This window comes from Notechis scutatus, chromosome 4 (genome assembly GCF_049901735.1).
Source record: "Notechis scutatus isolate UNSWTSFEM ecotype Mainland chromosome 4, rNotScu1.2, whole genome shotgun sequence".
Taxonomy (NCBI): domain Eukaryota; kingdom Metazoa; phylum Chordata; class Lepidosauria; order Squamata; family Elapidae; genus Notechis; species Notechis scutatus.
Window position 1 is genome coordinate 125,072,546 of NC_142012.1, and position 288,358 is coordinate 125,360,903.

Genomic DNA, 288,358 nt, shown 5'->3' on the forward strand with positions numbered 1-288,358 from the left:
TAAGAACAACAACAACAAAAAACCTTGCAGCACAAAAATGCATCCCTCCCCACAAGGATGATATTCTTTCCCAAACTGGGACTTCATTTGAGGAAACAAAACTGGTCCAGAGAGTTTTGATAGATCATCACTTTTTCTTTTATTCACTTCCTAATAAGAACAAGGGGGCAGTGATGTGAGGTGGGGGGGGGAACTGGGGCTTGCACTTTGACTAAATGGAATCTTTCTTTTCACTCTTGGCAACCACAGAAGTATTCTTGTGCTGACACTCTCTGGGCAGTGCTATATTTATCTTGTAGCTGAACACACATTTCCAAGAGGTTTTTCAATAACAGAAAGGCAACCAGCCAAAGCAGTTTTAACCTAAGAAGTTTTGTTCCAGCATCATCAGCACTGTGTTGATTGCAGAGGCCAAATCGTGCAATAGCCAGGAAGAGTTAACTGCTGCCTCAAAACAAAGGAGTCTCTCTCTTGCGGGTGGCTTTGTGAAAGACTGAGGAATAGTTGATAAGATGGAGTTCAACAAGTTTCTGAATGCATCAGGGGGACATCAAAGAAGGCAAGAGGAGGCTTTTGCTGGTGCAGGCAACAGCGAAGCCAGGGTGGACGATGATGTGGATTTTGTACAAATGTATCTTAGCTGTTTACCTGAGAGATATATGAAGGCAAAATTTACCCTGACAGCATATCTGGTGTGTTGGCTAATCTGGAAACTCTGTAAGGTAAGAGATTGATTTCAGTAATTCAGCTAGGAAGAAAGTCCACAGTAGCAAAGGCAACATGAGGAAGGTTGCTAGGTGAGGAAGATAGCATCAGAGATTGTATCAGCTTCTAGACTGGCACAGGCACAGCACGACTGTGGATGGCCATGCTGTTGGCAATAGAGCATCCCTTTTCCTGGAATGTTTATTGCTAAATAATTCCATTTGGCATCAGATCAACAGAAGCAGGATATATTTTGTTCTTGGAAACATTATAGTGTAATTATTTCAAATATGATGCTACATATACGCAGAATATTTTTTCTTTGTTTTTGTTTTTTATAAGACTGAGCAGCCAAACATGTTTTTAGATTTGTTTTATTTGCTGGTTTAACATTTCAGGAATGTAGAAACAATTGTAAAACATGGAATCAAGGAATGGGGATAAAAGAAATATTAGTTGGATTTTCCCCAGGCAAATAAGGCACATGATCATCTAAAATGCTTCTTCTCAGCCTCCTGCAAAACCATTAAATCCAGAGTCTAAAAGTACCTGCTCCTTCTTTCAGTGACAGATGGAGAAGCATTCAATTACTAACATTGGGAGACAGCACTTCTGTTTCCTTAGATCTGCCTCTCGCACTAATTCATCCTTCTTCCCCACCAACTTTCTTCCCAGTTGTCACTGAAGAAGACTACTTGTAGGAGTGAAAAATATGCTTTTGTTTATTTAAAGCAGTGAGGGAAATTAGCAAAACACTAATAATAAGAGCAACATTTTTGGTTGATCTGGAATATAACTTGACACTGACTTCTCAAAACATTTCTAGTTTAAACCCTGTGTCTCTAATCCCTAAACTAATTGGAACATATAAATATGAAAAGACAAAATGATTATGAAATAGGGGCATTAATTTGTCTTCCTGTAACAACTGGGAGAAGGCTCCTTGGAATTTAGTGGGACATTTTTAAATATATGTGCTTAAGGATATACACATTTATTTTAAAAAGACATATCTATTTCAACTAACAAGTTAAAAAATCAAAATGCACTTACTGAAACTGATTTGAAACAGCAACGTAATATAACGTAGCTACATTTTATAGAACATTTGAACAAATGTCTGTATAACTTATATTTTTCCATTTTTGAGACGGATGTGAGAGGTTTGGTTGAAAGGGTTAAACTTAAAAAAGATGTCTACAATAATTTATGTTCTAAAGCTAATTTAGTTTAACATATCTCATTGGTTGGAAAATTCTAATAGTAGTTTAATTTCTTTGACATGTAGAAAAACTGACGATAATCAAAAATGTTACTTTTTCACAATATGTCGGTCTGTTCTATCATTCTAAAGTAAGGATAAACACAATTATGTATTAAGTGATATTTATAAGTACCACAGCCATATGAATTTTATTAAAAATTGAAGTGATGAGATATGTAGGCCAGCAAATTTAAAGTATATAAAATTGTGTATTTGCTCAAAAAAGCAGTTTTGCCTGTGCATGAAAATTATCTGCAGCACTAAATGGTTACTAGAATTGGCATCTTTCATCCTGAAAGTTCAATTCAAGAACAGTTGTTTAGTGTAATTCCCCTTTACCCAAATTACCAGTATGTGAAAGTTATAGACACTACCACATTTTCAGGAATAACAAAATTAGAAACAGAGTTTCATATTACATACATAAACACACACACACATACAACATATTACAGACCATTCCACTCATATTCCTTGTAACATTCAGATATGATTTATATTAGGACAAAATGCATTCTTTTCAATGATGGATTTCCCACCATAGGAGGATGTATTTAAGAGAGAGTACAGAGACATTCTTTCATTTTAAAGCATATCGGATTAAATTCTCATTGTTCTCCCATCTTGAACTGAGAGAAATACTGCTGACTAATGGACCTATGCTAGACACTTTAAAAAGATGACAGGATCTCATTAACAGGTTCGCACGTAAAGAACAAGTAAGTCTGGGCTGAATGTTATGAATAGATTCTATTATGAATGGCAAGAAATACAGCAGTTCTTAAATCATGCTTGAAAATTTATCAGACCTTCTAGGCAGGGGTGGGATTCAAATTTTTTAACAACCGGTTCTGTGGGTGTGGCTTAGTTGGTGGGCGTGGCTTTGTGGTTATGTGACTGGCTAGGTGTGGCCAACTCAACATCACTCACATTCAGGCACGCATCGCCTCGCCTGGCCTCTCATGACTGTGGGGATGCTGCAACAGTCGTAAGTGTGAAAAATGGTCACTTTTTTCAGTGCCATTGTAACTTTGAATGGTCACTCCACACAAGCAAAGTACCAGCAAAGGAAGGGAAAAAACTCCAGAGACGTTCCTGAGACAGGAAGTCTAGTCCTGCCAAGAATGTAATAAGGGTTAACAGAGAGGCAGTTTCTGTAAGCAACCCCAGAATGTTTCCTTCCTGCCTTTCTTACAGGATTAGGCCAGTAATTTCTTCTAACAACTGGTTATCCGAACTGCGAATGTTAACAACCGGTTCTAGCGAATAGGTGCGAACTGGTAGAATCCCACCCCTGCTTCTGGGACCTCTTTGCATCCAATCACCATTTATAAGAGCTAAAAATATTTTTTTTATTCTGTATTTGCTATTCAATAACCTTTCCCAATCTGACCAGCCACAGGCAGTTCACGCAGACACTGGTGTCTTGTTATTTGATTAATCCAAACTGCATAAGGATGACAGAACCTGTTGTATGCTCTCTTCTTCACTCAGTCAACTCCTATACCTCTCCAAAGATAGTTCATTCGAATTCCCTCTCTCAGTACACTCACCTCATGTCTTTTGCCTGGCCAGCTTTCTGTAGCATCAATTTTGGAATCTAGAATGCAGCAGACTACATTCTCTGTCCATTAAGCATAAGTGGGGAGTGTAAGTGGGGAGCATAAGTGGCAAGAGGGACCGAAATAGGATATATGCTACCAAAACTTGGTAACATACAAAATGTTTTGCATTTCCCCATTATCAGCATCCCATGCCCTTAGGGCCTACTTCAGGAGAGACTGTAGATTTATTTTTCTGTCCCAAGCATCCATATCTCTTCCATCTCTTTCTATTCTGTTAAAACAATAAGTAGGCAGTGAGAAGGAGCCTCTTGCAATGTGACTTCAAATATGTATGGTTACAAAGAACATGCAGCATAATTATTTCTCACACAATGGATTTGAATGAAGGGCCTTTGTATACAACATCCATCCTCGAATGGAGAAATTCTTTGAAAAACATTAATGCAAAACCAGCATGCTTTTAAGAATTTTCCGCTGTTCTCATCTGGCAAACATACAGAGGGACAGGGGTGATTCTACTGAAGTCAGAAAAGACAGGGCACCAGAGATGAATGGGCTGGATGAGTTGTTTGTGCTGGTTCCTTTCTCCCTTTCTAATTTTTGGTATTTGTATTTTGACAGACAGCCTGGGAGAAAAGATACTCAGCCATTCAAAAGGTAGGATTTCACATCAATTACCAAATGACATACAATAATTATTATACAATAATTATTAATAAGTATTTCAACATTATTCCTTAAGTATGACTAACAGATAACAACAATCTAAACACATAGTTTATTGAAAACATTTTTAGGTTACTTGGTTTTAGCATGTGCTGCTTAACCAGAAATCATCAATATACTTTGTAGTTCTTAAGGCACAGGGGGATAGAGAAAGCTACTACATCAATACTAGTTGCAGCACTAAACTGAATAGAGTTTAGAAAGAAAGTGTCATTAGTGAGACTTCACTGCCAGCCTCTACATGCTTATTTGAGTAAACTCTATTAAATTCATTCAAATTACTTCTGAGTACATGGTTAAATATTTTATTATTTAAATTCACAAAATTAATATTCTATGAAATCCATAGTAAATATCAATTATTTTCCATTTGATGATTGTATTTCCAAACAAAAAAAGGTTTGAGAATGACAGTATAATTTTTTAAAAAGGAAATGATAATAACAAATTGGCAAATACATTAGCAGTCAGTGTTCCAATTATATTTGCAACTTAGCATTCACACTTTTCTGTCTCATGTAACATGGGCCCCAAATGTCCCTCTCCAATTAGAAAAACAGAAACAATAAGTCAACAAGCATTCTGGAGTTTACATCTTTTTTGTGCTTTGCCTTTACACAAAGCGGCTGGCAGGAGCCTGACCCCCCCAAAAGCAAGACCTTGCCAGAACTGACTAATCAATATTCAAAAGAGATGGTTGCTCATTATGCACTCATTGAATGCTTCTAGAAGTTGCTCACTGTGCACTTCTCATTCTTTACTCTTCTAATCGCATGCATTACTGTGCATGTACGCACACAAATGTGCCTCCCACGAGGCATTTTCTGTTCAGCATGAAAACAAAACTTTTAGCAAACTCCATTCAGCTGTAGCTCACTGAGGCCAGAAATTGGTATGTTGTTCCAGCAACAAAGGAAAGTTGCGGGTAAAACCATCCCAATGCAAAAATAGCCTACTTTAATACTACAGAAAGAGAGAGAATGAGAATGTGCATGAGATAGGAAACAAACAGAACATAATTCTGACTTTTTAAAAAAAAATGAGGAATGATAAGAGAACTAGGCATTGTACACAACTTATTTGTTTTAGCAGATCACTTATTTCCGATATTACTGGGAGCAAAATTATTCAACCTTAACCTGTTTTGCGCTCCATGCAGCTTTCAGTCTCTGTATGGTTTCTCTAGAAGCCAGGGTCCTGGGCTCCTCACTGTCATAGATTAAACATAATAGCTACATGTGGCACAAAGAAAATATTGATAACAATACTAGAAAGCAATATTTTTGTCCTGTGAAATTTTATCGTTAATTCTGATCATAAAAATGTCAGGGTTGTTCCTATTATTGATAGAGTAATTTGGATTTGAAACAAATGTATTTTTTTATTTCAAAGAATGCAGTGGGTCATTGGACAATTCTCCCTGGCAACAAATTGATTTATTGTTGTTTTTTTCTGATAAAGAGATAATCTCTGAAACGGCAGTGTCTAAAAGTCAGTGTGAACTCAAGCCCTAAGTAAATGAAAACAGTTGGATCTCCGTTGAACAATAGAAGCTGCAATAAATTCCAAGTGTTTTTCAAATGTCAGTCTCCATGTCCCTGTACTAATATATTTTGAGTGAATCATGTGGCTGGCCTGAATCACACAATTACTTTTCTTATCACCACTAGGGCATAGTTTGCATTGCATGCTGAAGAGGGAAAACAAGAGGCAGCTGATATGTCTGTTAAGGCAAGCTTTAGCAGGTTCCAGATACACAAGTATTCTATTTCTGTGCTCCTGCTTTGATTGTCCACTAGCCCTGCAGTCTTCACCTAAAGATTGGCCAGAATATTAAACAGTGGCCTGGTGCATAAATATAGTATGCCCTTTATTAAGCAGTTAAAAGTAAATAGCTTCCACTTTGCTTCCTATAGTGCTGTGCTGTGCTAATTCAGTTTCAGAGAGCAGTTTCCTACATTTATTTACAACCATAACTTGGTCAAGAGATTTTTGCATCTTGATAAATATAACAAAAAAACAAATTTCCTGTGAAAAAAATCAGATTGTTTCTATAATAAGTTACTAGTCCTTTCTTTTTGTTAGTATATACTGTGTACAAGCAAGATATATTTATTTACAGCTCCTCTTCTGTTTGTATAGGATTCTTAATCGTTGGAAGTAGAACTTTATTTAAGAACGCTCTTGACATGTTTAGAACAGAAGCACATACATTTTTGTGACTAAGAGTCACCTCATTATGACATAGTGGAAAGGGCTGTGAAAATGGTTGCAAGGATGTTACATATATAGATGGGACTAGGTTTTATGTGTGTGTGTGAGAGCTTTGAGTTGTCTGTATTCTTTAAATTCTGATATTTCTGTTTAGAGTGACACTGCAATTTTCATGTATTTCCCATCTCAACATGTCAGTTAACAGTGCTGATGTTTTCAATAATTATGGGAAGGATAGGAAAATGGACTCAGGTCAATAGTTACTTGGTAGGATAAAAGCAGTTTTTCCATGCTCTACGAATGTCATATGTCTCTCATGCTAAAAGAAAAAGAATTTTGTCTCCTACCTTGTTGCTCAGATCCTTTTAGATGCTGCTGTTCCAATTCTTTGAGACTTTTTCAATATATGGAATGGTTTTCCCCAATCCAAGAAGGAAAGATAGTATCTTGCAAAGTTATTTATACTTATCATTTCTTAGTAATAATTCACCAATTCTTAAATTGAAAGTGTACATCAGTAATATCAGTTTAGCCCTATAGATTTCAGAAGTATTAGATAAAGTACATAGTTATTGAAATTTACCAATATTATAAATAATCAGAACTGTGTTTGTAAAAAAAAATGACCACAATGCCATCTGCTGGCTGACAAAAATGCATCCAGTTAAAATCAATATTCCTAATCAAAGCTGTTGAGATTTTTTAAAATGTGACTGGAAATATCCTGGCTATCCTATGTTAATTTCCACAATGGATACCGACATTTTTGTAAAATGTAAGACAACTACAACAATTCTCAGAATTGTTTTAGCAAGCATGATAATCAGAGTACCAGACAGTTAAGGGAGGGCGGGGGGGGGGGGGGGATGACTAGTCTAGTTAAGATTAACTTGATATGGATATGTTCACACGTTTTCCCACATATTCACATGGGTTTCTTGGTAACAATATGCAGTACTTTACCATGCTGCCTTCTGGTGTCTGTACATGTTGGCCTATATATAACGGATTTCTTAATATTTGCCAGGGCCAACTCTAACAGCTTTTTGAGTTCAACCAAGTTTGTCTAGGGTTGCAATTTCTTATGATGTTGATGGACCAAGGCTTGATTATATCCTGCATTACAATCCTTTTGGAATCTATCATATTGAATTCAGAAATTATTCTTTTGAAAAAGTGCTAAATCCATGTCCAAATATAACCTGGCTGACAGTTCGTATAATAGGTGTAGAAGAGGATTGTGGCAGGAAGCCAAAGGATGCACTCCTGCTCAGTGCATGAAGGGACCTCCTTTCTTACCTCCAGTGTGTTTTATCACTTTCTTCTTGAGTTATCCAATCATTGTGCGATGATATAACAGTTATTATGAAAATCGCCCTAATATTACTGTGATAGCTAAGGTACACTAAGGTACACTCATAGATAATTATCTATGAGAGGTCATAGATATGTGCCTGTGATCTGTCCCTCAAGCAGCATGAAAAATCCTAAATTCTTCATCCCAGCCTGCAATTATTCAGTTGTGCTCAAAACATTAAACACAATAACTGTTGGGTTTTTTTCTCACTAAGATTGGCACTCAGTGAGAGGGGAAACAAAGCCAGGGAACCTTTCTTTAATTTGTCCTGTATTCAAATGATAAGGCTAGCAGCACTTGCTTCCCTCATTCTTATGGTAGAATAGCATTCTTTGATATGGATGGGTAATATAATCTATACTGACATGCTTCTCTGCCAACTGAATTATGGAGGATAGCATTTCAATATGGCTTGTGTGCTCAACAAACCCTATTAAGTCACTTAATAGTTTTAAATATGTATTACATAATTTTACAATTGCACATTTTAGTTTTTTAAAAGCTCTCAGGTAGCTGCCAAACACTTTGCTGAAGAAATTTAAGTTTGCCCTGAATCTTCTATAATGAAAGCAAATGCAAGTGTTTCAAATGCAAATATTACCAAATAATGTATTGTGTGATGGTGCTGAGTTTTTTAAATTGTTCATTAATTAAAAAAAAGAATGCAAATTTTCATTAAATTTCTTTTCATTGCACAAACAATCAGTAATGAAGTATATAATCCTCTCAAATGAAAATATTATTATGCAAAATTTGAAGAATGTCTACAATATTATTGTTCCTAGAAATATGGAAACCCATTGAATGAAATGGTAAGTTTTTCCTGTCTGATGAGAAAGAAATTATAATCAAATCTAAACTGGGTAATTTCAAGTAAAACTAGTTTTAAGTTCAATTATTTCTAATTCTAGTAGCTAAAATAAATTATTTTCTTCATGCAAACATTTTCCATGCATCAGCTTGTTGGATAAATTAAGCATAAACTGTCAACTCCTCTCTTCAATTGTTACAACAAGGAATGTATATTACACAGAGTCATATTTTTACCTAGCCTTTCTGAATAAACATGACACATCTTGCTTTAAAATTAAAAAATGTAAATTCAATCAACCTACACTGTTATGCTAAAATGCTTAAATCTGAAGCTTTCCCATGGTATTTGATTTTTAATTTCTTATCATGTTTAACTAATCTGGTTTCCATGTTTATTTTTCAACAAAATTACTTTACATCCTTGAACCATTTGAATAGAAACACTGGTATTGTCTCCCATTTGATTGATGGTCATGTGATCAAAAGTCAGGTGCTTGGCACTGGCATGTATTTATGACAGTTACACTGTCCTCAGGTTAGGTGTTATGTGTTCACCATTTGTAACCTTCCCAGCTGGTTTCTGACAAGCAAAATCAATGGGGAAAGCCAGATTCACTTAAAACTAGATGATTCACCTAACAACTGAAGTGATTCGTTTAACAACCGTGGCAAAAAAAGTCATAGAATGGGATACAAATCACTTAACAACTGTCTTGCTTAGCAATGGGTATTTTGGGCTCAGTTGTGGTTGTAAAAAAATACAAGACAAGAAACAATGATGGAAACTAAGGAGAGAAATAACCTAGAACAAAGGAGAAAATTCCTAATAGTTAGAACAATCAGCCAATGAAATTGTTTGCCTTCAAAAGTTGTGGGTGCCCCATTCACTAGAGGCTTTCAAAACAAGACTGGACAACCACTTGTCTGAAATAGTACAAGATCTCCTGCTTGAACAGGAGGTTGGACTAGAAGAGCTCCAATGTCATTGTTCCAACTTTATTGTTCTATGTTCTACATTCTGTGACTACCTGTGTGTATAAAAATATTATTTATCTAACCATAGTATATGCCTTTTGATATTCAGCTTTCAGGAAACTGTTTATTTTTATACAAAGATTATTTCATTTATTTTTAAGCCCTTTGTACTTAGTCTTCATATGTGTCCTGTGTTTGTTTATAGTATTCTGTTGATATATATATATATATATATATATATATATGTATGTATAAATGTATGTATGTCTAAAATATTAAGACTATGCTTAGGTATTATAGACACATATTCTTTTTATGCCTAATTTGATTAATATTTTATATTTTTTCCATGATATTTTCTAAGAGTTGCTTACCTAAAGTTCAGCTTTATGTTTCTTGTCTCTAGTTAAGTCCTGCACTTTTTCAATTTTCCATTATTACTAAATTTGCTGTTTGATTTGTATTCTTTCAATTATTTCTTCATTTTGTTATTTTATTTTTATTTCTGATTTGATAACTATCATTTTGTCTAAATCAACATCTTTACAGTATTCCACCTTGTCAGACTCACTTAAAGTGGGCAATATAGAACCTACAGATTTGTTCTCCAAAAGAAGAAAAAAATGTTGCTATCCTAGGTAGAAAGATTTTGAAACTACCAATAATAAACTGTGCCAGCATCTGCAACCTATATTCTGGTTTATAGCAGGATACTAGTAAACACACTATATGTTTGTGTGTTTGTGAGGCACAGTATTGAGGACTTGGACTGTTTCCCAGAAGGACTGAAACATTTCTAACATAATATATTCTTTATCCCACTCATTTTCTTCCTAATCTGTGGCATTCATTGGGCTACAATAATACAGCCAAAGATTTGATTCTAACTGAATTTCAATCCTGTGATGAACAAATAGAAAGAAATTTCATTCCATGACACTTTCTTCTTTTACCAAAAATCAAATAAGAAGCAAGAAATTATAATGCTACACCTGTAGAATACAACTTTTGAAAAAGAGCACAGCACTAATTGTGATGGAGGGGGAGGGAGAAGCAAAGAAGAATGTATGCATAACATACTATTTTGAGTCATATGTCTAAAATATATCACACAGAGTTGATCTGAATAGCTTTTACAGATGGGTTTATAAAGTTTTGCCAGAATAGGCCTTTGTAACTTCTAGAATCTGATGCCCAGTCTATTAAATGCAGACTTGAAAGAAAGCAATGAATGATGAGCAGAAAGTGTGAGTTCAGCTGCCTGGCAATAAACAGTAGATGGCAGAGCTCCAACAAGAGAGCAGCAACTGACATTTCCACTGGCCAGCAATATAAAGTCACATACAGGATTATATAGAAGGAGACAATAATTTTCTGACCCTGTTTCTGTGCTCTTCCAGAAAGCTAAAATGTTGAAAACCAGACTGCGTCCACTTCAGCTTGTTTGTTGCCTAGATGAGCTTTTGCATTTATTATTATTATTAATAATTATTTGGCATTTTCTTGGGAATGCTTGGCAAGGGAAAGTGCTTAACATCTTAGAAAAAGAATTTTGTTTGAAACCTTCACTGGGGACTAGTTGTTTGGTAAATAGTTCATGAACAATACTCTGATAGAACTTTCTGATAGAAAATTCATTACAGAGCTGGTTGAAATGATGAAAGTTGTGTAAAATATTGTAGGTAAATAGGATTCCCAAAATGCAGAATTGTCATTTTGTGAAGTTTGGCTTTATTGAGCCTGGAGCTCAACAAAGAGAGTAATCATATAAAAATGGAAAGAAATTTATCTTCCAAATGCTTATGAATTGGTTAATGTTTGTTATTCATCTTTTGAAATATCTTTATATTTGAGAAAGGAAAAGATGGGACAATATGTTTTAATATGATCTTAATGTTAAATTTAAGAATTGAATTATGCCTGTGAACATCCTTGAAAAGGATAATCACACCTGAGCAAGGATTAGTGAAGCATTTTTTTAAAAGTTCCATCCTACTAGGAAAAGTTCCATCCTACTAGGAAAAGTTCCATCCTACTCGGAAAGTCAGCTACAGTGTGGTCTGCGTGTGTATGCATGGGAAGAAATGCTAAATGAGGTGACCTCAATTAACAATCTTTTAGACAAAGATCAGGCAGAGCAGTGGACAGAGACAAAGTATATAATTAATCTCTATCTATATCCCATTGCTCTTTATGGTCAGTAAGTCATGAGTAGGTAATAAAATTTCAGTGCTACTGGATTTAGAGCTCTAACAGAGTCAACATTTAACTTAATTTCAGACAACAAATTTTTATGATCTTTCCCATACTTTGTTCCGCATATCTTCCAATCTAAACAAGATATGATTATTTGGAATCCCCAAAATCATTTAAGTAATTCAGACATTTTTGCTAGATAGATTTGTTGTTATAGAAATGGCTAGTATATATTACTATGTAAAAGTTAAAAAGTTGAGGCTGATTGTTATAACCTTATTCTACTGTGCTAAAAAGAGCCGGAAGTCAATGCTTTTTTTTTCTTTTTCCCCTTTCCCCTACCCTTTTTCTCCCTTACTTTCCCAATATTTTCATTTTTCTCTGTATTTTATATTTTGATAAACTATAAAAAAAGAAAAGAAATTCAGATGGAAATATTTCTTATACATCACGAATTAAATTGGATCATATTTGGTATTTTTGTTGAAAATATTTTTTATTATTGTTGAAACCACAATATAAAATTTTGTGGCCAGTTAATGTTAATTGAACTTTTGTTCACCAGCACCTGTAGATTGATCTGTATAGAATTATGAAACAACCAATTTCCTATCAAAATCAGCACCAAACATCAATCAGTAGTGAAGAGTAGTACCATATGGAGATAAATTTAGTAGCTTCCACAGCTTCTGATTTCTGTTACTTTCAAGGTTTATCAAAATCTGGATTGGAGTATGTTCAAAAGAAATTTTCATTTGAAATAAAATTTCGTTTTCTTAGGGAACACAAAATTGTTGGCAAATTATTTTTATTATTTTTAATATGTTGTTGAATTTTGAAAATTTATAAAAGGTGTATTTAGGAATGAATGTGGAAAAAAATTAAATATATAAATGTTTATATTGCATTTTTTCCTAATGCATATTTTCTGCATGTACATTTTAAATAGATGCCCTCCCATTTGAGCTAAATTTCAAAATGGATTTCAGTTGTTTTCACTAAAATGTCAACTGGATAAATGCTTTAACAGCACAGCCCTGTAAAGTCTACTTAAAAGTGCACCCACATCCTGAATAAATAATTATAAGCTTGGAGTCTCTGAGTTTTCATTTAACTGTCCTCGTTTTGATTAGAAACCTAGGAAGTTTTTTTTCTGTGTATTGCTAGGGCTACGTCACTAGAAAATTAATGAACGTGCAAACTGGACTGCATGCATGTGAAAGGGAAAATAAAAGGTCATGCTCATGCATCTTTCTCGAGAATGGAAATGGCTCCCTCCCTCCTTCATTCATTGTGCCCTTTCAGAATAGCTTTTGGTGCCAGAGTGAAGGTTCCCAGAACTTTGTCCTTCCAGGAGTCTTTCTTCAGTATTATCACCCACTGAAATTCACACAAGACCAGCACTAATCTTCAGTTTTCTTACTTTATTTTCTTACAGAACCAACCTAATTCAGTCTTAAAAGTTATGTCCCAAGAATGACTATCTTGTTTCATAGGCTATGGTAACCTTTTGGGTTGTTGTTTTCAAGCACTCTGCTGTTTAGAGCAGACAAGTACTGGCTTCTGATTTATCTGTGAAATAAAATAATGGCTGCATAATTATTCTCTGCTTAATGGTGTCTCCTTGGAAACAAGAGGTCTTGAACCTTTCAGAACCTTTTGAGGGTGATTTTTGTCACACTTGGCAACTGTCCCGTCTTTCCTTTACACTTATGAATGCTCTCTCAGGTCCTCTTATAGGCTCCTTAAGATGCATGTGAAAAAGAGGCATGTGCAATGATCAGAGCTGTCCTTTCTGCTAAACAAAGCAGATCAGCCTGGGATCTTTAAAACAAGGCAGTTACTGACTTCAGCACAATATTTGGGTTGCAGTTCTAAGGATTAAACTCTAATGATGGAATGGTATGAATGAAAATAAAAGACTTTTTCATCTTCTAATTCATATTTAAGGATCTACTTATAGACAAGAAGAAGGAAACATAGTTCAGTAGAATAGTCCCTGCTTTGGATGCAAACAGTCCCAGTTTCAGTCTTTAGCATCCCCAGCTTTTTTTTAAAAAAAAAGGGTGTGTGGGGGAACCACCTGACTCTGGTTTCTTCCCCAAACCCCAAAAACTTTAACCTTAGACTGTCTACTATTGACCTCACCCCTTTCCTAAGAGGTCTGTAGGGGGCGTGCATAAGCGCACCAACGTGCCTACCGTCCCTGTCCTATTGTTTCTTTTATTTTTTATTTTTCTTATATGTATCCATGTATTCATAACTATGTTTTTACTTATACCTATTATCTTGTAAGCAATTGACAAAAAATAAATAAATTAAAAAATAAAATAAAAATAAAATAAATAAATTAAATGAGAGGAAAGCTCTGCCTGGAGAGTTTCTGCTAATCTGAGGAGGCAGTTCTTGCTAGACTAAACACACGAACTATATAAAGCAGTATTCCTACATTTTTAGAGTCACGTTTTGAAAAGCTCTGGAAGTTATTTCCATTTTATTTAATTGTGCAAAGTGAGCTGATAATTGTGCTTAAAATTCACCAGTCAGTCTCTAGTCAAATGAGCAGAATTTAAATGTCATCTTGTTAATGGCTCAAGTTGTTGAAGACATAGCCTTTAATAGCTTATCAGTTGATTAAAAGCTAAATGTATTTCATCTGTAGCCTTTTAATATGTTAAAAACATTAAACAAATCTATATTTACTCACAGCACATTTGTGTGTGTGTGTGTGTGTGTGTGTGTGTGTGTGAGAGAGAGAGAGAGAGAGAGAGAGAGAGAGAGAGAGAGGAGAGATCGACCCTACAGAAGTAATCTGCACAAGTTTGGATCTGTACATACATACGAAGAACTGCAGGCAGGGTCTTCAACAATGAGATGGCGGCCTATAAATTTAATAAATAAAATAAATAAAAAGTAAAATGCTATGTATGTCTGTATACATGTATTCAAGACTCTCTAGCTCTCTTATGTTTCTAAACTACCCATTTCCCACAATATACCAACATCCATCTAGTGATCAAGATATTTATATACTAAGTTCTCAAGCTGCTTTACATATCACTGTTAATGATTGTTGGGAATTATTTTTCCCCAAGCAACAGTCGAATGAGATATATGGGCATGTGTTTGATTTAAATAGCAAGAAAATTATACCCTTAAGAATTGCTGTTCCCAACAACATAGGCAGTGTGGTCACAGTTTGCCACAGTTTGTTCATGCATCACGTGCCACATCATAATCAAGTTCCATATTTCCTACCATAATGGATGATGGAAGAAAGCTCAGCTGAGGCACCCTTTTTTCTATTTGTACTTTAGAGTGTCAAGATCTCGACAGTAGTCAGCTTTGACAGTGCCAATTGCCTGTTTAAAACAAGTGAGTCATAACATCTCTTCACTCATAAATCAAGCAATGAGCAATCAAGTAATGAGCCTGGTGAATCAAGAGCATGAATGGGAGAAAAAGAACCCAATGGGCAACCACAAGTGTTCTGCCTTGATGTTGCATGAATTGACATCTCCCAACCAATATCTAATCAAATTTATATGCCGCTCATCAAAACACTGGTATAATAATTTTACTTTCCTTTGGTTTCAGCTTTTATTAAACCCCTTAAGTGAAAAACTGATTTAATATTGCCAAATTTCCTGCAGTGCAATATAGATAACACTATATTCTGGTTTATTCATTGACCATGATGTATAAACAAATACAATTCCTAAAACTCAGGGGAGATAATAAGGGTATCATCAATCCTGGGACCTCTGGGACCAAGTGGTGCCCAAAAGCAGTATCAATGCAGAGCTGGTATAAATTTCTTTCCTCCCTCTTCAAAGATATATTCATATTTTTAATTGCTACCTTATTAATTGTAGAACAAGAATTACTAAAATAAATGGAGTTTTTTTTAACTGCTACTATCTTATGGTGTTAGGAACACTCTGCCCCTTTTTTTGATCATGGTAAAGAAAATTATTTTAACTGTCATTCCAGTTAAATATAAAGAAAATAGCAAAATCTTTATATATACTCCACTATTAATTGCACATACTTTTAAGTGCCCACTATTAAAAGACACACTTCCAGAAACCTATTGGAATCCAAGAATAGCATAACTTTTCCTAGTGGCTCTCTTTGATATGTTGAGAGCATTGTAGCAGGAATGAGCTGGAGTGTCATTCACAAACATCATAAAAACCTGTCAAATCACTTTCAGGGTTCTCCACCCATCCACTGCCTCCAACTAGATTTTGAGGTGTCTGGGTGAGGCTATTTCCAGAGGTGAAAAAGTTCTGCCTAAGAAGGTAATTTTATCCCCCCCCTCACATACCAATCTCCACCCATATAACCCAAGTAGATGCTTTAGCAGACAAAAATAAAATAACAAAATGTGTGTCTTACAATCAAAATCCACACAGTACATGTCATGCACAGCTCAAGAAGCCCCAACCTGCTCTCAACCTTCCTCTCACAAAGGCTGCCTTGCACCCTTACTCTGATATTGGGTCAACTTGTTTCTCATTTATAAAGCTAATAAACTCCTTCAAAATCCTTTCATATTTAGCAGTAGTATGAGCCAGCAGTGCTCAAAGAGCCACACTGACTGAGTCTAAATTAACTCTTCATTTATGATGGCTTCTCCCCATGATGGAATCACGGTAATGGTAAAATCATGATAATGAACAAAACATTTTGGCAAGGCATTGCATCAATTTTCAATGGTCCTGTAAGAGTCAGATCAGTGTATTAGTTGCAAAACCTCATTCAGCTGTGTGCTAAGCAAAGCAAGGATAGATAAGTTCAGTCTCACATATAAAATTGTTCTTTTTTTATTCTTCAGCTGTACAACTCTCTACAACTGTCTTCCTTGATGTTTTTATAATCTATCTAGCTCTTTTCCCTAAGAGAGGATCATTCACAATACCTGCTCTTCCCTCCACTTCTCTCCACTTACCAATCTGTTAATGGCCGCAGCAGTAGCAGCAGGTTACCATTACATTCAGGCTGAGCAAGAATCTTTTGCATACCACCAGGTTATTTCATTTCTTGCTTCTAATTTCTCCTTCACATAGGACTTTTTCTTTCTTTTTCACTCCCTCCTCCCCCCACAATGACTTTCTGGCTCACCAATGATGCTTCCTTGGCTTGCTTAACTCCTATATTCTCTATCCCTGAGCATGGAAATTGGTAATAGTAAGCAATCCAGAGTTGGTCATACTCTTTATGTCACTCTAGCGTCTATACATTCTAGTTATTGCCCAGATAACATAGTATTCAACACTTGGTCGTAATGATCTTGGGTAACTATGATGACAGTTGGAAGTTTTGGGACTTTCCACATTGATAGGATTTAAATTTCAGATTAGCCATGAAATTTTTGGATGGCTTTGAGGCAGATATTATAAGATAAGGCAAATAAAAACCAACATGTTTTAGGTGTTAACATAGAAATTGCTACCAGAAGATGGTCTATAATTATTATTATTTTCACATCCTATGCTAAGCACATTGGGCTACAAGAGTATTCCACAGTTCTTGGTCTGCAGCTACAGTCTCTACATCCTTCCATTTAAGATTGATGTTTTTCATATCTTCCTGAAATGTTTAGCACCAAGTTTTCTTTGGTCTTCCTCTTTTCTCTGACCATCTGGTGGTATCCAATTGATTGTGGTCTTTGTTGGACATTGCTCACTTATATGGAGTTCAGTAAAGTGCTTTCTGGTAGACAATATTTCTGTTATATATTGCATTGCTTACATCGCTTTGAGAATATGTGTCTGATTCTGGCAGCCAAACTTTAAAAGGGACAGGGAGAAGTTGGGATGAATTCAGAAAACTAACAATACGAAAAAGGGACTGTGACAGATAGTTAAAAGAGCTAGATATGTTTAGCTTTCAAAAGAGAAGATTGGGGAGATTATCTTCAAAAACTAAAATGTGCAACAGAAGGAGAAACTGAGAAAAGGACAAGGATGAAGTACTTGAAATTACAAAACATGATTGAGCTGAGGTGAGAATCAGAGAAGGAGGAAGTTAGATGTTTGACCTTGGACAGTTCTGGATGAAATAAGAAATAAGGACCACAAGAAATGTATATGTTTAAATTGTACATACAGTAGAAATTCAGGTCCGATGTTCAGAAAACCAGCAAGGAAAATATATACAGACACATCAAGGTCTTTTTTAAAATGCAGTTTTAGGTAGACTTACATATGTTCCTATTCTCTATTCTTCCATCTCTTTATTTGGTCACAGCCTCAGCTCTGAGACAATCCATTTAGCTTTTATAGAGGATGTATCCTCTGCGGGACTGGTAGGTTGCTCACCTCAAACATCTTATGGATTTTACTTCTTATAAATATAGAAGTTGCTAAGATAGGATTGCATGCCCTTACTGCTTCTTCTGAATTAAAGATCCCAGGACAACGGTTTCTTGCTTTTGGGGGGTGTTCCAGTAGATGAAGCAGCAAAAAAAAAGATACTGGAAAATATAGAGCAAATATCTTCAAGCACAGATACTTGTTCATGTTCAGGCCTAAATTGTGCTGATAAGGGCAGTGAAATGTCAATATTTCTCTTGCATTATTGCATAGTGAATAATGGAATGCTATCCAATAGTCTTGTTTAAGAGACTTAATTGAGACAGGGCAGGTCAGTAGAATTTCTTTTAGATTGCTGTGATAGTTTGGAAAGATTTTACTGATAAAGTCATCTGTGATAGTTTAGAATTAAACATTACATTAACAATACTGAATAAGGTAATTGGGGTAAACATAGAATGCACACGGAGTGGCCTTGAAGGGCTGGAGAAAAAGCTGCTACCAAGGTAACACTCAGATAAGTGGGACTTGAGCCGAGGTCAAGAAGATAATTTGAGAAAATGTCTCAGACAAGTCCCTCCCTAGTTTACATGAAGGTAGAGAGGAATGGGGAAGCACATTCAGACCCACATAATTCTGTTACTGTAGCTATTAACAATAAAAATAGTTCTATCTTAATTTGGCCTATTGTAGTATGTGAGAATGCCTTGAGGGATGAGAAGAGACACTGAAAATAATAATAAGAAAAAAGCCCTAGGAAATGATCAACAAGATATGGGGACCCTCAGTGATGATCTCTCTTGAAGGCATCATGTCTTCATCATATTTAGCCCCATGATGTTATGCAACTTTTGTGCAGTCTTAAATCTTCCATCTTTAGGAAAAATCTTGGAGAAGATGGTTGGATTTTACTGTGGATGAATCCAATGATCTTGATTTGTTGAAAATTGAAAGGAGGGTTGAATTGACATGTCCCTTATCTTAATTTACACACCAGACCCTGTGCTCTGATGGTGCAGTGTTAGAGTGCAGTACTACAGGCTACTTCTGCTGACTGCCAGCTGCCTGCAATTTGGCAGTTCAAATCTCACTAGGCTCAAGGATGACTCATCCTTCCAATCTTCTGAGGTCGGTAAACCGAGGACCCAGATTGTTGGGGGCTGTACTCTGTAAACTGCTTAGAGAGGGCTGTAAATGCACTGTGAAGTGGTACATGAGTCTAAGTGCTAAGTGCTATTGCTATTAATCTCTGAGAGATGCTTGTACAATTATTTTCCTATATTAAAAAATCAACATGGAGAAGAAAGTAAGGAAGGATGAATGGAAGGAAAAAAGAGAAAGGAAGGAAGGAAAGAAGGAAGAAGGAAAGCTTCTTCTGATTCAGGGACTGGGTAATACCTGAGAAATCCTTCAAAGGCTGCATAATTTAAGTAAGGGAAGAAAAAGCCATTTCCAGAAAGCATGTCTACCAACATCATGTGGCCCACAAAGAACCAAACAGGAAATGTGAGGGATGATGGATGGTACATTTTGGAAGGGCCATTTCAAGGAATTCCCAGTATCTAAAAATGATGACCCTCAAAGTTTAACTCTCATTTCACCTTTCCTGATGGAAAAACTGAAGGACCTCAGTGCCCTAATATTTAATAGTCCAGGAATGCCTCAAAGTAATTTTTATCCCTGTCAAGTCAAATTCACTTGCTTTAATTCTGCCTCCAAAACAGAGATTCCTCAATCTTAAGAAAGACAAAACCAATAGCAGGAAAGCAATTGTATCTCTCTATACAATAAAGTAGCAGATGCAGTATTCAGCATCCTCCCCAAACCCCTCCCCTAAAAGCCTTGCCTCACAAGCACAAATGAAATGAATAGCAATCCAGCCTGGAAGAACATTTTGAAAGGTTGATGCTGGAATTTAGAAGCATTTCTGCTCATGCTTGGGTAAAGGAGGTAAATACTTCAGCTAAGACGTCACATAGCTGAGATGGGGATTTGAATCTGCTCCTATCTAAATACCGAAATAACTACATCATATTCTTCTTCAGCTTACTTTACTTCATAAGATTCTTCTAAAGGCAAAATCACCTGTAATTATTTGGAGAAAGGGTAAAATAACAACTAAATGTATAAAAACATACTTTTGGGTTCTTCAAGCTGTTTTTGTGGTTGGTTTCACTATTGTAAATGTCATTTACAGTTATTATGTGCCTTGAGCTAAGGATTCAGATGAGGAGAAATGAAGCAAGGAGTTAAATATTTCCTAATTGAGGTAACTCTTGGCAAAAATAAAATGTGGAAGGGGAGAGACAGAGGAAGACAGGATGTAAATGACCAACAGTGTAGTTTCTCTTTGAGTCTTATTGACGATCGACTGGTTCTTTTGGATGAGTTTACAAATGGTCCTTCTTATTTTACATTCAGCAAATACAATGGTTAGTATTCTGAGCATGCCCAGTAGAAGTTCTGTGGGACCAGCAAACTGTGAACAAACCTGTTTGCACTATGCAGCTAGCTCAGATAAGCCCTAATTGTTATGCAACTCCTTAGCATAAGCTCCTGGCATGGCTCATATGATTCTCTTGTACTAAGTCTGTCCAAAATAGCAACAAGAAAGCATGTAACTAAAGACACAGCAGGGGTTGTAGGAATTCTCACAGGCCTTGGATGTTCCAAAGATTGAGCAGCTCCTTATTACTTATTCCAAAAATGCTTAGCATAATGTATTTTCTCCGGAGCTTCTTCAAGGTAAGAAGTTTTAAAACTTTTTTTTTCTAAATGGTTTCAAATCTTAATTGCTAGAGCTTGATATTATAAGGTTATAGATATGAATGACACTTCAAATATAAATTCCCAGTTGTTAACATAAATAATCACATGCTTTTTTCGGGGGGTGTCTTTTATGTTATTTTTCATAAATATATTTTTTAAATTTGTAGTTCTAGAGGGTAACTATGGAAAATAACTGTCAGAATATTTTGATTCCTTCAAATAATTCAATATGCAAATGATTCATTTTGATACAATGTTTTACTTTTATATATATATCCTAAGCATTTTTCTTGGCATTTAAGCATGTATAACTCAACTTTGTTTTCAAGTTATGCATAAATTTGTAAACACCTCTGAGATGCAATAAATTTTGTGTTCAAGTGTTAGGGCATTGCTGAATTTCATGAACTGGGTTACACATCTATCTTGCATATAATAATTACTTAGAGTTTAACAGAACATTTCAACGTCAGCTCTGAAAGGGGTGTTAGTCAAGTATATCCTGTTTTATGGTGTATCCTGTGGTTTATGCTAGCTGTTGGCATATTCCATTAAGTTGCCCTATGTTGCTGCTTGCTTCCAATTTTCAACCTGATCCTATAGAACAAATTCCAATTGATGCAAGACAATTTACTTTACGGATTAGAGAGCAGCCTCAGTCATTTGTATGTAATTTTGTTTACTCACCAAGAAATCTGCAGAAAACTGGATAAAAACATGCAATTTATGTTCTGACTGGAACTAGAACTAACAGAAGAATCTGTACAAATTTTCTGGCACATTTCAAGGGAATTTAAGAGAATCAATCCCTGTAATATCCATTCAGTTTTAAGTTAGAGTGTATCTTTGTCAATGCTTCTATTGAGATGTTCCATGGATAAAAAGCATTGATGTTTAGCAGATACATCCAGTTGGGAGACAGAACCCATTCCAAACCTCTTTATATAGATTAGAATATTTGATTACTCCATATCTAATGCAACTCATTTCATGAACTTGCTTGAATTCATTGCAAGTAGTACCATGTTGTCATTTAGGCAAATTAGAAAATTTAAACAGCAAATTTAGTTTGTTTTTAAAATGGGAAATGGAATTATGTTTTCTACAGTACATGTATTTTTAACATTGTCATTATTTTTATTACTTCCATTTAAAATGTTTTAGGTCTTTATACATCAATATGATGTATTGAACATCTTTTTTGGAAATTTGTATAGAAATTTTATACTATATTGATCTCTAAGTTAAATAAAACCATTTTAGCCAAGAAGGGAAGACTGTCCTTGATGATAAATTATATATTTTATATTTCAGTATTCCAGAAATTCAATATAGCTGGATAAATATTTCTCTGAATAGTGGAGAACCAGTTTGGTCAATTGTTAAGACATCAGGCTAGAATGCAAGAGACTATGAGTTCAAATCCTGCCTTAGTCTTGAAAACCATGACTTCGGGTCAGTCACTCTCTTTCAGTTCATCCCACCTCACAGGGTTGTTGTGAGGAAAATAGGAGGAGGAAGGTTCACTGCCTTAAGCTATTTGTAAAACTAAAAAAGGTAGGATGTAAATAAAAATTAATGAAAAAGCAAAAACACGACAATTCTATCTTACTATCTGTAGTTTCAATCTTCAGAAAGGATATGAAATTATATTTTGCAATACAGTCTACTCTTTTCCTTCTAAGTCTTTGACAGTAGTATGATAAACAGAAATGTATTTTGTACATTTTTCCCGATTACTTTATGTAATTGTGAACAGTATAGTTTTCTTTCCCATTAAAGAGTGACAGTATTATCCCCAAAGCATATAACCTGACAGGCCTATTTTTAAGGGAACTTAGTTAATCAAAACTAAATTATAATGTAATGTGCTGAAGTGTAATCTAAACTAAATTATAGTGCAATATGCTGATTATACATTAGTGCCCAAAGTTTTGCTATCTTCATTCTTGTAGAGAATGGTTTATGTATTGAACAGCATATCCAGTGAAAAGATTAATCAATATAAAAGTCAGCTTATATTCTTATACAATACTTTGAATTGAAGGTATGCATGGGATTTTTCATTTCTCACTTATTTCCTCATTTTACTTAGAGTATTTAAAAAAATAGTTTCAGAAAATAGTTTATCAATTCACTTCCTTTTAGATAAATGTTCATTAATTTATCCTAAAAAGCAAAAGCAAGAAACAAACAATCAAAAAGAACTGCTATTAACATAACATTACTATTAACATAAAATTTTCATTGCTCCTTCAGTTGATGGTCAATAAACTGTAATGCTGTCTCTTGATCCTTCTCCAGTGGTGGGATTCAATTTTTTTTACTACTGGTTCTGTGGATGTGGCTTGGTGGGCATGGCGTGGCTTGGTGGGCGTGGCAGGGGAAGGATACTGCAAAATCCCCATTCACTCCCCACCCTACTAACCAGCTTTCCAGCTCAATTCTCCTACACAGGGCAACAAAAGAAGACCCAGTCGATCAGCTGGGACTTGGGAGGCAGAGAATAGATGGGGGCAGGGCCAGTCAGAGGTGGTATTTTCTGGTTCTTCGAACTACTCAAAATTTCCACTACTGGTTCTCCAGAACTGGTCAGAACCTGCTGAATACCACCTCTGTACCTTTTCCAAGACCAAACTCTTATTATTTTTACAGGCAAAACTCCCATATTAGTTGTGGTTTCATGTCATCTGAATGCAAATTACTCCTAGTGCTGAACTGTCATGTATGATTTTCATTTTATTGGGAGAATGACACTAGAAATGTCTTATAGCTCTCTGTCCCTTCTCATACTGGTGAGGACTTATCAATTTTAATAAGGCACAATTATAAACATCAGTACTATGATGGGTCTCATCATAGATGGGTCTATGATGGGCAGCTGTATTATAGTAGTGATTTTTTTTCCTTTTGCAGGGTTAACAAATCACAGCCATTGGTAAAAAAATAATCTCTTTGAAATTGTTGTGATTGTATCTGCAATGTGGGGGGATGAGTTGTATAAATGTATGAATAGGTTTTAGAAAATGCTCCTGCTAGTCTTCTGAAAAATGTTCTTAGTTAAATCTGTTAGGTTTGGTTGCCATAGTAATGTTGCTCTGGATACCCATATAGAGTAGTTTTATCCCATGGAGGGGGGCAGAGTAATTATTCTTGGGTTGGCTTCTTTTCAATCAGTTTAAGAGAAAAGCTGAGGCTCTGTTCTGCCTTTACTGTGTATAAAGAAATGATTTGTGCTACAATATTTGCTTACGTCTCTCTGCTCTGAATAAAATGGGAACTTTAAAACTCTGTCACTTTAAAACAACTTCTTCAATAATTCACCCAAAGTATCAATTATACTTGCAAGTTTGGAATACTTCCATCACCAAAATGATAAAATTAAAAATTAAAGGAATGCATAGAAAAGCCATTCAAACTCATTGTAGTCATTCAAAAACTGTTACACTTCCTTACAGTGTCATTGAAATGTGGAAGAACTTTACATCCCACCGAATACGTTCTCCATAAGAAAATTTAAGATGGTAGAAGAAATTATATCTTTAAAATAATTGTGGCTTAATGTTGAATAAATGCAATTAGGAGGATTTTGATTTTTGATTGCTTGTTAACATAACAACTAGAATTGTAAAACTTGTCTGAAGCAAACTATTGCTTCAGCATTATAAACCAACCATCAAACTTTCAGTACATAAATCTTCTTGCACATTAGATTATGAATAAGTAACTGATTAGCTTGGGTCTCATTTCTCCTTAACTTTACCATTTATAAACTATAATGCCATCCAGTGGTGAGATTCATTTTTTTTTTACTACCAGTTCTGTGGGTGTGGCTTGGTGGGTGTGGCAGGGGGAGGTTACTGCAAAATCCCCATTCCCTCCCCACCCCACTAACCTGCTTTCCTGCTCCGTTCTCCTATGCAGGGCAACAAAAGATGACCCAGCCAATCAGCTGGGACTCAGAAGGCAGAGAATAGATGGGGGCGGGGCCAGTCAGAGGTGGGATTTGCCGGTTCTCCGAACTACTCAAAATTTCCACCATCGGTTCTCCAGAACTGGTCAGAACCTGCTGAATACCACCTCTGATGCCATCTCTTTATCCTTCTTCTTATCCAAGATAGCATTATTTTACAGGCAAAACTTCATGTTATTTATACAGTCTTATGTCATCTGAATGCAGATTACTACCAGTGCTGAACTGTCATGCATGATTTTCACTCTATTGGGGGAATATCACTAGAAATGTCATACCTCTCTGTCTCTTCTCACATGTGAGGGCTTATTAAAATTGGTTTTTCTGATGTATTTAGATATCTTCCATATTTTAGAAGCATTTTTAAAGCAATTGCAGTAGTTATGGAGCTGGCCTAGGATTGGGAGACTTATGTTCTAGTATAGCTTTAGCATAGAATGTCACTAGGTGACTTTCGGCCAGTCATTCTCTTCCAGAGCAACCTTTTCATAGAGTTGTTGTAGGAGAACCAGGAGAAGTACAATGTATATAGTATTGAGCTCTTGAAGCATCTTGAAAGATGGTATATTTATTTTTCAAAAATGTCCAAATGCAACTATAGCAGATCTTGCCATTGATCATACTGCCTGGATATGAGTGCATCAAGTTAACTTTATTTGAACTGAAAGGATCAGCCTGAAACATTAGGCTGGTGTAGAAGATTGGCTTATTACAAACCAGATATTGGAACATAGGGAAAGAATCTCTATGGAAACATCTTCAAAGAAAAATGAGAAAGTCTAGTTGCTTCTTGAAAAGCATTTTTGGAACAACCATGACCTGGATGACTGAGAATCTCTATAGACTATGCAGAGCTGAAGAAGCTTTTTGGATAAAAAGTGAAATGTCTTCAAAGAAAAACCAAAAAGTCCAGTTGCCTCTTTAAAAAGCACCTTTGGGATACAGAAGGAATGTTCTTCACATGCTAGATTGTCCCTGCCACTGCCACTGATTGATTGATTGATTGGCTATATGGTGGTAGACCTTATCTTCTTAGTTCTAAATATATTTTCTGCTAATTCCAAACAAACACCTCCTAGTATTTTAATGGGCTAAACCCCTGCCAGAAATAGCTTCTGATGCTGGTATCTCTATGTATGATATCTATTTCTCCCAGCTGTTAATATGTTGTAGATTTACTATGATTTATTTATTACATATTATATTTTTGAGAGCAATTTAACAGGAATTGTATCTAGCTATATCATTTTAACAAACTAAAACAGATGTTGAGGAACAGCATTATTCTCAATCTACTGGAAATGCTTTGAGCTACATTCTTCAAAGAATGTATTTTGGAGTAAACAGCTGAATTTGAATGGAATATCCACTAACCAGCCATGATGTATGCTTATAGCAAAATTATTATTATGTGCCAGTTACTTCAGAGAATCTAGAGAGAATCACATCTTAACATGCTTGTTCCTTTTCTGATCCTACAGAATCTTGTTAGTTTTCAAATTGTTTGGACAAGACTATACATTTGAAGTAATGGCACATACCATGTTCATTTTCTTAAATAATTGAAATTACAGTTGTGTGTTATCTTAACTGTTTAACAGCTGCTGTCATATCTAAAAGAAGTTATGTGTAGTTGAGGCGATATTTGGACTTGTGCAACCAAAATGATTCTGACATTTGGGCCTGATTTGTTTACACCCACATCTTTCAGTCAGCAGCTTCTTCTGCCTACGGCAGAACCAGACATCTTAAAAACTGACCTTGCCCAATGGGACTGGGTGTGGATGGAATATGCTGGGCCAAGTATGTGTGCTTCATGCATCCAGAGTCATATCTCAGAAGGATGGATTTGTTATTTATCATAGCATTCTACATCTTGAAAAGAATTCGCTCTAAAACAAGAACGAAAAATTTATGGTCCTCATAATAAATTAGATGACCATGGACAAAAGAGAAGGACGAGGGTCTGGTGGACCTGTGGATGAATCTGGGCCAGCAATAGTGAAAACTGTAAGTGGTGCTAACTGTCAAGTGCAGTGCAGAGGGAACTAACACCTGCCAATGTATGAATGGCTCTTTAGCAGTTTAATCTCATTAAAAACCAGATGAATATTAATCTTCCCTTTTTGTGGAATTACATTATGTAGCTATGTAACCAGTGGTTGCATGTGACTTATCAGGCCGTGAGAATTTAGAGAATTTGATCTCCTGACAATATTAAATGGCTGGTGTGGGGTTTCGATGTGAATACAGTAGATGCTTTTGTAAATGAGTCAAGATCTCCTTTGTGGCAGGGACTGTGAATTGGGTGCAGAGTAAAGAACTGCTTTAAGGGCTAATTTTTGGGCTTGTGAGTCTTGAGGCCTTATTTCCCCTGTATTATGAAGATGAAATTGAAGGGTGGAGAGGTTTTCAGAAAACTGGTTTGACATGGGTGTGTCTCATAGGATGCCATATCAAATGTAAATTATTTGTAAGAATTTGTTTGGACTGGCCCTCAAAAAAAAGTGCTACCTGTAATTAGGCATTTCTGAGAAGAAATGCTATGATTTGCCCTTTTTCACTAACAATATTATAACACAAATGTTCCCAATTCTTCAGTAAAAACAGCAGCAACTTTGTAAAAGTAAGCTCTGCATGGTTCTTGCATTTACACAGTATGCTTGGAGTACTTATCTTCTTTGAACAATGACCTTCCATCAAAAACTGAGACCCAAATTCTTAATAATAATAATAATAATAATAATAATAATAATAATAATAATAATAATAATAATAATGATAATAATGATGATGATGATGTATTTGATGCTCTGCCTATAAATCAATTACATATATTTATTTTGTTTATTTATTAGATTCTATAATACCTTAGGCACAAATAACTCTAAGTAGGTTAGTCTTTATTTACTTATTTATTCAATTTATTTGGCCTTCTATCTTGCAGAAGCAACTCTTACATTATTATACATAATACAATATAAAAAGACTGTAACAGTACAAAATTAATAATAAATAATGCATAATATTGCAGTCATCCAGCATCATTGAGCTAAAACAAGACGTGTCAATTAAGAATCCCTAAAATTGGTCTGCTGTTACCTGTGAGATGGACTTCCTCTGATAATAGATGGTCAGAGACAATCTTATCTCTTCAACTATATGTGAGGTTATTGTAAAATTACCACTATTATTATGTACTAATCTTTTTCAAGTACTTTTATGAGTTGATTGAGAAACTGAAATCTGACAAATTTTTCCACTAATCCATGCTACATTTTTGAAACTTTAAGAGTGGTTGTACCTAAAGCTATAGAAAACTTAGTTAGAAGGTCTAGAACAGGCTGGAATAGTTGAACAGATTTGGATTTTTTTTTCAGTTCCTCACTTTTTCTTGTTTTAAATTCCATTCCAGTGGTCATAACTTTTAACTTTGCACAAAAGTTTATGTGCATTATATGCCTAATTGGTGCATTTTGCAATATCAGGTAGCTTGTCTGACCTTGTCTGAGCTCAGATGCTAGACCTGATTAGTAGTTGAATGTGAGATCTTCAGGCAATCTTGAGGCTATAGGCTAGACTGGGAAGTAACAAATATCAGAAGATAAAGATAGACTTCTTTGATGACTCAGATTGTAAGCCTCATAGACATGTGTGACAGCAAAATTGGTGTCAGTGGTACACAAATTTAATAAATAAATAAAAAATAAACATGTTGCTGTGGTAGGAAAACTGCATGTCCACGAGTCACAGCAGTTCAGCTGTTCTTGAAGAGCTTCCAATGCATTTTTCAAGCAATTTTATTTAATCTGTTTTATTTCTTTAAAATAAATAAATAAATAATACTAAGTTGAAAAAAAACCACAAAATACTAGATGAAAATGTATTTATTTCATTGATTGTGGAAATGTAGGTTGTTTTTTTTAATCAAACCAAACATTTCCACCATTCATACATTTGATTTTTTTCCCTTTTAAAAGAAGACTGGACATGGCTCATATTTACTAAATTAGTTTCCTGAGTTGAAAGAGGTTGAAATGAATGATAATATTCTTAATGTACAAAAGTAAATCAAATATATGCTATAGAGTCTTTTGATCTAATGGCATGAGTAAACAAAACCTTTTGGGCCACCCATGTAGTTGCAGGCATGATCGTTTCTTGATAAAAGCTGATTTACCAGATGAAGTTGAATGATTGTACAAATATCAAGACTGAGCACTTAGTGAAGACTGAGATTGTGATATTGTATTGATGCTGTTGAGAACAGGAAGATTTTACTGATGGTAGAGCAGTCTTCTGGTCTCAGATGTTTTGGGATAATTTTTTTCCTAGCTAGATAACACAACTGGGGCAAAAAAGATATGTCTAGGAAAATCTAGACAAATGTATATCTGCCAACAGATATAGTGCATTTAATGAAATGAATTTTAGTTCCCAGGTTTTGTACCACAATAAATATATTAGTCTTTAAAGGGCTACAGATGTTTTGGTTATTTTTGTGGCAATAGCTATTCAATACGTTCATTTAATCCTTTATAGCTTGTTTGCACTTCTTTCTGAGGAGGTTTTAGTAAACTATCCATGTTACCTTTTAAAAAGATCATAATGTTCCCTATATTATTTAGAACTTTGCTTATCCAATAATAATTCTGTTGCTGATTATTACATTATTGCAGCTTAGGGATCTGCCTCAAATGGGGTTCAATTGCAAAGGAACAGGGTGAGGGCTGGAATGATGCTGTAGCTGGGTGCCATAACAAGTCCTATAAGAGTGAGGAAATCCCATTCCAAGCAGTAAATGCCACTGTAGATGTGGCATGAAAAGAGCTAGGTAGATACTGTATCTGTCCAATAACTGAGCCTTGGTTGCGTGTCAATTTGTATACTTGGCTTTTAACCAAGAGGAAAACAAACTATAACAAAAGTTCAGGGAAGATATGGAATGGTATATAAAATGAGCATGAATTTGAATTTGTGTCTGTACGAAGAGATGTAAGCTGCTTTCAGAAAAGATGTTTTATGTTTTTATGTTTTATGTTTTGTTTGTTTGTGTATTGTTTTTGAAAATCAATAAAATTTGATTAAAAAAAAAGTTCAGGGAATCACTAATGATCATGATAAAAAATGGTATGCAGCTTCTAAGATTTGTGCAAAAGTGAAATACAGATAGTCCTTGACTTACAACAGTTTGTTTAATGACCATTCAAAGTTACAACAGCACTGAAAAAAGTGGTTTATATCCATTTTTCACACTTATTTATTTATTTATTTATGTCAATTGCTTACAAGATAATAGGTATAAGTAAAAAACATAGTTATGAATACATGGATACATATAAGAAAAATAAAAGAAATAAAAGAAACAATAGGACAGGGATGGTAGGCATATTGGTGTGCTTATGCACGCCTCCTACAGACCTCTTAGGAAAGGGGTGAGGTCAATAGTAGACAGTCTAAGGTTAAAGTTTTTTGGGGTTTGGGGAAGAAACCACAGAGTCAGGTAGAGTATTCCAGACATTGACCACTCTGTTGTTGAAGTCGTATTTCCTGCAATCAAGTTTGGTGCGATTAACCTTGAGTTTGCATCTATTGTTTGCTCTTGTGTTGTTATGGTTGAAGCTGAAGTATTATGGCCATTGCAACATCCCCCTGGTCATGTGATCAAAATTTGTACACTTGCTAACTGGCATGTATTTATGATGGTTGCAGTTTCCTAGGGTCATGAAGCCAGATTCACTTAATAACCGTATTACTAACTTAACAACTGCTGTGAGTCACTTAAAAACTGTGGAACGAAAGATCATAAAATGGGGGAAAACACAATAACTGTCTTGCTTGGCAACATAAATTTTGGGCTCAGTTGTGGTTGTAAGTCGAGTACTACCTGTATAGTAGAAATATGTTGTATGAGTCTGGAAGATAGTAATATATTTCAGGGATAATCGATAACACAGTGGTGCCCTGTCAACAATAGGGCTGTATAGAAAAGGGATAATAAGCAAAATTGGACTTTGGAACTTTTTCTACATGAAGATCATCCATGTTGTAACCAGTGGTGGGATTCAGAACATTTTACTACCGGTTCTGTGGCTTTGGCTGGTGGGCATGGTGTGACTTGGTGGGCATGGCTTGGTGGGCATGGTAGGGGAAGGATACTGCAAAATCTCCATTCCCACCCCACTTCCTGGGGGAAGAGTGCTGCAAAATCACATTCTCTCCCCATCCTACTAACCTGCTTTCCAGCTCCATTCTCCTGTGCAGGGCAACAAAAGAAGATCCAGCCAATCAACAAGGCAGAGAATAGATGGGGGCGGGGCTAGTCAGAGGTGGTATTTGCCGGTTCTCTGAACTACTCAAAATTTCCGCTACTGGTTCTCCAGAACTGGTCAGAACCTGCTGAATACCACCTCTGGATGTAACTGAGTAACAGAACTCTATAAATAAATGTGCAAAATAGATACTGCTGCCCTGCTAATGCACAGGGGCTCTAATGTTAACTGATTAGAAATCAATGGACTCTGTTCATGGCAAAGTGCCTGAGGTGATCTGTTTAATTTTCATTCTGCAATTTAAACTGTATTGAAATTAATAATAGATTATAAAAGAAAATGGATTTGAAACTTATTCTGTTTGGCCACAATTTAATCATTAACAGCGGATGCTAGAGGAAAAGTAGATGGCTGGAGCTATCCTCTAAAGACTAACCTCTGTTAGTTTGGCTATCATATCTCATACCAATTACATTTCCTTGACATGTGTGTAAATAGGTTTTGCAGAGCTTGTGAATCTAATTGACTTGTCAGAATGTACAGTTGATTTGCTTTGATACAAATTACTGCATATCAGGGAATAACTTTGCTATTTGGGAGTTACTTGTAGAAAAAAATTCTTGGTGTGGTTTAAAAATATCAAACATTTGTTTTATGGGGAAGTTTTTTAGAAGTGTTTATGTTCATTTCTGGATTTTATTCTTTTCATACAAAATAACATTCCATATGAATCGATTATTTCACAGTCATTCCAAAATATATCGTTCTATGCTTCCTTTTGGATGAGAATAGAGAAAAAGAACATGAGCAAGGTTTTCAAATCTTATTTGGATAAATTCCAATCAGATATAGAAATAATTTCATCACTAAGTCATAAGACTTACCAAGGGATTTGGAATATCCTGTGGTATGCAACACAACTATGACAGCAGTAATACAAATTTTAAAATGTGAACAAAAGGAAAGCATACAATATATGGTTACAACCCAAAGATTTATAAACAAGTCAATTTCTCTTTCTTTTCCTGATCCACTTATGGAACAAGATGATGCCCTGGCCCATGGTGCCATGAAGTTGTCACTAATACAACAGAGTTGTGGCATAATATAGAATAATGCTTTTTAAAACTTGGCCACTTTTTGATGTGGCCAAGTTTTAAAAGCATTAAATTCTGGGAAATTATTGGAGTTGAAATCCACACATCTTCAAGTTGCCAATTTGAAAAATCACTGATGTAGAATTAGCATTGCTTTTCCTGCAGCAGTGAATGTCTTCTTAGAATCCTTACTTATTGACATGTTCACTTGAAAAAGCCCAAATGCTGAACTCAGGGGAAGAAATGGAAGTATATATTACTTGAAAGAGCCCAAAACATACTTAATATCATAATAAAACCAGCCAACAATTAACTCAGTCAAATTTCCTTAGTGGTTCTGGCAGCACACAGTCAAGTGAATACAAATGTATCAAGCAAACATCATCCAAAATTACCATGTGGAATTGTGGAAATTTCCCTGCCACTTTCTATAGGAAATCTCTAGTATTCCAAAAATGAGTATACCAACATGGCATTGGCAAGGCTGCTTCTTATGGAGTAGGAATGGCTTAGTCACTGTATCCAGTCTGCATTTGTGGATGTTTCTGTGGCTTCACACACACACACACACACACACACACACACACACACACACACAGAGAGAGAGAGAGAGAGAGAGAGAGAGAGAGAGAGAGAGAGCCATATTCTAATTGTTGATCAAAATCTTTTTTTCAAAGCATTTGAAAGCTAAATGCCATACCCAGAAACATGAATAAAATCTGCACTACATAGTTGAATGGCATCTTCTGAGCTTTTCCTCCCTAAATTCTTATGAATGAAGCAGGTGACCACATAATAAGAGGCTTATCTGTAACCACCCCAGATCTTGCATCTCAAAGGCAAAGCTACTGTCAGTTAAATATGCATTTCATATATATGCCTGCTGGTGTCACACTAGTCTGTATTAACATTTTCAAATATGAGAAATTGAATCAGATACAGAAGTTCAGAATTCATGAATATTAAAACTCTTTTAAAATATTACGCAAATATGAATATTTGAATTAATTTGCCATTTTAAAGATAGAATGCAAAATGCAGTTTTGTTTATTGTTTAAAACAAATTATTTTTACAGCTGGATTGGCCCTCCCCACAAAACATTCTGCTTTTCATGCATAATTTAGTTATGTTTAAATATCTGATTAAAAGGCTAATAAATTTGTATGTATTTTTGCAGTTTGCTACTTCTTAAAGTGCTAAGAGTAAGGCCTCCTCTGGACTCTGGTTAGTCTTCTTCTAACCATAGTATCTTCCTGGGAAAATGGAATACAGCGTTTCTATGATTCTTAATATCCAGGTCATAGCAGAAAACCTGTATAGTATATAGTGAAATCTTGTTTTAATGAATTAATTGAGTGAGAGAGGAATTCATGTACATCTTATAAATTGGAATCACTTCTGATTTGCATAATTTTCCTAATGATATAAATATGTAAATAATACACACATCAGTTGCATAAATTTACAACATATGTATAATGAAATCATCACAGCATTGAAATGAATCACTACAGAAAATGGTCTAGATAGTGGTCTATTCCATGCAAATTCTGACACATTAACACCTCCACTAAATCAAGGTTTGCAGTCCAACTTAGCCATATTTCTATGTTAAAGATATTCTCATATTAAAAGGCACTAAAATAAGATGCCATACCTTTCGCTGTGTAATGTCTGACAGACACTTTTTAAAGTACTTGCCAGATCTTACACATGGTTCTTATATACCTGAGTTTAATGCAGTTTTGGATCTGCACTATGCCTGTGCTTAAAAAACAGGACAAACATTGTCTTCATAAAATAAGTTTTATGCTGATTAAAATTTGATCTGAATAGGAAAGAAATCTAGGTCCTGCCAGCTGTGTGTTACTTGCTTCTGCTTGGTTTTCAGCTGCTTATGCTGATATGAGTTTTGCCTGACTATATTATTGTTTTTATTAGTTTTGGGGAGGGAATTGTACTATTTTCCTACTTTATGGGTCACTTGCTGCTGTCAATACCAGCACTTGTAGCGTGAGGAGACAATATGGCACATCCTCTATTGATTGCTCTGCTCTGTTTCATCTTATGCCCCCACCCCACACCTGTTAGCTCAAGTAACAAGCTGCAGGCTGAAAGAAGGACCGCAAGGATAAAGTGGCAGACAGCCGCCCTGAGCTCCCCTCAACCTTTTTCTTGTGCCAACCGCCTGTCAGGCAATTTATGTGGTGGTAATAACACTTAAAGCCTAGGAGGAATTTGGGATATTGCTCTAACTGGGATAGAAAAAAACTTCACATTTTGATGAACAAGGAAAATCACAGCTGACAATCCTGATTCTTGTTGGACAATATTATATGAATATACAAGACGGTGGGGATCTATAGAGGCGAATTACTTGTCACCTTTCAAATGAATGGGATCTGATGCAGGGGTGGGATTCAAAATTTTTAGCAATGGGTTCTGTGCCTAGTTGCTGGGTGGGCATGGCCATGGAGAGCATGGCCTAGTCAATTTCCTGCACCATGGCGGGGAGAGGCCGTTTTTGCTCTCCCCAGACTCCAGAGTCTTTCCTTGAGCCTCAGGAGGGCAAAAATGGCCTCCCTGTGCTCCGGAGGATCTCTGGAAGCCATAAACAGGCCCGTTTCCAGCCTTCCCGAACTTCCAGGAGGCTCATTTTTCATCTTCCCCGAGCCTCCACGCTTGCCTTGCACTTACCTGCATCCAAAATGGGCTGCGTGAGGACTCCTGTGGGGTAGGCGGGGCCATCCAGGAGTGGGATTTGGGGGTTCTCCAAACTGCACAGAATCTTAGTTAGGGTATCTCCCAAACCCCTGCCGAACCCCCAGTATCCCACCTCTGGTCTGATGGTACCCAGTTCTGCTTGTCAGCCATGTACTGTAATGCATTTAGAAAGTGTTCTCACTTTATGTATTACCTATATTCTAGGTTGAAAGCAAAACAAAAATGAAATATTTTTATAAAATCTTTTACAATTCATCTGCAAATATTTCTGTATAGAAGCATGGACTTCAGCACCTGTGATAGAGTCTTACCATAATTTACCTTGTTCATTTATTCATTAAACCTCTTTCTAAAGGTGCCTTCACCATTGGCTGAGAAACAGACTTTTTCAGACCTATGTGAGCGGCAGCTTTTGACATCAATTTTCCCAATTTGGGGCTTCCCCCCAATAATAAATTTATTATGGAGAAATACAAAATCCAGTGAAATTCCAGTGAAAATCACAATGATGGAAAGTTGTGATGATGTAAATCCTGTCCTTTTTTGTTTTGTTCTTCTGTTAGACAAAAAAATGTGCATGTCATATAATTGCATTACCAATCACGACATGTCTTTCATCATTTGTCCCCATCGATGTTCTGGCAAATGCCTATAAATGGGAAGTAGACCCTTTGCAGTTCATGTTTAGGGATAGTGGCTTTGCTTCTGACTCCCTGATTTTACACTTGAATAAAACCAGCTGCATGCGGTTTAAGGGAACTAACAAAATCAATTACATTGTAAAATGTTTACAGTTTTAAGAACTTTGGGAACAATTTGCAGCTGAAACAAGGTTGGCTTTAGTTGCCAAACCTACCAATCCTTTGGATAGCAAAAATGAGGAAATCACAATTTTTATGAGATTTCAAACTGAGAGCGGAAGGGAATAGTTTAAAAAAAATATGCCTTTCTCTTGAAACAAAGTTTGATGAGTTTTTTTCTGAACCTATATTTTGAAAATTTCATCAATGTCTTATATGGAGACTGATACCTTTTCATGTTCAAGTTTGCTCCTACCTTTATATAGTTGCTGATCTATGTCATGTTATTTAATTGTATTTTTATAGACTCCATTATTTTGAATATATTACTGGTCCGTATATTTTACTATTCCTTTATGGGCTATGTAATGTTGCACAAAGTTCAGAAAAATCATGTGAAGTTGTACACATTTTTTTTAATGGAGTCAGGAAGTATAAGAAAGGGAAACTTAACTAAATCTAATTTATATGAACATTATTCATTGTACATTCCATAGTTTATATATTGGATTTACCTGATCAGATATAAATCAAATATTAAATATCTGATTTTTAGATTATTTTTATTTTTTCAGCTTTCCATCTCTCTCTCTCTCTCTCTCTCTCTCTCTCTCTCTCTCTCTCTCTCTCGTCAGGTCCATCCAATCACAATGTCTTTGACCTTCACCTTCCTTTCAATACATGCACTCTTCCTTCATATATTTGTATTACAACCCGAGGCATAATTACTTCATTGTATTTAACAAAACCATTCTGATATATTTCTTTTATTTTTTATCTTTTATTTCATCCATATTCGTCCATTATCCATCCATCCATCTTGTCTTCCTTTAGAACACTTCTCTGGTATCCCATTCCCAGTGCTTTCTGTTTCCTTTTATATTCAAGGCTGTCTTAATGCATAGGCCCGATGGGCACTTGCCCGTGGGCCCCATGAGTATAGTTGCCCCATACTAATCTGTGCATGTTAACCCTTCAATGCACATTGTATCATATAAATATAGCAACAAATTTATTACATTTTACTACATTTTTAAATCAATATTAACATGAAAATATCGGTTTCATTTTACTGACAATTTTTATTCCTGTGAGTAGTTGTAGTGGCTCCAGTACATTGCTTTGCCCGGGGCTCATAATGCTGTTAAGACGGCCCTGTTTATATTCACCCATGTTACAAAAATGAAAATGCTCTTGTGCATTTTCGTTTTTTTGATAAGCATTTATTTCTTGAAATTCAACTACATATGACCTGCTATCTTTCTATCAGTATTCTTGTCTTAAAATTTTTCCATCCATGTTTTCATTCTAATAATTGTTTTGTCAAATAAAATAAAGGCATATATTTGTTCATTTTTTTCCACAATTAATTTTTAGTCATTCATTCCATTTTCACTGTAAAACAGAAATATCATAGTTATCAATGCATTGATTTTTAGATTCAACTCTTTGTTGCATCATGCGGTGTATCTAACATTCACTGCAGATCATAGGACTTCAGTGCAATGCATTATTTGCATACAAAAATACATAATACATTCATATCTGTGACAAACACATTCCTAAGATTACAACAAACTATTTATACATTTATCCATAACACATTAAATGACCAAGAGAGTATAATGCAAGGCCTCTATCCTGCTCAGGAACTGGTTGTATTTAATTTAGGTAACATAATTGAATCACTCTCTTATATACATTTTCCCTCATCCATAGCTTTTTTCATTTCATTCTTCTACCAAGCATTCTGTTTCATATTTTCTATTGCTCTATAAATATCTGTGGCAGTTTGTAACAAAATCCTATCCATTCTGTCTCAATAGCTTCTATATCTTCTTTCCATTCATTCTCCTGAAGGATTAATTCTTCTATTTTTGTGCAGCACTATGTTTTCATGGAATCAATGTACAGTTAGATTCTTTATTCCTGTCAAATAAGGGCACTACCAATTAATAATCTGCCTTACATTTAGAATCTTTTATCACCCTTCTTTCCTTTTGTAATTCTGTCAATGTTTCACTAAACCTTTTGTTAAAAATCAATAATGCTTTTAGGTTAATTTCTTTACTTTGTGCTTTAAACATGCTTTAAACTGTATTATGCTTAAAGCGTGTATTTCAACCAAACATACACATAACATTCATCATACTCATTCATTTTTAGATCTTTGAATGGTTCAGTTTCTATTTCTGCACTTTCTTATTGCATTCTTACTTATTCATTCATGTTATCTAACAAGATAACTTCCCCCACATATCTCATTAATTCAAATTGCTTCATATTTTTCTCAAAATTCACTTCTAATTCTTTCATTATTACTATTTACTGGAATGTAACACACAACTTTACCAATGTACAGATTCTCATTTTATTATGCACCCGCAACAGTGTACAGTATATGATGCCACTTCAAATTTTCTAATATATTTTCTAAATCTTATATTCATAACTAAAACTGTAGGTTCATTTCCATTCATGATTTATCAATACCAGTCTATAAATAAGACTCTTTATTCAGATCTATTTTATCCTTTGCCTTTCTCTTATTTATATATACACATGTATGTATTTTTCTTTCCTTTTTCATATCACTCTGTATGATATATTGTTTTATATTCCAAGTTGAAAACTTCTTTGTTTTTCAATATTTGTATCCTGCACCAATTCAAGTGGACTCTGGGTATGTAATAACAAGCTAAAATATACCATAGAAAAAAGAAAGAAAAGAAAACAATATCTAGGATTCCCTAAAAGATACTGGGTTATTCTAAACAAAGGCCACCAGGGAGAGTCTGTAGATATAATGTACAGAAAGGAATTTATGCTTGCCGCTTTAATCAACACTATGTAAGCACAGATGTGAACTTTTAACAATGTTTGGTCACACCCATTCCAGATTTTTTGCCACCATCGCTCCTAGTATCTTTTCAGTCACGTCAGTTTCCTTAACTTCTTTAAAAAATACTTTTTATTGAAAGATTTTGCTATACTGGCAGATAAAACAAACTAAAGTCAGAAATAAAGAGAAATATAGGAAAGAAAGGAAATCCAACATGTGAAGAAAAAAGAAAAGAATCAAAAGAAAAGAAAAAAGGAAGAATAGAAATAAATAATATTTAAAGAAATCCCTCCCGATCTTATTTCACAATTCTTCAAAGGTATTTTAAAATGCCACTTCTGTATTCATAAAATCTTAACTTTATTTTCAACTTTCCACCAACAATCTCTTTCCTTGCAGTCTAAACAATTTATATTCTCACAAAAATATTACTTTACTCAATTTTTTAAAGTCTGAAATATTCCAAGTTTTTCTGGTTCCTTTATCCATTTGAAAGAATTATTATTTTGCTTTTTGCCATCTAACAATGCTCTTAAATTCTTTAAAGTAAATTATTTTTTTTCTACTTCAGGATGAAGTTTTACTTACCAAGAAGATTTTCAGGCTTGTTGTTTGGAAAAACTCTTTTCAGTTTAAAATAATTATATATCCAAATGTGATTAGAAAGTGAGGTTAGATGAATTTAGTGTCTTTAAAGGCACTTGCTGTGGTTGAGAGTTTGATGGCTTCTGCTGTCCTGCAATCTCCTTGCCAAGCACAATCATCTGGAGTCCACTTATCCAGAGAGGCTCTGTTGGACCAAGCTTGTTGCTGGTTCTTTGGTTGTTACTGTGTCAATGTCTCCACTTATTTGGAGATGTATGAATCACCATTTTCCTCAACTGGAGTTCCCCATTTTCCTTATTGAGTCCTCAGTAAACACAGGCCACATGGAATTGGCACCTGGGTAAGAACCTCTATGGTGCCATCTTGTTCAAGACTTAGCCAAGCTCTGTGTTCCATAGCTCATCCAGATGAGAGATAGAATTGCCTCCCAAATTGTTGGCAAAATTGCCAAGTGCCTTCTGGAAACCATTTGGATCCATTAAATTAAATCCTTGGAAGCTCCAGGATTCCTGTGATCTGCAGGTATACTGACATCATTCTGCACAAGCTATGATCTCTAATTTAAATAGCACTTTGAAATCCATCAGTTTGCATTTCACAAATTAGAAGGTACATGTGGTTCTGACACAGGATATTTTGTTTATTTATTTATATGAACCCACTCCCAAATGCCCCTGAGTTTTAAAATATTTAAACTTTTAAACTACTCTTGGAAGTACTATCTTAAAGAAACAACACACATAACAAGCAAACAAATAACATTCTCTTTGCACAGATGGACCAAAATATTCCATTTACATCCTGATTCTTTTTCTCTTCAAAAATAATAATTAAAAATAATAAAAAAATTATTCAGAAACAAGGAAACTGATTCATAGGAATGCAGAACAATTGACGTGGGCAGAAAAAAATGATAAGAAAACTTAACTCCTACAGACAGATATTTGTGCTCCTTAAATCATTTCCAGTTCTTCAGGTATGGCTGAATGCGACAGACTCTCTTCTTTCTCTATTCAGTGAAACAGACATCTTGCAGCCTTTAATTTACGAACAAATTATTGGGATGTGGCAGGTGTTTTTGAAAGAAGCTTCATGCAGTGAGTGCTCTTCATGCATTTTCAAATCTTTAAAAGGGAGGAAGGCAGGGATGTGTCAACTTTACCTTCTCCACCCTGACTTCTCTGTATTAACAGGAAAGCTCTGAAACAGAATAATAACTAAAGGAAGTCAGTTTATTTATTTATTTATTTATTTTTGTCAATTGCTTACAAGATAATAGGCATAAGTAAAAACATAGTTATGAATACATGGATACATATAAGAAAAATAAAAGAAATAAAAGAAACAATAAGGGACGGTAGGCACGTTGGTGCACTTATGCACGCCCCCTACAGACCTCTTAGGAAAGGGGCGAGGTCAACAGTAGACAGTCTTAAGGTTAAAGTTTTTGGGGTTTGGGGAAGAAACCACAGAGTCAGGTCGAGTGTTCCAGACATTGACCACTCTGTTGCTGAAGTTGTATTTCCTGCAATCAAGTTTGGTGCGATTAACCTTGAGTTTGTATCTGTTGTTTGCTCTTGTGTTGTTATGGTTGAAGCTGAAGTATTCACTGACAGGTAGGACATTGCAATGTATGATTCTATATACTAAGATCAGAACGAAGGTGGCGTAGTTCTAGGTTTTCTAGGTCTAGAATTTTGAGTCTGGTGGCATAAGGTTATTTATGAGTTACTGTGCTACAACTGACCTGGAATTCTATATAGACAATGCAAACAACTGCAGTACATCAAATCCTCTCGGACTTTTTGAAGAATATGTTGTGGGTGTCTTCATGGTATCTAGGATCAGTCACAGAAGACTTCTATAAGAAGTTAAGCTTGTGAGGATACTCCCTAAATAGATCTGGTAGCCCACTTTCTCTTTTTCTTTTCTCACTCAGCTGATGAGGGAGTTTGCAAGAAAACATTGCAGCTCCCCACAGCTGTATCTTTATTTTCTGACAATTCTTATAGGGACAATCCAATGCCCATTAGATCATGCTGGCAGCTGATGTTTTGCATTGCTAGATTCCCATATGTAACCTATATGGTATTCCTATATCTGTTAGCTGTTGTTTAGACTTCTTCTGAATGCATGATTACTGCTGATCGGAATAGTGTTAATCATGTTTTCAAAAGGAGGCCAACTTTCATTTGATATCAGCTGATACTTTGATACTTCTAAACATGGGTTTAAAGTTATTTTGGAATAGCACTAAACCCATGTTAAGTTCTTTTTTTTAACATTGTTTGGTATTATTATGGAGGAATACTGAATGCTACTTGATAGTCTGATTACTATCTGTTATCAGTTGACAATTGGATTCCTTTTGAATATACCTATGCAAAACAAGAATTTACTTTGGCATATATCTAAAGCACAATTCTAGCCATCTGTTAAAACTCTATTTGCCCCTATTTCCATCATAACCTATTTTAAGGAGAGTGATCAGCTATTGTTTTCCTAATAGATGAAGATGTTGAGCACAGCAGAAAGAAACAAAGCCAAAGGAAATAATACATTCCTGTCTTTAACATGCCCTGTAGATTGTAATTAAGGATCTCACTATTTGCCAGCATTGTAAATAAAGGAGTCTCTGTGGTGCAGTGGTTAAGAGTGCAGTACTGCAAGCTACTTCTGCAACCAGCTGCCTACAATTTGGCAGTTCAAATCCCACCAGGCTCAAGGTTGACTCAGCCTTCCATCCTTCCGAGGTGGGTAAAATGGGGACCCAAATTGTTGGGGGCAATAGGCTGACTCTGTAAACCGCTTAGAGAGGGCTGTAAAGCACTATAAAGCGGTATGTAAGTCTAAGTGCTATTGCTATTGTGCCTATGCCAGGATATTAACCTTGATTAACCTTGAGTTTGTATCTGTTGTTTGCTCTTGTATTGTTATGGTTGAAGCTGAAGTATTCATTGACAGGTAGGACATTGCAATGTATGATTTTATATATTATACTTAATTTGGACCGAAGGCGGCGTAGTTCTAGGTTTTCTAGGTCTAGAATTTTGAGTCTGGTGGCATAAGGTATTCTGTAATGAGTAGAGGAGTGGAGAACTCTTCTTGTGAAATATTTCTGGACTTCCTCAACTGTGTTAATATCAGATACGTAATATGGGTTCCAGACTGATGAGCTGTATTCGAGTATTGGTCTAGAAAATATTTTGTATGTTCTAGTTACTAGTGTAATATTACCAGAGAAAAAACATCTGTAACTCAATTCAATTGTTACGTCTTACCGATAAATCCAGCAGATGCATATTTGGAAGGGACTCACTCAGCTGCATGCAGTACAAGTGAGTTGTCATAATGAATAAGGGGTATTTGCAGCTTTTAAATCCCAATTATATGGAAATGATGGGTGTGCCATATGTATAATACAAAAATGTGTTTCTAATGAAGTAAATCAAAAGACTTTCATGTTGTTCTGTATTTGGAATTGCACTGAGCAAGCCCTACATGGAGTAGAAAGGTCCAAAATGAAACTGTTCCTGCAGTTTCAGAAACCTTGATAAATATGGCCAGAAAATATTAAGATCCAGCTTTACAAGTATACAGTGCCGGAAGCTTCATAAAGAAGCAGTTGCCTTTATTACTAAGGAAGCCCTTCAGAGGAAGGATTCTCAAAGGAGCTGACCTTATTGGAATTAATCAGACTTTGAACTACTATAAATCTTTTTATTATCCTAATTGAGAAAGCAGATGAAACTATCTTTATGCAGGTAGTCCTGGTTTAGTAACTGCCTCATTTAGTGACCATTTGTGGTTATTATGGCAATTAGAAAGTCACTTTGTAATCCATCATTGCATTTATAACTTTTGCAGCTTGGTAAAGCAAAGCAAAGCTAAAGTAAGATTGTAAGTACAGTTATAGTTTCACTTAGCAACTGCTTTTTCTAATGACCAAGTTGCTGGTCCCAATTGCGATTACCAATGAGGATGATCTGTATATGTTGCTATATTCTTTTATCTGACAAATGGATTCCTATTTATTTTTATTGATCATTATTTTATTCTCACTGAACTCTAGTTGATTATCATATTATTAAATAATTTTTCATTATATTGCCCTTCTTGCTCTAAAATCTGGATGAGAAAGAACACAAAGCCATGCATAAGTAATTTTTGACTTAGAACAGTTCATTTAGTGACCATGTGAAGTTACAACAGTATTTTTCATGCTTATAGCTGTTGCAACATCCCATGGTCAAATATTCAAAATTCATATGCTTGGCAACTGACTCATATTTATATGATTGCAGTGTCCTAGGATCATGTGATCACCTGTTGCAAACTTCTGAAAAGCAAAATCAATGGGAAGCCAGATTCACTTAATAATAATCTTACTAACTTAGCAACTGCAGCGATTCATTTAACAACTGTGGTAAGAAAGGTTGTAAATGATTGTAGATGATACTAAGCTGGCAGGAATAGCTAACACCCAAGAAGATAGGCTCAAGATCCAGAACACTGGGCCCTATCTAACAAAATGAAATTCATTGTAGAGAAAAGTAAAGTCCTACACTTAGGCAAGAAAAACCAAAAGTACACATATAGACTGGGTGAAACCAGGCTCAATAGCAGTAACTGTGAGAGGGATCTTGGAGTCTTAGTGGACAACCAGCTAAATATGAGCCAGCAGTGTGCAGCAGCAGCCAAAAAAGCTAATGCAATCCTAAGTTGTATTAACAGAGTGATACAATCAAGATCAAGGGAAGTACTAATACCACTCTATAAAGCCCTAGTAAGACCATACCTAGAGTACTGTATCCAGTTTTGTTCACCATATTACAAAAAAGATGTTGAGACTCTAGAAAAAGTACAGAGAAGAGCAACCAGGATGATTAGGGGACTGGAGACTAAAACATATGAAGAATGGTTACAGGAACTGGGCTTGGCTAGTCTAGTAAAGAGAAGGACCTTCCAATATTTGAGGGGCTGCCACAGAGAGGAAGGGGTCAAGCTATTTTCTAAAGTGCCTGTAGGCCAGACAAGGAATAATGGATGGAAACTGAACAAGGAGAGATTTAACCTGAAAATAAGGAGAAACTTTCTGACAGTGAGAACAATCAACCAATGGAACACCTTGCCCTCAGAAATTGTGGGAGCACAATCACTTGAGACTTTCAAGAAGAGATTGGACTGCCATCTATCAGACATGGTGTAGGATCTCCCACTTGGCTGGGGGGTTGGACTAGATGACCTACAAGGTCTCTTCCAACTCTGATTATCTGTTATCTAAATGGAGCAAAACTCACTTAACACAGGTCTCACTTAGCATCAGAAATATTGGGCTCAATTGTGGTAGTAAATCAACGGCTACCTGTATTACTGTTACCTATTGTTTTGGATTGTTCATGCTGTTCTCCAGTTACATCATAAAAACCTGGATATACCTGTTATTTTCTGTAGACAGGAATCACTATGGAAGAAAAAAAAAGAGAGAGAGAGAGACTTTAGAATGAACTGGGTAATTACTTCTCCAGACGATCTGTGTAATATACTTTTTTTTGATAATATCTCTAGTATCTCTTCAAATGCCAGTCATAGTTATCATCTTAGTCATTAGCAAAACACTGAAAGACTTTGCACACAAAATGGGCAAATTTGCTTTGATGAAATACAATAGAAACTTTCTGCGAGAAAGTGTAATCGGATGGCAAAATTCTTGAAAATATTAGATGTGGCTCATTTTTTGGATATGTACAAAATAATAAGTTGAGAATTGCCCAGGTCCATACTGAAACTGCCAAAGTTTATACCAAGCAATTAAGAAAAATAAGAAAAAGATTAGCAAAGGTGTTGATTGTCTGTTGTTGCAATGTAATCCACAATAATCAAGATTTCTGGCAATTTCCCTTTCCAAAATTCATTTGAGTCACTTGAATATGTAGTATCTTCCTAATACTATGTTTTTCTAAGATCTATGTTCTAGCCAAACTCTATTGTAATCAAGGTTGAACAAGCTATTATTATTTTATGTAATTATTTTTCAGATACTTTAGAGAACTCTTGCCTTTTCCCCAAGAAAACTATTGAACTCTCAGAAACAAATAATTCCAAAAGGGTTTTTTTTGGATATAGTTATAATGGTATGAAATGATAATGATAGTATTATATGGATATTTTGCTGACATGTAATGTATGTTTTAATGTGGAATCCTGGGCCCTAGTGGTCATTGACAATGATCATTTTGTATCTTAGTATTACTAAGGATCTGCTGTCATGTTGATGGAAGCAGAGAATGTGGCCACTCTGGAAATACAGTAATTGCAAAAGACATGCTGCCCTGAATTCTGAACAAGATATTAGCATTCATGGAGAGAGGTGATCCTGCAGTCATAGCTGAAAGCTAGCCCAGATTCTGAAGCATGAATTTCACTATTTGTGAGAACCAGGAATGTCAGGCCTGAACTTTAAATGTTCACATTTTTTTAAAAGGACTGTTGAATGAAAAGATGTGGGGATTGTACTGAGGGAGATTGGGGAATGATAATACACATCTAAAGAGGTTTTGAATAGAAAAGAATCACAAGCTCTTTTTAAGGGACATTGGAATGATTGATAAGGAAGTTGTAACTATGGTACCGGGCAAAAATAATTGAATCTGTCAAGTCTGCGTATTGAAAGTTCTAAATTCCATTCAAGAGATTGATAAGAATGCTCAACTACTTTGATGGAAAATTGAAGAATATTTGCATGTAAGCACACCAACGTGCCTACCGTCCCTGTCCTATTGTTTCTTTTAGTTTTCTTATATGTATCCATGTATTCATAACTATGTTTTTACTTATACCTATTATCTTGTAAGCAATTGACAAACCAAATAAAATAAAATAAAATATTATTGGGCTGCGGTGGTGCACTGGTTAGAATGCAGTATTGCCAGTATTGCAGGCTAACTGCATTCCCACAGCCAGTTCGATCCTGACTAGTTCAAGGTTGACTCAGTCTTTCATCCTTCTGAGGTCGGTAAAGTGAGGACCCAAATTGTTGGGGACACTATGCTGACTTTGTAAACTGCTTAGAGAGGGCTGTAAAGCACTATGAAGCAGTATATAAGTCTAAATGCTATATCCTTTAAGATACTTTTTTTGCCACCTTGACTTTTATACATGGAATCTATAACACATGGTAATGTGTTTTGCTGCCTGACAGAAGCATTTATCTTTTTGATCTGATGTTAACCTCAACTACATTTGTCTGAAGGAATTATATATTATTAAAAAATATAAATGAAAATATCAGAAGAGTTTTGTTGGTATAACATTGTCTTTTTTACTTGCTCTCCTTTTAACTTTGCCCTAAATTGTTCCTAAATTCACCTCTGAATTTAGGAACTACTGACCACCAAGGTGCCCACTGACTATAATGGATCAGGCATAGTCAAATTATATTAATTATCTGAAGTTTTTTAGTACCTGACTATTTTCCCTATTATAGTCGTACCTTGTTATTCAACTGCTTTGAAACTCATCAGATTTGGTACTCAACACATTTTGATGGTTCAACATACTCCTCTGATGGCTGGACTGAACTTCCATTTATATATCTTATCCAATCTCATCCAGAATGTATGCTATTAATATTTTGAGTAATAATACCTTCAAATTAGTGCAGGTTTGATAAGGTAGTTTCCCCCATCCTCTTTGTGCAATGTTGTTGATATTGGGAAGGAATAGGGTGAAGAAATTGCTTTGTAACCTTCATAATCAAGATGATTTAAAAGGTGATGTTTGGTCTGGGTTTAACAAAATTGGATTCTTTGCCATATGCTTTTTGTGGATTTTATTGTACCCAGAGTAGTCTTAAAATATGACAATCAACTTATTTTTATTTTAAGTTTTGATTTGCTATGCCTCTCCCCGATACAGTTTAAACTAATTGGGATTCATGCAAAACAGGCTACTGTAAATTTTTATTTCTTTTATTGTAAAAAAATGGGAGAAGGTTTTGATTGCATTGCTATATATACATTTCTGTCCCCCCCCACCCCAATTATTTCATACAGTGAGGATTGACATCCCCTCTGCTTTTTGTTTAAAGAATTTTAATTTCTTCTAGCTCTGACATTCTGGATGTTGTGCCATGTTCAGGAATAAATGCATTAAAGGGTGGAGATGCTCAAGTGACAAATTACAGGTCAGGTGTTTCAATGGAGAAATGTCTCAATTTAAATTTGCTGACTAAACCTGCTCTGTTTATTGGGAAAGTAAGGTGTTTACTGCCACTTATGCTATGTGTGGCTCTGAAGGACGGTGGATTCATATGCCTTCCTGCGTCAATTGGTTTTTTCCCAGAAATACAAGCAACTGAACTTTAGGATTTGAGAAAATGGAGAATTATCATCCCCACCAGCTTGGTTGGGGAAATCAGAAGATGGTTACAAAGCTGGGATTGATTACCTGTTTTGACCCTATCAATGAATTTCAGAAAGGTTTTGAATTCAGGAAAAATGTTTTCAAGAGGATCCAGAGGCTCTGCTTTTGTCAACGGGCACAGCTCCCTGGGGAAAGCTTTGTGAGTTTTGCTTCTGCTTTGTGGGAGTTGGCACTACGCTGCGACTTTGGACCTTTGCAGGATGATTTTGTGCTTGACCAGCTAATAGAGAAGGCAAGAGATTGGAGAATTAAGGAGACTCTCTTTACCCACATAAATTCAATGACTCTGTCCAGAGCCATAGAACTTGGCTCACAAATGGAAACAGCTTTCAAAGCAGCACCAACTAAACTATCATCATCAATAGATCAATGGAAACATCAGTTTATCAGCAGTAGAAACTGGAGAATGAAATACTTTCAACATTATGGAATGCTACAGCAAAGGACAGGAAAAGGAGTGCTGTCACAATGGCCACATGGAACTAAATGCTGTCTGGTCAAAAAGACTTTCCACAATTGCCACAGCATGATGCAATTTAGGGCACCAAGCAAATGGGTATGTTTTTAACAGCACTGATGTTGCACATTAGCAAATGCTAATATTAATTATGTTGTATGGTATTTCATTTTTTAATATTTTTGATAACTCAAATGAATGCTAATCAAATTTATGAATGACTAAAAACTGGGTGGAGGCAGCTAATACAGAAGCAAAATTCAAAACAGTCACGAGAAATTAGAAGTCAGGTTTAAAACCATGTGGTATTTAAGAGAAAGGAATAGATATTTTTATTTAAGAGGAGGTATTCTATTAAAAATATAAAGCAAATATACCTGTGTTGGAGGATACTTGCATTGGTACCAGTAAAAGATTAGTATGAATGAACAGTGTGACATGGCTGGGAAAAAGGGAAATGCAATTTTTAGGCATTTGCCAATCCATGTTGTAGAATACCTATGCCACCAGACTCGAAATTCTAAAACTAGAAAACCTCGAATTACGCCGTCTTCGGTCCGACTTAAGCATGGTATATAAAATCATACATTGCAATGTCCTACCTGTCAATGAATACTTCAGCTTTAACCATAACAACACAAGAGCACACAACAGATACAAACTCAAAGTAAACCGCACCAAACTTGATTGCAGGAAATACGACTTCAGCAATAGAGTGGTCAATGTCTGGAATACTCTACCCAACTCTGTAGTCTCTTCCCCAAACCCCAAAAACTTTAACCTTAGACTGTCTACTATTGACCTCACCCCTTTCCTAAGAGATCTGTAGGGGCGTGCATAAGCGCACCAACGTGCCTACCGTCCCTGTCCTATTGTTTCTCTTATTCTTTTATTTTTCTTATATGTACCCATTTCATATATTCACAACTATGTATACACTTGTACTTATTATCTTGTAAACAATTGACAAATCAAATAAATAAATAAATAAATAAATACAAGGAGTACTTGGTGAGGCTTCATTCTGACTAGTGTGCTTTCTGGTTGTTTTTCATAGCCCCAGGAAGAAGAATATGGATAATGTTGTTAAGCTGAATGGAAGAAAAGCTTCCTAAGAGAAATTTGATGATAGATCCCATTACAGAGAGGTTCCCTTTTCCTAGAGCTGTTGGGGGAGAATTGATAGAGCTGTCTGCCTGTGATGCTTTAATTTGAGAAGTAGACCCAATGGCTTAAATGACCTAATTCCATAATGCAAGTAACATAAAAATGATAAATCAATATATTATATGTAAGGAGCTAACATATTGATTATCATTCTAGAATAGTTTAATAGCATAGCCCAAGTTCAAAACTTCAAATTAACTGCTTCTTCCATCTTTTTTAAAAGTAACCTGTTGTTCCTGGTTTCCAGAGCACCATCAACTTTTAATTGATAATGATGTATTCATTTATTTCTGTTTATTTGCTATGAACAATTGAGATGAGAATTTCAGCCAAATAATTTTTTTGATTTTAAAAACATTTAGATAAATAAATAAATAAATAAATAGAAAAAAAATAGATAAGACAATAGCATACTTTTTAGAGAAATATGTAATATTGTCAGTCTTCCAAGACTAGGAAACCAAACTCAAAATTGGCAGTACTACTTTTTCTTACCATTATCTTGGTAGCAGCTCTTCCTCCTGTTCCTTAAGTTTTTTCTTTTTGGTCATTGCACTTATACATTCACTATAGAATTCATTTCTACAATTTTGAAGGGTTTTATTTTATTTACTAAAACCATTATGCAGTTCAGTCAAAGACTCTGGATGGCCTAGAACTGCTTAAACCGAAGATTCACAAAAAACAAGACATAATAAAAGCAGTAAACAACAGGGCCAACATGATTAATATCATTGAAAATTGCAATTCTAACTAACCTCTAAATATTTGGTGTTGAAAATTTTTCTGAAGTATACCAGTTCAGGAATGATCATAAGAAAGGTTATATCTGTTTGCATCTTTCTGTGCTTTATTGTTAGGCAAATAGAAAGAAACAATGTACCTTGTATTTTAGCCAATGTTTGTCTTGTGGTTGTCATATGGAAATAGGATTGCAATGGTATAAATTTTCATTAGTACAATGGTATTATTAGGGTGTATTAATTATTATATCTTATGTTGCTATTCTAAAATCATTATTTCTTACAATTTATAGTGTTAGATATTTAAAAATTAGTTTGGCATTACTATAATTCATCCTTTTTTTCTGGAGAAATTTCAATGTGAAGATACTTGGCATGGAGCCATGTATCCAATAAATGTTATGTGGTAGAACTGGTATTTTTGTTTGTTTGTTTGTTTTTTCCATACTACTTCCTGTCAAAGAACAGCTGGGTTTTTGATTGTGACAAAATGTCTTGCTGTGGAAGGTTTCCAAAGACTAGAATTTGTGGAGGCTGCATGACTGAATCAGACACCTACTTCTTGCTTGCATTAAGATATATAACTTGCAAAGAAGTTAACTGCTGTGGAAGAACCTTACTACATCAATCACCTGGGAAGATGCTCTTGGTGCACCCAGTGAGGGTGTGTCAAGATTGTGCTGGTTCTCCTTGATTTTCAATTAAGTGTGAATGAATTTATGGAAAAGTCAAATTCATATTGCTGACACTATTTCAAGAAACAGATTGCTTAGAACACTATGAGTTTTTAGAAAGGTGGCAGGGTTGAAAATTAATAAAGAAAGAAAATTAATAAAGAAAAAACAAAAGTGATAACAAAAAACTGTACAAATGAACAAAAGGAAGAACTAATAAAGAGATTAGGGATACAAGTGGTAAATAAAGTAAAATATTTGGGGATATGGCTGACAGCTAGGTGCTCGTCAATTAAAAAGATAATTATGATAAATTAACAATTCAAATATTTAAAGATTTAGATAATTGGGCTAAACTACAATATCTCTATTAGGTCGAATCACAGTAGTAAAAATGAATATTTTGCCAAAAATGTTGTTCCTATTTCAGATGGTGCCAGCCAAGTTGGAAAAAAGCTTTTTTGAAGAATTAAATAAACATTTATCCAAATTTATATGGTAGGGGGGAAAAAAACAGAATAAAATATAAATTGTTACAGGATGATGGAAAGAAAGGAGGCTTTGGTCTTCCAGTTTGCGAAACATATTACTATGCTGCGATAGCAACCTGGCTCAAAGACTGGCTTAATTTGATAAATAAAAGGATTTTAACATTAGAGGGCTTTGATCTTCAACTTGGATGGCACGTATTTATGTGGGGTGGAAAGAGTAAACATCACTTGTACTTTCAAAGGCATTATATAAGGAGCGTGTTATTAACTATTTGGGAAAAGATTAAAAAAATACATTATTGTAAGGTCCCACTTTGGTTATCTACAAGGCAGAGGCAGTTACACATCCAAACATTTTAGATTTTGATAATATTGTAAGATATAAAGATCTATTACATGAAACTGGAGAGTTAAAGGGTAGGAATCAAATACAAATCCAATAAAAAGAGATAGCATGGTGGCCCTATGCGCAGATACATTAATAATAAATTAATAAAGAAAAAACAAAAGTGATAACAAAAAACTGTACAAATGAACAAAAGGAAGAACTAATAAAGAGATTAGGGATACAAGTGGTAAATAAAGTAAAATATTTGGGGATATGGCTGACAGCTAGATAAGATTTGGCATGGAGATGAAAGGAAGTTGATTAGTAAAATATATAAATATCTTTTGGATTACAAATTAAAAGAAGAAATAGTCAAGGAATGTATGATAATTTGGGCAAAAAATGTGGGCCACAGTATTGAATTAGACAAGTGGGAACACATTTGGGAAATAAATTACAAATTAACTATGTCAGCCTTGTACAAAGAATCTGTATAAAATGGTATATCGTTGGCACTTGCTACCCGTGAGACTGGCTAAGATGTTTCCGAACCTCCCCCCAAATTGTTGGGAGTGTAACTGCGTTCAGAGAACATACTTTCATCTGTGGTGGTCATGTCCACATGCCCAGAAGTTTTGGAGAAATATTAAAAATTGGATTCTAAATATAACTAAACAAGATGTAAAACTTGAACCCAAAACCTTTTTGCTGGGTATGATAGATTCAAAAATAGAAAAAAAAATCAATATTTAATCTTGCACATTATAACGGCAGCCAGAATAAGCTATGCACAAAATTTGAAACTGTCTATTGTCCCTTCAGAAGAGATGGTCATTAAAAAATTCATGAGTGTGCAGAGATGGATAGCCTAACCAAATTACTAAAAAACAACAAAGATAGTGAATACTATAAAGTTTGGAATTGTTGGTATGAATGGTTAAAGAAAAAGCAACATTTGACAACTGAATAAGTTATGAAACTATGGAGGACGTACATTTAATCATAACGTATTCTCTGAAATTAAAACATTAAAAGAACGAGGAAGGTATTGTAACAAGGTAGATCACGTCAATGTTATGGGGTAAAAGAAAAAAAGAAAAGAAAAGTGTAACCAATGCTCAATATCTGCTGCAAAATGTATATATGTATATATATTTATATGTTTGTTTGTTTTAAATGTTTTAAATATATGAAACTTAAATAAACTTTATTTTTAAAAAATTTAAAAAAAGAACACTATGAGTTTTGCTCCTGGCTGAAATGAATATTTTCTTGCAGCCTTAGTTCTGTCAGAATTCCACAGGGCAATTCTCTTCACAGTGACCAAGTCACAAGTGGTTTAAGGGCAAAAAGTTTATGATGATTGCTTATTAAAGCTTATATCAAACAAGAATGAATAATACAGAAATCTAATAGAGAAGTACATTTAAAAAGGGGAAAATCCTTCTCACCCCTAGTATGTATGTACTTCAATCTCAGGTCCTCTATGTACTAGAGACCTGGGAATTTAAGGGTTCTGCACAATATTTTAGCTGTTCCTAATAATGTACTGTTCTGGTCAGGGAGCACTGATGTTGTTCTTGGGATCTATTGGAGCCACTTTCCTAGCTTTGGAGTCACAGCCCTGAGTATTCCTACCACTATTAGAACCACTTTATTCCTACTATCATTGAGGCCACTATCATCTCTAGTTCCTATTTTAGGCCCTGTTACTTCTACAGCCTTTCATGCTCTTCCTTCTTGATGTTGTTGTCACTTGGCATTGCTACATCTATTACCACCTTTCTTTCTGGTCCTCATCTGCAACCATTATGTCAGGTTGATTGGCTAGTACCTGCCTGTCTATCTGGATCTGGAAGTATCATAGGGTCTCAGTCCTGTTATTCTACACAACCTTGTGTAGAATCTCCCATCTGGATGTGGGAGGGTCTAGCTCATATACTGTGCAGATTTTCCTGCACACAATGTCAACTATTTAGGTTGTGCCATTCAGTGTATACTGTTTCTGTCTACATCTTACACCATAGCACTATGTGTTGGTTTGTCTCCTCTGCATAGTCTACATCTTAGTTCCTGTCTCGTGTGGTAGACCTCTGCTTCTTTAGATCTGGTGCTTAGTGCCTGTTCTTATGGTGCTATGATCAGTGTCTCAATGCTGTCTTTTAAGCCAGGCTTTTCCAGCCACTGATAGGATTTTCAAATGTCTGCCACCTCAGCTATGTGTTGAATTTGGGTGGAAACCTCTGTACATTATGAGGAGCTTCTGATATTCACATTGGCAGCTTCTATGTCCTTTGGCCAGCTCACTTCATGGGCAGAGTATGTGATAACTGACAGTTTAAGAACATGTTGAGGCATGGATCTTGTTTTCCCATTGATTTGTCTCTTCAGGACCTGTCTTATCCTTTGGTGGTATTTGGATGTTGTTGTTTTCCTTGTCTCCTCATTATGTTCCTGTGTAACTATGGGATTCTGGGATATTTGTATCTGCTGTGTGTGTCTGCTGTATTGCCTACTGTTGTCTACCCCATCCATCATAACTATCTTCTCTCACTTGACTGTCCTCTGGCTACACTTCTCCAGTCTGAATGACATCCTAAAGTCCTCACTGTAGATTTGTGTCAAGTAGATCAGCAAGTTGATGTCTCATTTACTCTTAGCATACACTTGGTGTCATCCATGTGGAAAAATTGGCTGAACGGCAAGTTCCACTCCTAAACTTGTACCCATACCCATCCTTGTGATTATCTGGCTAAGGGGATTCAAGCTATGCAGAGCATCAGCAGTAGCAGTGTATTAACTTGGTATATGTTGCACTTGATGGCTACTTATGTGAGTTGTCTTGAGTTGACTTCCAGTATTGTCTTCTATAACCCACTGAAGAAAGACCTTAACATTCTATAGACTTTGAGTAGTGCCTGGTAAGCACAAATCTATGCATATAGCATTGAGTCATAGGCTTTGCTGTCATCACTCCGGCTTTGCTCAGATTGGTTGGTCTAGAGTTTGAGTCTTGAGCAACTGCTCTATCTGTGTGCAACTGGTGTTTTGTGGCTCTGGTGTTATTACCAATGCCTTTCTGAGCTGTGCTCATGTAGTGGCCCATATGTTCCTTTAGCTGGTTGCTATGATGCTTGTTATGACTTTCCATGTTTTGGGGAAGCAAGTTGTTGGCTGGTTGAATCCTTGTAGGGTTGTTGGCTGGTTGTTTCCTTGTAGGGGTCTTTCATGATCAGTACTATTCTTCCTTGTGTTAGCTAGTCTGGGTGGGAGCCTGCAGCTGGTTCCTCTTAGCTGCTAGGCATTCTTTAGCCTGTAGGTGTGGATCATGTCTGGGCCAGATACTCTTCATGTTATTAAACTGCTGCTGGATTTCTGCTACTGTGATGGTGATTGCTTCATGTTCTAGGATATTTCAGTGGTCTCTTCTCTGCTACTTTGCAGCATGTTATGTGGACTGTTTCTTCCATATGTTCTTCCAATACTGTTCACTTTCTTCTGTTGCTGAGCTTTGTTGTTGCTTTGTTATAGCTTTTCAGTTGGATGGCCCTTTGGAGAACAAGCATCTATCCTTTTGCCTTTGCTTCTCTAATGTACCTCCTTAGCTTGGTAGCTAGTGCTATGAGTCTTTGTTTAGCAGTCTTTAAAGCAGGGGTGTCAAATTCGATTTCATTGAGGGCCGCATCAGGGTTGTGTTTGTCTTTGGGGGCTGGGTGTGTGTGGCCAGGGTGGGCCTGGCCAGCTCAACATCATTCATATTGGGGGCCAACCTGGGCGGGGCTGGGAGATCCTCCTGCAGCCCTCTGCCAGTGAAAATGGAACTTGGGAGGGCCACATATGGCAGAGGACTGCAGGAGGCGAAAATGGAATTGCAGGGCCAATATGGTGGAGGACTGCAGGAGGCCATCGCAGCCGGAAACAGCTTGGGGGACATGCCCAGCCCTCCCAAGCTCCATTTTCACTGGCAGAGGCACCATGGGCCTGTCCTTTGCTGTTTCTAGGGTGGCCCCATGGGCCAGATCTAAACCCCCCATGGCCTGTGGGTCTTGACCCCTGCTCTAGAGGTTTAGATAGAGTTAGGCTATTATATTTCTTTCAGTAGCTGAGACTTATCTTTAATCTTCACACCTCCTGTAATTCTGTCATCTGATTAAACCCTATCTGAGTTATCTTGATCTCAGCTTCCAGGAAGGCGGAGGCAGTATAATGTAGCTACAATTAAACCATAATTTTAAGCATAATTTATTGTTTAAAAATTGGGTCATAATGGTGAAATAAAAGAAAGTTATATAAATTCAGTGTGAATATATTTTGCTTGATTCTTGTATTGGAAAAGACATATCCTTGACAGAAGACAGAGTATATTTTTCTAGAAAAAGACCCAAACATACCAATTATTAATGACCACTATTGTAGTTTTGGCCATTTCTATTAATTTATTTGTCATGAATTATTATGTAGTTATGTAGTTATTTGTCATGAATTATTATGTAGTTAAAATATCAAACAAATTAAATATATTTCTAATATTAAATAAAGCATCAAGCACCTATACACAATTAAAAACTCCATATATAAAATGTAGTTTTAAATTTTTTGACAAATACTTAATGCAAAAGCTAACAAATGTACACATATTTAGAATTGTCCAGTAGAGGGAGCCACTAAACCTTACACAGCCATATTTTGGGGAAATGAACTGTTATTTAGTTGGAACAGGTGATATTTAATACTAAATATGATTTAGTATACACTGACTATCAGTACAGTTTGAATACCAACCGAGTGGGGTGGGACAGATTTCCCTTTCGCGTAACTAAAAATTTCTATCATTAAAAAAAACTGTAACAAAGATAATTGCTTAAAATAAAAGTAAAAGGATGAATTATCTTCAAATATGAAAAAAAAATATTTTTACCAAAGCACACAGAGCACTCTACTTATAAATTGTATAGGTTATAAAACATTGTAATGACCATTAAAAATCCACCAGATAATAAAGCAGATTTGAAAATGATTTGGAAGATGTGGTTTAGCTCTTGCACAATATGGTACAATGTCCACAAAATTGCTACCTATGGCATTGTACAATGTGCTCTTATGGGCAATTACAGCATTGTTTCTCAATCTTAGCAACTTAAAGATATTTAAATGTCAACTCAAATTTTTGCATTTGATGTATCAAATTCTCTCTTCTCTTTCAATTCCGGGGAGAGCAATGGGAACCATACCTGTTATAAATTAATCTTCTTAGTTCAAGACTCTATTGCTGATTAATTTCTCATCTTTTTACAGGCCTCAGAGCCAGCTGACAACTGCACAAGTGAAGGAGAGATCGAAGAAGACCAGAATTCTTCAATCCCAGATACACCAGAGCTGGAGATGTGTGGATCAGGCCAAGAAACAGATGAAGATTACTTTGAAACTCAGTCACATCAAAGTGAATCACTGTCAGATATCAAGACAGAGCCTTATGAAAGTGTGTCAGACTCAGAGTCCATTGCTAGTGATGTCACTAGAGAACCCAATCTTTCTTCAGAAATAGAAGAATCATGGTATAAGCATTCCAAAACAAAAGGAGATAGGTCTCCTCCCAAGTGTTTCACAAAAGAGTTTGGATTTATTCAGAAGGAAAGTGTGGAATTCCCTTCAGTCTTACATGTAGCAACAAGCAAATGTCCGTTGGAGTTATTAGCACCAGAATCCAAAATTGAAGACAGCAAAGGAAAGGAGCAGGTATTATCTTACAGTATTACCTCCACAGGGTCAAAGGCTAATAAAAATGATTTTGTGTTACAGACTGAAGCTTTGTTAAAAGTGGGGGCAAAATCTGCAAACAGAGATACCCATGCAGAAGATCAAATTAAAGGTGCCAGTAGCAAAGAGAGAACGAGCCCAGAAGCAGTAATGTTGGTTAATCTCAGAACAAACTCTGAAAGCTCTTTGAATTTTTCTGAAACTTGCTGTTCCTGCATAGAAACAGTTTCCAGAAACAGTTTGCCTAATATTCATTTAGAAACAAATGGAAGTTGGAAAAGATGTAATGAAGCTTCCAAAATGAGGTATAAAAAAGATTGTATATTTAATACCGAGTATAGTCAGAAGGATATTTTTGACAGTCAAAAAACTGTAGAAAAAAAATTGTGTGGCAGAAAGCAGAAACTCACAGATTTTAAATCTACGTTTTTGGTGCCTTCCACAAACCCAGAAAATTTAGCAATGAAATCATGGCATAGTTCTCCTGGAAATATAAATGGTCAAGATATCAGAACATATCAATGATTGCCTTTGTCTGGCAGATAAATTAAGCCAATCATGCTCCACATTGCCCCTAAAAGAATCAGATCATGTTCATATTAAGGAAAACATAGACTGTTCAAAAACATTCTTAAAAGTGGCAAAAGACACAAATATTAAAGAGTTATTTCTTACTCCTCACTTGATTTCAAATAAAAACGTACAGAAGCAAACAGAAAACTTCCATGGGACCAACAAATACCAGCTCTGTGGCCTTACAACAAGAGGAACAGATATACCTGAATGTCAGTCTTTGGTATTGTCCCAGCTGCCAAATTCCTCAGAAAACAATTCTAAAAATAAGAATTTTTCAAATACAGGATGTATATCAACACATGTAAATGCCAATGTAGTATTAAAAAAACATCTGAAATCAAAGGATCAGATAGAAATGAAAGGATTGTCTCCAAATCACATTAGTTCTGAATCTCACATCTGTGATGTTCACGTCTCAGAAAGATACATGGATAAATGCAATATGGCAAATAAATATGATAATACTTGTGTTGTTCATGCTTCCATTATTAATGCAGATGTGAATAAGGAAAGCAAATGTATCAAAACTCAAAACCGTGAAGTGTTTCTCAGAGCATCTGAAGTGAAAAGCAAATATGGGCCAAATGTAGGCTGTGAGATTCTGACATCAAATGGAAAAGATTTTAGACAACAGGAATCCAGTACATCCAATATATTAAGATATCCTTTGAATCATCTCAATGATATAGAAAAGAAGGCTTGCAACTGTAATAATGGTGAAAATGTTGATGCTTTTGAAGTAGCACTAATACCACATTATATATGCCAGAAGGAAAAATCAGCTAACATTTCTGAGTTAAAAGCTTTATTGATGGAAATCCCTGGTCAAGAACTATTGCAGACAAAGGTTGAAGTTGAGAACTCTTTGGCTAAATTTAGTGAAACACTAGAGCATGAGAATTCAAACTCTCATCTCATCACCGTCACGGATGCTACGAAATCAGAAGAATCTCCACACAGAAAGTCCAATTGTACAAATGACATGTTTTCTGTGCAGATGTTGTCATACAATAAAGAAGAATTCCTAGTTAAGATGGCTCCTGAGGAAAGTTCAAGAAACAGACATTGTGAAGCGGACTCACTATCTTTGCCAATCTCTGCAAAATCTACGGAAACTAGTTTGGTGAACAATACATCCACAACTCATTTACTTTTAGAAAGTACTGTGCAAACTTGGAAAGAAGAGGAGTGCATAGATATTTTGTCCTTGGCCCTGCCTGCAGCAAATAGAGGTACGTCACTAAGAAAACCATGTCAGTTAAATGGTGATTCTGTTTTAGAGACAGTACAAATAACAAACCATGAATCTCAAACTCGCGGCTATACAGCAATGGATGAATCTATTACTACAAATGCAGAACAGGATGTTTGTGTAAATATTGCAAGAACACAGGAAATAAATAGTATAAATATATTGTGCCAAGACGTTGTTGATGATGATGATGAGACTCATCTTCAAGGAAATAAAATCAGTGCTAAGCAAATTATTGGGGAGAAAGACTCCAAAATCTGTGATATATTACATGAGGAAATTGCCCTTTCTCACAAATCAGAATCAGATAAAGTTTTTTCAACAGAAAATTCAAAGTGCATTAGTAAAAACTATGACATGAATGTGAATCCAGATATCTGTGACACTTCAGTGAAAACGGACACCCAAGATAATAGCATCAGTGGCCTAGATAATATCAGCATGGGAAGTGCAAATAATGAAGACATGGAGAATAATATAATTAACTTTTTTGGTAGTAACAATAGTTTCTATAAGGCAGTGCAGAGAATCAACAAAGTGGGTGCCATAGAAAAGTCTGCTAGGTATTCTAAATTTTTAGCTTTTCCCAAGATGGCATCCTTCAAGAAATCTAAGCTAACATCTCCTGACAATCAAGATAACATGAAAACTAAGGAAGTAACATTTGATAGTGATAAAGCAGATGAAGTAGAAGATAATTGGAAAGACCTCAAGTCATCCTGTCCTACTTTGCAAAACAAGGATCAATGCCTTGCAGAATATTCAGATGACGACGATTTATTCTATGAAAGACCTGCTGGGCTTTTCAGTAGAATTAGTTTGAGAAAAGCTTCTAGCTCTGGTCGGGCACTCTTAGAAAATGCAGGCACATATTCTTCTTCTCCCATGTTAGCCAAAGTAAAATATGGGGAAGGAACAACTTTAGGATTTATGGAGAACAACAATAATGAATTTACTGAGGAGCCTGAAGTCCAGAAATCCTCTCCAGAGAATGATTTTAAATGTAACAAAGGCATAGATAGCAAAAAATTCCGAAGCCGATTGGCCTTGGCCCATAGATCCTTTTCAAGTTTTTTTGAATCTAAAATTCTGGAAAAGGAAAATGCTCAACAGAGTCCAAAAATTTCATTAAAAAATGAAAAAGAAAAAGTGAAAGTACACCAATCTTGGAAAGCTTTTCTAAAAAATAAGGAGGGAGATAGCCTGAAGCAAAATCCCTGTTCAAATAGGATCTCTAGAAACTTTAGTAGAAAAACACTGAAGGAAAAAAAGGAGTATCAAAATGGACAAGAATTTTTTAAATACAGTATTTCTAATGGCTCATCTACAGGAGGTGGGCATTCCTATTCCTTTGGGCCTGCTGACTTTCTACCTATAGACACCAGGAGGAAGAGGAGAGAGTCATCCTATAGCCCAGATTGTAGTGAAAAAGAGAAAATGATGGGGAATGATGGGAATATTCCGTATGAAGAATTCTGGCTGAAATCTCCAATTACTCCAATTGATCTACAGTCATCATTTCCCCATTTCACTCCTTCTTGCCCCCAGTTGTCAATGTATGAACGTAAAGACATGCCATGCAGGCCTATGAGTCCCAAGCCACAGAGTCCTCGAACTGCTCATCAGCGCATGGGCTTCCATTATCCTGGTAAATTAAGTTCAACTTCATTGATATCTCTTGGAAATATCTCTGTTATTGATGGTGGTTTGGAAGCACCTGAGAGGCCAAAGACATTGAAACCCAGATCTAGTTTCTTGCAGTCCATGCACTCATTGGATAATGACTATTTGAGAGAAGACAGTGGGATAAGCAGCCAGTCACAGATCAGCTTAAACACTACTACTTCAGTGAGTGATATAATCAGAGATGAGGTGAGTTGCTCTGCAGGAGATTATGTGTATTTGCACTGAGTGTATGGAAAAGGATTTTTTTTAAAAAAATTGTTATGTATCTCATGTGGAATTCTGGGTTAATTTGGATGTCACACTCAGCGTTATAAATTTCATGTTTTGAAGTAACCTTAGAAACTTGCTCACAAAGACATATGGCATCAGAACTATTAATTTGTGTAAATTCTTCAGAGAATTTGGAAATAAGATGAGACAATAATTAAATATTCTGGTTATAAGACTGTTCAGAAAAAAAATATTTAGAGCTTACTAGTTCATTTTCATGTTTCATAATTTTGTGAGGATATGGTATTGTAGTCATAGATTTGCTTTCAGAAGTGACCTTTGACAACGATGCTGAATGAGTGCTTCTTTTCATTTCTAGACAAATGCAGGTTTTTCTTTTTAAATACCTGGGTTAAAATTCAATGATGATAATTTTCTCTGTTACTGTCTTTTAATGAGGGGTTAGGTGTGTTTTTTTAAACTTTCAGTAAAGACGTACTACATAAGGCCACATCTGTGCAATTATGCCTCAACCATGCATTCAGATCTGGAGGCGCTTTGCAGTATCCAGAGAAGGTTCCTATTACCTGCCTTGCTATAGAGAAGACAAAGGGATGGTCAAACATTAAACTACTGTCCATTAGTTCTTGAGAGGCAGAAAGGTATGCTGGAATAAATGGTTCTGTCCTGATGGCTGAGCCCTATCCGGCCAATGTAATGAGAGTGGTGCCCAGTACAGTTCTTTCTGTTTAAATGTAGGTAGAAGTTAAGAAAGCACTTGGTGGCTTTCTCTGAATTTACAGCCCCTTCTACCAAGCAGGAAAGTAGCTTCCAATCATTTTTCCTGATATGTGCTTCAGCAGGCCTCACTGAGGGTAAGAAAGTTTTTGGTGCTGTTCAGGTGCCTGCCTAACAGGTTATGACGTATCAATTAGGCTACAAGCACAAGGGAGACTGTAGGCTGAAATAGGAGTGAATAGGAGCCAACCCTTTATTAGCAGAAGCGATGAGAACAACGATGACTGAGCCAGCAACATACAGTTGGCTTTCTTTTCCAGTTAAAATTGACCTTCTGTGTAGCACAGGAATAGCATCTGTCAGAAATGATAATCCAGTATTTAAACACAAGTTTATTCTTCAAAAATAGTGCTAAATCCATAGTTATAAGGACTCAGTATAAGGCACTGAAAATTGCTGCACAGGCATTTTGCAGGCAGATGCTGCTGCAGAAGCCAGATGGCAGGTCTTTTGGCAATGAAAGCTCCAATGGCCTCTGGAAAGCAATGCCCAGTGACCAGAGAAGAGACAATCTTGTCTATAGCAGTTTTAAGTGGCCAAGTGGATTTCTATATAGTGCAGACTTGTGTATATAAATGGTTATATACATCTATATAATAATTACATAGAAGTTTGTTGAACTCCTTTTTGTAGAACTTAAATCTAATTTCTGACTGAAATAATAGAAGGGAAAAAGGGACATAGTTCTTAGGGGAAAGCTGTATTCCAAAATTAGGGAAGCATCTAAGTGTACCAAGCAAGTTTAGATAAATGGACAAAGATCTTGTCACTAGGGAAGATAGTGAACTGTTACAGCTAAATATAACTTTACTGTGCCCTCTGGAGGCAAGGTTTTATACTGCAAGGTGTTCCTTATTATAGGCCCAACAATAGTTATCATTCATAGAGAATTCAAAGGATGCTTAAGACAATAGCTAATTGAACTTTGCTAATTGTATATTCTTAGCAGCAGCTTCAGTTTTAAGGAACTCTTGGTCAAAAGTCTTCTGGTGCCTGTCCTTCCAGATTGGTTGGCTTACTTGATTAACAGTTAAAATAGCTGTTTAGAATTTTCTATGTAATTCTATGAGTAATGCACATGGGAGGGGCATTTGAATTGGGACTGCACCATAAACAGAATATGGCAAGTGAGCCCTGCCATGTGCTGCCCTGGAGCAACTGTTCAAGGGTTATTTACACTATGTTGAAATATTTTTCCTCTATGCTTATATGAGCATGTATCTAGGCTTTACATGAAGTTAATACAGGTGAGTGCAAATCCAGGTTTCATTTAGATTGCAGCATCCACACTGAATCAATAAAGATTTTATTTATAAGATGTTATAAATGATGTTACTTTAAAAAGGGACAAATGTAATAAGATATTTCAGATTTATAATGACTGCTTGCAGTGAGCTGCCCAAAATGGTCAACAAAGAAACATGTTTTAAAGATATTTTCACCTGTTATTTGTAAAATAGGAACATTCCCAACAAAGTGAAATTTCAGCAGAAGACAGGTCAGGTGAAAAGCATGGTCTTCCTTACCGAAAAAAGTCTATTCAGATGCCAGGGTCTTTGGATTCAAATGTAGAGGACAAGGCCTGGATCCTTCCCTTCTATATCCAGGAGGGAAAGATAAAAAAGTACGTCCAGCAGAAGAGACACAAATCTCTGTACAAATGCTTCAGCTTTGATGATACATGGATGGAGAGAAATCGAAAAAGGACCTTTGTGAAAGAGGCCCAGTCAGACAGAGAAAACGAATCAAGTAACTTCCCAGAAGATCAACTCACTGTAAGGAACTAAAGATAATTTGTCTGTTCTCTCTGTTTGCATCTCATTCTTCCCTCTTAATGATTTTGTTAACTAGTTCTCTTGCTTCCTTTGTTTCTAACACAATATGGCAATTTTGTGTTCACTTTTGTGAGACTAACCATAAAAGGAAAGGGTTTATCCTGACAGTTAGGTCATCTTTATTGCCTCTCTTGTCTCATAAAGGATGCATGGTATCATAGGTACATACTTATGATGAGTGGATTGAAAAGTATTTCTGTTTGAGAATATAATTTATACTTTAGAATACAAATGACATAAATACAATTTTATTAAAATCAGTATTAAATATTAAACAATTGTATGGAGAACATCAAGGACCACACAGTATTAATTCATTCTTTCCCATTACTCATTATCACAAAAGTGTAATTTTAAGAGCCTTTTCCTTTTAAAGTTCTTCATAATGACTTATCTAGCATTTCTGATATCTACAAAGCTCTTTTCCCTCAGAGAATACTCTCTGTTCTCCTTTAACATTCTCATTTGCTCTCTTTTATTGAGATTGTTTGGATTGAAGACAAGACTTTTTAAAAAAGTAATCTTTTTGGAGTTCAGACTATCAGCTTTGTAAACGTGTTACTATTTTTTTTCTGTAGGCTAAAATGAAATCAGTTACTTCTCCAGTGGCCACTGATGCTCTTCCTCTAAAGTTGCACCTCTATTCCCAGAGCACACCTACAGGACTAGACTGCATGGGCTTGAGGCAAAGCATCTCCTTTCCTGGTATGACCACCTTTATTATTTGATATCTAATAATTTACACTATAATTTGGTTGATTTTGAATTGGTTTAGTTATATCATTTGCATCAATTAGCTTTGATGGAAATAGTTATTCAGCAACACTATCCTTATTTTCTTCAGAGCCTCTTTTGTATATATTTGTGTGCATTGATCTACCTGAGCAGAGATCTTATAGTGGCATAATCAACTTGTTTATTTTAAGAGAGACTGCTAGTATTAAGCTCATTAGTGTTGGCACAAAATAAAGGACTAGAGATGGCAATTGCTAAAGTGATTACTGTTAATGTAGAATTTGACAGAATCCCTTCTGGAAGGCTATATATTTGAAAGAAGGGTATAGTGTTGGCTTGAAAGGAATCATGCAGAGTTTGCTTTTGTTGCTCCATTTCTTTTCAAGGGGTTTTGACAACTGTTTTTTAATGTCTTCCACTTCACATATGTAAGTGTAATCCTATTGCCTTATAAGTTAAAAATAATGTTTGCAAAATGACTCCTTTTAATTTAAATGTAGTTACGATTTTTGTACTCTGAGACATCAGTGCTTACTGAAAATTAGAATGCAGGAAAATCTTCAGTAGAGGACAATAATAAGCAGGTCTAAATGAAAGCTTAGAAATCCACTTTTTAATTCCCCAATACAGAGATGGATCACAAAGATGTCCAAGATGTTCAAAGCACTACTTGGACATCTATTGTAAAGTATAACTGCTGGTTATATTGTCAGATTGCTTCATCAGTGACATTGCTGATGAACTATTTCTAGCTTGCTTGCTTTTTAAATAGGATTGTATTTATTTACAAAGTTCTTAAAAACATGTAGGAAATTAATGTGACTGCTGAAGTTACCTTTCTTTTTCTTGTTTTTTCCAGATGCTTTAATTACAATTCTCTCAATGTTCTGTTAACATTAGTTGAGGTTGATTATAGTTTAAACAAAAACAATAGAAAAATGTTTAATAGGACAAAAAGATTGGCCAACGAGAGATGCCCCAAGTTTAACAAAGCTTTAGATATTTTTCCTGGAAAGGAAATCACATAGTATTTATGGAAGAAAGGTATATATCAAACTGTATGATAGCTGTTATTTTTATGAATGGCTCCCAAAACTGTTTTGCATGGCAGCAAAGTTTTTTTGAAACCATTATCCCGTTTCACTGCCTAGAACTCAACTTTAATTTGAAAAAAAAAAGATAGGCATAATAATAGTAATAATAACAATAACCATTGTTAAAACTTGTATGCTGCCCAACTCTTAATAACTCTGAATGGCTCACAACAATCAAAGAAATTGTAATAGAAAATAGATAATACAATAGAAAATAAAAAAATAAAGGTAAAAGTTGGCAAGTATGATAAAGTGAGGATCTTATTTTCCCTGGAGCTGTTAGTAGTGCTGTTAATGCACAATAATAGGTTAGATCTGTATCACTCTCTGTTTAGGAACTTGTCCTGAGGCACATCTCTGATTACTTAAAGTTGCTAAGTTTGAAAACCTTTAATTTAACAGACAAAGGCTTGGCCTGTAAACCCATGGAAAAATTGGGCAGTTACAACCAATGGAACCCCATCAAGGTTAGGCATCCATGTGAAGGCCATTTTTGGAATTCTCCATCTTACCAGTATAAAATCTAAAATATCATTAGAAAAGATCAGGCTTGTAAGGTCCATGAAGGAAGGATGAGATGTAATGCCAGTAAGAATGAATTCTCTGCTTTCAAATGTCATTTCATTTATGCAGGATCCAAGTATTTAGATCTTTCCAAACTGTCAGAATAATGTACAGTAGGCCCTTTTTATTTGGGGTGTTTCAGAAGCTTTTCATAAGGGAGATGGCGACATCATATTTCCTCATCATTAAACTGCAGTATTTTGTCACAGGCAGTTTTATTTTATTGATTTCTTAATTAGCAAATGAACTGCAATAACTACTGGAAAATGAGAAGTAATCATGAATTATAATTAAATATTGCTTGTGTGATTTCACTAGAGAGGAATACAGAATTGTCTTCTCCCCCCTCATTTGTCTGTCCCATTTAACTGAACTATTTTTTAGAAGCTAAATGGTGTAGCATTCAAGCATTGTATCTTTTCATATAATCCTTAAAAAAGAAGAAAGTCCTAGAAATACATTTTCCTTTACCTGCAGCAATGCAATGATGTAGTCCTTTTCAGTTGTTAAAAAAAGGTTTGTATATGTGCTCTTCATGGATGATTTTCTCATCCCCATGTTCTCCAGGAATTATCCTGTAGGGTTTTAAAGATCAGGTTTGGAACCAAGTGCCACTTCCAAATATGTTTGGGGTTTTTTGGTCTATGTGAGTAATTTTGGAAAAAGAGAAGAAAAATGCCATTCCTCTTTCCCCTTTTTTTCTGAAACTTTCCTATCTCATGCAAGAATTGGGATTTTCATTTTTCATAATTTCAAAGCATGTAACCTTCTAATTTCATCCATACCAGTACTTATTTTAAATAACCAGAAACTTGAGTTACCTATAACATCTAATGTCTTATCTCAAATTTGGATTCTTATAATGTTGCCCTTTCAGCAACTTAAAACTTACAACAACTAAAATACTATTTACAAATTTACAATATTTTTTTAAATTTATAAATTGATACTTTCCTATACTTTTTTTTTTTTTTTTAAGAAAACAGACTTTTAAAAACTGTTACTGAAAGATGTTGAATCTGGGGGTCTTTTTTATCAATAAGGCATGAAGCTACTCAGTCTGAAGAGGTCAAGAAAATTCCAGTCTGTGTAATAAATTAGTTTCACTCCAATTGCCTATATTACAATCCTTTGAGAAATGTTGAAGGAGATAGAGTGAATATTTGTCAGTACACTGTAATAGAATATTATGCGACCAAGTCATGGAAGAGTGCACTAATGATTTTGAAGCTCTACAAATCAAACTTCACCTCTGGGAAACTGAAATAGCTTCTTATTGAAGGAAGCTCAGTTCACAAGTGGTAGATTTTCAAATTTGCTTGCTTGCTGATATAATACAGTACACCTATGGTCGTTTGCAAGCCAAGAGAAAGCTCTTATATGATTAGGTCAGCAATGTAGTTCACAAAATGAAATAACTTGTTTTATGATCTGTCCTGCATAACCCTTCATATGTGAAATGAAAAACATGAGAATATAGAATGCCATGATAAAAATGGCTGCACTGTATGTGAATTCTTTTCCTACATGATCTTCTGCAGCCCCAAATAACAATAATATACTAAATTCGTATGCCACCTTACTCTCAATAAGAGGTGGGATTGAGCCGGTTTGGCTGAATCAGTTAACTTTGGGCCCAGTTTGGCAAACCAGCTGATTCCACCACTGCTGGCTCCACCCCTCACCCCTCCCCTCCCCAGCACTCCTCGCCTTGGCGGGCCTCTTCTGAGGCCATTTTGGCATCTCGACGCTCCTCTAACCGCCCCCTGCCCCCTTCAAAGCAAGCAACGTCCATGCAGGCAAAAACCCAAGGCAGCTCTGACAAGGCACTTGGAGGGAGGAGCAGGATCTACTAAACAGGCAGTCAAGCTAAGTGCCTGAAGGCCCCCATCTCGTCACCAAAAGTCTAGGTGGGTGGCAGGCAAGGCCTCGGCTGGGCTCGTTGGCAGACTATGGGCTTTGCAGGGGGCCAGTCTAGTGCCTGGAGCTGGCTCTGCCCTAAGGAGGCCGGGGGCATTGTTGGGGCTCCTGCAAAGAGGGGCTCATGCAGTCACAGTCCCCGCATGGTAACATGATCCATGAGCTGCTGCTGGCATTGCATGGCTACCCAGGTGGCTTCTTCGTGGGCAGCGGCCTGCAGGTGGGTGCCCCTTGCCCCTCCCAGGCCCGGCCAGCCACTCCTCACCTGGCCTGAGAAGGTAAGGTCGTTGGTGGGGGTGGAGACTAGCAACTCTGGGCCCACCATGCTTGGCCAAAGGGCCACCTGGAGGGGAAGACAGTGAGGCTTGGCTGTCTTTTGGGCCTGGGTGGACGCAGAGCCCTTGCCAATCACCAGCCTTTCCTACTGGCCTCTTTGACATTTCTACCCCTCTAAACCCTAGGTTTGTTCGGCTGTCAGGGGGGAAATGGACGGGAGCCTGAGGAGGAAGATGTATTCCCCCTGACAGCCAGACAAACCTAGGCAAAAAGCCAACCCTCACCAGCACCCAGCAAACTTGTTGGCGTCACCTTGCTCTCATGTGATGTATCATGATGTTCTTCCCCTTTGCAGAGCTGGGATGGGTGTGTCCTGCATATGACACATCCGGCCTGCTGGCCACCAGTTTAACACCCCTGACATGTGATTGATCAAATTGTTCAAAAAACACTAAATATTTGTAGATAGGGCATTGGAAGGAAGTTATTTCTGTACCATCCTATAGATAGCTGGATATTGAACTGATTTCCTCATAGGTGTAATCCACATTTAAATTCATGAACTTCAAATAAATTGTAAGGGTTTAGGAAATGAAAATAATAGCAATAGCACTTAGACTTACATACTACTTTATAGTGTTTTACAGCCCTCTCAAAGCGGTTTACAGAGTCAGCATATTGCCCCCAACAATTCTGGGTCCTCATTTTACCCACCTTGGTAGGATGGACAGCTCAGTCAACCTTGAGCCTGGTGGGATTCGATCTGCCAAATTGCAGTAGGAGTAGCTTGCAGTACTGCACTCTAACCACTGTGCCACTGAGGCTCTTCTAATGGTGATATAAAAAGAACAACAGTTGCCAGGATAGCCTTTGGGAGAAGAATAAGTAGAAAATAAAATTATATTGGTTTGTGCACCAGGTTCAAATTTTTGAGATAGACTAGGTCAAAAAATGGATCCTACAAAGATTGCAGGAATACTACTTATTGTTGTAGGGTATAATAATAGAATATTGAGATTCTGCTACAGCAGAGGTCGTGAACCTTTTGGACATCAGGGACCACCAAACTCATAATTTTAAATCCCATGGACCAGAGACCCTGGGAAAGTCCCTAAACAAGTCTGCAGGAAAATTTCCCCATCCCGTTTTCCTACCGATCGATCATTCTTTATTTGGAATCGCAGGATACTGTCTCTCTATTCTCAGGAGACTTTTGGCTTCATGCAAGGAAAGCAGCAGAAGCAGCAGAAGTCTTTCTTTCTCTTCCCTAAACTCCGCCAAAAATGAGTCTTTGCTGGTACAGCCTCTTGGAGCAGGATGCCTTTCAGGGTCCCAAAGAATAATTTCTGGTGGAGTTTGGGGGAGAGAAAAAAAAGACTTCTGTTGCTTCTGCTGCTTTCCTTGCATGAAGCCAAAAGCAGAAGAAGAAAGAAGTGGAAAGAAGCAGCCCATTGACCAGGCCAGGCATGTGGGGAGAGTGGAGCAAGTTCCCCCCTCTGCCCTTTCCCCCCCTCCCTCACTCGTGTTGTTCGCAATGTAAGGGATGCAAGCCTTGTGTTCCCGTGGACCATGTGGGCGGCACAGCCTTGTGTTCCCACACAGCCTGGATTAATTGCTTTTGGGGATGCTTTTGGGGTGACATTTCTCTGCGGACCACTAAAATTTTCTTGCGGACCACCAGTGGTCCCCGGCCCACTGGTTGGCGACCACTGTGCTAGAGTTTCCCTCTGGTCCCTCTTATACCAAGCAGAATCAAGACAGAGTTAGTTTGAGTCTCTTTCTCATACTCCCTTCTTTCCCAGGACTGAATTGCCTTTTATTTTCTGTTAATGTCTGTACAAATCCTTTTGCCTACTTTTGTCAAAGCTTTCTCTCCACATTTCTATCCAACCAGGGAGTAAGACCCTAAAAACCTGCCTGTGTTCCTGAATGTGAGGTGCTGAATGTGTCAAGGGCCCGTTTCTGATTTTATTGCTAACTGGCTAATTATTTTAGCTGCTATGTATATTTATTTTGGATGTTTTTATTGTGTTTTTTTTTGTTATTTAGTTTTTTAATTGTGATAGATTTTTTTAAAATTGGAGACATTGATTGAAATGGGTGGCTATAGAAATTGAATAAATAAATACAAATTGAAAAACTGCGTCTTAAGTGTTTTGAGTCACATCTGCATTACAATTTGGAGCAATTGTAATCTATTTATGTTGTTCTGTTTTGTTTGTTTTGGATTATGGAAAAATGATGGATCATAGAGGTTTCCTCTAAAATGCTTTCTTGGATTACCCAAGCATAATATTCTACTACAATTGAGACAGTAGATGCTGAGAGAAAAGGAAATGTATGTGTCAAGTGATCTCCGTATACAACTATGACACTCTGTTGCCCTTAGGCAGGATGGCAATCTACTCCCACTGCCAGTGCTTACATAAGATTAAATACATTCATGCTGTTGACTTCTGTGTGTGTTGAATGGGAAGGGAAGGCATTTTGCCTCAGGTATAAACTTGGCTAACTCTGTTCATTTGATCCCATCTGTATATATTTGGTCACTGTTAAAGAGGTTTGAATTATGGGGGTGAACAGATTATGCAAGACCTCAGGTTCTCCAGATATTTGCCTATGCCTTTTGGTTGATTCTTCTCCAAATATTTATCAAGTGTTATAGTGAAAGGGGAAAAATACTCCCAGGGATTCAGATATGAAAGAGTTAATCATTTTAGATACTGAGCAGAGTCCAGCAAAACCTGGAAGTCTCAAACAAAGCATCCAGTCGGGAACAGAAAGTTTTCCTCTCTTTGTCAGATGAGCTTTTAAACATTTATATTAATGATTGATCTGAGCCATTGTTAGTGTTTTACTGCTGTTTTAGTCTACCTGGGTGCATATGCATGTAGGGTCTTTGACTCTGACAGGAATACTTATTTTCCTTTTTCTATTATCCTTTCAGTGGTAAATTGGTCCCTTAATTATTAAGATAGATAATAAATGCCTTCCTTCCTTCCTTCCTTCCTTCCTTCCTTCCTTCCTTCCTTCCTTCCTTCCTTCCTTCCTTCCTTCCTTCCTTGAATGTGTGTGTTTATGCATGTGCTCTATTACAATTGTAGATTTCACATTATTAGTTATGTCACTGCTATTGTATAATACAGAATCACAATTAGGAAGAATTAACATGAGATGTTAAGATGTGGCTGTTCATTAGTTTTCTCCATGGAGAGGTTGTTTTATCTCCCTGTCATTTCATTTCAGATTTTGTTCGCTATTTCCAAAATCTTATTTGGGATGAAAAGTGCAATATATACATGCTTTCAGGGGAAAAAAACCACAAGACTGTCCCAGAGCAGTTTTGAAAATGTTTTCTAAATACCATTGCCTTCTATAAAATAAAAAGCTTCAGAGAGGCAGCATGTTGGATATGCAAGATAACTTTTACTTTTATGTTTGATCTGCTGCTGATTTTTACCATTACTGTTAATCTGGGTGGATTTGTGTTCTGTAGTACTGAATTGTTAAAGAAAAAAGACATCCATTGGACATAAACTGTGTGATGCTGAAGTGAAATAAGTGGCTTTTTAAGGGATTTAGTTCTCTTTGCACTCAATGCATTCTTCATTGCTATCTTTTGATGTTTGACAGCTATGTGCCAACCCTGTCAGGGCCCCACAGGAGAAGCTGTAGATCCCTACTCTTGGAAATCTTAGCAGGGACTCCTTGCTCAAAGTATGTTGATGTTTAAAAGGTGAATATCTTCTTCATCAGGGAATACAATGTTTGTATATATATGTCTTAGTTCCAAAATTCTTTTAAACCAACCCCACAGTTGTTTTAGAAAATCACTGGAAAAATGACAGAGTGACACATTTATTGTTTTCTCATATTGTGAATGAAACAGATACTCAAAAAGGTGGCATATTACTCCCCTATTTTCTGTTGTGTTTATTGTAGAGTACACAAAGAATGATGAAATCATTAGTGAATTCTAAGGCTTGTCAACCATTTTCTGATAATTAAAAAAAACTGCATGAAAGGAATCTTCAAAGGCTAAACTTTTTCCTAGTGCTGTGGGATAGGATATAGGATATATTTTGCTCAGGAAAGTTTTGTTTGAAATACAGGTGTCTTAAAGAAACAGTCACCAACATATGAATATGTTGCCATCCTTAGTGAAGTTTATGCATCTTTCTTTGAGTCTTAAATGTGCTCTTCAAGTACACCTGAGGCTCTCCACACATGCTAAGCTTGTTAGAATCTCTTCTGTTTTTTTTTTTTTTTTTGTTTTGCAGTCTGGAAAAATAAAGCATAAGAAACTCTGAACAACCCTGAGACCACCCTGCTCCTATTGTGCTGTCAAACTATTAATATGTGCCACTTTCTTTTTATAAAAAAAAACTCCTTTGTAATTTTTTAATTCCCTCCTCCCCATCAGATCTCCAACATGAAATACATATTGGAGTAATGAGGTTATCTTGCATCCACAATCACACTATTCTGATGAGCTGGGTTTTCATCTCTCTGAATTTGATCACCTCTTAACTGCATTGTTATAGGATGGACTGTGGTAGCTTTGCAGGATAGTGTCATTGCTTCAGGGTTAGCTTATTTACTTGCTAAGTAGTAGTAGGATGTGCAGGCTAGTCCTCTGAATATCTACTTATATACTCACAGGCATGCTGCTCCCTTCATTCTGTTTAATTACTATCTGCAGATGAAGGAGTTGCCAGTGAAACAACTCTTTCTCTTTTCCCCAAGTCTTTTGGAATGGCTTCAGACTTTTCTATGGAGATGCATTACATCCTCTCCTTCCCTCTGCAATTTAAGCTGCCTCTGTCCTCTCCTTGGTTTGTTTAATCCCTTGGAATCAGCTTAGAAATAAGCCTACCTCTGCAAATTTGAGCTGAGGCTTTTTCAACAGTCAGCAAGGGAGCCTCCCTGGTGGACCCCTATGATGTCAGGTTGCATCGTGCAGGCGGTTGGCAACGCGGAGGAAAGGAATCCCACACAGACAGCAGGACCTGCTGGCCACTGCCCTGTGCGTAACTGCCTAGTGCAGCTGACTCTGCCTCTTCCTTCACAGTAGCAGAGCCTCTTTGCTCTCCATCTGCCTGCCCACATGAGGACCCAGCAGTACTGCACCTGTGAATCTGCTGGTGCAGACAGTGGAGTCAACTGTAGTAGCAGTGGAAGCTCTGGCCTCTCCCCAGGTTCAGATTCAGAGAGCAGCGGAGTGGTGTGTGGTGGTAGCAGTGGGATGCGAGGGGTCCTTTCCAGATACTGGAGTCTGGAAAGTCTTCATTCCACTTCAGGTAAGAAGAACTAAAGGGTGGCTCTCTGATACCTTGGGGAATAGAAAGGGAAACAAGGGAGAATTTGTGTGAAATGGGGAATGAACAACATGGGAGCTAAACAAACATATTAAAGAAAATGTTGACGAGCTTTATTCCTGTGCCTTTTACTACTGAAAGCCTATTCTTCTTCCGGAATGAAGAGCTCAGAAAAGGAAGGATGGAGATGTGAAAGCTGGTGAGGAGGCTGCATATGTGCTCAGCCACTTTCTCTTTCTATAATGGCAAAGTTACTGTGAAATCCAAAATATAGCACATTTTCTCTCTCATGAAATGTGTTGTCATTGAAGATTAGCATGGGTTATTACTGCCATGCCACAGTCTGATTTTTATTTATTTTGTCTTATTTGAGAAATATTTGTTATTCATTTTTTAAGTACTATTTCTACTTCACTGCTCTTGCTCTGTCTTTTCGGTTTCTGCCATCCAAGTGATGTAAACAATGTATGGATATGAAAGCTCTGAATGTAAATGTTTTAAAGAGAATTGTACCCATCGTTTTTTGACTGTTGATATTTGAATAGTTTGTTTCTGGCTTTCTAATTACTCTTTCTATATAGACTTATCAATTTTGACTGTCTATATTTGTCATAAACAACTTCCTTCTGAATACTGTACTTGATGTACAGTATTCAAGTACATCAAAAGGCTAGTTCTCCTCCAGCATATTTGTTGTGTTCTATCAGAAAAGCTTGGATGACTGAAAACAAAAGACTTTTGAAAGGATGGCTACTATTTTAAACAACATTATGTTTCTGTTTCAAAGTTCCCATTTAAATGACAATCTACTTCTAATCATCTATAAAGATTATATAACCTTACATCTTTTTGTTTCCTATGTGGTATTATGGTGCCCTGAGAAAATAAAATACATGGACAGATGCTAGATGCTAGACTATTATCCCTCTTCAATGAGACCTGAAAAACTATGTCACAGTGTGAATGTTGTAGCATGGCATGCTGGTGTTCAAGATTGCATCCATTTGATTGCTTTCCCCCCCAGCAATGGTCAGTTGATATTTCATGGCTTTGAGATTGCTGATTGCTCACTCCACTGTTGATTTCTTATAAGCTGTTTCTACAAACATTTATAGGTGTATCTTCTGGAAACCTTCAAACCTGCCAAAATCTCCATCTTGTTCATGGATGGTACAGTTTTGGCTATGAAGCAGTAGAGCCTGGGTAATATAATTAACAGAAATTATGGCATCAGAATAAAAACTATTCCTTGGAACACCAAAGGCCCACAGTTTTCTTAAAACATTATCAATATCTACATTACAATTAATGTATGTATTCTAGCAACATTTATGAAAAGTTTCCACTATGGCTTTGGTCGAAATATTAGAGTATGAAACCAAAGGCTCACTTTACCACTTTGTTATGGAAACTGCCAGGATTTTAATTGCCCCCATGCTCTTATCTTTAAGGAGCATTGTTGCAGACTCATGAGGTTCACATCAGCCACTCCTCATGTTTTGATGACGTAAATAAAAATGTTGTTTTCTTCATTGTATTGTGCCTAGAAATACTCTCTCTCTCTCTGTGTGTGTGTTTGTGTGCATTCATTCATTCATTCATTCATTCATTTCTAGTGGTGTTTCCCTGATACCGGTAAAAAATGCTTTGCTTGCTATTATTAGTGTAGCTATCTTCTTCAAATGGGTTTCTCCAAATGAATGGAATGATATCCGTCTTAGGAAGGTTGCATTAACACAAGTCCTACCTAGTACTATACAAAATAAATAAAAATAATGTAAAGCATTTTCACATTTCACATAGCTATTGTGAAATCTTGTGAACTTTGTGAGCAGAATTTCTTTTTCTGATATTTTTTCTTAACTTTCAATTTCTTGAAGATTTAGTTTCTTAGCAGCTGTTGTCAATGGTAAATTGACTGAGCAATCACACTTCGAAGACTCCCAGACGGGAGGAATTTCTGTAGGTATCTAAAACAGCATCCCATAGTTTGCTAGATGAATAGAAATGCTCTAGGTTATATAGATATATCTAAAAAATGGAAAAGAGACTAAAATTGCCCCATTCTATTATCTTTCACCTTACATTTTATCAGCTTGTATTAATTTGAATTGGAAAGAGTTCAGCAATTATATTTCTACTACCACTAACTGAATAAACCTGTGCAGAAATAATGTGTTTAGTCATAGAAATATTTTAAAGTTGGATATTCTACTTACTAATATTTAATATTTAAGTGTAATGCTATAATTTAACTTTACCCTCTATTATTGTTCCAAATCTATTGCTAGTTAGCTTTATTGCATTCTTTGGAATTCTTTCTCCTCCCCTTCACTGTATGTTTGTATTTTGTTGAAAGTATAAAGCCAGAAATTTTGTTATAATTTTGTAGGATAATTGGGCTAGTTCCTTGATCATTTGAACTCTACCACATGTATACTTTCCTTAAGAAACTGAAATTGAAGGTAAACTCTTAGGATTCTTATCACTTCAATAGTCATTTTGTTTAAGAAACCTGGCAGGCTGCCTGGACCTCTGGAGAGATCCAGTTGATAAAAAGGTGCTGCTGTGGCATTGTGATTATTTATTCCCATTTAGGTTCAGATGGCTATTGCTAGTATTTTATTTCTTGTGTATATGCTGATTTTTGCCTTCCCATATTGTTTATGTTGACTTATTCCTCAGCATTCATCTAAAGTCTTCTCTACCTGTGAAGATTCACCAGTATAAATGAAGACAAGTGAAAACTGATGTAAAACAATACAATCAGTATGTTTGACTTTTGTGTCTCTGAACCAGTTTGCTCTGGTTTCCAGAATGCTTGAAGAGGGCTATTAGATTTAACTTAAATGTCATCATTTTGAATAATAACCATGCTTTGCAGAGATGAAAAGAAATTGGAGATGTTCTAGGAATTTCACCAATGTTTGAATTCTCTGAATACTAGAGTGAAGCAAGTATTCTGATGCCTTTCAGAAAAATAGCTAGCAATAATTCATTAATCGTTTAATTTTTCAAGGCACATTTTTCATGAGAAAATTTATAACACATGGCTGGCCTTATTCCTGTTTGGTCTAAGAAGGTTTCTTTCGAGATATTTTGATTATGTGAAGCATTACTTAATTGTCTTTGGAGCATTGGGGTCATATTTTCAGAAAAAAAAATCAAGGAAGATAAAACAGGAAGAAAATAAAATAGGCATTCAATCCCATTTCAAGGCAACAAGTACACCATCACATATATCACAACATACATTGTATTTAGGCTTAATCTGAGAAATCAAGCTAAATGCTGATCTACTCTAACTTATTCTGATACACTTCTTAAATCTCCTTCTCCCAACTTGCATTAATGTTTGAATCTCCAGATAGATAAGTTTACCTAAATTTCTGTTTGAGGATGTTATTAATTCTTAATCTCTGTTTAAAATAATGGATTTCCCCCATTGTAAAATACTACTTTTATATCAAAATGCAACACTATCAGATTAATATCCTGTCTTTCATTCAGGTCTACACAGTCCTTTTTCCTCCTTTGTTTCATCACCGCAAGACTTTAAGGCAAGCCGGGCTAAATTCCAAAGGTTACCCAATGAATTGCTTGTGAGTGGTCTCCCTGTTCCATTCATTTGATTGATTACATGCCACCAAGTGGTAGTAGTCTCTTAGTGATGACATAGATAAGATTTTCTACATGATGAATATCCCTAACCTGGTCCTTCAGCTCTTTCAATGCCTCTATAACAGACTCAGTCTCTTGCAGTTGGTCATCTTCTTCTCTTTCCTTCCCCTTTTCCAGGTTTAGAAGCTAAGTCTTAACATAGTCTGTTTGGAGTAATTTATATCAAGGTGTTATCCAACCTGAAATTAAATGTTTTTTTTTAAAAAAAAAACACAGCTACTGCACTAAAGATATAGGTCATTGATGTCCATTGTAGGAAGCCATTAAAGGTCTTTATTTCCATTTCTTAAGGAATATAATCCAGAACAATGTAAAAACTCTGTACTGCTTCAGATTGTTTGCTCTGCAGGAATGTTATCGAATGCACAAATATTTTATTCATTTTTTAAAAATATAATTTCATTAAAACTTTTAAGAAAGAAGATAAAAAATGAGTAAAAATTATTTTATTTATTTTATTTTATTTGGTTTGTCAATTGCTTACAAGATAATAGGTATAAGTAAAACCATGGTTTTGAATACATGGATACATATAAGAAAGATAAAAGAAACAATAAGACAGGGACGGTAGGCATGTTGGTGCGCTTCTGCATGCCCCCTACATAACAGAGTGAGGAAAAAGAGCAAAGAAAAGGATCAGAGAAAGAGCTAGAAGTGCAAAAGCAAAGAGAGAAAGTACAAAGAGGTAGCTTCTGATTCTCTTTACGGCAAGTATAAGTACAGTTACAAAATTACCTTTTGATGTATAGTTACAGCATAACTCCATTTTTATATAATCCTGCTAAATCAGTTTCATAAATCATAAGTTCATTTTTTCTGTTTCACACAAAAAGTCCATTAAGAGGTTTCCGGTCAGCAATAAATACAGACGTGGTCTTTTCTCTAATCAAAGAAATCAACTTGGTTGTTTCTGCAAGTTCTGTAATGTTTACCAATAATTCTTCCATTATGTATAGTATCAAGTCTTTCAATTTCTGTCCATATAATAATAATCTAGCTTTATTCTTGATAATAATAGCTGAATTCATACTTTTGAAACTGGATAATTTAGTGTGCTTGATTTTTACTTACTTTGTTTTATGTACCCAATAATTGAGGTTTCTCAATGATTTATGACAAGTAAATTTAGTCATGGTGCAATATATGAATTAGGCATCATATTGGTTCATATATAAGTAAGCCATATTTTACTGCAATAAGCATTAGCTGGAACAAAATGAAGCAAAGCCTTGATCTCCTAAGCTTCCACCATCTTTTCTCCTTGGATACAATTGGGAGAAGTTTTACTTACAAAGAGTTGTGGCTTGTGTCACATGAGCAGTGATTATGACTTACAATACAATGGTGAAAAAGAGTCTAGTTTACCCTTAAATAAGTAAGGTACAATATCTAAAGCTATTTTTATGAACTACTATTTGTTTTAAAGAGAAATCAATATGAACCCAATCAAAGTGCTTATTGTTTGTGGAATATGGACAATTATAACTGGGAGAGGTCATTTTATCTGAAAAATCAAGCCAGGAAAAATTGTATTTTTTTCAGAGAGCGTGGACAGAGAGGACAAATCAGTGAGATCAAGCAGGAGAGTTTGAGAAACACAAAGAAGTTTCATCGAGTTGGGAAATGTGCTGGAGAATATTCTGAAGCCGGCTAGGCCCACTATCTTCTATACTTGTGACATGATTAAGAGGCATGAGGATACAAAATGGAATACAAAATGGAATAGCAAGATGCATAGCCAAAGCAGCTGGCTAGAGGGCAGGGCATGGTCTGGGATTTGGAAAATGCAAGTGGAGAATCTTTGGAAGGACTTAATGGCCCACTCAGTTTTCCTTATCTAGAATTGAATTTCAAATGGACATTGCTGCTTTCTGGAGTATAAGAAAGTAAGTGGCTTTGAGTAAAGAGCCACATGATAGAAAGGAGTACATGCTTCTGGGGAGAAGCTCACAACATGAGTCTTTGAAGTATTAGGGACTGTAATTTAAAAGATAGATATTAGGTGTGCTTATGTAAAGACCAAGACATTTTATGGTTTTACCCATGTGCTGGAACAGCTTTCCATCTTAGCCCATTCTTGCATGTTTCAACCATGTTTCATTTGTGTTTCTATTCTATTTATCCTTTACAGTATTATATTTCTGCTTTGCCCTCTAACTGTGGTGTCCATTTTGGTGTTTTTCTCTGAAATTGTTGATCATGTATCCAATCTTAGCTATGTACTGGCTTTGATTTTTGAATCCATATTACAAGTAGGAGTTGAACTTAATGAGGTAAACTGCTCCCTCATTCATTCATGACTTTGATGAAAGCCACCAAAACAGAACTTGTACAAAACCCAGTCATCTTATCCACTGTGTTGGAAAAGAGAGTATAAGTCTCACCTGAAAGCAATCGTCATAATGTGCTGCTTGAAACAAAATATTTTCTGCTAAATACAGGTAATAGTTTTGGCAAGGATGAAACATTATTCCCTAGTGCTCCACTTTCACATAGCATTTTGTAACCTAAAAATAGAAAAGACAGAAAGTTGCAAGGTCAGAATTCATCAACCATGGCATAGAGGATAGAGCTAGAGAAATGATGGGGAAGTTGGGAATCTTTTGAAGATTTTTTTAAAAACCCATAAAATTAAATGAAAGGGAAGAGAAGATGGTAAATCTTTTAGGATGGAATTTTTTATCCTTAAGGTATTAGAAATTGTTAATTCAAGTTTCTTTCACCAGCAACATAACTTATGCAATATTTGGATCAGAAGCTAGTAAGGTATTTTAGATTCTTGTATTTCTTAGCTCTCCTTAAAGGAACTGTGCAGTATACTTCTGCAAGTCCAAGAAAATGTATCTTTGAATTAAGGAGATGGTGGCCACACATTATTTGAGTAATTTTATTTAAAATTTTTATTTCTATCTTCTAAGACAGTGGTCACTAACCGGTGGGCCGGGGACCACTGGTAGTCCGTGATCAAAATTTTGGTGGTCCGCAGAGAAATGTCCCCCAAAGCAATTAATCCAGGCTGTACAGGAAGCGCGCAAGGCTGTGCCGTCCACATGGCCCGCCCACCCACTGGCCCCCACCCTTCAGCCGAGTGCAAACCTTCCCTTGAGTAGAGCCACGCGAGCTGAAACTGGAAGGTAAGACTCTTCCAATAAGACAAGTAGCAATTGTGCATCCCTGCCCCTCGGAATGGCAGCCCTGTGCTAGGAGGGCTAACAATTAACTAATTATTAGTGAATTAAAATAATTACAATTATTAATTAATAGATCAATCATTTTTAACATGCATGTCTAATTTTTCAAAGGAACAGCTACACGGGCCAGTTTTTATTTGATTATTGCCAAAATTACATCATAATTAGCTAATACTTTGGAACATGATATGAATATACTGAAATCAGCTCTATAGCAAGTTTAAATCTTGCAATTGTATAGGTGATTGTATACAATCTTGCAATTGTATAGTAATTTTATTTAAAATTTTGATATGCATAATATGGTTGAATTTTTAATTTGTCATATCTTGTCCTGAAATCCCTAGCATCTGTAAGCAATCTCAGTTGAGGCAATTCAAATGCTATCTGACAATCAACTAATTCTGATAAATGCTTTGGTTCTTGAATTTTTAACCTAAACTGATTTTATCATATGAAAAGCAATATAGTTGTATATACAGTTGGCTTGCACAAATGGAATTCACTACTGAAAATATGTGTCCCAAAATATCCCAATGAATGTCAGATTCAAAGCTTGAATGGAGAATATTTTCCTCTCTCTTTACAACAAATAATACAAATAAACTGCAATTATCTTATTTAACACAGCTATTCATTGTTTCGCTACTGTGTGCTCCCAAAGTAATTAATCATAGTCAATTCATACAAAAAGATATGTTTGTGTGAACATTTGTAGAGAATCTAATTTTTAAACAGCAGAACTCCTCAACAATAACATTTCCATTATGACGAGGCATGAAGAACACAAGGGAAATACACATTTTTAGTCCAGAAGTGAATCCTTCCCCAAAATTAATGTTGAGAAACTCTGTCCACTTTGCTTCTCCACTTGCTAATAATTACATTTGGATAGCTCTTGGTAAATATTTTGATCTGAATATATGATAGAGTGGAGACTGATTTATTTCTTGTTTTTCAATGTATCTTTTCAATTTGTAAAAAATATCAGTATGACAATAATGTACTGTATTAGTCATAAACTTAACAATGTTACATTCTTAGCTATTATACAGATAAATGTAGGCATGTGAAATATTCTGGATCAGAGAGTCAGGAATTCAAAAAAAAAACAACCCCAAGCAAAATAACTATATTCCTAGAATAACTCTCAAAATAAATAAGCACATGGCAACGCTGTGTTCCCTGGGACAGCATCCTGCAGGCCACAGAATCTGCTAAACTTCCCTTTTGGGATTGGAGGAAACTTCTGGCTTCAACAGGGCCTCTGATCTTGGATATTCCCTTGCCTTTTGCTGAACCTAGTAAAATGGGAACTAGCAATACTGAGACTAAAGAGGACTAAGCCTCCCAATTGAAGTAGACATTAACTTGAAAAGATGGGGTGGGAAGATAATTTAAACTCTGGAGAAATGTATATATACTGTTAACTCCAAATTCTTTCCTCTGTAGTGCACAATCAACTCTTATGTTTGAGGCTTCATTCTTTTCTGTCATAAAGGTTTTGATCTAGAAGAGAGTCATGCCCTAGAGTCCTCTGTCAAGTCAAACCAAGTACTGAATAATGTCAGGAGATCTATGATTGGTGCCAAGCTCTAATATAAAGGCTGACACCAGAGCCTCCAAGACAAACTTTTTCTGTTGGAAATCTCAACTTTGGAAAGGCTCCAAAGAAGGCAGAGTGATTAAGACTGAGCTGGGGAAACAGTGAATACTATATCCTGTTTGGCGTTTGTATGGTCACCTATACAATTGCAAGATTTCAACTTACTATAGAGCTGATTTCAGTGTATTCATATCATGTTCCAAAGTATTAGCTGATTATGATGTAATTTTGGCAATAATCAAATAAAAACTGGCCCCTGTGTAGCTGTTCCTTTGAAAAATTAGACATGCATGTTAAAAATGATTGATCTATTAATTAATAATTGTAATTATTTTAATTCACTATAATAATTAGTTAATTGTCAGCCCTCCTAGCACAGGGCTGCCATTCCGAGGGGCAGGGATGCACAATTGCTACTTGTCTTATTGGAAGAGTCTTACCTTCCAGTTTCAGCTCGCGTGGCTCTACTCAAGGTAAGGTTTGCACTCGGCTGAAGGGTGGGGGCCAGTGGGTGGGCGGGCCATGTGGACGGCACAGCCTTGCGTTCCTGCACAGCCTGGATTAATTGCTTTGGGGGGGACATTTCTCTGCGGACCACCAAAATTTTCTCACGGACTACCAGTGGTCCTCGGCCCACCGGTTGGTGACCACTGTCTTAGAAGATAGAAATAAAATTAAAAGTTATTTTTATTAGAAATGAGCTGTATAAAAATAAATGAAACAGAGACAAATGCTAATGTATGCATCTAAAAACATCAATCAAATGCATAAATATAGAATGAGAGGTACCTTGCTTAGAAATACAGTAGTTATGAAAAATATCTTAAAATATTAGCTGATTACAAAGTGAATATGAGTAAGCAGTGTGATTTAGCTGAAAATGCAACTAAACTGTACCAATAGAAATATAATTTCTTTGGGAAATGTTCTAAATTGGTCAGATTTCAGCTGAAAAAATATGCCTTCTTCTAACACACATTTAAGTATATGGACAATTTGAAAAAAGTTTGGAATAGAGTTCAAGTAAATACAAAATAAATCCTGGGAAAATATATAGAAACTAGATATATCTAGAGAAGAGGATATGGTTGGACTTTTAAAATATTTGAAACAATGTCACACAGGAGAATATTAAGACCTTTTCTCCATCACTCCAGAGGATAGAACATAAAACAATCAGGTCAACTTACAGGCAAGTGAATGGTAGAAAAAAATATCCCAGTAATATGTATGTATAGTTTGGCACGAAAGCCAATGAAGCAGAGGGCTGATGAGCTGCAGACTATAAGGGATGTGGTGGCTGAATCTGGATTCTTGTCTTGAGATAGAAGTTCGATTAAAGGTCTAAAGAGTCCCTTCCAATTCTGTGATTTCCTTCATAATATTTGAAACATATTCAAAGGGCTAGTAATCTGACTGCTCTTTTAAATTGGAACTAATAATCTGTTTTCCTTTTTTATATTTACTACTTAGTCTTTTTACATGTCTATATTTGGAATAAGCTACTCTATTGTTATTGAAATAATTGCATTTGATACTGTTACATTAATATGACTTGATACCATGATAGGGGATCACAATGATTAGTTGAAATTTAATTTATTTAACAACTATTATTAAACAGCTAATCTTGAGTGTGAAAGGGCTTACATGTTATGCTTGCTTTCCTATTTCATTAAAACCTTTTGTTTTAGCTTCAGGTTTTTATAGCATAGCATCAATGATTATGAATAATGTCATAATATGTGACATCAATTTGTTCAATGGAAATTGCATTCCTGTTTGCACTCATTTTCTCATTAATACTGTTTCAAAATTTGTCGAATTTGATATTTAATGCATTTTGATGTGAAAATGTTGTCCAGTACTCATTGTTTCTTTGGTACGCCAAGCAAAAGCAAGTGGGGACAGCCATAGAAGGGAGACAGGAAGTCGGCCATTCTGAAAAGGGACTGAATACTGACATAAGAAAAGGGACAGACAGGAAGTCTTTCCCAGACAAAACAAAGGGTCACATGACAAGTCACATAGTTTGTTTGGCACTCATTGTTTTAATATTCGTCATGCCTCCCAGAGTACAGAGGTACCATTGTATTTACTTAAGAAATAGATATTTCCAAATAGATTAGAGGTAGGAAACAATTTGTTTGGTTTATATTTTGCTATAAATTTACCTAATTTTTGCTTCTCAAACCTATACATGAATTCATACATGACTACATGGATTCAGTTATCTTTCTAAACCTGGAATTTTGTAGTGTGCTTTTTGGCTTGCCCCCAAAATGTGCATTAGTTCAAAATGCATTATGTTATTAGACAAACATACACTTTCTCTCTGTATATATGTGTGTGTGTGTGTGTGTGTGTGTGTGTGTGTAAAGTTTTACACTGGGAGAAATGCATTTAATATCTATAAACGTGCATTTTTTAGAAAAATGCACATAATTTTGAACACAGATGAAGTATAGTTAAAAAGATCTTGAATGAAAATGAATTTAATAAATTCATTTTCATTCAAGATCTTTTTAACTATATTTCAAATGCAGTCTGGAATGTCCTTCCCAGAACTAGGCTGCTGGTGGCCTGTGACAATTGCAACTGAAAAAAGGAAACAAAAGCAAATAACCCAAGAAACTCTTTGATAAGGCAATACTCAATAAAGTTATTCAATAGTATCTGAATTTTTTCATTTTCAAGTATTTATACCCTTTCTGAAGAAACTAAACATAATATTAGAGTGCAATGACTTGGGTCTTTGGATTTCAGTCATTACAGGTAGACTACATGCGCATAGCAATCATAGCATGAAGTTAGTTGGTAAGCTGGTGTAAATTTTGAGTACAGAAATGTGGAAATGACTGTGATGAAGGAAAGCAGAAATGATCAAGGGAAGTGAAATGACATTAAAAAAAAAAAAAAAAAAAAAAAATAAAACAAAATTTTTTTTTTTTTTATTTTTTTTTTTTTTTTTTTTTTTTTTATATTTTTTTTTTTTTTTTTTTATTTTTTTTTTTTGAATTAGTCCTGGAAAACTAGAAAACATGAGAAAGAGACTCAAATTAGCCATGCCTTGATTTTGTTTGGTATCAAAGAAGACAGAGGAAAACCGGCAGGCTTTTAAGATTCTGCTATTATATCTACCTACAACAATAAATGAGCATTCTTGCAATTCTTGCAGCATCTGTTTCTTGACCTGGACCAGAGATGCACACATATCAGCTCCTTTCTTCCACAATGGCTGGATTTTCTTATATACTTCTTTGTAATCATATAAATTATGATTACAAAGTACAGTGGTTGGGTTGATACAGTGTGCACAGACAGAACCAAAGAGACCACCATATGGGTTAACTCAATGTGTGGACCTAATGGAAAGATCTAATCATAATACTCTTCAATCTGGCTTTGGGAATTAGACCATTTTCCCTGTTTGGAAACCTGCTTTCTTTAAATATAGTAACTCCATAGTATAATATTCCACTCAAAGTATGTCTGTCGTATTATTTATCCTTCTTATTTTTACTCCGCCTTTTATTGGTATTATTATTCTGTTGTTTTGCATGTATGCTTAGTACTTCTGTACCAGAGACAAATTCCTTGGGTGTTCAATCGCACTTGGCCAAATAAAGTATTCAATTTAAGTTTAATCTACATTGTCTTTGTTGTATGCATTGTTGATATGACATGTATGGATAAGTGTTTAGGACTGGCAGAGAGATAAAGATATCTGGGAAAAATATAACTATATTTAAAACCTATCTTTTTCAAATATCAAAGTTATAAATTCTCTCCAGGAAGACTTCAATGTTATTTTTAAATCAAAATTTGAAGAATTATAAAGTATGATAATCTAGGCTTTAACATTTCAGGTATAAGTAATATTGAAAGGGTCAGGCTTCTGGGGAGTTAGCAATAAGATAAGATAAACAAAATGTAGATTTGTTTTCTCCTTTCTCAGTCTAGCCTATAGCACTGAGGTATTCCATCAAATTAATTACCAAGTCTTGCTTAACATTTTCAGGATCAGCTTGATGTTCTTATCTGAAGGTAAGCATTAAGCATTACCATAGGGAAAATAAGACAATAAAAGGAACATTACAGTATTATATTACAGAAAATAAAATCAAGATATCTCTACAAATCACTGCTTGTCTTTGCAATTAAAGTTAGCTGTAGTAACAATAATAATGTATTAATCTTGTATACTGCCTGCCTCTCAATTTTTCTGAGTGGCTCACAACAATCAAATAATTTACAATAAAATCAATAAAAGATGGCAAATGTGATGGGTCTTATTTTCCCTTGCCAAAGGCCAGGTGGAGAGCTAAGTCTACATAGCTCTTCTAAACAACAGTCAAGTGGAAGACATCCAGATCTTAGAGGGAGCCTTGATCCTGAGGGCAGGCGCTGTTACTTAGAGGTCCGTTTCTGGGGTCCTTTTGGATTATAGTGTTAAAGAAACTTAGAGCACACCAACTCTGTAGAATGAAATCAACCAGGGCAGATATTATGGGACACAGATGGTCCTGCAAGGACTATGCTGTGTAGGACTTTATAGGTAACAATTAGCACTTCAAATTGCATCTGGAAGCAACTGGTGCTTGCTCATTATTGAACAGAACACAATAACAGAGTTGGAAGGGACCTTGGAGGTCTTCTAGTCCAACCCCTGTTCAGGCAGGAGACCCTATATAATTTCAGACAAATGCTTGTGCTGCTGCATTCTGAACCAGTTCAAGCTTCTGGGTGGTCTTCAGGGGCATCCCCATACAGAGTATATTACAGTAGTCAAACTGAAAAATGACTAAAGTATGAGTGACTATCAGAAACGGTCTCAGATATAGGAAAGTGTGCAACAGGTGCACTAGGTAGAATTAGGCAAAAACCTTCCTAACCACAGCTGACACCTGCTCTTCAAACAAGAGCTGCAAGTCCAGGAAGCCAATATATCCTATTGAGCAAAGAGGGTTCCTGGAAGGAAAAAAAATCCTTTCTTAAATTCCAGAATTCACACTGCAGGAGACTTTTGTTCTTGTGGAAGCACCTGCAGGAAGTATTTGGAAAACAATGTCATGGAATGTGTGATTTACCAAAAGGTACATTCTTTCATTGTGGAAAATCAGTTAAGAAAACAGATATTACTCCTTAATAAGTTTATCTTATAGATCTATGTACATGTGGTTGTACATAGTTGTACATCATCCCTCTTAGCCATATTGTATCAGAAAGAAACAGTAATGTTGTTACAGGAAATAAAGCAGAGGTGGTATTCAGCAGGTTCTGACCAGTTCTGGAGAACCGGTAGCGGAAATTTTGAATAGCTTGGAGAACTAGCAAATCCCACCTCTGATTGGCCCCGCCCCCATCTATTCTCTGCCTCCTGAGTCCTAGCTGACTGGCTGGGTCTTCTTTTGTTGCCCTGCATAGGAGAATGGAAGTGGAAAGCAGGTTAGTGCGGTGGGGAGGGAATGGAGATTTTACAGTATCCTTCCCCTGCCATGCCCACCAAGCCATGCCACACTGACCAAGTCACGCCCACAGAACCAGTAGTAAAATTTTTTGAATCCCACCGCTGAAATAAAGGCAAAAAATTATGGCTGGACTGAGACATTGTGTTATTCTGTGGTTTAGCAATGGTTTACTAAATATACCTCAGTTGGGCTTAGAGAATAGCTAAATGTAAACCCTGGTTTACAAGCCTCCAATAGTTGAATTCAAACAATCCTTTAAGCCACAAACAAGAAAACTGTGTTATCATTTAGATGCGCGACCTACCCGCCAGCTGAGTCGGACCGGTCAAAGGTTGGGGACCCTGCTAGCCACAAACAAGAAAACTGTGTTATCATTTAGTGTGACATGTGAACTCAGGGTATTGTTGGACAATCTTGCACTTAGAAGACAGCTGTTCATTTATGTATGATATCAGTAATCATTAAAGCATTCCCGTTCTTTATCTCATAATAATTTGCAATAATAATAATTCATTATTATTATTTTAAAAATTCTAAAGGAAATGGCTAACCCCTCCATTTGAAATGGCTGATACTTCAATTTAAAATGATTTGAAAGTGAAGCATAGTCTAGAAGGCTGTGACAAATTTATCTGACATATGAAGACCCTTCCCCCCCGCATTAATTTTAGTGAAGGAAGTTGTTTCGTTGTATTTTTAAGCTACCCATGCATGAAGATGGAATGGTCACTAATTGTGTCTTGTAAAGTCATTTAACAAATATTGTACAAATGCAGTAAGAACAATTCTTGCATTCATCTTGTTCAGTGCTATAGATTTGATCTTGTGCTAAGAATCCCAGCTTTAAATAATTGTAGATAGACTCTATGTAACCAGTAGACTATGAATGAAATCCAAAGTGTGTACAAACTTACTTCAGTAATAGTAAGAAGTCACTAGTGGTGAAGTGGTCTTAGACAGAATTAAGCTTTCATGCTTTTTGATTTGATTTTATTCCTGCTGAGCTTAATCCTTGCAACTCATTCCACTTTGAGAATTCTGTAGAATAATACTGCAAGCAAATGATGAAACAGACTTTGTAATTGCTCTGGTTTTATAGAATGCGCTTCGTCTTCAGTTGAGAGTTTCCAAAGGCCATCAAAATAATTATATGATTAAATTTTTTTAGTGTCTCAGATTTTAATTTTATTATTATAAAGTTGCTGGGGCAACTTATTAGTTTTTATTTATGTGGATTTTTTTTTAAAGTATATGGCCCATCTTAAATCACCTTGGGCAGTTAAAGCATCAAACAAAAGCATCCTTATTTTAAAAAAGTAAGAACAACAGACACAAATAAAAATTTCTTATTCATTAACAATGTAAAACAAAACGCATAATATAGGCTAGCTTAAGGGAAGAGTTATTTTTAAGATCTTTCAGAAAACCAACAGGATAGTTGGTGGTATGAGTTTTAAATAAAATAAAAATATTTCATGTTATATTTTACTATTGTTATTAATAGATTAAATAAAAATATTTCATGAAGGAGAAAATATTGCCTACTTTTGTCTTTTTCTTTGTTAATGATTTTCTGATATAGTGAGAAAACAGAATGGAAATGGCCAGGGAGAAATCATGTGACAATTAACCATCACAAAGTATAATTTGATCCAGTTTGGGCTAGAACATGGATAACAAGTTCCTAACTTTTCCTCTTGACTTTGAAAGAAATAATTTCATGGCATACCATGATTCAAGGAGCTGGCTCAGTTCATGACAGCACAGAAGTAGCCAGAAGACGATTTAGTGAAGTGTTGACATTCATTTGCTTAGTTGATGCCGGTGGGTATCTTACAAGATTGGGGTTAGAACGACTGGGTCACCACATGGTAGACACAAGTTTTTTTTTATTATTTTAAATTGGTTTAGATTCTGGAGGATTTGCTTATAAAGGCAGCTGTTGTGCTATTCTTTATGTTGCAGGCATTTTAAGGAGCCTTTATATTCTGATCTACAGAGAGGTCAACCATTCTGCAAGGCTTCAAAAATATAGTTGATGAGCATTTCTGTCAGAATGACTTAACAGTTATTTGTAGATATTAAGACAAGTATCACAGTCTAATTTTGCTGATGTTGCCTCCTCTTACTGTCCTCAGTTCATCATCAGTGCAACATAATGGAATAAGAGGGAATGCTTATTAATTACCTGGATCAATGATCTCAGACCTAGTTTGCTTAACATTCAAGAAGTCATTTCTGTTTGCTAGTCACACTTCTTCCTAGCATCAGTTAAAATTGACTTGATAATATAGTTCCATGCAAATTGTTGACACTGTTATTTGACTCCAATAAGCAATTAACATTAGAAGGTTTGTAAAAAAGTTATTTTCCCTTACCAAAACAATAAATTTATTATGCATGATAATACAAATTAAGTGCTGACAGATGCTCTCAGAACAAAAGTTATTTGAAAAATAACTTGTTTTTCCATCTTGTTTCTTCAGGGAAACACATTGTAGAACTAAAAATACCTATAAATATAATTTTTACTTGTATAATCTTTCTATTTATTTTTAAAAGCCCTTTGTTATAATTATTGCAGTGGCACTTAAACTATTTTTTGAGGTAGTAATTGTAGCTATCTACCTATCATCAGATGGATATATGGTTGCTTAGAAAAACAAATACTGGTCATATAAAAATAAATGGTGTAGTCATATCTTCTAGATTTGGATGTTACTTTGGGTAGGGATAATTGTACACAAGGCAGCAAACTTCCTTCTCTTCAAACCAATTCTAAACATCTGGCAGTTTTAAAACCTTCATTCCATATTGCATACAGTTGTGATTGCTTGAAAGCATGGAGCTCTTGGTGTCTTTTTCTTTAAGAAGACAAGATGTTAACAAAGTGTCTAAACAGTTGTATTATTTGTATGCAAAAAGGCTTTTTCTGATAGATGAAAATTTTCATTATAAGTCATCTAAATAACTAAGTGACTAAACTAAATTCTATGAAGAATCAGCTTACTCAACATATATACCAATGAAAATCCATAGGAAAATGTCTTATTGTATGTTTCTCCTGACAAATAGGGGCCCCATTCCCCCCCTTTTAGACCTCTAATCCTTTAACTGTTCTGACTATTGTAATCGTATTGTAATTGTGGCCTTTTCATAGCCACATAGGGTTTTTCCTCGTTTGTGTAAAGAGCTATACAGATGTGATATCTAATATTGCCCTCTGTCCATGAGAAACTTTCATTTTATTTGTTTTTTTTTTAACAGAGTTAAGGAAGTTATTTGTTGATTAGTTTTAGTCCAGGTCCTATCCTTGTATATGGGAGATACTATATTTTAACTTTGTCTTTCTTGTTGTTGATGTTGTCGTCTTCTCCTTCTCCTTCTCCTTCCCTTCTCCTTCTCCTCCTTCTCCTTCTCCTCCTCCTATAATGTAACCATTTTTTAATTGATGGGGAAGAAATAAGAGCAAAAAAGAAAATCCTATGGAACTTGGTGAATTTCTTGTTTGCTCAGCTGTTCCTTGTTCATTCTCTAAAACTTTTAGGAAGGTAGAAATGAGAAAAAGAGCTAAGAATCTTGCTTAGAGTATGACTACTAGGTCTGGGTTGCAAAAATCTTGATAATAATTAGGTGATGACAGTGACAGGTGCCAATTAGTAGTGGTATGTGTTTTTGGAACTCAAATTTGGTAGATTTAGCTTACTGCAGTGGTCTCCAAATGTGGCAATTTTAAGACTCGCGGACTTCAAATTCTCAGAATTTCTCAGCCAGCCATGCTGTTTGCAGAGCCCTGGTGGGAGAGAGCTGAGAAAATCCAATGTGTAGTTGGAGATTTTATGTAATAAACTACCTTCCCAACAGAATTTTTCATCTTAAAGGCAAAGTGGCAATACATAATTGATAGCTATTCAGTGCAAGTTAAGAGGAACATAAGTAAGATACAAGCCCTAGTTTTCTACCATGTATCAAATACTTATCTTGAGTACTGAATTCAGTCTCATAATTGTTCTGCTGTCACATATCACAGAATTTGCTGTGTTAACCAGGATTGAGCAATCTGCATGACTCGGACTGACTTCAAAAGACTCCCAGTCTAATTTAGATTTCTGTGTGCAAGTGATCACTTCATTCCTCTGGTTCATTTTATCCATCTAGCTAGATGATTGGAAAAAAACAATAGTTAGTTTAAGCATCTTTATGAATCTCAGGTCCCATAGCAGTTCCTTAATAGAATAAGTCACCCTGTAACCTTCTTTGATTTATTATCTTTTCCTTCCAGCTTCCTTCATTTTTCTTTGCAATCATTTCAATACTTGGAGGGAAGAAGCTAGATGTAAAACAAACATTAACCAAGAAGAAAACTGCAAACAAATGGTCATTTGATAAAAGATAGAAAGAATCCACTTTGAAGAGAAGCATGGACTACTTAGCCTTGGAGGTTGTTGGCCCTAGAGCCAGAAAATCTCCAATCGGTCTGAGAAGAGTTAGTTTCCTGATATTTGTATGTGCCTGACTGATATTTGCACATTGTTCTTTTTTAAAAAAAAAAAATTTCTGAACTTTTGAATTGTCTGGTAGAGAGACAAACTTAGGCCTGATATGTCTGCATGATAGCATTTTTAAAAATTTGAGGAAGTGGAAAGTAGGAGCCAAGAAGAAGATCGGGTGGAGGAAAGAGAGACAGAACAAGAGGAAAGAGAGCAGGAAGAAGTGGAAAGAGAAGGCATAAGAACGAGACACCAAATGCAAATAAGCTTCAACAAGAAACAACTACAGAGTAAGATGGTGGAAGAAATCAAATTGATTTCCATTAACATCAACGGTTTAAATTCACAAATTAAGAGGAAAAAAAACAATAACTAAACTACAGAAACTGAACTTAGATATTATATGCCTTCAAGAAACATATATCCAGAAACTTCAAAGTAAACTGTTAGAAGCACCAAAGTTAGGAGATTTATATGTATCTCTAGCCCAACAAAAAAGAGGGGGATAGCAAGATACATTAGGAAACATTTACAAGCAAAACAGGTATATGCAAACGAGGAGGGTAGAATTTTGATGTTAGAAGTCTATATAAATTATAAGAAAATATTATTGACAGTGATATATGTGCCAAACGAGAAACAAGAAAATTTTTATACCAAACGATACAGAAAATTAGTAGAACAGGAATATGAGAACATATGCCTGCTAGGTGATTTCAATGCAATAGCAAATTTAGGAAAATATTACAATAATGGAAATCCAGGGGGGGAAAAGGAAAAGGAAAACATTACCAAAAGTATTCTATCAAATGGCAGAGGAATTAGGATTAAAAGATATATGGAGAGAAAGAAATCCAGACAAAAAACAGTATACTTACTATTCAGCACCACACACATCATGGTCAAGATTGGATATGTTATGGATAAATGGCGAAATGGAACGTAATATAAAAGAAATAGAAATTGAATCTAACACATGGGCGGACCATAATCCCATTAAAATAATTTGGAAAGGATTGGGAAAAAAACAGAAGATGGATGCTAAACAAAGAGATCCTAAAAGAAAAAGAATGTGTTAAGATGATGGAAAAAGAATTGGAGTTCTTTTTGAAGGAAAACAAAAAACATCAATTCCAAACCTATGGGACATGACTAAAGCATATATCAGGGGCCTAGCAATTTCATATAATACACATTAGATATAAGGGGGAAAAAAGGAGAACAATCTAAACTACTAGATACTCTTAAGGAGTTAGAAAAAACACTAGAAAAAACACCACATAATAAGACAGCAAATACGGAGAGGATAATGATTAGACATAAATTGAATATGTTAGCACAAGATGAATGGTTACAGGACATGAAAAAGAGAAAACAGAATTATTTTGAACACGCAATTAAGCCAGGAAGGTGGCTAGCCTATAGACTTAAGAAAGAAAAAGAAAAAAGAGCAATTCAACAATTGAAAGACGCTGATGGTACCCTACAACATCAAACTGAAAAGAAAAAACATATTGTTACAAGTTTTTTTGAGGAATTATATAGTAGGGAAGATGTACCAGAGGGAAATATCCAACATTACTTAGAAGGAAAAGGGCTACCTGTGATCCCGGAAGAGGATAAAGAAGAGATAAACAGGGAAATAACATTAAGAGAACTGCAAGAGGCCGAAACAGAAAAATAATAAGACACCAGGACCAGATGGTCTCCCAGGGGAACTGTATAAAATGCTCCAAGAAAAATTAGAAATGCAATTATTAGAACTCTATAATGAGGTACTGACGACAGCAAAATTACGTAAGTCATGGGGGGAGACATACATAGCATTGATCCCGAAAGAAGATTCGGACCATCAATTAATTCAAAATTATAGGCCCATATCACCTTTAAATGTTGATTATAATATATGTCCATAATGGCAGAAAGATTGAAAAAAAACCCTTAATCAGATCATTCATAGTGACCAAAACGGATTCTTACCAAATAGACAAATTAAAAATAATACCAGAATGGTATTGAATATAATAGAATATTATGAAGCAAACCCAGGAAAACAATTGGCAATGGTCTTCCTCGATGTGCAAAAGGCATTTGACAGTGTTAATTGGCAGTTCATAATACAACAATTAAAAAGCATGCAATTTGGCAATAAATTTATTAAATTGATTTCGACAATTTATACGACACAGACGGCCAGGGTAATAATGAACGGTGACAGAACGGAAACATTCAAGATCAACAAGAGAGTAAGGCAGGGATACCCACTGTCACCCATTCTCTTTATTCTTACCATAGAAAACTTATTGGAAAACGTTAGGAAAAATGTAGAAATCAAAGGGGCTTTAATTAAAAAGGAGCATTATAAGGTACAGGCATTTGCCGATGATATAGTATTTTGGGGGGGGGAAGATCCAGAGGATACGGGAGTAAAATTAATAAAGGAAATAAAGGAATTTGGCAAGGTCGCAGGCCTTAAGTTTAATAAAACAAAACAAAATTATTGACTAAAAATTTAAAAGATAAGCAAAAAGAAGAATTAGAAGGAAAATTGGAAATGCAAAGTGTGAAAAATATTAGGAATGTAAGTCATGTAACAGTGATTTGGGTTGGACAATATGTAAACCAGAATAAACATTTTAATACTGTCTCTTTAAGAGAATCATAAAAGTGTAATTGGGTGTGGTTTCTCACATCGCCATAAAATGGAGCCAGAAACCTGGGTTGTCTTTAGCCTTTGTCTCAGAAGAGTCTCAGTGAAGTGAGTGAGTCTCTGTTTTTCCTTCTGTTGGAAAGTATTGCTGTTCCTCCATTTTTCCTAATTGACTGCTATTTCTGGATTTGATGTAAGTCCGATACTGAAGTGTTTTTGACATTGGAATTTGTTATTGGATTATCCCTGAACTAAAAACTGACTGATCTTACCTGTGAATGACTTTGGACTGCTTATCTTGAACTTTGCTTAACGTTTCTGGAAGTAAAAACCTACATTTACTGTACAGTGTATCTGTGTGCTGTGTGTGTATTATTCAAACACGTCTCTCAAATACGTCTCCCTGTATGTGCTCATTCTCCTAACGGGGAATTACCTCAACAAAAAAGGTAAAATATTTAGGCATTTGGTTAACAGCAAGATGCTCTTCAATCAAAAAAGATAACTATGACAAATTAATAATACAAATCAAAAAAGAATTGGAAATGTGGGGGAAATTACAGCTATCACTACTGGGGAAAATTGCGGCAATTAAAATGTCTACCCTACCAAAAATGCTATATATTTTTCAAACTGTACCAATAAGATTGGATAAAACCTTTTTTAGAGAATTAGATCGAATAATAAGTAAATTTGTTTGGGATAGGAAAAAAGCTAGAATAAAAATGAAATTGTTACAGGACAAAAGCGAAAGGGGTGGCTTTGGACTCAATGACTGGGAAATGTATTATCAGGCTGCGGCCATGGTATGGATTAAAAATTGGATCAACCTGGAAAATAGAAGAGTATTGTCAATAGAGGGTCATGACTTGCAGAGAAGGTGGCATAATTTCCTATGGGATGGGAAATGTAAACAGCATGCATATTTTCAGAGACACATGATTAGAGATTCATTAATTCGGACATGGAACAAGATTAAAAGGAATCATTATACTAAAATACCGAACTGGCTGTCAGCTATGGAAGCACAAATTTACCCAAATGCAATGGATCTGGGGAAAAAAACAAATTACAAAGACCTACTAGACACACAAGGAAGATTAAAAATGAGACAAGAATTACAGCAACAAAATATAAAGATAGATTGGTGGCCATACATGCAAATTCAGGTGAGATATCAGAAGGTCAAAGAACAATTTGGTTTCTGCATGGAAAAGCATCAATTAGATAAAATTCTACAAGAAATGGAAAAGAAAATGATTTCAAGAATATATAACTTTCTACTAGATTTTAAAATGTAAGAGGAGGTGGTCAAAGAGATGATGGTGGTATGGGCGAAAAATGTTGGCCACAATATAGACCTGGAAAATTGGGAGAGAATGTGGGGATCAAATTACAAACTAATTACATCCACAGCATACAAGGAAAACAATACAAAATGTTCTACAGATGGTACCTTCCTCCCGCTAGATTGGCAAAAATATTTAACTCAGACCCAAATTGTTGGAAATGTGGAAAAGAAAAAGGCACATTTTCATACCTGGTGGACATGCCAGGAAGTGAAAAAATATTGGAATACAATTAGAAAATGGATAGAAGAAATCACGAATCAGAAAATTGAACTTAATCCGGAAACTTTTTTATTAGGTATAATAACACAAAAATTCAATAAAACAGATAGATATATTATGTTACATATATTAACAGCTGCAAGGATTTCGTATGCACAACTCTGGAAGGAAAAAAAGGGTTCTACCGGAAGGCATGGTTATAAAAAAAATAATAGATTGTATAGAGATGGACAGGCTAACAATGAAATTAAAAGACAGAGAAGATTCAATTTATTATAGGGCCTGGTATGCCTGGTATGAGTGGTTTAGAAATAAAAATAAAATAAAATGGCAATTTGGAAAAGAATGAGGGAATATGTAAATATGTAAATATACCATGGAGAAGATTGAGATGTAAGGATAAAAGATACTGATTTATTGTAAGAGTAAGATGTAAAGGTAAAGGAATAAGTAAATACATATACTGAAAAATGTGAGGAGATGCAAAAGATGTCTTGATGTTGATAACAATGTATAAAGTTTTATTTTATGTTTTTAAAATTTGGAAACTTAATAAAATTTATTTAAAAAAAATAAAATAAAAAAAATAAAAATTTGATCTGCTACTCCCAACCACAATTTCTGCATGAAGATCTGCAAAAAATACTATCTGCCTGCAAGCAAAAACTGGTGTCATCATAAGACTGAGAAAGTAATAGAAAATGAAGATGCTAAAGTGCTCTGTGAATTCAGAATTTAAACTGACAGGGACCTGCGACATAACACCCCAGAATTAATGACAGCCAATAAGAAAGGCAAAAGTCTGGATACTGGACATGGCAGTACCTGGAGACAACAGAAGAGAAGAGAAAGAACTGCAGAATAACAAAATGCAAAGGCCTTCAAATAAATATAGTATGATTGTGGCAAAAGAAATCAAAGGTAGTACCAATAGGTGCCTTGAACACAAATCCCAAAACAACTGGAGTGCCATTTGACTATCATTAGCACTGCCAAATTTCCATCAGTCAAATGCAAAAGGCAGCTTTACTTGGAACAGCTTATATCCTGCAACAGTACCTTTAACATCATCAAACATCCACATATGCCTATCTCAAGTCCGTGGAAAGGACTCCATGTAAGGCAGATTTGTTTTTAAAGATAATAAGGTATTTTCATGCCATAACTAGCAGAATTTGAGAACAAGCTCAACATTTTTGGGATGAATGTGCTTGTAGGGTTTGTTTTTTGTTTAAATGGGGTCCCCCAAGCTCTCACCCCATCTTTCACCCTTACAACTCTAAAGCAATACTAGTTCTTGATATTTCAGTGAAACTGGGATACTTCCCTTTGTAAATCAAGTATAATACCATTATTGTCTTTTAAGATAACACCTTTATTCCTCTTTTCCTCCTTAGAGAAAATGTGGGATAAAACTGGAAGCTGTTATAAATACAGATTTGCATTCTACACTAACAGGGTGAATACACTTGATAAGCTATTTGAACTATAAACATTCTTCTCTATTGCTACAGGGACATTACAAGTCAGCCTAGAATCTTATTTCCTTACACATCATTAGAATAAAATATATAGGTCTCCACAGCTCTTCCCTGTTATCTGTTGGGCCACTGAAATACTGTAAAATACAAGGTCTTATTTATTGGAAAAAGAAAGTAGGATGCAAATATATGAATTACATACAGGGATGGCATTCGTCTGCTTTCTTGTCCATATTCAAAATTACTGGCCATGGACTAGAGCAAATGAGATGTACTTGTGAAGAGCAAAAATAATTACAAAAAGAATTTCTGCTCTGTCTGAAGCAGCCCTGATTATTTTCAGACCTGGCTGCTAGCCAAGAAGCATTGCATTCCTTTTCTAGTAGCAAATTAAATATAGAAAAATCACATCTTGGCTGATTTTTTATTAACAGTAGTTTAATTTTTAAAGATTTCTTAAAATTGGCACAAGAACACAACATGGGAATAAGGAATTAAATATGCAGGGTGGTTATAATGATCTTTGGTGGTTATAATGATCTACAAAATATCCCATTTGCTAAAAAATATCTTTCTACATAAGCAGAAAAGAAAGTTGGTCTGAAAAAAAAATAGATACAAACTAATAGAAGGAAACTATATGTCTTCAAAATTTCTTTTCTTGCTTTACCCTTTATGTTGATTTCCCTGCTAAAAGAATGGATTTAGCTGTCCATGGAATACTAATAGTCTGGCTTTCCAGATTTTTGCCACCTAGTAGTTAAGTTTAATGGAATACTTTGCACTCAATGCTCATCTTACGTGTTACCTAGGTATTTCTGGACAAATCACTTGTGGTGTGACACACTATACAGGTAGTCCTCAACTTATGACCACAATTGAAATCAGAATTTCTGTTGCTAGATGAATTGTACCCATTTTTGGACCTGTTTTGCCACAGTTGTTAAATGAATCAAGCAGTCGTTAAGCAAATCCAGGCACCCTCATTGACTTTGCTTGTCGGGAGCTGACTAGGAAAAGTTGCAAATAGTGATTGCATGACCCCAGGATACTGTAACAATTGTAAATACATGCCAATGATCAATTCCCCAATTTCTTTGATCACATGACTCTGGAGAGGCTGCGATAGTTGTAAAGTGTGAAGACCAGTCATAAGTTGCTTTTTTCAGTGCTGTTGTAATTTCAAACGGTCCCTAAATTAATGGTTGTAGGTCAAGGACTGTTTGTACACAACTTACAGAGCTTCTTGCATAGGATTTATGAATTATAAAGGCAGGAAAATAATTGGGAAAAAGGTTAACAAATAAATGATGATCCCTTAATCATTTTTGTTACTAGGTAAGGTAAAGGGCCATCTAATGTCATCTGACATATAATTTATTTACATTTCTTTTTAGTGATGGAAGTAGTGGATGCATGAATCAGTACTTTGCATATCCATGACTGGCTGAATGAACCATCATTGACTGTATTTACACAACTTATTAAATTATAAACCATGAGCACAAATTACAATAGCAAGCTTTCATAAAGATAAAAGGCTTACACATTGTGTGCTTTAGGTAGGTGAGTGTTTTTATGACTGTGGCTCTAATGAACAAAGTGCTTTCCAGTTTGTCCTCTTGATCTTCAAGGCTTTGTTGTTTTGTTTTCATTTTATAACTGCTGGATTGTTGAAGACCACCTAGTTGTTCCAAAGTGAAAGCAGCAGTTGTTCATGAAAACTCTAATTAGTATTTAATCTCCTAATGGAGTTTTATTGTTTCTTATATTAACATGGAAATAGAAGTTTATATTGTTTTTAAGGTGAAATTATTGGGTTGAATCACCTGAGCTCTTTGATCTACAGGTTTATTTCCTGTTCTTGTTTCTTCCTGCAATCTTGTTACATAGTATGGATTAGATATGCCAATCAGCATGGAGGAGCATTCCTTGGGACTATCTTTGAGATTCTTTTCCTTTTCAGACAAGATTTTTAAACTCAATTACTCTTAACAGCTGCTAAAGATGCTTGGCATTTTTATTGGATGAAATAATTCAATTTTAGGATAAACTGAGCATTTATTATTTTAATGGAATGTAAAAAGAATCTTCTGTGTTTTGAGAATGACGTGTTTGTTAGCCAAAATGTTAGATCTTTCAAAGCTCAAAATGAACTTCTGAATGATTTGGAGGAAAGAAGCAGTTAGGTAAGCACACTGTGCATTCAATGTATTCATTTTATTTATCATTTATTTATTAATCAAATGTATATAGCAATCCATCTCACTAAAGATGACTCTGGATGGTACACAAAAACAGATAAAATCACATATAAAAACAATAAATATAAAAAAATATAAACCACTTTAAAAAGTAAATATAAAAAATACAGATACAAAAAGAGAGTAAGAATCAGCAATGGAGCATCTGAGCTAGTCTCCAGTTGCCTGGGAACTCCAGGCATGATAAACATAACCAGGTCTTCTGGGCTTTCTGTAGTATCAAAAGGATGGAACTGATTTACTTTCAGGGAGGACGGGGAGAATATTCTACAAGGCAGGTGCCATGGCAGAGAAGGCGTATCTCTTGGAACCCACCAAATGCAGGTCCTTGACTGATGGTATCCGTTGCATGCCTTCTCTGCCAGATCTAATGGTGTGGGCTGAGAGAACTGGGGAGCAGTGTTCCCCCAGGTAGCCTTGTCTCATGCCATAAAGGGCTTTAAAGATCAAAAGCAGCACCTTGAACTGGAAACAAACTGGCAAACAATGCAGTTCATAGCACAGAAATATACATGCACTGTTCTAGAAATGCACATAACTCTGTGTGCTACTGCATTATGTATCAGATGAAGCTTCCGGATACTCTTCAAGGGCAATCTTATGTAAAGCATGTTATGGTAGTCTAATCTGGTTGTGACTAAGACATGAATGACTGTGAGCACAGTCTGCCAATCCAGGAACAGGTGCAACTTATGCATATAATGAAGCTGTGCAAAGGCCATTTTAGCCATGTCTGCCACTTGCTCATCAACCATGAGTTGTGAGTCTAGGAGGACTCTCACATTGCACATTTGTATGGGAATTATAGTACATGTAGTCCTAGACTTACAATTACAATTGAGTTCAAAATTTCTGTGGCTAAGTGAGACAGTTGTTAAGTGAATTTTACACCATTTTATGAGCTTTCTTGCCACAGTTAAGTGAATCACTTAAGTTATTAAGTTAGTGACATGGTTGTTAATTGAATTTGGTTTTTCCATTGGTTTTGCTTGTCAGAAGGTCATATAATAACTCAACCCTGCAACCATCATAAATATGAATTAGTTGCCAAGGGTCTGAATTTTGATCACATGGAGATACTGCAATCGCCATAAGTGTGAGAAACGCTCATAAGTCACTTTTTTGGGTGCCATTGTATCTTCAAAAGGTCATTGAATGAACTGTTGTAAGATGAGGACTGTGTATATTTTTGTAAATTTGGAATATAAATGAATGCCATAAATGTCAGAGTCAATTGAAGAAAATTAAGTAATAAAAGCTGTGAAAAAATGTATTTGTAACTGGAAAAATAGATGTCATTTGTTTATCCAATCAAGAAAGTTGTTTCTGGATACAGTTGATGAGATCATCATAAAGAGTAAACGAAACCCCACTAAAGAATAAAAGGAGTATATGAATTGGTGTATTGACAAGGTATGAGCAAGAATGATTTGCAACAGCAGAAATAATTGGAAAGGTATAATGGTATTGATGTAAACTAGTGTAAGATTTCCTTTCCTTTTACCAACTGCCTCCAATTTATACATCATTTTTGTATGTTGCTTAAAATGTTCACCTTGAAAGGGAATAGTGTATGTATGTATATATGTATGTATCTGCAGCCCTCTTTGTCATCTGCAGGGGACCATATAGAGCAAATTTGATTAGTTTAATATAGCTATTTCCATTGCATGAACAGAATTCCTATTGACTAATATTGGATATGGTTCTCATTAAGTTATGACCCCTGCTGGATATTATCTGTAAAGTCTGTAAAATCACATGTAGAATTGGCGTACATATCAAATGTTACAGACATTAATGGATGATGTAGTGACTCCTAATCATCCACTCTATATTTATGCATGGTTGTATAAAATCAGTACATTACATTATACATAAAAATGCAATATATGCATTCATGAAACAAGAGGACATGGTCATTGAAAATAATTTAAAATAAAGATTTAGAACATGCTTTAAACTGCTCTTCTTTTTATTTATATAGCAAAACTCTCCAGTGTACAACAGTAATACATCATAATTTGTTAACATTTCATACTGATGCAGGATCCAGTCTGGAGCAGTCACCGGGACCAGAGGTTTAGTCTTCTGAGCTTTTGGACTTGTACTGGAACCCATCCTCAGGGAACTACTCTCTCACCAGAATGTCTCAAAGCTCGGAAGACTAAACCTCTGGTCCCGGTGTCTGACCCAGACTGGATCCTGCAACATTATCCCAGGACACATGTATATTTGCCTTCATTCAGTTCATACTGATTTTTCTTAGTTGACCAGCATTTCATAGTTGTAATGAAATGGGTTAGCTATTTTATTTCTAATATCAGAATACAAGGGCATGTTAGCTTCAATATCTAAGTGATTTTGGTTACTCTCCAAAATGAAACAGAGTTGGACCTGGTAGGGTAGATTAAGGAATTGGAGAAAAGATTACAGAAGACACTGACAAATCACTTTCTTATTGTTACCAAGAAAACAACATAGATGGTCCATAAAGTCACAAGGAGTTGATTCAACTCAAAAGAAATTTTAGGTTTTTTTTATCCATAAATCCAGGTCAACTTATTGTAGCAGAACTTGCTGATTTTTTAAACCATCTATCATAGGTACAGTTCAGTTATGCCTTTTGTTCTGCTAGCTCCAATTAGTTTTGCCAGCTGAATTTTTTCTTTCCTCCAATCTAAAGGCTTTCTAAAACTGCTGCTGGAAAAAAGCCAATCTTTTAGCAAGGTTGTATTTCTTGCTGTTCTAGTATTGTCTGCCTTTCTGTTCTTGCTGTTTAAGAGCCTGCATTCTAATGAAGGTGAGCTGTCTCATGAGTCATAACTATTAAATCAATACGTTGTGTGGATTTTTAAAAAAAGTTCTACACCACTCCATTCCAGGAGCTGCATATGCTTCATGAACATATAGACATACACAATATTAAATCATTGCCTGAAACAAATCACTCTGCATCCCACCCCCGCCCACCTGACATTTAGATTCCATTTCTTAGATGCGATAATGAACTTTTTATGTGCACTTTGTTAAAAGAAATTCCTTTCAACTGCTTAATTGTTCAGTGAATTATGTCTTACGTAGTACAGAAGTTCTACCTCTTCAGCAACATATTGTAAGGTGGATGCTTATTCCGCTCAGTCTAATGCAATCATCTTCCATAGAGAATAATATTTGCAACGAGGAGTCGTTGGTGCTCTAGGAGTTTGGTGGTTTTCTTGCAGATTACCCAAACTAGGTAACGACATCAGTGCTGATGAAGTGCGGATTTACACAATTTTTAAAAAGCAAATGAGAGTCCTTCCAAAAGATGAACTAGTGATGTATTTAATAGAGACAGATAAATAGATAAATAATCAAAGGATAAGGCCAACTAATATTTTTTGTTCTTAAATACTTCAGGAGGAGAAGCAAATTGGGCAGATGATTAAGGTCAGTGGAGACAAATAGATACATTTTATTTAGGATATGTTATCTGCATGGATATAATTTAGTAAAAAATGCTCCTGGAGCTTTTTAATAGAATATCACAGATTAGTAAGAAAAGACACGTTGTATCTTCCTTATCTAATACTTTCCTTGTAGAAATGACCTTGCATAACTATGGTTTTGAGGAAGAAAACAAGCTATTATAGCAAGCTTGAGGTGAAGAGATCAAAGTTTCCCCCTCAACTTCCATGAGATTATTTAAAAATGATATATTACCCAGCAAAGCTTCTTTTTGTTTTTAAGCATTTCATGATCAGGGGACCTTAATATACTGTGGCATTATGTCTGATATTTCTGGGCATAACGATGAACATATTCAAGGAGAAATTAATTTTATTTTGCCCCTTAAGCATTTTTGGATTAGATCACAGAAAGTTTTGCTGCCCCAGCATTTTATGTATTCCAGGCATGGGGATTCCAGGCAGAAGTCCCATAAATAGACCTAGATGATTGAGAATCTCCAAAGACATAATTTGTAATGCTTTTTCAATGCAAAAATATATGGAACAGAGAGTAACCTACTTAATTGTAGGCCAGATCATCCATGAGTGCAGAGATGTCTTCTCAGATGAATTCAAAAATCAGTCTGCAAATTGCTCAGACTTAGAATTTAGAAGCACTTTATGCTCCAGTGTTTCCAAGATATACAGTAGATCAAAGGTGGTATTCAGCAGGTTCTGACCAGTTCTGAAGAACCGGTAGCGGAAATTTTGAGTAGTTTGGAGAACTGGCACATACCACCTCTGACTGGAGATTTACAGTATCCTTTCCCCTGTCACGCCCACCAAGCCACGCCCACAGAACCGGAAGTTAAAAAAAATTGAATCCTACCACTGAGTAGATAGTTTGAAATGAAAACAGTGATGTTTTAAAGCCCCCATCTTAATTTCTGTTCTCTCCCTCATAAAGTAAAATGAAAGAATGATGATAGATTGAAATTTTACTTGAGATATTTTGGGAGAACAATGGAGTTCCCTTAGGGTTGACAACTGCTGAAAACAGAGTTAAAAATCATGTATTGGACCCTTATGTTTGTTTTTGTTTTTGTTTAGAAATTCATTATTTTTCTGGAAACAGATGCGACCTGAGAGATCTTTGATGACATCTGTTAATGTTATAATTTTAATAACAGCAACAGAAATCCACTGGGAAAGTGCTGCTCAGCCTGTTTCCTGCACAATTGCACTGCTCTAAAACCTAATTCAAAAACCTAGCCTTGTGTATCTTCCACCTCTTCCTATTTATTTATTTGGAAGATTTATATGGACATCCACTTACTCACAGTGACACTGGGTGGCTTGCAAACATTAAAAACCTAGTATAAAAAAATAAAAAAATACAATAACCCCCCCCAACTGCCTAGTGGTGACCACCCATAGTCAAATGAGCCACTTGATGGCCTCCATCCTACTCTGGGTTCCCTAGGTCATCTGATAATGGGCAGGTGGTTACTGGACAAAAATACTTAATTTTAGCTAATTATGACTTAATCAGATATATATTTTTAAAAACCTGAGGAATTTTTCAAGTTAGTGTTCTTGAATCTACATATTCATTTCTTTCTTTCTGTAGTTTCATCGTGTAATTGTCAGATATTTACAATTAGCAGAAACAAGTATTTGAATTTTTTCCCCTCCATGCGAATGCATGACAGCTTGGAACCTTTTGTTGTATCATCTCTATTTCTCTATTCCCATATCCAAAGCCAGCAAGACTTTTGTCAAGTTTCAGCCTATCTAAGACAGGCATAATAGGGTTGCTTATACAAACAGAGTCTTTAGAATACCTGTTTAGTATGGCATAAAATACTGTTTTTATCATATCATGCAATATATATATTTACTTTTTAAGGATACTTTTTTTTGCTGCAAATGGACTAATGTGGCTCCTTTTCATCAGTTTTACAGAACTATAATACATGAGCCAGTTTTACTAATATTTCACATCATTGGCTTGATGTTTGTGTGAAGACTGTGCTACCTGGCTTGTAGTGCAGTAGCTGGGTAACAATGACCATTATTATGGTTTGTTGCATAGCTGTTGCATAGCCATCCAGACATTTAGACTAGATTTGGCAATTTTATCCACCTATTGAGTCCTACCCAATAACTATGTTTACACTTATACCTGTTATCTTATAATCGCTTGACAAAATAAAATAAATAAATAAATGACCTGGGATAGGCAGATGCTGTTTGATAGTGTTAAATGTATCATCTCAGGATTTAAGCTGTTTAGAATAGGATAGGATAGAAGATAGGGCAGGGCAGGGCAGGGCAGGGCAGGGCAGAACAGAACAGAACAGAACAGAATACAATAGGATCTGGTATGGAGCTCTCAGTGTACATGAAAAGCAAAGAGTAATAATAATCATAATAATGATACCAATAAGGAGGGATTAGTAAAGAAGATGAGAAGGATAATAATACTACATGGATAACTTAGACATAAGATAGTACTATGAGAATTAGGTGTTCAGCAGAGTAATGGCACAAGGGAAAAACTGTTCCTGTGTATACTTGTTTTGGCATGCAATATCATATACGGGTGTCCTGAGGAGACGAGTTGAAACAGTTTGTGTCCAGGATTTGAGGAATCTGCAGATATTTTCTCAGCCATCTTTTGACCTGTATAATATACAAGTTTTTATGGAAGGCAGGCTGGTTGCAATTGTTTTTCCTGCAGACCTAACTATTTGTTGGAGTCTGTACCTGTCGTTTTCCAAGTAAAGCAGCCTTTGCAATTCACTGATGGTGATTTTATCAATTCCAGTGGTGTTCAAGTGACAGTCTGCATGTTTTGGGATTTCACCCAAGGCACCTACTGTATTACTATTGGTATTGTATTTCCTTTCTTTTGCCACAGACTTTCTACTTCTGTTTGCAAGTCTTTGTATATTTTCCAGTTCTTTTTCTTTTATTCTGCTTTCTGCCACATCCATTATCTAAATGTTTTTGTCTTTCCTATCATCCCATCATCATCATCATCGCCACAGAATGGAAAATGTTTGGCAGTAAATTTGCTTATGTCTCCTTGCAAGTGGAATGGGAGCAAAAAGGAATAGAAAATACACTGGGTTTCCTTTAAGGGTTATTTTAAGGACCTTTATGTTCTGAGAAAGAAGACATTGCTGTTTACTTCCCCTTAGGAACGTCTGAACTTTAATAAACAAAAACAGCAGCTAGCATTTTTTTCTTGGTGTCACTAGCTTCAACACAATAAGAACTGACAGGCTCTTTGCCCAGGAGCCTTTGATAGATGAGTAAAAGTGACACACTTCTTGAACTATTAATGCTATTCAAAGACGTGTATAAAGAAATCAAGCCCCAAAATAAACATAGGTAATGCCTGGCACACTGAAGGGAAGAAATTGAATAGTTTCACTTTTTGATGGTAGTGGTGGCTCTTTCAACATGCTATCAAGGCAACTGTGTGTTGTAGTGTTTTGTAGTTTGGGGCTGGTTCAGAAGTCTGAATTCTAATTTCAGCCCATCTGAAATATATCCAGTTATGGGAAACTGATTTACTAATATAGTTGTCTGTGAATGGTGTCACTATGATCAACATTCTATTAAAAAGGCTTTCATGTCCTTTGGTTTTGTTTATGTTCCTATTTCATTTGAAGAGTGCAGGCTTATTTATAAAAAGTTCTGTGGCATGAACAAGTTTCCTGTTAATATTTTCCTCCAAACATGTTTTTTTTTTCCTTCTTACCCTGGTCAGCTGTTCATTTTGTATTCAGTTCTGTCATTTCATTGATTTTGAGTTATTCTACTTTTATTATACTACATCTTTTCAAGCTATCATTATTTTGCATTTTTAGGATTTTGCAAGTACAGCCTTTGAGAAACCATAATTGTGCTTCTTCTCCTTGACTGATTCATATGGATCTGTTTGAGAATTCATGCAGTGTGACCACTGGAATAAAGTCCTCAAAGAGTTAGCTTTTTTTTTTTTTTTTTTTTAGAAATTACTACATGCTATATAGTGTTGGTTTAATACTATTTTTTGATTTTTTTAAAAAAATATCAGCTGTCATTTATTAGATTGTAGGTTGTATACTTCAATGGTTATATACACATATAAGGGTTTTTAAACACACACACACACACACACACACACACACACACACACACACTGCTATCCAGAATTGTTTTGACAAATGTAGTGGTCATATACATTTCAATGAAAAATAAATACTGATGAAAATTTACAATGTTCAAAATACATTGGCTGACAAATTGCAGTTAGCTAAGAGCTGTAGCCTAAAGCAATACTTTCTGTTCTAAATATCTGTGACTCTGTTTTTTAAAATGAAGTATAACAAGTGGAGAATTTTGTTGTAACTCCAGTACGCTTTGATAATTGCCATCAATGTTTCTGCAGGAAAGAGAATCAGACACTGTGAAAATAATGAAGAAAAAAAACCCGTTAAATTTTCTCTGTTTTAATGATAGAACTCCCTGCTGGGCAAAGGAAGTAGACAGATCGTAAGTCTTAAATCTATACTTCTTTGCTGTCTTGTTTTCATTACAAGTATCCCATTTCATATGATTTTTTTAATGCTATTTATTCCGATGAACATTGTGAGTACAATGTTCAGTCTGTGCCACATCCTGTTGCTTCTTCTAGAGAACTGTGCTATCATAATATAAATACTATTTTTTCCTTCATCAACTGATAGGACACATGTTGGGCTTTCACATCCTATGTCTCAGCTTCTTCTTCTTTGTCTCCCCCAACATAACATATGTTGGTAAACAATCTTATAGGTGCAAATACTTCCCAGTTCCCAGTAGATATTGCTTGCACAACCCTGAACTCTTAAAACATCAGTCTCTTACAGAGACATACATGTTTTCATTGCATTTTAGTTAGCATGTATGTAGATAAAAAATTCATAAAGCATCCGTACTAAATAAACTATAGAATAAAAAAAGATAGAGAAGAAATGCTTTAAAAACACGTAGGAGAGTTTATGTACAGAGAACCAAGGTATGGGAGAACTTGAATATACGTGAATGTGAATATGATTAGGAATATCAGTAGGACACTAGACTAAGATAGGACAATGCTATGGAGCTACAACAGGTGAACTTCTGTTATTCAGATAACAAGAATGTATTCCTTTTCTGAGGAAGAAAAATACTAGCATCAATATTTATTATTCTTAATAGGTTTTATTCTATGATGAAATTATTTTAAATCGCTGATAGACATATGGTGTAACACTTGAGTTAGTTATCAGTATCCAAATATCTCTACTCTAAGAAGAAGCCCCCTTAGCTAATGTGTACAGTTAGTCCAGATAAAAAGGACATTATGGATATTTGAAAGGGAAAAATGGGCCTAGAAATCACCATCCAACCTAATTGTGTGTATGTTGCTATGTATAATATAGTCTAGGAGGATAAACAGCTAAAGTACAGGAAAGTTAAATCTGGTCCCTGCTACAAATGCCCCTCCCTTTTAGTTGCTATTTGCCTTTGAGGCTGATAATACTGGAGATACTCTTTGATCTTTCTAATTTTAGATTCCTAGAAATGTTTAGAAATGCATAAAGAAGCAATTGATCAAATACCTTAATATTTATAAGTGACCCTGGAGAAATTATATGAGACTCTGACTCATTATTACCTCTTCTGATTTCTGTGTTGAGGGCTTTTCTTCAGTGTATCTCTAGGAAGATCAAGTCACAGAGAGTCCCACAGAAACTAATGTATTCCTAATAAAACTGTGAAATTACATAGCTTTCAGTTCCAACATCAACTCTACTGACTTATGCATACAGTGTAAAATAGAAATAGACTGGATAATGCCTGTATTTAGGTCCAAAGTAGATCATTGGGAATATGTTATGATTATTATCAAAAAGATTTATCATGACAATTAAACGTGAACATTCTTTGCATTACAGTAGAAACTGGGAAGAAACTGAGAAAAGAAAGCAATTCAATAGTGCTCCATTTTCAATTAATATGCTGAAATATAGTTTCAATTCCTTGTTCTTAGAATCATAGAATGTAAGACCTGCAAGATCATTTAGTTCAACCTCCTGCTTAATCCATTGCTATAACATTTTCAACAGATGTGTCAGAATATTCATGAACTGGAAGAGACATGATAACAAGGTCAGCCAATGAATAGGCATAGCAACTAAATGAGCCAATGAGGAAACTGAAACTGGAAGGAGCCTAGGTGGAAACTGAAACTGGAAGGAGCCTAGGTGTGGCTCTATATTAAGCTCTTTAGCTCTGAAGCTGTGTTAAGCTCTGAGTCTTGTCTGCAGCTCTGAATAAAAACTGAAACTGTTCTCTGCTGTTCTTTCCTCTTCTTGTGTTTTGCTTGTAACCTCTACCACGTTGGAAGAACCTACTTTAGTATTGTACATTTACTTATATATTATTATGTATATAAAGAAGTTAATGAATCTTGCTGAATCAGTCATCTGTGTATGCTTTGTGGATTTGAATTTCTGCTGCAAATTCTAACAAGATGGCCATCCATCTACTTAAATATTTCCAGTGAAGGTGACTCCACTACCAATTGATGCAGTCTATTCCACCTTTGAATAGTTCTTACCATTAGGAAGTGATTCATTATATTTGCTTCCCTGTGATTTACATCCATTATTTATCCTCTACCCCTTTTGTAACAACTCTGAACAGTTCTTCTCCACCCTCTTATAACAGCTCTGTAGATACTTGAAAACAGCTATCATGTCTCTCCACAATCTTATGTTCTTGAGGCTAAATATACTCAATAACCCCAACTGTTCCTTATAGTATATATTTTTCCTTCCATGTGCCTTTTCTTTTGGTTGCACTCTTTTGGACACACACTAGTTTGTCATCATTCTTTCTAAATAGCAGAACTGGGTGCAATATTATAAACATGTTCTGACCAAAGCAGTATAGAAAGAAACAGAATTAACTTGATCTTGATGCTATGTACTTCCATTGATACAAACTTGGATTGTATTTGCTTGTTTGGCAGTTTTATCACATTGCTCATGTATGTGCATGTATTGCAGCTTCATCATCTTGTGTATCTATTGCTGCCTGGTATGAGTCCTGCCATCCCATATTCATGCATTTAATTTTTTTTTTTAACTGATATATTGGACTTTACATTTTTCTCTGCTGAAATTCATCTGATTAATTTCTACCATACTGTTCCAGCTTTTCAAAATGCTCATAAATTTTCATATTGTTAAGACTTTATTGAAGCTTTGCTGAAGCCAGGGTATACTGTGTCATATGAACTAGCCATCATATAAAAAAGAAGGTTGTGTTAGTTTGACTTGTTATTGATAAAACCATGCTAGTTCCTATTAAGCAGGGCACTGATTTCTAAATAAGCACATACTGATTACATTTTGTTCCACTGTTTTGGTCAGATTGATGACAAGTTGATGGGCCTGAGGTATGCTCATTTTTTTTCCCTTTGAAGATAGAAACAGTATTTAGTCTTTTCAATTCTTCTGGGACTATGCTCATCTGCAATGATTTCTCAGATATTTTTATTTTATTTTAGTATTAAATTAAATTTGTTTGCTGCCCATTTCACTGCAAGGTGATTCTGAGCAACTTACAACATTATGCGGAAAGGACCACTGAACTCTAGGTCTTTCTAGTTTAATTTTAATAGTAGATTTAGCAACTTTAATGACATAATTGTTTTGTTTTTAAAAAATCAGATCCACCTTAAGTGTCCTTGATCAGAAAGGTGGGATGTAAATTGTATAAAAATGTAATTGGAATGCAATGGCTTAAATCTTCAACCTTTTTTCCTACCTCAATGTTTGGAGCATAAAATGTTTCTCTCTCTCTTTTCCTTCCTTCCTTCCTTCCTTCCTTCCTTCCTTCCTTCCTTCCTTCCTTCCTTCCTTCCTTCCTTCCTTGTTTCTATTACTGCAAAGAAAATATTTTTCTTTTACTTCTTTCTCTTTCTTTTACTATTTGAACAGCTGTTTTGCAGTTGCTGCAGGGAGCAGAAAATTTGGCTGAAATCTGCCACTGCAGCTTTCTTTAACATTTTGTAGGATTGTTAGAACACTGAAGGAGCTGACCCCTAAACAGGAGTTAAGCCAAGAAAACAAATATGTGCTTGACACGTTAGGTTGCAAGGCAGCTTAGAATGGACGGAATAGATTTTAGCACACACTAGAGGTTTTTATTTTCATCTCTGTACAATTCATATGGCAGCAGAGGGGGGCAAGAACAGCAACAAAAGAGAGAGAGAGAGAAAGCTGTAAAAATAGTAGGAGAGATTTGTCTTCAAGCTGAAAATTATAGGGCTCAGTAATGGAACAGGCAGAGACAGCACTTTAAAGAAAATAATAATGAAACATTTGATGAAACAATAAAATTCCATGCTGTGGAAAAGGGAACAGTTCATAAGGAAATACTTTCATCTAAGAAGACATTCTTCCCACATCAACCATTTATTTTTTTTCAAAAGCTTCACTAGCTTGGCTTAGTAACTAACCTTGTTAGAATGACTTTTTCTCCATCAGAGCTGGGTTGCAAAGAACTGACAAAATGGGGTTAAACATATAGAAATAACTGAGCTGGAGAACATTGCTGAGTGGATTAGTGGATAGAGTCAAACCTGCTAGTTTCATGTGCCTTAATACTATTCATGTGTTTTACAGTATGTATACACACACTATATACTCTGTATATGTGTGTGCAAAACACACCAAACAAACTTTCATTATTGCATGCAACCTCATGGACATAAATGATATATGCTTGATTCCTTCATATAGTTGCACACAGATTACTGTTGTACTCTTGCACATACATGTTCATGTAAAGAAACACTCTTCAGGCATTATTCAGACAAATAACAATCTACTCAGGAAATGTAAGGATGATGTTGGTAATTCTGCAGCCCTGCATAATTCGTCGTGTGTGTGTGTGTGTGTGTGTGTTTGAGCCTAAGCCAGGACTGACTTCTTGGATAAGTCCCTGCGGTTTTCTTGGAAGAGTTCAGAAGAGACTTGTTAATGCTATTGAAATGTTTAGAGTACAGCCATTTGTGGTTGTTGGTTTTGTTGGTGATCAGTTGTATATAGGATAATGCTGCAAAACAGATGGTTATTCTGTACATGTGGACAATAACACAGAAGGGTACAGGTTTGTATTATTTCCTGTGCTAACCCTTTTCTCTCACACAAATAGAATCAGAGTTGCCCATTAGTGTATTATTAGGCTAAGACGGGGCTTTTAGAGCAATAGCACTTATACATATACTTAGACTTTAAGTAGAAGGGACTTTGAAGGTTTTCTGGTCCAAGCCCTTGCTCAAGCAGGAAGCTCTATTGCATCATGATTGACTCTGATGACATAGTGGCATAGCAGTGGAACTACTAGTAGTGCAGGCATGCATGGAGGTTTAGGAAGTATAATCAACTTCACTTCTTACAAATTGGGCAATTAATACTCCTTTCTTCCTTTCTTTCCCCTCTGAGTTTATTCTTGTTTTTCTTAAATGCTGTAACAATTGTAAATTGGCCAATGTTGTTGAGAGTTGGAGAGCAAATATTTTTATTATGGTTGGTCACAACAATCACAACAAGCAAGACATTTAGACTGGATTTTGTGGTCCCACCAGTTTTTGCTTGCAGGCAAATGAAATTGTTTGCAATTATTCCAATGCACCATTGGTGCTACTTACTCATGCCATTGTTTGTAGACAATCTGTGCAAACTTTTTGCAGCAGCTAACTAGATAGTTCACTGTTTCTTCAGCTTCATTGCAGAGCCAACATTTGCTGTCACTTCTTCCCAGTTCTGACTTAGTATACATTTGTTCTTACAGCTTGGTCTCATATAGCCAAGGATTAGACCCTTTGTCTCTTTCTTACACTTTCTTACTCTTAGTAATTGCCAGGACACACACACTCTCTCTCTCTCTCTGTGTGTGTGTGTGTGTGTACTGGCCATGTAATTCTGCCTTGCCATTCCTCTTTTCTATTCTTCATTTGATCTTTCTCGTAGGCCAGTTTCAACCCAGCATTATTAAGCAAGCCTTCATGATATACTAGTGCATCTTCTTCACTGTCCTTCAGATATTCTTCCAATGCCTTTTTTTCTTTTCTTCCTTCACTGTCTGGTGTACTTGCAACATTCAATGCCTGCTTATGTTCCTTGGTAAATAGAGTACACCAGTGTTGCTTTGTGGATGAAGGGCATGATTCATTGTCATTATTTTTCTAGCTTTCATATCCAGGGCTTTTAATTCTGCTTGAGTATAGTCCATTATTCCAACTATATATCTAACGACTAGAATGCACATATGTTAATTGTATTGATTTTATTTCCACCAATGGATTTAGACTCTTAAGATCATTTTCACATGATGTATTCACTTCTAATCTTCTTGTTGACTTCAATGAGCTTGATGTTGTAAACTTGAAGAATGCCCGAGTATTTGTAGTGATCTTCATCCAGGCCCTTGATGTTATTTGCATAGGGCATCTTGATTCCTTTAGTTTTCACTATTTTCCCCTTGTTGATGGTAAGGGTGGAACATTTGTCCAGTCCAAATTCCGTTTCAATATCTGGATTGTGTATATTGACTGTATTGAGCAGTGATTCTATTTCAGATGGTGTTTTTCCATCCAGCTTCAGATCATCCATGTAAAGGAAGTGGGATAGCCTGGCAGATGTTTTTCATGTTTGATAGCCCTGGCTTGACTTCTTCAATATTATTATTGGGGAATCAATGCAATGATGAACAGCAGTCATGATAGGGAGTCTCCTGGAAAGATTGATCTATTGAGATTAACCTTTTCCAATCTATCACCACAGACCAACAATTGTGATTTCCATTGTGCCCTTGATCTTTGCACAAAGCTTCTGATGTTTCTTCTTACTCTTTTGCACACAATTTCTGATCCCTCTTAGCATTATTGTCATGCTACAATTTTTATTTGGATATTGCTTTGTATATCACTGTGGTTGGTGTTTAAAACATTGGAAAGCCCGAGTTGTTGTAAATAAATGGAAGGAGCTAAGACAAACAGAAGAATGAGATATCTAGACCTGAAAGGATTCCCGGAATCAAGAAGTGTAGATGTGGGGTAGGGGTGGGGTGGGAGTTCAATGCCTAAGCAGGAAATATTTGTTTCTTCCTATAACAGAAACTACGAAGGTGCCCTTTTCCTAGTTATACTACTACTTTTTCAGGTTCATTGGTTGCCTATATTAACTAGAAGCGTCTTTCCTACTATATCAAATGGATGTATTTCTCAGTACTCTGTGGTGCTTCTGTGACTGAATTGGGATGGTTGGTATGCAGCAAAAGTTTTCTCTGAGGCAAGAACTGAAAAAGAAAGGAAACTTGTGGTCTCCATACACATTTTCCCTGACTTACAACAGTTTATTTAGTGGCTGTTCAAAGTTACAACAGCACTGAAAAAAGGGAACTTATGACCATTTTTCACATGACCGTTACAGCATCTCCATGGTCACATGATCAAAGTTTGGATGCTTGGCAGCTGGTTCATATTTATGATGGTTGCAGTGTCCCAGAGTTATGTGATCACCTTTTTCAACCTTCTTACAAGCAAAATCAATGGGAAAGCCAGATTCACTTAACTGTGTTACTAACTTAACATTGCAATAATTCACTTAACAACTGTGGCAAGAAAGATTGTAAAATGGGGAAAAACTCACTTAACAAATGTCTCACTTAGCAACATAAATTTTGGGCTCAGTTGTGGTCGTATGTCGAAGACTACCTGTATGCATTCTTTTAAGATAGGGCAAGGCTGAACAACTGTTTCTCACTCTTTTTCAGCTGTAACATTTTAATAATCCAAATAACAGTCCTTTAAGATCAGGGGCCATTACTATCTTTGTGGTCCTTGTCTTTAACTGATTTCAATTCTTTTAAGGCCAGCTAATAGACTAGGATCTTTGGGTACTCTGTGCTAATGCTTTGCACCACTTTGGACTCTTCTCTGCACTCGATAACACTCACAATGTCAACTATTTTAAAGAATGATTTGTTTTCTTATTCTGTTCGGTGTATTAAAATAACAGAAAAGTTTATCTTTTTCTTTTAATTTCTGTGACTACATGTACACATTCTAATTGGAAGGAACTTCTGTCTCATTCTACTTTTGGCTCCAAGATTCAAGAGAATGTCCAAGAGATTAGCATCCTACTGAATTTGTAACTTCAATAGATGGTTTAAAACCTAGTTGTCTCCTATCACCATCATTCAGCTGCCTAGAAAAATATGGTGCTGGTCTCAATTATTGGGGAAAACCTGGTTTTAAATTGCTTATGAACTTGTATTTCCACTTTATTACTTTTTTTGGCCATGGGGTGGTTGAGAACTAACAGCAAAGAATCACAGTGTTTTTTGTTGCATTGAGCTGACACTGACCATTCTCCATGTAGCTTTCAATCATAATAACTACTTCACTTTTTTTTTTACAAATCACCTGATTGCACACTGACACATATGCTTAAACATAGAGAAAGGAGAAGTTGAGTTGCAGTTTATTTTATAATAGGATTTGTTTTCCAGTCAGAAATAGATCTTTATATTCTATCATTGGTCAGTGGGCGGTGGGGAGAGATTATCACTGATTGTTCAGTATGTTGTAATTCTCTGCATTTTGAGATTGGCAGATGCGAATATAATTATGTCTGGTTTCAAGCTGTTATATGTGGGATTGGGGTGAAATGCTGCTGAAGCAGAAAGTACCCTTAGAAGAAATTAATTTATTATAAGAAGATGCATGTATAATAGATTCCAAAATTTTATCCTTTTTCAAAGGAGTACTAGCTAATGCGTTTTCCTCACCAGACCTCTGTGAAATAGTTCTATTATATCTGTTTATAAATTATCGATAGGGAAACATGCTAGATTCAATGCAAAAAGATGTTCAGAGTGTGGGGTTCCATATATCACATCATTCTGCAACTCCTTAAAATAAAGGTGTCTTTTCCTGAGTTTTTGCTGTGATAGAGAACATGCTTTGAAACATTTTTGCCCTCAAATCTAAAGCACTTCATAGCCCTAAAATTATAGCTCTGTTTGTTTTTTTAATTAAACTTTAGAAATGTATAGACTGATTATTTATAGTTTTTATTCATGACTTCAATGCATTAATCACAGTACTTCCATCCTGATTTAGCCAACATTCTTAAACAAATATGTCTATATATATGTTTGTATTTGTCATTTTAGTAATTGCTGATGGATCACTAGAGAAAACCAGTGATGACATTGGGAGTGAAGAGGATTTATATGAAGATTTCCGTAGTTCAAGTCATCGTTATGGCCACCCAGGTGGTGGAGGAGAACAACTTGCTATTAATGAGGTACTGCAGCTCTTAGTAACTAAGGCAAATAAAATACGTTTAATGATAAGTGCATTTTATAATAACTCATTTATCTCTTTTCAAGGCAGGACTTAAAATTGAAGCTTAAAAATAAAGACCAATATCCTTATGAAATTGAAGCAGATTTAAACATCCATATCATTATAATGTCAAAAAGAAAATACTTAGTAACAATGAGTAAAACACTTCATGGGAGAGAAGGTTCCACATTGCTAAAGCAATAAATGCCTAAACCTACCAATGGGTCCATTCAACAATTATAAAGCAGTCCTTTTAATAATGAAGCATCATCCATTTAAATCAGAAGTTAAGTTCAAAGGAGTCAAAGGCCACATTTAGCTTCCTTATATTCTGAAGAATTGCAGGAACATATTTCATGATTGGTGGAAGGAACTTTTATTAAAAAAAAAATAGAGGTTGCCCACTTGACTCAATAAAATTAATGGCAGTATGGAAAATTATCTCTTTCTTCCATTGTCTGTTCATTCAAAAACTTTTGGTATACAAAGACAGTGTTTACCTTCTGCATAAACTTGGCAAGGCAGCTGTACTGTGAAAACCTGGTATTTTCTGAGCAGTTGGCATATTGAAAGTTATTTTAAGATGAAAGATTAATTTGTAGCAAAGGATTTTCTACAAATTTCCTAACTGCTGTTCTACTTCTAATGAAAGGTGTTTATTATTTTGCAAAAATAGGAACAGCTGCCAATAGCAGTGGATTTTGCTTTTTTAATATTCATGTAGATTGTCCAGTGATGAGGTTAGTTCCTACAAACACATCCCCCAGGTTGACAACAAGTATGTTGACTTCACAGAAGAATCTCATTTGCTGTCTGGTTATATATCTCATAACATTTTTGGCTTTTGATTTTTTCTTCTGGCAGCTGAGTAGACTAGTCTCTGCAGTTTTCATGGCAAGGTTTTTTGAAAGTGGTTTGCCATTGCCTCCTTTTTAGGGCTGAGTGAGAGTAATTGGTCCAAGGTCATCCAGCTAACTTTGTGCCCAAGTGGGACTAGAACTCAGTCTCCTGGTTAATAGCCTAATGCTTTAATCACTACACCATATTGGATCTCCAAATAAATAATACCAAAATATTAAGCTAAGCTACTAAAATAGTATTATTTGTGTTATTATATATAATCCATATATAAAATCAGACCATTAACAGTTAATAGATTAGAATAGATGCATTGTATTCAGAAACATCACACAATTAACTTAGAAATAAAATATCATAGCCAAAATCTCTTCATTTCAAAATAATCATTTTTCTTTGCCTGCAAAATCCTCATCATTGTTATTGACAAAGGTCTCTTAATTCAATTTGAACTTTTAACAAACTGAATAAAATATTTCCAAGCTTGAGAAAACGGACACTAATCCTAATACACATTGTCTAATGTACCTATGAATTATTCCTATGAAATGGTTTCTGTCATAATAATATGGAATATCAAATGTCTAAAATTTGCAATACTGGCTTGCTTCCATTTCTTGACTACAATGCTGCAATAGAATTTACTTGATATTGTGTTCATTTATTTTTTACTTCCAAATATGATAAAAAATATTTCTGGTATTGCTGGTAGAGAGAAAGTAAACAAATCTTACTTATTTCTCTGAAGTCTGATTTTCACAATTGGACCTGATTATTGTATATTTTAAAAATTGTAGAGACTACCTTGTTTTGTTCCTCATTATGCATTATTAAGAAACAATAATAATTTTAACAGAGGTTCAAAGCAATTCCCAACATTAAAAACACAATGAAATATAAATATCCCTTTTCCTGCCAAAGGCCACAGAACAACTTTGAAAGTCATCTAAATAATGAACAGGTGAGTACTGTCTATCTTCACCTGGGTGTTGCTTTTATATTCACCACTCAATTACCAGCAGCACATGATAAATTTATCATACAAGTTTTGGTATTTTATTAAAAAAAAACCTTTCAATATGAAGAAGAAAGTAAGGAAGAAAAGCATTTGGAGAGGAGTCACTTAAGCTCCATCATCTTCCCATTTTCACGGTTAATTTCTCCATGTTGAGGTAATGAATCAACCCATCCTATCTCATAGGTTTTTACTAAGAGTATATTGTATGTATAGAGTGGTTATTATATCAGGCATGAACTAATATCTTCAATTCACAATGGAATGGATTGAATGACTAACCTTAAATTGCACTTTGCAGTGGAGTCTGAAAAAGTATTGGCCTATTAACAATGCAGTATGGCATGTTTTATTATTATTCTATATTGTATATAAAATGTTTAAATTGAATTGTCTCTTTATGTTCTTCTAAAAATGAAATCCAGGGCTTTAATGATTATTAATATCTTTTTACTTTCATGGCACAGTGCACTTTGTAGTTGTAATTTTTTTAAATTTGGAAATGGTTCAAGTACACTATCCCAATTTTTGCTATTATGGTATTTTTTTAAACCTTGCAACATCACACCAACATTAGCATTGTACTTTAGGCCTTGGTGTGACGTCTAAAAAGTCTGTTGTCACTTCACTTCTGTTTCATTTCCCTCCCCCCACCCCGCAGAGCAAAATTAAATCAGACACTGAACACTTTCAGCAGCCTGCCAATAAGAGCATCTCATAAAGTGCTATTTGCTGTTAAATCCACTATAAATAATTTCAAATGTCATGTAATTGCAGCTTGGTTTTTCTATATTGCAGCAGTTTTAAACTCTTCAGGTTTTGCTTTTTCTTTTAAGCTGTCATGGCTCTAGATCAGGGGTGGGCAAACTTTTTGGTTCGGGGCCGCATTGACTTTTAAAATTTGACAGACGGGCCGGGTCAGCACAAGATTTTTGGGAATCGCCCCCCTTCCCCCTCTCTTCTCCTCCTTCCCCTCCCCTCGGAGGCTCCCCTCCCCTCGGAGGCCCTCTGAGTCAGGAGTTGCTACCGCCGGCGTGGCTCCGCGTGGCTCCAGTCCCGCGTTGCCTCGGGAAGGAAAGGCAAAAGGAAGAGCCGCGGCGGTGCTTTGCAACGGGAGCAGCGGCACCAGAGGCTCAGGCTCAGCGGCTCCTGGTTTTGCCTTTTCCTTCCCAAGGCAACGCGGGACTGAGCTGCACGAGCTGCGCCGGCGATGTAGCAACTCCTGACAGCCCCAGCCGGACACCTGAGCGGAGCCCGGGCGAAACTGCCTCTTGCTGCTGCCGGAGCACCGCCGGTCGCCTCCTCCAAGCAGCCTGCCTGCCCACCGGGCTTCCCTCTGCCGCGTGGCTCGGGGCCAGGCGCAAGCGCTCCTCGGCGGGAAGGCGTTCCAGCCTGCAAAGTTTGCCTTTGCAAAGCCCTGGAAAACGAAGCAACTTCCCAGCAACTTTTGGCTCGCGCCTGGCGGAGGAAGCCCAGAGCCTCCTCCAAGCAGCCTGCCCGCCCGCCCGCCCGCCGGGCTTCCTTCCGCCGCGCGGCTCGGGGCCAGGCGCGAGCACCCGCGAGTTAAACGAAGCCGAAAGTTGCTGGGAAGTTGCTCGGGTGCTGGGAGCAGGCTTTTAAAGTGCCACCCGAGCAAAGTTTAAGCAGCCCGCCCGCCCGCTGGGGAACCTTCCCACTCCTCGGCGGGAAGACGTTCCAGCCTGCAAAGTTCGCCTTTGCAAAGCCCTGGAAAACGAAGCAACTTCCCAGCAACTTTCGGCTTTGTTTTAACTCGCGGGCGCCGCGCCTGGTGGAGGAAGCCGGAGCCTCCTCCAAGCAGCCTGCCCGCCTGCCCGCCGGGCTTTCCCTTCCGCCGCGCGGCTCGGGGCCAGGCGCGAGCGCCCGTGAGTTAAAACGAAGCCGAAAATTTCTGGGAAGTTGCTCGGTGCTGGGAGCAGGCTTTTAAAGTGCCATCCGAGCAAACTTTAAGCAGCCCGGCCTGCCCGCCGGGCGGAACCCTCCCGCTCCTCGGCGGGAAGATGTTCCAGCCTGCAAAGTTTGCCTTTGCAAAGCCCTGGAAAGCGAAGCAACTTCCCAGCAACTTTCAGCTTTGTTTTAACTCGCGGGCGCTCGCGCCTGGCGGAGGGAAGCCCGGAGCCTCCTCCAAGCAGCCTGCCTGCCGGGCTTCCCTTCCGCCCGCGTGGCTCGGGGCCAGGCGCGCGCCCGAGTTAAACGAAGCCGAAAATTGCTGGGAAGTTGCTCGGGTGCTGGGAGCAGGCTTTTAAAGTGCCACCCGAGCAAACTTTAAGCAGCCCGCCCTGCCCGCCGGGCGGAACCCTTCCGCTCCTCGGCGGGAAGGCGTTCCAGCCTGCAAACTTTGCCTTTGCAAAGCCCTGGAAAACGAAGCAACTTCCCAGCAACTTTCAGCTTTGTTTTAACTCGCGGGCGCGCGCCTGGCGGAGGGGAAGCCCGGAGCCTCCTCCAAGCAGCCTGCCTGCCGGGCTTCCCTTCCGCCCGCGCGGCTCGGGGCCAGGCACGAGCGCCCGCGAGTTAAAACGAAGCCGAAAGTTGCTGGGAAGTTGCTCGGGTGCTGGGAGCAGGCTTTTAAAGTGCCGCCCGAGCAGGACCGCCGAGCCAGGAACGGGGCACCAAGGCAGGGCAAAGCTCCACCAGCAGCAGCCTAGCTTTAGGTGGCTCCAAGCAGCCCGCCCGCCCACCGGGTGGAACCCTTCCCGCTCTTCGGGCGGGAAGACGCTCCAGCCTGCAAGCTTTGCCTTTGCAAAGTTTAAGCCTGAAGCCCCGGAAAAAGGGGGATCGGCGGGGACTCACCTTCAGAGAGGTCGCACTCGAAGGTGATTTTGAACTCCCAGCCGAGGTCTTTGCAAATTTCTTTTCTTTCCTACCCCTAGATCGCTCCACACTGTTTTGCAGCTTTGGGGGCCACGCGGCACAGGGCAATTACGCCACGCCCAGCGATTTTTTTAAGGGGCGGGCGGATTGGACAGACCAATGGCAGCGATTTTTTTCAGGGCGGGCCGCATTGGACAGACCAACGGGCGGATGTGGCCCGCAGGCCGTAGTTTGCCCACCCCTGCTCTAGATGCCTAAAAGGAAACACCAATTCACCCATGTACTGGTACAGGTTGAGTGGTATTTAAATATAATCTAAATAGATTTGAGATTATTATTATCCATCCTATCACTGTTACTGAAATGACAAATATGAATTTTTAAAAATTAATATAATAAACCAATATTTCTTCTATTAAAGTAAAAAAAAACTATTTTAGGGACTTTGGAAGCTAATGGCCAGGGATGGGGTGGTAGAACTCTAAGACAAAAGACTTTATATCGCCTTTTTCTGTTAACATACTGTCCAGCATAAACTGCTTTTGGATTTCAGTGAAAATGCAATACATTTCAGAAAAGGTAATTATTTGGAGTCTGATTCATACCCGGTGACTTCTATCACACTGTCAACTTTCAAACACTTCTTTTCTGACAAGGTAACACTTGTTGTCTCATTTAAGGTTGATTTCTCACAAATGACTTGTTTTATGAAGAGGTAGGAAGCCACTGTCTGAATTTTCTCACCTTTAATTAAAACAGAAAGTGAACCCATCCTAGCGTGAACCTTGTAGCGTGATCTTATAATTGTTTACTAAAAGGGCTGCTAAGTTCAATGGGTTCTACTTCTTACTGATAATGAAATATCTGTTGCAGCTTGTATATCTTAAATAAGTCAGTTTTACTTCATGTTGGACCACACCCCAAATGACAAAGAAGGTTTTCAGCTCTGCATCACAAATTGTATTTGTCATTATAAACAGGCATGTGTTTAGCATTTCAATATGTCTAGGAGCCGGTAGCCATTTAAAAGAAATTTGAGCATGTGCACATTAGTTTCAAGGAGAGTCAATTTCATCAAGCTTTGAGAAATACTAAGTGAGGTTCCATAATAATCTCAGATAAACGAGAACACAGGAGGATTGGCCACTTCTCAAAAATGATACTGGAAATACATGGTACACATTCCAAGAAGAATAAGAAATTGTGTGTGCAGAGGGAATTTTTAACTTAACGAAGAGTTAAAAGGAACTTGTATAAATCACAAAGACATATACCACCAAATAGCTTATAATGAAGGGGAAAAATCCTAAAGCCCAAAAGGAAATACAGGTTTTCAAGGAAAGCTAAAAATATAAATATGATTTTTTTTTAACTGCATCAGAGTAAAATAATAAAAAAGGAAAGGCTGCTGTCCTGCTAAGAGTACATGATAGAATAATAATAGGAAATTGGCAGAAAGTAGAATTCTTTATTTCCTTCATTGCCTTTTCTTCCCAAAAAGGAACTTTGCTCAAACCAACTTTTGCTTAAATTAACTTAAGCAAAACAATTGCCAAAAGAGGGATTGGCAATTCAAGGTAAATAAATAGTTAGGGAGCACCAATTGCAGCTTGCATGAATGAGTTTGTCTTCAAAACTAAATTAATTATAATTGAGAGACTTGAGGAAGCCTTCAAACGTCTTCTTGGAAATCCTTTCTCTGATCTTTTAAGAATCATGAGATTGATGTAATGTCAGAGGAGAAGTCATGCCCCTGGTGGAGACTGACTCTGAGGAAGAGGAGGAACAGCTAACAGGGAGTGGGAGTGTGGCTCCAGAGGTGGTGGAGGAGGCTGAGGAAGGGCAGAGGCCGGCTGAGTAATCAGGATCCAGGCCCATCCCCTATCTATCCTAGGGCATGCAAAGAGGAGAAGATCATGGAAAAGCGAGGTCTACTCAAGAGCAGATTACCATGATCCTCCTCGTGGCTTGCAGCTGGGAGCTATGTATCTAAGTTTGTAACTGTGTAGTCAGAATTGCTGGAGTCAAAGTTTAGTGTTTCCTTTGAAAGAGGTTTATCTTTGTTGGCGTTCTTCCCATGGACTCTCCCCTTTATCTTCCTGGAATGTATGATTAATTTATCTTGGCTTGCTTCGGAACTCTCATCAATGCGGTTTGTTTTGGTTTCCCTTTGCCTCATTATTTACTTTTGTGACTTTAAACTGTGCCTAATTAAAACAGTGAAGTTAAGTTGAAGGTATTACCAGACTTTAATGTATGTTTTGGGTTTTGGATTATATTGAGAGACTATGGGTCATCACAGGAGAGGAGAAGAGTTGTTTCTGTGCAATTGAATTACCGCCAATTAAGTAGTTTGGTTTTAATACCAAGCAAAATTTAGGGACAGATTGTTAAACAGTCGATTTGGTAGTTAGTATGCATTTCTCAAGAACAAGACATTCCAAATGAACTTGAATTCTTTTCTTGACAGAGTGATTGGTTTAATAAACCATAAAAATGCTGTGGATATAGTGTACCCTGATTTTTTTTAAGTACTTGACAAAACTCCCAGGAGATTCTAGTAGAGCAAATTGGGAAATATTCTATCATAAATCAGAAGAACTGATTAAACAATTACTGATTAAACCCAGTAAGTATATGCCAAAAACTTCATGAGAAGCTAAAAGTGTGGAATGTTTCAGATCTGGGTTGTGATCTAATGCCCCATACTCTTCAATATAATTATAAATGGTTTGGATTAAACATGAAAAAAATATAAGATTTGCTGATGACACAAGGATAGAAAATTAGTAACTTCCTTAGGCATGATTCATAAAGATCTTGATAAGCTGAAGTTGAATTCCAACAGGAACAAATGCAAAATCCAATATGATGCAGTTTCTAAAAGAGAAATGCAGTTCTACGCTGCTTCAGCAAAAATATAATATCAGGTATGATATGTAATTTTTCCTCTCTACAATGTGCATCCAGGGCACTGTACTTTAGAAAGAACATTTGTGAACCAGAATATGTCCAGAGAAGAACAATCAAGATACTAAGAAGTCTAAAAGGAGAGATAATGAGTAATAATTGGAAACTTTGGGTATATATGGCATGGAGAAGATAACAATGAGACATCTGACTTCAGATATCTGAAGTTATGTCATTTATGGGGTAGAATTGTTCAGAATTCTTACAGAAACAACAAGGATTTAAACCACAAGAATATAGATTTTAAGTGGACATGATGAAGCATTTGTTAATGTTAAGAGCTGTTCAACAATGAACCAAATTGTATCAGGAAGTGTGCACTTTGTTGGAGATGAATGGCCAATTATATTTTTACACACACACACACACACACACACATATGTTTTCTTAAGTTTTCGCAGGTACTTACATGTATGGTATTCAGCTTTGTTCGGGTATTTTCCCACGTCATTGTAGTTGTGCTTTTAAAGTTGTAGCAACGTTTCGGCAAAATCTCATTAGCCTGTCCTGCCCAATGATCTCCAGGTTATACATAAGAGGTTCAGGTACATTCATGACAAAACACATTGGAAAACCAAGCAGATTATATTGCAGCTCAAGAAAACCATTCTTTCTAAGTGATTACATGACATTCCTTTCTCATCTTTTGTCAGCTTTGTGATATAGTCTGGACAAGAAGCACACTCAGAAGTACTAGATGTAACTTTATTGTAGGGTTACATTATCATAATCTTCCAAGTCTTAAAATACGTCTATGTCCTATTACTTTGCAATCGAAGAAACAAGGGAGTGTCCCTTCTAAGTCATTTTCTATACTCCCATTGCTTCTGCAGATTAAGCTATCTCTTATAACCATTGTCTAGTCTGTGACTCTACCTCCTATCACCCAAGGTCATGCCTACATACCATTACATCTTCATGGCCTGTGCCTTGAAGGCAATGATCTGCCCTGGAAGAAAGAGACTAAATATATTATGTAATGTTTTGTACAGATTTGCATCCATTTCAATGGTCTCCAATCCATAATTTCACTGTTGCTACGACCAGCTTCAGTTCCTGCCACCACATTCTGGAATGTCCCTCAGGAACTTGCCCAGTAACCATGGATTTGATTGTAGCATTGTTTTATCCCACTTGAATTATTCCTGTAGCAAAATGGACGTAATAATATTGGAGGATTATTTTGCTTGACTGGCATAACTCATAATTATTAGTTGATATCCATCAGTGGTGGGATTTAAATTTTTTTACTACCGGTTCTGTGGGCATGACTTGGTGGGCGTGGCAGGGAAGGATAATGTAAAATCTCCAGTCAGAGGTGGTATTTGCTGGTTCTCCGAACTACTCAAAATTTCCACTACTGGTTCTCCAGAACTGGTCAGAACCTGCTCAATACCACCTCTGATACCCATGCATTTGTTAATGAGGGACTATTTCCAGAGGTGGGATTCAAGTTTTTTAACCACCGGTTCTGTGGGCGTGGCTTAATTGGTGGGCGTGGCCAACTCAATATCACTCACATCGAGGCACACATCTCCTCGCTTGGCCTCTCATGACTGGGGGGATGCTGCAACAGTCATAAGTGTGAAAAATGGTCATAAGTCACTTTTTTCAGTGCCATTGTAACTTTGAATGGTCACTCCACATAAGCAAAATACCAGCAAAGGAGGGGAAAAAAACTCCAGAGATTTCCTGAGACAGGAAGTCTAGTCCTGCCAAGAATGTAATAAGGGTTAACGGAGAGGCAGTTTCTGTAAGCAACACCAGAATGTTTCCTTCCTGCCTTCATTACAGGATTAGGCCATTAATTTCTTCTAACAACTGGTTCTCCGAACTGCTTAGAATGTTAACAACCTTTCTAGCGAATAGGTGCGAACCTGTAGAATCCCACCCCTGACTATTTCCCTGTATTAGCAGGACAAAATATAAAATTTTAGAAACTCAGAAAAAAATTGTTACAAAGAATTAAGTGAGAAATATTATAAACGTATGTTTATACTTCTACTGGCTAGTTACTGCTTCTACTTGGATGGCATTCTTAATCATACCTATATTGCTATTGTACTTTGTAATTGTTCTAAAAAAAAAGATGCCATAATGTCATATTATGGAAATCTTTTAAAAAATATTTGCTGGTAGGAAAAAAAAATTAAGAAAGGACCTTTTCCAAACTACTGACATGCCAACCGTTACTATACTTCATTCTGTGGCTAAAGGAAGCAACAAACTGAATGGACAGAAAGGTTAATCTCTGTTCCTGAAAAGAAACTGGGTTGAGAAATCTGGCTAGTTCCTGTGTTTATTTGTTCTTAACAAGCAACAGCTACTGTAATGATTTAATTATTTGTATTGTGTTTGATTTTTCCTGCCTCATGGTTTCTTTTTCTATCTGGGAAGGGGTCTTCCTTCACTGGTATCTGGCACTGTCCTTTTGGGGTGTACTTCCAAGAGGCAGGATGCAAGCTTGGCACTGATTTTTTACTGTCTTTCTGCGGGGCATGTGACCTTTCCTTAAATCTGAATGATTTCCTTAGGATATCTTGTGAGGTGAGTGAGACCAGCTGGTATCTTTAAGTGGTGCAAATGGATCTAAGGATTGCTTCTCCTGGGTGTGCTCTTTCAGGAGAGCTTAAATGACCTTCTACTAAAGGGTTTCACTTTATGAGAAAGAGTTGGTTGCTGATAGTTATCACTGCATTTTAACTATTTTAATTCCTCAAAGTGCTCTGGCACCCTGCCTGACTTGTAACTCTAGCTTGCAGGTATTTTAATCTAAAACACCTTGCAGGTATTTTAATCTAAAATCTATTTAGGGCAGTTTTTGCAAGCAAATAAGCTTTTTGTATTTTTGTACAGGTAATTCTTGACTTACAACAGTTCATTTAGTGACCATTCAAAGTTACAATGGCACTGAAAAAGTTACTTATGACTGTTTTTCACACTTACAACCATTACAGCATCTCCACTGTCATGAGGCCAGGCGAGAAGCGCCCCTTGATGTGAGTGACATTGAATTGGCCACGCCCACCCAGTCAAATGACCACCAAGCCACACCCACCAACTAAGCCACAGTTGTTAAAAAATTTGAATCCCACCCCTGCACTTCATCCATTGATTACAATTAAATCTATCTAATTAAGTGGATCATCTTCTTCAAGAGTTTAACATTACTAAAAAGAAAATTGTGAAGTTTAGAAGATAATACATGCAAGTAGTCAGAAAATATATTTTTTCTTACAAATCTTATTTTGAAATTGCCTGATAAAGTTCAGAATTTATGCACAATTAAAGTATTTTGAGAAATAATCACAATAACATCAAAAACATGACAGAGGGAAAACAAATAAACACCATGCTGCATGATCAAACTCATTCACAGATGACATTTAAATGCTGTCCTTGAATGGCCATTTCTGTTGTTGGTCAATTAATCTGGACTGACAGGTTTTCTCCTACAATCTTCATTTGCTTTCTGCTCAGAATATATTTATGAATCCTTTCTGAAGTTTTCTACATTGACAATTAAAGGCAGGGTGCCAGAGCACTTTGAGGAATTAAAATAGTTAAAATGCAATGATAACTATCAGCAACCAACTCTTTCTCATAAAGTGAAACCCTTTAGTAGAAGGTCATTTAAGCTCTCCTGAAAGAGCACACCCAGGAGAAGCAATCCTTAGATCCATTTGCACCACTTAAAGATACCAGCTGGTCTCACTCACCTCACAAGATATCCTAAGGAAATCATTCAGATTTAAGGAAAGGTCACATGCCCGCAGAAAGACAGTAAAAATCAGTGCCAAGCTTGCATCCTGCCTCTTGGAAGTACACCCCAAAAGGACAGTGCCAGATACCAGTGAAGGAAGACCCCTTCCCAGATAGAAAAAGAAACCATGAGGCAGGAAAAAATCAAACACAATACAAATAATTAAATCATTACAGTAGCTGTTGCTTGTTAAGAACAAATAAACACAGGAACTAGCCAGATTTCTCAACCCAGTTTCTTTTCAGGAACAGAGATTAACCTTTTTCCTTCCAAACAAAGCTGAATAGGGAAAATTATCCCATCAGTAAACACAGGATTAAATGTTACCAAGGACAGAATTAAACTTCACCAAAAATCAGTTTTAGACTAAAACTCAGAAAGAGTATGTAAACTCACGTTTGAATGTCAATCTTTCTAGCTAGCCAAGAAGCCTTGCTGAATGTCGCTCATCTTGGTTCCTTGTCATTAAAAGCTCCTTTCCGGCAGCTCTGCTTCCTTGTTCAATTATTTCTTCAAAGTAGTATTTCCTCCCAAAAGCAGCGTAAAAAGCTTAAAACAATCCTTCCCCTTTAAGAAAGTACCAGGAAACCACCTTCGGAGACAGTAAGTCTAGGCATACTGCCAAGAATGTAATAAGGGTGGAAAAAAAGAAAAGGAAATTTCTTCTAACTACCGGTTCTACGAACTGTTTAGAAAGTTAACAAGGGGCTCTATAGAACTGGTCAGAACTGGTAGAATCCCATCCCTGATGAAGTGTAATTCATGGATATTCATTCATAATATTATGGTACAGAATGCAGCTGTGTGGACAGTTCTGGAAGCCTCTCAGATAGCATATGTGACGGTGGTTGCCAGTTTGATTCCAGGTTCAATTCATGGCATTGGGCATTACTTTTAATGCCCTATATGGCATTGATCCAGGGCATCTGAGGAACCATCTCACTCTGATGGGACTTAGGCATCTCACTCATTCCAGTGGAAAGAGCCTACTTCAGATCCCATTGGCCAAATAATTTTGACTTGCAGGACAAAAGCCTTTTCTGCTATAGACTATTCTTCTGGAATATTCTCCCATCAGAGGTGAGATCTTTCCCATACCCATGGCCTTCTAGAAGAGCTTAAAAACGTGGTTCTGCTGCTTGGCATGGGACTCCAACAGGGCCTACTATGAGGTGGCTGACAGGGTAGAGAAGATTCTCACTTGAGATTGCCCTTCATAGTGGTTTTTTACTTTTTTTCTCTACTCAACTTTTCTAATATTAATAGTTTTAGCATTTTTAAACTTTTTAATATTTTGTAAATTGCCTGGAGTTGTTGTATCAGTGAGATGGGTGGTATAGAAAATTAATTAATTAATTAATTAATTGCATGGTAAGGTACCAAAGGCTTCTCATTGTTTTAGCTGCAATATATTTCCAGCTATCTACGTAATTTATGTATATCTAATGTGCGTGTGTATGTAGATATATTGTGAGGATAATTCGTCACATCCATTTCTGCATGGATATGCTCCTGGAAAGCCTCATGCCCATCCTTTCTCTCGTTGCTAAGGGTTGCCTGTATCCTAGCTACAGTGCTTAGCAAATAGCTGACAAGCTCTTAGGGAAGCCAGTCCCACTGCTGAGTTCCAGCACACAGAGGCTTCCTGCTACAGGAGCTTCAGTCAGCTAATGCAGTGAGGCAGCTCTTTTCTGGAAGATAAAATGAAAAGCTGATGATTTGCTGAGATAAAACAAAGATAAGAATTGCTTGGAAAGGGAAGAACCACGTTCCAGCATGTGCATGCATTATGCTTGAAAGTTGATAATAATAATAATTGCAGGAAATTGATTACGTTTTGCTTTCTGAAAGCTGCAGAACGACTCCATTGTTTGTACCCCACCCCCCTTCCTTGGCTTTCCTTCCAGAGACAGTGCTGCTACGCTGCTGAAATACTGTTTTTCTAGAGCCAGGGCTGTTGTCAGCATGGCGAAGGGATCTAATCAGAGCAGGCACCGATGGAGGGCTCTTCACACATTCCTCTGGTGCAATATGAACCCGGACACGCAACGTGTGGTGGTGTTTGTCATTCTGCTTTTTCTCATCATCATTAACGTGGTGCTCATGTTTCTTCTGGCATTTTACTGAGAAGCAGGACTGTAGTTGGATATGAGGGCTTCTAAGATTGATCAGCAGCTCATCTGTGTCTGATTCTGGTTTGGCATCTCTTCTGTCATAGCTGTCTATCTGCGCCTGTCTCCTGTCATTCATCAGCAAGCTTTCTCCCTGCTCACCTTGTTCTGTCCTTTTGCCAGGAAAAAGGACTGCGGCTAGATGGTTAATTGAGTAGGTGCCAACTACTTCTGGATGTATCCCTACATTGCTGAATGCGGAGGTGCTCCCCCTCTTTGGCGATTGGGCTTTAGAGTGCTCCAAAGGCTGGCTCTACCAGACTATGGGTTTGTTAAGGAGCACTTAAAATTGATGAACTATTACACAAGAAAATGGCTCTTTGTCAGCAACTGCTATGAGAAAACCTCAAACTGCTAGAACCAGGATTGCTTTTTAATTGAGACTATCGAGCCTCTGAGAATATATGTGCAGAAATATGAGCAATGCCAATTAGCTGTAATGGATTAATGAGGGATCATTAGAGTACACCAGGAATCTGTGTTTATAATTGACAACTGCACTGTGGAATGTATGTCTTCACTGGTGATTATCCCATTCTCTTAATTATTTTAGAGCATGTGTGTATAGAAGGGCATGGATAAAATGACTGGCGGGAACTTTGGATGCAAAACTGATTTCTACACCCCCCCCTTTTTTTTTTCTCTGACAAAAAGGCATAATAGCTGGAACAAGCCTTCTAAATAAGGAAAATTCATTTTTAAAAATTAATTATATATTTTTATTGCCAGCTTAGTTCCATTCAGAAATTCAGACAACGATATGTAAATGTATAAGAGAAAAATGAGGAAGAGGATTTGGACTATATCAGCAAAAGCCATTGATTCTTCAACAAGTACTTCAAGTTCAAATTAACCCTGCAGTGAAGTTGAATGGAAAATTTGAATTCAAGCCTTTGAATAAATTGTCCAACCCTCCAGAAGTTCAACACCTCCCTTTTTAGCTTGAAGTCACTAAAAAAGACTTTATATCTTCTTGTTTGTTCCCAGATTTGCTAATGAAACTGCTGTTTTCTTCTACGAGTTCAGCACTGAGACTAAAAGAACTGAAATCCAGTGTTAAATGCCATTTCCTTTCTGTTCTTCATAATTTCTCTGTCCTAAACAGTGTTAGAGTTATGAAATGTTTGATTCCTTTCTTTTTGCACCCAGAAAAATTGTGTGTGTGTTGGGATGTGAGAACAGGCCGGCTAAATTTGAGAAATGAAGGCCTGATGTATATGGTAATTAGGCTTCAGAATGCCTTTTTGGACAGCTTCCATTGATAACCATATTCAGTGATTAAGACCAATCAGACAATAACACAAGCGCTTGAAAATTCTTAAAATCATTATTGCATTTTTTCCATAAAACATTTAATTGCAAATAGAACCTTATATCTAGCAAGGATAACTTCTAGAATTATTCATTTATCTGTTTTTTCAAACATTGTATGAAGATAAAAAAAATTACAAACAATAAAAATCTTGGTTTTTATTTGAGCCAAATAAAAACCAAGATTTTTATTGTTTGTAATTTATTTTATTGTTTGTACAATAAAAATCTTGGTTTTTATTTGGCTCAAAATTTTGTTTTCCCCATGCACAGTGCTACATAATTTTTGAAAGTGGCTTGGAAACAGTGAAATAGAGAGCAAGATATTACCTCTCAAAATAATAGGCTTTGGTTCATTATTTATTTTCTTGAGCAGCATGTTTGGAAGAGTGGTTTAACAGTTTTAAGTATCAACAAATGATAAGCACAGTAAGTGTTAGCATTTAGAAAGAATCAGAATATTTTGCAATAGCCAGATATGACAAACTAAGGACTTAATTCATTTTTAAAAGGTTCTTCCTTTCAACCACACATTTAGTTTTTCTCCCTCTGTATGAAATTAAATGGATTACAATCTGATTCTACTTTAGCAAAGGTTATGGTTTTAGTTTTGCTAGAGTGTATATGGGAATATGTAAGAAGTCAATAATCTTCTTGTTGTTACTGATTCAACTAATGATGCGTATACAAACAAGTCCCTTTCTCTCTGCATTAAGGGCTAAACCCCTGATAATTTAATACAACTGAGATGGCAAATTTATTATCAAAATTATGAGCAGCAAACAACACAGTCCTTTCAGCAGTTCCAAGAAGGTTCCACACCCATTTGCACTATTCAGTTGACCCTGAGGGCACCTCTAACTCTAACCTCTAACCCTCTAACTCTCAGAATTAGTGCTAATGACCAAATGACTGCAAGGAATATAAATCCTTCCATCTTCCACCTTCAGTCACAACTGAAGAAACTTCTTGGATGACAAGTGAAAATTGTTCAAGGAAAAAAAAGTCCAGTTGCCTTTTGAAAAAGCACCTTTGGGGCAGCAATTTTAATTCTAAAAGTGTTCTGAGAGGACGAGTGCTTTTCATCTAACATTCATTGTGAGATCTATTGTAATATATTATTCCTTAAATTAAAACAAAAAATACTATATTGAAATATACACAAAGTAAAGTTTACCTTCATTAAATGTCAGTGTCTACAACTGTTTTACAAACAGCAGAAAATCTATGTGTAAAATGCAGGCAAGACTATGAGTTGATTAGAGAGAAGATGAACTATAAAATAGTATAGTTGGTCCTCGATTTACAACCGCCATTGAGCCCAAAATTTCTGTTATTAAGTGAAACATTTGTTAAGTGAGTTTTGCCCCATTTTACAATTTTTCTGATCACAGTTGTTAAGTGAATCACTGCAGTTGATAAATTAGTAATATGGTTGTTACGTGAATCTGGCTTTCCCAGTAACTTTGCTTGTCAAAAGGTTGCAAATGGTCATCACATGACTGGGACACAGCAACAGTCACCAGGTGCCAAACTTCTGAATTTTGATCATGTGATCATGGGTATGCTGTAAAAAATGGTCATAAATCACTTTTTTTTCAGTGCTGTTATAACTTCAAACAGTCACTAAATGAACTGTTGTTGAGGACTACCTGTATTAAAATTTGCTACATTAATATTTTTGTCATGTCCCTGTTGGAATCTGATTCGGAGGAGGAAGCCAAGCAGTTGACAGGGAGCAGGAGTGTGGCTCCGTTGGCTGTGGAAGAAACTGGGGAAGGGCAAAGTCTGGCTGGGCAGAGCAGGGGAGAGGTAGATCAAGGGAGAGGGGATTCAGAGGAGGATCCAGGCCCACTCCTTCATCCTAGGGCAGTGGTCGGCAAACCACAGCTCGCGAGCCACATGCGGCTCTTTGGCCCCTTGAGTGTGGCTCACCGCCCGCCGCTCTTCAGGTGCTCAGGTGCACTGAAGGTATGAAAAGGGGGTGCAAGGTAAGTAGGTGTGCGGCGGGGTGAGGATTGGGGGAGAGAGAGCGGAGGCAGAAAGGGGAAGAGACAGGGGAGAAGTGGAAGAGTGCAGAAGGAGGGAGACGGGCAGGTGAGGGAGCGAGCGCACCGGGTTGCCCAGGCAAGGAGCGGAAAGGGAGATGACAGAACAGAAGGAGCCGAGGAAAAGCTCGGCTCAGAAGGGCATGCAGGTATGAGAGCGCGTGCGTGTGTGTGTGTGTGTGTGTGTGTGTGTAGTGGGTGGGGGGGAGAGACAGAAAAAAGACAGAACCAGTGAGAAGGAGAGTGTGCGTGTGGTGTATGTTTGTGAAAAGAGAGAAAGAGGAGGGAGGAGAGTTTGAGAGTGGAGAGAAGAGCAGAAAAAGTGGAGGAGGGAGAGCAGCTGGAGGGCGAGGAGAAAACAAAAGACAGGAGGATAAAAAAAAGGAGGGGGGAGAGAAAGAGAGCGCTTTGTGGCTCTTTTCCTCGCAGGCTCCCTCTTACTCTGCCGTGCCTTTCCCAGAGCCGCTGCCGCCGCTTCCTCTCCCCAAGCCACACTTCCCGCACAGTGCTAGCCTTGGAGAGGGATCGTGGGGCACGCAAGAGGAACTTCTGAAGTGCGCTCTGCCTGAGAGGAGCACAGGGCCTATCTAGGGCAGCATCCCGTTTCCCGGTTGTGCCTCAGCTGCCACTCGGTGGGGCAAGGCATCGTCCGAGCGCCCTTTTTTTTTGTGGCAGGTTTCCCCAGAACTATGAAAGGATTGCAATTACAGAATGCACATAAAAGTCTGTGCTGCAAAAGAAATGCATGCCTGCAATAGTTCTGCTGGAAAACATTTTTAGCAAAGGCCAGCTTAGGAGTACCCTAATTAAGTTAATAACAATGTACCTACCTATATAGTTTAAGTTTTTAAAAAATTGGCTCTCAAAAGAAATTTCAATTGTTATACTGTTGATATTTGGCTCTGTTGACTAATGAGTTTGCCAACCACTGTCCTAGGGCATGCAGGGAGGAATGGAGAAGGGAGCAACGTGAGTTGCGTGGCTTATGGGGGAGGAAAGGGCCCTGATTCCCTTCATTAGCTGCAGCTGGGAACACAGTGTTTAAAAAGAAAGCTGAGTACAGCAAACTGTTGGGAGAAAATTGTGAGTTTATCTGGTCTCATTGTGGCTTATCTGTGTTCCTGGTGTCTTCCCAACTGTGTGCATTTTGCCCTGCGTTCAAGTGAAATTCTTTCTCCTGCTCTGTCAAGTTAATTACTGCAGCTTGGTTTGTTTGGATTTTTAGTTACAGTCTGTATGTACTGTATGACTGAATTTTCTCCACTTAAAGACTGTTCCTGGGAGAGTTTTTGTCCAGCCGAAGGTAACCTGGACATTGGGGGCAAAGTTGGAGATAATAAAGGGACTCTTCTTGCCAGTGTTGAGATTCAATTTTTTTTACTACTGGTTCTGTGGGCGTGGCCTGGTAGGTGTGGCAAGGGAAGGATAATGTAAAATCTCCAGTCAGAGGTGGTATTTGCTGGTTCTCCAAACTACTCAAAATTTCCGCTAACAGTTCTCTAGAACTGGTCAGAATCTGCTGAATACCACCTCTGCTTCTTGCTTATTTGACTGTGTTGCCTTTGTGCCATGCCCAATTTTTTAGTTAAAATTTTTTAGTTAAAATTTTACCCACTGACATCAATCGAATGCTGACTAATTGAAATCCCACTATTTTCAGTGTTCATTTTGTAAGCATGATTAATCCTTGATTCAGTCTATTTTAGGAACAAAGTTGTTCATATTTATAGTCTATTTTGTTCCATAATGGCTTTCAAAGGAGAACTCTCTGGAATGTCCTGTTTGGGTAATGAAGAACCAGCCTTGTGCAACTTGTACATTTAAATCAAAGGTTTTAGATTTGTACAATTTCTTGTGATTATAAACTTTGCCAAGAGACCCAAATCCAGCCCCCTGTCTTGATCCTTATCTTGGACTGTTAGTTTCTCAGATTCTTGTGTATAGATGGTAAGAACAAAGTCTTAGCGCTCTGAACTCAGTTCCTATTCCTGATTATTTGTGCCTGAGACAAGTCTGGAGATTCAGTGAAATCTGTGCAGGTATAGATGGTTCTCAATTTAACACCAAAGTTACAATGACACTGAAAAAAGTGACTTACGACCAGTCCTCAGATGACTGTCGCAACATCCCCATGATCATGTAATCATGGTTTGGGGTGCTTGGCAATTGTCATTTATTTATGAGAGTTGCAGTGTCTGAATAATCCATATTGCCATTTGCTACCTTCCTAGCTAATGTCTGACAAGCAAAGTCAATATGGAAAGCTGGATTTGCTTAATGACCCTGGCAAAAACGTAGCAAAATTAGCTGTGGTTATGTGATGCCTCATTTAACTGCATTGCTTAATGATGGACGTTTCAGTCCCAACTGTTGCACTTTGAGAATTATCTCAAAGTGCAACAGTTGGGACTGAAACGTCCATCATTAACCAATGCAGTTAAATGAGGCATCACATAACCACAGCTAATTTCTGTTGCACTTTGTTGCACAACTGTTGCACTTTGAGAATTATCTATACAAGATGAAGTTGGTACTTCCCCCAATCTAGCTTGTAAGGCAGCTTAGCCAAAACTGAGATAAGGCTAGACATAGCCTATACTATTCAAGAAGTAGTGAAGGGATCAGCTAGAGATATAATGGTAGAGCAGGAGGAACCAGATTTTTATTGGTATTCACTGCTATTAAAATTTTGCTTTATGAAATAATGAATACAATGTATGACATAAGGTGTTCAAAACAAAACCTTTTCTCCTTTCCAGACATTTAAACACTATACAATAAAACTTTACTTTAAAAAAAAAACTATGACAGGTTCATTGTTGAGGGTGAGCAGAAATTCGAAGAAAAAGATCCATCTGTCACCTACATCAGGCACTGCCACTTTCATGAGGAAAGATTGATTTATATTCTTATAGCCTCTGTTCTGACCAAGGCTTCTGAGACCGTAATTAAGCCCATGCTTAGTCCAAACAACTCTCTTTTTATTTCAACACCGGGAATTATGTTCATTCCCAGCCCGTAATGAGTCCCACTTTCTCAAGATAAGCACCCACCTTTATCTCCTTTGAATTACTGCCAACAACTAAAGTGCCAAATTAACTGTAAAAAGCCAAACGGAGTACAAAATCTGCACAGAGCTTCAAGGTTATTCCAAACAGAGAGAACAACAGGAAAGGTTCCTGTCCCTTTGCTCCTCCTTTATATCTTATGGGAGGGGCAATCACCTCCAAGCTTTACTCCCGAGTTGACCCTTTTGTCTTAACTGTTCTTGCCTTCTGGCAGCTCTGCGCACACACGCACTGTGAACAGGCTCTCCTTGTTCCTCTGCCTCGCTGCTGTCAGATTCTGGAGGCTCTGGAGTCAGCACATAACTCCTAGATGGCCCTGGCCCCATCTCTGTATCGGACGCAGGACCATCGTCCAAGTCCTCCCTAGACTCCCGGATTGGCCCTTGTTCTTCCCCACTGTACGACTCTGCTGCCGTCTCCTCAGGTTGTCAGCAGACCACAACAGCCTCTTAGTTTATAGAAGCTTCTAAATCTGCTTCTCTTTCCAACCTGGCAATGTTTTAAAGGATTGGTACATATCTAGCAAACCGTATACATGGCTTCAGAGGTGGTATTCAGCAGGTTTGGACTGGTTCTGGCATACCCGTAGCGGAAATTTGAGTAGTTCGGAGATCCGGTAAATACCACCTCTGACTGTCCCTGCCCCCGCCCACCTACTACCCGGCTCGCTGTTTGCCCCTGCTTGCCTGCTTGCTCCTCACCCCACCCACCCGCTTGCTGGTTTCCCCACCCACCTGTCCCAGCCTACCCTCTGGCCTCAAACTACACCCCCCCCCCAGGCCAAAGCAATTTATTCGGCCTGTGGCCTGTGGCCTGCTGCGCTAGGCAGAAGGGCCACAGGTGGGGGGGGGGGGCATGGGCACAGCAGGCCTGAAGCAGTTTGGGAATGAACCAGACAGTTCTTCTTACCTTTAAGAAGATCGATCCAGAAAGCACTGCAGCGGAAATCTTGCAGCCACTTCTTCTGTCCCTTGCCGAGCCTTGGTCATTTGTGGAGATGCTCCATGTGCTCTCCGGGTCGGCAGCTGCTTCTCTCTGCTGCTGCTCTTGCTGGGAGAGCATCTTGTGCAATTTAGCAGGTGTCAGCTGCTGCTTTGGGTCCTCTAAATCCCATCCGGAAAGCTCTGCGACTGATAGAAACATCATTCAACATGGCTGCTGCTTCTATGTGTTGCAGCACTTTCCAGATGGGACTTAGAGAAAAGCGGTGGCTCACAGCTGCTAAATTGCACAAGATCCTCTCCCAGCAAGACCAGCAGTGAAGAGAAGCAGCCGCTGCCCTGGAGAGCAGAAATGGAGGGGAGCAGGCCCCCTCTAGGTCGAGCTTTGCTGCATGGCAGAAACCACACGCATGTGCAGAAGCCGCATGCATGCATGGAATTTGTGTGTGCACTCACATGTGTGGAATCTGTGCACATGTGCATGCACGGAATCCATGTGTGCACATGCATGTGCAGAATCCAAGTGTGCATGCACATGCGCGGAAACCACATAGATGCATGCAGGTGTCCTCACATTTTCAGCGAACCGGTGATAAGATTATTTGAAAACCACTATTGCATAGCTTGTATGAATGCATCAAGCTATCTTCAATCATTTTATTTTAACAGAGTAAAATTACTATAGATTGATAAAAGTAAAGGGCATCTCCCTTGACTCAAGTTTTTTTTGGCAATAGTATGAAAGAATTTTACATTGCCTTCTGAGAATCTTTTTCAATATTCTAGGCTAGTGGGCTCCCATAACAATGATAACCAGATTTGTTCCACTTTAAAGATACAATAAGTGATGTTACCTTCTGCAACCTAGTAGATAAAGGTTCCTAGCTACAAAATAGTACCTCTCTCTCCCCTGAAAAGTTCCATGGGTTTCTTCTTCTTTGTATTAAAAAGTTAGAAATTTTATATTTCTATTCTAAACTAGGCAATGGTAATGTATTCTACATAGGACTGTTTTTAAAGTAGCAATGTTGAAAGATTATATTTAGAAAAAACATAAAAGTATGTTGTCAGATCAGAAATAAAACCTAAAGCAATTGCTGGAAATGGGGCAGTTTGAATTACCTTTCCTTTCTGGAATAACAGAAGGGTATTGTTTGAGACACAGTTCAAAGGAAAAAAAGTTACATTATCTTTGCTCCAAAATTGTATCTTATTGGAATGGTTCTTTACCTGAAAGTCATACATGCTTATTTGAATAACAATTCCTCTAAATATAACAGTTGTAAAAAACAATAGCGCTCACTCCCTAAAAATGGTCCAAATCCTTTTCTTTTTACAACCAGAAGTGTGGCCAGCATTTGAATACAATTGTATCTTAGTCAGTATCCATTTATCTATTGCAATTAATCTTAAACAGTCTTCTTCAACCAGCTGATCTCTATTATTGTTGTTTTATATTAGCTATTACTATTCTACTTTCAGGGCTCAAATCTTACTGAGGCAGTTTTTAAGTATGACCAGTATGATAAAAAAAAGGTAAATGGTGGGTTTAAAAGAAAAAATCTAAACCTTTCTAGAATCCTAGCCAGAGGCAGTCAGTTGGTCCCTACATTGATGTAGGGAAAAATCCAACAGAGGTTTCTGGGTTGGTGATTTGCCTTCCTCTCTCTTTAAGGAAACTCTACTCACAGGACTTTCCATGGCAATTATTCTTGGATTAAGAAGAGAGATTCTAGTGAACAGGTATTTGCTTCTGGCTCCCATAAACCTGAAACAAAATAGTGATTTAGAACAAAATTAGAGCATCAGTATTTAAATTAAACAATCAGCACTTTATTTCAATAGTAGCAATTAATTAAGGAAATTATACTCAAGGCTGCTGTTCCAAATTTTTGAAAATCTGTAGTGAAAAATAGTTACATCTCACCTGGATTAAATCTGTTTGTTACTTCTTATCTCCTTAATCTCTTATGTAGCATTCCCATTGCTTCTTTAGAAACAAGAGATTTAGCGTGTTTGTCATTAGTTTTATTAGCTTTCTTAATGGGCTTTCTCCCTTTCCCTGTTATTTGCAATTTGTTTATGTAAAACCTCAGGCAATTTAGTGAGTAAACCTTTTTTTGTTTTACTCTGGTACAACAGTTGGTTCTTGAGCATGCTATACATTTGACTAATTTCTAGAATTAATGTTAGCAATATCTGTAAATAAAGAATGTGATGATAGAGAAGATAATGGAAGGTAGGTGAAATGAAGGATGATAGTTGCCAGATTTAATTCAGTATTCACTTGGGAAGAAACTAAAGAGTTTGACAGCATATGATACAATACTACCAAGGGCCATAAACAGCACTAGTAATACACACAAGATTCTTAATCAAGAAGTATAATAGTTTTATCTAGCGGTAGACTTCATCAGTTACCACTTGGTACAACTTTTCCAGTAATGTAGCACTTCAGGCTATAGTATAAATACATGTATTTCTAAATGGTACACATAGTAGGTCTTTGCAATTACATATCCTTGTAAGATTTATGTTGTTATATCACTGAGAAATTGTGGCATGCTTGTGGCAATTTTTATGGTTGTGATTCAAATTGGGGGGTTTGATATCTTCACATTTTATCGCTCAATCACAACACTGCACCAGATCTAGAATAAATACTTTTCCAGCTTGGAATGGAGTTTTGTTTCTATATTTTTTGAGTTCCATTTTGATTGTATGCTAATACATAAACTGCCATATCCAAGAGCCATATTGTTTTTTCATCTTCCTTGTGATTTGAGTATCCTGATCCTGTGACAAATGGCATCATTACTTTTCTTCTTCATTTGCTAATACCACCTACATCTGCAGATGTAAGAGGGATTCCTTGCCTTAAAATCTTTATGTCTTTTAAAAACAAATTAATTTGACTCTGCTAAGACATAGTAAGCCATTTAAAGTACTTTCTGAGCTCAGTGTGAAGTCTTATTACAGATTAGAAGAAAATAAAAAAAAATTCAGGACCCCTGATGTTGCAAGTTGCAGCAGGGGTGGCATAGCAAAAAATCTGGGAGGGCAAAGGAAGTTGGTTTTATCTTTGAGCACACAATACTAGCTACTAAATACATTTAATTGATACCTTGGCAATAGAAAACCCAATCTAGGTTATCTTCCTGCAAAAAAAAAAGGGGGGCTGTTTCTTTGGATATCTTCATAAAATGTAATTGTGGCTTTATCAAATTGTTATCTATTTTCTATGGATGCCCTAAGGCTCCTGGAGTACAGACCAATCCATGGATTTAAGCTAAATATTCAAAACTTAGTTCTGGAATAAGTTTTTATGGTACTGTAAGCAAGAACCAGAAGTGAACAGGAGCTCTTTCCTTTCCTGGGCCTAAGACAGAGCTCTAGGTTACCATACTTCCACATAGATGCAGTTCCATTAAGGACTACATGTTGAATGTGGTTTGTCAGCCATCATCTGGTGGTGATGCTGTCTAAACCACATCTTTCTATCTTATTAAGTAGTAGGTTGTGGTTTACTAATTTTGTCACTTTGTTGAAGAGATTTATATTAAAAAATTGCAGCTATTTTCATTAGGAAGTTTCATCTGATAGGAAACAGAAGGAGAAACCTTTCTGCTATGGTACCCTTTCTTTGGACCATCATAGATTAGCCCTGAATCTATTGGCCTCCTGGAAGGCCCTGGAAACTTGGTTTTATAATCAGACCTGGGGATCCAATAAAAAGTTCCCAAAAAGGCTACACTGTGTACAAGAGTCTCTGTGATTTCTGGTTATAGTTTTTAAGTGTTTAATAGTTTTATATTAATTGCTTTGACAGTTGTTTGTGTTTGCTTTTTAATTGTGTAAGCTGCCCAGAGTCACATATGTGAAATGGGTGGCTATATAAGTTGAACAAATAAATTGCTTTAAGAATAATAGATTAAAAGAGTTTACTGTAGTAAATAATCGGAACATGTAGTATGTTTATGATATTATTTTAAAGCATTGATTGTTTTATAGAAATATTGTGTGGCATAAATAGATACCCAAGTAAAACCTTGATTACTAAAACTTGATTCTTATCACTGTAATAAAAAGACAGGGGGGAGCATGCATGAGAGAGTGCTTACTGTGGTGAATCCCCAAATGTGCATCAATGAAATAGAAAATGCTGTTCTTAGAAAGGCTGTATAATCATCATCATCATCAGAGTTGCATTGATATCAGCTTCTTTGAGGGGAAAATCCTCCTTGGATTAATTTGATTCATCTGTTATAGATGAATTTCAAATATTTCTTTTCTCAGGAAAGAGAATATATGATGGCAACTCAGATTTCTGACTTCTGTCTAGATCTCTTTTCCCTTCCCATATCAGCTGATAGATGATTGGAGAAATGCAAGCAGGAATGAAGTCTGTTTAGCACCAAGTCTTTCCCATAAAAAGAGAAAATGAAAAATATTTACTCTTGCATAGATTTATGGCTTATGCACAGGACTGAGACTCTTAATTAGCAATTCAGTTAGTGGAAAACAGATTTCCACTATCTCTTTAGGAGAGGCGGGTTACTATCCCTTCTTAATTCAATTATTCGCAAGAGCACACCGACAGTCACAAAGACTGATTATTCAACTATTCTTTACCAACTGGGCCACTCAACCTGAACAAAAATGTAAATGTGATGACACTTTTGACACAAGAATTTGGGGTAATTTTAGTCCAGCATAAAGCTCCAAAATACATGTGAACAGCCATCCAGCATTCTTCAGCTTCTATAGCCACAAGAAATTATGAGAGTCTCAGATGTTGACAAGCATTTGGTATGTGTAGAGGTTATTATTTTATTTATTAGAATAACCTTTAGTGTTTTAAATGCAAAGACATGATTGTTTCTGGTTTTTAGGCTGCATATAATTCAAGGAGGGGAATCTGTGATCCTATATTGATGAAATTGTAGTATCTATAAGACTGAAGAGGAGGAAATCTAAAGAATGAGACCAGATATTATACTTATGAGGTGTGTGGCTGTGAATTATAGTCCTGTATAGCTAGGTGAGCTTGGGCCAGTCACTTCTCATCCCTATGAAGGCGGAAATGGCAAATCACTTCTGAAGAACCTCGCCAAGAAAACTGTCCAGGCAATCTCCAAGAATTGGACATGAATGAACAGAAGAAAAAACGTAGTTTGAATGCAATGGATGCACGTTTTAACAACAAAGCAAATGGTGCCCCTCCTCAAACTTGACATTATAAAACTAAGTAGTTGCTAATCAGTTTCTAATCATTAGCAAACTTTAGGTTCCTGGTTTTACAGAAAAGATAGGAATAAGAAACTTAACAGCACTTATTTCAGCAAAGCCATAATTTTGTTGTTTCTTAGATCAGTGACAACATCTCCATTAAAGCCTATTGAATAGGTACGGCAAAAACATCCCCTCCCCCTTTTTGCCCTTTCCCTCACCAGCAAATTGGTTCATATCTCCAATATGACCCTGTGAAAATGTTTTGTGCTCTCTGTTTCAGCTTATTAGTGATGGTGGTGTGGTCTATGCAGAAGCACTCTGGGATCATGTCACTATGGATGACCAAGAACTAGGTTTCAAGGCTGGCGATGTTGTTGAAGTCATGGATGCGACTAACAAAGAATGGTGGTGGGGCAGGATAATGGAGAATGAAGGCTGGTTCCCAGCCAGCTTCATAAGGGTAAGAACCCATATAACCTTTCATCAATGAACTGGGAAAGAAGAGAACTTGAATGCATCATTGTGTGGTTTAAATATTGCTAGCTATTAGTTTTAATATATTTTTCATACAACAATAATTTGTAGTTATCTGTCTTTTTAAACTCTGTAAACCTATTTTTGGATTTATACTGGATGTTTTGTCTATTTCCCATGTTTATTCAAAAAGACAAAAAAATGTTGGCAATTGCATTGATCTTACAAGAACTATCACTTCCCATGATTTCAACACCATATCTCTGGGGATGCAGTCCAAGATTGTTAACGATGTCATTCACGTTCCTTCTATGGTCTTAGTTTGAATGGAAGAGAAAAAAGTAATAAATACTTGATGTATGAGTAAAATAAAAATATATTTTAGGATGAAGATGCAGAGTTGAGGAATATATGTTAAATAGCTGTCTTATGTTACTCATATAATATGCTATCATTTGCTCTGTATCCACCTTAGTAAAGATACTGTTGGATAAGTACTACCAACGGATTCTTTATATACTGGGAATAAAGTTATTTTCTAAGATAAAACATTGTTGAATGATCCTACTGGCCAATTACCTAATTAACCATCAAGCAGATACTTAACCTTTAATATTATAAATTGTTATAGTACACTGGATGTTCAGGAGGTGCTGAACAGGGACACAATAAGAGAATCTGAACTGCACAATTTTTTATATCATTTTCTTCTCAAAACATATTCTTGATATATTGGATATCAGTTCCCAGAATTTCCAACAGGCTTTGCCATTTTTTAAATTAAATTTATGATGTGGAATATTACAGTTCTTATTGAATGGAAACTATGATGGATCAATACTCCCAGGCTTAGCACCGGCAATTATATACAAAAGTGGATAATATCTATAGCGAGATTTTTGCCCTTTCCTCTAAGAATCCTGCATAGAAAAACACAGTCAGCTCCAATCCTTAAGCTCTGGAACATAGAACCCCTCCTTGTGAAACCCATACCCTTTATTAAGATAGCTTCTGATCTCTTTATTAGTAAAAGTTTTTTTCTTCTTCTTCACATCTATGATATGTCTATGGCTCATTACAGTTACCTCTAACTCTGGTGCATGTTCCTTCTAAAATGCTTAAAAGAGTTTGTTGTCCTTGAAAAAGTAATAGAATGCAGCAGTACTAGAAATATTGGAGAAAGGATATTCAGAGTACTTTCTTCGTTCTAGAAAGGAAGCAAAGATATTACTATTGAAATAGATGTAATAATAGCAAAACAGATGAATGGATTATTAGATGGAACAGAGATTAATTAGGGGTTTTTAGATCCATACCTTGAGCCAAGGCTTTTCAAATTCTCACTAGACAATACATCTCACAGATTTGACATTTTCTCATGGATGCCCAAATTCCGCCTCCCTCTCAGTAGTTGAATAATGTTAAGATAATAATGCATGTGTGATACAGCTCCGAGTAAACCAGGATGAACCAATTGAAGACTATCCTCTGAAGTTAGAAGACGGTCGGGAAGAAGATGGAAGAAATGCTGCTTATCGCTATGGAATGGGGCATACAACAAAGGATCAAATGAGAACCAATGTTATTAATGAAATTCTAAGCACAGAAAGAGATTACATCAAACACCTAAAAGACATCTGTGAGGTAATGAAGCATATAGATAATATGTGTTGTTTGCTAATGTACTTTGGTCAAAGATATTGATTGGCTCATGTTTAAGAAAAAAAAAAGAATTCTTAAAAACTCTAGAAACATAGAAAACTGACAGCAGAAAAGACCTTGTGATTTGTTAACTCTGCCCTTTGTTTTTCTTTTCTTTTTAAAGTATTTATTTTTAATTTTAACTTTTTAATTTATTTTTTAAATTATTGTCAGATGATGGACATATGTTTATCCCAAGCATTAAGTTAAGTTACTGATGATTAACTCACTACCTTCGCTAGAACTAGATTCCAAGTTTCCACTATTCCACTATTCTTTCTAACATTACTTTTGAACTTCTCTACTGACAGTTTGAGGTTATACCCTTGTGTTCTTAATTTTTGCTTAATGTTGAAAAAACTGCCTTCTAGAATCTTATTCACACCCTTAATATATTTGAAGATTTTAATCATGTCCCCCTTTTCCCTTCTATCCACCATGCTCAGTTCCTCCATCTTTCCTGATATTTCTTGTCCCTTAGACCTTGTACCATTTGGTTGCCCATCTCTGGAATCACTCAATCTTATCAATATCTTTTTTTAAGTGAGGTCTCCAGAACTGGACATAGTATTCCAAATGGGGTCTAACTAAAGCCCTATATAGCAAGATTAAGACCTCATTTTTCTTGTTGGTGTTTCCTCTAGTGATGCATCTGAGCATTTTGCTTACCTTCACAGCTGCCTGGCCATAATGTCATCTCTATCAGTATATCTAAATCATTTTCTTATGTTGTTCTGCCTAACACTACTCCCACTACTGTACCCTGCCAGTATCTTTTTCACCAAGAGCATGATCTTACATTTAGAAACAATGAGCTGCAGTCTCCACATTTTCTGAGCAATTTTCAAGCAATGCAAAATTGTTTTCCATGTTAGGATTACCTCCAGGAATGTCAACTCTATTATACACCTTTGTGTCATCAGCAAAAAGACAAACTTTACCTAGCAATCCTTTTGTTATATCACTTACAAATACATTGAACAGAACAGGACCTAGGACAGATGTTAAGTTTACTGACCTACAGTTTCTAGCTTTTTCCCTAGACCCTTTCTTGTGGATGAGTACAATATTAGCTGTTCCCCAGAACTCAGTTTAAATCTGTTCTTATCCTCTATTAATCTCTTTCTTCTATATAGGTCTTAAGCATTGTATCCCTTAGGGAATCTTTATTTGAGAGACCACAAGAATATGACAATTTCTACCAATTCGACCTATTTTGAATTGAATTGAATTGAATGCTTTATTTGGCCAAGTGTGATTAGACAGACAAGGAAGCTTGTGGTACAGAAGCACTCAGTATACATGCAAAGCAACAGGATAATAATAATAAAAATAATCATAATAATATCAATAAAAATAATTACAAAATGATACTTACAAAATACTACTAATAAAAGAAGGATAAAGAATAATACTACAGCCTTGCTACATGGGTAAATACACATAGACATTAGACAGCACTATGAGAATTAAGTGTGCAGCAGAGTGATAGAACAAAGGAAAAAACTGTCCCATTGTCTAATGTCTGATAGTGCCATCCCAAAGGGAGGAATTTAAACAGTTTATGTCCAGGATGTGAGGGGTCTGCAAATATCTTCTTAGCACTCCTTCTGACCCATGCAATATATAGGCTTTCTATGGAAGGCAGGCTGGTTACAATTGTTCTTTCTGCAGTCTTAACTATCTGTTGGAGTCTGTATCTGTGCTATTTGGTTGCCGTACCAAATCAGGCAGTTATAGAAGTACAGATGACAGACTCAATAATTCCTCTGCAAAACTGCATCAATAGCTCCTGGGGCAGTCTGAACTTCCTGAGTTGATGCAGGAAGAACTTTCTTTGTTGTGCTTTTTAAATGTTGGTTCTAATGTTAAGTGTCCATAACAGAAGAAAAAATAAGTTCAATGTTTTGCTGAAATATGCATATTCTCTTTGTGACTCATCATCATCTTATATAAAATTTTATCAGGAATCTGAGAAAACCAAACTGAATAAAGTGCCAGTGAATCATTTCTTACAATTGTAGAGTATGGTGTTTTTTTTTTAGTATGACATATAGATGCAATTTAGTTTCATTTAATGTAAGGCTTGTGTTATGTCTGTCTGTAATTATGGACATCTTAAAAGCGTCTTAGGTATCAGTCTTTTGAGTTTTGAATGCAGAAATTCCAGATTTGTTTGTATAACAATTAGTCTTTTCATTGCATGTTAATAAGAGCTAAGTTGCTATAGCATCATTATATTCTTCTATCTACCGTTCTGATCAAGACAGAGTGGAACTGCAGATTATTTTGATTCTGCCTTACAAATCTTGATCCTTTCTAGGGCTATATAAAACAGTGCCGTAAACGAGCAGACATGTTCACAGAAGAGCAATTGAAGACTATATTTGGGAATATTGAGGATATCTACAAATGCCAGAAAAAATTTGTTAAAGCCTTGGAGAAGAAATTCAACAAAGATTGCCCACACCTAAGTGAAGTTGGCTCTTGCTTCTTGGAATATGTAAGTTGACATTTGTGCAAATAAGCTAGCTAAAGGCCAGGTTTATAAGACATTCTGGAAATTGCAGTTAGGTGACACTATCCCAAAGTGAAAAACATCCATACCCTTCAGGTGCCTCCAAGAATTCTGAGCAATGTCTCTTCTGGACAGGAAATTCTAAGAAATGCCCCCCCACACACACCTGTGATGGAATGGCTGATGTATTAAGAATGCTCTCTCCAAAGTTTCATTGAACTCAGTGAACCCTATTTCTGGAAATTATACTTACAACTGTAGCCTGAAAGAAGAAAACATTGACAAGGACATTCAGATAATTGTAGTTTATTAACTTTATGTTTTTAGTTTATACAATTTTTATCTTTTATGATTGTAAGTTGAGATACCCTGAGATAAGATGACTGGCAAACAAACTAACAAACAATGCAACGTTAAAGCTTAAAATCTGATAACACATAAAAAGGAGGACTAACTATAGAAAGAGTATTCACCAATTTCCCTTATTTATACCTAGCTGTGAATACTAGTGTTGCAGTCCATACATCTTTAAGTTTCCAAGTTTGAAAAAAAACTGCTTCAAACTCAAGGGGAATTATTAGGAATTGCAGTACATTTACAAAATGTCTGCCTCAGTCTTAAGCAGTAGACTAAAATGTTTGAGTGGCTTCTCTATGCAAGGTTATAGAGCTGGTTATACCTACAAGATACCCCATTTTTGCCTCTTTCTCTCAAGTGGGACACAATGGCTCAGTGGTTAAGACACTGAATTTTAGACCATTAAAGGTCCGCAGCTCAGCAGTTCAAGACCCGAATGCCCGGAGATGGAGTGAACTCCTGTCAACCTAGAAATTCAAAGCATGCAAATGCAAATAGATGAATAGGTACCACATATAGGCATGCAGGAACATAATAGCATTACATATTTCACCATACTCTCTTTGCTGAGGTGGGTTGTCATGCTGGCCACATGACCATGGAAAAAATCTCCAGACAACTCTGGCTCTTTGGCTTAGGAAACAGAGATGAACACTGCCCTTTAAAGTCAGTCATGACTAGCAGGGTAAAAACCAAAGGGATACATTTATCTTTTTAAAAAACTCCCTCTTAAGGTGTGCTAGCAGTTTCATTTTCAAATTTAGTCTGTCAATATAATTTTACACTTTCCTACCTGGAGAAAATCCCTGACATAATTTCCAGGGAACCCCTGCTTAAAAATTATTATATTGACAGTTCAGGAATATTAGTATAAACTGCAATCTGAGTTGTGGTGTGTAAAAAATTCTATTACTGTGAGTGCTTGTATTGTGTGACGTGAAATTAAAAAACAATGATTTTTTTTAAAATCACAACCTCTAGTGGAACTCCAATTGAGAAAGGCTGGCCTAAGGTATTCTTCTGTTTTCCCATTGGATTAATCTTATTGTTCAAGATTTCACGTGATGTTGCACTCATGTATAGTATTTTAAACTACTTTCATTTGTGTTTTGTGTTAGACTGGATTATTTTGGTTTCAAAAATAAAATTGATCTTGTTCTCCATAATATAATATTTTGCCTTCCAATTCAGCAAAATGAATTCCAGATCTATTCAGAATACTGCAACAATCACCCAAATGCTTGTATGGAGCTTTCCCGGCTTACCAAAGTGAACAAATATGTCTATTTCTTCGAAGCATGCCGTCTCCTTCAGAAGATGATTGATATCTCTCTGGATGGTTTTCTCCTAACGCCAGTGCAGAAAATTTGCAAGTATCCCCTACAGCTTGCAGAATTGCTGAAATATACCAATCCACAGCATAGGTAAGGAGAAGTGAGGAATAAAAATTAGATGAAAAGAAAAATGTTATTTTTTTAGTTATCCTAACACCTTTTGTTTGGTAACATTCCTTGTAATTAAATTTAAACAGTCTTAGGGATCTAACAGGTTATTCACCTTGATGGGCAAATTACATCCCCGCCCTCCCCCCGATCACATTTAAAAACTAGTTTCCTTGTAACAGAATGATTGCAAATGATTAGTGTAGGTTTTTTTTTAAATGCAGCGGCATAAATTGCAACAGAGATAGGAAAATAATAATCCATTTCCCTGCAGAATCAACAGGGTGGGGGTGGGGGTTAATACTACTTCAACACTTGGAAAAACAAATATTTAAGAACAATCAGCATAACTGATAGTGATTGCAAAGGTTTGTACTTTAGAAAAATAATAATCCAGTATCAAAATGTTAAGTACAGTGATTGTAAGTTCTCCAAATAAGTAGAGAGAAAATTAATATTGGGGTGATGACATTCATTGCAGTCTCTCTGTCTCTGTTTCTCTCTCTCTCTTTCTCTCTCTTTCTCAAATGAGATAGAGGTAGATATATTTTATTTTGACCCATAATTTCCTTGCCAATTTCTGGTACATAGGAGTAGAAGTCTAGTTCTTTACATTTTTGTTCAATTTATGCTCATATCTCTAAAGGAATCTATTTCATTTGTAGGGATTTTAAAGATGTTGAAGCTGCTTTGAATGCCATGAAAAATGTAGCACGGCTCATCAATGAAAGGAAGAGGCGTTTGGAAAATATAGACAAAATTGCTCAGTGGCAGAGCTCAATAGAAGATTGGGAGGTAAAATGCAAACATCTTCAAAATAAGGAGTCACATGAGCATTATCTTTGCTGATGTGCACAAACTCACAACTCTTCTACTGGGCAAGGAAATACCATATACCATCTCACCCAAATTAATAAATTTTTACATATTTTAATTGATAAATTAATCTACTATTTCCATCTGCTTCTTATTAAATAATCCTATTTATAAATTTGCAAATATTCCTATATGTTGGGGCCAGATGCTTAGAATAAAAACCACAATTAAGCTAAATGAATTCTTAGTCTGAATTACAGTTACCCAGGAACGTTTTGACTGTAATTAATGTCTTCCACTTTGTTTTCAAATGGATGGCATTTGTTGAAAATAGACTCTGCTTCTGTTTATAATGTTCTGTACTTCAGAGCCTTAAGTGATATGAATTGTCACCTTTTCCTTAATGGTTATCAACACAAGCACATCATATGGTCATCTGTCAAAAGCTAAAAAAGTAGAGAAGCATTTTCCTCTATCTGTCTTTCTGAGAAAACAAAACGGGTTGATAAAGGGAAGACCTTCTTTTGAGCTAATCATATATTGGGCACAGTCTAACACAAAGCCAAATACACTGAAGTTATCCACAGCAAATGCTGTTAAAGTTTTTGAGTAAATGTACATACATACATATATATGTTTTCTTAAGTTTTCACGGGTATTTATATGTATGGTATTCAGCTTTGTTTGGGTATTTTCCCACGTCATTATAGTTGTGCTTTTAAAGTTGTAGCAACGTTTCAGCAGAATCTGGCAAATGAGATTCTGCCGAAACGTTGCTACAACTTTAAAAGCACAACTATAATGACGTGGGAAAATACCCAAACAAAGCTGAATACCATACATACACACACACAAACACACACACACACACACACACGACTTACATAGCCAGATGGTGTAAAACCCATGGGAACCCTCAGGAAAGTATGACTTAGGCTTATTTTTAAAGTTGTAGATATTTAGTTATTCCAAGTAATTTTCTATTTGCAAGATCATTTGTTTTGTACATAATAAAATGTTTAAGAATGATTGGCAATGATAAGTCACTTGATATAGACTGATTTATGTAAAATTAACTGTGCCACTTCCCAAGTGGAGTCTGATTCTTCTTAAAAATAAGAATAGCTTAAAAAAAAAACACTAAGATCATCACACATTGTTTCAAACACTCTCCCTATTTCCAAAGGGCAAGGGAGAAAAGAAGAAAAATTGACTTGGAATAGTAGCAAACACTTTTATGTGGATGCCCTGAGTTTTAGTCTTAATAAAACTAACCCAGAGGGTGCAAAGTTGGAAGATGAATAATAAGCCATTTGTGACCCTAGAGACTTTCAGTACTAAGCTGCTGTATGTTGCTTATCCTCTTCTCTGGAAAGAAGGTGATGTGCCCTTCTGTTTTGATTGACAGGGTGAAGATGTCCTTGTTAAGAGTTCTGAACTCATCTACTCTGGGGAGTTAACCAAAATTTCCCAGCCTCAGGCAAAAAGCCATCAAAGAATGTTCTTCCTCTTTGATCACCAACTTGTATGCTGCAAGAAGGTAAGCCAAGAGCTACTGCTGCTTCTGCCCGCATGCACTGTCTCCTGGTGGCAGCAAAATTACATCTTTGCTCAGTTGCATTTTAACACTTGGCATTCAAGCAGTTTGCTCAAAGAACATGACAGTGTGTTGGGAGCGGGGTGATCTATTACACTAAGCACCATCGTTTAAATCAGGGGTGTCCAACCTTGGTACGTTAACTGGAGGACTTAACTGAGGACTCCCAGCCAGCTTTGCTGGCAGAATTCTGGGAGTTGAAGTCCTCCAGGCTTAACGTTACCAAGGTTGGACACCCCTGGTTTAAATAGATCAAGGAAAGACTCCGGGAGAGGGGCAGGGAGAGAACTCTACCAAAATGCCTATAAGGCTGAAGTTTCTTTCAGGCTGGCTTTCTGTGCCTTTGTGCTAAGGTCATTAATGGAAAAAGCCTGTTGTGAACTATTCCGCAACGCTGCAGGAAAGTTACATATTTAGGGAAAAGATGCAGATGAAAATGCTATCAAATTAAATCTACCAGAATTCCTTGGAATTTAAATTCTACAGATGTATGGTAAGACAAAGGATTCTACAAATATTTCCAACTATTACATGTATCCATCCAGTTAGGCATTAAAATACGTGCCTAAGTGAGAATCCTCAAAGGATCTGAGCTGTGTTGGCACAGTTGTTAGGATGCAGTATTGCACGCTAATTGTACCCACTGCAGGAGCTCACCAGCTCAAGGTTGACTCAGCCTTTCATCCAAGGTCGGTAAAATGAGGACCCAGATTGTTGGGGGCAATATGCTTACTTTGTAAACCAGGGATGTCAAACTCAATTTCATGAGAGGTGCAACAGAGCAATAATTGACCTCTGGGGGCAGTGTGGGCATGGCTGACTGGGTGGCTGTGGCCAACTGGGTGGGCGTGGACAGCTTGATGCCACTCACTGGGCATGGCTGACTGGGTGGGCATGGACAGCTTGACACCATTCCCCAAACTGCTGGCATGTTTTCTCTTTGCACTAGGTAGACCAGGTCAAAGCCATGCTGGCCCCATGTTTCCTCTTTGCATTGGGTAGACCGGGCTGAAGTGACATGGGCCGGCCCCTTACATTTTCCAGGATGGCCCCATGGACCAGATCCAACCAGATCACAGGCCGGATTCAACCCATGGGCCTTGTGTTTGACACCCATGCTGTAAACCGCTCAGAGAGTGCTGTAAAGCATAAAAAAGGAATTTAATGTCAATCCTGAAAGTAATTTTTGTTTCAAATCAGATAGGGAGTTTTTAAAAATCTATACCATTAGTCTGTACATGGGAAATTGTTGTTCTTTGGCTAACCGTTGTTGCATCGGAGAAGCACCGAAATATGCTTGCTTTTTTCCCCTCAGGATCTCCTACGGCGTGACATCCTCTATTATAAGAGTCGGATCAACATGGATCTTATGGAGATTCTGGATGTGGAAGATGGAAAGGATAAAGATTTCAATATTACTATTAAAAATGCATTCAAACTGCATTGCCAGGACACTGAAGAAGTCCATTTATTCTGTGCAAAGAAACCAGAACAGAAGCAACGCTGGCTCAAGGCATTTGAGAATGAAAGGAAGCAGGTTCAGCTTGACCAGGAAACAGGTATGCAATTGCTAGGAACTATCAGTGGGAACCATTATGCTGAGAATGACTTTTATTGAAGTTTCCTACACGTTGTCTATGGATATTCTTAGTCATCGAGGTCATGGTTGTCCCAAAGGTGCTTTTTCAAGAGGCAACTAGACTTTCTGGTTCAGCTCCAACTTCTCAATGAAAGAATAAGACAGATCAATTTCACAATTACCAGAAAGTCCAGTTGCCTCTTGAAAAAGCACCTTTGGGTTTCCTACACTTATGTATTAAATTTTTAAAATGTTCCCACTTTGTTATTGACTCTATATTCTCAAGAGTCACATAACTGCAAGAATTTCTATCACATATAATTTTTTCAGTTTTCCTAATCTTGATTTGAACTAAGAACTGAAGTTCTTATCTTAGAAATCTAGCTTTGCAGAGTATTCGTAAGTACAAGATAGAGAACAGTGGCCCTTAATATGCTGATGAGTAACCAGTGACTAGGGCAGTTCTCAACTTATGACTGGTTGCTTAACAAAGTTTCAAAGTTATGGCAAACTGGAAAAAAAGAGTTAATTATGCTTGTTATCCTTGTTATGGTTGCCATACCACCTCAGTGGTCATGTGATTGCATTTTGAGTGCTTGGCAACTTATGGCATTTATGGATGGCTGCAGTATCATAGGGTCATGTAAAGGTTTTTTGCTGTTTTATGGCAAAAAAATTTGAATTCAGATTTATGGTCACATGGTTTGCTTAACAACCAAGGTGATTCACTTAATGGCCATCATAAAAATGGTTGTAAAATTGAGTCCAGTCACATAATGACTCAACAATTTAAAACCAAAATTTTGGGCTCAGTTATGATCACAAATTGAGGGCTACTTGTATGGCCAATGATGAGGAATGCTGAGAGTTTTACAATTCAGTAAAATCTGGAAAGCCATAGGATTCCCTACATTAGTATCTTCCAAATTAATGCATTTCCAGTCTGTTGGGTCTTAACTCCTAGAATTGCCAGCCAGCCCTGTGAATTGTTAGGCTGACAGGGAATTATAGGGATTATAGGCTCAATGTATCTGGAGAAGTTTGAAGAAGACTGCAGTAGCATATCCCATGGAGACCCATTGCCTGCAGCAACCTTTTAGCCTTACAAATCGAGTTCTTCCTCTTAAAAAATCCTTCCTGAAAACTAGACTGTTTTCTGAACAACTTTAATTTCATATTTTCATAGTTTCCATTCCTATCGCTTTCCTCCTCAGACCTTAATCTATCTTCCTTATACTGCTTGGTATCGTTTCTATTGCATGCATTGAGATTTTCTGCTTGATACGTCCCTTGTTTCCCCCCTCCCATGCATATGTTTGCATGACATGGCTAGAAAAGCCTTGTTGGATTAACAGCTTCCCTTTCATCTTCAAGGTTTCTCCATCACTGAAATGCAGAAGAAACAAGCTATGCTTAATGCCAGCAAACAAAATCAGAGTGGAAAGCCAAAAGGCAAGTCAAGAGAGATGTCTGCCCTCCTTGTTAACTCTCCCCTAAAATAAACATCACAGCTCAATGGCCCAAAATTATTACAGTTAATAGGCTATGATCCAATTATCCTTGGTTATGTTTAGAAGCTGCAGTTAAAAAAAACTATTCAAAATGCAAGTAATTACTTTAGAATAATTTGGCTTTATTTGGTGGTACAGGAATCTTTGTCAAGCTGAACTTAATTCCAGGTAACCTCAGGGCATGAGGTTACCATGTAATTACCATCCATGTAATTTTCGTGGAGTAATTAGGAAAGGTTTTACCACTTCCTTCTTGGGAGAATGTGCTTTTTAACATGTCAGTCTAGACAAGTGTTTCTCAGACTTAACCAACTTTAAGATCAACTTGTGGATCAACTTCCAGAATTCCCCATGACTAGGTTATAGTTCTAGTATTCCTTGGACATTCCCCAGACAAATAACTACTAAATTGACTTTTCCTAAATTTTAAGCCTAGATAAGGTTGTTCAGATGCTGTCCCCTGCTGGGACAGGGAAGTCACAGCATTGAGTGGTTTATTGAAAACAGTAATGCATGAAAGGTTTTACATCATGTTGATTTTATTGACTTTCTAACTATTTTAAAATGTGGAGATGGAATGGGGTGCCCCTCCACCCTTGACTGAACTGCATGTAAACGCCAGCATGTTGTTCATACTTCTTTCTAGTATGGCAGTGTTTTTAAATTTAATGAGGAGACGGTACTTTGTCTGGAGAAACAGGAGGCGTGCAAGTTTCTCACATGTCTTTTCCAGAGCCAAGGATAAGCTGCTTAAATTGCATGATAGGCACGAGACCATTAGTAGCCCCTTGAATTGTAGCAGTGATACACTGCAAACTGAAATAATTGGAGTCTGTATTAAGAGCACGTTAGTTTCCCAAACTCAGATATGACAAATATTTAATTGCCCATCTTAAGACAACACTATTTTTCAATCTGACATCCTCATGCAGGGGTGTCAAACTCAAGGCCCACGGGTCAGATCTGGCCCACGGGGTGCTTAGATCTGGCCCATGGGGCCACTCTGCAAACAGTGAGGGACTGGCCCGCAGTGCCTCTGCCAGCGAAAACGGGCTCCCAAGCTCTGTTTCCTGCTATGACGGCCTGCAACCCTCTGCCAGCAAAAACAGAGCTCAAGAGAGCCATATGTGGCCCTCCTGAGCTTTGTTTTCACTGGCAGAGTTGCAGGAGGCTGTCGCAGCCAGAAATGGAGCTCAGGAGCCCGCTTTCACTAGCGGAGCACTCGGTCCGCCATAGGCGCCCCTGACATGAGTGACACCAAGCAGACCATGCCTGCTCTGGCCACACCCACCCCGGCCCCAAGGTCAAATACAAGCCTGATGCGCCCTCAATGAAATCGAGTTTGACATCCCTGTCCTCATGTGTTTTGCATTGTTTTACAACCTAATAATTAGGCCCACATCCTAGAATAGCTATTACTATTCTGGCATTCTCCAAATGTTTGACAAATGCAACTTCAGTGGGAGTTGCAATCCCACTACATCTAGAGGTGTGAGAGTGAAGAAGTCTGGTAAATAAAGTTTTGAGAGAAATAACTGAGACACAAGCTGCAGAGGATATAGTCCTCCTCCTTTCTTCCCATGTATTCACAGTAATGGTTTGCTGCTTAACAACAGCGCTTAAAGCATCAGATTGCAATTTGGGTAAAAAACAACAACAGACATATTGAGAATGAAACACTCTTGTTCTCAGAGGAGGCAGAGCAGAAGACGCAACTTTAAAATACATTTTTTTTTCTTTGCTCATTTCATCAGCAGTGATCACTAGGACGTATTATGATTTCTTGATGCGCCAGAAACACCCTACTCTGCCTACAAACCTTCCCCAGCAGCAAGTCTTCATGCTAGCAGAGCCCAAACGCAAACCTTCAAACTTCTGGCAGAATATCAGCAGGCTGGCACCGTTTCGAAAATAAGTGGAAGCAGCCTGACCTTGTGCCTGAATCCCTTTTGAGACAGCACTTTATGCTTCTGTCCTGCAAGCCCAAGCACTGCCTCCACCTCTGGCTTAGCATCCTCTCCCTCCTGACTCTTTCCCTTTGGATCAACTGGAAGAGCTTCAAAGTGTTATATGATCTTGTTGTGTACGTGTGCATGTGTGTACGTCAGTGAAAATGAATCCAGACTGCCCATACGGATGAGTACCCAGGAGAAGACGGATGTCAGAATTTTTTTAAAAACTTCCTTATTTTTGTCCCTTTTATTCTGGACCTCCCTTTCATCTGGGAACCTTTATTTCGGGATTCAAAAAGACTGACAGGAAAAAGACAACAGAGATGAGCAGCTGCCATCACTTCTCGGCCATTTGCTCTGAGCAGTTATTTGACATGCTTACTGGTGCCCATTTTCCTGGGGTGATGAGGTTCTACCTTCCTCCTACCCAAATTTTCAGAAATCCAGAACAGCCTGAGCATTCCCAGAGATCAAACACCACCACGTTATCCAAACAGCTGATCTGGAACCAGTAGTTGATTAACCTACCTGAAGTGTGGCTAAGAGCCAGGACACTTGTAGCCTAATTGAGTTAATGTATATAGGGGAGGGGAAATGAGCCTAAATTACCTTTTAATTTCTTTTCCTTTCTCATAGCTCCTGGCCAACAATACTTTTTTTCAATGTTTATAAAATTTTTATTTATGTAACAGTGCAAATAACTGTATTTTGTAAGTTTGTAATCTGTCTTGTCAGGTTTTAACTTGATGCCTCTTTTGCCTCTTCATTTCCATTGAAGAAAGCCAACATTTGGAAGCCTGTATCAACCTTCCACAACTTGATGTCCTCCAATTGTGTGGAAGTTCCATTCCAAGAATTCCAAAATAGGTGTAGTGAGGTTTTGTGGATTCTGGGAGCTATAGTCCAGGCATATCTAGGAGGCACAACATGGAAGAAAGGCTGACCTATATTCCTAAAGATACAATATGTAGATTTATCTAAAGACATGCCAGGTACTTACAAACTAAGCAGTATTATTTGGAACTATGGTATGTCACCTATGCAACACTCTGCAGAGGAGGTGAGGTGCTTAAGAGAAGACAGGGACACGGATTTGCCAATTTTTATGGAGAGTGTATATTCAGATACTAACCACTTGAAAATTGATGGCACTCTTTCTCTCTGTATCTTTTGATTAGATAAAAGATTTGCCTTACAATAGTAAAATAGATAGAAGCCATAACTGACTGAATCCCATTGTTTAGGGATTTCCTGGTACTGTGAAATTAAAAGTGAAGAACCCAACCTACCCTGGCATGACATTATTCCAGGGGAGCAAGCATTCAGCAGTGGGATGCAAAAATTGCAGGGTCCAATTGTAGCTGACCAGCCTTCAGTTATAGAAAGCTAGAAGCATGTACAGAATCATTCTTGCACTTTCTCTTTCCCTCTTTGGAGGGGATTACATTTAATTTCATAAAGAAAATTGTAAAACCGACTTTCATTCTGTCTTTTTTTCTTATGCAGAAAATGTCTTGTAACCCAATAAGTATGTCATTTGCATTTGATTACCCTTAAATGAACAACTAGTAGTTTGCCTTGGAGCAATCAGCAGATATTTTTTTATTTCATACGGGGTGCATCCTTGTGTTTAGTGTGCATCATTATGTATCTTTAGTTCTACATATTGAAATGGTAGACTATTCAGTTTCATTCCACACAATATGGGAAAGGGTAGAATAACAGACACATATATCCAGAGTTTCTAGGCAGTCAAAGTTCATCTTTTACCTTAAAAAAAGTAATAGAAGGATAAATTAACATCTGGTCATGCTTGAGTCTTGATTGCTATTTGAGACTCAAGCATGACCATGAATGTTAATGATGCAGGTCACTCATTCATATACTAACCTTTTGTTAGTATATGAATACATACATCAGAGTACAATTTCAAAAGATCCACAATGAACAGGGAAAGTTGCAAAGATAATGACCTGATATTTTGTCTTTGAATCAACACTCAACTGTCATAACCACATGGACATAATCGTATTGTTTTCTTGGTCATAATGCAGAAGTGGATCATCTCTGTCTTCTAGGGTATCTTTTCAATCCAATCTACTCCTGGAACTCCTTACATCATTTACTCAAATGATAATCGGGTCTGAGATGTACCAATATTTTTTTTTAACATTAGCTACCTTCAGACAGGTGCTGTGTCCTGCTGTAATGCTAACACAATATGCTTAGCTTGAAAGCTTGTTCAGTAGGCACATATGCCACAAACACACTTCTCATCAGATGTTTTAACCATTCTTTGGAACTTTCCAGGTTGCCTGAACCTACTACTATCTGGAAATTAGAAACTGTAGTCTGTAACAAAACATTCCAGTTTTCCAAAACCTAAAGTGGTCATTCTAATTCTAAGCATAAAGCTAATTAAATTGTGATGTGGCAGAGATAGCGTCCATGCATTTAACTGAGCTTTTTAGTTTAGTAATATGTTGCATGAACACAGCCCATAAAGATTAATACACTAAGGTTGCAGTTTAATCACTCAAGAATACAGCTAGTACCCAAAGCAAGCAACGAGTGATACTAGTGTCATGTCCCAAGGTATTTTTATATTTATATGGTTATGTTTAAAACCTCAAGTCATTAGTTGCTTCTACAATTGAAAGGAATAACAAATGAAAGTCTACTGAATCAGGTGAGACTTCCACAAATTGAATGGCATGTTTTAACAATGTTACAATTTGACATTTTTTTTAAAAAAAAGCTACCATACACACACAGCCATAAGCATTGTTCTGAGATTATCTAGAAATAGGCCAGATTTCAGAACAGTGTTGTTCTTTTCATTTAAATAGAATTTATTGTATTTTATTTGGATAGTTTTGACTATTAAATGAATTTGCAAAATATCTCTTGCACAAAAAGGGGAAAATATATACTTCTCTAATTAGGGAAGAACATTAAACCGTTCAGAATTCTTTAACAAAAATAGGATAAAGTATAAATCAGAAATTCTCCATATTGTCAGAAAAAAAGATCTAGCTGAAAAAAATCCTCTAGAATGACTTAGACGCTGCAATCTAGGAATTAGTTTCAGTTGGAAGCATTTGTCATATTTGAAAGCATTTCATGAGATCATGTAATACTGTATGAAATATAGTACTAATTTTAGCCTATACCAGAGCAAGGAACCAATCTAAATTTGGGATCCAGTGGTACTGCAACACAGGCAAGGCTATAAACTGCTCTATATAACAGTAATCAGAAGTGAAGAAATGTGAAATAAAACCATTAACACATAGACCAATTCTTTTTGCTTGCTTATCTTTCGAAGTCCTCACCAGTGATCTGACAATCTTAGTGCTTTGCCACATCAGTGTCACCTCACATTCATCTAAAATAGATGAATTTAGCATTATTACTTGCACCAAATAAGGAGTATGGCAAATAATTGGTCCACTCTTACTTGGCTTTGAGCAGACTTTTCCTTGAATTCTAGGCTTCACATTTTAAAGGATTCAGAGATCTCGGAACAGGTTCAGGGAAAGATGAAATTAAGCCCTATGAAGAGGCTGAAAGAGCTGTGTGTGTATAGCTTTGAGAAGTTGACAAGAGAGGGATACAGTGGCATTTTCCAAATACCTATTGTACCTTGCCCCAGAGTCACTTCCTGGTGAGATGAGCAGCTATATAAATTAGATAAATGTCACACTTAAGTATCGGTTAGGTAGGCCTCTTTCTGGAATGCCCTAATTTAAATCCCTATCCTGAACAGGCAGTTGAACTAACTGGCCTAAATGATTCCTTCTATTACCAACACTTCCTCCCAAGTTTCATTAAACATGGCAAAATTACAGTTCTCTAAAAGTACGTGAAATTTAAAATGTAAAATTTATTGCCAAGAAAAAAAAACCCTACTAATTTCACTTTAACATTTTTCTTTCAATGAAATGTGCATTTTTTAAAAACATTTATGGGATGGTGTAAGACAGCAAGAGGCATGTGAATCAAACTCTTGTTCAGTAAATGAGAGGCAGGTAATGTGAATTCCTTCAGATATTTTAAATCACAATTCCCACAATCTACTGTTAATAGCTTTGTTGGCTGAGACTGATGGCAATTGTAATCCACAACGTGTAGAATGTGCCTATCTGTCAGGGATGAACAGTTTCTAATACAATGCATATTAAAAAGCCTAAACGTCATTTAGCATATTTTTGAGGATTGTAGTTGCAAAAGAAACAACAATAAGCAACACAGTCAATCTTTATTGAAAACTGAAGTATTAATACATAACAATTCCTGTTACATAAACGTGCTTTTAAGAATTTAACTCTGAGCTCATCTACTCATTCGATTGTATAATAAAAATGAATTTTATACAATTGGCTCAGAATGGAATTGCCACTCCTATGTGTTGATGCAAAAGATGTGATGCTTTAAACTTCTGGAAGACAACATTGACCTAAACTTGGGGAAAAGTACCAATACAACTGTTTTAAGACAGTTTTTTTTTAAAGTTATATAAAAAGGAAACCTGTGCCTATTTCATAACAACACTATTACTGGGGCCTCTTGCACTTCTGTTGCATGCATTCCCCTTTTCACCCCACAAGGGCAGCCAATAATAGCACTACAATAAAATCCCACTAACAAATCCATTCTACTAAAAACAAGTTTGTACAGCAGCAAGCTAAGTGAAGCTTCCACAGTTTGCTTGCTAAGTGCTCGAAAGTCGTTATTAGATTAGCAAAAGTCATATAGATACCGATGACAGGGAATTGGAAGTCAAACTGTTCAGACTATCTTGGTATGTTAAAATGGCTCCTGATATTGGGATGCTCAAATATTTCCATGTCATTTTAGAAAGAGTGCCCATTTCATTTTAGCCACCTCAGTATCTCATAAATAGCAATGTCTTCGGTAAGCTGAAGAAACAATTCAAGATTCTGATAATACAACCTCTCTCCAGTTACTTGTCGCTTGCTGCCTTTCAATCTCTACTGACTGGCAGCTTGAACAAGAATGAGATGTTTTAATATAAATGCAGCTCCCTTGCCTGCACTGCTGTCTCCCTTTTGTTATTATTCCACATGGATGAGATTGTTAGATATATTGAGAAGGAATGACTACACAGAGGAAAAAGTCAAGAGGAAAGGCCAAGTGCAAACAAAGCCTATCACAGGTTAAAAACAAATTGGGGCTCAGTGTTTGCAGGCAGAGACAGAAAGGGAATGTGCTAAATTAGCAAAAAACCTAATACAGAATGCAATATTAAACTTCACCTTCAGAAAATAATTATCAATACCTTTTTTTTTCTTGCCCCAGAACAGATCTTTAGTGGTGTTGGGTGTCTGCTTCATAGTATCGACACAACAATGCAATACAAACTAGTTGAAAATGTTTTGCTCCCCTGCATTTTGACTGTAACAAAATTAACTTACACAGCCAAGCAATGAGAATGCTCAGTAGAAACACATAGGAACAAAAGTTTTTCCTTAATAAATTCAAAATTTTCCACTGAAGTTAAAATTACTTTGCAATGGTCATGGAATATTAACTATATTATGGAGCCTGTGCCAAGTTTTAGTCATGACAGATTAAAACCTCTGCTCTTACTGGGTTACATTTCCGGAATCTAAATAAAGCAAAAAATCTTCTTTCCTCCATTATCTCCATCGTGACATCAAGACATATTTCGTGGTGATGTATGAGCTTCTCAGAGTATTTCAATGTATATCTACAATAATATTTTAGTTATACATTTATTACCTCAATTAAAAATGGGATATTTAGTTTCATGTCAGTTGGTTAGCATTAATACCACTGATTACATCTACAAGTTTCTTGGCCAATTATAAAGTATCTGTAGAATGTGTCTATTTTGCTATTTAAAAAAAAAAAGACACTTCAAATATTGTGTTATATAGTTTGAGAATGTCTCCTAAACAATGCCTTCAGTATTACTTAAAAACATAGCCTTTCAAATTAAACTCAGATCCTTTGTTTTGTTATTGCTGTAATATGTTACTGTATTCCCCTCTAGAGGCTGCATTTGTGTTTGGAAGCAGCTTGATTGGAGCCTTGTCTCTGCTGCATCAACCTCCTTTAAAGCTTTCAGAGGAGTTTCAATGCAACCAATTAATGCAATGCAATTAAGAATTAGAGGCTTTACCTTCCCACCCTCCCATACAGGAATTCTAAACAGGGAACTAACAGCCAGAAGGAGAAAAAAAAATCCACAATATCCCCTGTCTAATACATCCATTTGAAGTACAAACTTTGTTTCATAGTCATGCTTTTTTTAATTATTTGCAACAATATACCAAGCTATATACATCTTCTCATCACTGTGCTTTTGGTTACTTTCCTACTGACGCTATCGGAGGTATGGACTTATCTCCAATAAAATTTCATTGCCCCATTCCCCCCTCCCCCAATTTCTGGAAGGTGCAGTAATTTTTGCAAGAAGTACTATTCCTCATGGGACAGCATAGTACTATTCCTCCATTGCAGAAGAATCCCATAATACAACTCAGAAAAAAGTGCTCAGTCGGATTACCTAAAAGCTGTTACTACGGTATCACTATATTTAAACAAAAAACCAACCAAGGAAGTATCTAGAAACTAAAACTTGAGAAGAATCAAGTACAATTTATCTTCACCATTTACAAAGTGCTGCATTAGCTACAGACTTCAGGACATTTATATAAAGAGATAAGCTTTTATTTATTTTCAACATGTCCCTGGCAAAACTATTTTTCAAAATTCACATCTGTGATAAATGCAAGAAACATTTAACTTTAAAAGCCTGCTACGCTGGTTAAGTGTCCATACTAAATAATCATTAAGTTTAAGGACCACTCTTCAGAATGATGACAACTTCACAAATGGAATAGCTAAGCAGACCCAAATGGCAAGAAAGAACGAATTTGCTTGTTCTTTAGATACAGAACTTTCTCAGCTGCAATAAGTGCTCAAGATTAAAATGTAAGAATACATATGATTATGTTGTGTCACTGGCATTTGGATACAGGTGTCATATAATGATCCAAAGAAAATCCATTTTAAGTAAAACAAAAAGAAGAGTATGTTATTGTTTAAACATAGTAAAGGCCGTTTCAAAGGGATTTGAGGCACAGAAGATTCTTGCCCCAGAGGAAAAAAAAAAATAGGATGGTAGTACTAAAATCAATTTCCAAGTTACATATAAGTGGCTGTAACATCTGATTTAAAAACTTATCATCCCAATGTTAGGATGCTCAATTTCACAATTAAAAAACATCAACAACTTGCAAATATTTTACCAATACTATAAACTAATCTACAAATGTTAACTTTAAAAGGGAACATTTTAACCTTTGACTCCACTATTTATTGCAGACAGGAAATACTGGGGGAAATAATAATTGGTGCCAATTCAAAGAAAGCCCTTGATTGCTTTTAGCACTGAAATTAAAGCCTAAAACAAAAATTTAAAAATCCCATAATAATTTTGGTACACAAACTGGTTCCAAGACTAGCCCTATATCGCCACAGCATTGACTGAGGTACTTCTACAAAGACTCAAAGCTGTAGGCAAGGAGTTGAGAGTGGTTTGCTGCAATTAAATACTGCATCTGTTTTCTTAATTTCACTTTTTCTAAATGCAATTTAGGAGGTAAAAAAGTATATGCCCAAGATTATGCCAAAATATTATCACCAATAAGAATCTTTGTACTTGATCACTTTTGAATTTAGTCCTACTTTTTATGTAAAGGTATATTCTAACAATTGCTTCCACACTTGGTTCATATCCATGCTGCAAGGAAAATAAGCCAATAAAATCATTTAATTAGTTTGCTCCCCTTTAATATATCAAAAAGGACATTTTTTCTTCAGAATATATTGAATTCTTTTCTATTGAAATAGTGATATGACTATGCTCTTACAAAAGAAAGCTGCTCAAACTATCAATCTGGCCAAGATTAGCCCATTTTTGTTGGAAGGATGGACCTGTACAAAATTGAACAAAATTCTATTTACCAGCAGTGTGGCAATCATTGACATCAATCACTTAAGACTGTTCTAGGAGGTAAACCATTACATGGATGATTTTCCACCAAACATTCCAATGATGATCAATGATTTAGATAGCAAGACCTTAACTGTATTTTTCCTGTATGCTTTTGTCCTTGAGAATGTCCATAACAACACTGAATCCAAAAAGTGGAAATGGAAAGAACTTACAAGTAACAAATGGTTCCTTTGCAAGATTTCTACAGAGTCATTTTCCAGTCACTGAACCATAAAGAAAAACATCACTAATTTTTGCTCCCTTTACCTGGTGCCGCAAAAGGATAACACACTTGCTAATGTAGAATGATGAAAAAAAATCATTGCCACAATTCTACCTCTTTAAGACCCTGCAAACATTACAACAGTGCATTAGTGATATAAACTGTAAAATACTTTTTGACTTTTTTGGATTTTGCATATGACAATTTTTGCATCAGTCAGAGCAGGTAGGTTGAGCAAGCTTTGCGAGTTTTAGACATGCATTCAACTAGATATGAATCAATAAATTTATACTCCCTTTAATCATTATAATTAGCTAAAAATTGCAAGACAGTCCACAAAACAGGATTTGCTTTAAGACTAACTGCTGGAGTTCCAAGATGTAAGATATGCAGCACTGGGAAGTCTTCAGTGGAATTAGTGTTTAGCAAAGGATTGCAAGCATTCAGAAGAAACAAGTCCTGGTTGGAGGCATGAAGGCTTCAGCACCAACTTTTAAACCTCAGTTACTTGATTGCATATCTCCCATCTTCAAATCTGCATTCAAAAGGAAGGGAAAAAAGAGCTTTTAGTAGTCCTACACTAGAGAAATCATTAAGGCTATAAATGTATTAATACTTACACTGGGTAATGGTAATCACCACTGTGGGGGCACATAACTATAGGTTGGAGTTCCTGGAGCTCGATAAGTGGGCATTGTAACTGGGTGGGGGGCTACGGGAGTTGGGGAATGTGTTGTCAACAAGGTACCTGGGGAGGAAAAAATATTTCCACACTTAATTACTTTATAATTAGCATTCTTCGTTGTTTATAAATAATTTGGAAGCTGGCATAGCCACCAGACTTTCTGTTACAAAAACTTAAATTATGTTTGCAGACTCTCTTGTCCTATTTTTGTTTCCCCAGCATGTTGTATCAGACTTCCACAGCCTATGTCTTACGAATATTTTAGGACTGTAATTCTCAGAATTCCCAATTAAAATATTAAGGCATGGCACAAAATTAAATTCACTTCTTGCATTACCATGTTAACACTTATTTCTACATTTTGACAAACAATAAATAAATATTCTACAAATCAGAATACGAATAGTCCTTCACTGACAACTAAAATTCAGTCCAAAATTTATCTTGCTAAGTGAAACATTTGTTAAGTGAATTGTGCATTTATGACTTTTCTTGCCATGGTTGTTAAGCCAATCACTGCAGTTGTTAAGTTAGTAACACGGTTAAGTGAATCTGGCTTCTCCATTGACTTTGCATAACAGAAGGTTGTAAAAGGTGATCACATGACCCTGGAACATTACAATCATAAATATGAGTCAGTTCCCAAGTATCTGAATTTTTATTGTGTAATCATGAAGATGCTACAATGGTTGTTTGTGTGAAAAATGGTCATTAGTCACTTGTTTTCAATGCCTCTGTACTTCAAATGATCATTAAACGAACTATTGTAGGTCAAGTAACTACCTATACAATTGGCTTGCGAGGCTCACTGTCCCAGAAGGACCTGCATTTTAAAATGTGTTTGATAGTCAAAGGATTAGTTACAAGAATAAAAAATGTTAGTGCTATGTGCCAAAGAGATTATCTGTTTACCAATGGTTGTCTGACAATTTATATGTAGTACCCAACTGGCCACACTAATGGATATCAAGCACTCTATAACACCAATACCATATCACAGACTTTTGGAATAAAATAAAATTACCTGCAGACATTGCCATTGTGGTCCCAGCCACCATTCCCATGGTGACACCATTTCCTCTGGGAGGTGGAATTGGTGCTGGATACATAGTTGCAGGCATTCCATTGGGCTGCACAACTGTAGTGTGATGGATTACGTGGGGTGGTGCTGCATATAAAGGCTGTGTGTAGTAAGTGCCTTGCTGTTGAAAAAAAATGGTTGGTTTACTAAAATTCTTTCCAGTACTATTGATATATACTATAAGGCCACACGGTTTCAAGGAAATGCCATTATTTTATTTATACACATCAGGTATGAGTCGGGCTCTTCAAAAAGGAAAAAAAAAAGAACTGATTACTGTTCATCAGTAATGAGTTTTCAGTTCTTTCAAAACTATTCCTAATTAGCTGCTCTATCAATCTGAACTAATTGGGAACCACAAGCGTAACTGCATATTAACCAGAATTGCTGGCTTGTATCTCCAAACAAGCCAGAAACAAGGAGCCAACAATCATGTTGTTTTGAAGGCAGATTATCCACTATAAGCCAGAATTCACTAAAATTCTGATTTACAATATACATATGATTAATGATTATATTCCCACCCCAAACATCACAAACACTAAGAATCTAGAAAATGGCACAGTTCCAGTTGTTATATAATTAACGCAAGCAACAAACATCTTTTTACCTGTGCATATGGATTCTGCTGTGGATAGGCACTTCGAACTGGATATACTGCAGTTTGGTAAGGATTGGGTGAAGAAGAATATGGAGGCACTGTACCACTGGTGGGTGAGCAAGAGACTTTATATGGTGTGCCTGGTGTATAACCTATATTAAAAGATAGGCATGTATAAACTTTGTGTTTCAATAATTTGTAATATTCATATTATTAAACAGTGAGAAATAGCATGATCCTTTTTTTCTAATTAAAATCACAAAAATAGGAATAAACTGCAGCCACCTAAGTTTTATTTATTTATTTAAATTTATATGACTACCCACCTCAACATGATCAGTACGGACAGCTAACGACAGTTAAAAATACAGTGTTACAAGATCACATTAAAATAAATATAAATTGGCAGCCAAAGTTAAAATAAAAACCCTACAATCATCAGTATAATTATCCTGCAGGCCCAGCCCCCAACTCAGTGATGGAATCTCTATAAGCACAATCAGAAGAGTAAAATATATGTAATTATTAAAAATAGTCAAGAAAGTACTCAGCTTTTAATATTTAGAAATGCAAATAATAAGTACAATGTAAACAGGATTTTTTATCATTTATTCATCAAATTTGTATGTTGCCTGACTCTCAATGATTCTGGAAGGTTCACAAAATGCATAATATAATGTAAAATAATGTAGTATTAAACTGCATTTTTGATTACTACTATTGTCATAAATTCTGGATTGTTGCCATTGTAAAGTTTGATAAAAAGTATTTACGGGTAGTCCTCCAGTTACAAGGAGACTGGAATTTCCATTGCTAAGTGATCCAGTCCTAAAGATCAACATCACGTGACCACATTGCTTAGTAGCGACAATCCTTGATGTTGTTGTTAAAGTGAGGATCCTGGGTCATTAAGTGAGCATCTCCCTGCAATGTTCTGCTGGCTTCTAACAATCAAGTTAGCGTGCAAGCTAGCAGGAAGTTAAAACTCCCAGGTGGCTTGCAACCAAGTCAGCAGGCAGCTAAGTGGCTGCTGAATGGGAGAGGGGCGAGAGAATACTTATGTGACCGGGAAGGCATGGCACAAGTGCAGTGGGGCTTGGGATGGCTGCTGCTGGATGGGGGAGGGTGTTTGTTACTGGGGAGGTATGGTAGCAGTGCCATCAAGCTTGGGGAAGGCATGAGGGTGATAGAGTGATCTCAGGCAAGGTACAAGCTCAGGCATGGGGAAGGTATAAGGTCAATGAGGCTCAGGGAACACGTGAGTGGCTGGGGAAGTTTGATGTGAACATAGCAATGCTCATGGAAGCTGAGCAGGTGCCCAATGCAAATGCAGAGGGGCTGGGGAATGGTGCACCAGTTGGGCAAACTTGCCCAAGCGACTTTGACCTTCCCTGCCAGTTTTTCCATTGACTTTGCTTGTAGGAAGCTGGCAGGAAGATTACAAATTGTGATCACATGTACGCAGGACACCACGACTGTCCTAAGTGAGAGCCAGTTGCCAAGAGTCCAGATCATGATCACATGACCTGATTGCTGGGGTGCTGGGACAACTGGAACTTCAAGGACAAATCATAACATTAATTAAGTTGTAACTTTGAACTGCCGCTAAAGGAGTGATGATTACCCTAGGACTATCTCTACTATTGTATGTTAAATTATAGTGGAAATTAGATTTTATTGTTTACTTTGGAACATTCTAGTATAGATTTGAGGTCTAGAATTTAATTCGGAATATAGGATTCAGATATAGAAACATCGAACATAAATTAGAAAGAACAAAGCTGTTAAAAGTATAAATGGTTGGAAATATTCCTTGCTGATTGTGGAATCCTAAGCCTAGAGCAGAAGATGCTTACCTAGTGAATTTAATTCTTTCTATAATACTTAAATACCTTTTGTTCCCTTCCCAGTCCACTTAGTTCATCAGTTTCCTCCCTTTTCGTTCCCTTTCTTTAAACTAGCTTCATTTTACGTATTTTAACCTTCCTCTATTTTATACACTTCCAGTATTACCAGTTTTCAATTTTCTTACAGCAGTTGAGGCATTCTCTTCATCATTTTTTTCTTGGGCATTAGAATTAAAAATATTCATTTATATTCTGCTCTTCAACATATCACTATAATTCCCATAAAAAGTCCTAAAATACTTCTAGCAATACTTTTGGCTTGTTGGAAATTAGATGTGAAGGTCACAAATTGCAATCACGTGACTGTGGACACTGTAAATGCACACCACTTGCCAAATCATGATCACGTGGTGGGGAGACATTATGATATTCACAATTTGGAAGACATCATCATAAAACTCCTTTTTTCAGTGCTGTTGTAGCTTTGAACAGTCTCAGAACAAGCAGTCAATAAGAGAGGACTATTGCACTTCCCTATGTGTATTTAGATTATCTTCATTCGAATCGATTGCATCTTTATTTTTTTCTTAGTGTACAGTTCCTCCCTTCCATCCAATTACCTTCTTTTTCTTAAGCATTCATTCTTCTTATATTCCAAATTACAATATTCTATGTGCCATGTTCATCACCAAATGGCCCATATAGATCTCTGCCAGTTAACATAGATTTGGTCAATCAAAGTTTTCACATGAAATTTTAGTATGACTGAGAAGGCTGCATTATTTACACTTAGTCAGATCTGTGCCCTGTCACCAATATGGACAGTAATTGTCAGTTCTGGCAAATTTTGAATAATATGCCACCAACACAATCAAGGCCCAGCTTTACCCCAAGCATGCTCACACCCCATGCAAGTTAGGATATTTAATCTAGAAACTAACTTGCAACCCAATATACTGTTGCACACATACTACCAACTTGGAGGTACATACAGTGCAACATTGAACTGTTCTTACTGCAGAAGGGTACACATGATGAGACTGTTGAAATGCTCTTACAGTTATAATCTTTTTTGTTAATATTGAATCAGAATCTGCCTTCCTGTAACTTAAATCCATTATTAAGCATCCTGAGCTCTGGAATATCAGAGAAAGTCTTTATCTTCTTCAGTATGGTATCTTCTCAGGTATTTGAAGGATACTATTATGCCCTCTGCCCCGAGTCTTCGTTTCTCAAGGCTAAACATTCCCAATTTCTTCAATATCTCTTCATGGGTCTTAGTCCCCTGATCATCCGCATTGCTCTTCTCTGAGCCTGTTCCAGTTTGTCTGAATCCTCTTTAATATGCAGTAATCAGAACTGGACACAATACTCAAAGTGGGGGCCTGACCAAAGAAGAATAAAGTACAACTATTTTTCCTCTGACTCAGAAACCATATCAGTTCTGATACATTTTAAAACTGCACCTGTCTTCTTAGCAGTAAAAAAAACGCTTTCAGATTTATATTCATAAATGAACAATTCCAATATTTATTTCACAAGCATTATCATCAAGCCGAATATTTTCCCATCCTATATCTGTGAATCTGAGTTACTTTTTCCTAGGTGAAGAACTTTGTGTCTATTGCACTTTATTATTCCTAGCCCATTTTCTCTCCTATCAAACTACACTAATTTTTTCCTATTGTACATTAGCCACAGTATCTATTTTGTGTTATCTGAGTTGATAACCATACTTTCTACTTCAACCACACTCAACTTTCAAATATAATCTTTCAATATCCTAGTCAAATCAGATCTAAAGGACAAGGAAGCTTTCAAACAAAGAGTTATTGATGTGGCTGCAATACTTAAATGTGTCATGTCTTTGAAGTGGTTCATTCAACACAAATCAGCCTCTTGGTTAGAAAAATGTTTAAGAAGTTACATATGTCAACATTGCAGAAGAGCTTTCTTTAGAGCTCAGTTTGAATAACTGAACTCTATGAGACATGGAGTCCCACTTGAAGAAAGACTGTGCATTTGTGGAGCACCAACCACTGAAGTCACTGGACACATTCGTGTTGACAGCAAACTGTTCTCTGCTGTGTATTTAAGAGTCATGTTTAAAAAAAAAATGGGCCACCCAGGAAAAACAATGTTTATTGCAGGGAACAAACCTGCAAATCACTAGTAAAATTGCATTCTTCATGTCAAGGCCAATATAAACAGGAGAGAATATTTAGATCAGACTGTGGTGAACTGTAAGGGTGATGACTTATTAAAGTATTTTATTGTTTTCTTTGTATTTTTATATCAGTTTTATATACCATATGGTCAACTGAGTTAATAGTTTCTAGATTGGACCCTGTGCCATTCATTATCTAGTGAAGGCTTGTCCAACCCGCGGCCCACGGGCCGCATGCGGCCCAAGTCGCCTTGTAATGCGGCCCAGTGCCCACCCCAACCTTCTGGCAAGAGCCAGCGAGGAGGAGGAGGAGGAGGGGCAGGCACGAGGCGGGGCGAGGCGAGCGCCACGCCAAGCAGCAGCAGAAAAGGCCTTTGCTGCTTCTGCACCCCCCACCGCCGCCATCGCTTCTGCACCCGCCGCCATCCCCCCACCGCCGCTGCTGCTTCTGCCCCCGCTGCCGCCCCCACCCCACCGCCGCCGCTTCTGCCCCCGCCGCCGCTTCTGCCACCGCCACCGCCCCCCCACCCTGCCGCCACCTATCTATTCTTTCTAACAAATAATTTGGGGACTCAAATCCCACTTATATATAAGCATAGTGCTATTCCTCTGAGGGTTTCCATTCTTTTCTAAACTACAAGATGGACAAATGTAACCAATGAAGAAATATGCAACATATTGCAACATTTTCCTTCTGCCTTTGTATTTGACATTTTCAGACATAGAGATCCTGAATTGAAGTATTTGGCTACTTAGTGTCAGGCTTCCAAAATGGCTTTGGTCAGATCAGCTTCAGGGTTGACACATAGTGATTATGTGTCACTTCTACTATCACAGATGTCAACATATTCAATATTTGCAATAACTTTACATTACTGAATTGTGCAGTAGTACCATATACCTGTTTGGAATGTTGGATTTGCTGCAGGATATATATTAGGAGAATAAGCAGGAGCAGCAGCTGCATAGCCCATTGGGAATCCAGCTAAAAGAAACAGTTGAAAATTACTTTCAGATGTATCAATATTGTACTATTATCCAACAAATGTAATACTACATTACTTAATATAATTTCAATCCATAACAAAGTAATGCTTTATATTTTGTCATATAAAACATATCATTTAAATGCCTGAACTATTTATTTAGCTCATCAATACTTTTCAAAAAGAGCCTTGCTCAACTGGATGCCCTCTGTAACTATGGCTTGCAACTCAATTCCCAACAATGGATATGCCATGGAATGCTGAGAACTGGTTCACACATCTAGTGGAAACTGATATTGGGGAAATCTGGTCAAAAACCAGCTTTTAATGTCTGTGCAAAAATCTATAGTTTATGTCCTAATTTTTGTGGCCATAGAATGGAAAACAGTATCATCATGAGTTTACATTTTCTATACCAAATAGCATAGATACACATATCAAAACTATTTTAAATTTTCATACCCTTATGTTAAAAAGGAAAGAAGTTGATGGCACATTCCCAAGTCAATACTTTCTTGAAACTACCAGCTATTCCAATATAGAACTCTCAGATATGCTTGAAATTTGGGGAACTCAGTACATCTTGATGCTACCATGTTCAGGAAGACTCTAATCATTCATGCAAAATCAATTCAGAATTGAGATTATCATAGCATCTGGTCTGATAAATAAGAAATCACAACAGAAAGTTTTATGAGATTAAGTTACATACCTGGATACCCAATTCCTTTGGCATTTGCAAAGGGTACCCCAGAAGATCCAGGACTATAAACAGGATTCATGATTTCAATAACTGAAAGGGAAGAGTCACACAATTAGTAGACTACAATGCTTTAACAGTATTATTTAAATCTGCTCTCTTCTTCACTATGAATATGAGAATAATAAAAAGCACATCTCTGAAAAAAAAATGAATACGTAGTTAGTAGTACATCCTGTATTCATAACCAAATATGATTGTGAAAATACTGATATTTGAACAATTTTATATTGTACCAAGTAGATTAACTGATAATATCTCTAACAATGAAATTCTGAGACTGACATTTATTCAATTCAGATTTCAACAGGACTTACTCTCTCATGACAACTTAGATATAGGGTTAGTTATAAATATTTGGTCTCCGTAGGACTTCATAACTGAAAACAAAGAAGTGCTTTACTGGGCAGGTAAACCTTTTCTTGCGTTTGTGCTTCAGCATGGAAGGCAGCCATCCAATCATAAAAAATATGCAAATGCTTCAATAAGTTCCAGAAAGGAATTGTCCCAAGCATGCTCCAAAGCACCTTCTATTATCTGAGTCCAAGTACTGAATTTTATTAAATATTTTTATAAATTTGTACACAAAATTGCATAAAATTGCAAACAAGAAGGATATTTACAAGTACATTTCACATCAACAAGTAAGCAATTTCTGGACTTCCGGTTTGTCGGCCGGAGGCGGTGGGGTTTCGCGATCTCTGCGATCCCCGCCGCGCTAGCTGCGCTTGGTTCCTCCGACCCAGACGGGTCCGGAGGATAAGGTTGCCCGTAGAGGCAACCGAAGAAAGGGAGGATCCGGACAAGGGTTGGGGTATTCGCAGACCCCTTCCCCACCCGGCACAACCTCCTTTTCTCAAGTCGGTCCAGCGGCGGTCAGCAATGGCCGCCACAAAGAAGTCAGCAACCGGACAAGATCGTGCTGGAGGAGGAAGGAGAAATTTTTGAAGCGAAAGTTATTTTGGCTGAACTGGGATTAGAGGATATATTTAACATCCTGAAATCTGAGATTTGGTTTTTGTTTGAAAGATACTTTGTTTCCAGAAGAGTTTGGCAAGCGGCGAGTGAAAGTGTTTCAAGTGAAAGTTTACTCTCCTTCCACATGGAATTAACGAATGAATGCTGAAAATACTACTATTCTATAAAAGGTAAAAATCTAAAGCTTCTGGTTATAAATGGGAAGGGAGAGGACAAAAGGAAAATTTATACTAAGATTCTGTTGAAGGAGATGCCTGGAAGATTTTAGAGATTGGAAGTTACTGCAATAAGAACTTAAAATACAGACTGGTTTTCTTTTTCTCCCTTTGCAACTGATTTTAACCCAGGAAGAAGGGAAGAACTTTGTGCTTTGTTTGGATTGTTTGGTGACTTTGGGACTTGCTTTAAGCTTGGAAATATCTTTGGCTGTTTTAAGAAAAAGAAGAAGAGGATTTACAATGATTTTATCTGCTGATGAACTGAGAGAGGAATATGGCAAAATAAAGAAAGATGATGTGGGGCAAATTTTTTGCTTTTTAGAAATGGCGCTTGCTACTTATCAGCAAATACAACAATTGATGGAAGAAGATGAAGAAGAAGAAGCCATCTTTAATGAACCCACAGAGGTGCTTAAGAAAGAAAGAAGAAAGAAAGGGGGGAAAAAGGATATAAGACTTAAAAAAATATTTAAGAAAGAAGAAAATAAGATGCAAAATCAATATGAGGTTAGAAAGCAAAAGGAAGAGAAATACAACAGAGAGGGGAAGTTAAGGGGGTAAAAAGACCAGATGGGATAAGACAGGGAGGAAGAAGGGGGAAAAAGGCCACGAGGGCATTAAACAAGATGTGAAAAAGAAATGGTTTTTAGGGATAAAGGGTAATATAATTTGGTTTTAAAAGGATTCTGCAAGGTACATATGATAGTATTGTAGTATTTGTATTAAAAATAAAAAATTATAACTTTATAAGATCTGAGTAAAGACTAAAATATTAAAAGTTTAATAATGGTAGAATTTAAGATTTAATAAAATAAGGTTTAAAATATTTAGTTTAAATGTAGAGCTTAATTGATTATTGCGTGGATGTTAGTATGAATATATTATTGTGATACTTGCTTTTGAAATAGATAACTGAAATGATATGAGATTTAATGTTTGATGATATATTTAATTATGTTATGGATTCATTATTTTTTTCTTTTTTCTTTTGTAAGTAGTATGTATACTAAGCAGAATCAGATAGGGAATTTGGAGTTACCTTAAATGTTAATTTAGAGGTGCGATGGAAAGGCATCATACTTTGATTTGTGATTTCAGGAGAAATTTTTTTATTTTACTATGGGGAATGAAATATATAGATAATTGGAAATAATGGACAAAGGATAGAAATATAATGATTTAAATTAAGTTAATAAACAAAATAGAATTAAGAAGAGAGGAAAGCGGGAGAAGCTACAAAGAAATTACAGAATGGTAATTAAGATAGGTAATGGCATATAAGATGAATATGAATTTAATTGAAGTCCATACAAAGAGTGGTAATCCGGGGCCAAGCTACTTTTTGAAAAAGAAGTTTTACTTTATGTGTTTGTGTGTTTCTGTTTATGTGAGAGCTGGTAAAACCTTGGAGGAAAGCGGGAGGAGAATAATTGTAAACAAGACAGAGGGAAATATGAATATGATGATTAAATTCAATGAGAAGAAATATTAAAATCACATTGTATAAAATATTGTATTATCTGCCTTGTAAAAATTTACAAGGGAAAGAGGTTTAATGTGTACAAGGTTTATGTTTTGTTTGTCTTCAAAAGCTAATAAAAAAACAAGTAAGCAATTTCTATAATCTGTAGGATTACAGTTGCTAAAAAATACTTTTTTAGGAATCGGATTATGGATACTATGTACTACTATACTATTGAGCCAGTTTTAAGAAACAAGAAAGCATGTGTGCCCATATACATCATATAACTTAACTTGAAATATAACTACTATTCCAAGACAGAACATTGTATTAATATAGTTGTCCTAGTTATGGTTAATATATTACTGAAATATTTAAAATTTTATAGAATCACAAAAGCCAATTTGATTTAGTTATCATGGAATGAATTTATTAACTAATTCTGAATATACTATATGTAAAAGTCATAAAATTAGTATTCCATAATATTTTATACTCTGCTTTTTAGAAACATTGCCTGTAAATATTATCCTTAATATATTCATTTGTGTTATGAAATCAGGGAGCTTCTGTTCCACTTGGAGCTTTCTGCTATCCTTTAAGAACAGAATATTGCTCTTCTCAATTCCGCTAATCTCCCACATATATTAGGAACATTTCTATCCACCCTTTTATGTCAACAAGAAGCTGTGCCATCAAATGAAAAAAAATACTGAATAAAATAGATTTATGAATGTGTATTATACTTTTATTACCACGATAAACAAATAAACCACCTTTTAATTTTTTGTGACTACCAGATTTTCTCAGAATTCAGCAAAAGCAGCCCGAAGAAGTACATAGCCAGATTTGGAATCTTAAAATATAGTTACACACAATTAATTATGAATTCCACTGTTATGGGACCTATTTACACATGATTAATATTGCAGCCAGTAATGAAGATAAATTTAGCTTCATATTATCAATTTAACATTCAGATGAATCCATGAACTTTATTACAAAATCAGGCTCAGGTAAGAACCACCAATATAACTTTAACCTGCAATATTTCACCCATTTTTGTTATGAAAAACATTTCTAGTATTTCAACCATATGACAGCAGCACAAATTATGAACAAATTATATTAAATTTTGAACAGATAGGTTTTAATTTAAAAAATACAATACATGTAGACCTTGATTTACAACACTCATTTTAGTAACTATTCAAAGTTACAACAGCATTTTAAAAAAGTGACATGACCTTTTTTACACTCACAACCACTGCAGCTTCTCCATAGTCATGTGATCAAAACTCAGACGCTTGGCAACTGACTCATTTATGGCAGTTGCAGTGTCCTGGGGTAATGTGATTGCCTTTCTTGACCTTCTGACAAGCAAAGGACATTGGGAACCCAGATTCAATAACAACTGTGTTACCAACTTAACTGCAGTGATTCATTAATAATTGTGGCAAGAAAGGTTGTAATATGGGCAAAACTCTTTTAAAAAGCGTTTCACTTAGCAAGAGACATTTTGGGCTCAACTGTGATAGTAAGTTAAAGTCTGCCTGTACTCAAATTAGGGGAACCAACTGTGCTTCTATTTTGGAGGTGAGTCATTAAGAACTTCTAATGCCAAAGGACAGGTTGACCAAAAAAATTCTTCCTCCATCAAGAGTTGGATTTATTAGTCAAATACAGCACTGAATTATCCCTTACAAAATTAACCATAACTAAGACAACTAATACTGAATCATAGTATATCTGATTCACCAGGCTACATTAGCAGAAGTTTTCACATAGCTTTAAAAGACAAAGGATTAGATTGATTTGGATGCAATTACTGTGAATTTAACAGAGACTAAGTATGTTTTCTCTAGTTGGAAGCTTTAGCTGGCAAATAACTTCAAATTTTGTTGTATTTAGAAACAGAGTTCTAAACATCTGCTCAAGAATTCAACATATTTCTAGACAATTACAAACAATATACAATTATACTAAAAATATTCACATAACTTATCCCAGCTATTTTATTTTAGAAGCAAGTATTACATAAAATATTTAAAAGAGGTGCTTTGCAAAATAAGTTGCCATGAGTGAAGCACACTACTCTTTGAAGTAATAAAGCAGCTACATTCTCAGCTCAACTGCTTCAAAAGCTTTCCTACTGGATGCAGTAACATTAAAGTTGCTTCAATGCTCCAATCATTCCAGAGAATACAGCTTCTTCAACTTTTCTGAAAGATGCTTAGCTTGTATCAATATATTCTCCAAGATGCTCCTTTCAAATGCTTTACACAGTCCTATTCAAAACTATACAGGACAAGCAGAACCCTGCAAAAACCTCTATGGCAGAGACTACAGAATGGATCAAAAGTGTCCAAAGTCTTATCTTTTGTTTGTTCTGCCTCTCAAGTGCCACTCATTCAAGTGTTTTCATAATACAGATGGCCTTAAGTGCCAAGCCATGAGTTGCACTGCAGCCCCCACAGTCCAAACTCTGGTAGATTGGAACTAAGTTACCAGTCTCATTCACACTTATTTAAGTATATAAAAATAATTTTGTGTCCTGCATTTCAACTACAAATGAATCAACTGTCGCAATTTTTCTTCTCAATGTCTCACTGCAAGATATTACAATGATCTCTGTACATTAATACCCAAAAACAGGGAGAAGGTTTGGAAAACTTTTTTGTTGGATATAAAACCATAATTTGGTCCCTTTGCAAGAAAGCTTGGATTTTAAAAAATCCTACGCACAAGAACTACTTTGGTTAGTTGGTCCCTTCTACATTAAATATTATGGATGTTTTAGTTTGATAGTAGCAAAACATCCAGCATCCAATATCAGATGCATAGATACCAACTACTGCAATTTATAATACTTAAGCATGTGAATCTGCATTTTTAAGGTGGAATCTTAAGCTGAAAATAAAAACCACAAATTTTATAGTAATTAATCAGAAGTGTATTATTTAGACAGTTCCACATCACTACAGACTCACAGGTTGCTTAAGTTTCATTTTCAAAAATCAAATTCTTTTGTAGTTTGCATCAGTATATAACACTACAGTTGGTACTTTATCGTAAAAGCATTGCATATAATTTATTTTAATAGACTTCAAAGCAGGAACATTTTTTGGAAAAAAAATCAAGGGGAAAGAGCCTCCCCCCCTAGTATCTTGAAGCTTTCTTAGTCTTTAACTGGGATGTACAAGCAATTGAAAAACACATGGCTTTGGCAATCTTAGCAAATTATTTCATTTTGACAGCAAAAAATAGTTAATATATAAGGCTATAAAAACAACATACATTTGTAGGGAATTATGTTTATTCAGGGACTTAATTTCCCTAAGGGAAAATTTAACTTGATTTTTGAAAAATCATTGAGTTAATTTTCCCCTACAGGGAGAGGATGCCACACAACTGTTTTAATGCCATAGTCTAAAATGTACAAGAATTTGCAGTTCTTCACTTTCAGAGCAGGACACAAGACAAATAGCATTGCCCAAGTTTGTTCTATTAATGGCTGTAATCATACAACAGAATAAATCAGTGTACTTCTGTTTCCTACAATGTGTAAACATATTTAATGTTTATAGCTCAATCAGTCAAGCAACTGGACAAGAAATCATGTGTATGTCTTATGTAGGAGTACAGTCACTGTTAATTTTAATTTTAAATTCTAGTAACTGCTAGTAGCTTAATATTAACCTCAGTATGAACTTAATCAGCTATGCAATGCATTTTATCAGCTATTTTGATAGTGAACTAGAATGATAAATGCCAACGATCTTTAGCAATTTAATTCAGTTATACATTCTCTACAAATATTTATGGATGAATAAGTGGAATGTGCGCATTCACTGTTTTACGAAGAAATCAATCGCACTAATTGATTTTGCACAACTTGCTCATGATTTTAATTTTGAATAAAAACCTAAATTAAGACACTTCAGTCTTTAAGCTATATTTTCAGAAAGATGCACCTTATTTCCCTGAAAGTCATTAGAATATATCCAAATTTGGGGGGTGGGGTGGGGGAAGAAACCTAGAAATAAAATATGTGGAGACTCCAGTTAAGAAACATATTTTATGCAGCTGGGCTCAGACCAGTTGGAATGCTAGTTCAAAAACACCACGTAAAAATGCCACAACTCTATAAAACAGATTAGAGCTGAAGCATCTACACTTCAAGTTTAGTATACCCAACATATAAGAGCATGCTTTTCCCTCTCAACAAATATACAAAGTACACACTTGAATACAAATCTGTTTTAATTCTGATGTAATTTTTTTGTCAACACTGAAATCCAGACTAGATTAAATTGCTCCCAATAACGCAGGCTAACAAATCAGGAATCGGGGTTTATTCTACCTCCAAGTAATTGTACTGCTGCCTCACCTCCCAGCTCAGTATCAAAAGATGCTGCTCCCCACCGCCGCCCCCCCCCCAAAAAACCCACCCTTTAGCAGCAGCCCCTCGAATAGGAAAACAACCGCCAGGTCTATCTACACTCTTGGCAAGCACCGCTTTGCAGACCCAACATGAGATGCAGAGCTGGAAGGCCAGGAGACCTGAGGGCTTTTGGGTGCCTCAGAAACGGCTCAAGAGCGCCCACAAACGCGGGGTCTGCCGCCGAGGCCTCAGCTCGGCCAAGCATCCCTTGCCGCGGGGCCTTGTGTGGAGAGACCGCCACGCTGACGGGCGAGGGCGGCCGGGAGCAGGGGAGGCAACTCCCCGGGTCGACTTTCGCTCGGGGATGGCCCCCCCTCGGCAAAGGGAGCCGGCCCGTAAACGACCTGCAGCCCTCCTCCCCTCCGGCAGCGGTTAGGAAGAGGGGAGGGGCCGAGGCGGCGCTCCCTCACTCACCGAACAGCAGCGTTGGGTCGCAGCGGCCCCTGCCCGGCTTTCGCTCTCTCGCTCTCGGGGCCTGAGGCGGGAGGAGGCCAAGCCTGGGCGAGGGCTACTGCCGCCGAAACCTGCCACAAGACCGAATCCCTCCCGAATGCGCCTCGCCGTCTCGTTCTCGTTCTCCTTCTCTTTTCTCCGGAGAACTGCGCAGCAACCCAGCGGCCCAGAACGTCACATCCGCTCGTCGGCTGTGTGCAAAGGACGGACGATGCCCGCATACGTATGAAGCCCCCAAAGGCGAGCCAAGAACTGCTGTCACATGCGGGAGGAGAGAGAGAGAGAGAGAGAGAGAGAGAGAGACGCGGTTCCCCATATCACGTGGCCGGAGTGGGTTTGGCGCCCTTGCTGTTGGTTGCGAATGGAGTCTTCTTTCCCCCTTCAAAACAAAGCAAATTCGAATTTAGAGAGTTGCTCCTGTGTCATAAATTAGACCCGTGTTCACAATAATTCGGCCCATAATGTTATGCGCAGTTAGATGCACATTGTAATAAGAGTCCAAGAGGCTGGAGGGTCCTTTAAAGGATTGTTTATATACGCAGAAGTCATGTAATCTTGTTAAAATGACGACCCGAGAAAAGGACAAGCCGGGGTGTAACTTCTTTTAGTATCTCGTTCAGGACATTTAAAGTTAAATAGTTAGGGATCAGTAGTTACCCGAATAGATAAATGAGGGGGTCCTTGGTGCTTTCAGAGGTTGCTTGTTTTCTTGCAAACGTTTCATTACCCCAACTAGGTAACATCAGTGAATAGATAAATTTATTGCTGGTAGTATTAACTATTGAAGATCAACTACAAAAATATACATCCAGAACATTGGCTGTAAACGTACAAAGTAAATGCACTGCCACCTATGTATAAAAAAATGATTCGTTAACCCATTATAGCCACTGTTACACAAAATGTCAGTTACCTTATCAGAACCCATGGCAATATTCTGTTGCAATGTAGAAAAACATTAAATTTCCCTAATACATTTAAAAATAAAATATGCATGAGGCAAGAATCTCAATAAAGGCTGCATAAAAATGTGTGTCCTGTTTGATGGAGAAGGGTGTAACAGTATTTTACTTCCAGCAAAACAAAACAAAATGAAATGTTCCACCTCCATAGCACTTTGATTATTCATCAATAAGAAGAGCTAGCTAAAAGTAAAATGTGCACGTTAAAAACATGTGCAAGGATGATTCTAAAGTCCTTAAACTTAACAAGAATAGACATTTAAGTAACAACCCCTCCCATATATCAAAACTGAAGGATTGCAGCATTTATTGCAGCTTTTTTAAAAAAAAATCAGGTGCCTCAAATGAGGCTCTGCAGTTGTCATGAAAGCCACAAATGTGAAATTCCTGCAGTTTCAAACCATTAGAATATGGGGATCAAACTCTATTTCATTGAGGGCCGCATCAGGGTTGTGCTTGACTTTGGGGGGCCAGGGTGGGTGTGGCCAGCTTGACTTCACTCCTGTTGGGAGCGCCTGTGGTGGCCCGAGCGCTCTGCCAGCAAAAACAGGCTCCCAAGCTCTGTTTTCACTGGCAGAGGGTTGCAGGAGGCTGTGGCAGCCGAAAATGGAGCTCGGGAGCCCGCTTTCGCGGGCAGAAGCACCGCAGGCCAGTCCTTCACTATTTCCAGGGCAGCCCTGCAGGCCAGATTTAAGTACCCCATGGGCCAGATCTGGCCCCCAGGCCTTGAGTTTGTGGGTTGGTTGTGAGTTGGCCATACTCAAAAGAGTATTGGGCCACCAATACATAATTGGTCTGCAGCCCTTTTGGGCTATGGTACCACAGGGCATGAAACTCTGGGTTTTGCTTACTAGTGTACCTTCCCCTCCCAAGGCTGCAAACAAAGCCCACAAATTCCTCAAGGCTGCTTTGTGTGCAAGGATATAATGCTTTTATTATCATGGGCCACAGTCATCCACGGGCATGTAACCAAGATATATGTCAACCTATATCATTTTCTTTGTAACCTCCATTAGGGTCTGGATAGTGGGGATATGCAGAGATGGACCTAATGCTAGAAAGCTAAATTGAAGTTGACAGGACACAGCTCCTTTTAGCCAAGCTTTCAAGTGCCACAATTATTCACATATGCTGCTCCTTTTATAGGAATCAGCTGTGATCCCTGATGTAATAAAACAGCCTGACTTAGTACTGTCCTTCAAATTTAAGATGTTGAGACTCTAGAAAAGTACAGAGAAGAGCAACCAGGATGATTAGGGGACTGGAGACTAAAACATATGAAGAACGGTTACAGGAACTGGGCTTGGCTAGTCTAGTAAAAAGAAGCACCAGGGGAGACATGATAGCAGTCTTCCAATATTTGAGGGGCTGCCACAGAGAGGAAGGAGTCAAGCCTTTTTCTAAAGCACCTATAGGCCAGACAAGGAATAATGGATGGAAACTGAACAAGGAGAGATTTTACCTGGAAATAAGGAGAAACTTTCTGACAGTGAGAACAATCAACCAAAGGAACAGCTTACTCTCGGAAGTTGTGGGAGCGCCATCACTTCAGACTTTCAAGAAGAGATTGGACTGCCATTTGTCAGAAATGGTGTAGGTCTTGGGCGGGGGGTTGGACTAGATGACCTACAAGATCCCTTCCTGTAGAGTTGTAATTGCAGGAATGTTCCAGTCTCTGATGGCAAACCTCAGATAAAGAATGTTTCCAAGCAAATACAACTCAGGCAAACAAAGTCACTAATCTATGGATAAAGGAGGATTAGAGAGGGGAAGTAAACATATGTTAGATTTTAACTAGAGATAATTAATTGTATGGATTACTGTACTAAACAGTAATGAAAATTAAGCAGTAACCAAAGTTAACCAATGATGGAGGATAACTAAAAATGTATATAAATGCAAGACTATACTCCAATAAAGATCATCATTATGATTCAGTTGTTCATGATCAAACAACTCGACTGCCTCGTCATTACAACACCTTCCAACTCTTGATTATCTGTTATCTTTGTCAATCAATATGATAAGTGTTTGCAACCAGAAGAGGGAATAAATGTGATGGCACTCACATTTTCATCAACCACAGGCAACCTTGTTCTGAGACAGTGTTAACATTCAGCCTTCCAAAGGCACTCTGCTAAGTTCCTGCACTGAATACCTATGCTGCTTTGCCTAAGAAAACAGCTTTATAAGCCCTCAGTGCATCAGATAAATATTATCTCCAAAGATAATTGTCTGCATGGAAAGACATCCCTTGGTCCCTGGGTTTTCCAGAGAGAAATAACATTACCTCCAGGTACTACAGAATATAATGCTCTGGCCAACAAAGCATTGATGTCAATGCATTCACTCATGTCATTATCAATTTCCTACATGAGATGCAAGTAGATTTGCTTCTAATTTGATCTGCCTGTGTGGCTTGTTGATAGCTGTATATACTGTATAAATAGTTATAGCAATTATAGACATTGATGACTGCAGTTAGGTATATTTAATAGCCAGTATTTATGTTTGCTGGATGATAGTAGCCTTCTTAAACAGCAGTAACTAAAATGGTTTTAATGTTAATGTTTGTTTTAATAGTTCAGATTAGTGTTTATTGGTTGTAAGCCACCTAAAGTTGCCTCTAAGCAAGATGGACAGCATAAATAAATAGTGTACCATAAAATCTCTTCAAGATATACTTATTGATTGAAGACAGGATTGATTACATCAGCAGATGGATATGTATATTACTTCAGATTTTCAGAAGAACTTTTTCTGGAGCTATCATTGGCAAAAAAATAGTCTGTCATGATAATTAAAAAAATAGCATTCTTTTCCTCCACCTATTGATGTTAATACAATTTTGGAGCAACTGGAATCATGTTCTCCTTGGGGGCTGTTTCTGCAGATATTATTTTCATGTAGATTGTTATTTGAGTGATTTTTGTATGATACACTAATATTGTAATTATTGCCCAATTTCATATTTTGTACACTCACTGATCTGTTGTACTCTTATACATCTTAGGACCCCAATATTTCCAAGCATGTCCAAACAGCAAGCTGTTAAATCACTGCATATTATGCTCAGCACTCATTTTCTCTTATATGATTCTACTAATTTTAAATACACTGCCCTTGATTGTAACAGTGCTGTAGAAGTATTTACTCCAACACTCATTGCTATAACAAGAAGCTGTTTATGTGAAAGTTTACATCTTCCTTTAATTTTGTTAAGAGATTAATTTACAATTTATGCTTCATGACTCTTTTTCCCTAACAAACATTTCTACCACTCATTACATTAACAAAAGAGAGCACTACAGATCTGAATTCATGTTTGTTGCAAGAAATGATAAGACTCAGACCTTGGAATCCAAAAATAAGTTTTTATTTGCGCAAAGGTTCAGAGCGTTTTAGTCAGAGCACATCTGAACCCTTCCTATGGGTTTTACAGTTACTTTTATACACCCCAAAGGCTACAAACCACATAAAAACAACTTGTCAATCATCCATTGGTTACTTTGAATTTCAGCAACCCTCCTCCCCTGTTGCTGGGCGAAAGTAGCTGGATTTCACGAAATCTTTGCTAACCCACCTTGCTAAAATCCTGACTTCTTGTACCTCTGTGGTTTTTGTTGTAAGCAAGATGTTTCCTGCTTGACAAATATGGGTGAATGACCGATGGATGACCCTTTAATCTGGCACACATTTCATTATCAAGCAGAATCATGTTAATATCTCCCTAAAAACAATATATTTATTCTTTCTGCCTTACTTTGAGCATCCTTCATTTTGGGGAGTTAGCCCATGATTCAAGAGTTATATGCGGCTTCCTGGCATTATCCCTTAGCAGATAATTGTTATCTCTTCTTGGCATAGTTTGTTCCACTTGAGTTGAGATAGGAGAAAAGGTTTGGCAGGGAACGGTTGTAGGACAGTATTTTCAAATTTGATCATTTTAAGATGTATGGACTTCTGCTCCCAGAATTCCCCCACCAATGCTGACTGGGAATTCTGAGAGTTGTAAGTCCACATTATTTTAAAGTTGCTAAGTTTGAGAAACTGTGTAGATAGTTCCACAGATATCTTCTCATATCAGCGTATCCTTCGTTTTTGCGACATAATACTATATTGCACAATTAAATAACGGTATGTGTGTGTCACCTTCCTTCTTTTGCTTTGGGAAACTACAATTCCCACCTACGGTTATGAGCATGTGCAGTTGTATTAAGTGACGCAAACGATCACAGGATCCATCTGACGAGAGAGGCCTGGGCGTTGAGAGGTGGTGCCAGGGAAGCGTTTCCATTTCTCGGCAACAAGGAAGAACGAAAGCCGGAATTCCAGGAGTTGTGCGTTCTTTGCGAAGTGCAACAGGTCAGATAAGTGCCTTTTGCACCTCCTTCTCGTTGAAGTGGATAATTACTTCTATCGTTTCCAGAAAAGGGAGAAGAGTAGCTCCAGGGGTAACTTTTTAGGTCTCGAAGTTTAGCTGCGCTGGAGGTCGTGTTTTCCCAGACAGCCGGGCGACGGGCGGTGGTGCGCTTTGTGTGGGTCCTTAAGTAGAGGACAGGGAGGACAGACAGACCGAAAGCCGTACTACCGTGGTGGGATGGGAGGGCGGCTGGCTGCCACACCGGCTACAACTCGTCTAGAGGAGGCAGAGACAAATCCAACGAGGTCACGCCAATCGCGTTTTGTAATCCTTCGAGCTGTAACGAGTTCATGGAGTCTGAATCTCTTATATTTTTTTGCCCATCTTAATGTCAGAGAAAAGAAGGCTGTGAAGTTTTACATCAGGAAAGAGAAGATAGTTTAATGGCCTTTCAGTATAGCCTTTTTAGGAGCGGGGGAGGGACTGCAGGTTTTAAAACCATCTTTTACCAGTATAGACTTTCAAACTCTTAAGGGTTTCTGAATTGCAGCAGAAGGTAATTCAAGACTGTAATGATGCGCCGATCTATTTCTTAAGAACTAGGCAATATAAACAAACATAGGGCTGTCATAGAAAAAAGTGCTTACTTGTTTTTGACAGTAACATCAAGTTTTTGCTTGATGTTATGGTCATATCCAAGGTTTAAAAATCCTGCTGTTAGACAAAAGAAGAGAGTCGGGAGTTGCTTGTTTTTAAAGGTTGCAGTTACTTCTTTTGTGCTTTGCCCTTAAGAAAAAGTCCAGCACAATGAGATGTAAAATTCCTTTTTTATAAATCTGATGAAATGAAACAAAGATTGGGAAATTATTAGATATCTACAAAAATATATGTGATCTTTTCCCCCCAGATACATTGATTACAATTCCCATTATCACTAGTCAACATATTAGGATCACTTTATATATGTATGCCGTATATATGCTGTCTTTTATTAGTAACTATATTTTGATTGCTTGATAATGGCTGGTTATAATTTGTGATCCTGAAACATCTGGAAGCAAGCCTTACACAAAATTACAAAATTAATCATTTAGCATTCAAGAAAGTTAGCATTTGTTTCTAGTAAAATGATTTATTTTGAATAATGCAGTTTCCATTTCAAATGGATACAAATGTATTTTCTCAACTTTCGTGGATCCATACAGGAATTTAGAAATATTCATTGTTAGGATATATTATATATTCAATTTACCTAGATATAAATTTTAATCCAGTAAGATCAAACAGGTAATGTCTGTCAATTTTTATGAATTAAAAGTTTAATGGAGTTGTCAATATATTGGTGGCTCTAGTTGAAAGAAATTCCAAGAATTTTACTGTTCTAAATCTTGTTTTAAAGAGCTTATACCAGTAATATGGAACATGATTCAATGTAGAGCAAACCTTTTACACAGAATATATAAGAGATGTGCAGCTTCTTTGAAAGGGGTATTTAAAATGCACATAGAGCTTTTTAATTCTACTTCTGTTTCCCAACACAATAAATTTGTGGAAATTATTGGGAAGAGCTTCCAAAGCAACTGTGAGATTCTGGACAAAAAAAACACCCTCTTCTAACTTTTCTTGAGAAAAGTTTCATTGGAAGTTTCTTGTACATTTACTGATGACAATTTTTCAGACTGCTGATGTAATTTTGTATTAGCAAATACAGGTGTGGTTTACCTTTCATCTATTTATTTCTTTGGCTTTTGCTGCTTATCATTTGAATTTGCCCTTAAAGGAGGGGCAACATTGTTTTTAACAAATCTATCCCTAGGCTGAATGGAAAATCGAGGATGGCTGAAAAGGGGAAAAATAAAACTCCCACCTCAGCATTAACCATAGCATTAAGCCTAATATAACTTTTATTTATTACCCAGTATTGGTGGTTGTTTACCACCAGTTTGGTGTAGTGGTTAAGACCTCAAATAGAAAGTAGGAGACTAGGCTATAGTTACGCTTAGACACAAAGTGGGCCAATGACTCCCACTCAAACCTAGGAAGCAGGCAATGACAAACCACTTTTGAAAAACGTTGCCAAGAAAACTGTAGGCACTAACCCAGGGCTGTCAAACTCCCGGTTGATGGGCTGGATGTGTCACACCCACGCCTGGTTTAACGAAGGGGGAAAAAGTCCCCATATGTTATGTGATGCCAATGTGACGATGTGAGTTTGACACCCTTGCACTAACCCAAGCAATTGCCAGGAGTTAAAAACCAACTTGAAGGCACACATATTCATTCATATGTGCATGCACACATGCATACACACACACAATCATGGAGATAGCAGCAGTGGGTCTTAGAGTAGTCCATGGTTTGAAGACCTTGTTTTTTCTCACCTGGGACTGCAAAATGTGGGATATTTATTAGTTTCCAAATTGATTTCAGTTTTTAAATTGATTTCAGAAATTTGAACCTAGGTTAAATCTCTAAAGTACATATATTGCATATATAGGTAATTGATTAATATATTCCTATCACAATTTTAATTTATAATTTTTCCATTGTCTTGGAATTATAACATTAAGTAACATCTAGGCTAGTTTGATCTGCCATGTCCAGGTGGTTCTTGGCAAATCAGTTATGGTGCAGGTTCTCTAGCTGTTCTGTTTAAATAATTAACAAGAAATAATGGAAGGAAAGGCAGGTGTACATACATTCAGCATTGTTGTTAAATCTTATGATTTTCCTGAGCCTAGAATGTTATAATTTTTATCTGCTTATTTCTCAGAAACAGAAAAGTCCTTCATATAGTATGATATTTTAGTTTCTTAAGTGAAGTAATAAAAATGTCTTGAAAATATTTAAGGGATTATAAGGATCCTTAGAAGTTATGGACAGTTCATTTATTTACAATTACAATTATGGACAAGAGCCATTTTGACCTACGGCTTAAGGTACCAGGCTAGAAACCAGAAGACACTGAGTTCTAATCCTGTGTTAGTCATGAAAGCTGTATGGTGGACTTTAGTCCAGTCACTTTCTCTCAGCGCAACCCACCTCACAGGGTTGTTGCTGTGCCTCTTTGAGTTATTTATTAAAAAAATAATGGTGGGATAAAAATAAGTATTAAATGGCCACAATAATATCAGTTATTTATTCTTTTAATCACCAACAAGAGAGAGGAATGCATTTTATATCAACTTTCATGAATTTGGCATCCTTTAGATATGTTAATAACTTCCAGAGTTGAGATTCCCTTTGAGAATTGTTATATTGATGCATTGTCTCATTACTGCTATATTTTGCTATATCTCAGAAGTCTATCATATTCTTTTTGCTCTAGAGATTGGTGATGGCGTTGGTGAAAAGTGGATGGTTGCTCCGACAAAGTAAGTAATGGATTCCATTACCCACTCTTTGCTTTGGGGCCAAATAGCTTGATATTAAGAAATAACGATTGGGTCACTTCATATTGCCTGTTTTAAAAAGTCTGCAAACAGCATTCTCTATGCAAGAGCTCTGTCCCTCCCCACCCCCACTCTAGCAATCTGGAGCTCCCCTTCCATCAGTAAGCTGTTTTTCTTCCCACAGGACAATGTACATTGATGAAGAACTCTTGTAGTGGGGAGAAAGGGAAAGCAGCTGTTCCCAGAAGAGAGATCCCCAGATATGCAGAGCTATAACTCATATGTAAATGAAGATTCAATCATCCAGGCTTTTGGCCTGGATGATTGAGTCTTCATTTACATTTGCAATACATTTTGGGGAGAACCCCTGCAGTTGGTATGGCAAGAGTTCGTACATCCCAATGACTCCCTGCCTAACTTACACTTTTCATTTTGACTGAACAAGTTACTTGGATGAGTATCAAAATGCTTCAGTTTTAATAAACTTTGGTCCAATTGCCATGATATAACCTTTTAAGATACAACTCCTATGATTTCCACTTGGGAAATGGTTGGGAATTCTGGAGTTGTGGACTACATACATAGTGGGAGAATATGGATTAGATATTTCTTCCCAAAATAGTGCTGCTTGGATTCAAAAAGTGCTGCTTGTTAACGGTCTTGGTGGTTGCATAGGCTAAGAAAATTTCAGGTCAGCTAATAATGAACTTCTTAGTTTATTTTAGTTCTTACTTGATCAATAATTTGGTTCTTCCATCTGTCAGAAAAACATGTGAAAAAGGCTTCATGTTTGCATTATCATACTTTAATAATTGCCATTATTAAAATGAAAGTATTGTGCTAAGATCATTTTGGCCACACAGTGATTGTAGACATGTTTATCTCCTTCACTGGTTAGAGGAGAAAACTTAATTGCTGGCCTTGATAAATGGTTTGTCAGAATGAGTCAGCTAGTTCTTAGGAAGAGTCAGGAAATATTTCCTGGCTTCCAAGCTGTATCTTAAAAAAAAGAAGAGTAACTTAGCAGACTCAGATCTTACAGTATTTGGTTCCTACATATCTGGATGATTATGGGAAGCTCACTTGATTCTTGTTTCACAATAGCTGATATTCAGAGGAATCCCCAGCCTTTCCTGTGACCCTGAAGATAATTTGAGGTGTAGGGCTATTGTTCAGTAGCCAGGGATAGCCTCATTTTCCATGAGCATTTTTAATCTTCTTTTAAAGATTACAAGATTAATGGCTAGTGATCATTCCTATATCCTGAGGTAATTAATTGAACTTTTTTCAAAGGGAAAATGTTTGAATTTTTTCTTAAAGCATTGAAGAATGTTCAAACCAATCAGTGATTTTAATTACTTCAGTGTAACAAATAATTGAATAATTGAATAATAAAGTTGGAAGGGACCTTGGGAGGTCTTCTAGACCTGCTCCCTGCTTAGACAGAAGACCCTATACTAGGACTGTCAAACTCCCAGTCCACGGGCTGGATGAGTTATGTGCTGGCCACACCCACACCTGGTTTAGCAAAGGGAAAAAAAGTGTGGATAAGCCACATGATGCCTTCAAGATGATGGTTGCCCAGTTTCTTCTTCAAAATCTCCAGTGGTGGAGCAACCAGAACTTCTGGAGGCAAGCCATTCCATGGATGAATTGTTCCAATTGTTATAAAATTTCTCCTTAGTTCTATGTTAGTCTTGCCCGGGGGGAGGGGGGGGACAGCTTTGCAAAATATGTTGACCCCCTTTTTTGTGATAGCCCCTTAAGTCTTGGAAGACTGCTGTCATGTCACTCCTAGTCCTTCTCTTTGTTAAAGTAGACATACGCAATTCTTCTGATTTGAGAACCAAGTTTTTTATTTATTTAATGGCTGGTGGTTTAAAAGGATAAATTATACAAAACCTATACATACACAACACGAATAAGTTACAAGTCAGGTTTGCATATTGCTCACTTGTCTTCATCTTCCATGATTATTCTATATGTATTTCTTTAGGTACTATTTTACGACGCTGGAAGAAAAATTGGTTTGATTTGTGGTCTGATGGCCATTTATTATTTTATGACAACCAACATAAGCATGATCTAGAAGATAGAGTTCACATGAAAATTGACTGTATCAATGTCAGAGGGGGAAATGAATGCCGAGGTGAGTATGTGCTTTTTAAATGACTTTTCATTCCCCTTCACATGACTATGTCTGCTTCCTCCGTCCTATATATCTAAGAGAACTTAATGTACCTGTAATAATGGTATTAATGGTGTAGGTCTAAAACTAATTAAAATGTTGAATGCAGAGAAATAATTTTAAATGGCAGTCAGTAATGGTTGTTTTTGCATGTGTGTATGTGAGCACACAAAATAATAGGCTTTATTGATTCAGTAGGAATTATTCTTTATGTAGGCTTAGATAGGATTTTAGTGTTCTAATAATTGGTTTTCTGGCAGTGATAAAATGAGTCACTTTATTTTTCTAAAGATAGAATTTGTATACCTGTCTTTGATTAGTTGTTTTTTATTTCATAAGAGAAGAGAGGATGTTGGAAGTTTCAGTTTATATATTTCATAACTAAAGGAATATATGTAATGAACAATTAAAGCAGTTTTTTTGCCCCATTTGGCAACAGTTTCGTATTGTATGATATGGATGATTACTGCCCAACTCTTCTTTGCTGCCCTCTGCTTAAAATTGAGTTGAAAAAATTGCATGGTATGTTTACTTAGAGAATAAAAAATTAAGGAATATAAGAAACAGTGCTCCACAGGAGATAGAACACACTTATTTTCTGCTATTTTCGCCAGTGGCCAGGTGAGGCGCGTGGGGCGAATGGGGCAAGTTTCCCCCCTCTGCCCTTTCCCCACTCCCCTCACTACCTCGTGTTGTTCGCAATGCAAGCCTTGTGTTCCCACAGGCCACGTGGGCAGCCCAGCCTTGTGTTCCTGCATAGCCTGGATTAATTGCTTTGGGGGTGACATTTCTCTACGGACCACCAAAATTTTCTCACGGACCACCAGTGGTCCCCGGCCCACTGGTTGGTGATCACTGTTCTAGTCCAACCCCTTGCTCAAGTAGGAGATCCTATACAATTTGAGAAAAGTGGCTTTTTAGTCTCTTTTTAAAAACTTCCAGTGATGAAGTGTGTGTGTGTGTGTGTGTATGTGTATATATATATTATAGGGTGTATCAATTTTTAACTTTCAATTTCCAAAGATTAGGTTGCTCAAAAGTTGTGACATGCCTTGGGGATTGTAAAGATACTTTGATTACTTTAATATAATTTAGATCTGCTTTGTAGGTAACTACATAAATATAACTTTTTAACATTTTGTTTGTTTCATGTGTGTGTGTGTGTGTATGTGTATAAACTTTTTTTCTTTTACCAATTGTTAAAGGGGTAATGGAACTACCTTTTCCCCCTTGCATTTTAATAACATCTGTCTGGATTTTGGAGAGTCTGTTTTTTATTTTGAACTATTAACTTTTCATTACAAGGTGTAAAAGCATTTCTATTTTTGGACAGGTTTTCAGCCTCCGGAGGGCAAAGCTAAAGACTGTTTGCTGCAGATAATTAGCCGTGATGGGAAGGTGCTCAATCTCTGTGCAGAAAGTACTGATGATTGCTTGTGAGTTTTGAATGACTTGCCTCTTCTGCTTTGATTCAAATATAGGAGCTTAGTAGCTTTCATAACGGAAGTAGCTTATATTTGCATAATAGCTTTTGATGTAATCTGTATACATATATGAATTAGGTAAAAAAACAACAATTTTACCAGTTGCAAAATGTTGGTCTCTTTGGTTTTCTCTTTTTTATAACGTTCTTTATTTTTTTATCTTTCCTATATCTGTCTGTGTATCTTCTTATCAGCAACTAAGTATACTTGTACATAACTTTTAAAATGCTTTAGTGTTCTTCATGAAGATATACAATAGATGTTAACCTTACTTTCCATGACCTGTTATGTTATCTGATGACTTGAAATTCAGGGAAATGAATCCTGCTAGATTATCCTGAGTATTCAATTGAGTGTATTTGCTTTCTTTTTTCAAGATTAGCATATATTAGCACATAACTGCTAAAACAAAGTTAAGTTTCCCTCTGTCCATTAGAACAGTGGTCCCCAACCTTTTTTGTACCAGGGACCAGTTTCACGCAGAAACACTTTTCCAAGGACCGGGGGGGAGAGTCGAGTTTGGTGGTTTGCTTGCAGACGTTTCATTACCTGACTAGGTAACATCTGATGTTGTTACCTAGTCGGGTAATAAAACGTCTGCCAGCAAACCACCAAGTTCAGGAGCGCCAATGCCTCCTCATTGCAACCCTGAGTGACAGATATTCTTTTCTATTTGGACATTTAAAACGGAGGGTTTCAGCTGCAGATTCAGGAACTGCGCCGGGCTGAGGAGCGCCTTCAAAACTGAGCGCTGGGCGGCGGCGGCCCATGGCTGTCTCCGCGGCTCAGGACAAGTCCCTGCAGGACGGCTGAGAAGCCCCGCCTCTCGGCCCTGCCTCCCTCAGCCTCATCCCTCAGGTGTCTGCCTCGTTCCTCTCTCAGTCGCTCTCTCGCTCCTCCACTAGCCCAGGAAGAAACTGCTTCAAAGAAGCCGGCAGGGTGGCTTTTCCTGTCAGCGCAGCTCCTCCAAGCGCCTGCCCGCCGCCGCAGTTCAACCCAGTGCTCCGTTCTGCCTGCCTGCCGGCCTGCCTTCGTTTCTGGTTGTTTCGGAGCAGCTTCGGCTGAGAAAAAGAGGCGAATAGTTATTATTCTCAGCCGAAGCTGCTCGAAACAACCAGAAACGAAGGCAGGCAGGCAGGCAGAACGGAGCACTGGATTGAACCTGGATTGATTGGCGGCGGGGTGGGGGTGAACGGGCGCTTGGGGAGCTGCGCCGACAGGAAAAGCCACCCTGCCGGCTTCTTTGAACCAGTTTCTTCCTGGGCTGGTGGAGGAGCGAGAGAGCGACTGAGAGAGGAACGAGGTGGGAGGAAACCGAAGCCACTGAGCCGGAGAGCAGAACAGGCTTTGGTTGCTTCCTCCCTCCTCTTCTTTCATTTGTGTCCTTGATCCCTGATCCCAGCAGCATTCACCGAAAGCGAAGAAAGCCGCCATTTTTATTTTATTTTTTATTTTTATTTTCTTTGCGGCCCGGTGCAAAGTGATCCACGGACCGGTACCGGTCCGCGGCCCGGTGGTTGGGGACCCCTGCATTAGAATGTCACCAGCATAATTTTTGCTCTTGATATGTTAAAAACAACTACTGTGAATTAGATTATGTTGTGATCCTCTAAATCCACAAGGTGAATATCAAATTATATGCTGCAAATATTATAGAAACTGTTGGTCATCAGAGTGATGGAGTCATTAGGAAAGGATTAACTCTTTTTGAGGTGAAAAGACAGGCTGATAAACAATCCTTCTCCTCCTCTCCCTTTCTAGCCAGCACATTTAATATATTAAAGGTGACAGTCAAAATACTGAGTTCATCCATAGAAACCTTGATCTCAGCCCTAATGTCTTGTGGTACCTAAGTAGCAGAGTGACAGTGGCAATGACAGGTGAACTAAGGTTGCTCTGAGGCATCAGTATGAGTGACATCTTTAACAAAGCAAGCAGCAGTTGTCAGCTTAATTATGGCTTAGTTCTCTGTTTTTTTAGGACTGCTCTTAGCTCTTGGGTCCCAATGGATGAAAGATATCTTAAGGGGAACCTGAAGTTGGTAAGGGCTTTTGAGATAAGGACCTATTTTCAGTGGACTGCTGCTAGTTCTCTGGCACTTCAGGCGTTATATTTTGCTGAGACCAACGACACAACCTATAATATTTATTGTATGTCTCCTACGGTCTCTCTCTCTCTCTCTGACATATAAACACCTCCAACGCACACATGAATGAGATAATAGAAAAACAATCTTTCTACTTTCACTCTGTTTTCTCTCATTCCTTTCAAGATAATTCCTTCTTCCCCATGTTTCATTCTTGAGACTACCAAATAATGGGCTGTTCCATGCTCAGAATTACTTAATCATACTGAGTGACATTAGTTTTGTTTTCCTAATATTTAACATTACATAAATGGAAGATGTTTTTCATGATAGTCTGAAACTTTGGCTACACTATAGAATTAGAAAAATGGGGAAATTGTGGGGAAAAAATTATAAATTGACAATGTCACCAGCATACAGAGAAAACTTATATAAAATGTTTTACAGATGGCACCTATCTCCAGCAAGACTAGCAAAAATGTTTCCAAATAGATCACTGGAATGTTGGAAATGTAAACAGAATCAAGGAACATACTATCATATGTGGTGGACGTGTGCCCAGTAGCAAAAAAATATTGGATGAGGATAAGAAGGTGGATTGAGGAAATAACTAAACAACAAATAGAGTTAAAACCGGAGATATTCTTACTAGGTATAATAACAGGAAAATATGACAAAAGTACAATATTTAACGCTACATTTAATAATGGCAGCTAGAATTGTTTATGTGCAAAATTGGAAAAAGTGTATTATACCGTCTGAGGGAAGTGTGATAAGGAAAGTATTAGAGTGTGCCGAGATGGATAGGCTGACAATGGAAATAAAAGATAGAGGAGAAACTGAATATTATTTGATTTGGAATGCATGGTATAATTGGTTAAATAGTAGATATAAGGATAAATAAAGAATATGAAATATTATAGTATGATAATAAATACACATGGTATATAAAATGTATGTAAAATGAATGTATGCCAATACCGAAATGTTGCAAAGAATAAAATAAAAATAATAAATAAAAATACTTAAAAAAAAGAAATCACAAGACACTCTGCTGTCCATTATCTACCCATACTCATTGGGTGCCATAGAACATGCTTTGCGTGTGAAGAATTTAAGCAGATATTGGAATTTTGACTGTTCGAAATAGTAGGTTAATCTTCAATGAGCCACATTCATTACTCTAGAGAAAAACTGGTTCTTTACTGCACTGCTAGCTATTAAAACATTACATTGGCCCACTCCAACAATTGTAGGGAGAGCTCAATGACATTGAGATGACTTGGGAAAGCAACAAATAATTTGGACCAGTTTTCTTATAATTATAGAGCAATAGCCAAGGTATAATTTTATTGCCTCTAAGCCTTTGGGCTACATAGTCTGTCAGAATGTGCTGAATGTTATCCATTGCTATCCTAGAGGATAGTACCATAATGCATTTTCATTTCAGCAGCGTTGCTATGATGATCAAGAACTTAGATGTGGGGTTTGATACTCCTACCAAGAAGAGAAATTAATCTTAAACTTATATTTTAGACAGGATGTATATCTGTTTTACTTTTTATATATTGTCCTTAGAGTAGTGGGTAGTGGTTTATAAGTAATAATGTATTTTATGTGGCTGAAATGGATTCCTGTGACTGATAACTATTAACTGTTAACTATTCTTTTTAAAAAATCCTTTTTATTAAAGAGTTTAACAATATTCAAAGGAATATTAAAAGAAAAACCAAAATCAGAACAAGAAAATAAAGTAAAAAATATAAAATAGAAAGTGCAAAAAAGAAAGGAAAAAAAAAGAAAAGAAATATTAAAAATAATATTTAATGAAGTAATTCCTGATAATTCTTGTAACAAGTGCAGGAATATTTAATATATCCCCACCCACATAAAATTACATATTAACAATTTTCTATAAGATCTATCATCTGATGACCAAAAAAAAGGAAACTTCACAGAACTGTTAAATCTACCATTCAATCTTTAGAACATGAGGTTTTATTGCATTGAAACCGAGTCACAATGTTTTAGATATGGGCAGTTAACATATATGACCCCTTCCACTATGGTTTGATATTCCAGATTCAGATGGTTAAGCCACTTCCCAGCCCAAATTGTGGCTTCAGTCTTTACTGATGTCATATGTCTTTATAATGAATGCCAAACATATACAATTTCACTTAGAATATTATTCCATAGTAATACATTGTTATAATATATAAATAATTAAAATATTTATAATATAATATTTGAATTTTTATTATTAGACCATGATTTAGTTGTAACTGGTAATTGCATACATTATTTGATCTTTGCTAGTGATTTATTTCCTTTTTGTGTTTGACTTAGCTCATGTTTCTTGTAGGGCTTGGAAAATTGCTCTTCAGGATGCCAGAACAAATGAAGTGAGTATTAGTTGTTGTTCTTGCTGTAATCTGTGGTGAGAGACCTAATTATTTATTTGTTTTGAATCTAATTCCATTTCAGTAATATAATCTTAGGCTGCTTATAAACTTTAATGTAACTAATATTTTAATAATTGATACAAATATAATAATTTATAAATAAATACATTTATTATTTTTCCCAATATGTATATCATGCCTCAATTCTAATAGGCTTTGGTTGGGCAACTACAAGATAAACATACAGTTCAAAGATAAAAACAAAAGTTAAACATAACAAATGGCCAAGAAGGAACAAAACTTCCTTGAACAAAATAATATTTTATTTGTTTGCAAAATGCAAGCAGGGTTAAGATCTTCTGCATTTCCAGGGAAGAGTATTTCAGAGGGTGTTGGAAGCAGTACTGAGAAAATCTATCACTTGGTTCTCATTCCAATTGAACCCTATAAAGAAACCTTTAACAAGCCTTGTCTAGATGTCTGAACAGATAGGCAGATTTTTTTCTGGTAGGACTTTGCTAGAGATACCCTGGAACTGCATTGAGAATTCTTTCAGTAGTAATTGGGTTACTGCGTTTTGTATTACTTGTAGAGTCTGGGTCACTTCCAGTGGCAAGCCACCTAATATAGTCTTTTGGTAATCCAGTCAAGTGATGAGTAAGACTTGATCTACTGATACCAGGGCATCCTGGCATAGTAGGACATTAAATGGCACAGCAACTCATACTTGGTAGAAGCTCCCATGGCTGTGGCTTCTACTGTTATTTAAAGCAGGGGTCTCCCACCTTGGTAGGTTTAAGACTTTAAGACTCTAAGCAAAGCTGGCTGAGGAACTCTGGGAGTTGAAGTCCACAAGTCTTAAAGTTGCCAAGGTTGGAGACCCCTCCTTTAGGAAGAACACAACCTCATCAAGAGTTACTTTTGGAACCAAAGGTATTGGGTCACTTTGCTGTTTGTTGATGAACAATAACTTGCTCAATTAACTCACTTTTCCATTTGGTGTTGTTGACAAAGAACTTGCAGAGCAGGTTAGTTACTTAGGTTATTTAGTTGTATGGCTAAGTATAAGTCTTTCAAAAGCTACACACTGGACAAAATCTGAGCAACGCTAGTTGACAATGTGTACTGTGTCTTTGAAGAAAACCAGACTATTGGCAAATTGCTAGGATCAATCCCACATTTGACATTGTTCATTATTGTATTTTATTGAGTAACCCAATCTGAAGGGGGGGAACCAGTAGAACATAATGATGCTGTTTACCACTTTTTGTCAAGTTCGTTACAGATTGTGATTAAAAGGGATTATTTAAATGCAAATAAGAGCAAAATCTACAAACCAAGTCCCTTGTATATGTTAATAAGACAAACTTTCAGGGTTAAAGGAAAAAGCGAGCATTCCATATATGGCCAATTATTTACTTTCCCAAAGTTAAACTATAGGGGATTTTTTAAAGAAGTATTTTCCCTTCCCTTCCCTCCTATTCTCTCCCTTCCATTCCCCTTCCCTTTTCATGCTCTAAAGTAAACCTTGGGGAATATTCAAGACAGCGGAGGCAGAGTTAAGCTCATGAATAGATCTGTTCTACCAATTCAAGCAGCTTTGGTGGCTGGTGTATTCAAATTGTTGGATTACAAATCCTGTTACTTTGCTGGATGAGGTGGTGGGACCTGTAATCCAATATACTTGAAAGGAGCACCAGGATTATACAAACAGACTTCAGAGTCCATTGAGTGAGAGGTTTGTAAAATAACAACTTGTTTTATAAAAAGCCACAATTTGTTTGCAGAAGTGAAAAGAGTGAAAGAATTAGCCCCGGGGGAGAGCAACATAGCAAGAGCCTTTTTTATGTAAACAGTGGGTTATGCAATACTTTAAAAACAATCAGGATTCAATCACTACCTGCACAAAGCCAACACAAATCAAGTTGCTTTTGAATAAAAAACAAAATTTCAAAATCTGGTGGGACTCCTAATTGGGATTCTTATTCTCATTCTTATGGTACTTATCTGAATGGCAGAATGGGCTCTTGAAAATAGTTTCCTATGCAGTGCCATTCATTGTGGTATTTCTCAACTGTTGAAAGAATTGAGTAATTATAGACACCTAGAATTTTCAAGTTTTTTTCCCCCTTTTTTGTAAGAAGTCTGTTGTGTGATCATAGGATTAATTTTACTTCCACAACTACTAGCCAGCCTGACCTGTGTTACTAAATTACACCGCAATCTCCTATTGCAGTGGTGGCTAACCTTTTTGGGCTCCTGTGGCAAAAATTGTGCGTGTGCTGGTGCGCACACGCTCACATGCCAGCACCCAAAAGGCAATGCATGCCCCCATGCCCCCTGTGCATGCGTGTGAAATTCCCCCTGCCCCTCCACTCTTTTCCTGCACTGCGCCTCACAGCTGATTTTTGGCTGATTTGAGGCCCTTTTTGGCCTCCCAGAGGCTTGAAAAAAGCCTCTGCAGGCCAAATAGGCCTGCATACTGGAAGTGATGAAATGGGTGAGGTAAGTGAGGTAAGTTTGCCTGCGGCTGGCGTGTTGGCACAAATGGCTCTGCGTGGCACCTGTGCCACCATCATAGTCCTATTGTATTCCTCTGGAATTTTGTATGCACTGTTTTAATTTGTCATCTTTCTGATATTAAATAGAAAGCAAAACCGAGTGACTTAACTTGAATATTATGCACAATAGATATTAAATTATCCAGCTATTAGTTAGAAACATTGCTTTCAAAAAAAAAAAAAAACTATCTTTGTCTCTTTCAACAAACACAACCTTTGTGCAAAACATGTTAGTGTCTTTGCCTTTCTTAGGTTTGAACTGTTTAGTTGCGGTTGTCATTTAATAACATGACCGACTTTTGCTATATTTTTATGTTGATGTGTCCAGGCTTATGTTGCTTCTGAGGTGATGTATGATGACAATGTGATTTCTTCAGCACCCCCTCCATATACAGCTTATGCGACACCATCACCTGAGGTACATCAAATCAAATGTGTAAATTATGTGTAAATGTGTAAAATAGCAGTAATTGACATGTTTTATATCAACATGCATTAAACTTACTGACAGGATTGCCGTCTTGAAGCAGGACTGTTAGGAAGTACTTTTATTTTTTTTTCATGCAAATGTATTATGCCCCCACTCCTAATGAAAGCATAGCCTGTAGTTTCCTAGTTCTGAGACCTCACCTGGACACTTGTGAGCACCAGTGGATATAACTCAGTCTTCCCTTGCCTGTCTGTTTGATTATTTTGACTGAAAGCAAATAAATGCAAAGTAAGGTGTGCAAAGTATTTATCTTAAGTTTACCTTTAGTTTCTGAGGATTAATCTGGTTCCCATTAGATCCTAAAAGCATTCTGAATTAAATTAAATTGAATTGAATGGTAATCTTTGTGTGTGCTAGCCAATCCTGAAAAAAAAAAGAGACATAAATAGTTAATGACAGAGAGAGCATCCTGAGAAGGTAAAAGTGGTGCTGGGGAACAGCCTAAACCACGGGCGTAAAACTCGATCATGTCACATGATGTATCATAACGTATCAAGACTTTTTTGCCTTTGCGGAGCTGGTTGTGGCCTGCGTGTGACACATCTAGTCCAGGGGCTGCCAGTTTGACACCCTTGGCCTAAACTGTTTGACTTTCTGGTAAATAAGTGTTTTGTAATTGGTCCTATTCACTATCACCATTGTTTTCACAGATGCTTCTAACATGATTATAATTCCCTTAGGTTTATGGTTATCCACAATACAATGGTGCATATCCAGGATCTCAGATCATCTACACTTCTAATGGACAGACATATGCTATACCTTACCAATACCCAAACCAAGGTACTTGCTCTTTTTATTTTTCTCTTGAGCTGATTCAAAGTTTAGAGTCATTTTAATGTACAAATTATGTACAAGCAGTTTTTATGCTACATTAGGAGCAAGCAATCCTTTTGCAATCCAAAGCTGTAATCCCCACTCTCTTGCTTGTTTTAAGCAAAATAGTTGATTAGGTCTTTAAGATGTTTAATACTCTTATCTTAGGGTTATTGGTTTTTCAATGAGTAATTGACTATTGAAATTTGAGCCATGTGATCTTGGTGATACAACACCAGGCAAGGAATCCTATGTACCCTAAAGGTTGCTGCTTTTGCCATTTATTAAGAAATGGGGAGAAAGTGTGGTGGAATCTCCGACTGGAGTAGGGAGAAGTGTGGAGTAAAAAGATTAGCAAGCTTGGAATCGCTCCAGGGGAGAAAGCAGCTGAGGCCAGACCCTCTCTAAAATTCCTGAAGACTTTACTGTTCCCAAGAGAATGCAGTTAGTTTGGCAAGATTCTTGTAAATAGGCTAGCAACAATAAGGAAGCAACCCTGTTCAGTTTATGGTGTCATTTTGGTTCCTTGCACCTGAAAGAAAGTATTTTATTTATCTTATTTTATATCTCGTAAGTAAGTTATTTTGGAAGCAGTTCTATACATACTTATGTGGAAGTAAATATTACTGAACTTAGAGGTACTCATTTATAAGTAGATGTTTAGAAGATTGCATTACTGAGTATATCCTTTTTATATCCACTCACAGCAAAATAGCTTAGTAATTTTAGGATTAAGTCTTAGTTTTGTAGTTACAGAATTGACTCCATATGACAGATTCAAATAAGACATCCTGCTCTTCCTAAGTATTTTGGAGGATTTTGAGTTAAAGGAGAGCAGTATCTGAATACACATGCAGTCTTAATCAACTCTTTTACTCATGCTTCTTCATCTATCCCTTTTTTGTGCATATGTGAATAAGTTAGAGAACGTTAGATATGTTCTCTAATGCTCTTTGCTATTAAATTTAAGATTTTCTAGTCAATATTCATTACAAAACTTCTTTTATTACTTCATGATAAGGTTTACCCAAGAATGTGTTAGATGTCCAATTTTATGGAGATCTAACATTCCTTGTGCTAGAACAATACAAAAATAAACAGAAAAAAAGAAGTTTATTTCAAGTTTAGTTCATTGATGTCTCCTTTTGTTTTTTTCAGGTCCCTATGGCCCGCTTCCTGCAAACCATGTCATCATTCGAGAACGTTACCGAGATACTGATGGAGACCTGGCATTGGGCATGTTGGCTGGGGCAGCAACAGGAATGGCCCTGGGCTCATTGTTTTGGGTGTTTTAGGTTTCCTTTGGAGCTTCAGGTTGAAGGAGGTTCTTATTATCTTCTTTGTATAATAATATATATATCAGTAAAGCAGTGTATAGGCATTTCATAAGTTCTAACAATATTTTGACTAACTGGAATTACTAAATCACATTCTTAATCATCCAGAAAGTTCATTTTAGTTAAGAAAGGTCAAATAAATTTGAGCCTAAGTAATGATAAACAAGTAGCAGTAATAACAAGTGAAGTATTACTAATGATGACTAAACAGCCACAACTGACTTCTTTTTACAGTGAAATATTAACAGTTCCCTTAAAATTACTTCAACTGCTGCCTCAGAAGGAAACTCAAGTATCTTTTTTAAACACTCGATGAAGACAAAAGATAATAACTTTATACACTCTGTGGAGAGAGGGAGAGAGAGAGAAAGAGAGAGAGGGAGAGGGAGTATGAGAATCTCTATGTATAGATTGAGGTGGTTCTTGCATTTCAACAGTTGGTAAATATTTACCATAAAGTCAGATAGCAATATATAAACCCTCCTATAATAGATCATTAAGCCATAAACACTCCAACATTTTGTTTTGAAGCTATTCCAATCTGCACTTAAAGGAGTTTGATGACCATGCAAATAATGCTAGTGTCATATAAGTTGCTATTTTATTTAGTTGGAAGACTAGTAACTAACTAGTCTCTGGATCCGCTGTGTTGAATTGTTAGCCCTCTTAGCCAAGTGGAGAGTATGTTACTTAGAACTCTTAGAGTTGCCATCCCATCCCATCAGAGGGATGTTAAGTAGGAAATAGGGACTACATGTTAACACTCTCAATTTGAGAATTTTAGCTGTGCCAGAATAAATCAAGTAGCAAAAGGATTCAATCTGCATGTGAAAATAATTGGCTTTGGGTCTGGATGAATAATAGGACATGTTATAGTTCTACTGGGCATTTAAAGCCTTTTTTGTACTGTTCTAAATATAGTAGAATGATATAAATAGAGAACAGTGGCTAACAAAGACATTTATTTCTTTTTATTGCAAATTAGTTTTAATGGGACATTGTAAAGAGGCTTGTCCTTGGTGATTAAGACTGCCATACATCCAACAGTTTCTGATGAGTTTCATTTACTACTTTTAGCTCATACAATAGTAACAGTGAGGACCTGATATTTTTATAAACAGTGAATGCCTGTCCTGTTCAAATATTAAGATCTGCATACAATTCTTCCAATTGTCTTTTATTGTTCTTCGTTTTGCAAAGAAACTTTGCAACTTTCAGAGAAGCAGACTTGGGTGATGCCAAGTACCATATAGGCAAGTGCTAATACAGTGTGTGATATCCTGTTGAGATAGGATGATTAAATCAAAGCTGGATGATGACACAAGAAATCTTAATACTGGTTTCTGTAAGCTTTGCATTAAGCATATGCTGTTACTTTTTGCCTTAGGTATATATGCAACAACACAATTTAATGAGAGATGTGGGTGTCATCCATCATTGTTGAATTTTGAAGCTTTCTTTTAAAGAAATGAATAATCTCTCTGCTAATATATTTTTCTTGTTTCAATAAGTAGATCCAGTCTAGGATATTTCATGTGATCACACTGTAAATTGAAGATAATAAATGTTTCATAAATATATGTATTTAAATAATTTATAAGTTATGTTGGAATTTATGTTACATTGGAAGCCTTTAAGATATAAGAAACTGATTATATAGTGAAAATTAATACTAGTGTTTGCCCTTTTTATGTAACTTGTCAAGTGCACCTTTTATGTTTATCATAGATTTTTCCGAATCCTCTATTTCTATCTACTGTATTTGTACCTTGAAAAAAATAAAATAAAATCTAGTCTTTGAACCGCTGGCAAGTTTAAATGGTACATATTCCTGGCATCTCCTGATAATTAACTAAGTTAGGCAACACAGATTATTACAAGACATATAGAAAATATAAAAGAAGTCTTTTATTGGAACATTTGTACTCTATTATGCAGAATTCTTTGAAGTGAAAGAGAACCATTAGTTTTATCTGGTAGTTAAGGCACAAGGCTAGAAACCATGTAAATTTGACTTCTAGTTTCACCTTAAGCATAAAAGCCAGCTGGGTGACTTTAGGCCAGTTATTCTCAGCCCAAATCACCTCACAGGGTGGTGGTTATAAGGAAAATGGGGAGAGAAAGGAGTACTAAGTGTGTTAGCTGAATTAGAGTTATTTATGAAATAAACAATTATACAAAAATTTACAAAACATTTTCTAACAGGATTTTAAAATGCAGTGGATAAATCAGATGATTTACTGTTGAATTTTAGTTAAATATAGAAGGAAAGAAAACAATCCTATGTGTCATCTATAGCAGTGATACCAAAACTTTGCATCTTGGTGGCCCAGCTGTGGGGAGGGAGAGGGGAACTGGGCCACGTGAGCAGTGGGCCGGTGCGCTGGCATGTACATGTGTGAGTGCCCGCCAGCCCGTCATTTATGCAAGTTGAGCCTTGCATGCATGTGCATCCAGGCGTGTGCTCCAGCCATTCAAGTGGCCCAATTCTGAATAGGCCATGGCGTGGTACTGGGCTACTGCCCAGAGGTTGGGGACCCCAGATCCATAGCAGTGGTTCTCAACTTTTCCTTCACCACGGACCCTCTTTAAATACCTTTTGTGGCCACAGAACCTCAAGACTTAACTCAAGACTTAAATCATAACATTTCTTCACGGCTTTGTGGAGCCCCTGATACAACTTCATAGCTCCAGGGAACTGCGGACCACAGATGGAAAATCACTGATCTATAGAATTTCTGGGGAAGATCATACAGTTTTGAATTTATACAAGGGAACTTATAATGAAAGCAGTATCCTAGAAGGCATAGGGCTACCCAGTGCTGAAAAGTTGTGTGTGTATGTGTGTGTGTAATCTAATGGGAGTTGGAAGGAGTGAAAAATATAATGAACATATGTATGAAGGATTTGTTTTGATTCTGAACGATGGCTGCTGTGAAAAACTTGGACTTTGAAAAAACAAGAAAGTCCATTTAAGTGAAGTAGTGGGGAGAAAGAATTGGAGAGATGACAGATAATTTTTGCAATATTTCTTGAAATGTCTTGAGTACACAGTGGTTGAAAAACAACCACAAACTATAATATGGGAATACAATTTAGCTTTCAAACCAATTATTGGGAGAGAGAAAACTTTCTATGTATAAAAAATACTTAAGGACCCATTCGAAAATAAAGAGGGAGCAATAGGCAAAGTTACTCATTTTAGGATTTTGTCTTTACCTGCTTCTTTTCAGTATGGGAGAAAATCTGATGAGCTGCTTCCAAACAAGAGGAGAAAATAAGAACAGATAACAACAATGATCTAATACATATCGATTTTACAGAAGACAATGTTGAAAAAGCACTACGCAATCTAAAACCATCTCTATCTATTGGACCGGATGGAATATGTGCCTACTTCTTAAAAAAGCTATCCACTGCCATAGCCAAACCTCTAAGCATAATCTTTGAAAAATCTCTCAGGACCAGCTCCTTGCCTAACCTATGGTCACAAGCCACAGTCATCCCCATCTTCAAAAAGGGAGACCCAAGCCTAGTTGAAAATTACAGACCAATCTCCTTATGCTGCGTCACCTGTAAAGTCATGGAATCAATTATTAACCAATCCATCATCCTCCACTTAGAGAAAAACAACCTACTCTCCAATAAACAATTTGGTTTCAGAAAAAAACTATCCTGTAATCTGCAACTCTTACACTGCAAAAACATATGGACGACACAACTCGACCAGGGCAAAGCAATAGACGCTAATCTACATAGACTTCTGTAAAGCCTTTGATTCAGTGGTACACGACAAACTACTCCTAAAAATAAAATCCTATGGTATCTCTGGACAACTGAATAACTGGATAGAAGCATTCCTGGCAAACAGACAACAAATGGTCAAAATTGGGAGCGTCCTATCAAATTCTGTACCTGTCAATAGTGGTGTCCCCCAAGGCAGTGTTCTAGGACCAACTTTCTTCATACTCTACATAAATGACCTCTGTGATCATATTAAGAGCAATTGCGTTCTTTTCGCTGATGATGTAAAGCTGTTCAATACCACAGACAATACTGCTACCCTACAAAAAGATCTTGACTATGTATCAGAATGGTCAAACAAATGGCAACTTCAAATCTCAACAAATAAATGCTCTGTCTTACATATTGGCAAAAAAAATCAGAAAATAAAATACAAGCTGAATAGTCAAGATCTTGTTGATGACCCAAGCTCTGTAAAGGACCTTGGAATACTCACCTCTAATGATCTAAGTGCTAGAGCCCACTGCAACTACATAGCCAAAAAGGCATTAAGAGTTGTTAACCTAATCCTACGTAGCTTTTTCTCTGGTAATATCACACTACTAACCAGAGCATACAAAACATTTGCTAGACCAATACTCGAATACAGTTCATCAGTCTGGAACCCACATTACATATCTGATATTAGCACAATTGAGAAAGTCCAGAAATATTTCACAAGAAGAGTTCTCCACTCCTCTACTCGTTGTAGAATACCTTATGCCACCAGACTTGAAATTCTAGAACTAGAAAACCTTGAATTACGCCGTCTTCGGTCTGATTTAAGCATGGTATATAAAATCATACATTGCAATGTCCTACCTGTCAATGAATACTTCAGCTTCAACCATAACAACACAAGAGCACACAATAGATACAAACTCAAAGTTAACCGCACCAAACTTGATTGCAGGAAATACGACTTCAGCAATAGAGTGGTCAATGTCTGGAATACTCTACCCGACTCTGTAGTTTCTTCCCCAAACCCCAAAAACTTTAACCTTAGACTGTCTACTATTGACCTCACCCCTTTCCTAAGAGGTCTGTAGGGGGCGTGCATAAGCGCACCAACGTGCCTACCGTCCCTGTCCTATTGTTTCTCTTATTCTTCTTTTATTTTTCTTATATGTACCCATTTCATGTATTCACAACTATGTATACACTTATACTTATTATCTTGTAAACAATTGGCAAATCAAATAAATAAAAAATAAAATAAATAAATAAGAGGGAAGAGACAGATTGCTATCACGACTAAGAAATACAATATCCTTTCAGGATAGAAACTTTTCCAGAGACCAGAAAGTTGTGATGCTCTTGTTATCTCAGTTTTCAGGCTTCAACAATTATTTAAAAATAAAAATAAAAACTTACATTTTCACTTTAAGATGCATTTGGAAACATAAAAGAGTATCAAGTCAGAAACAGAATAAAACCATTTTTCTCCTTCAGTCTTGTGTGGGTAGCCGGCTGTTTTTTTAGGGTACAACAGGATGCCCCTTTTCAGTAGAACCTTAAGAGGTAGGTTTCAGGTTTTATTCAATATAAGATGAATATAAACGACTGGCAATTGTCTCCAGCTCCAACTTAAATGAATGGCTAAAGAGCAAATTGTGATAGTGAGTTACTGAAAAAAAATTCTGCAGGTTTTTAAAAAAATAAGTCTTATTTAATTTAATAAAAAATAAATTACTTGCAAAACAAAATACAAAGCAGAAGAAGATGCTGCTGAAATTCTCAGGTGTTTGATGTGTTCTTGAACTTAATTATAAGTGTGTTGTAATTATAAAAGTGATATAATTACTCTACCCTGATTATCTTATAATTGGGATATTCCAATGCACTCTACACAGGACTGCCCTTGAAGATAACCCAGAAGCTGCAGCTGGTTCAAAATATAGGTAGTCCTTGACTTACAACAGTTCATTTAGTGACTGTTCAAAGTTACAACAGCACTGAAAAAAGTGACTTATGACCGTTTTTCACAGTTATAACCTTTGTAACATTCCCATGATCATGTGATCAAAATTCAGATGCTTGACAACTGACTAATGACCGTTGCTGTGTCTCAAGGTCATGTGATCTTTTTTGACCTGACAAGCAAAGTCAATGGGGAAACCAGATTCACTTAACAACCTGGTTACCAAGTTACCAACTACAGTGATTCACTTAACAACTGTGGCAAGAAAGGTTGTAAAATGGGGGAAACTCACTTAACAAATGTCTCACTTAACATAATTTTTTGGGGTCCATTGTGATCGTATTTAGAGGACTACCTGTACAGCAGCGTGAGCAGTATTGAGAACCTCTCAGGGTGTCACCGCTACATGAGCTGCATTGGTTGCCGTTTGGCTCCTGAGTGCAATTCAAAGTGCTAGCTATTACCTATAACACCCTGTTTAGCATAGGGTCTGGATATCTGAGGAATTGCTTGTCTCCAATCATCTCTGTCCATCCAATACAGCAGAGTGGGTGAGCTCCAGGTTGCCTTCATTAAATATTGCCATCTTAAGGGAGCCAGGAAGTGCCTCTGTTTCAGTTCCCTCCCTCTGGAACAGGACCCCACAGAGGTAAGGTTGATGGCTTCTCTCCGGAAGCTTTGAAAACCTGGTGTTAGTCCCAGGCCTGGGTTTCAAAATCAATTTGCTGATTTGATTTTTTTAATTAAATCCTTTTAATTTGGGCTCTCTTGTTTGATTTAATGTTTATAGTTCTTTTTATTTTTATCCTAGTTTTGTACACCACCCAGAATCCACTGAAATTGGGCAGCCATCAATTTACATAAAAACAATAAGACAGCCAACACGCAAGGTATATGAATATTTTGTTACTAATGTACAATCACTCACCAGATTCTCTGGCTTCATGTACTTGAATTGGATCTATATAAAGACATAGTCATGAAGCAATTCCTCTGGGATGCCTTCCGATCACTGGCTGTAGAAAGTGGGAGTGGATGCAGATTGAGAAGAATAGAGAGGGAAAAGCAAACCAATGATATTCTACCAATATGCAACAACAAAGCTCAAAATTTACAGTCAAAGAGCTAAACTAACTAGGTAGAAAAAAAATCATTCTCTCTATTCTGGGTAGAGGTGATGGACATAAGAGCTTTAATTTGACCAGTTTTCACTGTTGGAATGTTCTACCTTCTGAATACAATATGGTTTCTTCCCACCTTTCCCTGCTATAGACAAGATACTGACATTTGAGGGATTGCAATGTATACAAAATTTATACTTAATAAAGTTCTTAAGGGAGATGGCTGAAAATCAACAAAATATTATTTGGCATTACTTCATTTACTACAAAGCAAGATATAGAGTTTTGCAAATATGAAGAGGAGTAGGAAAAGGCAAAGATAAAAGCATCAGTTAAATGTATGCAAGACGCTGAATCTATTTTCAACTATATGGCCTTAGCTTAGGTTTTAATAAGGAAGATTCTGCTTTTTCCAAGATCAGAAGAGCTCTCTAAATATTTATTTTCTTTAAATAGCAGAATTTTGAATCCCTTTGTAATAGGACAGGAAAATAAAGTTGACTATGGGACAGGATATCCTTTCTAATTTTAGCAATAGTGATAAGAGTATTCAGTGGATTTTTTAAAAAGCTTGAATTAATAGCCACCAACTCTAATGGATTCTGGATAATAATAGAAAACAAAAAACAACAACAAAACAAATAAAATAATCAAATCAGCTAAAAACAAAGAGGGTGAGAAATTACAATTATACGCTCTTGTAGTATTGGTGTAATTCAAGACTACACCACACAGATATATAAGCTAGATAAAAGTTTTTTACAGTTCAATTGCAACAAAAATCAACATATATTAATATATTGGATCCTGTTAATTCTGTTTGTCAAAAAGAGGTGAAAGAAAATGCTACTTTGTGTTCTTGAACCCAATTCCATCCAATATTCAGTCTGGATTGAATCAGCAATCCTTTAACTACACAGGAGAACCACAAGATGGCAGGCAAAATCAAGCAATACCACAATATTAGATTCAAAGGGATACATTGCACATATTAAGCACAAATGAAGAGGACTTTCACTAAGCAGTAAAATCTTCCTATAATTCTAAGTTTTATAGATTGATAGTTATATAGATGCCAAAACCAATGTATCATAATTTAGAGGTGGATAGTGATTGTATAGTTATAAATAATGTTATAAACAAATGCTATGAATTTTCTTACACAAGTAGATTTCTGACAACAGAGAAGGAAATTTAGGTGAAATGAATACCCATGTGATAAAGAAAGGAAAGAAACTTGCCCAAATTTCACTTAAAAGAGGCTATTATCAAGATTTGACCAGCAAATTAAATTCAATTACCATTTGAAGCTAAAAATGGCACTGAAAAAATTGATTTATGCAGTTACAACCCTTGTGTCAGGATTCCAGCAATTGCTCTCATAAAATCATGATTCTTGAGCCAAACTTCAAAAAACTTCAAAGGATTCATTAGAGGTGACATACTGGCACTGCCCTGTATGAAGCCAACTCTGGCATATATAATTTACAGTCATCTGTGACCCTGTTTTCCCCCTCCCCCCAGGTGGTTCATAAACCAGATTCTCCAATTGAGCACGTTCACAGGCTGGGCGTCATCATTCACGTTCTCCAATTAAATATATTTGTGGGCAAAAACTTTGGTATTTTAGTTACAATCTTTTAAAGATAAGCATTGGAATGTATTTTCGCTTTCAACTGCTCTTCCATATTACCTTCCTCCCCCTCTTTTTTATGGTAACTACTAAAACAGGCATAGGAATGTTTTATGAGTTGATGCGTTGCTGCTTCCTCAGGGTCACATGATCAACTTTGGATGGATGGCAAGTGATGGTTGCAGTATCCCAGGGTCATGAGATCACCTTTTGTGACCTTCTGACAAGGAAAGTCAGTGGAGAAACCAGAAATCACTTAATTTTAATAAATTTTAAATTTTAAAATAAATTTTAATCACTTAATATTACTAACCTAACTACAGTGATTCACTTAACAACTATGGCAAGAAAGGTCGTGAAATTGGGCAAAATTAACAACTGCCTTGCTTAGCAACAGAAATTATGAGCCTAATTATGGTTTTAAGTCAAGGACTACCAGTAATTAGGTAGTGGTTACAGTTCAATAGCAGAAATAGAGAGTTTCCAGAATGCCAAAGGGATTGACATAGCATGTTAAGAATTACAAGAAAAGAGTAAGGTAGAATGTTGGACTCAGACTAAGAAGACCAGAGTTTTCAGTAATTTACAATATGCCAGCCTGAGTTAATATTGAGTCACTTACAAAACAATCCTGACTGATGATTTTAATACTGCATGTGATTTGATATAGCAAAAAACCTTGTTAGCAAAGCACAAATTGGAAAGAAGGGAGCAATATATGGCTTTACCGGGAATTCCCTAAAGAGGTGTATGTGTCAGACATACCAAGAATATTTTGGCATACCAGCATCTAAGCTGGTTTCAATTTACTCAGTAATTTTGAACAATGGCAGAATGCCAACAATTTAGGATTGAGTACATATTCACCTTGCCTCCTCCCCATCATTCTACTCTTGGGCCTTTCAAATATCATCATTTTCCATCTCAAACTGCAGACAAAGGAAGAAACAGTGATCTCCTGCAAGAATGGTGGATATCCTCAAGTTCTATGACACTATATATGCCCTTACTATGTTAATGATATATATGAGGATCAGGGGTGGGATTCTACCGGTTCGGACTGATTTGGGTGAAACGGATGTTAAATTTGCATCTGGTTCGTCGAACCAGTATTTGAACTGATCAGCTGACCCCGCCCACCCCTTCCCTCCCCTCCCAAGACTCTCCACGTGGTCCATTTTTGATGCAGGTAAGTGTAGGGTCTGTGTGGAGGCTTTGGGAGGGGCCTTCCTTAAGTACCAGAAGTCTGGAAATGGGCCTGTTTCCAGCTTCCAGAAGGCCTCCAGAGCCCAGGGGAGGTTGTTTTTGCCCTCCCAGAGGCCCAAAGGAAGCCTCTGGACCTTTGGAAAGGCGAAAAATGGAGGTTCTGGTAGGCCCTGCCCACCATGGCCCTGCCCACCCAGCAAAAGGGCAGTGAATCAGTTGCTGAGATTTTTGAATCCCATCCCTGATGAGGATGCAAGAGAAAGCACCGCATACATCCTTGAGCTTTCAAAGGAAGAATGGCATGCTAATATAATACCATACATACTTTTAACAGAAAACAATTTGATATGTGGATTAAAATTGCAAAAATAGAGGCATTTCCTCGAGGGTATAGCTTGAGAACAGCTAGAATTACTTCTCTACTTAATACTTATAAGGTTTCTATTTTTTGATGCATATACCTACAGTATATACATAATGAAGACTATTCTGCAGATATGGAACAATACCTGTACATTTAAGATATCTGGTCTCTTGCACTGTTCATGAAGTAGAAAGTATGTTATCCCTTTTGTAGCATTAGTTTTTAATTGGGTTGGGCCATTGCCTAAAACATTGGTATTGAGCAGATCAAGTACTGCTTCTGTAATACAAATTGTGCATCAACAAACAAAAAGACCTTGGTGCACAATGCCAAGTCTTTGAACTTGAAGATGTTTACGAACATCTTCCTTTCTATTGCTTCAAGGATACAGAGCTCTTTTTTATTGTTATTATTTCTGAAATGCTCAGATGTTCATACAATATCATAGGATTAAGGGCAGGTGAAGGTCATTCTGATTCTGCCATCTGACTCAAGTATTCCTGCTGTCTTTTCCAGCAAATGCTTTCCCACTTATTCCCTATGGGCATGACAAAGAGGGAACTAAACAGGAAAGCAGCCTGCAGGTACAGAAAACTCAACATCCACCTATGAATGATTTCTGCATTTGCAACCTGAGTCTCTTTGGCTGTTTTTGTGCAATTCTCCATTATACTTTGGAGTGGGACAGGTAGTGAATAAAGAATAATAATATTTTTATGAAATACTAGGAGATGTTCCAGGATCTTTTCTATTGGATGGTTAAAAAGAATAAATGCTGTCATTTGCAAAGTTCTCTCTTAGAGGTGAGTAAATTCACCTTTGCTCAGTTTTGAATTATGTTGGTCACTGAAGCATACTCAAAATTAGAAAAAGAAGACAAAAATAATTATTCCATTGCAATATTTGAAACTGGCTTCTCTAAACTTGTGTATGTGTATATGTTTGTGTTTTATCATATGCTTCCTTTATAGGAGGATATTTTTAATAGCAGTTCTAACTTTGTGAATTGAGGCCTGAGTAGGGCCATCTGGCAATTTTCCTTCAGATATTTGGTAGCTTTCTGTGCACAACAAATTGCTTTTATGAAACTTATTTGAACCACAGTTCAAAGTATGCATTGTAAGGGGAGTACACCTAAGTGAGTGATGCTAATAATAAATATTGATTTCTCAAGTGTAGTTATTAATTTCAATGAAAATAATTTAGCAACATATTAATAAATCTACCTGAATCGATAGCAAGGTATACCAGAGGCGCGGTAGTCTGCTTATTTCTTACACAGCTTACTTAGTGGATCTCAGTGGAAATTTTTCCTCCTGCGAACCTTTGTATTTGCCATTGCACAAAAAATTATATTGTACTATTAATCATATGTGAATATTTCAAAAAGCATCATACTGTGAGGTTTGGATGTACCTGTTTCTAAAGAATCATCCAGCTGTTTCAATTTAAATTTGTTTGCTTGTACTTTAGATTTCTAACTAGTGACATTTTGTGAAGTCTTTTTTTCTCCCCTTTCCTTCCTTAAATTTATATTTTTTTAAATTACTTTTACTGCACTTGGATAATCTTTAAGGTGTGGCTTCTCTCAAGGAAAAGCTTATTTTAATACACGGCCTGATAGAACTTTCCGTGTTCTTTTCCACTTTAACAAGTGGCATCACAAGTCAATTAGCTTCCTGATAATGTCCTATGTTTCGCCAATCCATTTCATTCAGGAAGAGCAAGAGGTCACAAATATTGTGGATAGGAAGAATCCAGTCAATGGAAGACAGGGACTGGGGTGAGAGCACTGGAAGCCAGCTTGAATAAAAGGAAGAGATGGAATGACTGAGTTGGGGAAATTCTTACCTTCTGAAAGTGAGTCTTCTGTATGTTAGGACTTCATAGATGTGGATCATTCAGTTTCAGGATGATACTTTTGTTTTTTCTTAATTGGTTTTCAAACTGAGTTGCCATTAGCTTGCCCTTCTCTTTCTTGCTAGTATGGAAGAACATGGAAATATGGAGGCCTAACCCGTGATTTCTGGCTCTCTGAGCTGAAGCGTCATGAAATGTAAGACAACTACTGCAGTTACTTCTTCAGTCATAAGGCAAACAGGACCCCATATATTTACAGAAGTTTGTCAATAACTTATTTCTTTTTTCTATTATCATGCGCACCCAGCCTCTAAAATTCTTCATTTGCAAGAGGAAGTGTTCACCATTATTTTAATTGGGTAACTGTCCATTTCTCCAGGCTGCTGACTTTTGAAATGGGATGTGATTTAATTCGGGAGAATGGATCAGTAAGAAAACAAACCAGAAGCAAGCAGGTTCAAGAAAAAAACAACCCAACACAAATTATGAAATAAGTACAAAGCTGTGTTTTAAGTGTGTTGGCTGGGATTCTAAAAATTAACCCCCAAAGAACCAAAGCTTGAGATCTCACTGTGTTATTCATCTATTCCCATCCTGCATTTCTCTCTTATCATTTCCACTCTAACATCTCCTTTGATGGCAACAAGATACTTCAAAGAGGAGGTTTTGTTTCAACTTTTGTTAGATTTATTTGCTCATCATTTTTCCCTTTCTTGGGGGAAGGGGCTTCCAAGTTGCCTGCTGATATATCCTGCAACTCTGCCAAATATATCACAGCATGCATCCAGTGGCTCTCTATGTCTTAAATCAAAATGTAGCTGCTGGAGCTTTGCAGATCTGAACAGCAGTGCACCAGGTTGTTATTTTTCTTATCTCTTGTTCTGAGTGTCTTGCATATACCCTTTGAACGCTTCAGATATTCAAACCAGCAATCTAAGCATTTTTAGTGCTTTAAGGAGCTGTCAGACATTTCTATATCAAACTCCCAAGTGTATTTACCAGCAATCAGAAGAAAATAGTTTTGTGTTAATATCTTATATTCCAGCCACAAGATACTTTCAACTGCTGTAGTCTGACTTTTAGTAGCACTGTTCATTTTTTATGTGTCAGGTTTTATTTAGATACTTATGCATAAACTAGTTTATATTTGGCAAATATTCCTTGGTACAATATCCCTTATGTTTTCTCTCAGCCCTGATTTGATTTTAGCAGCACAGTTCTTTGAATTTGAATTCTCTGAGGAATATTCCTATTATATTGTGTCCACATGTCCTATTTTATGGAAATATCCTTTTGTTTGAAACTGTGTTCTGTTGAGGGCTGATCTGAATTATTAGCTTGTTCCAGTAAGACTGCAGACCTCTGATCATTTCTGAAGACAGGACAGGAAGATTTATATATATATATTTATATATATTCACACCTAACCCAAAGGGAAAAAAACCTCTACTTGTCTTTTTCTGCTATGCATCAAAAGTTGGGCTTTCTGCCTTTTGCCAGTTCAGTGGCATCATCTGATTCACTTTTTGAGCTCCAGTTCATTGAAGGCAAGAACCACCATTCCAACTAGCTATTGTGCACCGAGGAAAAAATGCCTCTTCCCTTCTAATCACTGGTCCACAGCTACTTTTTTTTTTTTTAACAAGCTCACCAATTGAACATTTTTATTTTTAAAATAAGTTTGTTCATGGAACAATGAAATGGCACACTGTTTTTTTACAAACTCATTGATGGAATAATGACTAGGACTTAGATGCACAAAAGTGCCTTAAAGCACCATATGGCATTGCCATGAGGATAAAGTTTTTGTCCTGTATATGTTTTTATCCATGGGAGTAAAATATAAAACAGAAAAAAAACAGAAAAACATACATCCAACAGTAATAAAAACAACAAAAATGTGTGCAAAAAAGGAAAAAAATTGACCCAAACATCTAACGTTAAACATTAAAAAATCCACCCTAGCTCGAATTTAAAAAAACAAAAACTAATATCCTTTCTCTTCCATCTAAAGCTCCATGACACTAAATTCAAAGGGATAAAAATATAATACATAATGTAATTAACTTGCATCATGAGATTAAAGAATGTCTTCTGAATATCATGGTATTATGGTTGGTAGAATTTTGTTGCACAACAGGACTTCCCCCATTCTTTTTGTCTTTTATTCTTTGAATATAGCCTTAAACTATTTCAGCTGTCCAGAGAACATTTGGGGGGCCTCAATGGATTAGTGTTCTATTAGTTTACTGTCCCTTAAGTTGATATGTGAACAAACTGCATTGCCACTAAGAAAATGGCTGGAAAATCAGCAGTTCTTCAGTGTGCATTCAAGTGTAACTTGTCTATTTCAATTGTAAAATTGTCCTTTAAGGCAATTTATGGATATACATGTAAAAATAATGTGGTAGAATATATCCAGAGGTGGGATTCTACTGTTCGGCCCAGTTCTACTGAACCAGTAGCTCCGAAGATCACAGAGAGAGAAGCAGTTTGCTCCAACAATCTTTCTGTTCTTTTGTTTGGCTCACCCGCCCACCCGGGCTCTAGGCTGTCCTTTATTTCCTGCTTTTTCAACCACAGCTGCTTTGTGCGGCAAAAGAAGATGATTTTGCGCAGCAGGAAAAGATGAAAGGTTTGCAGGATAAGATGATTTTCAAACACTGCACACACGCAAAGCATGTACTCACCGAACCGGTTATTACACTGGTTGAATCCCAAACCTGAATATATCCATTGCATGCTTCTATAGATAAAGAATTAAAAACTTTACCAACCCACTAGTTACATTGTATTTTATATATATACTATCTTTATTTTTCATTGTGTTAGTTTTTATGCTCATAAATCATTTCTCAGATAGCTATTTCATTCTCAATTCATTTCTACTATTTGTATTATTAAATTATTATTCTGCTGCAAGATGTAGTCCTTTATATAATTGGAAAATCCCAGCAAATTTTTAATTAAGTGCTAATAACTTCTGGTGCTTAAATAGGTAGATTAATACAGTACAAGTAATTTTGAATTTTAAAATCTGGCATACATGGACTAAAGGAAAGGTTTAAATCCCAAAGGTAAAATCCTGCTACAGGCCATTGCACTTAGTACCCATTTATATATATATATATATATACTTTATATATATATATATATATATATATATATATATATATATATATATATATATATATATATATAAAGATCCATATATATATGGATCTTTGGTTTCGAGTTTTTCTCCGCGTAAGATTCAAAGTATCTAGGCAACGTTTCGATGAAGGCCTGAAGATGATGAATGAGACTTCATCAAAACGTTGCCTAGATACTTCCAATCTTACGCGGGAGAAACCCGAATAACCAAAGATCCACATACAAATACCTGCGAGAACCTCAGAAAACATATATATAGATATATATAGATATATATATATATATATATATATATATATATATATATATATATATATACATATACATACATACATACATACATACATACATACATACACATACATACATACACATACATACACACACACACACACACACACACACACACACACACACACACTTATGGATTGTCCAGGAAGATCCAGGAGAATACAGTTAATTGAATAAGCAAATATTTGATTTCTGATGAGCATGCATATCAAATTGGTCAATAGAATCAGTGAAAAATATCCACGGTTTAAAATTAAATATCAGAAAATTTAATTGCATCTACTTTGTCATGTAGTTATTAGGAAAGATGATAATATGTACTATAAGTCCATTGCAAAGGTTTATGGTATAGTTTCTGAGCCCTGTTGTAAAGACAGACAGAAATAGCATACCTATACCTTTAGACCACCTTATTACCAAATGATAAGTTCATTTCTTCCAAACTCCCTATAGGTAACTGTCTAATATGACTGATAATAGCTGGAGATAAATGATCCCTGGATTCGTCCAGCTCAGCATTTCTTATATCCCAGATATACCATTTTACCTTTAGTCTTCTTATAGAACATATTAGTTTGTAATCACCTACCAGAAAATTAAGCAACAGTTTCAATCACTTTTTGATGGGTAAACAGAAAACCATCTATCTATGCAACACAGCATTTTTTAAAATTCCAGTATGTCGTTATTTTTCTTATTCACTATGGAATTTATAACATTCATCAATCATCCCTGAGAAAAGTGTTTTTTGAGATACAGTAATATGGCTGCCTTTTATACCAAAGTCGGGAGTTAATTGTTTCTGCCAGACAAGCTGACGATGGAGTGATCACATAGACACAGGCAGATCTAGGAGTGATACAAAAGTTGTATGTGGAAGGATCTTAAATTGCCACAAAATCAACTACATGCTTGGTAACCACAATGATTAATGTCTGTTAGAAGTGATCAATTGAAAGATGACAGTGCCAGGGCCAAATCTTGTATCCTAACTATTTAACATTTATTGTTAATACCCTTTGAAGAAATTTCCTAATAATTGGGCTTCTCTTTTGAGTCTATATATGGGAACTAGAAATACACTTTATGTATTACTAAAGACAAAAGGGAAATCCATTCACCATTTATTTAAAAAAAGATTTAAAAAAATCACCACATGGAGTAAAGGGATACAGAAAAATAATTCTAGCTGCTGCCATTTATATTTTTGTGGACCATCATCACAGTTTATATTTCATAAAACATGTACATCCTAATCCCTGAACCTACCTGTAAATTTAGAAATAAACACCTATCTCTCACAGTAAGATTGAGGCTAGGTAACCTACCTATTTTGCTCATTCTGCTGTCCAGGCATTGAGTGTTGATGAGTACTTTGAGACTCCCCTTCTTTCTTTCTCTTTTTCAATCTTTCAGTCAGAGGGGTTTTGCACTCAAGTGATCCATGTTTATTTCTCATGTGTAAACTGACTGGAAATGAAGCTAATTTAGAAATTGTTTTCCAGATTTCAACCCCTTCTTTCACTTTGACCCTGATGATGTCCTGAGGCTCTTTCCAGAGCACATTTATCAGATTAGTTGCTTTCCCTGCTTCATAACTTTTATCTTTACCTTTCTTGAAATCATGTGAAGAGAATAGAAATTACTAGCATTATTGTTTTCCTCAGATTTGGACTAAGGGGAATGTGATAGAACTCTTGTTAGAAAGTCCTATAGAACTGCATGCTGCATTTTCAATAATCCTCAATATTCCATTATCCTAAACCTTGGAATTATCATTCAGTTTAAAAAAATCCAATCTGTTCCCTTTTCTTAGTAAATAAAACTTATTTTTCATATGATGAATCCTTTGAAGTTTCTGGTTTGACATTTACATTTTGGAGCCAAATGACTGAGTGGAAGTTAATAGAACCTGCCTTAATGACGGATTGTATGTTAACTTCCTAGTCTCTCTTCCTCTGTCATTGTCGGCATTTACTATTTTATTTTATTTTCCATGCTGAAGGTTTGTATAGTTTCTCAGAAATATTTTATATTAAGGAGTCTTGAAAATAGATGATAATTTTCAAGTCAGTCTTCTAAAAAACTAAAGACATTTACATGCTCTTTTTATAGGATATTTAATTTTTTCCCATTGGCTCAAGCACTTGGATTAAGAACTGCCATGTTTTCTCTAAAAGTTGATCATTAAACTGCTACTCAGATTTGATGACTCCATCTATCCTCCCTAATTTAATTCCTATCATTTCAATTATATTATAGGAGGAAAGACAGAGCTTGGAGGTGGAGTCAAGAGACGAATAAGCCTGGAGTCATTATAGCAATAGCACTTAGACTTATATACAGCTTCATAGTGCCTTACAGCTCTTTCTAAGCAGTTTACAGAATCAGCATATTGCCTGCAACAAACTGGGTCCTTATTTTACCAACCTCAGAAGGATGGAAGGCTGAGTCAATGTTGAGCCACTGAGAATCGAACTGCTTAACTGCTGGCAGCTAGCAATACTGCATTCTAACGACTGTGTCACCACAGCTCCTAATGTTCCCAGAAGCGTTCTAAGTCCAGGTGAATTATGGTAACTCTTATCTAGCACAATTTAGTGCTGAACTTTCCTTCTCTAGATTCTTGTATCTAGGCATGAGCAATAAATCAGCTTAACTGGAACTTAATGTGTAGTCCTGATTCTTCAGGCTGACATACATACGTTAATAATACATAGGTTAATAATCATTGGGTGTCTTCAACTTTGTGAATCTAGGCATATTTAAAATATTGGAAGCTTGTTTGGATCTCTTACATCGTGGCTGTCAGAAAAGCTTGCACATTCACAAAACCAATGACACAGAACATGTGCCAGTCACAAATATAGGCCAGAGAGCAAATTAGCTTTTAGTCTAACCTTGTCAGTTCTCCAGAAGGCTCCCTTCTACTCTGCAGGTTTTTTTAAAATACAGTATTATTTGTGCAGATGGGCATATTTCTAAATGTCTTTTTTTTTTTCTAAAAAGGGCCTCATAGACTGTGCTTTTTTATTTTGAAAACCCTTCCCATTCGCTATTATTTTTCTTATTATCTATTTTTAATAGCCAGTCAATCAGGAGGCTAAATGGGTGCCAAGAAAAATATATAGAAACATAGTCATTCCTCTGAGCTTCACCCACATGACTGATTACAAGCAAATGGATGCCAATTGAGTCTAGTTTCTGTTTATATTGTTAGCAATGTTGTTAGCAATACATGAATGCACCATTTCCAGTTGTGAAGGGGAAGAAGATAGGAACATGATTAGGAAGATGTATGGAAGGTATCTTGCCCATGACTCAGCTGTAGACTATGCTATCTCTTATCTGAACATTCCCTAAGCAGTGTCTCTGGGCCCATTCTGCCAATGTCATGCCCACATACCATTTCAGGGATATTGCTCTTCTGGAAATCTGTTCATCCGGTTTTCAGGTCTCATATCTGTCTCAATGCTGTGGATGGAGAGGTGGGGTGGTATTGATTTATTGTGCAATCTTGTCTATAACCAGGTTATTGTTTCCAAGATGTGGAGTGTGACTTCTTTCACATTAGGTTAGGCCATAAGAACAAGCTGGGGAGTGCAGCAGCCCTGCTACCTATCTGGATGCCACTCTGGAGTTCCTGGATCTGATTATCAGACTGATGGTTGAGTTCCCCCACCTGTTGGTATTGGAAGACTTGAACTTCTATGTAGAGAAGTCAGAGAGAGCCCAGATTTCATGATCTCCCATTAATCATTTCTTGTCCCACATCATCTTGGATCTGATTTATATACAGTAGATGATGGCCATGTAGAAAACCTCATTTTCACTTCAGAACAATTATCTTATCAATTATTATATTATGACTTCCCTTATCCTGGTCAGATCACTTTCTGGTTTATCTGTAATTATTGGCCACCTGTACTTTTAGAATAGTGTTGGCAATGTGTGATTCCCCTAGGTTGCTAAATTCCAACCTCCATCAATTCCAATCTCAGCCAACATAACTGAAGACGAGGGATGATAGAAATTGTTGCAGCATATAAAAGGACACACTTCATCTTTTTTTTTTTAGAAACATGTTGATCCTTAAAGGACTTGGAAATTTTAACTATTTTTCAATGCTCATATAAAAGATCCTTTTCAATAATACACCAGTATATCTTGGTAACAGGGAAGGTTCAAGAGGGAGATTAGAACTGCAACATCTCTTCTTACAAATCAATCTAATTTGCACAATGAAATAATCTGACATCATTAATTGAGATGACCCAGCAAACCCAGTTTGAAACAGAACTGAAATCGAATCAATTCACATTTGAAAAAAAAAATCCATTCCATCCTTACTGAACAGATACAATTTCAGCAATAATTAGTTCTACTTATAGCTTATTTGAATAACTCCAGTGCTAGCACACAAGCTATTAATCAAAATAAAGAGCTACTCCAGTCTAAACAATTGGCTTTAAACAATCAGAAATAAAGTAATTGATTTTAGTAGTGATTGTTTTGTTCTTTTTGTATTGGCCTGTTTGCTTTAAACTAATCAATCACTGAATTTTCCATATAGAGAGAAATTTTTGAGGCTATTCATTTCAAAACTGATGGTGTTTCTAGCACTTTCACAGGAATTATTATTGTTCTCTGGGGGTGCTGCTTAAGTTAATATGCTGCACCAACCATCTGTGATCACAGATTCTTTGACCTACAATTTAAAGGGGCATTGTCAACCTTATTGTCCAAAATATGGATTAGATGTTCCCTGAAGATTTTTCTAAGTTAAAAGTCTTGGCTGCTGAAAGTTGGCTTCATGCCATGATAAAATAGCATTTTCCATTGGCTTCTAGATTTATTAGTGGTTTTAAAGAACGTTGTGGCAATACTTTTCTTCCATCTGGGAAAGACACAGGTAAAGACTCCATTGTATACCTTTCTGGTTTAGACTGACCATTCTTTAACACTGCAATGTCAATTTAAAATCAATTGCTCTCTGGTAAAATAAACAAGATAGGTATAGAGGCAGAACCATAATGGCAACTGAGTATGATTTTTCACCATGAATATACACTGATTTGGAAATATAGAATACAATGATAGATATTTTTTCTGCTTGGAGATTCCGGTCAAAAGCAGAACACAAATAAAAGCAATGGTTCTGTTATCAATTATTAAAGCAGCAAGTTATTGACATCACTTTTTAAGGATGCTTAAAACAAAAGCAGCAAAATCTTTCAAAATATATTTCTAAAGTGAGAAAATGGACATTAAATTGGGAAATGTCATTCACTGAATATAAAAATAACCATAAATGGATGCTAATAATATAATATAATATAATATAATATAATATAATATAATATAATATAATATAATATAATATAATATAATATAATATAATATAATATAATATAATATAATATAATATAATATAATATAATTAATATAATAATATAATATAATATAATATATAACATAACATAACATAACATAACATAACATAACATAACATAACATAACATAATTAATATAATATAATATAATATAATATAATATAATATAATATAATAATATAAACACATCACCTACAACAATTGATACATGAAAAAGACTGAACAAGAAAAGAGTTATAAAATTGTACTGAATATGTGCAACTGTTGTGAATAAAGCAGATTTCATATTAAGGATTTTGAGGGAAAGAATGGAAAATAAGTTCACTGAATACCTATGTCAAAATGTAATCACTGAACCAGGACTTCCAGTTTGAAGAGCTTCGGTGACAGACAGAAATCCGTGATTGTGTGCGGTTTCTGTCTGGGCTTGCCGCTGGAGCGCCCTGAGCCGGCTGGTTTCAGGGCTAAGCCAACCCGTAGAGGTGGTGAAGAGGGGGGAGACCATCCAGCAGGGTTGAGGAGAGCCACACCTCTCCTCCTCAGCTGGCCATTACTCCCTTTCCTGAAGGCGGTAACAGCGGTGGTCAGAAATGGCCACTACAAAGAAGAACTTGACCGGAAAAGAATGTGCAGGAGGAAGATAAGAAGTGAAAGTTTTGGCTGACCGGGTTAAATTGTAAAAGCAACAACCCAGGTACCCTGGAATTTAAACTTACAAAAAATAACATTGTTCCCAAAGAAGAGTCGGAAGCAGTGAAGGAAAGTGAAAAGGGAAAGGTTTGGCTTTTTTTTCCTTTTCTCTCCTTCCCTATACTGACAACTAAGAGACTTAAATAAGAAATTGGAAAAATCTGCTTTGACATCAATAGGCAATTAAGCTGAAAATAAAACAAAATGCCAAAGGGATAATAAAGATTTCTGGACATTAAAAACTTTCTTTTTCATAAGCAGGAAGGGAGAGAAAAAGAATAAGGGCAGGATCTGGAAGAGGGAGGAGACTGCGTGGAATTAAAAAGAATCTAAAGTAAAACTTCAACAAGATTTCTAAAAGATACATTTTAACTGAAAATTTGCAACTAAATAGTAACCCCAGGAAGAGAAAGTGAAAAAAAAGAGCAAAAAAGAAACAGCTTGCATGTATTTGGATTATTTGGTGATTTTTGGATTTTTGGTTATTATATTTGAATGACTAAAATCAATCGGGTGGTTGTTTAAAAATTTATACAATGGCATGACTTCTGGATGAATTGAAAATGGAACTTAAAAAGTACAAAGAAGATGCACAAGAAGGAAAGGGTTCTTTTGACTTCATTTTTCCATTCTTAGAAATGGAGATTTGGAACTATGAGAAACAACAAGAAAAGACTGCAAAACAAGAAGACTGGGACAAAGAAGAAGCCATCTTTAATGAACAAGTAATTCTATGTGGGGAAGAAAAAGGAAAGGGGGGAAAGAGAATGGAGAATGTAAGACTTAAAAAAACAACCAAAGAAAAGAAAAATAATTCGAAAAATAAGTATAATACTGGAAAGCAAGAGAAAAGGGGAATACAGAAGTGAGAAATAGAGGTAGAGCGACAAGGGGGTAAAAAGGGGAGAGAGAAGAAGAGAGGGAAGAAGGAAAGGAAAAGAAGTTACAAAGGACCGGAGCAAGATATAGAGAAACAGGACCTATTTAGAGATAATGGGTGAAAATCTAACTGAAAAAGGGATTCTGTAAAGGTACATAAGATTGTATTGTTATATTAGTAATAGAAATAACTTTAGAAAATTGGAAACAACGTATGATTAAAATGAGGGATAAAATAGTTAGTGTAATTTAGTGAAATGTTTGTGAATAAAATAAGTGAAATAAAATAAATGAGAAAATTGAATTAGGAAGGAACGGGAACATTTTAATTAGTCAATGTTTTATAAAATATAAGTGAAGAGGGGGGGGAATTAACTAAGGAAAGTTTATAATTGTTCCCATAGAAGTATGATATTTAATTGAAAAGTAATGTTAAAGATATTAAGACTTTAATTAATATTAATATTAATGATAGAATTGAATTGGAATGGAATGTTGTTTTAATTATATACATTTATATTTTTTTTCTTTTTTTAAGAATACAGTATGTATTTTAAGAATGTACCAAGCAGAATCCGAATGGAAGTTATGTATTATATTGAATGTTACAACTTTAGGGAAAAGATATAAAGGCGTCATACTCCAATCAGTAACTACAGGAGAAATTTTGTTTAATGAGAAAAGATAATAGACAATTGAAACAGGGCAGACAAAAAATATAAATACAACGATTTGAATTGAGATGAGATAATTAAAATAAAATTGAGAAAATTAAAAGAGGGGAGAAGCTATGCAGAAAATGTAAAATAGTAATAAGATATGGAATAGAATATAAAAATGAGCATGAACCTGAATTTGTGTCTATACGAAGAAATGTAACCCGGGATTATGCTGCTTTCAAAAAAGATGTTTTATTTGTATTTTTTTTCTCTTTGTGAAAACTCAAATAAAATTTACAAAAAATAAAATAAAAATGTAATCACTGAACCAGTAGTAATGTCGGTTGAATCCCACCCCTGGTCTAAGGGGTTGCCACAAAGAACATGGAGTTAACTTATTCTTCAAAGCACCTGAAGGCAGGACAAGTAGCAATGGATGGAAACTAATCAAGGAGCAAAGCAACTTAGAACTAAGGAGAAATTTTCTGATCATTAGAACAATTAATCAGTGGAATTACTTGCTTTTAGAAGTTGTGGATGCTCCAACACTCCATTCCATTCCATTCCATTCCATTCTATAATACAAAAAAGAGCTGCAGAGAAGGACATATCAAATTAATCTTTATAAATCTGAAAAAAATATTACAGTGGCTTAACATTTATAGAAACCCGTGAGACTGTCAAATTTTTAAAAAGTTGTATCCAAAGACCCAAAAGAATTTCAGTGAGAATAACAAGAGAACGTTTGTGCTAAAGCAAATCTGCATTATTTGCAGAATATTCCTTTACCCTATTTCAACTATTGGTAGAATAAATGTGTACTTACCTGAAGATGAAAATGTGTGTGAATCTGAGAGAATGAAACTGATTTTGTTACGAGTAGGGAAGCCTTATTCTGAATATGCAATCAGCCTTTGAGAAGTAACAGTGTTTTTTAATTAAAAATTAAAGAAAATATTATTGTAATTGTTCCAGTTGAAATCAGTAGTATATTGATGTATAGCTTGTAACTAAAATAATAGAAGTGGCTCTCTTCAGACTATTTCAATCTGCTGTTGTGGAAATAGTTTGACTTCATGGGTCACCAAATACTGAATCTGAAGATTTATATGTTGGTTCATTATTTTTCCTAAGAAGCTCTTATTGAAAGCTGTTTTGGCCATTGTATATGTAATTTATCCATGAGAACCTCTTTTTGATTTATTACAATACAATTATGACAATGATTGCTGAAGTTTGGAATTATAGGTTTTATAATGCCAACAATGCAAGGGTATATTTCAAGGAGAATGTCTGTCACAAAATTCATATTGTACTTCAAATGTAAAATGAGATTATTAGCATCATATTGATTTTGCATCTACTGAATATAGTCTACATTTCTCACTGTTAAATGCTCAAGAATAGCAGCTGATGCTGAAACTTAATCAGAAGTCTGGTTTTAACTCTTTAACTGTAACTATTTCTGCAATAGGAATGATATTTATAGACCAATACCAACATGTTATTAGTTGGCCTGTGAAGCTTAAAAAAAAAAAAGATTCAGTAGATGATTCCCTTGATACCCATATGTAGCCTGTCCCTTTAACTTATTCATAGTATTTAGTCTCCAACTCCTTATCTTTGTACAATTCCCAGCTCTTCAATGCCATTCTTGTATTGCAGTATCCAAAACTAGTCCCAGTATTTTACATTGACACGTCTGGCAGAATTAGTACTTCCCTTGATCTCAACATTATATACCTTTGTTGATACAGTATAAATGCATTGATTCTTTTAGAGCTGTGGCCTAGCTCTAAATCTGGCTTAATCTGTGGTCTTTTTTGATATTCAGATGAGCCAGGTATCACCTATCATATACCTTTAAATATGCAGAACTCTATGTTTATCATTACTGCATTGAATCTTGTTGAAAAAGGCCTAAAGTTCAAGTCTATCTAAATCCTTCTGAATCTTGAATATCTTCTGATTTGTTAGCAACTCCCCTGCCCCCAGGTTTCTGTCATCTGTAGATTTGCTGAACATCCCTTCCTTCATCTAAAAATGCTGAATAGTAATAAGACCAGAACAGGACTCTGAGGCATTTCACTTCAAAATAGAAACTGATCCATGAGGGGCTATGGATTGGGTACAGATGAACTATAAATTTAGCTGATATTGGGTCAGTCTCTGTGTAACTCATGTAAACTGCTTTATTTATCCTACTACAGGTGATGATAGCATTGTTATAATAATAGTGATTTCTTTTCACTTTGAATAAGACTGAATAAGTCTTGTTGAATAAATTCACAAGCACATTCAAATTGTCATCATCATGTAATATGTAAATATATGATTTATATTTATTCTGAGGAGCCAAAAAATTGATCTGATTGACTATAAAGCTGTCATAAAAATATTTGAACAGATATTTTTTGTTTGACAGAGAATGGAAAAGAATTGTCCAAGTAAATGACTGGCTATACAAATGGTATACATAGGGAACATTTGAGTTTGTTCTGAATTATTTGGATGAATGGTTTTCAGACACAAGATGAACTGCATCTCACAGAGACTGTAAAAAATATGTTTGGCTAAGATATGATGTGCTTGATCAGTACAGCTTCACTCTAGATCAGGGATCCCCAACCTTTTTGACGCGCGGCCCGGTACGGCATCAGCCGGGCGCCGCGCCCGGTACCGGCATCACTACGCGCCGCCATCTTTTTGACGAAAAGATGGCGGCGCTATCGCTCGTGAGCTTTTCGGTAGAAATGGCTTTCTACCCAGAAAAGCTCATCGAGCGATACGCCGCCATCTTTTTGATGAAAAGTGCTTCCGGTGAGCTTTCTACCCGGAAAAGCTCACGGAAGCACTTTTACCAAAAAGATGGCGGCCCCAGCAACCAGCGCCCGGTAAGACTTGTTCCGCTGGACCGGTATCGGTCCGTGGACCGGCGGTTGGGGACCCCTGCTCTAGATCATAGGGGAAGTGGAAATTAAAATTCTGGTGTTAAGAATCACAGAAAAAGATTTGCTCAGTATAGAAGGAAGTGAATGTTTTATTGTAATGAAACTTATTAAGGCACAATATTTTTTTAAAAAATCTAGCAGAGAAGTAGATAACTCAGGAAGAGAAAAAATGTTATGTAAGTAGCAGGAATAATAGGAAATCTAGTACATAGATTTTCCCATTATTCTTTCTACGTACATAACTATTGTAAGTTTTTGCTTTGAAATTAAGTTAAAACTGTTAATAGTGAAATATATATCAAATATTTTCCATGGGGGACAAAACCAGGGGAAAAGGAGCTCAAAATGAATGGGAATTCTAAAAAAAGAAATACTAAAAATATAATTGAAACAATTCCAAAACAGCACATAAGAGTTAAAAAAAAATCAAGTACAGCAAAAATCAAGTATTGTACAGAATGTGGCTGTACAATAAACTTGGTGAAGCTCTTAAAGCAGCAACAAAAATAACAACAAAAAAGAGATGGAAAAAAAGGTTACTAAGGATACATTTAGCCTGTCATGAGATAACAGATAAGAGTAATAGATCAACTGATGATGCTACGTCTATTGTTGTCCATACTGTATTGAATAATTTAGAACAACAGGGAACTTTATTTGTGGATTATAGTTCTGCTTTTAACACCATTCTACCCAACAGGTTGTTTCTTAAAATGTCCAATTTGGGTATAAATCAGAAGATTTATTTGTGGATAAAGGATTTTCTGATAGATAGGCCACAGTCAGTAAGGATGGGATTTCACCATTCTTCTACTCTGATACTAAGCACAGGAGCCCCCCAGGGTTGTGTGCTAAGATTGTACCATGGTACATAAACGGTGAGATGGTGGAGAGGGTTGATAGTTTTAAATTTCTGGGCACTTATATCTCAGAGGACCTCTCATGGACTATGAATGCTAACATGCTTGTAAAGAAGGCACAGAAGAGGCGTACTTCCTGAGAATGCTCAGCAAGATAAATCTATCTCAGTATCTACTTCTGTTCTGACCCAAGCCCTTTTCCAATAAAACAGACATGAACCAAAGTGAACAGAAACCTTTTAATGATTCTTATGAATCCCTGATTAAAAGGCTGCTGCAAACTAATTAACTTTGATAAGCACAAGCCTCGCCAAAACTGTGCTAGGCTGCCAAGGATAACAGATAAGAAATATTTTACAACACAAGAGTCTTCAAATACCAAGATGCTTAAGATGCTGCAATGTCCATGAGGCTGGAGTTTCAAAACACTTTTGCTTCCTACAAAGAACATCTGATTCACAGCTGGCTTTTATTTTCTTGAAGGAGGGGCCATTACCTTGCAGCCTTACTCCCGAGTCACCTGTGCTGCTGCAGCTTCTCTTTCCTGCAAGCAGCCCTGCACGCAGGCACACTTGGCACAGGCTCCTCGGGAATCTCCTCATCACTGCTGCCAGCCCCCACAATCTAATGGTCTCCCCCACACTCCCTAATGGTCCTGGCTCCTCACCTGAGTCCTCACTCTCCTCAGCCATCCGCACCTGATGCTGGCTAACCACAACAACTTCTGTCCTACTACTGCAGCATCATTGAGAGTGTCCTGGCATACTGCATTCTTGTATGGTATGGGAGCAGCTCTGTAGCAGATAAAAAAGCTCTACAGAGAATCATTAAAACTGCCCAGAATATCATTGGGCTGCAGCTACCAGCCCTGGATGACATCTTCGCATCTCGCTGTTTGAGGAAGTTGCACAACATGCTCAGAGACTCTTTCCATCCTGCTTACAATCTTTATGAACTGTTGCCTTCTGGCAGAAGATATAGAACAATTAAAACTCGGACCACACATTTTCTGAATAGTTTTTATCCTAGATCTATAATTGCACTTAACAATGAACTTAAGGACCACCATCAGTGAGCTTTGGACAGTATTACTTGGTCTATTGTGTGGGTGGTTGTGAGTTTTTAGGAGATGGGGAATTTTGGCGGGTGGGGAGGTGTTTGGGGATTGTCATGTGTGTGTGCATGTTGAGTCTGGTCTCTGGGTGTTATGTGAATTTTGTTGTATGTATACTGTGTATATATGTACAATGACAATAAAGAATTCAATTCAATTCATTTAGATAACTTGCTATTATAAAGAGGTGTTGGGGATGCTAAAGCTCAGTTGAGTTGAAATTGGCAAACAATAAGGGCAACAAACTTGAATTCTTCAGATATGTTCAAAATAAAAGGAAGAGAAAAGAAGCACTATACCAGTGGCAGAACTGCATCAGGTTAAAAGAAAGAAAGAAAGAAAGAAAGAAAGAAAGAAAGAAAGAAAGAAAGAAAGAAAGAAAGAAAGAAAGAAAGAAAGAAAGAAAGAAAGAAGTCCAGCTACATAATTTTGGCTTAGTCTACTCCAACCACAAGATATGTGTTCTACCGGACTTCCGGTTTGCAAGGCTTCGGCGGCGGTAGGAACCGCGATTGTGCGCGGTTTCTGCTGCGCCGCCGCTGGAGTGCCCCGATCCAGCCAGATTTGGGGCTAATAGTTACCCTGTAGAGGTAACTGAAGACAGGAGATCCAGCAGGGGTCTGGGGAATCGCAACCCCTCCTCAGCTGGTTTAACTCCCTTTCCGAAAGCGGTGGAGCAGCAGTCAGCAATGGCCGCCACAAAGAAGCTTTCATCCAGATAAGAATGTGCAGGAGGAAGCTGAGAAGTGAAAGTTTTTGGCTGACCGGGATAATAAGTAACATTTAAATACCCTGGAATTTTAATTTCATTAAAGATACATCGTTCCCAAAGAAGATCGGAAAAAGCGGCGGATGAAAGTTAAAAGGGAAAGTTTTTTTTCTCACTCTCCTTCCTTATGGTGATAGCAGATGGAAATCAGAAAAACCCATTTTGGCACCAGCAGGTAATTAAACTTGAAAGTTAAAGCCAAGGGGACATTAAAGATGTCTGAACATTGGGAAACATTTTTTTTTTTTTTTTGCTATAAGTGGGAAGGGAGAGGAAAAGAATTAATATTAAGATTTTGCTGGAGGAGGCTGCTTGGAACTTAAAAGACTAGAGTTAAATTGTAACAAGACTTCTAAAAGATATATTTTGGAACTTTGCAATTGAACTGTACCCCAGGAAGAGAAAGTATAAAAAGAAGAAAGTGCTAAATGAAACAGTTTGTGTATTGGATTGCTTGGTGACTTTGGGACCTTTGGAAATTATTATTTGAAAGACTAAAAACATTTGGGTTGTTTAAAAAACTTTTTCACAATGGCATTACTTGTTGATGAACTGAAAATGGAATTTAAAAAGCTAAAAGAAGAGGAACAAGAAGGGAAGGGCTCTTCTGGATCTGTTTTTCATTTTTTAGAAATGGCGATTTCTACCTATCAGAAATTACAAGAACAAGAAGGTTGGGATGATGAAGAAGAAGCCATCTTTAATGAACAAACAATTTTAGCTGGGGAAGAAAAGGGAAAGAGGGGAAAGAGAATGGAGAATTTAAGACTTAAAAAAACAGCGAAAAAAGGGAAAAATAAGGTGAAAAATCCAATGTCAGAAAGCAACAGAAAAGACGAATGCAGAAGAGAGTGGAGATTAAGAGGGTGGAGATCAGGAGACGGGTGTGTGTGTGTAAAAAGGCTAGATTGGAGAAGAAAGGAAGGGAAAAGGGGAAGAGAAGTTACAAAGGTTTGAAACAAGATGTAAAGAAACAGGATTTATTCAGAGATAATGGGTAAAAATATAATTTAAAAAGAGATTCTGCAAAAGTACATAAGACTGTATTGTTGTATTTATATTTGAAATAATTTTAGAAAACTGGAACATTATATGATTATAAAATGGGATAAAATATTAAAAGGAATGTGTAAAATGCTTAAGACTTAATGATAGAGTTTAATTTGCTATGGATTATTGTTTTAATTATATTATAAACTTATTATTTTCCTATTTTAATATATAGTACGTAGCTTTAGAATGTACTAAGCAGAATCAGAATGAAAATTATATATTATTCTAAGTGTTAAATTTAGGGAAAGATATAAAGGCGTCATACTTCAATCAGTGATTACAGGAAAAATTTTGTGTTAATGAGAAAAGATAATAGATAATTGAAATAGAACAGACAAAAGATACAAGCATAATGATTTAAATTGAGATGAAATAAATAAAATAGAATTAAGAGAGTGAAAAGAGGGAAGAAGCTATACAGAAAATGTAGAATGGTAAATAATATATGAAATGGTATATAAAGTGAGCATGAATTTGATTTATGTCTGTACAAAAAGATGTAACCGGGACTAAGCCGCTTTCCAAAAAGAAGTTTTATGTTTTCATGTTTTGTGTTTTGTTTGTGTATGTTTGTTTATTGAAAATTAATTAAAAAATTATTTAAAAAAAAGATATGTGTTCTACCAGTAATTCTAAACTAAAGATGATTGAGCCAAATTGAAGCTTATGGCTATGGTCAGGAATATACACAGTATTTATTTTGAATACATTTAAATCTCCAAATTTAAATCTCAAGCTAAATGCATGTTAAGATATTGAAGGAATTTGCTGATGGTTTGGCTGACATTTTATTCATTTTGATTTATTTTGTGTTGTTTAGAGCCATACCAATTCTTGGCAACTCATGGCAGCTTATAAGAAATAAAAAATATAAAAGAAATAAAAATAATTATAAAAATAACTCTCCTTTGCTGGACCCTTTGTCTCTTTTCTTTCATGGTTCCATTTAGCTGTATTATGTTTGTTTATGTAATCTCTTTGCAGTGCGCTCCATGTGGGTGAACAAATGGAACCTTAACAGATGCATGGACATATTTTGTTAGGTGCATTCTGTTGACTGAATATGAAAAGTGAATTCTGTACTAAGAATCAGCCTTCTGTTTTGGTAGATTTCTTAGATATGTCACTGGAACTTGAAAGTCAAAAGACACTGGTAGACACAATGGCTTCTCCTCCACCATTTCCCAGATCCCCTATTGCTCTATATAGTATAATCAATAGGACATAGCTTTCTTAACTGCTAGAAACCAATTGCTCATGTAAGAAAGAAAGATGCTGCTAGAATGAATAATGTCTTAATACCATAGAGGTATTATGCCCAATATACTAACCATGTCTCCAATATTTCCATCTCCTTTGACTCCACTTTCCCCATTACAACATCAGCTGAGTTGAAGGACAGGATCTGAAACAAGCAGATATAAATATAACTTCCTTTTGGGTCTTAATATTCAAACAATAATGACAGTAACAAGAAATATTGACTAGGGACATGAAAACAGATTATTTAGCTTTACAATCTCTACCTATGTGGGACTGATTTCTAATATTTGCAAAGACTGAAATTTTATTTTGTTCTTTAGTTAGAAGTGTCAGAATACAATATGACAATGCAAACCATTTTTGTTTCATTTTAGGAAGTGAGGAGACTTTTGTTTTGAAGCATAAATTTGTATTTATCTATTCTTTATGCCACTGCAATTGTATAACTATTAGTGATATAGAAAAACAAAAAATGTCTATGCTAAATACAAGATATAAATACAATAACATAACAAACAAATAAACCAAAGGAAATTTAGCAATATATAAACATCAACTTTCCATTATCTAACTAGTTAAAATAGTTCTCCAGAAAAGCAATGCTTTGATTTGCTTATAGAAAATCATCAGGGTTTGCAAAACTCTTACTGCCAATAAGGTTATTCTGCAACATGGTGAACAGAAAATACTTCTTCCTGGCATCTGCACCCCAATTTTATGGTGGGGAATCATTAGTAATTTCTTCCACTATGTTTGTATTCGATGAGTCAATTCTAGGTGAAGAAAATGACATTAAGCCATATAGGGCTTTTACATGCTAAAATCAGCTCTTGATTAGGACCTGGAAAACTGTTACTAAGCAAGGCAGGACTTGAAGCATAGATGAAATATCTATGGTATCTCATGACAGCACAAAGACATTTTTATCAACTGCAATTTCTGAACAGACTTTAAAGACATCCCTATTAAGATGGCCCAGCTGGGTGGCCATGTGAGCCTGAGTTACTGTTATGAGATACCTTCCTTCCAGGTAGAATTGTAATGGCTTTCCTGGCCTTGGCCTTCATTTGCTGTTCCAAGAGTAACCACGAATCCAGAAGGATTTCAAAGTTATCAACTTGCTCTTTCAAAGGGTAGCACTACCCCTATCTGATGCCAGAGCCAGAAGAAAGATTTAATTAATGAATAGCAATTAGGCCTTGCTGGGTTCAATTTCAGCCTATTTCTTCCCATCCAAACTCCAAGACTTTTTCAGTCATGAACACAAGATTTCAAATGCATTACCAGAATATTCTGGAGTATAATACAGATGAGCATCATCAGAATATTGATGATACTGCACCTCAGTCTGATGGATGATAGTTCTTGCAAGTATCATGTAATTGTTAAAGAGCAGAGGGGAGAGAAATAAATCTTGTGCCACTCTGCACATAAAAAACAACTGATATGATAATTCCCATCTCCCAGTCTCCAATTAGAATTATCTATTGGAAAAGGTCTTATCTACTTCCTGTAGGATGCTCTGTAGCTTCCTCTCCAGTTTTGCCTCTACAACTTTTCCTTAAAAAACTAAAATTAGAGACATGGTGGTAATTGCCCAGGAAAGCCTCTTCAAGAAGCATTTCCTACAGTATTTTAAAGCAAGGATTACATCCTTTCACAGTAAAGCATTTAACATCTCCTAGATCCAGATAACCATGAGCTCTTGTAACATTGGAAAGAGCCAGGAGTGGCAGAGATTTAGCTGACAAATGAAGGGACATTCTAGCAAGCAGCTTATCCATCTCATTGAAATCTATAGGTCAAAAGGTGTTCCAGATAACATAGCAAGACATTCCTCAGACCCCATTAACATCCATCACATGAATAACTAAATTCGTTTAATACAGAGCAGTGATATATTTTACATTGTTATTTGCCAGCTATAAATTTCATGTGTTCCTTTACAATCACTGAGGAAGTTAATCAGAACCAGAGTTAGACATGATTAATGGCATTAAGCAATAGTTTTTTTTAAAAAAAAATAAGTGTTCTCAACCACATTCATCCATCATAGGATGCCATGAAGTCATCCACAATTAGGTTAAAGATGTTTAGAGTTCTTCATTTGAGCTACCAAATCTGTCTTTATTGCAGGGCGATGAATCTTTCTGTGTCTGCAGAACTTAATGGAATTCATAGGCTCTTTTCTTGTCTCCATAACTGCAGATTAAGTTTCTTTTTAAATCCTTCTCTACCCATCTCTTTTGTTATAAACATAGACCTTGATTAGGTGCTGGAGGGCTGCCTGAGATGGCATTTTATGTAAAAGAAGTTATGAAACATTAGCCACCCAGTTTGAGAAGGAAGGTTAATTACTTTTCACAAAATAATTTTAATCAACTATGTAATCAAATATTTATTATTCTGAGCTACAGAAGCTAGTCCCTTTTTCACAAGAGGGACAGTTTTGTCCTGCCTTTTCTTTTGGAAATTGAATAATCTGGTTTCAGGATGTTTTCTTCTGACCTTGTGAGAACTAGCTTCTCTTGATGCAGCAAAAAATGACTCCACCATTAACTTCTCTTTTCTTCTACCTTTGTTAGCATTATACACTTTTCAGGAGAATTGGCCCTTCGAATAATGTGTCAAAAATATGATAATCTGGACTTAGTCATTTGTGACTTGAGTGAGAATTTTGGGTTGATTTTTGTTCAGTGATGCATTGGGCTGTTTTCTTGACTCTCCATGGTCAAGGAGTCTTCTCCAACATCAAAGTCTAAAAGCTTCCGTGCTTGTTTCTGAATGCCAAGTTATTTCTCTCTCACCAATTGCTGATACTCATGTTTTTACACTAAATAGTCTTGATTATAGCTTCTGATTCAGCTCAAATAGAGGACAAATATAGTAGTTTAAATCAGTGTACTTTAAATACATGTTTGTTTCTATCAAGCTACATTTAAATCATTTTTGCTTCCTCACCAAGGAAACTAGTTTGGCAAATTCTTTCATGATGGACTTAATTTTAAGAGATTAGTAATTGTGTGTGTGGTATTTATTTATTTAGATTTCCTGTTTTTTAACCACCCAGCTTTCTCAAAGAAGAATTCTAGGTGTTGTACAGTATAAATTGTTTTGATTAGGACAAAATGCTTCAAATACCTCTTTTATGCTATTTTCCTTCTTCATCAATTTTTCTAGTTACAGCAGATAAATTGTATGATTTCAAGAGGGATATAATTTACACTGTTATAATTTGGAATAAAACAATCCATAAGCCATTGGCCTTGTTAAAATTGGGGCAGTTATTTTTAAAATTACATTTTTACTTGACTTAACTAAGACAGTTGGTTGCTATGTAGTATTTGATAGCAGTAATTCAGATTTTCAGAAACTCTGAAACAGTGGCAATAATGATCTAAAAATATACATTAACAATTTTCCTTTTTGTCTTTTCTTGTCTTTAACAATATCTAGAGCAATGATGCATAATTTGGAGTTGTTAGTTGAGAGGGTGTTGTTATAAACACCAGGCAACTCCTCAGCTGTCAACATCAACATTTTTTTGATGTTCAACTTAAAATTCAACTTAAAGATTTTAACCTTCAATAAAGTAGGATAAATCAATTAATGGAAATACAAAAGTTGACCTATTATTTCTATCTGTTTGCATTCACATACACTTTTTTAAAAGAAGAAAAGGTAGTAGTCTATTATAAATACCTTTTACTGGAGACCTCCTGGAAAAAGGATCTGTGCTAAGATTTTAAATAATCTCCCCTATTGGTGTGTAATTATTGGCTATCCAAGCAGCCAAACCATAACTGAAGTTCATAATAATGTACATTAGGACAATATGTAAAACCCAATCCATTCGGCAGAGCTTATTCATATTAGCCGCAACATCCACAAATAGCATCTGATTATGCAAGATGGCCTTGGATCTGGAAAGGACTAGATCATTCCAGATGGCACTGAGATTACATATGCACTACAATGTCATCAGGAAAGCAGAACTAGGGTAGTGCTAGATTAAGGTTCATCTACCCAGAATACTGATGCTTCAAAATATCCCCATCTAATGGAACATCATCTCTTGTTCCTGTTTCAACAGCTGGTGGCTCTGCATGACACAGCAACACTATGTATCTCCATGTCTATCACATATTGTTCATGCAGCATGGCAATGAGAGTTGCTAAGAGTCGAGCGACATATAAATTTAATATATATATATATATTTTAGCAATTAGCAGATCACAGAAGAGGACTCCTCTGTTTGCAATCATGCCATACCTTAACTGCCTGAAATGGATTTTTTTTTCCTTATGATTTTCTACCATGGGCAATTGAACTTTAGGAGGGCAACCTAAAAGCAGGAAACTAAAGTTAGAATGCTGGCTGCATCAAAGATGTAAGTCTGTCCATGCACATGCCCGAAGTTATATAATATGTTTCAGTTCACACAGCCATGCTGATCATACTGTGATGTTCAAAGGATAATAGAATAAGATACTAAAATCAGCTTTAGGACTTTGTGTATGCATGTATTGAATGTGGCATCCTATTGATGCTGAGTTTCAAAATGCCTTTAAAAATGAAGTGTGTTCTCATCAGTGGTATTCTGAAAGAACAAAGGAACATGTGCATCTCCCTTTAAGTAGCAAGTTTACAATATGGTGTCATTCTTTTGCTTTCTGGTTTGATTGGCTGATAATGGCAGTGGGCTTTTGAATGCTCATCTTTTGCTAACGTTCTCATTCTAACAGGCAAAAGCCACAGCCTACAAGCCTATTTTTGGGCATTTATTTCCAGGCTGCTCTTTCTTCACCTTTCAAAAAAAACAATGCTAATTCCCCTGGTGGAATCTACAAAACAAGTAATGGAGCAGCAGTCTTTGTTGTTCATTGTCTTTAAAGGTGAAGGAGGGACTTTTAAACATGAGTCCTTTTTCTTATAAAATGAATAAAATTCATATTCTGCCTAGATATCTGACCTTTTGGCAACTGGCCTTGACTTGTCTGTGAATAAATGAAAGACATGTGAGGAGAGGGCAATGTCCTGATTTATAGGAATGGTTTTCTGGTATCACTTGATCATTCACACCAGTAAGGTTCTAGGTTATTGTATTAGTGTTGTAGTTAGAAAATGTGCAGTTTTTTAAAATTTAAATAATGTTATTTTAGAGTTTAAGGAGGATGACCTTGATGAAGATAAGAGTGACCAATTATCAAAGGGAAAAACACATCTTAACTCCAAAACCAGCAGAAAATTTGTGAACCAGGGCCAAGCAGAAACCGCCCTATGGTAATTCATAGGAGCATAAGAAGGGGAGGAAGTACACCATAATTAGACTTGCAAGGTTCTGTTATTGTAACTATTCTTAATAAAAGTAGATTTAGCCTTCCTGTGAAATTGACTCTTGGTATGGTCCACCTGATAGTTCAGACAGCTACTGTTGTCCGTTCCATAAAGTTCCCTAAACTCATAAATACGTTTAGGCACTGATGGGTGTTTCGCTTTTAAGAAGAAAATGGCTTTGGTATTTTATTTCAACAAGAAAGCTATTTTTAAAATTCTGGAGGTGGCAGATTTATTATCATGCATTGCATAACAAATCTCAAATCTTAAAAATGAAGATGACACCCTAGTTTCAAATGATCCCTGATAATTTTTCCTCACAGACAATGACACAGTCTTTTAAAAGAATGTCTTCCATTCACTTCTTCTAAAACTGCTGTGGTCCAATATAATTTCAATAACCAGTGTTTAGTCATCATGTATTTGTCATTTACTCCTCTGTGCCCAGTTCATGGTTTCTTTTACCTATTTGGCATGGAATCCAACACTTATGACTTCATGTCATAAGAAAAAGTGGCACTAAAGACATGTCTCATGGCAAGATATTACATCAGACAACACTGGGCATTTCCAGCTGGAAGATAACGTTGGGCTTCTTTCCCCAACTTTGTAGAATTATGCTTGTGACAGTCAGTTCTAGAAATATATCATCTTTTGAATGACCTTTCCCACCCTTTTTTAACCATCCTGCCTCAGGGCCAATTCTCTGCATGAAAAGTGCTGAATGACTTTTGTTTTTTGTTAAATCTGTTTCTATTTGTACTCCCTGTCCTATCATCTGTAGATATTATCTACAGTAAATTAAAAATTTATGTGCTTCAATCTAATTTTGTCTGGAGGCTTTCTTGCAGAAGTTTCAAGGAGGACCTTTTCATTAAACTTTCTTGTTTTATTTAAAGATTGAAATAAGTGTACAATTCAGCAAGATTCTAGAGAGGGTAATTTGTTAGCTTTTTGTAAATTCTGTTTATCTAATCCCATGAGAAAAGTGATGGAGGTGTTAGGGATATACACCCTTGCAGAATCTGCACGGCAGTCAGGCAGGCAGGCAAATATGTGAGACAAACGTTTTTGTAGCTTACACTCAGTAAAACAGATACAATGTGCTAGTTAAATAGTTTATTCCAGTAAGATTTTTAGCATAGTCAAAACAGTCCATATATCATTCACTAGTTCAGTCCGTCCGGGATTATTCAGTTGCAAAGTCCAGTGTCGAAAAAGAGGTCAGTAAACTTACAAATATCAGTCCAGTAATATATCTCTTTGCAGTAGAGATATGAAGAAGTCAAACCTCCTTTCTTCCTTCAGCAACAGGGAACACGCAGTTATCAAACCATCAATCCATCATCGTCAGCAAGCAATCCAGTAAGCCAGCAATCAATCAAGTTCTCTTGCTCCTCTTATGGCGGTTTTACAGCCGCACCCAAAATTACATGCTTTGCAGTTTAAAGTGACACACACATAAACTCACTATCATAGTTTATATATATTATTTTACCCAAACTATGTTAGGTAACCTTGTTATTCCTAACAGGAGGTGCAGGGCAAATGGAGTGACTTAAAACCTGAATTACTTAAAGAACAGGCTTACCCTGCTACAATGAAAAAAAAGCCCATGAATAATACACTTTCCAATATTATTTCATTGACAGTGGGTCAACTCTACAGTTGAAGAATACAAAATTTTGTAGGCAAATTTTTGATTTCTCTACTATGAATTGGAAAGTAATAGAAACAAGTTGGAAATAAAAACAGACACAGAAACAGCTCACACATATGCAAATATGTAAACAGTCAGTAACAGTATAACCAAGAGACAATCTATATGTTGTTCGGACCCAGGCTTCGTCGAACGTACTGAAACACAAGCTCATTTTATTTTATTTTAATGCAACGCTGGGAATTACTTTCATTTTCCAGCCAGAACTAATTATACACAGTTTCCCAAGATAAGCCTACACTTGTCAGTGCTGGGGAATGCTGACAAAAACAGAAGTCTCCAAAGTAATTATAACAGAACCCACCCAAAGTATCAGAAAAAATCGACCAGAGTACAGAGCTCCAAGAAGGACTTGGAATCTAATTGAACTGCTTTGCTTCCTGCAAAGTGTTCATCACTGAGGTCTGACTTTTATCCCTTATGGGAGGGTCAATCACCTCCCAGCCTTACTCCCAAGTCGCCACTTCTGCTTCAGCTGCTCTCTCCTTCTAGCAGCTCTGTGCACATGCACACTGGGAACAGGCTCCCCTGGGTCCTCCGCCTTGCTGCTGCCAGACTCCAAAGGCTCCGAAAGCAGCACCCCAATCCAGATGGTCCTAGCCCCATCCCTGCATTGGATGCAGGACCCTCGTCCAAGTCCTCTCCAGACTCCCTGACTGGTTCCCTTTTGTCCTCACTGTCCAATACCTCTGCCGGCTGCACGGGCTGCCGGCGAACCACAACTTATGTTATTGGTGACTAGATTGACTTAATTAAAATTTAAAAATTAAATTAACAATTACCAAGCAGCTCCTCTCTATTAAAATCAGGCTACAAATACCAGAAAGCAACCCTATATGTTATGCAACACAAAGTCTTTGCAACACAGAGAAACAAAATCAGATATCAGTTCTTGTTCCTTTTTGTCTGTCACTATCTTTGAAATTTTGTGATCCAAAGATTTTTGTATACCATGGACATAAGCAATTGCTGTGATGTCCTTCTTACAGCATGGGTACATACATTTTTAGAGGTAATTGTCAACCATCAATAACCCTAACTGTAACTCATTTAATGAAGAGAAAAAAAGCATGAGACAGTCAAAATAAGTAGATGATTGCCCATCAGTGAGTTTCATACAACAAAAATGTCTTGAAGTGCAAAAAAGGAACCAGAGTTGAAAGTTTTGCAGATACACCAAGTAGTAACCTGGTATTAGTTCCCTGGAAAACTGGACCACAAAGCACAACTTTTCTGTACCTGTGCTACTGATTTCTTAAGGCATGGCAATGACTTCTTATCCTATGTTAGCTTTGTTAATTTGTAAGCTAATTGAGCATGAGATAGGAAATTTCTTATCATAACCCCCTCCCTTATTCGATGTCTTTTGCAATTCCTGCCATGCCAGTCCATGATCAATACCACTTTCTTGCATTTTGTTTTGCAAAACAAAATGATTAGATAGCTGCCTGTTGCATCCTGTGCAGCTAACAGTCACTTGGGTATCCCTGAGCTCAAGAAAATTGCACAGAAAGGAGTAGTTTTCAATCAGAACTATTTTGTTGGGAGAATGGTGTTGGTTGGTAGCAAGAATATAGATAAAGATACATATCAAAACACAGGAGATCTGTATTACATATCCCCTATGGCACATCTAATTTAACTCTCAGAAATATGATTCCCATCTTTCGTGTTCTGTTGTTTTTCTTTCTGGGGTTTAGCATCTATAAAACATAAGAACAGCAGGAAGCCAGGAGGTAATATTCTCTGGAGTTCTAAGCACAACCAAGCTTAGAGAGCACCAAGAATTCCATAGTTCAACCATGAGCTATAGATATTATCTTCTAATGAAATATTCTCTCTTAGAGGTCTACTATTTTTCTTGAAGGAATGATAAAGCCTGAATGGGAGTATCTTTTTAGTTTAGTAGAAAACACTTTCTAACAAATGTATATAATATGCTACTACTTTATTGGATATTTTATATTTTAATATTTTTCTAAATTACACAAAGCCTATATATTAGAGTAGGTGAAGGCCAAACTTTCAATAATTATTAAGAGCAGACAGAAATCTGTTTCTTCATTTACTTTTCCTTGTCCCCCACATTAATACTGCTCATGACACTGTTGAAACATTGGATAATAAGGTGGGTGATGTGGTGACTCAATAGCTAAGATACTGAGCTTGTCAATCAGAAGGTCAGCAGTTCAGTGGTTTGAATCCCTAGTGCCACGTAACAGAGTGAGCTCCTGTTACTTCTCCCAGCTTCTGCCAACCTAACAATTCGAAAGCACATAAAAATACAAGTAGAAAAATAGGGACCACTTTGATGGGAAGGTAATAGTGCTCCATGCACCTTTGGCATTTAGTCATGCCGGCTACATGATCATGGAGACATCTTCAGACAGTGCTGGTTCTTTGGCTTAAAAATGGAAATGAGCACCTCCCCCTAGAGCCAGAAACTATTAGCATGCATGTGCGGGGGAACCTTGACCTTTAGTATTAAGTATTAATATAAAGTGGTAAAGCCTTACGCTCATCAGTTGATAATATATGGGCAGACTAGTTGACTAGATTGGACAAAAGGATGACTATTCCTGCTTAAGAGGATGACAAGAAATCCATATTGCCTCACTATCAGGAATTAGAGTGGATTGGCCTCATTTGGTGTCCATGATGGGTTTGTTCTTCTTTATTTTCAATAAATATTGCACCAGTGTGTTATTTATTTGTTACATTTATACATTGCCTTTTCTCAAAGAGGCTTAAATTGGTATCTTCCCTGGCTTTATTTTTTAAACTTACAACTGGTCCAAAATCACCCAGTGAATTGCCACCACTGAAGTTAAGCTAAACCTTGATCTTCATATGTTGCATGACCAAACATCTTGCTCATTGCTACAAGGTGAAGTTATACACTGATTAAAAATACATCAATAATATGAGTTTCCAATATATCAGTCATTAACAGTAATAAGAAAAACATGATTAAAGCTTCAAACCAGTGTATGATGAATTCTTCACCAAAAGGGTGAAAAAAACATTATAATGGTATAATTAATATGGACAGAATTAAATCATTTTTTGTTTCAAATTAATTTCAGATGCACAAACATTTTGACAAGAATTGAAATTCAGTCCTAAAATTTGAGCGTATTTTGAGCTAGAATTTTGTATTTATCTACCTGGAAATAAACTCAATAGGGTTGTATTTATAAATGTATATTTCTTTGGCATCAACTGTTCTAGTCAAGACCTTGTTAAATATGTACTGTAACTTCTTATCAAATTATATCTTGATAAGATATACATTATCAAGATACTTCCGCAAAGAAATAAATGGTGTATGCTTTTGGTTTCTATTAAATATATGGCCTACAGTGGCCAATCGGATAAGATAGAGGATGTATCTTTTGGAAGTCTTGTTGAAGTTTTACTGTAGATTCTTTTTAATTCCAGGCAGTCTCCTCCCTCTTTCCAGATCCTGCCCTTTTTTTCTTTTTCTATCCCTTCCTGCTTATGAAAAAAAAAATTAGTGTCCAGAAATCTTTATTATCCCTTTGACATTTTGTTTTATTTTCAGCTTAATTGCCTGTTGATGTCAAAGCGAATTTTTCCAATTTCCAATGTCCAATTTTCTTATTTAAGTCTCTTAGTTGTCAGTATCGGGAAAGGGAGAGAAGAAGAAAAAAACACCCAAACCTTTCCCTTTTCACTTTCCTTCACTGCTTCCCACTCTTCTTTGGGAGCAATGTTATTTTTTTGTAAGTTTAAATTCCAGGGTTGTTGCTTTTGCAATTTAACCCAGTCAGCCAAAACTTTCACTTCTTATCTTCCTCCTGCACATTCTTTTCCGGTCAAGTTCTTCTTTGAGGTGGCCATTGTTGACCACCGCTGCAACCGCCTTCGGGAAAGGGAGTAATGGCCAGCTGAGGAGGAGAGATGCGGCTCTCCTCAACCCTGCTGGCAGTCTCCCCCCTCTTCACCACCTCTATGGGGTGGCTTAGCTCCGAAACCAGCCGGCTTGGGGCGCTCCAGTGGCGAGCCCGGACCGAAACAATTGCGGATTTCTGTCTGTCGCCGAAGGAACTCAAACCGGAAGATCTCTAATAAAAATTTTATATATCTCCTCAAATAGTTGCTATGGAAAATGTGAAGGGTTTAAGTTTTGAATTCATTTCAGTTGCATTTTTTTCTTCCAATCCAGATTTTTCTATCCCTAGGTTTTTATAATGCATATAATCATAAATAGCTGGGTTTTCTGAATATTTTAGAGATGTACTGCTAGTCTTATATAGACAATATGTTGTACATGCAATATCATACACTATTCCTCAAAGCCAGACCCATGTAAAATTGTCATAGTTTCATTGGCAGTCCTTGAATTGCCAAGCAGTAGCTACCACTGAGCAAACCAAGGGAAAAAAGTATGATATAACAGAACACAACCTAAAGAGAAGATGATCCCCACCAATGAACCACAAGACTCCTGCACATTCCTTAAATGCTACAAAAATCTAAAGGATAATGAAAACTCCATCAAATGTTCTCTGTGTAAAAAATACACTCATCATGACTGCTTGGGATTACCTGAGCAGATGATTCAATACCTAAAATCATCCAATGAGTTTCCATATTTCTGCAAATCATGCAGACCCAAACTGGATCTGTCTGAAAGAGTTGATACCATCGAAACCATTGAAACATCCCCTACCATCGAAACCATTAAAACATCCCTCAACACCATAGTAGCATCCCTGGACGCCGTAAAAGAAAGAATATCCAACCTTGAAAAAAAAAGACACAACGCAAAAAAACCTGAACATCCAATAGCTACAAACCACATCTCTACCAAACAACCACAATCCAATCCAAAACCCAATCCACAAATAAACACAACCCAGACAAATATTGATATCCCAATCCTCATCAGAGAAGCCGTTGAGCGTGAACGGAAACGTCCAAACGCCATCTTATTTGGTCTAGAAGACATCAATGTCAATGATGACATCACAACTGTCCGAAACATCATCAGAGATTATCAAGCATCAACCATCTCCGCTGATGAAATACTTGACATTTCCCGCATCGACCGAGAGCTCAAAAATAGAGACGGCTCTGTGGCCCCACGCTTGTGCAGGGTCATTTGCAAAAATGAATCAAGCAAACGTAAATTCATTTATACTATAAACTCACTCGCCAAAACCAACACCAACCATAAGAACCTCCGTTGCCGCCCTGACCTAACCATACAGCAACGTGCCCGCTCCCGTGTACTCCGCATCGAACTCAAAAACCGTCTAGACAATGGAGAGAAGGACCTGTACATTGACTACCATGCTGACTGTATCAAAAGTAAGCCACGCAACCCAATACTCAGCTTTTACCCTCAACCACAACCCTACCTCAACCCATCCACCATCACCCAAGACTAGGCACGCACGCCCCCAACTACCTCAATTCCAACTACTGCCGGCCTTAAATGCAAACTACTCAATGCAAGAAGCCTCGTGAATAAAATATCTGAATTTCTCTTCCTCCTAAATATGGCTAACTTCGACATTATATTTGTCTGTGAAACATGGCTCAATGCATCTCTCCCCGACTCCATTACCACAGTAAGAGACTATCATGTTTACCGATCAGATCGTGAAAATCGTCGAGGAGGTGGTGTTGCTATATTCTATAAAAATCCTTACATCTAAAAAATATCCAAGTTACCCAGGAGCTTGCCCTTCCTGAAACCATCATCTGTGAACTATCCTTAAATATCACAATTCGATTCTTACTATGTTACAGAGCACCTGATTATGACATCGAACATGTAAACAAGCTAAATACATTACTAACATGGGCTGCATCCTGCCCATACCCTTTTATCCTTCTTGGTGATTTCAATCTACCTCATATTGACTGGACCCTAAATGATTGTACAACTGAAATCATACACACAACCTTCTACAATGCTATTACAAATCTGGGACTGGAACAACTAGTAATCAACAACACTAGACTAAACAACTGCCTCGATCTCATCTTCTGCAACAGTTTGAATTTAATTTACGGAATACAAACTAAAGAACCCTTTTCCAGTAGTGACCACAATATGATTGACTTTTGTCTCAACATATGCCCACACAAAAATCACCACAATGATGTAATCCCCTATTGTAACTTCAAAAAAGGCAACTATGATCTTATAGACAACGATCTCTCATCCCTTGATTGGCAATCTCTATTCACTGGATGCAATACCGTTGAAGACCATTACAACATATTTTTACTTGAAGTCAAAAGAGTCATCAAACTATATGTTCCAACAACAACTCCCAAAACAAAACAAAAAAGCAGATTACCCATATCAATAAGGAAACTTCAATCCAAAAAGAGATCTCTCTGGCGGAAAAACAAATCTGGTCACGTGGCCAATTTCAAAAACCGATACAAAAATTTATGCCACCAGATAAAGACCGAATGCACCAATTATCACATCAAACAAGAGGAAAACCTTCTAAGCACCAATTCCACCCGTGCTTTTTACAATTTTGTAAACAACAAACTAAAAGACTCAAGGTCCATCCCTCCCTTGATAGGACCTGATGGTAAAGACTGCAACGACGACACCATTAAAGCCAACATCTTTAATACATTCTTCGGCTCAGTATTTGTAAACAGCAATGGATCATGCCCAGTATTTCCTAGCCGTACCACAGATAACAACAATGATCTAATACATATCGATTTCACAGAAGACAATGTTGAAAAATCACTACGCAATCTAAAACCATCTCTATCTATTGGACCAGATGGAATATGTGCCTACTTCTTAAGAAAGCTATCCACTGCCATAGCCAAACCTCTAAGCATAATCTTTGAAAAATCTTTCAGGACCAGCTCCTTGCCTAACCTATGGTCACAAGCCACAGTCATCCCCATCTTCAAAAAGGGAGACCCAAGCCTAGTTGAAAATTACAGGCCAATCTCCTTATGCTGCGTCTCCTGTAAAGTCATGGAATCAATTATTAACCAATCCATCATCCTCCACTTAGAGACAAACAACCTACTCTCCAATAAACAATTTGGTTTCAGAAAAAAACTATCCTGTAATCTGCAACTCTTACACTGCAAAAACATATGGACGACACAACTCGACCAGGGCAAAGCAATAGACACAATCTACATAGACTTCTGTAAAGCCTTTGATTCAGTGGTACACGACAAACTACTCCTAAAAATAAAATCCTATGGTATCTCTGGACAACTGAATAACTGGATAGAAGCATTCCTGTCAAACAGACAACAAATGGTCAAAATCGGAGCGCCCTATCAAATCCAGTACCTGTCAATAGTGGTGTCCCCCAGGGCAGTGTTCTAGGACCAACTCTCTTCATACTCTACATAAACGACCTCTGTGATCATATTAAGAGCAATTGCGTTCTCTTCGCTGATGATGTAAAGCTGTTCAATACCACAGACAATACTGCTACCCTACAAAAAGATCTTGACTATGTATCTGAATGGTCAAACAAATGGCAACTTCAAATCTCAACAAATAAATGCTCTGTCTTACATATTGGCAAAAAAAAATCAGAAAATAAAATACAAGCTGAACAGTCAAGATCTTGTTGATGACCCAAGCTCTGTAAAGGACCTTGGAATACTCACCTCTAATGATCTAAGTGCTAGAGCCCACTGCAACTACATAGCCAAAAAGGCATTAAGAGTTGTTAACCTAATCCTACGTAGCTTTTTCTCTGGTAATATCACACTACTAACCAGAGCATACAAAACATTTGCTAGACCAATACTCGAATACAGTTCATCAGTCTGGAACCCTCATTACGTATCTGATATTAACACAATTGAGAAAGTCCAGAAATATTTCACAAGAAGAGTTCTCCACTCTTCTACTCGTTGTAGAATACCTTATGCCACCAGACTTGAAATTCTAGAACTAGAAAACCTTGAATTACGCCGTCTTCAGTCTGACTTAAGCATGGTATATAAAATCATACATTGCAATGTCCTACCTGTCAATGAATACTTCAGCTTCAACCATAACAACACAAGATCACACAATAGATACAAACTCAAAGTAAACCGCACCAAACTTGATTGCAGGAAATACGACTTCAGCAATAGAGTGGTCAATGTCTGGAATACTCTACCCGACTCTGTAGTCTCTTCCCCAAACCCCAAAAACTTTAACCTTAGACTGTCTACTATTGACCTCACCCCTTTCCTAAGAGGTCTGTAGGGGGCGTGCATAAGCGCACCAACGTGCCTACCGTCCCTGTCCTATTGTTTCTCTTATTCTTTTATTTTTCTTATATGTACCCATTTCATGTATTCACAACTATGTATACACTTATACTTATTATCTTGTAAACAATTGGCAAATCAAATAAATAAAAAATAAAAATAAATAAAACATGATTTGCAAACTATCCATGATGGATCTGAAATTCCTTATGATAGTGCAATAAAAGACATAAAGCATTCAGCTCTATTTTGTTGCTAATCAGGGTGTTGTTGAGAAGCAAGAATCAGATGTTTGAAAAGATTCTATTTCAGAGGTTGGGTTATGCTAAATCATGTTTTGTTTACCATCTTTATGAATAAATGTAAAGCAAAAAAAAAAAAGGTGTTCACCATTCAATCCCCATTTCACAGAACATTTTTCACAAAAGGCAAACAAATAGTATTATAGTTACTGCAAGCTATCAATACAGTTCTCTTACAGATTGGAAACATGGAGAATGTATGAATTGAGGAGTCCCACAATATTCCAAGAGATATTAAGTAGAATTATTATATATGGGCTGAAAAATATTCTGAGTTAATTCCAATAATAATTGCCACAATCTAACGATAGCCTACATTTCTGCAGTTCATAAGATAAAACAACAACTTTAATATTGATGGAAGCAAAGAATTATTTTTCTCCAAATGCTGGAATGTAATATTAATTAAAATTTCACATTAATTTAAAATGAGAGTTATTTTTTAAACCTACATAGATTTCATTCTGTATCATGATGACTATCAAGTTCATGCATAAACTGGATTTGTATTTAACACCAGATTTCCTTGTATGAATATATGTTTTTTCCTAAAATAGAGAGGTCAATGAGAGGCGTGGTACAAGTATAAAAAGTGAATCATAAATGAAAATAAATATACAGTATCATTATCAGATTAACACTTCCAGTGGAAATATATTTTTCATCCACTTCATTCTTAACAAAAACAATCACACAAAATTAGACAGTTTGGTGTAGTGGTTGATATCTTAAGCTAGAAACCAGGAAACTTCAAATTCTAGTCTTGCTTTAGATGCAAACTCAGTTGGGTGACCTTGGCCCATATAGTCTCTTTCAGTACTAGGAAGGGAGCAATGACAAACCACTTCTGAAAAATCTTGCCAAGAAAAAAAAACTGCTGACACATGTTCAGGCAGTGACAAGGAATGAACCTTGATTCAAAGGTACACACACACACACACACACACACACACACACCAGCAAGGTGAAGATGCAATTCAAACAAATCACTCCATAATTGATGGACAGTTTCTACTCTGCTGAGCTCTGGTGATATCCAATCAACATTTGGTTCCCTTTGGAAAATATATAGTAAAGAAATGAAATGTGTTTATTTGTATTGAGTTAAATGTTAAAATGAAATTATTAGCTAACAGTTTGTAAAAACTGTTAGCAGCAGTTCATCAAACACCATTACATATAAAAAAATGTAGATATTAATATTCCAATCCAGATCTCATAACAGGGCAGTTCAGATAGATGGAACTTGACACAAACTACTGCATTTAACTTTATGAACTGTACAAAGATGAGAATCTTTGTCTGCATCATGACTGGGGTGGAAATCATTCTGTAGTAGAACAATAGAGATCTTCCAGATAGGGGTGCTATTGGGTTATTAAGGTAAACAGAGATCTCTGCTGATCAGCTTGCTATCATGTTGTGTCTTGGTCTGATTCAAGTGTAACTTTTAGACAGTGTGTTTCCCCCCCACCACCACAAATGGGGAACTGCCCTTTTCAAGCAGTGAGTGGGGCTGAACAAACAGCACAGTTGCTCTGTGTTCTGTAGCATGAGTGGTCTGTACAGTTGTTGCAGGAGAGACCAGTCCCACCCATCTCCGGGTTGCTGTAAACAAGCATTGTGGCTGGATAATGGGAGTTAAAAAAAAAAAAAAAATCAAGACAACAGCTACAACAATGCAACTGAATTATGCCAATACCAATTTTTAAAAATTGGTTGGACTTTGTTTCTGTGTTGCAGCTGCTATATTGAATTTTTTGACAACCTCAGGATGGAGAGAGAATGCTTCACATGTCTAGAATACTTTTTTTCCCCCTGCTTAAAAAGGGTGGCAGGTGTAGACACTCCTTGCTGGCAATAACATGAGTTTCCAAAGACAAATCTATAGAGATGTAATGACCAGGAAGAGCGAACTCTGAATGGGCAGTTGGCTTACTGCTTCTTCTTGTAGGTCCTGATAAACTAGAAGAATCAGAATAGTTTAATAAAGCCTTGTTTTGTTTAAGTTGTGTACTGTGCAACCAGATGATTTGGTAATGTAACAAGATAGTCATTGAAAAGTAGTCAAAAGGCAAATTCACTTTACTTTTCAAAGATGCATCTGATTGGGCTGATTCTCCTAGATCAGGGGTGTCAAAGTCGTGGTGTCACGGTGGCATCACGTGATGTATCGGAACTTTCCCCACTTTGCTAAACTGGGTGGGGGCGGGGCTAGCACATGATACATCCAGCCTGCGGGCTGTGAGTATGACACCCCTGTCCTAGATCATTTCTGCATAGATGAATTATAGCAGTGAAGTGTTTTATTAACTCTCAATTTGAATACCATATGTCACAATCTATAAATTATCATTAAATCATTGTCTTCCCATCCCCTTACTTTTAGGATAAAAATGATTTCCTTCTTTCAAGTGCTTCATTTGCAGGTTCATTAAAATGCCTGGGAATATTCTTTTCCCCTCCAGGACCCATCAGACCTACCGGTGTTTTTCCCACTTGTTTTCTATAGCCTTGTTCTTTGCCATTCCATTTCAATTTTTCATGGACTTAATTCACTCAGGGATCATAGTAGATTCTACCTACTTTTCAATTTGATCTGGAAATAGATAGTAGATAGAGATAGGTAGGTAGGTAGGTAGGTAGGTAGGCAGGCAGGCAGGCAGAAATATGTGTGTGTGTGTGTGTGTGTGTGTGTGTGTGTGTGAGAGAGAGAGAGAGAGAGAGAGAGAGAGAGAGGGTGGGGGAATGCCAAAACAGCCCCTTATAGAATATTAACCATGCCAAAATTCAGTGTGATAATTTCAGAGGCAGGAAGACAGAAAAAGAGACTGTCACAGAGACTACAGTAGAACATTAGCCTGGCTATCCTCCTTTTCTTGACAGCAATAAACAGTTTATTGACAGTATCTCTACAGTAGTCTGGCACCCTTCACTCATTTTCAAGAGTTTTGAACCTTCCCCAATCTTGCAGAATTTAAAAGCAAGCTTCATTGCAAGAGTGCATATTGGTCTGTCAGTCTTGGAAAGCTCATATTAAGAGAAGGTTCAGAATAAAGTTGAACTCCCTGTTGTGTTGGCAAAACCAGTCCAGAATTGTAACATTCCCTTAGCCAAGTTGAGACTGCATTAAAAAAATAAGAAGTAGGAGTAAGAGAATAAATGACATCCAAAGACTGTTAAGATTGCCAGATCTAATTCTGCTTGACCACTAGATGGGAGCAAAGAGTTTTATTATCTCTTTACTTCCAGTTTCATGGTCATCTGGGTATTTGCAGTCTGGATCTAGTCTTGAGCACTTAAGCCTTGCCACTCCAGAGGAACTCTTATACAGGCAGAGAGTAATAAAACTCATTGGCTAGTTAATCCTGTAAATATCAGAGAACTCGTCACAAGACTCAAGCGCCTCACATTTCCCTTATGTAAAAATAAAATTACAGCATTGCATGTTGCCTGTAACTTCTCCCCAAACGAGAAGAAAAGCCATCCACTCTCAACAACCACTTGATTTGTTTTTCTGAGCAGAAGTGCCTTTCTGCTTCAGTTCATGAATATGTTTCAGTGAAGGGATGTGATTGAAGTTTCATCAAACTGAAGTGCTTATTTGAAGCTTTGCATGGCCCTAAATCTTAATTCTCTGTTTCCCCTCCTCCCCAGTTCTTAAGACTACTTGCATTTCAAAGACTGCAGTCTAACAACATTGAACTCACTTATTTGCTCATATGCCTGCCTTTCCTTTTTGTTTTCAATTGCTTTTTATTATTCATTCCAAGACAAAGGAATGTTAAAAAAAACAGCACTCTGTTTCTTTATCAGCAGTATAGCTCTTTAAAAATTGAACAGAATGGGATCAAACTTGATGTGGTGGTGGAGAGAAGCAAGCAAAAGAAAGATACCGAAAGATTTTGCAAATGGGCTAGATTCAGATGGGAATTGTGGATAAAAAGACTTCAGCAAAAAAGTCTCCACACTTGGACTACAGCCGTATCCTCCATTTTAAACCCTCTGCCTTCCTATTCATTGGAAGGAATTGTGGGAAACAACCCTCCTCCCTGGAAGAATGAAATATTGTGAGGAATATTAAAAAGGCAGAAAAATATATTTCCCTGTATGACAAATGGAGAAACATGTTTTTTTCAGAGGTAGGAAGCATACTCACTCTTAATAACCAACCCGCAGCAGATATTTTGTGCCCATTAAGAAAGACTGGGCCAGCCTATCTACAAAACAGTAGATGTTCAGCTCCAGGATGTTGGGATTAGAAGAATAGAACATGATCCTTCAGGACATAATAGGATTAACCCACTACCATTTAGCAGAGCTCACTACATTGCACAATCTCCTAAGGATATTTCAGTCATTCCATCATCTCAGCCCAAACTTCAACCAAACCTAGGAGCTCAGATAAACTCCTAGGATTGTACTTTGCTTATAGAGCCAGCTATGATCCGTACATAACCCCTACATGGCCCCATGAGAGTCTTACAACAGTCAATAGAGTACATGTTCTTGCACAGGAATAGGAAGCTCAAGTGCAAAGCCCAAGAGAAGATATAACCCTCCCCCTCTCAACTCCATGTGGTTCTGCTTCTTCATTAAACCATGTTTCCAATCAGCCTCCATGTTTCCAGTATCTTTCTCCCAGCTTAGAACTGAACCAGATGGATATTTCTTCCCACAGAATTCCAGATGCCATACTGTGCATGTCTCCCCTACATTGTTTGGAAAGTGATCTCTGGCCACAGGAAAACAGTTTTCATTATTTTCTACAATCAGAACTGAGTGGTGATTGCAGATTCTCATATAGAAGAAGCGCCTAATCATAATTATGAACGCGTGCATTGTTGCAACTCAAGGAATTAAGCTATGTCACAATTGACAAGTAAAGCTAGTCAAGAATGGAAGAGATGAAGTAAGAAACCTCAAACAATTGATTATCAAACAAATTTTCATCTAGATGAGATTATAACCAATGAGTATTTTTTTCATCTTCATCTCAACATGAAGGTCAGAAGGAGCCAGATATCCTCTCTTCCTGTACTTTAGAACAGGGGTCCCCAACCACTGGTCCGCGGACCGGTCCCGGTCCGCGGAACAACTCCTACCGGGCCGCTGGCTTGCTGGGCGCCACCATCTTTTTTTCATGAAAAAGTGCTCCGGTGAGCTTTTCCGGGTAGAAAGCTCACCGGAAGCACGTTTTCATCAAAAAAAAGATGGCGGCGCCAGCGCTTCCAGTGAGCTTTTCTGGGTAGAAAGCACCCAGCTGATGCCGGTACCGGGCCGCGGCGCCCAGCTGATGCCGGTACCGGGCCGCGGCGTCAAAAAGGTTGGGGATCACTGCTTTAGAAGATCAAAAGCATTTGTAGAGAACAAAGAATTTTTTTTTTTACACAAAAGAGGAGCGGAACTAACAGGATTTGAAGATTTGCCTTTGTCATCAGATGCCTTGAACTTCCCATCACCCTATATTTTACCTGGCCAGTGTAACAGTAAAGGGTGTGATTGGATGTGTGTATATGAGATCAATTTAAACTATTTAATTTTAATAAGTTGATTTGACCTAAAGTCCTATCTGAAGTTTTTGTGGTGGGTAGTTTCAGCCATGGTGCTAGTGTTTGGGGATAAACCCCTAGCAGAGTATGCAGCAGCAGTCAAGCCAGGCAGCCAAATGAGAGAGGAAGGGTTTTAGAGTATACACACACTGAACACAAACACTGTTTGTAGTTTAAATAGTTTTTAATCCAGTTAGAGTTTAAGCATTGTCAATCAGTCCGTATGTCATTCACAATATATCCATTCAGTAAGACTCACTAACTCAGTCCAGATAATAGTCCTTACTATATCTTTATCAGCCGATAAAGATATCTTCTCCTCCTCCGATGCCTTTCTCCAGAGGATAATGCTGGATATTCAGTAGAACGATCAAACAGTAGACAGTCGCAGTAAAACAGTAATAAACAGTTGTATCCAGCAGTAAACAGCAGTAAACAGTAAACAGCAAACGGTAAACAGTAAAACAGTAGGCAGTAAGCAGCAAGCTTTCTCCTGCTTCCTCTTATTGCAGTTTCTAACCGCACCCTTAATTGACTAATTACATGCAGTGTGGTGCTTAAAGTTACAAACACTTAAACTATGATACCTTAGTTTATATATTTATCCACCCAAACCTTGTTGGGTATCAATGTTATACCTAACATTCTCCCCTTTTGGGTGATATAAATATATAATACCTTTACAATCTAACCCCATAGTTTTCACAACTCTCCTGGTGCTTCCTGGCACCTTGGGCTTTTGTAAAATTATCAGCTACATTGTCCTCCGACATGCAGTACTCCAGCTGTATCATTTTACTTCTCACAGATTGTCTAACGTTTAGGTACCTTAAATCTGTATGCTTGCTCCTAGTTTTGATTGCAATATTTGTGGCCATTTGAATTGCTGCCTGATTATCTTCATGTATAATTATAGGATAATTCACAGTTATGCCTATATCATTCATCATTTGCTTATACATAATCAATTCTGTACATAATAGCGATAAACAGGAGAATTCTGCCTCCATAGTTGACAAACTTATATGCTGTTGTCTTATTGACTTCCAACCTATTAATGTCTTACCCAGCATTATGGCTGTTCCTGAAGTCGACTTTCTTGTGTCTCTTTCTGATGCAAAACTAGCATCAGCATAAGCACTCAGAATTAGATCACCTTTTGGCTCTAGATACAATGAATAATTCATTGTCTTTTTAAGATATCTTAATATTCTTTTAGCTGCAATCCAGTGTCTTTCACTTGGTGCAGAATTGAAACAAGCTAACTGATTCACACTGTACGATATGTCTGGTCTAGACCAATTGCTAATATAAGACAAACTACCAATTAATGATTGATAAATTACCTTATCAAACCCCGGGCTTTGTGCATTAGTGTTGCTAAACTCCTGACTCATTGGAGTCTTAGCCGGCTTACAAAGCTCCATTTTATAATCTATTAGCAATTTGCATATCTTATCTTCCTGAGATATCTTAAAGCCCTTCTGTGTTTTCTGTATATTTAAACCGAGATATTTTTTTATCTCCCCTAATTGCTTAATCTTTATTTTCTTTCCTAATGATGTTATTATTTTATTGGCCTCATCATTAGTTTCAGTAATCAATGCAATATCATCAGTGAACAACAATAATAATGATATTTTCCCATTTGTCTCCCTCTTAAATAGACATGGATCGGCTAACCCAGCTCTGAATCCTATATTGTTTAGTTCCTTTACAATATACTGGTTCCATTCATAGCCTGATTGTTTAAGACCATAGAGACTTTTTTTTAACAACCAACAATCATTATTATCTATTATTTCACTTTTAATTCCAACAGGTTTTTTCATATATATAGTGTGTCTTAATGGGGCGTGCAAGTAAGCGGTTTCCACATCTAGGTGGTTAATTATATATTTTTTGCTAGCTGCCCACACTAAAGCTGCCCTCAAGGTTGCTGCCTTAAGACTAGGTGCAAACACCTCATCATAGTCATTGGCATTCTGTCTAAAACCTTGGGCTACTAATCGTGCCTTATGGATTATATTTCCATCTTTATTAGATTTTACCTTAAAGATCCATTTGCAGCCAATGGACTTCATATCTACAGGTAATCTCGCATTCTCATATACTTTCATATTCTTTAATGAGTTCAGTTCCTTATTCATTGCTGCATACCAACTTTCCTTATCCTTAGTAGGATACATTTTTATTTCATCTACAGTACATGGAACTTTATTAATCTGGCACACTGTGTTAGCCTGGTACCTATCAGGCGGTCTAGATATTCGTGTAGTTCTTCTGGGAATTACAGGGTTTGCAGGAGGACTTTTTTTAACTACTACCTGTTCATCTTCCTCATCCTGCTCAGCTATTGGATCTATTTCTTCCTTTATGGGCTCTATTTCTTCCTGTATTTCTCTCTTTACTTTATTCTTAAAGTTACAGGGATAACTAATGGGATTTCTATAGGATTCAATAATTACTTCTTTATTGGTATCCTGTTCTAACTTCTCCCATCCTACGTGCTCTAGAAATTGGGCACTAGCACTACATAACACCTTAGATGTGCCTTTCTCCCAAAATCTATATGCCCTATGGTTTGCCTGGTAACCAACGAAGAAAAATCGTTTAGCTCTATGTTGCCTTTATGCCTGAGTTGTGTAGGGATATGCACCCATGCTGGTGCACCAAATGTGTGCAGGTAACTTAGGTCAGGTTTCCTGCCATGCCACTTGGTGAATGGTATTTCACCTGTCGTTGTGTTAACAACGTTGTTCAATATGTTATTAGCACACATTGTAGCCTCCCCCCACAAAGAATCAGGTAATCCAGAATCAGTTAACATTGTTCTAACCATTGCCTGTAGTGTTTGGCCTCTTCTCTCTATGAATGCGTTGTGTTCTGGCCTGTATGGTGCAGACTTCTTGTGCTCTATTCCAGCTACCTTTAGTCTGTTCTGGAATTTGTTGTTAACAAATTCCGTACCATTATCTGTCACCAGGGTTATCAGTTGCCGTTTAGTCTTTCTTTCTGCAAATTTAAGCCAGTTGAAAAAATGTTGATATGTTTCAGTTTTGCTCTTCATTAAGTAGCAAAACCCATATCTAGAATGGTGGTCCATAATGCTCAGTATATATCGAGCACCCCCCATACTGGGTTTCTTTGGACCTATGATGTCTGCAAATATCACTTCTAAAGGTTCTTTGGTTTTGAAACCATTTAACCTATTTGCAGGCAATACTTTGCTCTTATCTTCACAGCAAACATTACAACGCAAATATTTATCACAAGATTTTAACCTTATTCCATCAGATAACTGTACTGTACGTTTTAGCATTTTAAAATTTACATGCCCCAAACGCCTATGCAACATTCATTATGAGGCTTTATATTGTTAAATACAGTCTGTGCCTCCCCTTTCTTACTATCATCTAAGATGTATAACGTTCCATTTAAAGCCGCACTTACCCTTTTTTTATCCTTCTCAATTATGCAATTATTATTTTTAAATGTAATTACATAACCTAGTTTGACTAATACCCTTACAGAAAGCAAGTTGAACTTTAGTTGCGGTACATACAACATTTTTATATCCTGATTTATGTACGGACAATGTGCAGTACCTTCTCCTTTCGCTTTCAGGTTCCAGCCATTAGCAAGTGATATATGTTGAGAGCTTGTAGACATTTTTACAAATTTTGTCTTATCTCTCGTGATGCAGTGGGATGCACCACTGTCCACCACCCATAAATCATTCTTCACTTCACAGTTGCTAAACATGGCTAGTTCAAAGGCTTTCTTGGGCTTTATTACATTCTGGCTTTTTCCCTTTTTGCAAAAACTTGCCAAATGTCCTCTTCCTCCACAATTAAAACACTTTTTAATTGTGTATGCCGTCGAAGATAAATTCTCTTCTTCCGGGTGCTTTCCTTTACTAAGCTGGTTTCTATCAAGCTTTGAAGATAATTTCTCTTCTTTCTTAGATTTATCTTCTCTCAGCTGGTCACGTTCACACCTTCTTCTGGCTTCTTCTAGTAGCCTGCCTGTAATCTTGGTTAATCCTTGGCTATCCTTAGGCAATACTTCTAACGAAGTCACATAGTCATCATAGCTTTGATCTAATGAAGATAATATAATGTATACTTGTTGCAGCTCATTAAAGATAAGCTCTTTTTCTTGTAATTCTTGAAAAATGCTCTTCATACAGTTTAAATGAGCTAACATGTCTCCATTCCTTTGAAGATGTGTTCGAAACAGCTTCCGTGTAAGATTTATATGTGCTCCTACACTGTCCCGAACATATATCTTCCTGAGGTTCTCCCAGCAGTTTGCAGCATTTTCTTCTCCATGAATATGGACAAGCTGCTGGTCACAGAGAGTCAGTCCTATGATGCATAAAGCCTGCTCATTCTTCCGTTTATAGTCTTGTAACTTTTGGTTATCCTCTTCATCATCAGGATCCCAGCTACTCACATCTGGTGGGTTTGTTATTATGTCCCACAAGCCTTCTATACGTAGAAGTAAACTACATTTCATTGACCATGAAACATAGTTTGTTCCATCCAGCCTGGATATCAGGGACAGATGTGGTAGATTTATTTGTGCCATTACTCTTCAGATATATGACTATTTTAAACTAATAAAAACAGTTTGTTTTTACAGTAATGTGCAACTCACACCAACTCTCACTGCTATATCCTGGTTAGTTAGACTGTGCAGCTGGGCCCATAACCAATGCTAGTGTTTGGGGATAAACCCCTAGCAGAGTATGCAGCAGCAGTCAAGCCAGGCAGCCAAATGAGAGAGGAAGGGTTTTAGAGTATACACACACTGAACACAAACACTGTTTGTAGTTTAAATAGTTTTTAATCCAGTTAGAGTTTAAGCATTGTCAGTCAGTCCGTATGTCATTCACAATATATCCATTCAGTAAGACTCACTAACTCAGTCCAGATAATAGTCCTTACTATATCTTTATCAGCCGATAAAGATATCTTCTCCTCCTCCGATGCCTTTCTCCAGAGGATAACGCTGGATATTCAGTAGAACGATCAAACAGTAGACAGTCGCAGTAAAACATTAATAAACAGTTGTATCCAGCAGTAAACAGCAGTAAACAGTAAACAGCAAACGGTAAACAGTAAAACAGTAGGCAGTAAGCAGCAAGCTTTCTCCTGCTTCCTCTTATTGCAGTTTCTAACCGCACCCTTAATTGACTAATTACATGCAGTGTGGTGCTTAAAGTTACAAACACTTAAACTATGATACCTTAGTTTATATATTTATCCACCCAAACCTTGTTGGGTATCAATGTTATACCTAACAAGTACATAAGGTCTAAGGATCAAATTGTGACATGCTTCAGTGCAGTGCTTTTGGGGTGACCACTTATCAAGTTTGTAAATTTATACAGGTTTGTAAATGAATACAGGTATGGAATTTAATTTTTTAAACAGCCAGTTCTGTGGGCATGGCTTAGTTGGTGTGTGTGGCTTGCTGGTCATGTGACTGGGTGGGTGTGGCCAACTCGACATCACTCACATCAAGGGGCGCTTCTCTCGCCTGGCCTCTCATGACAGTGGGAATGCTGTAACGGTCGTAAGTGTGAAAAATGGTCATAAGTCACTTTTTTCAGTGCCATTGTAACTTTGAATGGTCATCAGTTTTAGACCAAAATTCAAAAAGAGTATGTAAACTCACATTTGAATGTCAATCTTTCTAGCTAGCCAAGAAGCCTTGCTGAATGTCACTCATGTTGGTTCCTTGTCATTAAAAGCTTTTTTCTGGCAGCTCTGCTTCATTATTCAATTATTTCTTCAAAGTGCTAACTCCAACAGGGGAGTATTTCCTCCCAACAGAAGTGTAAAAGGCTTAAAACAACCCTTTCTCTTTAAGAAAGTACCAGCAAAGAAAAAAAACCTCCTTCGGAGACAGTAAGTCTAGGCTGTCTGCCAAGAATGTAAGAAGGGTGATAAAAAACAAAAGGAGATTTCTTCCAACAACCGGTTCTCCGAACTGCTTAGAAAGTTAACAACCAGTTCTAGAGAATTGGTGAGAACCTGTAGAATGCCACCCCTGCTTGAATAGCTTCTCAACGTTTTGGTGATACACTTGAATGTCTAGATTTTAAGGACTTTCAAATGTGATTCCTATCTTTTGTAACAATTGCCCCCTCCTAGCATGAATCAATTTTAATTCTTCTAACACTTTAGAAATTCAGACAGCAGCCAAATTTTGATATATTATTAATATATTATTAAATCTATGTATGAGTGCTTACAATGCTTTTTTTTTTTGAGCATTTGTCAGTGGACAATGAGTCAACATTTTCTGGACAATTAAAGCCACAGAATTAGGTTGTCCTGACTTCCGGTTTGTCGGCTTCGGCAGCGGCAGGGATTCGCGATCCTGCGCGATCCCTGTTGCGCTAGCCGTCTTGGTGCCTCCAATCCGGACAGGTCTGGAGGCTAAGGTTGCCCCGTAGAGGCAGCCGAAGATAGGAGGGATCCGGACAGGGGGTTGGGGTTTTCACAGATCCCTTCCCCACCCAGCTTAACCCTCTTTTCTCAAGGCGGTGGAGCGGCGGTCAGCAATGGCCGCCACAAAGAAGCTGACAGCTGGACAAGATTGTGCTGGAGGAAGAAGGAGAAAGTTCTGAAGAGAAAGTTTTTTGGCTGAACTGGGACTATAAGATACAAGTAATATCCTGAAAATCCTGATTTTTTGAAGGATACTTTGTTTCCAGAAGAGATTTACAAGCGGCGAGTGAAAGTGTTTAAAGAGAAAGTTTACTCTCCTTCCACATGGATTTAACAAATGGATATTGAAAATCCTGCTATTTTACAGAAGGTAAAAATTTAAAGCTTTCTGTTATAAGTGGGAAGGGAGAGGACAAAAGGAAAATCTTTATTAAGATTTTGTTGGAGGAGATGCCTGGAAGATTTTGAGATTGGAAGTTAATTGTAATAAGACTTTAAAATACAGATTGGGGTTTTTTTTCCCTTGCCAATTGATATTACCCCAGGAAGAAAAAGTGTGAAGAACTTTGTGCTCTGTTTGGATTGTTTGATGACTTTGGGATTTTGGGGAATTGTTTCAAGCTTTGAATTATCTTGGTTGTTTTAAGAAGAAAAAGAGAAAAAAGAAGAAGAAAAGGTTTATAATGGCTTTATCTGTTGATGAACTGAGAGAGGAATATGGTAAAATAAAAAAAGAAGGTAAAGACGGTGTGAGAGAAATTTTTCGCTTTTTAGAAATGGCGCTTGCCACTTATCAACAAACACAACAATTAATGGAGGATGAAGAAGAAGAAGAAGAAGAAGAAGAAGAAGAAGAAGAAGAAGAAGAAGAAGAAGAAGAAGAAGAAGAAGAAGAAGAAGAAGAAGAAGCCATCTTTAACGAGTTTACAAAGTTGATTAAGAAAGGAAGGAAAAAGAGAGGAAGGAAAAAGGACATAAGACTTAAAAAAACATCCAAGAAAGAGAAAAATAAGATGCAAAATCAATACAATGTTAGAAAGCAAAAGAAAAGAGAAATACAACAGAGAGGGGAAGCTAAGGGGGTAAAAAGACCAGATGGGATAAGATAGGAAGGAAGAAGGGGGAAAAAAGCCACAAAGGTATAAAACAAGATGTGAAAAAGAAATCTTTTTTTAGGGATACTGGGTAATGCATAACTTTGTTTCAAAATGTTTCTGCAAGGTACATAAGATAGTATTGTAGTATTTGTATTAGAAATAGAAAATTAGAATTCTATAAGACTTAAGTAAAGATTAAAACATTAAAGGTTTAATAATGATAGATTTTAAGATTTAATAAAATATTAAAAGGAATGTTTAAAATATTTAGTTTAAATATAGAGTTTAATTGGTGGATGGTATTTGTTTTTGCAATAGATAATTGGAATGTTATGAGATTTAATGTTTAATTATACATTTAATTACTTTATGGATTTACTATTTTAGTAAGTAGAATGTACTAAGCAGAATTAGATAGGGAACTAGGTGTTACCTTAAATGTTAATTTAGGGGAGCGATGGAAAGGCATCATACTTCGATTAGTGATTTCAGGAGAAATCTTTTTTTTCTAATATGAATGAGATAAATGGATAATTGGAAAAGAATGGACAAAAGATACAAATATAATGATTTAAATTAAGATGAAATAAATAAAATAGAATTAAGAAAAGTGGAAAGCGAGGAGAAGTTATAATGAAGATATAGAAGGGTAAATAAGATAGGTAATGGCATATAAGTTGAACATGAATTTAATTGAAGTCCATACAAAGAGAGGTAATCCGGGGCCAAGCTACTTTTTAAAAAGAAGTTTTATGGTTTTGTGTTTTGTGTGTGTATGTTTGATTGAGATTTAATAAAACCTTGGGAGAAAGCGAGAAGAATAATTGTAAACAAGGCAGAGGGAAATATGAATATGATGAGTATAAAATGGATAAATATAGAAGAAATGTAATTGAATAAGAGTAAAGAGTAATAATGAGAAATCTGCTAAGTGGAAATGGGATATTTTAGAAGTATATTGTATAAAACAGTGTTTTATCTGCCTTGTAAGAATTTGTAATGGAAAGAGGTTTAATGTCTTTAATGTCTAATGATGCTTTGTTTGTCTTTAAAATTAATAAAATTTGTTTCAAAAAAAAAAAAAGAATTAGGTTGTCCTGTTGACCTGATTCCGGAAATCAAAATTTATCTAGAACACTTGTTTGCAAATGTTGAAAAGGGAAGGGGAAGGAATAGGGAAAGGAGATGGGGAAACAAAACTCATGTATATAATATGTTACTGGATGCTACTTTACTGGAGACTATTATTAGAAAACGAAACCTCTTTAAGTCAACTCTGTTCCTGATAATTAATTTGTTTGTGACAACTCAGCAGTCAAGCCTTGCATTGGTGCTGATTAGTCACAAATCTCTGCAGCTGTGTAAACTCTGGAGAAGTGGGTGTTTAGGAGGGAAGGTAACCCAAACCACTTTCAGTTCTAACTCTATCTTTGCTTTGCTGATAAAGAGCTGAACACTGAGGGTACACTAGTTCAATTTGCAGATAAGCCAACATTGGATGGGAAAAGCTAATAGCTTAGATATCAGAACTAAAAGCAAAATGATCTTCTTTGGTCAGTGAAATGGACTGATATTTCAGAATTAATTTAACAGACAAGCTTCTGTAACTGTAGTTTAAATAGATGTATTTTAATAAATGAAACAGACAATACTTCTTGAACTGAACTCTATCATCTCTCCCCCTCCCACGAAAATATTATTTCAATTTAGAAAATATTCTTTCAAATTGAACAGAGTTGGGTAACAACTCTGGACTGTACAGTGAATGGGTAGGACAGTGAAATTCAAACCCAGTTGCCTTTTGGATGGTTCATGAGTTAATAAGGCCATGTTGCAACCAAATTTCATTTATGTTTAATTGTTGTTTCCAAGTTTCATTGTAGTACTCTGAGCTTATAGTGTGGCAGATTCAAGGAAATCCATGTGAATAACCACCATCTGTGTGCCCCCAAAATGTGTCCATGTCAACACAGTTATCACCAATTTCAACAAATTAATCATGACACAAGTAGGCATACTTGTTTCATGAACAAAAGCAACACAACAATTTCTCACAACAACTTTGTGCCAAGTAAAATGAAACAACAGATGTTAAAGAACATGTCAGAGCTTCTACTGGGTTAGTATTGCTGTCTGTGGCATCCTATAGCAGTGGAATCATTATTTTTCATTCAACTTTTGTAAGTAAATACATATTTTTCATTCAAATTTTGTAAGTAAATACATTTATGTAGGATGCTTGGCTTGGAAGTGGAATCTGTAAAAATGATCTTGGAATATTAATGGATTGCAGCTATGAGGTAGCAGTCTGAAATCATGGCAAAAAAAGAAAACTTATCAAGGGAGATATGATATCCAAAGCATGGGAAGTAATCTTTCTAGTTTATTCTGCTTCAATTAGACCTCACTTAATTAAGTTTAATTTGGGCATCCCACTTTCAGAAAGATTCAGAGAAAGCTATTCAGCCTAATAAATATTATAAGAATTACAGCCTACAGAATGTAGAATGTAAGCTATGGTTTTCTTTGCAACTTCATGGCAAATTTAAAATAATTATTTAAAAATTATCCTTCTGTCTTGCTTGTATTAAAGAGATTAACAGTTTTGTTTCTGAGACATCTTTGAAGTCAACTGTGAAAACTTTAAAATTGTGGCAACTTTAGCCAACTCTTTCATTTTAATACTTTTATGAGTTGAAGACCATCTGGAAATATTTGGAAGATATGAAAGGGCAATGGACAATTGATTTAGAAATAGATACATGTACTATAAAATGGCAAAAGGTGAAAGATTTATATAATCTGAAGAAAAATCAGACATTTTTGTTTCCCCGCAGCAGATAAACAAACATCTCGAGATGTTAATCTTATCTTGCTTAATTTACCACAAACGGGTCCTTTTTTCCTGTTCCCAACATAATATCCCAGCTATAAAAAGGCAGTCTACTAAATTTGAAAAAAAAAATCTATGAATCAATACATCATTTGAAAGACTAACATATACATTTCTGCAGTTATGCTGGACTATGAAATTTTATCATGAAAATGAATATATTTTACCAATGATAAAACAATTACAATCAGTTTGAAGGCATACAAACATTATCAGAAAGGTAATGGGAATATAATTTGGATTTTCAAATCTGTGTTCTTCTAATTTCTGCCCAAATTAGACAAATATATGTTAAAATAATATTGAGGCTGTTGATAACTGTTATGTATCTGACATATATAATTAAAAATAAAACTATGCTCTGAATACCTACAGTAAGAAGGGCACCCATTTTTATCTATGGAAATGTTCAAAACTTGAAATTTCTGGGTTTAGTATTTATGGAAATATGTAAAATCATCAATTGGGATTTTAAAACAGCTTTGTTAGGTATATACATAGACTATAATAAGAAAATAACATCTAAATAGCTGCTGATTTATGCTAACAGCTGCAATAATGGGGAGAAAAAGAGGAAATTAAGATGAGTGATAGCAGCAACAAGAAATTAACCCATTTAATTTAAATCATAAATAAATATCATTTATTTATTCAATTTGGATGCCGCCTAATTTCAACTGACTCCAGGTGGCTTACAGTATAACGAATGACGTTAAAAACAAGGAAATAAAATAAATTAGAATTACAAATTACAACAAATTACAAAATAATTACAAGATGGCAATCCAAACAACATATCAAAGTATTTTTAAAAATCACAAACAAGGGAGTCCCATCCACCTGCCCAAGGCTTGGGAGAAGAAGACCCATATTTTTCAAGGCTTCGTTGCATGTCACCAGGATAGCACTCATCCGGATTTTGGGAGGAGAACATTCATGCTGGTACAGAAAAGTCTCAAAAAGTCTTAATTGATGGGCCCAGGGTGAGCCCATGAGCCATATTGTACTAGCCAGAGGAATCGTCCCACAAGCTACAGATTGTCAGGCCCAGCCCAAGAAAAACATAGATCAATCCAGCCAAAGTTCAAGTCTTTATTGCTTATACCCAATAGAATATTACCAGATCAAATCTTTGTTGTTCCCAGTATAACCTGGCAGATTCTAGGGAATGGTTAGCCTAATTATTTTCCTCTGTCTTCTAGCCAGCTTCATGAAGTGTTGCCTCTTTTCTTGCCCTGCCCGCTGGCAATGTGTTCTTTCTTTTCTGAGAAATGGCTGCTTCATTATAATCCATCACACCATCAGTCATATACTTCCTGACTGGGGAAATACAATCCTATCCAGGAGTAAAGATGTAGAATCCCTAGACTAATGCAGTCTCAATAGCCACAATAGGTTTCTCCCCATCAAAGCCTCCAGGCCCTGGCAGAGAATTTTGACAGCCTCATTTGGCTAGCCTGATGTTGAAAAGCTATTGTTGAGTGTCATCAGTGTACTGATGCTACCAGACCCCCAACTGGTAGATGATCTCAATCAGGAGTTTCATGTAGAGGAGAGAAAGAATGTTGAAACCTGCAAAGAAGGGAAGCAATCTGTTTAGTCCCAACACTAACTGGAATAGGTCCATAAGGATACCATGGTCAACAATATCAAAAGTGACTGATGCATCAAAGAGAACAAGGATGGATGCACCATCTCCAACTTGGCCTCGCTACAGGTCATCAATCTGTCTCCTTACTGAATTATGGCCTGAATCCAGTTTGAAACATATCTAGATAATCTGATTCCTTCAGAGTCTTCTGTAATGATAGCCTCACCTTGTTCTCAACCACCTTTCCTAAAAAGGGACAAGAGTTGAACAAAACACTTAGATCTAGAGATCCATTATATTCCTAGGGGAGATCAATCAAATAGACCCTGTCTCTTATAAGGGGTGGTGGCATTAGCAAGCTGGAAAACAGAAAGTGATCTGTCTATTGCAATGAACTTATGTGAATGTCCTCTATTACTTGATGACATTGCAACTGCCTTGAGATAAAAAACAGATATTTAAGACAGATCCATGGTTTTAAAGGCCATAAATTCGTGATCTGCTCAGACTCTATGAAAGCAGGTAGAAGACTGAAATCTTCAAGCACCAACACTCAAGGATTCTGTTTCCAGCCAGACAATGGAATCCAGCAACTCAGGCAGAGATATGGCTGGGCAGCAGGAAATGCACATGGCACATCATGAGCAATACCAACTGTCCCCTAGAGCCTAATTTCAACCAGGGTATCACATGTCTAGTTATTTGCAGAGCTGCCGAAAACCTGCTAACAAGCAATATCTCCCACTCTCCTGAGGACTTGACTGATGCCAAATCCAAACGCTTGATGGGCATAGTTTTGAGAAAGTGACACTTTCCTCTTTGTCCAGCCAGGTGTTGGTTAGACATGACAGGTTGGCACCTCATCCATGATAACAGTTGAGGGCAGCCTTGTTACATACTTCAGGATAACACAATCTAAACCATATTCCTTTTCTGTGATATGTTTCCCACTCAGAGAAACTGACAAATAATTCTCTCATTATTTTCACACATGGAATTTTAATGTATAAAAATAGAATTGGTAGACAGTAATCAAAATTGAGAGCATCTATATTTATAAGTATTTTGATTTTATTTTAGGAAGTTATAAAATTTGTACATTTTTGTATTCTATACATTTTATGCCACTCTGAGAAAATGGGGTTTTTCATCACTGAATGTGTTCAAACAGAGTTTAGACAACCATTTGTCTGAAATGTTTTAATTTGGGTTCCTATACTGAGCAGGGAATTTGCTTTGATGATGTAAATGGCTCCTTCTAATTCTATCCTTCTGTGAATGTTTTGTTTCAAAATTTTAGTTTAGCTTCATATCATCCCCTAAACCTACCAGGTGGTTCCAATGGCTATAATCATGTACTCACCAGTGATGCCCCCTCAAAATCAACTATGATAACTCTGAGTGTGTAGGATGATCTTGTTAGTATGATATACATCCGTAAGCTGCAAAGGGCAGAAAGAGAACGTCAGTATGTAAGTGTATGCTTTTCTTCCTTTTAATTATAGTATTAGTTTGTATAATATACATATCCATTTCTCCTGACAAATTATTGGTTATATTACTTTATTTAGTTGGCATAATTGAGATTCTCCATTATCTGCATAGTTTTCAATATATATCACATTTAAAAGCAAGTCTATCCTCTAATTTGAAATTTCCTAGGCAGAAAAGAGTTAGCTATCTTTCTCCTGGGAAATAAATATGACAGAATTAATCCAGAGGCTATGTTTGAGTAAGTAGCAGACAATAGCCTGGCTCAAATAGTGAAGCATTTTAAATCACAATGGTATTTAACTCACTTTATTGTATCCAATTTTAATACGATATCTTCTTTTTGTTGACAATCATAGAACCATAAATTATATTAATTTAGTCCTGCAGAATTTTAGAAATAAATGAAACAAATAATAAATCAAAATATGCTTTGTAAATTAAGATAAAATTGAGGATAAAATGGTGTTATTTCCTAATTTCTTGTGCCAAAGCATTTATAGAAAAATAACATTGTTATCCAGAGGCCTTGCATATATCTACATCAGTATTTCTATCTCTAGAGCAACACTTACAGAATTCATGGAGTGCTTTTAAATTCAATGTTGTTTAAAATTGATTGAGAGGTTGACATTTACCCAGAGATGTTTTCTTTCCCTAAAGTGTGAATGGTTATTGGTCTTTTTTCTCTGACATGGAAAGTATTGAAAGCAACATGGTCAATAATGATAGCCTGCATAATAGCCAGCAGTCCTGCACTGCAAAAACAGGAATAACCAATAGGTGGTAGTAAAGGGTTAAGATTTTAGATATTTCTTTGCTGTTTATAAACTGTAGCATTTAAAAAAAATAAACAGAATAAATTATTAAAGGATAATATGCGTTACAATATAATATAATCATCTGGAGGTTTGCAGTTTAGATCTGGAACAAGGTATTTTTCCCACCCTTTTATTGAGAATATATATTTTTCCATCACAATGAAAATTGTACATTGATTCTTTCTGTCCAAAACAGCAACTAGCATTATATCAGGCATCCTTCCCAGCTGAATTCTTTTCAGTTTCTCCATCTGCAACAGCATGTATATCTATGTCTCTTGCCTACAATAGAAATTAATTTAACTTTAATAGTTTTATCTTTTATTTCTCAAAACGGAGGATAAGAAATTATCTAACACCATCTTTATCCCTAATGAAACCCAATGTACACTTATGTAAGAAAATGCTCCCCTGTATGTGTGTGTGTGTGTGTGTGTGTGTGTGTGTGTATGTATGTATGTATGTATGTATGTATGTATGTAAGTATGTATGTATGTATGTATGTATGTATGTATGTATGTATGTTAAGAGGTATGTTAAGATATATCTTTTTTACTAGCCAAATTTCTATTCTGATCCCTTCTTTCTCTCTCCTTCCCTCCTCCCCACTTCTCTTCTGAGGATTGAAGAGAATAATTGTACTCAGAAAACTTATAACAAAGTATACTGTATTCACAAATTCACCTAATAAAATATGCTTAAAATGGCTTTGGGATATTTTTTCTTATCTTCTCACATCTACTTTGCCTGCCACCTTGATATACATCTTGGAATCCAAATTTACTATACTATTTGAGAAAATAACTTTTAATTTCTAACTTAGATTATTTTCAGAGTGATAGCCATACACTAATCTTCTGCAAATTCTAATGCTGGTGATCTTTGCTGTGACAAATACTGGTGCAAAATCTATGTTCTAGTTAACTAAAAGTAGTCTTCCCCTGCAGAAGAGGCATTATTGAATAAGGGTAGAAGGCTCTAAACTTATTTTGCAAATCCCCATATTTTCACTGTTTCACAAGATTAATTAAAATATGAGAAGCCAAGAAGACTACAAATTGCTGGAGGTATGATTGTATATATAATGAAAAACAGGACGCCCAATACATATTTCCTATAGCCATCATAACTGAGTGCAAGAAACCCTTACCCGGGATACATAAATTTCAGCACATTGTTCTTCACTTTAAAAAATAAAACAGGTTTTCCAGAAAACTGGCTGAAACTGGCTGAAAATAGAGTAAATTTTTAGTGTAAATTTTGGCAATCAATCAAAGCAAATCATTTCATAATTCTTTTATTCAAACAATATAAAAATTACAGTTATTGTATCTGTACACAGCCAGGTTTTTAAAATGCAAGTGTCTTCAAACAGTTTTAAGCAGACTATTTTTGTGTGGGATTGCAATCTACACAAATAAAAGAAGTGATTCATTTTCTGTTTCATTAATCATCTTGTCCTTTGAAAATCAGAGTACAGTAATATCGATTTTTCCCTTATGACAGAGAGTCTTGGAATCTAATGTTTCTTTAGGGATCTTTGAGACTTCTATGCTGTAGGTATCTCTAAAACCATATTTCTATCATTTTGGAAAGTTTATGATCACCCAAAGTCTTTATTGCAGGTACATTTAGAACTGCTTATTTCCAAATATTAATGGCATTTTTTTTTAAAAAATGGAAATGCTTAAAAATCTCTTCAAGTTTTCAAGGAGATAAATGTGTACAGAACCACAGGAGAATGTAGACTAGTTTGTCTAAATATTCAATTACAATGATGCCTGCCAGATAATTCACAGGAGTGTCATAAACCAGAAGACACATGAGTATCAGAGAAAAGAAACAATAATCACAATAATATATGAGGCTATATATGCACAAACTGAGACTGAGTGAAGATCTAGGAAGAAGCAAAAATGAGATGCTTGCCAGTTTATGTCCCTCTGGGTAACTACAGATGGGACATGTGCTTTAGTGAGTTCTTTTTAATCATCAAATGCTTCATAAACATTTGTGATAGACTCTTGGCTGGCTGATTGCACATCTACCTAATTACTCAGTAAATGTCCTCTCTGAGGATTTACAGTAGATTGTGACCCTGAAATAGCTGATATGAAAGAACAGAATAAATAGGAATATAGACAAAGCAAGAGTTCACCTGTGTTATAGAAAGTATGAAGGAGTGTATACCTCAGAGCTCTTTAAAGAGATGTTGACTCTTATAAAAAATATTTGCATGTAGGAGGCTTTTCATACCTTGAATTCCCACAATTCATCTGCTTCCCAAATGATGATCCTTATGTGACTATATACTATGGAAAGTTGATATCAGTTCCTCTACACTTGAGTTCACCTTTCTCAGCATTTCCTTAACTATCTTTGATTTAAAAAAATATATGTGATCCATGGAAAAGGAGTCAATAATCAATGGTGGCCTTAAGTGTCAAACTGCATATGGTAGAATGCACTTTCCTATGCTATGTAAGAAAATGACTGCTCAGAATATAAATCAACAGACATCTCAGACTGTGGCATCACTTGCACCTTCCCATTGGCACAACATCATTACTGGCTTTTATAGGAATATAAAATAAATTGTGTTTATTTCTCCACCATCCCCACCATATATATATGAGCAGCCATCAGAATTTCATTTTTAAAAATGTGTTCCAGTATGTTCACAGAAAAAAAAGATGATCTTATATTTCTTATATAAGGTTAGCTTATAAATAAGGTTGACTCATCCTTCCATCCTTCCAAGGTGGGTAAATTGAGGAACCAGACTGTTGGGGGAAATATGCTGACTCTGTAAATCACTTAGAGAGGGCTGTAAAGCACTGTGAAGTGGTATATAAGTGCTATTGTTATTTCTCTATATACCTCCTTCATCAAATCTCCAACAAGTCCTTGCCTTTTTTTCTGCAGTTTAGCAGATTTTAAAACTTCTGAACGTAAAACAGAAAAGGTAATAACCACAAAGGAAATTTGGAAAAGGAACAGTAATTTTATATAAACATTTTTGTCATTCAATGGTTGTGTAGGTTGCTAAGCACTTAGGAGCATAAGTTAGATATCTCATCTAAGATTAGAAAGAGGTTTCCAACTTCAGAAATAAGATCTCACATTGAACTCACCCTCCCAGCTTTTGCAAAAGCTTTTCTCTGTGACATGAGTTGTAATGTTGAGGAGCATAAAGGAAGAAAGATCAGAAATACAGCACAGGCAGAGCAAGGAATAGTTCATATCTACACAATTCAGTTCAAAGATCATACACATTCCAAGGTGTTTCTCTCAGTTTGAAGGTGTCCCCAAACCTAGGCTTTCCATACTATGGAAGGGAATGACAGAAATATCTCTCCAATGGGTTGAAATTACACTTGTTCTATTCCTGTCAAACAGTTCTCTGGTATATTGGGAAAAGTGTGATTTGGAAACAAAATTTCTGGACAGGAAAAAAGCTAAAGCATTGGCATCTGGAATTCCCAAGCTGATTGAAATGTATGGGTATGTGTAGAGGGGCCTTCCTGCACACTGTGGTAAGGCTGGGAAGGTCAGAGTGAATGGCACTCTGACTATACTGAGGATGCCCTATTGATAATGGTATTAGTCATATTGTGCAGTTCTGTCTCATCACGTGAATTCCCAGCATATAAATAACACATAATTAGACACACCTTATAATTTTAAAAATTCATTTTGAAATCTTGAGAGAAACCAGAAATTTCTTTATACCAAAATTCTGTTTTAGTTCAACAATCCAATCTGTTATGTCTTTGAAATGGCCCATCACTGTTTATTTATATTATCGACATAGCCTTAAGTAATATCACTCTATCTGGAATGTACTATGAGATTGTATCAATAATGCTAAGCCTTATTCACACATTTTACAGTATACTTAGTACTTCCACATTTCAATTTTCTAAAATTCCTACATTTGTTGATGATAATGCTGAATGAGTTTATGGGCGGGATGGGGACTGTATGATTTGGATATAAACTTGAAGTTTGGCAAATCTATTCGCTTTAAAAGAACTTAAAGTACAAACACATCTGAACTCCTGTCTTAAATTCGTAAATCAAGAAACTACTTCCAATCTTTCCCTCAGTCCTTATAGCAGGGGTGTCAAACTTGATTTCATTGAGAGCTGCATCAGGGTTGTGTTTGACCTCGGGGGCAGGTGTGGGCGGGCCAGAGTGAGCGTGGCCAGCTTGACATCACTCATGTTGAGGGCACCTGTGGCCCAAGCACTCTGGCAGAGAAAACTGCTCCCCGAGCTCCATTTTCGGCTGGGATGGCCTCCTGCAACTCTCTGCAAAAATGTGGGGCGCTCAGCAGGCCACGTTTTTACTGGCAGAGGCACTATGGGCCAGTCCTTTGCTATTTCCAGAGTTCCCCCACGGGTCAGATCTAAGTAGCCCATGGGCTGGATCTGGTCCCCAAGCCTTGAGTTTGACACCCCTGCTTTTCAGTATCCCTGATGAACTGTGGCTATGTCTATTTTGAATTTAACCACATATGGCAACTTTCTCCTTTCTTTCATGTCCCCATGATTTTACTTTCATCTTGTCCCCAGCTTATGAGCGGGACAGGCATTGTCCCAGTTGCATTGTTAGAATGTAGTTTCCACTCCCTCCTCTTCCAATATAATCCAAGGTAGCTTCAATTTATATAACATTTGTTAGATGTTGTCATCATTACTCTACAGAAAGGTCAGCTAGTTGTAGTGACTTGTAACAAGGTAATAGAGCAAGACAGGAATCAGTAATAATAATCTCATGCTGTTTTCTGCAGATGTCATGATAGTTTACAGTATTTAGATTTTTTACTATAAAACCTACAACAAAATTAAAAAATACCATAATGTGTATTTGATAAGTAGCCACTGGGTACTAGTCCTTTATTTTTATTTTAGCTATTTGATTCTGAAGAAAAAGAATATTTGTAAATAAACTAAAATAGATCCTACTGAGAAATGTTAAAGTAAAGTGGTAGTAAATATACAAATGAAATCAGCTAGGATTGGAAACATTTTAACTATTTTATCCTGCTTTTGCTTTTTTCTTTCTTTCTCTTTTAGCTTAAATTGCATATTATAAGTTTCTCCCAGTTGCTAAAAGGCAGAACGCTTTAAATGAAGATTGGTTATTCTAAATTGTTAATAGTACCTAGTTTTAGTGGCTAAGTAGCAATAACATCCAAGAGCCCAGTAATTAATTTATTTTTTGTGGTAAAGTAGTAAGAGAGCTTATGCAAAACACATTTTTTCCATTAGATTTGTGATTATAATTGTAACAAGATTTAAGAACTATTTCTTAAACTGCTGGTTCCTTTATTAAAGTATTGGGAGCACATTTATTAAATTTCAACTAAGTAAATAAGAAAAATATATAAATAAAATGAGATAAAGAAACTAACAGGAATTCTACAGTATGAAAAATGGTATGAAAGGATTTCATAACTTAGTTTACAGTTTGTGTGTCTGACTGAGATATGAAGAAATATCTATCGATTTATGCCAACATTTCTCAGTTTCAGTAGCTGTAAGATATGTGGGCTTCAATTCCCAGAATTCTGGAAGTTAAAGCCCACACATCTTAAAATTTCTGAGGTTAAGAAACACTGATTTATCCAATCAATAACTGATCTGGAGACTGGAGGCTGAAAGTTAACTATTACATTAAGAGAGTCAAGTTAAGATTCATAACATAAAACACAACATCATAACACAATGGAAGTTTCCTATAGATGCTCTAGTTGTCAAGCAGATTTCTGATATGGTGGGATCTAAGATGTCTTCCAGCTGCTGTTAATTGAAGAGGGGAAAACATATATCCAATGGATTCCCAACAAATTCCTGTAAGAGGACTGCATGGATGGTGACTTTCATATAAGAAGAAAATGTCTGGACAGCATGGTTGGGCTCTAAGTTAAGTAGATGAACCATCCAGTTGAGCTGACTGAACTTATTTATTTAAAATTGTGGAATCTCAAGTTTATTAGGACAGAATGGCTTCACTATCAAAGTAAGTTAGAAAAATGCTAAAAATCAAAGCCTTGTATCAGTGGCCATCTCTTTTGTAGCAGATTCAGAAGGTGACATTACTCTAAACTGTAATCTTTATTAAAACAATGTGGAACATTTTTATAACTCTCCAGAAGAATTCTATAGTTCTTGTAACTACTTGATTATAAAAATGTATATATTTTGATATGTTGGCTGAAAACGCATACGATTTCTATCCCTGCCTTGAAAGAAATGAAATGTAGAAGGCCACAGACATCTCATTTCTCAATGAAAAATGGATTTTTAAAAATGTTCATATTATTACCCAATATAATTTTTAGATAACAAGTTTAATAATGACCTTATGTGATCATTTTTGTTACTTTTGACTCTGTAAAGGGAAAGTAATTCAAAGGTCTATGCATATCAAGACAGAAAACATTGTGTTAAAAATATATGGAAAAACTTCACAGGATGCTTAATTAACCTGATCCATTCACTATTGCAAAATGTATTGGCTCACTAATTAAACATCTTTAAAAAGAATTAGGCAAATTCATGAAAGTTGTAGCTATCATGACAATAGAAAATTTCTCTGACACAATGCTAATTCTGGAGACAGAAGATTGTTTTTGTACTTCTATCGTGCTTATAGGCTTGCCTGCAAAACGAATGCTGGACACAGCAGAAACTTTGTCACTGTTACGTTCCTTTCTTTATAAAATTAATCAGAGAGAAAAATCTTTACTATAGCCACTCTAGAATGTTTATATAATAAATCTCTCAGCCATTTAAGATATATCTATAGAGCACTAATATTATCAGTTTACGTATTCCCTTAGCAAACTAAATTGTTTCATTAATACAAGCTTATTTGCAATTGTATTCCTTGTCTATTCACACCCACTTAAGTGGGATTAATGTCTTAAAGCAACAGAAAACCCAAGATTCATAATAATCCTTTTTGTTAACTCTGTTTTGTTTCACAAATCAAAATGATGCCAACAAATCTTCCTTTAATCCTTCAAGATTTAAATAAAATGTGCAATGTTAGCTTGTCCAGTGTCAAAGAGAATAACTCTACGAGTGCTGGCTAGGAGGCAGGCAACTCAACACAAGAGAGCAAATGGACTTTAGTTTTAATGACTAATTAATCTATACTTCTGGATTTCCTGTCCTGTCCAAAACTTCTGATCAATGAGTTTCTGATAATCTTTACTAACAATAAGACTGGCAGGCCTGTCTTTTCTTGCATGCTGTTTTCTTGGAGGTTAGGATGATAAATTTAATATTTTCCACTACTCAGATTGATAGTTTTTATGGCACCAGTTTGTTTCACAGTGGGGTAGGGACGTTGCTACTGAGCCTGCAATAAGCATTTAGTGCTGGTAGTAATAATAGCACATGTTCTCCTACTGCCAAATGCATTTTCCCCATGTTTTTATCATGGCATCATTTCTATGAATGCTGTGCCAGTGTTAGGAGATTTTCTCCATCTAAATTAGATACAGCAATTTCTCTGAGTCAGCCATATTGTTGTGTGTGTCCGTGTGGGCACATATGAGCATGTGTGCATGCACAGGCCCTTTTGTTATATTTGTGTTTTTAATTCCTCAGCGTGTTATAAAATTTCAGAGAACTCCATCACTATTCAGCATTTCTGTCTACTTATGGTTTGGAAAAAAATTCATCAAGAACATTTATCATCATTTAAATACTTATCAATGAACATAATTTTATTCCACCAAATCTTGAACTGTAATTTAGTGTCTTTGGCATCAATCTTAGGATGAGAATTCAGTCATTGGGGGTTGGGCAGTGTTCAATTTAATAAGTAAAATAAAATGGCATCTCATTTTTTTCTTTTAAAATATTTATATCTTGTTTCCAATCCAGAGCCTTTTGATTGGGATGAGCTATAAAATGGTCAATTAAATAAAAGAGGAGAAATTGCCCCTCTCTTCCTCAATGTTGAGATCCATATGCAAAGGGATTCATGACAAGGGCCAAGCAATTGAATCTAGATGTATTGCTTGCTCTGCAAATATTTATCTACTACACAGATAAGTAAAGGAAGGTGCCCGGAAATAAGATGCTCTGAATATGATTAAATTGGGTGATAGCAATATTTTCTGAATTGTCACTAAAAATGATAAATTTGCTACCTACATTCTTAGCCTGGCCTCTGATCAGACTGAATTATTAGGGCTCAACATTTCAATAATCTTCATTCATTTTTTTAAAATGAAGGTCAAATATTTCATCTAAGATTTACTAATCCAATATGGAGCCCTATGTATCAACTAAAAATAAATCATTATAAAAATATTCAGGCAGATTGCATCTCTATTACTTAGATCGAGTACTCTACTCTTATTTATTTCTTTATCATATTTATATAGCCACCTGTCTCAAAATCAAGTCAAAATTAAAAACAATGTATACAAATTAATATTATTAATATTGAAAACTTTAAAAATTATAAAAAGCACAAAATTAAAATAGAATAAGAAAGAGATTGGGCAAAGAGCAGGTGTTAATTCATAGGCCATCCTTGAATTATGACCATTCATTCAATAACTGAAGTTATGATAGTGCTGAAAAAGGTTACACTTAGGACTGTTGCAGAATCCCCACTATTAAGTGGTCCAAATTCAGTCACTTAGCAGCTGACATGTATTTGTGACAGTTGCAACATCCTGGGGTCAAATGATCCCCATTTGCAACCTTTTATAGCAATTTTTTTTTACCATTTGCATGTTTTAAAAATGATCATGGATCACTTTATGATTTATGAAGACTAGTCATGCGAAAACTAACAGGAAATAATTTCAATTGTGAGGCATGCAGTTTGGAATACAAAAATTCTACTGCTAATAGGAATGATATCTATTGAATTTTGGATCATTAGGGTGTTTTAAAAGCATTTTATTCATCAGCTTTTCTAGTTCTGAATATTCATGTAGCTACTTTAACTTCTTCCCATAGTTTTTATGCATATTTCTAACTTTTGGGTTTTAACCACTTCTTCATGTCCCTTCATCTATGGAGAAACTCAGTCAAATCTCAACTGGGCTGCCAACATTTACATTTAAATGGGAAAAAGTTCAATGAATGCGTCAGGATTCATGGGACTAATAAGTGTGTTAATTTGTAGGATTTTTAGATGTACAGAGTTGATTAGATCACAAATAAAACATGTACTTGAAATAATGGCTTGTTTCTATGAGTTTCCGAAACTCTCAACAGAAAGCACTTTGGGCTATGGCATCTTTCCCAAGGACGTTTCTGCCATGTCTATGAGTGACACTTTAGGGAGAATTTAGCCAATTATGGATTCTTTTGAAAGGCAACTATACAACAGAAGGCAAAGGGAAAGAGGTTTTAGAACTTTTTTTGCACATTTAATGTTATCTTTAGGGAGGGCTCTATTATATTCACACCTGCGGTCTAATAGCTGTCATTCTCCAGAGCCACAGAGGTTGCAATTGAATAGCACTGCAAAAGCAGTAGATTGAAATGGCAATGTCTTTTCATTATCTTTATTGTAGGTCTCCTGTAATGAATTGAAATATAAAAGATTCAAGCAGTACCAATATTTAATTTATAAATATATGTCCTTTAAAGAGTACAGTTAGTTGAAGCTGCAATTGCCATCCTTGTATTTTAAAAGGTGTACTTGTTTTCAACATTTTATCTTTTTAAAAATATTTTTAAAAACTATTCTTTTCTCATCAAATCACTTATTTAATGGCTATTTAGAGCAATTCAGTTTTTAATGATAAAGTGAGTAATCCGATAGACCGCTGCCAATTTTAGTTATTCAGGAGAGGACATTCACAGTTCACTTTTGTGGCTGTCCAATATGAAATACAATAGAAGTAAGTTCTGTCAAAATAAAAATAAAAAGATTTTTCAGAACATAGACCAGTCTTCACTGAGTAAATTCTTCTGCTTGCCTTGTAAACAAAATTTGAACTGCAACAAATGTAGTTAAATTGTTTCTACTTTATTGCGAAATTTGCATGGAACAGATTTATACAAAGGAGTGATGATGATCAAAAACTAAGATTTCCACTAAAGGAATAATGTTCGCTAATTTTTGAAAAATATGACAAAAATGGAACAAAATACCACTTTCCCATTTGTTGAAATGATTTAAAATAGACTTATCCTCTATTGTCCAATAATTTTGTTATTGTTGTTGTTAGTCACAAAATTGTGTCCGACCCATCGTGACCCCATGGACAACATTCCTCCAGGCCTTCCTGTCCTCTACCACCCCCCTGAGTCCATTTAAGCTCATATGGACTGCTTCAGTGACTCCATCCAGCCACCTCATTCTCTGTTGTCCCATTCTTCTTTTTCCCTCAATTGTTCCTGGCATTAGGCTCTTCTCCAATGAGTCCTTCCTTCTCATTAGGTGGCCAAAGTATTTGAGTTTCATCTTCAGGATCTGGCCTTCTAAAGAGCAGTCAGCAGTCTCTTGTAGGACTGACTGGTTTGATCACCTTGCAGTCCAAAGGGACTCGCAGGACTCTCCTCCAGTACCATAGTTTAAAGGCCTCAATTATTTGGTGCTCAGCCTTCCTTATGGTCCAACTTTCACAGCCATACATTGCAACTGGGAAAACCATAGCCTTGACTATACACACTTTTGTTGGCAGGGTGAAGTCTCTGCTTTTTAGTATGCTGTCTAGATTTGCCATAGCTTCCCTACCCTGGAACAAGCGTCTTTTAATTTCTTGGCTGTAGTCCCCATCTGTGGTGATCTTGAAGCCCAGGAAAATAAAATTTGTCACTACCTCCATTTCTTCCCCATCTATTTGCCAGGAGTTGAGGGGGCTGGATGCCATGATCTTAGGATGATTTAAATTACAAGAATGGTAGGAAAACTTTCAAGAGTTAGAATAATCTAATGGTTAGGGCTAGGATTCCATAGAGATAAATATTGTACTATTATCCCAATAGAACATATGTAGCTCAGGGTTGAACTGTGGTATACTATACACCACAACTGTACTCTCTGAGCTTGGTGGTTTTCTTGCAGACATTTCATTACCAAAGTGGATAACATCATCAGATTAACACTGATGATATGAGCTAGTTTGGTAATGAAATATCTTCCAGAAAGCTACCAAATTCAGAGAACACAAAAGACCCCACACTTTATTTTGTTGATTTTGGAAGGAGATAGAGAAAAATACTATAATATTTTTTTAGGGTTATACAGTTATTAACTTAACCCTTTCACCCATACACATTTTAAAACAAGGAGAAATAGGATCAGGATATCAGCCTTTGTCTCCTGAAATTGTCTGTCTCCCCCTGTCCCTTAATATATCCTTTGGTTGCAAAAATAAAATAAAATAACCCATAGTTGATATTAAAAAAAAGAAAAGAAAAGACAGAGCTGTAAGCTGTGGAGGGTAGTCTTGATTTTTCACCCCATTACCGATCAGTAGGGAAAATTGTAAGCCACACTACATACTATTGCAGTAAGTTCAGAGAGACAAGAGAACTGTGAAAACAGTTTACAAGGAAGAGAAAGAGAATTGCAGTATGTGAGATATGGAGCCCATTTTCATTAGTGTCTTGCAGTCCAGTGTCACCAGAATGAACTGGCAACTCATTTTTACCCTCTTTCATTTGATGCTGGTGATCTTTTATCTTTTATCCCAGGCTATAACTATGTTTCCAGTGATGGGATTCAAATTTTTTTACTACCTGTTCTGTGGGCGTGGCTTGGTGAGGATGGCGTGGCTTGGTGGGCATGGCAGGGAAGGATACTGTAAAATCTCCATTCCTATCCCACTCCAGGGGAAGGATAGTGAAAAATCTCAATTCCCTCCCCATTCCTGGGGGAGTTTACTGAACTACTATGGTTTTCTGAACTACTCAAAATTTCCTCTACCGGTTCCCCAGAACTGGTCAGTACCTGCTGAATACTACCTCTGCATGTTTCACAATTTTCTGTACTGAAAACACTTAGAAACTGTAAAGCATACATGATAGTGTGGAGAGTTGTGAGAGTGCTCCACACTTTGACCATCATTTTTACCCTGTAGAATTTTTCTCTTTTGCTAATAATCATTCCTGAGGAAAGGCTCTTAAAACTAGGAGATACTACTTCAGATCCATTATGCCAAGTGTAAGTAAATCATATTTTTCAAATACTGTCTAATATTTCTCAATATTATTTAACAATGATAGAACAGGTAAAATTGTCCCCAACTTCTCAAAAGTTAAGGTTTTGTAAACATTTTGCACCCTTAAAGAGAGACAGATCCTTTTAAGTCAGAATTGAGCATGTATAGTTTTCTCTAACAACAATAAAATAGTTTGCCAAAATCCTGTTCATGGATTTTTAAAAAACTTCTCCATCTGGCCTGTAGTTCTAGCTTCCTTGATTGTCTGTTATCCAGATCTTATTTGATCAAACAGATATATTCTAATTTCTCCCCATCATATATATGCTAAAAATACCACCCCAAATTTATACAGTGATGCATTAGAATTGGCTCAGTGGCAGCTCTGTCTTAAATCTATTAGGCAGGCTCAGCTGTAGTTGGTTCTTGGACAGGGACCACTGAAATTCCAAAGATATTGGCTGGAAAAGTTGAAAAAGAATGGCAAATCACTTCTGTATTATTGGCAAGAAAACTACATGGATATGTCTATAAAGCCACCTGGTGCTGAGTTTAATTGGGAGACTATACCTTTTCTAATTAGATCTGGTGATTTTTGATGGCTTTAGCCCTTTTATTTTCCTCTAAGGTGAAACTTAATTCTTTCTTGCTCACATGAATTTTTTGGTATAGTTTTTCTGCAAGCCCAATAGCATACAAATGCTGCAGGCTTCAAAATGTATGACTTCCAACGATTTGGCACTTTTCTGAAGCTTCAGGCTAGATTATTGTTTGTTTCTTTTGATTCTTTCACCGACAGTGCCGTTTATTACATTCTACAAAGATAATCCTCTTTGCACCCCTCATGCTCATTTTGATATAAATTGTACCCATTAATCATTGCTAAATACATCCTGAATTCAATTCATGGGCTCATAAAGTTCTATCTCCCTTACTACAGATGGCTGTTAACCAGCAGGAAGGCAGCTGAGTTAAGCGAATGAGGGATTAATATGTAACTTGATGAAGTAGTAGAAGTCACGACATTTAATATTTTAATAAGTCTCTCCTCAGGTGGTAGTTATGTGTGTTTGCATTTCTATATCTATATTCTCTTTAAAATGGAATAAAATGTTCACAGGATAAGGACACATCTGATAAAATTTGGATATTTGCATTCTATGAGAAAAATACACTTCTCCTATACTGTTGCTTTTGAATCCCTCAAGAGTGTCAGGCATCTATAAGCAAATGATTATTCCTTGAACATTGAACTCCATTTAAACCCAATAACACCACTTTGCAGGCTGACATCTGCTTATGAACCTCTGGTTACTGAAATGTTTTTTATATCTAAACAAGCTGTATCTATAAGTGTACAATCTTATGTCTATAAAAGATAGGGGATATATTTGATTAGTATGTAATTGATAACAGAGACACAGGTTTGAAAGATTTGGAATCGATTTTTCATGATCACAAAGAGTCTCTCTCTCTCTCTCTCTCTCTCTTTCTCTCTCTCTCTGCCTCAGCAATTTTTAAGATAGGTAGACTTCAACTCCCAGAATTCTCCAGGTAGCCTGTCCACACATCATGGTCCTTTGTTGTAGATTTAGAACTTCTTTTATCAAGGATGTTGTTTCCTTTTTTGATTCAAATCAATATCCTTTCTGATAACATATGCCGAAGTATTTTTTTAAAAAAATCTGCTATTTCCTTTAAATTTTTTATTTAAATGAACTATCCAGAACTGTTTTAAATAAATAAAAGAAGGCAATGCTTGAAAAGATCTTTTAAGTCTTTTGGATATTTGATTAATATAATATTTGATTAATATAATTAATTTAAGTCTTTTGGATATTTGATTCAAGCTAAGCAGAAATAGCACCATTGCGTTAAACCCATTGTTAATTATATATTGTACATAAGTATCAGTCTCAATAATTTCACTAGCTTTTAACATATACAGATCAATTTTCCAAGACCACAATTTTGTAATAATTCTTGTGCTTGCTTAAACAGTTCCCTACTGATCTAAATGATTCAAATTCAATATAAATTTAGTCAGATGTTTGTTAAAATGACTATTGAGGATACAGTGCTAACACCTAAACTTTAGGCCCTGTATTTGCTAATCTTTTATAATATTACATTAATACCTCAAAGCATTTTAGGCTTGCTGAAGTTTTTTTAAAAATAAACATTTATTTTAATCATAAGCAGAAATGTTTGTTTAGAGCCATGGTGGTTCAGTGGTTAGAGTGCAGTACTGCAAACTACTTCTGCTGACTGCTGATTGCTAGCAGTTCAGCAGTTCAGTCTCACTGGCTCAGGGTTGACTCAGTCTTCCATCCTTCCGAGGTCGGTAAAATGAGGGCCCAGATTGTTGGGGGCAATATGCTGACTGCTTAGAGAGGGCTGTAAAAGCACTGTGAAGCGGTATATAAGTCTAAGTGCTATTGCTATTTACTATTCTATTATTAGTACATTATAAAATAGCAATTCCTACATATTTCAGGACACCGTTAATTCTGGCAACACATTCTGTTATGAATTTGGGAGATTGTGAACATTTCACCAAAAATCAATGGATTTTTTGGACCATGAACTAGGGTGAATTCCCTGACACTCCTGAGTCAGTTTAGCTGTGCATTGAAAGCTCTTTTGCATAGAAACCTTTTCTTCAGCCCATCTCTAGAAAAAATAAATAAATAAAAGAAGGTGCTGTTTGTCTTCCTGCCCAAAATCCAGAAAGTTTCATCTTAACAAAACTTTGGTGAGATCCTGATAGTGAAATTTGGTATGTAGGGAAAAAAAAAACCCCTTTAAAACAATTATAGATATAAAGAAGGACTTAGAAACCATCTACTATAATTCTATGTATGGATTTGTATTGTATGCACTTTGAGTTTCTCTTAATATCATATTAAGAGAATATGAGCATTCAGCTCCTGATGTATTATAAAGATAGAACTTTTAAAAGAGATAGAAACCATTGACAATTCTTTATCTGACTTATGATTTGCTATTTCACTGGCTACCTTTAGTAACTATATCAGGGTTTTTTCCCCCAATGTTGGGAAGCTGTGGGCGCCTGGATGGAGAGGAACAGGCTTTGTTTCAACCCTGCCAACAATGAGTGGCTCTGGCTCCCTGGATCACAGATATTTTTGATCTTTGATTCTAGACTGCATTGTGTTGCTTCACTTACACTGTTAAGTTTGGAGAGTAATGGAGACCAGACATCTGACCAGTGACTTCAACTCTTTAATAACAGTAAATAGAACAGAACAGAGCAAGGCTATGGGCAGCAGTAACCCTTTTATAGGGTTGGCTGCTACCCTATTAACCAATAACATATGCAACAAGTTCAACTAAAACCCAATAAGAAGTGTCCTAATATTGGCCAATCAGGGGCTTGTTATGGACCAATCCTTGTTCATTGTTTAAGGACCAATCAGGTGTGCAGGCTTTCAAAACCTGCTTTGCATTTGGGCCAAGTTACTTTTATTGATTCACAACACCCCTCCCCCTTGGGTTCCGTTTGAGGTGAGCTGTAACAAAATCTTCAAGATAAACAGGCCGTTTGGTCTGTCTGGATGATTTCCGTGGCTCCACCAGGTTTGGCCTAAAGTCCGGTTCCTGTGGAGCATTTGGATGATCACAATTAAGTTCCGTTTCGCTGCACGGTGATTCCGTGCTGCTACCGCTATGGTTGTCTCCGCCAATCAGTGTTTCTTCGGGGTTTCGCAGTTCGGTTTCCCCCGTGTTAAGGTCCCATGGGACAGTCAACTCCCTCCCTGCTTCAATTCCCGGTACTTCGCTGGGCCGTAGGGTTTCCGTTGGCCTGCTATTTGTCATATCAAAGTCAATTTCCTCGATATTTCCTCCCCCCTCAGTTGGTGAACCCGGGGAGCCCTGGGCGCTGGGTGGTAATCTCGAACGGAGTTGGTCTATGTGGCGTTTCCACACCCTTCCATCGTCTGTTAGCAGGCGGTAAGATCTAGGCCCTGTGAGGTGGGTGACGGTTGCGGGTATCCATAAAGGGTCGCCGGAGAAGTTTTTGGCAAAGATTAAGTCGCCTACCTTAAATTCCCGGCATTTGCTGCTGGAGCCGAAAGGCTTTTCGGGTGCGTATGCGGGTGGAGCCGGTCGAGGTGTGATCGTAGTTTCCGCGCCATGAGAAGTTCGCGGGCGTTTTGTTGGTAACGCTGTGGGCGTGATGTGCTGCAACAATAAAATTCTATTGATTTTTTCATCAATGTTGCCGAATTCCATTTTGTGGAGGGTCTTTTTTACAAACTGTACCATGCGCTCGGCACGTCCGTTCGCCGCAGGGTGCGCGGGCGAGGTTAGCGCATGGCGGATGCCCGGTCAGCAAGATATTGTTCAAATGGTAATGCTGTGAACTGTGGGCCGTTATCCGAGACCAAAACGTCCGGAAAACCATGTGTGGCAAATAGCCTGTTTAATTTGTTGATAACTGAGTCCGTTGTAGTTGTGTTCATTCGATGGATCTCAAGCCAATTTGAATAGGCGTCGACAGTAATAAGGAAAGTGTGTCCTTTTGTAGGCCCCGCAAAGTCAATATGAATACGGGACCATGGTCCCCTCGGAGTTTCCCATTCGGTCGGGCTTGCTTTAGGTGGGGCGTTGCTGACGTCCTGGCAACGTTGACAAGTAGTGACCCAGGCCTCGATTCTTTTGTCGATTCCTGGCCACCAGGCGTAGCTCCGTGCGAGTGCTTTCATCCGCACTATGCCCGGATGTCCGTCGTGCAATACCGCCAAAACAGTTTGTTGCAGTTTGCCCGGGATTACGACTCTATCGCCCCACAAGATGCAGCCCTTTTGGGAAAACAGTTCGGTTTGGCGGGCTTTGAAAGGCGCCCATTCAGGTGATAATTGTTCTGTTGGCCAACCATGTTCAACCCAGCGTAGGATGTGTTGCAGAACCGGATCACGTTTTGTTTCGAGGGCAATGTCTCTCGCTGTCAGTGGTGGTACGCGTAGAGCCTCAATTTGTAGCGTTGTGATGGTTGGGGCTGGATCTTCAACCGATTCTGGGAGCGGCGTTCTGCTCAATGCATCAGCGTGGAGAATTGATTTCCCCGGGCGGTGTTGCAAGGTGTAGTTGTACGCCGCCAAGAATTCAGACCAGCGGGTCATTCTGGGGGACAATATATACGGGGTTGGTTTATTACCCGCAATAATCCCCAGCAGTGGTTTATGATCAGTAATTATTGTAAACGCACGCCCATACACATATTCAAGAAATCTTTTAACTGCAGCCACAATAGCTAAAGCTTCTTTGTCCAGCTGACTATAATTTCTTTCAGCTTTAGCTAAAGTTTGCGAAAAAAACGCGATGGGAGCTTCCGCTCCGTTCGGTAATATGTGGGCCAGGATTGCTCCAACCCCAAAAGGTGAGGCGTCACAAGTAATAGTTAGCGGGAGAGTCTCGTTGTACTGCATAAGTACAGAATCAGAAGTTAGCAATTTCTTTACTTGTTGGAAAGCGTATTGTTCACGTTGTCCCCAAACCCACGTTGCTTTTTTGTCTAAGAGTCTATGTAATGGTTCAGCTACCGTTGCTTTATTGGGTAAAAAGACGTTATAAAAATTGATAAGTCCAAGGAACGCCTGTAGATCTGCCTTGTTCCTTGGAGTTGGGGCCTTCTTAATTGCCTTTAATTTGTCTTCAGTGGGATGGATTCCTTGACTGTCCAGGAGGTATCCCAAAAACTCCACTTTTTCGGTACATAACTGACATTTATTTTTTTTAACTTTGAGGCCTGCGTTTTGGAACCTTTGTAAGACCTCTCGGAGTCGTTTTTCTAGAATGTCTCGGTTAGGGGCGGCGATGAGTACATCGTCGAAATACGGTACGACCCCTCTTATTCCTTGTAACAGCCTTTCCATTAAGCTCTGAAAGATTCCTGGTGCAACGCTTACCCCGAACTGGAGCCGGTTGCATTTAAATGCGCCCCTATGCGTGACGATAGTTTGCGCCTCCGCGGTGGTCGGATCTACAGGCAATTGTTGATACGCCTGTGCTAGATCTAATTTAGCGAAAACTTTCCCGCCGCCCAGGGAATGGAGCAGGTGTTGCACTACCGGCACTGGATATGCACTTTGCTGAAGTGCGTGGTTTAGGGTGGCCCGGTAGTCTCCGTAAATTCTCAGTGACCCATCAGGCTTGATAGGCGTCACTATTGGGGTTTCCCACCGGGCGTGGTCGGTGGGTTCCAGCACGCCCTGTGCTATTAGCTTATCGAGTTGTTCGTCGATTTTAGGTTTCAGGGCGAACGGTACCCGACGCGGCTTAAGGCGGATGGGTGCTACCTCAGGGTTCAAGTTAAATGAAATTGGGGTCCCCTTGTGCTTGCCTAGTCCGTTCGCGAAAACGTCTTGGAATTCTTGCACGAGGGCTTCCTCCCAATCGTTGCTCTCGCACGGTGGACTCCGCCACAGTGATTCCGAGCGGTCTGAACCATTGCAGGCCTAAAAGACTAGGCCGGTCACGGTCCACGACAGTCAGTGGCAGTGCGACGGTGCGGTCCTTGAAAGAGACCTGGAATTGGCGGGACCCGACAACGGGAATTCGTTTACCCTGGTAGTCTTTGAGTATAACCCTTTGAGGGTTGAGGTCTTGGCGGCGAATCGTCGGAATGAGCTGTTGGAGCGTCTTCCAGGACACCATCGAGAGGGATGATCCTGAGTCCACCTCCATTACACAAGGTTTGTT

The 288,358-nt window shown here is 36.7% G+C and overlaps 3 protein-coding genes and 1 long non-coding RNA gene across 7 annotated transcripts; 3 read left to right on the forward strand and 1 right to left on the reverse strand.

The window, feature by feature from the left end:
• Positions 1 to 421: 421 nt before the first annotated feature.
• ARHGEF4 (Rho guanine nucleotide exchange factor 4) lies at positions 422 to 158,434 on the forward strand. 4 transcript variants are annotated; one of them, XM_026680455.2, is made up of 15 exons: positions 422 to 722; positions 4,156 to 4,191; positions 56,799 to 60,960; positions 63,243 to 63,557; positions 64,196 to 64,322; positions 116,633 to 116,766; positions 143,294 to 143,473; positions 144,937 to 145,131; positions 147,512 to 147,691; positions 149,255 to 149,487; positions 150,171 to 150,300; positions 151,730 to 151,861; positions 153,234 to 153,477; positions 154,872 to 154,949; positions 156,766 to 158,434. In XM_026680455.2, the coding sequence occupies exons 3-15, from the start codon at positions 57,757 to 57,759 to the stop codon at positions 156,921 to 156,923; spliced, it is 5,310 nt and encodes a 1,769-aa protein (XP_026536240.2). In that variant the 5' UTR covers positions 422 to 722; positions 4,156 to 4,191; positions 56,799 to 57,756; the 3' UTR covers positions 156,924 to 158,434. The 4 variants fall into 4 exon arrangements, with proteins under 4 accessions (XP_026536240.2, XP_087820911.1, XP_087820912.1 ...); XM_087964785.1 differs by having other exon boundaries at positions 465 to 722; positions 156,763 to 158,434; XM_087964786.1 differs by lacking the exon at positions 154,872 to 154,949 and having other exon boundaries at positions 465 to 722; positions 156,763 to 157,060.
• Positions 158,435 to 161,202: 2,768 nt separating this feature from the next.
• On the reverse strand, positions 161,203 to 181,339 carry FAM168B (family with sequence similarity 168 member B). The gene is made up of 7 exons (XM_026680777.2): positions 180,877 to 181,339; positions 173,313 to 173,393; positions 172,516 to 172,599; positions 167,610 to 167,752; positions 166,943 to 167,120; positions 165,854 to 165,981; positions 161,203 to 165,768 (listed from the first exon to the last, which is right to left on the reverse strand). Exons 2-6 carry the CDS (start codon positions 173,380 to 173,382, stop codon positions 165,869 to 165,871), a joined length of 588 nt encoding a protein of 195 aa, XP_026536562.1. The 5' UTR covers positions 173,383 to 173,393; positions 180,877 to 181,339; the 3' UTR covers positions 161,203 to 165,768; positions 165,854 to 165,868.
• A 4,768-nt stretch (positions 181,340 to 186,107) lies between these two features.
• Positions 186,108 to 204,801, forward strand: PLEKHB2 (pleckstrin homology domain containing B2). The gene is made up of 8 exons (XM_026680660.2): positions 186,108 to 186,242; positions 189,569 to 189,614; positions 191,629 to 191,781; positions 193,154 to 193,256; positions 197,756 to 197,795; positions 200,685 to 200,774; positions 201,527 to 201,629; positions 202,821 to 204,801. Exons 2-8 carry the CDS (start codon positions 189,578 to 189,580, stop codon positions 202,955 to 202,957), a joined length of 663 nt encoding a protein of 220 aa, XP_026536445.1. The 5' UTR covers positions 186,108 to 186,242; positions 189,569 to 189,577; the 3' UTR covers positions 202,958 to 204,801.
• An 8,516-nt stretch (positions 204,802 to 213,317) lies between these two features.
• LOC148130900 (uncharacterized) lies at positions 213,318 to 221,001 on the forward strand. The gene is made up of 4 exons (XR_015749440.1): positions 213,318 to 213,611; positions 214,746 to 214,887; positions 215,013 to 215,148; positions 220,594 to 221,001. It is a non-coding gene; the product is annotated as an uncharacterized LOC148130900 (long non-coding RNA).
• Positions 221,002 to 288,358: the final 67,357 nt, after the last annotated feature.

Coding starts and splice junctions, on each gene's coding strand:
- ARHGEF4 (XM_087964785.1), top strand. CDS start 57,757: ATGGTCAAGATATCAGAACATATCAATGATTGCCTTTGTCTGGCAGAT. Junction 143,474..144,936: donor TCCCAGCCAGCTTCATAAGG/GTAAGAACCCAT, acceptor TGTGTGATACAG/CTCCGAGTAAACCAGGATGA. Junction 149,488..150,170: donor TATACCAATCCACAGCATAG/GTAAGGAGAAGT, acceptor TTTCATTTGTAG/GGATTTTAAAGATGTTGAAG.
- FAM168B (XM_026680777.2), bottom strand. CDS start 173,382: ATGAATCCTGTTTATAGTCCTGGATCTTCTGGGGTACCCTTTGCAAAT. Junction 172,600..173,312: donor CAAAGGAATTGGGTATCCAG/GTATGTAACTTA, acceptor TGTTTCTTTTAG/CTGGATTCCCAATGGGCTAT. Junction 167,121..167,609: donor AGCAGAATCCATATGCACAG/GTAAAAAGATGT, acceptor TTTTTTCAACAG/CAAGGCACTTACTACACACA.
- PLEKHB2 (XM_026680660.2), top strand. CDS start 189,578: ATGGCGTTGGTGAAAAGTGGATGGTTGCTCCGACAAA. Junction 189,615..191,628: donor TGGATGGTTGCTCCGACAAA/GTAAGTAATGGA, acceptor GTATTTCTTTAG/GTACTATTTTACGACGCTGG. Junction 193,257..197,755: donor GAAAGTACTGATGATTGCTT/GTGAGTTTTGAA, acceptor TGTTTCTTGTAG/GGCTTGGAAAATTGCTCTTC.